Below are 251,275 nucleotides of genomic sequence, written 5' to 3'. Positions count from 1 at the left end.
AAGAATTTAAAAAAATGAGGAAAATCTCCGAGAGATAATGGATTCAATGAGGAGTAAGAACTTAAGGATTATAGGAATTCCCAAGAACGTGGAAAAAGGAAAATGGAGCAGAAAGTGTGCTTAATGAAATTATTGAAGAGAACTTCCCAAATCTAGGGATTGACGGAGAAATGTGTGTAGAGGAAGTTTTCAGATCTCCTAGATCTGTCAATGTAAAAAGACCTATGCAAGGCACATAGTAGTACAATTGGCAAGAAGGAAAGATAAGGAAAGAATACTCAGGGAAGTAAGAAAAAAGAAGAGAATACCCTATAAAGGAGCTCCTATCAGACTTTCAGCAGATTTCTCTACAGAAACCTTACAAGCTAGGAGAGAATGGAGTGCCATATTCAAAGCTTTAAAAGATAAAAATCTTCAGCCAAGAATACTCTATCCAGCAAGAATTTCCTTCAGATAGGACTGAGAAATTAAATCTTTTCCAGACAAACAAAAGTTAAGGAAATTTGTAACTAAAAGCCCTCCACTACAAGAAATCCTCAAGAAGGCCCTCATACCTGAAAAAAGAAAAAAGGGAGAAAGGGGTCACAATCCACAGACTAGGGAGACTGATGGATAGAACCAGAACAGGATAGCAAATATTCAACTATAGCATTAGGGTAAAAATAAGGAAACTACCAAAACAAGGACTATCTTAGCACTCTAACTACAAATTCATAACACAAGTTGGAATAAGAAATGAAAATAATTATTTAGGAGGGGAAGAGCAAAGGGTCTAAATCAGTATTGGCCAAGTAAGTAAGAGACCACCAGAGAATACACTATATTATACACGAGATTCTAAATACAAACTTCAGGGTAGACACTAAAATAAAATACAGAACAGAGTCACAAATCATAAATAAGGAAAAATCTAAGAAACCCAGCATAAGAAATTGCAGTATTAAATGGGTAGGCTAAAGCACACAGGAAAAGAAATGCAGGAAAACAAGATCATGAGCGACAGATTGACAGCATTAAGTCCACATGCATCAATAATCACTCTCAATGTAAACGGATTGAACTCTCCAATACAAAGACACAGAGTGGCAAAATGGATTAAAGAACAAGATCCGACAATTTCTTGCCTCCAGGAAACACACCTCAGCCCCAAGGACAAACAGAGGCTCAGAGTGAAGGGGTGGAGGACAATACTTCAAGCTAATAGCAAGCAAAAAAAGGCAGGTGTTGCAATTCTCATATCAGACCAGGTGGATTTCAAAATAAGACAGGTAAAGAGAGACACAGAGGGACAATATATAATGATCAAAGGGACACTTCATCAAGAAGAAATAACACTTATAAATATCTATGCACCCAACACAGGAGCACCAAGATTCATAAAGGAACTATTAACAGACCTAAAGGAAGATATTAAAAACAACACAATAATATGGGGCTGGCCCCGTGGTCGAGTGGTTAAGTTCGCGCACTCTGCTGCAGGCGGCCCAGTGTTTCGTTGGTTCGAATCCTGGGTGCGGACATGGCACAGCTCATCAAACCACGCTGAGGCAGCGTCCCACATACCACAACTAGAAGGACCCACAACGAAGAATATACAACTATGTACCGGAGGGGCTTTGGGGAGAAAAAGGAAAAAATAAAATCTTAAAAAAAACAAAACAAAACACAATAATAGTAGGCGACCTCAACACCCCACTCACATCAATTGACAGATCATCCAGACAGAAAATCAACAAGGAAATAGTGGAGCTAAATGAAAAACTAAAACAGTTGGACTTAATAGACATATATAGATCACTTCACCCTAAAACAGCTGAATACACGTTCTTCTCAAGTGCACATGGAACATTCTCAAGGATAGACCATATGTTGGGAAACAAGGCAAGCCTCTACAAATTTAAAAAAATTGAAATAATAACAAGCATCTTCGCCGATCATAATGCTATAAGGCTAGAAATTAATTACAAGAAAAAAGCTGAGAAAGGCACAAAGATGTGGAGACTAAACAACACACTAGTGAACAAGCAATGGATCATTGAAGGAATTAAAGAAGAACTAAAAAAAATACTGGGAAACAAATGAAAATGATAGCATGCCATACCAACTCATATGGGATACAGAAAAAGCTGTATTAAGAGGAAAATTCATCGCAATACAGGCACATCTTAACAAACAAGAAAAATCCCAAATAAGCAATCTTAAACTACACCTAACTGAACTAGAGAAAAAAGAACAAATAAAGCCCAAAGTCAGCAGAAGGAGAGAAATAATAAAAATCAGAGCAGAAATAAATACTATTGAAACGAAAAAGGCAGTAGAAAGGATCAATGAAACAAAGAGCTGGTTTGTTGAGAAGATAAATAAAATTGACAAACCTGTAGCCAGACTTACAAAGAAAAAAAGGGAGTAATCTCAAATAAACAAAATCAGAAATGAGCGAGAAGAAATAACAACAGACTCTGCAGAAATACAACAGACTATAAGAGAATACTACAAAAAACTATATGCCAACAGAATGGATAACCTATAGGAAACGGATAAATTCTTGGACTCCTACAATCTCGCAAAGCTCACTCAAGAAGAGGCAGACAATTTGAACAGACCAATCACAAGGAAAGAGATTAAAACAGCAATCAAAAACATCCCAAAGAATAAAACCCCAGGACCAGATGGCTTTCCTGGGGAATTCTACCAAACTTTCAGAGAGGATTTAATACCTATCCTTTTCAAGCTATTCCAAAAAGTTAGGGAAGATGGAACACTTCCTAACACATTCTATGAGGCCAACATCACGCTGATACCAAAACCTGACAAGGACACCATGAAAAAAGAGAACTACAGGCCAATATCACTGATGAACATAGATGCAAAAATTCTAAACAAAATTTTGGCAACCAGAATCCAGCAATTCATCAAAAGGATCATACATCATGATCAGGTGGGATTCATACCAGGGACAAAGGGATGGTTCAACATCCACAAATCAATCAACGTGATACACCACATCAACAAACTGAGGAATAAAAACCACATGATCATCTCAATAGATGCAGAGAAAGCATTTGACAAGATCCAACAGCCTTTTATGATAAAAACTCTGAACAAAATGGGGATAGAAGGGAACTACCTCAACATAATAAAGGCCATATATGACAAACCCATAGCCAACATCATACTCAATGGGCAAAAACTGAACGCCATCCCCCTGAAAACAGGAACGAGACAAGGATGCCCTCTATCACCACTCTTATTTAACATAATACTGGAGGTCCTGGCCAGAGCAATCAGGCAAGAAAAAGGAATAAAAGGAATCCAAATAGGGAGGGAAGAAGTGAAACTCTCGCTGTTTGCAGATGACATGATCTTATATATAGAAAACCCCAAAGAATCCATTGGAAAACTCTTAGAAGTAATCAACAACTACAGCAAAGTTGTAGGGTACAAAATCAATTTGCATAAATCAGTAGCATTTCTATACTCTAACAACAAAGTAACAGAAAAAGAACTCAAGAACACAATACCATTCACAATCGCAACAAAAAGAATAAAATACCTTGGGGTAAATTTAACTAAGGAAGTGAAGGACCTATATAATGAAAATTACAAGGCCTTTTTGAGAGAATTGGATGATGACATAAGGAGATGGAAAGACATTCCATGCACATGGATTGGAAGAATAAACGTAGTTAAAATGTCCATTCTACCTAAAGCAATCTACAGATTCAACACCATCCCAATCAGAATCCCAATGACATTCTTTACAGAATTAGAACAAAGAATCCTAAAATTCACATGGGGCAACAAAAGACCCCGAATTTCTAAAGCAATCCTGAGAAAAAAGAACAAAATGGGAGGCATCACAATCCCTGACTTCAAAACATACTACAAAGCTACAGTAATCAAAACAGCATGGTACTGGTACAAAAACAGGTGCACAGATCAATGGAACAGAATTGAAAGCCCAGAAATAAAACCACACATCTATGGACAGCTTATCTTTGACAAAGGAGCTGAGGGCATACAATGGAGAAAAGAAAGTCTTTTCAACAAATGGTGCTGGGAAAACTGGAAAGCCACATGTAAAAGAATGAAAATTGACCATTCCTTTTTCACCATTCACCAAAATAAACTCACAATGGATCAAAGACCTAAAGGTGAGACCTGAAACCATAAGGCTTCTAGAAGAAAACGTAGGCAGTACACTCTTTGACATCAGTATTAAAAGGATCTTTTCGGACACCATGCCTTCTCAGAGAAGGGAAACCATAGAAAGAATAAACAAATGGGACTTCATCAGACTAAAGAGCTTCTTCAAGGCAAATGAAAACAGGATTGAAACAAAAAAACAACCCACTAACTGGGAAAAAATATTTGCAAGTCATATATCTGACAAAGGCTTAATATCCATAATATATAAAGAACTCTCACAACTCAACAACAAAAAATCAAACAACCCAATCAAAAAATGGGCTGGAGACATGAACAGACATTTCTCCCAAGAAGATATACGGATGGCCAATAGGCACATGAAAAGATGCTCATCGTCGCTGATCATCAGGGAAATGCAAATCAAAACTACACTAAGATATCACCTTCCACCCATTAGAATGACAAAAATATCTAAAACTAATAGTAACAAATGTTGGAGAGGTTGTGGAGAAAAAGGAACCCTCATACACTGCTGGTGGGAATGCAAACTGGTGCAGCCACTATGGAAAACAGTATGGAGATTCTGCAAAAAATTAAAAATAGAACTACCATACGATCCAGCCATCCCACTACTGGGTATCTATCCAAAGAGCTTGAAGTCAGCAATCCCAAAAGGCCTATATACCCCAATGTTCATTGCAGCATTATTTACAATCACCAAGATGTGGAAGCAACCTAAGTGCCCATCAACAGACGAATGGATAAAGAAGATGGGGTACATATATACAATGGAATACTACTCAGCTGCAAAACAGAACAAAATCATTCCATTTGCAATAACATGGATGGACCTTGAGGGAATTACGTTAAGTGAAATAAGCCAGCTAGAGAAGGATAATCTGTGTATGACTCCACTCATATGAAGAATTTAAAAATGTGGACTAAGTGAACAGTTTAGTGGACACCAGGGGAAACGTGGGGTGGGGGGTGGGCACAAAGGGTGACGTGGTGCAGCTACAACACGAATGACAAACGTTAATGTACAACTGAAATTTCACAAGATTGTAACCTATCATTAACTCAATTAAAAAAAAAAGAAAGAAAAACAATCAACGTACAAGTGAAACTTTGATAAAAGCTCCCAAATAGGTACACGGGAGCAAATGCTAGGAAGATCTGAGCAACCACAGAGGTCGAGGAGCCCTGCTTTTCCTGAAGTCTAACTGATCTGAGGTCTGGAGGCAGAGTAGGGGCTCGCTTCTCTGCAGAAAGGGGGGATGTGTTTCAGGTGGAAGATGCAGCACAAGGCGGCCCAGGACGGAGCGTGTGGGGTGAGGATGGGGCGGAGAGGATGAGAGGGAGCCTGGAGCAAGGCGAGAGCAGAGAGGAGCTGGGTTGCGCAGAACCTTAAAACCCATGTAACAATTTGGTGTTCATCCTCAGAGAGTTGGCAAGTCCTCAATAGTTCCATACGAGGGGGTGAATGTGATCTGACGTCACTTTGAAGAGGCCACGCTGCCTTTTAGCTCCTTCCTGGGGCCTTCTGTTGGCCTGGTGGGCCCCAGCATCTCAGCTGCTCCGTTACAAGAAGCAGACCATGTGCACCCGTGAGCATGAGAAGCCGGGGCAGCAGTGGAAGGAGGCGGCCATTGTGGAGGAGGGGGGCCTGCTTCTAATTTCCAGGAGCTTTCACGTCTTTCCCATGAGCACAAACAGCCTTTTGAATACATTTGAGGGTATTATTATAGTTATTTTTGAGTCTTTTTCTGATTGCTGTATTAACTCTGTTTCTTCAGGCATTAGCTGTTTTTATTGCATTTCTGCTTTCATGGTGTTTCCTCAAGTACAGGATGATTCTCTGTCTCTGTTTCTGAGGCTCCTCATTCGTTGGTGGTTGCAGCTTGCTGACAGGGACTGTGCGGGGAAAGGCAAGTTCTAATAACATTGGGAAGGTCGTGCTGGTAGTTCACGGTAAGGGGCTCTTTAGCTGCCAGGGCACTTCTCAGCCTCCAGCCCCAGAGCCCAGGTGTCCGCTTCATCCTGAGGGCAGACGCCACTGTCATCTTTTGCTCAACCCAATCAGAAACTGGCCAAGCTGCTGGAAGAGCAGTGTCCTGACGAGTCACGCAGTGACTGCCCCTGTGCCTCTCCCGGTCCCTCTACCCCCTGGGACGCCCCCTCCACTTTCCTGGCATTCTGTCCTGCACCTACTCTGGATAAGGTTCCCTCTAGACTCATCTCTCTATAAAGGTGGCCCTGTCTGCTTTCCCGCTCTCAGGACTTTCTCACAGCTTCTAGCGTCCTGACGGCACTTTCTCACTTCCCAGCGCACTAACAGTTTAGTAAATACACTTTTTTCTCTTCAGCCATTCCCAGACATTTTGATGGATAGGGGAGGCAGATACCATAGTAAACAGAATTTGTTTCCCTTAATAATGTAGGAAAGAGTTTAGAATGCCATGGATCTTCCAGATCGCCGTTACGAAGATCAATTCTAGAGAGTGGCATGCTCCGCAGGGAATCGAGGGACCAAAAGAAAGACGTTCTGCTAAAAACCGCAAGTTCACAGGAGCTATTCTGGTGTTCTTGTATAGACAGGGTTTCTTTGCAACATGCGACTTCAGTATTTTCCAGGATAAAATTGTTTATTCTGTGTCAATACACTGAGAGCACACGCCCACAATGAAGACCTTGTGCAGCTGCTTGAGCAGATTCAAATGATCTTTTGAGAGAGAGAAAAAAACCTCTTTCTAAATGCATTAGCCACACATATTAGTCTTTTGTATCATCAAGAATATAATTCAATCTCCGAAAAGAAAAAGTATCCCTCAAACACTGCTGGTGGGAATGCAAACTGGTGCAGCCACTATGGAAAACAGTATGGAGATTCCTCAAAAAATTAAAAATAGGACTACCATACGATCCAGCCATCCCACTACTGGGTATCTATCCAAAGAGCTTGAAATCAGCAATCCCAAAAGTCCCATGCACCCCAATGTTCACTGCAGCATTATTTACAATAGCCAAGACATGGAAGCAACCTAAGTGCCCATGAACAGATGACTGGATAAAGAAGATGTGGTATATATACACAATGGAATACTACTCAGCCATAAAAAAGGATAAAACCGTCCCATTCACAACAACATGGATGGACCTTGATGGAATTATGTTAAGTGAAATAAGCCAGATAGAGAAGGACAATCTCTGTATGACTCCACTCATATGAGGAATTTAAACATGTGGACAAAGAGAACAGATTAGTGGCTACCAGGGGAAAGGTGGGGTGGGGGTGGGCACAAAGGGTGAAGTGGTGCACCTACAACATGACTGACAGACAATAATATACAACTGAAATTTCACAAGATTGTAACCTATCATTAACTCAATAAAAATTAACTTAAGAAAAGAATATAATTCAATCTCCTAAAATCCATATAGATTAATGGAACAAGCTTACCCTCTTCCCATATGGCACCTAAAGCATTTTGTCTTGTATTTTTAGCATAAATTAATACCTGCATGCTAGGAGACTATGACTTGGGTAACTAGACAATTTATCATCCAAATGAGGACACTTTGAGAATAAAAGTAGATGCTATTCATCAAGACTCCAGAAAACAGGCATAAACTGGGACCGTTTCAGAGAAACCAGGATGGATGGTCACCCTGAGCAAGACAGTGCCCTTCCAGCATCTCATGGGGAGAATCTGACGTGTCTGTTACACAGTCATTCCTCCCAATCGCCTTTCCTCCAGTGTGATTAGGGAGATGAATGGAGGGCAACGCTTCTGTACAGGGCCAGACCAGGAAACGTGAAGATTTCCTTCCAGTTACAGTCTTCCCGAATCTCATGGGGGAACATTTTTATAATTGGAATTATCTACTTATCTAAATAAAAGAATGTCAAATGGGAAAATTGTCACCATTTTTTTAGCCACATCTCAGGGTTGCAACACAGAGGCATCTTTCTTATCTTTCATTCCTTTGTATCCTGTAAGAGTTTAGAGTTCTTGTGCATCATCCCACTGCGTCCATGAAATGAATTCATCAAGGCATGCGTCATCACATTTCCAATTTACTGAACGGGGAAAACAATGTGCAGGGAAGTAAGGGCTTTTTAAATAATCTGATAGGGAAACATATATTATCATTGTGCATATTTTCATTTCTCTGATTTTCAGTGCAATCAAGCATTTTTTTTCATGTTACTTTCTCCTGTGTGTTTTGTGAATTGCCTATGAATGTCCTTTCCCATGTTTTTCTATTTGGATGTTCATTTTTCTGACTTTTCTCTGATGTTTAATTTTTATTTTTTATCAGAGCAGTAAGTATATCTAATTTAAAAGCCAAATAGCACTCGGGGTTTTGGGAAACTAGCAGTGTCCTACCCTATTCTTCCTCTCTCAACTGCATCTGGCTTCCTAGAGGCAATCCTTTCCATTCTTTTAGCTGTCTCTTCTGATATTTATCTCCATATTTCTAAATAACATTCTTTAATTTCTACCTCTTCCTTGATTACTTTGAATATTACATACTGACTTCTTCTGATAGAACATAAGAAATTAGCACCGTACAGAACACCTGCCTGCCTCACCCCTCCACGAGCCCGTCTTCCTTCTCCCAGCGCAGTTGTGTCATGATTTCTCATTATGTTGATATTTAATGTTGATATTAGCATGACTATGGAAACACTGTTCACGCATGAGCCATACAGTGTGGTAGAATTATATTTCCCTTCTGGTACATTTTCTTCTTCCAGGAGTTAGTAATTGCCCCATCTGCTCACATGCTTCATTTTCTGTCCTGTTACTGATTCTTCCCAAACTCTCTGATGTGGCTGAAGACTCCTCTCCTTGTGTGATCTACTGATTCCATTTCTTTTCCCCTTTCGATCCTCCTGCTCAGTCTGGCCGACCTGGTCTTCAGGGCCATCACACAACTGCCACGCTGGAACTTCTCTCCACCATCATCCTGTGAATTCTTGTCATCTCTCCCCACGTTGGCTGTCTTGTTTCCCAGACTATATGTCTGTCTCTTGGTTTTGTGCCCTCATTTCCTAATTTTATTGTTGCATATCCTTCGGTAGCATCCTGAAAAGTAAAATTTTAAAACTTTGTGTATCTGAAAATGTCTTCACTTTACCCTCACTACTGATTAATCATTTAGCTGGATATAGAATTCTGACCTGGAAATCAGCTTGCTTCAGAATTGTGAAGGCTGGGCTCCATTTTCTTCTAGCTTCCAATGCGGCTGTTGACATGTTCAATGCCATGCAGTTCTCTCATTCTCTGTATGCAAGCTGATCTTTTCTCTCTGGAAGCTTTTAGAATCTTGCATCACTTAGGGTATTGCCAAGATAAGACAAAAGAAGTCCATTTATGTATTCTGTGTATAAAAGGAATTTAATAGGGGCCGGCCCTGTGGTGGAGTGGCTAAGTTCGCACGCTCTGCTGCGGCAGCCCAGGGTTTCGCTGGTTCGGATCCTGAGCACAGACATGGCACTGCTCATCAGGCCACGTTGAGGTGGCATCCCATGTGCCACAGCTAGAAGGACCCACACCTAAAATATACAACTATGTGCTGGGGGGATTTGGGGAGAAAAAGCAGAAAGAAAAAAAAATAGATTGGCAACGGTTGTTAGCTCAGGTGCCAATGTTTAAAAGAAAAAAAGGGAATTTAATAGACAGGGACTTCCTTCCTTGAGTCTGGGAAGACCTGCAGGAGCAGAGGTCATGGGAGCTGTCTCCAAAAGTCAGAGGAGTTCATGCTAGAGATCTCAATCTGAGGCGCCGAGGTGGGGAGTTCTCAAAAGCTTGCTGAGATTCTCAAGAATCTCTGAGAAGCTTCCAGCAGGCATCTCAGAATTCAGTGATGAGAGGGCAGTGCTCCAAGAAGCCACTGTGACTCTCTTGTTTACCCACACGTTTGCATACGACTGATTCACTGCCATCTACCAAATTTCGTTTCTGTCATAAACATTCTCTAACCCAAAACTATACGGGAAAGGGAATTCTGGAAAATGTAGTTCTCAGCTTAAATGAGTGGTGGTGGTGCTGGGTTAACAATGGACAATCCAGCTCAGCATCGAAACGCCTCCTTTTCAACCTTGAACTTCCAAGTAAATGTGTTCAAACACCATCTGCTCACATTAGGTGATTCAACTCTTCTTCAGACAACCAAACCCAAAAGAAGAAACCCAAAGTTCCACTTTATCCATCTCCGAATAAATGTTCCTAAATCGTCTGATTCACAATCCCCTCTTGCTATCCTATAACCAAATACTGAGATAATGAAATAACCACGGTTTCTACGTTAATACTATCAGGTGGCATGGGGACGGGAGAGGAGAAAAATAAAAATATCAATTATATATACAAATGTCCATCTCAAAGCAAGAGAGAAAGTATCTTTAGCCACTACAGTGCTTGTTTCTGTGACTGATCACATGGCCATAAATGGTGTTTATAATTCCCTTCTAATACCTGTGCTGTTGTCCCCAGCAGGCACCTTTGCTTTTGTAGGGGGTGGGAGGGCGAGGGGAGTCTGGTAGCGTGACCTAAATCTTTATTCTTGAAATTTCAGTGCCATAAATGGTCCTGCCTGTTCTAGGTTGCTATAGTTTTCTGTAACTTTTTCCACAGAAAGTGGGGTACTTAATAATCAAGCCCAGTTGCTCCATCCAGTACAGTAACGCTCCTATTTGTCTGACAAAGCCACAAGGTGGCAGTCTGAGCTTCCCGCTCACTGGAGCCATTGTGCATCCCTTTCCACCGCTGAGAACCAAGAACTGTAAAACCACAGAACCCAAAGTCGTGGGGAAGGGAAGCTGAAACTTCGCTAGTGGATCATCAGATGTAAGAGTGAGAGAAGTTATTTTATTTCCACCCCTTGATTCCTGAAATCTTTGCCTATCTTTGCTATGGGGAAACTTCACTCTAAGTTCGTCACTGGTTCAAAGCATGTCTTGCATCTCACAGGACATCACAGCAGCTCCACAAAGTGATTTCCCCCAGCTAGCACCAGAACTGAATCTTCAACCAAGCCCATCCCACAGTTCCATCAGGCCAAGCTTTGGGGCAAGGGGGAACATAGGCCAGTGAATTCCAAATAGAGGTATTGACAACATCGTGCTGTCATGAGCCCGTGGCCGCGCTTCATTTCCTGTAAAATGAGGTCCTTGTCAGGAGCAGTGCTAGGAAGAATAGCTGGTTCATAAAGAAGGCGGTCTTGTAAGTCCAGGGGTGATCATTTTGGCAGAAGCATTATAAGACGGGACAGCGAATCCATATCCAAGTGAGAACAATTCATTTCTCCTGACAAGATGGACATGGTCCAATATATTCAAACTGCCACCAGGTGGCCAGTTGGTTCCCCTAAATAACAGTGCCATGTCGTGGGCTCAGTGTTGGTCTCTGCCGTTGGCCACCGCCAGATCATAGCAGGTAAGCAGAAGCCCATGTTACTGAGCTGTGCACAACCTCCATTCCCACCGCCATGCGAAGGGTATTTTGGGAAACAAGGTCCCACTCTCAGGAAGGAGTGGGGTCATGCCAAGTTGACGACAGGCAATCAGCGCAAATCTTCTCTTAGCCCCCAGGGCGCTGGAAGGGCATCCTGCTGTGCTTTGGTCGGGACTTTTGACCTTCATTATAAGGGTGCTGAAGGAGCCCTTTCATTTACAAAAATATGTGTCCTCAAATTCTCGTGGGATTAAACATTTTTCTGTTGCTTTAAAACATTTCTTCTCCTTCGTTTACCCTGTTCTCTCTGGAACTCCTAAGGCTGTCATGGACCTTCAGGTCTGATCCTCAGAATTTCTGATCTTTTCCCACCCCTCTCTTCCTACCCTGCCCCCATCTTTTTTGTTCTTTCTGGGGTATTTCCTTGACTTTATCATCCAACACTTCTATTTATTTATTTACTTATTTTGTCTTTTAAAAATCTTTTTATTTTGAAATAATTATAGATTCACAGAAGGTTGCAAAGAAATGTACTGGGAGGTCTCAGGCACCCTGACCCCAGCCTTCCCTGCTCTTAACATCTCACACAACTGTACAATATCACAACCGAGAACCAACATTGGTACAATCCATAGCGCTGGTTCAAATCTCCCCAGTTACACATGCACTCGTGTGTGTATGTGTGTGGTGTGTGTGTGTGTCTGTGTAGCTTGGATCAATTTTATCACTTGGGCCGCCTTGCATAACCACCACAATCAAGATACACAACTATTGCCACACAAAAGTCCCTCATGCTTCCCCTTTATAGACACAACAATGCCTCCTTCCGCTCCCTGACCCTGGGAGCCACCGCTCTGTTCTCCATTTCTGTAATGATGTTATGTCACGAATGGTACATAAATGGAATCATTCAGACCACATCACTTTAAGAGTGTCTTTTTTCCACTCAGCATAATCTCTTTGAGGCTCATCAAATTGTTACAGCCATTCCTTGTTACTGCTGAGTAGTGTTTCTCAGCATAGAAATACCAGTGTGTTTAATTATTCTCTTAGAAGGACATTTAGGTAGTTTCCGGTTTGGGGCTGTTATAAAAAGGGCTACTATGAACATTTCTGGACCTGTTCATTTGTCTTAGTTTCTGCTATATTATTAATTTCCAAAAGCTCTTTCTTGTTCTTTCATTGCTACTTTTCTATAGAACCTTCTTTATGTTTTATGGGTATAATATTTTCTCTTCTCTTTGAAGATATTAATTACAGTTAATTGCAGTTATAAAACAAATGTTTTCTTCTGTTCCTTGCATCCTCTCTGTTTCCTGTGAACTCCTCTGTTCCTGTTTGTTTACTTAAGACTCTGTTTTTCATTTGGACACATTCTTCAAATATCTAAAGAATCTTGGTAATAGGGGCCGGCCCCATGGCCAAGTGGTTAAGTTCGTGTGCTCTGCTTCGGCGGCCAGGGTTCGCAGGTTCGGATCCCAGGTGTGGACCTACACACCACTCATCAAGCCATGCCGTGGTGGCATCCCACCTGGAGGAACTGGAACTACTTACAACTAGAATACACAACCACGTACTGGGACTTTAGGGAGAAGATAAAAAAAAGAAGAAGATTGGCAACAGATGTTAGCTCAGGGCCAATCTTCCTCACAGAAAAAAAAAAGAATCTTGGTTATGCATTCCTACTTGAAAGTGAGGCACTACAAAGTTTATTGGAAGAGCTTTTCGACAAGTTAGCTTGTCTGTAGAGGAATTGAGCAGTTTGCTAATCAGGAGAAATTAAGCCCATGTTGTAGCAAACTACCCCCGATCTCAGTGGCTTAGCACAAAAAGGTTTATTCCTCACTGATGTCACACTTGGATGTGGTCTCTGTGGAAGTGTGAGAAAGAGCGTGGGGGATTTGTGAGGTCTGGGAAAACAGCTCATGGTGCTGGAGTCCCCGGGGCTTGGTGCTGAGGGACAGTGGGAGCAAGGCTGATGGGGGCAACTGTCACGGTGATGGCAGGGTTAGCAATTGGGATTACGCCCATGTTTCTGTCAAGATACGGAAGATTCTACTGGATGACAGCTGGTTTCCTTGCCGTAGCTCTATGTTCTTCAGACCAGGCACCATTTTCAGATGAGTGCGAGTAAGTACAAGCAGTTTTGGGTGGCCTGGCTTTGGCTCCCAACCATCTACTCATTACCCTCTCCTTACAAGTGAACGAACAGCGAGGCATGACCAGACATCCGAGGAATGTCTTCAGCATGTAAAAGAGACACTGTGGTAAACAGCAAAGACAGTGCCCCTGGAGGAATTCTGGCTAACGCTGAAAACATCAGTCTCGAATATTCACCAACGAGATTGCTGAAGATTACAGATCATAACAAACTGCCAATGTGGTGCTAAGCAAGAGTTCAGTCAGGAGCCGAAAGACAGCTTTTGAAAGTTAAGAAAATATGATTGTAAGTAGGAAAGTTGGAAGAAAAGTTGAGTAAATATCCCAGGAAGAAAAACAAAAGTACAAAGAGATGAAAATACAAATAGAAGAAAAGATATGGTGCTCAGTAGGAGGCACACTGTTTGACTGAGAGGGGTTCCTATTAGAATGGGAGAAACTTTCAGAGATGATGGGAAATGCTTTCCCAGAGCTGAACTACTGAAATCTGCAGATTCAGCGATGCCCCGAGCGCCAGCACAACGAACGGAAGAGACACGCAGCTAAGCGCGCCACGTTGAAATCTCAGAAGCCGAGGACAGTGAGCAGACCCGCCCTCCAGAGAGGAAGCAGCAACTCCCTTACAAAGCGACAAGCAGCTGACTGGCATCAGAGGGGAGCACGCCACTGGCTGCTAAAACATGCCGAATAGGAAAGTATTTTCAACCCAGACTTCCAAAAACCAGAGGAGTTTGAGGGCAAACTACACATTTTCAGGTACACAAGAGCTCAGAAGATTGACTTGCTCACACACGCTTTCTTGAGAATTTAATTGAAGATGTGCTCCAGAAACATCCTGGCGTGGTACAGGAAAAGAAAAAGGGGAGACATCGAGAAAGGAGGAGATTTTTATCCAGGAAAGCAAAGAAAGAAGTCCCCAAATGGCTGCTGTAGCTGGAGAGCAGTCAGTCAACACTGGCGCAGCAGTGCAGAGGGCTGGAGGAGGGACACGACCGGGAAAACGGAGATCTGAGAGGTCTGAAGGCGCTTCAGGCGGTGCGAGAAGATAATCCAAGTCTGACAAGGCAACTGGAAACTCCAAGAAAACAAAAAAATGGAGTGTTTATTACTTTAAGCTTTCAGAATCAACCTGTAGAGAAAGTACAACAAATCTCATTTTTGTCATAGAACAGTGGAAAATGATCAACCTTAACAATGAAAAGAAAAAAACAAATTATAGAAGTTGTGAGTTAGGCTAGAGAAGGGTTGAGAAGGAAAGATGGAGGAACTAATATCCTTACTTTAAATCTTCACTTAAAAAAGTAAAGAATCAATGATCGATGAACCCAAAAATGAAGATGTAAAATTACAAAAATAAATAATAGAGGAGCTAAGAATAATAACAGGAGTGTATAAGAGGGCGGGGTTGGTGACACAAGTGAGTTGAATCCTCATCTATCACAACAGGAAGCCAAAGTGGGTCATCTTGCAAACAGCAAGGAATAGTGGCAAAAGCACAGCATGGAGCGCCGCGGAGGGCACCGCGCGAGGACACGGCCCCAAACACGCACAGTGTTGATGTCTAGGGAGTTGTGGACAGTGGCAGGCAAGACTGAAGCCTTTCTGTGCTGGTCTATTTGAAGATTTTCATTATATCAATTTTATTAAAGGAATACATAAATTTAAAAGAAAAAAGGATAAAATGGGCGTGCACCTGACTTGCTGTCTCCCGGGAACAGCACTGAGGAGTTACTCAGTAAATCAGGGTTTCCCATCCAAACCACTAAATGCTAAATCCCTCCAATTTGGCCCCAAAGAAATTTGTTTCTGTACTCGTGAGAGAGTACACCCAGGATTTACCTTGTCTCCCATAGATGTCATCCTTCAACTCCCGCCATCACCACCTGGAGCCAGTCAGGCTGCGAGTCTCCTCCGTCAGAGCTGAAGGGCGCCCTTGAAGACGCACCCTCGGCCAGGAAAAAAATCACTGAGTCACGGTTCCTACAGGTTGCAGACACTAGTTTTGAAGAATACTCTTTCCTGCCTGGCTTTGGGTCACTCTCCGATACCTTCACGGGTCAGGCTTTTGGTGTTGTATCTAAAAAGTCATCGCCAATCCCAAAGTCACTGAGATTTTTCTCTTATTTTACATCTTCTTGTGTTCTCTTGTATCTTCTAGGAGTCTTATAGTTTTGCATTTTACATTTAGATCTATGGTCCACTTTTGAGTTAATTTTTGTGAAAGGGGTAAGGTCTGTGTCTACATTATTATCATTATTATTATTTTGAACGTGGATGTCCAGTTGTCGAAGCACCACTTTTAAAAAAGATTATCATTTCTCAGTTGAATTGCTTTTCCTTCTTTGTCAAATATTAATTGACTATATTTGTTTGGGTTTATTCCTGGGCTCTATTCTATTCCACTGATCCATCTGTCTGTTCTTTCCCCAGTGTCACCCTGTCCTGACTGCTGTAGCGTTACAGTAGATCTTGCATCCGGTAGCATCAGTGCTCCGACCTTGTCCTTCTCCGTCATACGGTGTTGGCGCTTGCGGGTCTTTGCCATCTCCTTATGAACTTGACAGTCAGTTTGTCGATAGCCACAAAATAACTTGGGGTTTTTTTGGGGATCGCACTGAATCTAGAGATCATGTTGGGAAGAACTGACCTCTTAATAATTTTGAATCTTCCTATCTGTGACCATGGAATATGTCTCCTTTTATTTAAATCTTTTTTATTTCTTTCATCAGAGTTCTGTAGTTTTCCTCACATAGCTCTTGTACATATTTTGTTATATTTATCTCTATTTCTTTCTCTCTTTTTTTGGTGGTAATTTTAATGGTGAAGTGTTTTTAATTTCAAATTCCAATTGTTCATTGCTGGTTTAGAGAAAATCAATTGACTTTTGTATGTTAACTTTGTATCCGGAAACCTTGCTGTAATTGCTTATTAGTTCCAGGAGTTTTTTTATTGTTGTTGATTCTTTGGGATTTTCTATATAGACAATCATGTCGCTGTAGACAAAGACAGTTTTATTTCTTCTTTCTTTATCTGTACACATTTTATTTCTATCTCTCATCTTATCGCACAAGCTAGGGCTTCCTGCATGAGGTTGAATGGAAGTAATGAAAGACAATGTCCCCACTTTGCTCCTGATCTTAGTGGGAAAGCATCTAGTTTCTTGCCACTAAATATAATGTTAGATGTAGGTTTTTGGTAGATGTTCTTTACCAAGTTGAGGAAGCTGCCTTCTTTCTTACTTTGCTGAGAGTTTTTGTCATGAATAGGTGTTGGATTTGGTCAAATGCTTTTTTCTGCATCTCTTGATATCATATGATTTTTCTTCTTTAACCTAACTGATTTTTAAGTGTTGAACCAGCCTTGCATGCCTGGAATAAATCCTTTGTGGTTGTAGTATATAATTCTTCTTTATACATTGTTGGGTTAACATTGATAAGACTTTGTTGAGGATTTTTGCAACTATGTTTATGAGAGACTGATTTGTAGTTTTCCCTGTAATGTCTTTGTCTGGTTTTGGGGTAATGCTGACCTCATAGTATGAGTTGGGAAGTATTCTCTCTGCTTCTATTTTCTGAAAGACATTGTAGAGAACTGACATAATTTCTTCCTTCAATATTTGGAAGAATTAACCCATGAACCCACCTGGACCTGGTGCTTTCTGTTTTGGAAGGTTATTAATTATTAATTCAGTTTCTTTCACAGATATATACCTATTCAGATGGTCTACTTCTTGTGAGTTTTGGTAGATGTGTCTTTCAAGGAATTGACCCATTCCATGTAGGCTATCAAATTTGTGGGCATACAGTTGTGCATAATATTCCTTTATTATCCTTTATGCCCACGGGATCAGTAGTGATGGCCCCTCTTGCATTTCTGATGTTAGTAATTTGTGTCTTCTCTTTTTTTCTTAGCTTGGCTAGAGGTTTGTCAATTTTATTGATCTTTTCAAAGAATCACCTTTTAGTTTTGTTCATTGTCTATACTGATTTGCTGTTTCCAATTTTATTAATTTTTGCTCTAATTTCTATTATTTCTTTTCTTCTGCTGCTTACTTTGGATTATTTTACTCTTCTTTTCTAGTTTCCTAAGGTAGAAGCTTAGGTTACTGATTTCAAATCTTTATTCTTCTCAAATATATGCATTCTGTGCTATAAATTTCTTTCTGTATGCTGCTTTCATTGCATCCCAAAAATTTTGATAAATTTTATTTTCATTTAGTTCAAAATATTTTAAAATGTCACTTTAGATTTCTTCTTTGACCCATGTGTAATTTAGAAGTGTGTTGTTTAATCTCCATGTATTTTGGTGCTTTCCAGCTATCTTTCTGTTACTGATTTCTGGTTTAATTCTATTGTGTTTTGAGAGCATACATTGTATGACTTCTATTCTTTTAAATTAGTTAAGGTATATTTTATAGCCCAGAATGTAGTCTGTGGGTGAATGTTCTGTGTGGCTCGAGAAGAATATGTATTCTGCTGTTGTTGGATGAGGTATTCTAGCATGTCTCTTAGTTGATTGATGGTGCCATTCAGCTCAACTATGTCCTTACTGGTTTTCTGCTGGCTAGATTTGTCCATTATTTATTCCTTCTCTAACACTCTTCCTTTCTTTATATAGAGCTGAATTTATTATCTATATCAGTTTTCTTCCTTCTGAAGAATTTCTTTTAATATTTCTTGCAGTTCTGTTGGTAACGAAGTCCCTCAATTTTTGTTTAAGAAAGACTTTATTATTTCTCCTCCACTTTTGAAGGAAAATTTAGCTGGATACAATACTCTAGGTTGGTGATTTTTTTTCTTTCAACACTTTAAATACTTCTCTCCACACTTTCATTGCTTGCACAATTTCTGAGGAGATGTCCAAGGTAATTCTATCTTTGCTCCTCTGTAGGTAAAGTTTCTTTTCCTCCCTCTGGTTTCTTTCAAGATTTTCTCTGTCTTTAATTTTCTGAAGTTTGAATGTTATATGCTTAGAAGTAGAATTTTTGGTGTTTATCCTGCCTGGTGTTCCCTGAGCTTCCTGGATCTGTGGTTTGTTGTCTTTTATTAATTTTGTGAAATTATCAGTCATTATTGCTTTAAATATTTTTTCTGTTCCTTTTTCTCTTTCTTCTCCTTCTGGTATTCCCATTATGTATATGTTATACCTTTTGTAATAGTCCTAGAGTTCTTGGATATTCTGTTCTGTCTTTTTCATTCATTTTTATCTTTGCATTTCGGATTTGGAAGTTTCCATTGACATATCTCCAAGCTCACTGATTCTTTCCTTGGCCGTGTCCAATCTACTGATGAGCCCATCAAAGACATTTTTCACTTCTATTATAGCGTTTTTGATTTCTCACATTTCCTTTTCATTCTTAGAGTTTTCATGTCTCTGCTTACCTGACCCACCTGTTCTTTCACGTTGTCCACTTTTTCCATTAGAGCCCTTAACATATTAACCATAGTTATTTTAAATTCCAACATCTCTGCCATATCTGAGTCTGGCTCCGATGCTTGCTCTGTCTCTTCAAATTGTGACTTTGTCTTTTAGTGTGCCTTCTAATTTTTGTTGAAAGTTGGACATGAGGTTTTGGGTAGAAGGAACTGAGGTAAATAGCCCTTCGGTGTGAAATTTTATGTTTATCTGGCTAGGGTTTAGTGCATGTTTATTGTTTGCTATAGTCATAGGTGTCAGAGGCAAAAATGTTCTCTGGTACCCTCATTTTTGTCTTTTCTGTTGTCTTTGGGTTTTCCCAGAGACTCCTAAAATAAGGGTTGAGATGAGTAATTCTTTCACTTGTATCCCTTGCTTTTATACAGGTGCCTTATTGATGTGGGGGTACAGTGTGGAGAAAGGGGCTGGATGGGGCTAGAACTGGGTACTTCCCTTCCTCCAGGTCAGTTAGACTCTGGTGAAATCTCAGTCACTTTAACTCCTTTGGCCTTCTTAGTTTCTTTTGAGGGCAGGCCTTGTAAAGAAAAAAAGAATACTTTGGGCATATGTCAAAATGGCTACTTTCCCCTTCCTTCTGCTTGGAGCACAAGGGGCTTCTTTTCCATTCTTCCCTGGGATAACCTGGCAGGGATCCTGGAGTGTTAAACTCACAAAAACTTCCCAGCCCCTGAAGATCAGCCTTCCCTGGATTTTCTCTCTCAGACTTGTCCACACTGAGCCACACCAGCAATTCATTGATTACAGTTTAGAATTTCCTACCTACTTTGGTACTCATGCCTGCACAGGTTTCTGCTCCAATAAATTGTGATTCTCTCTATCCGCCTGTCTGTCTCTCCGATTTTGGGGGCAGGAGTTTGTCCTACGACCTGATTCTTTGATGGAGCTAATCTTTGATTTTCAGTTTGTGCAGCTTTTTCCCTTTGCGTGGATGGGAGAGAGACTGCCAGCCAGGGAACCAGTAAGGCTTTAGTTCTACGATTTCCTTGTTTTTTTTTTATACTTTCCCAATCATTTTTTAAGTTCTCCATGATTTCAATCATTATAGCCATCTTCTTCTGTAGATTTCTAACATATTTATTATAAATAAATAATACTTTTCTGTTAATTCTATTATCTCGAATTATTTGTGGATCTGTTTCTGTTGACTGAATGTGAATTTTTTTCTCTCGACTCAATCACATTTGCCTTTTTCTTTGCATGTCTGATATTTATTATTGTATATCAGATATTGTGGAGGATGGGTCATGGAGACTCTGAGTTCTGTTATTCTCTGAAGAGTGTTGAGTTTTGTCCTCTATGGAGTTGAATTACTGGAAGATCACAGTGAACTTGTGGAGGCTGGGCTTTAAATTTCATTAGGGCAGATATAGATATAGATATAGATATAGATATAGATATAGATATAGATATAAATATAGACATAGTTTTTTTTTTTTGGAGGAAGGTTAGCCCTGAGCTAACTACTGCCAGTCCTCCTCTTTTTGCTGAGGAAGTCTGGCCCTGAGCTAACATCCATGCCCAACTTCCTCTACTTTATATGTGGGACACCTGTCACAGCATGGCTTGCCAAGTGGCGCCATGTCCGCACCTGGGATCCAAACCCGCCAACCCCAGGCTGCCAAAGCGGAACATGCACACTTAACCGTTGCGCCACCAGACCAGCCCCAGGGCAGATATATTTTGATTTTTGCCCTTAGCCTTAGTGCAAATTCCTTATTTCTAGAACAAAGTCTCTATTTCCAAGCTGTGGCCCTTTTGGGTGGGGTTTAAATGGCAAACGGAGGCATTTACCAAGCTCCTGTAACTGTCGGACTCCAAACTCAGTCTGCCCGGAGTGGACTGTAAATGGCTCCCTTCTGCAGCTCTTCCCGCCTTCCAGCTCTGTCTTTCCCTGGGATCCTTGCGATCTTACCCACATGTGCAGTTCAGACTGGCAGCGCACTGGAAGGGAGTTTATAGCTTCCGGCTCCTCACCTGCAGAGGCTACAAACTTCCCATTATAACTCCCCTCAATTTTCAGCTGCGCTGTCCTCCCGAATTCCATCCTCCGCCTTCTGCAGCCAAGAAGCCCCTTGCTTCCTGTTTGCAGTCTAGCTCACTGGAAAGAGCCCTCAGGGGAAAGGCAGCTCTTCTTTCAATAACTGCCTCCCCGGCCCCGTTTCCGCCTGCTTTTTGTTCTTCTTCGGCCTTCTGACAACTGTTTCATAGATTTTGTCCACATTTCATATGGCACGATGGTTCTGCAATTATTAAAAGTAGAAACTCTACCTTTTGATTTTTTTTTTTAAGATTTTATTTTTTCTTTTTCTCCCCAAAGCCCCCTGGTACATAGTTGTACATTTTAGTTGTGGGTCCCTCTAGTTGTGGCACGTGGGACGCCATCTCAGCATGGCCTGACGAGCAGTGCCATGTCCATGCCCAGGATCCAAACCGGTGAAACCCTGGGCCGCCGCAGCGGAGCGCGGGAACTCAACCATTGGGCCACAGGGCGGTCCCTGCCTTTTGATTTTTGAGCCTGTAATCGTACCCTCTATTCAAAAAGTGAACTATTAAAACACAACAAGCGAACGGAATTAAATATAACGCCTACGTTGGCAAACGACTCCCTGACGTTCAACTAAGCCAGAGGCTGCCTTTCCAGCCCACGTGCGCGCCCCGCGCCGCCCAGGCCCCGCCCCCACCGCGCGCCCCGCCCCCACCGCGCGCCCCGCCCCCACCGCGCGCCACACCCAGCGGTCGCGCCCGTTTCCATGAGGACGCGGCGCCAGGCCGGGGCTGTCGGGCCACCGAGCTGGCGGACTTGCAGCCGCGGCGGCGGCGACATGAGCGCGGCGGGAGTGGCGGCCGGGCAGCGGCCTCTCAGCTCAGGGGCCCTGGGCTCCCGGGGGGCGTCGCGCCCACGCCTGCGCCCGTCCGCCGTCCCCCAGCCCCCGGGGCCGCACGGCGCGCAGCCCGGGCTCAGCGAGGCGCAGAAGCGGGTCCTGGACCTGGAGAAGAGCCTGCAGTTCCTGCAGCAGCAGCACTCGGAGACGCTGGTCAAGCTCCACGAGGAGATCGAGCACCTGAAGCGGGAGAACAAGGGTGAGTCCGCGCCTCCCGCGGTTGGGACCCGAGAGACGCAGACCGGCCCCCCAGGTGTCCTGAACCCTCACACGGCCCCCGGCCCCGACACAGCGCACGGGCTCTAGAAGCCGCAGGCAGGAACACGGCAGCGGGGGCTACCCGGGTCCTGCACGCCGGCTCGGGCTCCCGGCCCCGGGGCCGCAGATCCGGCGGTGTCGTCGTGGGCGGTGCCTCCGGGCGGCCCGCCCATCTGGCGGGGGCGGGCCCGGTGTGTCACTTCCCGAGGTAACCCGGCCAGCCGTCTGCTCTCCAGGCCGGGTCTGGTCCGCCTCGTTTATAAGTAAAACATAGGCCCCAAAGTACGAGTATACAGCTTAATGAATTTTCACAAACTAAACACACCCAGGTCCAGGGCAGACGTGCCGGCTCCAAAGGGATCCCTTGGCCCCACCCAGCCCCTCCTCAGACGGCTGCGGCCTGTGCCCCCAGTGTCCTCAGGGCGGGGCCTTCCTAACTTCACACCTCTCGTGGCTCCTCACTCCCGTGGGCCAGACCTGGAGCAGAATTTGGGGCCTCCCACGATGGGACCCTGTCCTCTCTCTGGCCTCCCTCAGCTGTAGCGAGGCTCCTCCGCCCACACATCCAAGCCTGCCTCGTTTCTCACTGCCCTCCTTTCTTCTGCTGCCTTTACCTGGAGCTCCAAGTATCCCCTCACTGGGTGTCCATTATGTCAGGACCCTCCCCTCCCCATGTCTTCTTGTCCAGCTCCTGTCCAGGGTGTCACTTGATATTGCACTGACCATGTCTGCTCATCCATGGCCAGGGGCTCCTGGAGGGCTAAGCCATCCTGACTCACCCCTGTATCCCTGGACCCCCAATCCCCTTGGCAGGGGGTGCCTTGTAGATGTCATCAATGGAGGGACGGACTTTGGGGGAGGCTCTCATGCAGGGACTATGGCTCTAGGAACAGCCAGGGGCGTTCCCGGCCCTAGGGCACCCAAGGCAGGGTCCTGGGGTGGGGTCCCGGCAGCCAAGGTCACGAGTGAGGTCCCTAGGGTCTCAGCAGGGAGGGAGCGGGCAGGGCAAGTCAAGCCTCTTCACTCAGAGTGGCTGCAGCTTCCAAAATGATGAGGAGAGCATGTGCTTGCTTTCAGATCTCCAATACAAGCTAATAATGAATCAGAAGCCGCAGAAGAGAGGTAAGACTGAGGCCTTGGAGTGCCTGATGGGAAGTTTCTGATGGCGGGAACAGCCCCTCCAGACTGCTGTGCCCACCTGGCTGCAGTGGCCCACTCACTGTCCCAGTGGGGAGGAGTCCTAGGGGACCTGGACAGACACCACTGTCCCAGCCACAGTGTGGGTGAATTTGGGCACTCAAGCACAGCAGGTGCCGTTCTTGGGGAAGTCAAGGCCTGAGGTTGTAACGGAGCGAAAAGGGGCTTGTTCGGCTCGCCGCAATCTAGTGCCAATCAATTGCAAACAAGCCGGTGGTTGAGAAAGGAAAGTTTATACGATTAGCATAATCGGAAGATGGCAGACTAGCGTCCTGATGAACCGTCTTCCAGTCATACAGCACCTTGAGGCAGGTGCACAGGGGAGACGGGCAGGGAAGGAGGGGGTGAGGGAGGTTGACTATCCGGTGAGATGAACTTCAAGGCGCCACGTTGTCTCTTTCCTCTGTCATTCGTGATGGGGACCAACGTGGGATTTTTCTTTCTGGAGGCCGTCATGTTCCTGGAAGCTCAGAGAACAAAGTTGTCTTATCACTGCTGGGAGATACGTAAGCAAGAGTCCTAGAACTAGCAGATCATGTATTTTGTAAAAGCTAGAGGTGCTTCATCATGGAGGCTGCGAGCAGGCTAGAATGTATAGAATGTATCGAGACTAGTGATTCGGGGCATGGTTACAGTGTTGCTTCCTTTCCCTAAGATGGCTTCCCTCATGCTAACTCAAGGTCTAGCTGTTAAAAGGTCTGTGCAGTATGGACAGTGGGCAGAGAAGCTGGTGGTGGGGGGCTGCCTAGGCCCTCCCCCTGCCCTCCCCAGACTCACTAACCTGCTGGGTTCTTTTTACTTGGATTGCTGCTATGGCCAGCCCCAGGCTCTCTCTCTGAAACGCTGGCCAGGCTCAGTGCAGCCCCAGCCCTGTGCCTCTTTCTCTCACACCCTGGGACAGGTGGCTCTGGGCACACTCCTTCCGGGGATCCTCCCTGCCATCTCCGCAGTGGCCGTGGAGGCTGGGGAAAGGGAGCTGAGGCACAGAGACCTGCAGCCAACTCTCTGGGGCCCTTCCTCATCTGTGGCCCACTCTCCTTGCCTGTCCCCCAGCCTGGCCCCGGGAGGCCCAGGTTGTCTTGGGCTTGCTCACCCCCTTACTTTTGGGGCCAAGTGTGACATGGGGAGGTAGCGTGCGTGGTGAGTGGTGTCAGCCCGGAATGCCTAGTCTGTGGAGTGTCCAGGGCTCTTCCTTCCTGGGAGAAACGCAGAGAACGGAGGGGTGGGACTTTCTCTGGCAGGACAGAGCAGCTCTAGTGAGCTGTTCTGGGCATGCAGCTGGGCCCGTTAGCAGTCCCAGTCTTACAGTGCTGGGGGTCCCCCGTGGGACATTGGGAGGGGTTGTGCTCCTACTTGGGACCTGCTGCTTCTTCAGTCCTGAGCCCCTGCTTTCTGGATGGCCCTCCAGGAAACCACCTTTCCCATGGCCTCGGCTCCCTCGGGCATTGGCCGGGTCTAGGGCTGCCTCACCAGAGTGTGGGGGAGGGCTCCACTTGGACGCATGGTCTGGGGCCTGCAAGGACAGGAGGTGGACACAGGGGGGCTGGCCTCTCGCCCACGGGGGTGTGCAGAAGCCGCTGGGGAAGCTGGGATGGAAGTGTTGCTGCCTCCATCTTGGGCTGACCCTTGTGCGTTCTCCCACAGGCAGCATCTCCAATTCCAGTTTTCAGTCCATCAAGTCTGTCTCAAATTCGACAGTGTCAGGTGAGAGTGCCAGTATCCTCTGTGTGCTCAGGGCTGGGGGAGGGGCAGGTGCTCACTGGGGCCCTGGGCCTGAACAGCCAGTGTCGGGTGCTGACCAGGGAGCTGAAAGCCCCTGGCGGTCCTCTCTTGAGCAGAACTCGGGGGAGCACCTTTGCCAGGCCCTGTGAAGATGGGGGTTGAGGGGCAGCTGAAGGGAGCCAAGGAGGGTGGCCCCCAGGTGCCATGAACTAAAAGCACCAGGAGGGGCTGAGGCAGGGTGGGACAGGACTGTGGGCTGGGTGGTGGGTGGCCAAAAAGCTGGGCATGCCTGCCTGCAAAGGCCTGATATCAACATGGGGCACAAGGCCCGCTGGCGGGCCCACCCTGGGGCAGGATGGTGGGCAGTGAGGCTCCCTGAGCAGAGCAGCCCCGAGGGCCCCTGAGCCTCCGCGTGGTCCTCCAGGGAGGGGGCAGTGCTCTGGCTGCCTGGCAGAAGCCCAAAGTAGGCAGGATGCAGGTGGGAGGGCCCTGCCTACGGAGCCTGCGCTTGTGGCAGAGGGAGGGGAGCTCAGAACCTCTTCTCCCCACTCTGCCTCCCCGAGAGGCCAGGCTCCCTCACCAGCAGTAGCCCCTGCCCTTCCATGCAGGGCCCAGGTGAGTGATGGGCCGTCCTCAGACAGGAAACCTGTGCAGGCGGGTCCCAGACCTCTCATTCAGTTTTGCTTTGCCCAAAGTGGCGCTCAGAGTCAGGGAACAGATTGTGGGGCCACCCCTCCACCCCCGCCCTGGTTTTTACTGAGGCCTGGGAGGGGTGGGGGTGTCCCTGATTCAGTTGCTTCAAGGAGCCAGCTTCCACCACCGTGACTCCGTGAGAGCATTCAGCAGGACCACCCACAGGCTGCATCCTCAGCCCACACTCTGGTCTCCCAGCAGCTCTCCTGAGGAGGCTGCTACCGTCTCCCCTCTACAAGGAGGAAGCTGAGGTGGGGGCGGGGGCTCCTTAGGTGCACACAGCCGCTCCTGGAGGACCTGGGCAGTAGCTCGTGATGCCTGCAGTCACTGGCCCTGTCTGGGTCTGACCTGCAGCAAACTCTCAAGGCAAGGCCAGGCCCCAGCCTGGTTCCTCCAAGAAGCAAGACTCGAAAGCTGACGTTCCCCAGAAGATGGAGCTGGAAGAGGAGCCACCAGGCGCCACCCTGCTTCACAACGGCAAGCTGGACAAGGCCGCTGGGACCCAGGGGCAGGCCAAGTAAGGCTTGGGGTTGCGTTCAGTAGGTTCACAGCTGCTTTGCCCTTCCATGTGGCCCAGTCTCCAGCGTGAACCGAGCTTGTGAAAGCAGACGGACTCAGGCCTCGTCCATCTGGTGGGCTCTACCTTCCCCCGCTCCCCTGGGCATCCTGCAGGCTCCCTGGGCTGACCTGAGCCCAGAAGAGGGGCTAGCAGCAGCCCCTAACACATTTTCTCAAAGAAAAGAAAAGGTAATTTGGCCTCCAAATTTAGCTTGCTTTTCACCAAGAAAACAGTGAGTTGGGTTCCCAGGCTCCACCCTGGAAAACATGCTCGGCCTTTGGAAGGCATGGAGCCATCAGGCCAGAGCAGGACGAGGCTCGTGTAACACCCAAGTTTCTGGGAATTCCCTGGAAAGCAGCAGTGAGCTGGACTTTGCATCTGAAAAGGGAACCCCATGTCCCCTGCGTAGTGTAGCTGGCAGGACGCACTCCTGCTTCTCTGCACCATCCTTAGATTCCCTCTGGATCAGCCCCACCAGGAGTGGGGTCACGACCGTGGGCAGCTAGGCAGCTCGAACCACGTCTGACCCTCAGTGTACCTTGAGAGGAGAGAAAGGGACAGGCCCAAGTCATGGCTGGCCCCAAAGACCCCCACCTGGGAGCACCCTGGTCAGAAGGGAGCCAGACCCCCGAGGAGCCTGGGTAGATGCCTGCTTCCCCACACTGGCCTCACACTGGCATGGGCACTGCTCCGAGCAGAGATGGTGGGTGGTTAGACCAAGCCTGGCAGGCCACCTCTGGGCTGCTGCACTGATTTTCAGAGACGAGGAAGTGGAGACCTCTAATGCAGTGGCCACCTCAGTGGCGGGCAGCCAGCACAAGGTCAAGCAGGTGACGGGGGCACCCCCCTCAATGAGCCTGCCCCCCCACCTGCGCAGGCCCACCACGCTTCAGCAGTGCGAGGTGGTCATCCGCCAGCTGTGGAACGCCAACCTCCTGCAGGCGCAAGAGGTGAGGCTCGGGCAGAGGGAGCGCCCCGTGCCTCTGCTGGCCCTGCCCACCACGCCTCTTCTCCTTGCCTTTCAGCTGCAGCATCTCAAGTCCCTCCTGGAAGGGAACCAGAAGCCTAAGGCTGCCCCCGAGGAGGCTGGGCCAAGTTCTCCCAAGTGCGTGCCCCTGGGTGGCGCCCACCCCGTCACGGCAGGGTCTGCTCATCTGGGGCTCACTGCTGACTCTTCCTTCACTAGGGACCAGGAGGCCCTTCACCCGGGGGCCATGCAGTTCCCCAAGGTCCCCACCAAGGGCGTCTCTAAGAAATGGTGAGTGCTACTGGCACTGGGGGTGGGGCGGCCTCCAAGCCCAGGGCTTGCAGGGCCAGGGCACAGCAGCAGAGCGGGCCCTGGCCCAGTGCCTTCACCGTGGCCCCACTCCCAGCCCAGCGTGCGCTCCCAAGGTGCCTGCGCTGACCCGCCTCTGCCCCCACCAGCCTGATTCTGAGCCCGATGCCAGTGGCGGAGCGAGCCATCCTGCCGGCGTTGAAGCAGACCCTGAAGAGCAACTTCGCGGAGCGGCAGAAAAGGCTGCAGGTGGTGCAGAGCCGGCGGCTGCACCGCTCTGTGCTCTGAGCGCTCGCCCGCACCCTCCTTGCAGCCAGGCCTCCCACGACCTGCGGCTCGAGACGCTAACCCTCTCTACATAGCACTTCAAAAGAATTCTACTGCGCTTAAGCCAAGCTGATTCCAGACAAAACTCATGGCAGAGAAAGTACTTGGTTTCAGAACTGAGAAACTTTTCTTGCTCGGTATTTTGTTATTCTGCATTTACACAAAAACATTATGAAGTAAGTATTACCCTCCTTGTTGAAGACTGGAAATAAAGCTCGTTTCTCCCAGTTGTGAGTCTCGTCCTTCACTGGCTATCAGGCGTCACTGTCCCGCCATGTACCCCTAGCTCTGCTCCCTGCAATGGGAAGGGCCTGCCAGGCAGTCACCCTGGCTTGTCCAGGGCCCAGCAGCTGCCCGAAGAGGACAAGCTCAGGCACAGCACACACCCCCTTCCTGGAGCACAGGGGGCTGCCCTCTAGGCACACATCCAGGAGACAGAGCCGCCCTGTGGAGCGCACCCTCCCCAGGGAGGGCTCCGCCCTGTGACGGCCTCATGCCAGCCCCTCAGGTGCCAGAACAGCAGGTTCCTAGGCCTCACGGTGTGGTCAGCACTAGCCAGCCAGGACAGTCATCCCAGCCCCACTGGCTGTTTCCTCAATGCAAATCTCTGCCTCTTCCCACTTTGGGGAACAAGCACTTTGCCAGAAACTTGGGGGTGAACCAAGATGAGGCACTGACACTGTCAGATGAGGTGAACTAAGGCCTGGCTATCCATGGACAGCTCCAAGGTGGTGGACCTGGCTCAGCCCTGACAGTGTCCCTCACTGGACAGTGGGCCCTGGACTTGCATGGGGGGGACGACACAGTGATGAATTCATGACAAACACGGGAATAATAAATTTATTATAGCAACCACAGATGACACGGTAGTGCACATACAAAAGGGGGAACCTCTTGTCGCCAGAGGGCCAGCTGGCCGATGCCCTGTCAGGGAGCCTTCACTCTCTGGATTGGCTCCGACGATGCTGGGTCCCGAGGACAGAACCCTGACCCAAGAGTGGGCCCAAGGGTCCAACTAGTGGGCATGGGGCCAGGAAAAGGATCCACCCAGATGCTCCTGGCTCCCCAGGCACCCCCACAGTGCTGAAAGGGCCCCCAGGGCTTGAAGGGAGAATGCCATGAGGTATGAGGCCCAGCTGATGGCAGGGGACTCACACTGCCCACAGGCCGGCCTTCCCTCTTGACACAGCCAGCACCCCTGGATCCGGGAGCTTCCCTGTGGCGTGCTGCAGGCAAGTGTGCCCCATGCCAACTGTGGCGCGGTCTGAACCCAAAACCGTGATCAGAAAACTCTGTGTGTTTTGAGGGTTTCCTACGTTTTCCATGTTCCCCTACAGAAACAGGGAGAAGTGTTTTGTGGCACACACACAAGAGCCTCGAACGAGATCCTGAGTTCTCCCCATGCTGTGGAGGAAGGACGTGGGCCCTGCAGAGGCCGTGGGGACAGTAGCCCAAGGAACGCAGGGACTAGAGGTGTGTCTGACTCCCTGGAAGAAGTCCCACCCCCACCCCCAACAAAGCCAGCTCCGCAGCCACCTGTCCCTGTCCTGTACAAGTGTGGGAAAATGTTTGGCAGGTCCCCAAGGCAGAAGATAAAAGCAGGAAAGCAAATCTAAGCCCAGACTCTCTAAGGAAGCCAACACCTAGAAATGTCCGACATGAGGCATATGTCTGCTGCGGCCCCGACAAGGCTGCCGGCTGCCCCCACGGTCCTTGGCCGGTGGCCCGAGGTGGAGTGGCGGTGGCAGCTAGGCTGCCGAGAGGCAGGCCTGGTGGATGCTCTGCGCCCAGGTGTTGAGCAAGGCCGTGACCGAGTGCTTGTCAGGGAGCTGCAGCAGCCTCGAGGTCATGCATCGGTGCACCGACTGCAGGAAGGGGTTGGCGTCTGCAACACAGCAGCAGGCCGTGAGTGCCGTGTTCTCAGCCAGGATGGCTGGTGCCTGCTGGGATCGTGGCCCAGGCAAGCGACTCGCTGGGAAGGAGCTGCTCCTAGAGGCATAAGACTGACATCTGGGCACTCTACCCAGCCCCGGTGACCAGGGATGCCACCCCCCACACAGTGGGGTGGCGGCGGGCTCTCCTCTTGGGCCCACAAGTCAGTGGAGAACTGGAATGTGAATGGGCCTGGAGCCCAGGGCTTCCCCTCAGGGACAGCCTCAGGGTTCCAGTACCAGCCCTCTGTGCGCCAGTTCTGAGCCTCAGGGGGACTGTCCGCAACCTCAGGGCTTTCTCTAGGCCTCTGGCTTGGAACCATGTCACCCAGAAGAGGCCTCATGAGCCCAAGCTCCCATCTGTGCCTCCATGTCATCAGCCTTGTAGGGGCCATAGAGGCCACCAGGCCTGCTCACCCCTTACCCACTCAACCCAGCTGCTCTGGGACTGTAAGACAACAGGCAAAGGGAAACAACGAAGGCAGAGACCCTTCTCCCTCCAAGGGACTGCTGGGCAACCCATTCTTGTCTACAAAGGGGGAGCCAGAGGAGGAGGCCTCTGTGGGGTTGGGGGGGTGGAGGACACATGGAGGAAAACCTGGTTGCCCAGAGCTGACCGTCTGTCTTGGGCCTCCCCACGGCCGTCATCTTGGCTCACCCACCGTACTGCCACTGCCGGTCAATCCACAGCGGGCTCTGGGCTGGGTAGTCGGCAGGCACGCTGAGCTCCAGTGGCGGCACACTTGGGAGGTCCTTGTCATCTGTAACACAAGGCTGTGCGTGTGACCTGGCCTGCCCCACCTCACAGCCCTGCTCCTAAACAGAGCTCTTCACACCCCAGAAGGTTCTGGTGAGGCTTGCTGTAAAGCCTGGAGATCACTCTGACTTCAGTTTCCACATCTCCCCAGGGGCTCAGGGAAGCAGAGCCACACCTGGACGGGAGGGAGGGGCTTCCCTGGCACGTGGGGGGAGGTGAGAGTGTGTGGGCTCACGGCCCAGCCCTCAGTGCAGCCCTCAGCGCAGAAGGGCAGCTCAGGCAGGCTCTGACAGGGATGGGGGACTGCGGGCCTGGGGCTGTGGGGTGAGCAGGCACGTCTGTGGGAGGCTGAGCCCGTCACGGTGAATGGAGTGTGCGGCGCTGGGCTGGGCTGTTCTGTGCCCCGTGTGGCCAGAGTTCAGGGCTGCAGTTCAGGGCTTACTCTCCCAAGTCTGCCCTGCTCTCCCCGAGTACTCACCCAGCTTGCATATCAGGTGGACGGTGCCGTTGTTACTGCAGTGAGAAGGGTCCAAGTTCACCAGGAACTTAGGGTCTAATCTGGCCACTTCCCCCTGAAGCACATTGGGGATGCTCTGCTTCTCGTCCTCTTCAAACTTACGCTTCCGGGCGCACACCACTGGGGCCCTAGAGGAGGCGGCTGTGGTGACCACCCCAGGCTAGGCTGTGGCCATGGCCTGCCAGCCGCCGCCTACTGCCAGGCTGAGCTTGTACTGTACGTACGTGACGGGTGGGCCGTGGATGGCTGTCATGGCCGGCACGAACGTGCGGTACAGGGAGTGGTTGAAGACAGGCGAGCGGATGTTGGCCAGGACAGCATCCAGGAGCGGCTGGCACAGGTACTGCTGTTTGGTTGGCGGCACTGGGGGCGGTGGGGGCGTGGGCTAGGACAGGGGTGGGCGGGTCAGCAGCCTACTCCTGAGGAGGCTTTCCAGACCCCAAGGTCCTCATTCTCACAGTCAGACTTCCTGTGGCTTCCCCACAACCTCTGCCCCCTGCAGACAAAGACGGCTGATTCTCTCACCCCCTGTAACCTTGACCTCCCCTGGAGTCCCCTCTCCTGGGGGCCTGGCCTTATGCTGGGTGTGTGGAAGCAGGATGGCAGCGTGCACAAAAGCCCAGGGGATGGAGGAAGCCTCCATGGAGCCTCAGCCAGAGGGTGATTTCTCCCATGTTCCTATGCATGCTGTCCCGCCCCACCCCCAACCACAGACCGGACCAGGAAGAAGACCCCCAGGGACCTCAGGCTGCCCCCTCTGCTCACGCTGACTGACTATGAAGGCTCCTCCCAGCTTGCGATTCCAAGTTGCTATGGGGTGGACCCTGACCTCCCGGAAATACCTGCAGCCCTTCAAACACCACCAGGCTATGGAGCCCTACTCACCACCGCCATGTCATTTTTGAGTTTCTCCAGGGCGATCTCACATTTTTGCAGCGTTTTCAGGGGGCACCTGTGGGGAGAGGGACTGGCTGACCCTCTGTGCTGGAGGATGGGGAAGCTGGCAGCTCACACGTGCTGATCCCAACCACTGCCCATCTGGCCTCCTCTGGATGGAGCCAGCCCCAGGGCCTTGGCCACCAGAACCCCAGTGGGAGTCTAAGGCAAGGTGGTCCCGCTCCCAGGAGCTGTCTGGACCTGGTCGGGAGAACAAAGCATACATGTGATGGGTCAAGGGAAGGGACAGAAACCAGGCCCCTGACCAGGCTGGTGTGGCTTCGGTCTCATCTAAGCCAGGCCCCTGCCCACCCTGGCCCTGTAACTCCAGTGAGAGATCAACCCAAGAGGGCCTGGAGGGCTGTCTGGCTCCAACAGGCCTGTTTCACAGTGTCCAGCATTCTGCCCAAATAAACAGAACAACGACAACCTTCTAGAAGAGGGGCACAGCCTGAGCCAAGGCCCTGGGCAGAGGGAAGTAACCCAAAGGCCAGTCCACGTGAACAGCTCTGTGGCACTGCCCAAGCTCTGGCACTCATAGCAGCCTGTGACCCATGGGCAAGGGAAGGGGTGTGCGTGTGGTGTCAAGAACCTGGTGCTCCACTACCATCCAAGTGATTCTCGAGGCACCGTCTTGTTTCATTTTCACAGCCAACGCATGTGAGCCGCAGCTGCCCCCTTTGCAGATAGGGTAACTGAGGCACAGCCACTTGCCCCAAGGCCACCGGCAAGTCACGTACAGGGCTGAAGGTTGGACTGAGGCCCGTCATGGCCAGCTTCATCAGTGACGGCCACTCCAAGCCCACACCCAGCCAACAGCCTGATGACGCAGGGCTGTGATGGCCACAGGGTGGAAGTGTGATGGCCCCAGCAGCAGCCCGGAGCACAGCACAGGCTGGGCGTTGGCAAAGGAACAGGCTAGGGGCTCGGAGCTCCAGCAGACACACCTAAGTGGAACCCTAGGGCCCTTTCTCTGGATTCCACCTTGGTACCAAGAGTCTGTCCTAGGCTGGACCAACCAAGCCCCCAGGGACCCTCTGTGAGCCGTGGGCACAGCACTGGTCTTCCCCTAGGGGTCTGTGAGCAAAGCTCACCGCTTGGAGGGGTCTGTCAGGATGTCCAGAAGGCTCTTCATCTTACTCAGGTCTTTTTTTCTGTCTGGGACAGAAGAAGGGACATTAAGACGCAGGCCTGGGGTATCCATGGGCCCCGCCCCCGCCCCGGCCCAGCCCCACCTTCATTCTTGTCGATCTTGTTGATCATGCGGCGCAAGGGTTCGATGTACTTGGACAGCTGCTTCAGCTTGTCCAGGTACTGCTGCTCCTCGGCCTGGCTGGAGCCCGCTGGGCTCATGACTGAGCTGGGGTTCACTGCAGGACACAGCTGGGTGAGCACGGCCCCAGCCCACAAAGGGCCAGCTCTCCACAAGCCCTAATGGTGGGACGCTGGGGCTCCAAGGGGTTCCAGAGCTCACTCACCCTGTTATAAGCTGAGGCCTTGCGAGGGTGAGGGGGCGACCCTCAGCACCTCAACTTGCAGGGCTGTGTGCAGGTCACACGATGGCTCTGGGCCTCAGGCCATGCCCACCCCAGGCCCGACTTACCAGGGGTGTTTAAAGGTCCCGGGGAGGGGACGCTGAAGTTCTGTGGGGTGCGCGCTGTCACTGGACTCTGGGAGGGCTGCGGCGAGGGGCTGGGCAGGAAGCTACTGGGGGATGGGGCAGGGCCGGAGCTGCAGCAAAGTGAAAGGAAGCATGGCTGTGAGCTGGGGCACCAGGCAGGCCCCGCCCTGGGAGCCAGGCAGGGAAGGGCACCCCGGCCAGGCCTACCTGACGTTGGAGTTGGGCTGCGAGCTGGGCTGGCCGGGCTGTGGGGACGGCTGGGGGGGAGGGGGCATCGACTGCGGGGTCTGCACCTGCTGGCCCGGTGACGGCGAGGACAGCATGGTGAGGCTGTTCTGGCTGACCTGGAAGTGGAGGGGGCTCAGCCTGCTCGCCTGCCACATACTGTCACTCCTGCTACCCCCCTGCTCCCACCTGCCCAGGCTTGGATCCATCTGCACGCACAAGCCCCTTCTCTCTCTCACAGCCTCACCACACACCCTTGTCTTTCTCTGACACCCTGCCTCTCAGATACAAACACAGGCACGCACTCCGCCATCCTGTGGGAACACACACACAAGTGACCGCGGTGCTGGCAGAAAGGCCAGGCTGGGCAGCTCTGGCTCCTCGGCAGGGGAGATGCATGAAGACCATGGGTTTCTGGGCTGGTCTTCATAGGAATGGGAGTCTGTGGAGGGAGGCCAGGGAAGGCCTATGGCTTCAAATGGCACTGCCTGGCCTGCCCTGGCCTACGATGCTCTCCTCTGCGAGCCAGTGAGGACCTTGTTCTGTGAGAGCTGGGACAGTCTTCCCGTATGCTTCCACGAACCCCCTTTGCCCCCTAGGCCACAGGCAGCCCCAGCTCTGACGGCGCAAAGGACAAGCTCAGATGCAGGGTGGTGGCGGAGACCGTGCCTGACATTGTGTCCCACTTGGACCTGCTTAATGGAAGCAAAGTGGCCCGTGTCAGCACACCTGGCCTGGGGCTCCTGAGTCTGATGGCGGACCAGCCCCCTCCTGGACTGGCAGACCTGCTGGGAGGGGCAAGTGGCTCGGCGTTATTCTCAGAGGCCCCTTCCTTGTCTGCAGAGGCAGGGCTCACCTTACTCCCTGCAGTCCTCATCAGGGAGGACACAAACAGGGTCAACTGCACCACTGTGATCACTAAGGACAATGCCATATTTGCCTGTGAACTCCACAGGCTGAAACCATACTGCCCAAGAACCACGAACAAGGATGTGTTTAACAATCACTTTCTGTGGGAGAAGCAAAGACGGCAGTTCTGGGTGGTGAGGACAGCTGTGGGGAGATGGCTGCCTGCTAGCCTTTGGGTACCTAGCCTCCCCTGGAACGAGAGCCGCCTCGCCAGTGCCCGGTGATGGTGGCATAAAGGCCTGGCCCCTTGCCACACATGGACCCCCCTCAAAGGCCCTACCAGCTTCACAGCTCCCAAGGGTTGGTGGTGGCATCTCCCATACACTGGTCAACCTCCTGCACACCAAGTGTTCCCTCAGAGCCTGCTTCCTGGACCACAACCCTCCCACCCCTGGATTGTCCAGTTCTGCAGACCAACTCCGCCCTTCTCCCACACACTCCTCCACCACAGCACTGGGAGTACTGGGTCAGGATCACTCTGAGTGGCTTGCTGCTTTCTCAGTCCTTGACAGGGAACAGGAAGGAGTGTTTGGAGGAGCCCAGATCCCTCCTCACCCACCCCGTCCCACCGGCCCTACGCCCGCCCCTTCTCCCAGTACCACGTGGACAAAGCTCCCGGAGTGAAACAGGACTCCTCTCCTGCTCTTTGGCTTCCTACCCTTCCTACTGAGTGTATGGGACAGAGATGCACGGGATGCTGGCACAGCAGGGGGCACAGGAGCCATGTCATGACACTTCCAACACAGCTGAGTCAGAGGGGCACCAAATCCAAGCTGGACTGTGCTCTTTCCACCACGTATGACAGGGCCCCCAGCCAGGGAGTGGAGTGGCGGGAGTGAGTGACCTCAAGCCTCTGGCTGCCAGGCCAAGGGGACAACATGGTGCCAGGTGTTTCACGCTAACGTCAGCAAGGTCACAAATGGGCATGGGGTGGCTGAGTTTGCTGAGCTGAACAAGGGCAGCAGCTTTCTCCTGGGCAGGACTCGCCTTCATGGTGCCTGGGTGCACTGAGTCCTGGGGCAGGCAGCATGGCCCCGGCACTCGAAAATATGTTCTAGGATCCACCCAGGTGCCAAAAAGCTCCCAGGACTAGGAAGATGAACAGGTTGCCTCAGAAAAGTCTACACAGAGAACTACAGACAGTGCCAAGAAGGGGGAAGCAAAGGCCCTGGGGCCCCACCCCAGGCCTGGCCTTTCAGGTGGGGGAACTCTCCCTGCAGTGGTTTCCTTCTAAAGCCCTGCCATCACCTCCCCGATCTGCCGCCACTCTCTGCCCTGCACTCCCTGAAGGTGCCTCTTGCCTCGCCCTCTTCCAGCCTGGAAGTCAACCCTCCTCATGTGGCCTCTCCCTGACCACCTGGGCCCCACTTGCCCCAGGGAGGCGCCTCAGCCTCTGCTCGAGCAGCTGTCCCTTCAAGGTGTTCAGCCCTTGTCTGCAGCCTAAAGCTGGTGCCTCTCTGAAGGGCAACAAGGCACCTGCAGGGCATCACAGCTGGCACGAGGCTGCTGCAGTGGGAAGGCCATTTCCCAGCTCACTTTCCACCTGAATGTCTGAAGCTGTATTTTCAACAGCCCCCTTAGGGCTCAGACCACAGGGAAACGGCGCACTGTGCCCACACTGCCTTTGGATTCCACGGAGCCACTGAGCACGCACAGCTCCCCAGGCATGAGACAGAGGGTCTAAGACACAGCAAAGAGCACCTGCCTCCCTCCTGAGCCTGTCTCTCATGTCCAGCCCTGGGCTCTGCCCCTCTGGCCACTGGGGCCACCACTCTCAAGGCTGCTAAGGGAAACCCCTGGCCTCCGATATCCAATCCAGATCTCTCTGCAGCTGACAATTCCTCTGGAAAAATGCACAGTTCCAGTTGGCAGCAAACATATTCCCCGACAAGCCTTCAGGACCCTTGCTTGGGCTGCCAGCGCTGGGCAGCACGAGGCTCCCAGGCCTCCCAAGTCCCAAGCTGCCGCAGACACACCTGGTATGAGAAGCAGCCACCCAAAGGCCCATGTCAAGAAGGAACTGGCCTAGTGAGGCGCTTAACGAGACAGCAACCCCCGATCTGCAGGTTTATGTCAGGTCTGGCCGGCCTCTGGGGTGGAGGAGACCAGGACGGCTATGCTCCCTTAGTTACACAACGAGCCCTCTGGGGGAAGAGCGCCTGCTATGTCTCTGCATTTTTCTCCTCTCTGGGCATGTCCTGCCAGAGGCAGAGGCATGTCTGTCACAGCTGCCAGCAAAAGCCACAGGACGCAAATGCTGTAGCTCCCAGGGGAGGGAGGCTGCCATGCACCCCACACACCCTGTCACCTGCATGTCACAGATGGGGAGGTGAGAGCACAGAGGGAGGTGACTGGCTCAAGGTCACACCACTAGCAGGCGAGTCCAGGCACCTCAGCACTATCTGTTCCCTATGGCAAGGACAATCATATGGATAAGGGATCCCCAACTGATCACCCAGGCAGCCTGCAGAGAGCAGGAATGGAAGGCAGGGTAGACAGAGAGCAAGCAGAGGGGAAGTGGCCAGAGGGGAGGAAGGGCGACGAGGCCAGGCAACAGGGCAGAAAGGTTGGTCTGGGCAGCTTCGTGCCATGAAGAAATCTCAGGGGAAGCTGGTGGCACCACATGCTCCAGACCTCTTAGGACCACCTGCACCCACTGAATATCCCTGGAACTGCCCACGCTCCTGGCCACTGCACGTGACATGTCCCCAGGAGTCACCCTCTAGAGCAAAGCAGGACATAGGTCCTCCTGTGGTGTCACCTGCTTACAATTACCATAGGAGCGTTGGGACAGGGACCCCATGTCACCCCTGGCTTCCCATACTAGACACCGTGTCCAGTATGTGCCCAGCAGATCCTGCTTGGTCACAGTTGTCCAGAAGTGTCTCCACCACAACACAAAGATGTAGCCTGGACACATCCCAAGGACGGGAGCTGGAGGAGAGGTTGAGACGAGAGCCCTGTCTCAAGAAGAGCTGAAGGAGCAAGAGCTGACTTTCTATTCTGCCTGTTTCCTTTAATCTAATTTATTGCCACAAGGAAAGAACAAAACCAGACAGGCATGGTGGATGCTGAAGCACGTCCTGCTAAGGGCTGCATGCAGGTGGCTGGGGGCCGACAGCAGCCACAGGACATGCCATGCAGACACAGCGAGGCCCAGAGGGCCAGCTGCTAAGAGCTCTGCTGGGAAACCTGCTGGACAGCAGGGGCAGCTCTCAGCCGCATTTCAATGGCACATTCCTGGAATAACCTATCTTTTCTCTGAAGGGACTGGATTGGAAAGATTCTGCTGCAAAAGCAGCTGCACACTGATTCTCGAACCAGCTCTGTGGCCAGCTGAATGTCCTCAATGTGCCTGGCCCTGCAGGGGGAAAAGGGTTTGAACCCCAGGACCCTGCTGAGAGGCCAAGGTGGGACGATGGAAGCTTCTCACCTAAATTGGAGCGTCTCAGTCTGTTCTCACAGAGGGCAGTGGCGCCTCTTGCTTTGACCGCTGCTGGGGGACCACACTCACCAGCACTGAGGAGCCACTACGAAGAGCTCCCCTAAACTTGAACTAGAATTAAGCTCCCCTAAAGCGTGAACTATGACCTGCTTCAGTGAGACTGAATAAGAGTCTCCACACAAAGAACTTAGCTCAAGGCCTGGCATGGATCACACACTCAAAATGTCGGGGATTTTTATTGTTTTGATAAAAATCAGCCCTATGTGCTGATGCCAAAGTCATTCCTCCACACCCAACAACCCAACCTGACTCTGTCAACCCAATGGACACTGAGCCAGAGGCTATGGGAAAGGAGAACAAGCAGTTTGAGGTCACAGAGCTGAGACTCCAAAGAGACCAGGGCAAAGAGACCCACACTAATGACACATAAGCAAGTAAGGAGGCTGGAGGGTGGGGGTCGCCTGAGGCACCAAGGGACTAACTCTCAGCCAGGCATTGTGCTGAGACCCCCATGCAGCCTCCAGGTCACCCTATCCTCCTTGCCACCTTGGCCACAGAGCCTGCTTCCCCTGCCCCCCAGCTTCGCTCCTCTAGACAGCTCTGTCACAAGGCCTTTTTACCAGCAGATTCCAGCCACTTCCTCCTTCTACAACCCAACAACTACCAAAAGGGAGGACAAACCAAACAACTCAAGTTGCAGTCTGTGACAAACTGTGTGAATGGTACATTTGGGGTGAACCTGGAGGTCGGGAGGCAGAGAGGGTGAAAACTGAACATGGCCCCAGATGGCAATGCCTCAGCCTCAGGAAGGCCCTCACCATTCTCTTGGAAGCATGTTTTGTGGGGCCAGACTGCAGCCATCTACATAGGCACCCCTCACACGAGGCGACAGCAGCGCCTGCACACGTGCCGTTGGGAAAGGCAGGGGGTGCTGCCTGCTAGGATTATAGCTGCATCTCCCTTACAACAGAAAATGAATTTTAAAGCTTTGGCAAATCTGAGGTTTTCACAGCAAACCAACTAAAATGGAAAGCCTGTAAGATTAGAGAACCTTATTACCATTTTATTCTCAGACTCCTAGAAGAGTGCCTGGCCCACGGAATTCACATGATGACTATCTGTTAAACAAATGAACACACCATGGAAGAATTCTAAATTTCATACGATAACAGAGAACCAGGAATTCACATCCCCGAAAAGTGTAATGTACAAAGAAGTCTTTACCTACCTAGAACGGGGCGAGCGCGCGTGTATGTGTCCGTGTGTGTCTACACTCTACACAGTAAAGTCTAGAACAGCATGGTCCAACAGAACTTTCCACCAGAATGGACTGGACTGACTTGTTCTACAATCTGTGCCGTCCAATAAGGCAGCCACCAGCTTCCCCATGGGGCAACTGGACACTTGAATGTTAACGAATTTCAACTGAATGTAATTTCAAAAACTGAATTTTTAGTTTTATTTAATTTTAGCTAATTTAAATGTAAGTAGCCAAGACGGCTAGTGGCTATAGCATTAGACAGCACAGCCCTAAAAGCAAAACTATCGGCTTAGCTTCTTTTTCATTTTACTGTGAAATGACAGCAGCATAACTATCTAAAATGCTAAAATGTTTAGGATACTTTGCTCCTACCTTCTCCAGAAAATGAAAACGTTAGAACTTTCCAAAACATTAAAATGAAAACACTCAAGTATTTCCTCATATCCCCTCAAGAAACACAAGCTGGATGTGGCCCCATGTAAGCTTGGTTAGGCACTCTGAGCGCCACTGTGAAGGAAGTCGCTGACGATTACAGTGTGCCTCACAAAGGCACCGCCCCGTAAATACCTGTGCCAAGGGCTGTCCGCCCAAAGAGATGGAGCTTGACGGGACGGCAGACATGGCGGTGGTGGGTGGGAACCGGGCTCTTACTTGCATCCCGCCTTGGGCCAAGGCTGCGGTGATCATCTTGAGGACAGAGGGACAACAGACAAGGTGATCGCAACAAAGAAACGCAGTGCATGGGCAAGTGGAAAGGGATGGGCAGCCTCTGCGACAAGGAGCGTCCACAGGTGAGGGCCTTCGGGGGCTCGGGCAGCCTGGGAGGGGCAGAGGCTGGCCTACATGCTCAAGCCCACAGCACCAAGGCCTGTCTAGGCATCGGAATCCAGAGGAGCCGCCAAGAACGTGCCTCCAGACCTTTCTATTCTGTTAGCTGCACTCCTTCAACAAAGCTCTGATCTGCTGACGGCCCGCAGAGCCCTCAGGGCCTGACCTCAAGGGCCAAGGGTGGTGCTTCTGGGAGACCAGGCTCCTGGGAGAGACTTCGAAAGAGTACACTCCACCAAAGCTGGCTGTGAGAAGCCAACCACCGTTAAGAGAGAGGCAGAGTCCAGCTAAGCGGGCTCATGGCACCTTTCCTTCTCAGCGGCACACCACCTGAGGAAGATGCGTCTGAGGGCCTGAACTCAAACCATCCTCCTCTCCTCCAGGCCTCTGACTATTTACCGAGGAACTGGTTTTCTCTTATAACTAAGATCAGAGGGAGATGGGAGAGGGAAGCCTGGGACTCCGCCTGGAGCCTTGCCCTCGTGAGGAGGTGGATGTCCCACAGGGACATGGGTCAGGTCTGTCCTTAAACATAGAAGATGACCACAAACTCCAGAATTCCAGCATTAGCTGGGATCACCCCCTCAACCCACCACGATCAACTTACACTTTTGGAAGCACAAAGGCAGCACTGCCATGGGTCAAGGCCTGCTTGCACTGACAGGAACCCGGTGGTCTCCCGTGACCCAGTCATCCTCACTCTGGGCTCTGAGTTGGGGGATGGAGCCCTAGTCTGGTCCTTTGAGAGCAGGGCCTGCGTGCTCTCACAACTATTAAGATGAGACCAAACTAAAACACAACCAGGTTCAGAAAGGAAGCAGGACTGATCATGGAAAAATGAAACATCTATCCCAAGAGGCTGTGAACTGACCCATGAGACTGGGGCAGTGATGATGGCCATTGAGTCCATGCAGCAAGGTGTGCCAGGGACAGGGTTCCAAAGCAGGAGAAAGGCCCGAGGGAGACCTCTGGCATCACACGCATGTCCCACACTCACACCCATGGGTCGCATGCAGCAGGCACCACAAGCCAGGGGTGACAAGCAGTAGCAGATGCCAAACTGAATCTCCCATGGCTGTGGGAATGGGGCAGCCCTCACGCAGGGCTGGGCAGTGGACATTCCTGTAGCCACATCAATGAAAGGACTTCCCAGGGGTGGGGAGTGAGGCAGTCATTCTCCTGGTGTCTGCCAAAATGTAAGCATGGTCCTGAAGAGCCCACCACGCCCCACCCCATCAGACACTAAGTGGGATGTTGGTGGGGGTGCAACAGTGCTCACAGTGGCAGGCATACCCCAGAGATATTGCGAGTTCAGTTCCAGATCACCACAATAAAGTGAATCACTGCAATAAACTGAGTCACACAAATTTTTTGGTTTCCCAGTGCATATAAAAGTTATGTTTACACCATACTGTAGTCTATTAAGTGTGCAATACCATTATGTCTAAAAAATCAATGTACATACCTTAATTAAAAAGTACTTTATTGCTAAAATAAATGTGACACAGAGACACACAGTGAGCAAATGCTGTTGTAAAACTGGTACTGATAGACTTGCTTGACACAGGGTTGCCACAAACCTTCAATTTGTAAAAAACGCAGTATCTGCGAAGTGCAATAAAGCGAAGCACAATAAAACAAGGTATGCCTGTTCTCAGGGCTCCAGATGGGAAAGCCTCAGGGAAACATGCCTCCTCCCAGAGGAGGTGTCCAGAGTGGGGCTGAAAGCAACTCTCTCCCGGGCTGGGCTCTCAGCCTGTGGTCAGGTAGGGTAACAGCCAACAGTGTCCATTTATAACCGACGTGGCACTGCACTGAGGAGCCCATCTGAGAGCCCTGTGGCCACTTGACAATGCTCCTTCAGAGGAAGAAGGGCCTGGAAGTCAGTCAGGTGGTATGAGAGAGGTGCAAACATTTTCCAGGAAGAAACAAAAGTAGTAAGGAACAAAAAGCTTAAATCTGATTTGCTGCAGACTGGTTTTCTTGTAACCGAGAACTCCTGAGAGGCAAAGCTCATTTTAACCACCAATTCTAATGAAAACACACCAGAAGTATTCACTGGATTAGATGATCCAGGCAGTGAACAACCAGCAACTCATTCTCCCACTCCCCCAAGTGACTACATTTCTCTGCCTCCCCAGACACATCCACCCAAGAAGGAGTTCAAGCTCCACCCCGCAGGCTGTGGGCCTGGCTCCTCCTCAGTCCCTGGGCAGGAGGGCCTGGAAAGAGGAGAGAGGGGTAAAGGCAGGGCGGTGAGGCTCAATCAAGAGATCGCCGTACCGCAGCCGTGTTACATGCACGCACGTTGGGGAAGTGTGTCTTTGGTAACAATTCTTCATACCTTGAGAACTATAGTTACGTTTCCATACACTAAAAGAACAGAATGCTAAAAGACAAAAGCACAGGGACGGTTTGGAAACGGAGACGCATTCTGTTCTGGTTTTATCTGCAGTCACAGATAAAGTTTAGGGGAGAAAGAGAAGTTAGCACAGCTCTCCTGCTGTGTCCCAATAAATCCCACTGTGGTGACGGCGATGCCACCTTTCTCATCTACATGAGTAACGTCAGATAAGAGAGCCAGGCGTACAAAATCTCAAACTCAAGTCCAGGTTGAGGACCCCGGGTACCCATCGGACCCAGAGCACCAGTGAACACTCGACAAGGTGCCTCTCTTCTGCTCGGAGGGGGCTGACTTGTGAGAGGAGGCTTGGAGGCTGCCCACGTGGGCCCTTCATGCCAGCATTTCTTTCATGGAACCTGCGCCTGCGTGCAGCAGCTCACATCCAGGAAGTTGTGACACACAGCCACCTCGTCCTGACGTCAAGTGCATGAATACTACATAAGAGTTGTAGCCTGCATCTCTGAACTCCTGGTAGATGACTGGCGGATATGATTCGAGGGCCTCAAAATGACCTAGTGACTTACTTTTGAGACACATTAGCAAACCATCCAGACCCTGGCCAGGTATTAGGACATGGTAACAGCAAAAAACTGGAAATAATCTCAGGATTCAAGAGCAAGATGGTAATTAAGGACAGTAGGATACATTCATAAGTGGAATACTAAAACAGCGGCGTAAAATAATGTTGACCAAGGGTTTTAAATTACAGGAGAATGTTTTACTTCTATTGTAATGTGAATGGGGAAGAAGCCACAAATAAAATCCTATGTACAGTATGACCTTGACTATGTGAGATCTGGAAAGAAAAGATGCCAAACTGCTTCTCCTGTGCTGGAATGTTTCCCTTACTTATAATTTTCTCACTTTCTGTCTTCTACAGTTACCACATACTTTTTAAGTTTTTGGTCAAAATATCTGCAGCCTTGTCTTGTCCACTGTGCCAACCCTGGTTGCAAAGGAGGGCTGTGAATCCAGAGATCCCCCCAGGAGGGCTTGTGACACCCAGGGACCTTACTGCTGTTCAAACAATGCAGCAAGGCCAGCCAGCCGGCCTCTATGAACCTGCACTGCCTGCAGTGAGGCAGGACCAAGCCCAGAAACAAGCCAGCAGACCAGAGGCAGAGGCCCTTGAGGCGCTGCATCTGGGCTGAGAGGCACTGCACAAATGTGCACTGTGCTCTGCTGGGCTTCAAGAACGCTCCCTTTGCCACCAGCACCTAGCAACCCCACCAAAGGCCAGCAGTGTAGGATGAGGCCTCTCCCCTGCTCTGCCCAAGGCTGGTCTACGACACGCGGGAGGGATGTGAACATCACTCCTGAAGAACCTGAAGGTGCACTCCTCACCAAACCAAACCCACCCATAAATACTCAGGCGGCAACCCTTTTCATCTTCCCCAGCTACCAGAGTCCTACAATCTCCCCAGAGTCCCTGCTGAAAAGAAGAGTCCTGCCTGCCAGCACCCCTCCAAGCTCCGCTGGGGGGAAAAGAATGCTACTGTAGAGGTGATTGAGCCCATGGCCAAGCTCCCACGCTGGCTGGGACCTCCAGCAGAAGCAAAGGGCAGAGTAACCACTGGGCAGAGCAGTGCCACACACAGGCGCAGTGCGGATACTGAACACACACAGCCACATCCTGCTTCTGGAAGGTGGTAAGGCACCACGGGAGCTACAGGGAGTACACTTCCTTGAGCCAGAAGTTTACAAACACACCAGCAGAACGGACCTGGACCATCGGAAGACATCAACTGTTCTACAGCTGCTTGCTTCCCAAACACCAAGAAATGGGATGAAAAGGGTAGTTCTGCTTTAGGACGGCCATTACAAAGTAAAGAATGCCAAGCCTCTTGCTTTCCTTCTGGACCAGACCTGAGATGCAAAAGTTTCCATGAAGTGTGGTCCCAGAACAGGGGAGGGAGGCAGGGAAGGTAGCGAAGTGGCAAGGGCAACGGCTTCTGCAGCCTGGGCGGTCACTATGTGCCACCACCGTCCCAGCTCTGACCACGCACCACCTCTTTCTCTGCTTGGGACATCAAGAAGAGGAAGCCCCAGAAGGCCTGAGGACAAGCCTGGGATACACAGTGATGATGGCAGAGATGGACTCAAACCTAGTCACACAGAGCAGCCAGCCCACTCCTCAGCTATAGACATAAGGTCTGTGGCATGTTTTGCACAAGACCGTATCTGGGCAAGCTGGTGACCTGGGGAACTCTGGTCCCAGGTCACTTGGTACAGTGTCTAGGGAGGCTGCTAGGCCGACTCAGCTACATCCAAATACCTCAGGTGCCTCGGTCAGCATGCTTTTCTTCAGGCAGCTTCTTGTGGACTTGAGCAGAAAGGACCATTTCTGAGCTACCCCCTACAGTGAAATGTCATCTGACTCTAATAGAATACATCACATCCCAGAAGTGCGTGACATGTGGCCGCTATGCACTAGACAGGGAGCTCAGTGGACCAGTGGGTAACGAGCAGGGCAGGAGCACAGTGGGTGCCACTCAGCACAGTGCAGCACAGGGGTGGGTGGGCCCCAGCTGCAGTCTTTCCATATCAACTAGAACTTCTGCTCTGTCTAAAGCCAAATCTCACTGCTCAGCAGCGACTATCAGTGTTCCCACCACTGGGCAGAGACAGGAAGAACCAAGGCCCCAGACTGGATGATTTCCCTCCTCCACACAGGAACAAGGGCGGGGAGTGTCTATAGAGAAGTCATAAGGCCTGATCTCCAATCTCTAGACACTAACAACAATCTGGCCCCTACTAGGAAAGGCTAGGCAGGGCCTACTCCATCCCACCAACATCTAGTATACACCGGTGGGCGTGGTAGGCTTGACCACAATTCTTAGCACAGAGGGGAACACATGAGGCAGCCAGGCAAGGGGCTGCAGCACAAGCCCGCACCAGCCACTGGAGCCAGGCACTCCTGTTCTCGTGCTCTTCCCGGTTTCTAGAGAGCTACTGTCTATCCCCCCACTAGCCCCATACTCAGAGCTGCGGCAAGGATGAAACTGCAATGCTCTCCTCTCCGCTCGTGTTCTCAGAGAAGGGAAGTGGGATGATAAAGGAATTCAGAGGAGAGGTGGGAACAACACATGCACTACGCAGCTGGGAAACGCAGATATGACCAAGCAGAGCTGGCCAACCTGAGGCTCCCAGGGACTGGCTCCAGGGAGAGCCCTGGTCTCGTAGAGTGCCAGGGTAGAGAAGCCCGTGCTTTACCGACCTGACCCCTGATCCAACCATGACCCTCACTATAGAGCGCCTGAAATCTAGCTCCATGCGTAGGTGGACATGCACCTGCCAGCAGAAGCCCTCGGCTCCGAAGGCCCTCACCTGGACTCCAGAACCCACTATCTGGGAGGCCTGAGCTGTCGGTACCGCTGTCTGCTGCTGCACCTGGGGCTGCACCTGCTGCACCTGGGGCTGCACCTGCGGCTGCTGCACCACCATCGGAGGTCGGACCTGAGGAAGGGAGAATGCAGTTTGGAGCCACCCAGGGTAGAGGGCAGAGCACCCACTACTTCTGTGGAAGCTTTGAATCTTGAAGCTTTTTGTAAGAAGGAGGATGGGATCATCATGACTTCACTGGCTATGATATCACCATCCTGGCCATCCCCTTATCCCATGGCTCATCAGAAATGTCCCATGCCAGCCTGGCCCCAAGTCGGCACAGCAGAGTCCCACCTCTCCTCACTCTGGTGAGAAGCATATCCCTCCCACCAGGATGTCACCATACAGCATCACCACCAACTACCAATGCAAGCAAAGCGATGCTTCCCAAAGCCAAGTGCACAGCTTGGCCGGCCTGGCCTCTGGACCAAGCACACTGAGTTTATGAGAACCCCCCTTGGAGCCCTGACTCCTTGAAGGAAACGAGGGCTGGCCAGTCAGCAACAGGCTGGCTCCCATGTGACAGGTGTGACCATACTTGCTCTTCACGACCCTCCCCTGCCTTCCAGCCCACCCCGGGGGGCCTCCTATTCACCTACCACTCAGTTCAGGTAGGGCCCCAGTTCCCACTCCACTCAATGAATCACAAATAGAAAAGGCCACGAAAACCAAGGAAGTGAGCCGAAAAAACATTAAAATGGCCCCTTGACACAGCTACCCCTGACTTGGTGACAATATTCTGCTCTCTGTGTAAATGTCACTGACTAGATTTGCTTTGTACAGAGATGCATAAGACTAAAAATAACAGTATTTTATATTAATACCCCCTCCAAAATATGGCAATGGCAGGGCTCTTTGCTCAGAACATAACTCCGAGCAGTCAGCAAACCACCGTGGATGCCCGATGGAGGCGGCCTGCCACCCACAGTGAGGACAGGCATGCTGCCGTCCATCGCATCATCCACAATCTTAAAATGACAACGGCCACTGCCGAAATCAGCCACACTGCTTAGGAGGCAAACTGCTGCTCCAGCAAGAGGGGCACCCCTGTACAGGGTGCAGCAGCTCTTAGAATGCATGCTCCCTTGCTGAGCTGGACGTAGAGGCCAGTGTGGGAAAAGGCTGCCTGAATCGCAGTGCCTGAAGAGGCCATGCCGTCTACAGCCAAGGAGCACCAGAAATGGCTGCCAGCCACAGGCTGCAGGCAGCACCATGAGAAGAACTGCAGCCCACCACGAGCCATGGGTACTCACAAGTTTCAGCTGTTGCTGGGTATACATCATCTGTCCAGGGAGGGGCGGAGCCTGTGACACCAAAGGCTGGGTCTGTGACTGTGGTGGGAGCTGTGATGGTTGGTTCTGAGCAACTGTCGGCTGCTGGGGCTGTGGTGGCGGCTGGTGGTGCTGTGGGTGGTGCATCTGCTGCAGCTGCTGGGGCAGGGCCTGGGAGGGGGGAGGCTGTGGCTGCTGCATTGGTGGCTGCTGTATTGGCGGCTGGGCCTGCAAAGCCTGCTGCTGCTGCTGCTGCTGCTGCTGCTGCTGTTGCTGCTGCTGCAGCTGCAGCTGTGCCATCCGCTGCAGCTGCTGTTGCTGCTGCTGTAGCTAGGGGCAGAACAAGTAGCACTCGGTCACCCCATTGGCCCCTGGGCCCTGTGCTAGCCTTGCCCCCCAGAAGTCTGCCTGGGCTGCTCTCACCCAAGGCAAAGGTAAGGGAACACCTTCCACAGAAGGACCCTGAGGACACATCGTGTGCTCCTGTGCCCTGGCCATGAGATGCTGGTCCACTCCTAGACATGAGAGGATGAAAGAAGGCTGAAGGGAAATATCTGGAGGGTTTAGTAATATAGAGGTGCAGCTCCACAGAAGCTGGGATAAACACTCAGGTGACTGCAGTCCTCTAAGGCCTCTCTAATGATGCCTGTTTGGTCCCTACAGTGGTCAACAGTACGAGCCTCATGTAGACGACCAATGTCTGCCTTTCATGATGAGTAGGAAAACTGGGACCGAAGATTCACTGTCAGCTCTGGGAGGGGGGGCCTCCAAGATCCAGGAGGGTGGCCACTGGGAAAAGGAGGCAGTAAGCCAAGGCCTGGAGGGGATGGGAAAGTGGAGAGGTACCTTCAGGGCTTTCCTCCCTCAACCAAGAGCAGACCTGACGCATGTCTAGATGCTGACTGCAAACCATGAGAAGAAGAAATGTTTTCTTACAAGCAGAGCTTCTAATGTGACATTGCCATTCCCGTGCAGGACACCGGAGGGGAGTCAATTAGTGCTGTGTCCAGAAAATGCAACACTCAGAGACAAAACAGGAGGCATGTACGTACTCAAAAGAAACACACCCCTGGGACGGCTCAAGCATTTCCACATTTTGCAGTGTTCTTCTCAGTTCAGTTAACTCTTACATGAATCACTTGCACCCAGAAGCCTCCACTGATCCAGCCCCTCCAGCACAAAGTAGGCCCACAGCCAGACATCCAAGCCTGACAGAAAGGCCCTCCTCGTGCAATCACAGCACCCTCCTAATAAGTCAGGGCCTGTTACTCCTTTCTGTCACAGGCTCTGCAAGAAGCCCACGGAGGAGGAAGCCCAGGCACGAGTCATCAGGAGGCCCCTGTACCCAGCACTGTGGCTGGTGCGTGTGCAGGGCTCAAGGGCCAGAGAAGGGAGGCTGTGTGCCAGGAACAAGGGCACCTAGTACCTGTTGCTGGTTTTGATGATGCAATTTAATCAGGTGCTGCTGCTGCTGCTGCTGCTGCTGGAGCTGCTGCTGCTGCTGCTGCACCACCGCCTGGAACTGCTGCTGCATGGCATTCTGCTGAGCCTGGAACTGCTGCTGTTGCTGCTGCTGCTGCTGCAGTGCCACCTGCTGCTGTTGGAACTGCTGCTGCTGCTGCAGCGCTACCTGCTGGAGCTGCAGCTGGGCTGGAGACAAGACCCGTGAGTCAGGCCCAGGTGCACAGCAAGGGAAGCCACAAACAAAGTCCCATTGCCACTGCAGCTATGCACACAGGGAGGGTGGCAAGACGGCCCAGTGCCCTGACTGCCACTGGAATGGAACACTCAGGTTACACAAGAGGGACAGATGTGATGGGAGCGGCATTTGTGTAGACCACGGAACTTACTATTACGAAGTACTCTAAAATAATAAAGAGCAAAGGGTTGACTAAGCTTTTAGGATGGCAAAGAGGCTCAGCCTCAGGCAACCACTAATCTGCTTTCTGTCTCTACGGAGTTGCCTGTTTTGGACATTTCATATCAATGGAATCTCACAACATATGGTCTTTTGTGACTGGCTTCTTTCGCTTAGCATAATTATTTACAACTTTCACCTATGTTGCAGCACGTATCAGTATTTCACTTCTTTCTACTGCTGAATAATATTCTATTATATGGATTTCCCACATTTTGTTTATCTGATCATCAGCTAATGTACATTTGGGTTGTTTCCATTTTTTATGACTATGAATAATCCTGATATAAACAATCATTTACAAAATTTTCTGTGGTGTGGTTTCTTTTGGGGTGATGAAAATGTACTAAAATTGATTGTGGTAAAGGTCGTACAACTCTGAATATACTAAAAACTACTGAATATTGCACTTTAAATGGGTGAACTATAGGTATATGAATTATATTTCAATAAAGCTCTTATTTAAAAAAGAAATAGGGGGCCGGCTCCGTGGCCGAGTGGTTAAGTTCGCGCGCTCCGCTGTGGCAGCCCAGGGTTCGGATCCTGGGCGCGGACATGGCACTGCTCGTCAGGCCATGTTGAGGCGGCATCCCACATCCCACAACTAGAAGCACCTGCAACTAAGATATACAACTGTGTGTGTGTGGGGGGGGGGGGGGGTTGGGGAGATAAAGCAGAAAAAAAAAAAAAAAAGAAGAAAGAAATAATACAGAGATCCTTTGTACACATTGCCCAGTTTCTCCCAAGGCTACCATTTTGTAAACTTATAGTAACAACCAGAATGTGTACTCATTTGCATGGGTGTGTATATTAAGCGCTATACAATTTTCTCACTTAGGTAGATTCAGCCACCGCTACAGTCAAGATACTGAACAGCTCCACCAGCACAGGTATTCCTGGAGGTGCCATGCCCTTCCGCAACCCCCCTTCCCCCACCACAGCAACCACTAAGGAGTCCTCCATTTTAACATTTTGTCATTCCAAAAATGTTATGTAAGTAGGACCATACAATATGATTGGCTTTTTCATTCAGCGTAATTTTCTGAAGATCGCCTCGGCTGTAATGTGTATCAGTAACTCTATCCTTTTTTATCACCAGCAGTATGTCACGGTCTGGTTATCTTCCAGTCTGTTTAACCATTCACACCATAAAGGATATCTGGGAGAGACTGCAGATTTGGGCTACCATGAACATTTGTGTACAGGTTTTCATGTGAATGTGGCTCTCATTTCTCTGGGATAGATACCCAAGAGTGAGACTGCTGAGATGGACATTTAGTTTTTAAAGAAGCTGAACCATTTTACATCCCCACCAGCAATGTATGAGTAATCCAGTTTCTTCTCATCCTTGCCAGCATTTTAGCCATTCTGATAGTGTAAGAGTTTTAAAATTTATCTTCTTGTTACAGACTTCTACCTCTGTTTGATAGTCAGAAAACATTACGTGTATGGCAGTAATATTCTGAAAGTCCTGAGGCTTGCTTTATGGTTAATTTTTTTAAGCATATTTGTTCCTTCCACATGCTTAGATGAGGTTGTTTATTACGTTGTTCAAATCTTATCATTTTTTGTCTGCTTAACTATCAACAGCTGAGAGAGGTAATTGCCCAATACATCTTCTATTTTCAAATCTTTTTGCATCTTCTATTTAGCTGTGTTTCTTGTAAGAATTACATAGCTGTAGAGTTTCCTTTCATTTATATTCAGTCTCACAGTTCCTGTCCTTTAGCAGGAGAGTTTAGTCCATGCACATTTATTGAGATTACTTATATTTTTCAACTTATATGTATTTATCTTCCCTTTTCTAAGCTTCTTTTCCTCCTTTGTTTTTCAGCTTTATTGAGGTATAATGGACAAATTTTTTCTCCTTTTTTGAAATGTATTTTTGTTGGGTGGTTGGTTTCAATTTTGTATATTGTTTGGATTTGTTTGCTATTTTTTTCTTATTCCGTTTTTTCTAAGGACCTTAGAACCCTCTCTAATTATTTCCTAAAGTAGGTTTTACACACACTTGATAGACCTGGTATCCTTGGTAGATTCCCCCTCCTGACTTCCATTCAGTTCAGTCTCTGTTTATCTTCTTACGCCCGCATAGCAGACTTATATTAAGAGGCAGGACAGAATAATGGCTAGGGGGACAGCCTCTGGCCTCTGTTCCAGACTGCCTGGACTCAAAACTCTGTCACTGCTCTGTGCCTCCATTTCCTCAGCTGTAGAAAAAGAGACAATAATAGTACCTACCGCACACACTGGACTAGGAATTAAGAAATCTATTTTTAAAAAATTCATTTTAGGTAAATCCTTCAAAATAGTGCTTGCAATGTAGCAGGTCCACATGGAGTGAAGCTGGCTCTCAGCATCGCCCTTTTACAGAGGTAAGTGTCATTTACACCAAGGATTCTCAACCTTGTCCCTACTGATATTTCAGGCCAGACAATTCTATGTCACCAGTGGAAGGCCATCCTGTGCATATAACGTATTTAGTAGCATCTCTGGCCTCTCTACCTACTAGATGCCAGTAGGACCCCCACAGTTGTGACATCCAAAAAGGTCTCCAGACATTGCCAAATATCCCCCAGGGGTGAATCGCTGGTTTAGATTCTCGCTGATTTAGATTTACACACATTTACTACCTTACCTGAAAAACACTTCTTCTCCCATTTCACACCTGTCATCTCGGACAGGATAGTTTGAGAGTTAAGAGGAATTGGTGAGCCAAGTAAGAGTATGCCCTTAAAAAACCTTTTAGTGGGGGGCTGGCCCCGTGGCCGAGTGGTTAAGTTCGCGCGCTCCGCTGCTGGAGGCCCAGTGTTTCGTTAGTTCGAATCCTGGGCGCGGACATGGCACTGCTCATCAGACCACGCTGAGGCAGCGTCCCACATGCCACAACTAGAAGAACCCACAACGAAGAATACACAACTATGTACCGGGGGGCTTTGGGGAGAAAAAGGAAAAAATAAAATCTTTAAAAAAAAAAAAAAACCTTTTAGTGGGGCTGGCCTGGTTACACAGTGGTTAAGTTTGCATGCTCCGATTTGGCAGCCCAGGGTTCACAGATCTGGATCCCAGGCATAGACCTAGCACTGCTCGTCAAGCCATGCTGTGGCAACATCCCATATAAAAAACAGAAGAAGACTGGCACAGAAGTTAGCTCAGGGCGAATCTTCCTCACACACAAAACACCTTGTAGTGAAGGTCTCCCGAGCTTTGTTAATCTAAAAATGCCTCTGCTTCCCCCTAGTCCTTGGAAGAGCTTTGCTAGCACACAACTGTGGTTGGTTGCTCTATTCTCAGCACTCTAACAACCTCCTACTGAGTCTGCTGAGTCTATTATTTGCTCCTTTACAGAAACTGGCCATTTCTAAGATACTCGTCTGGCCTTTGGTGTTCTGCTGTTTCACAATAACAGGTTAAGGCCTGGATGCCTTATTTAACCCACATGGGTCCACTGGGTTTTCCTCAGCCATCATCTCCTCACATACTGTTGTGGCTTTCATTCTCTCCCACTTGGTCCTTTTAGTAGATGTTAGTCAGACTTCCTGATTTTATCCTCCATATTTCTTGCCCTCCTATTTCTCAAGTCTTCTTCTCTGGGCTATGTTCTAGGTAATTTCTCCAAATGTAGCTTCTGGTTCACAAAGTCTTTCTTCAGCTGTATCTAATCTGCTATTAATCATCCACACTTTCTTCTTTTAATAATTTTATTTCTTGTTTCTACAAGTTCCACTTGGTTCCTCTTCAAATCTGCTTGGTCACTCCTCATAGCGTCAGTGCTTGTTCATCATTTGGAATTCTACCCTCTGTTTCTTTAAGCATACCAATTCGTACCTAACAATTGCTGTGTGTGTGGTCCCTGGGTGTCTACATGGGCTTATTATTTCTCTTCCTCCTCACGGTAGCTCTGCTGCCTTTCATACCTGCTGACCTCTTGAGTGTGTGCTCACTGCTTGCCCTTCATCTGAATTCCCACAGGCCTCAAGTGGGAGCACGCTGCTCACTGTGCCCTTGCTTCTGGGGGAACTGGGGATGCCAAGACCCCAGCATAAATCCTGCTGGGCAGAGAGATCCAAGGTTTGCTTTCCCCAAGCTTGCAGCAGCCAAGACACAGCAGGGCAAAGAGCTTTCCCTACCTTCTGCCAGCCCAGTAATCCAAAATGCAGCCTACCCCGGATCTAGTTATCCAGAAGGAAGAGGGTTCCTCAGCACCCAGTCTGTCAAACAGCCAGAAATAGGACTTATTTTTAAAGTCAGCTCTACATGCACATGATATAAGATTCATTGAGGATCAACAACATAAAATGAAAAGTAAGTCTTGCTTCCAAACCTGTCTCCAGCCCCCAGTCTCACCCATAGCCATCAGTTTGTACTTCCTATGACTAAGGCAGGTCACCTGGAGACTATCACAATGCACCCTGGATGGCCCTTTGAGAGCACTGGCAAAACCTCTGACCCAGGTCCTACCCTCTGAGGTCAGTGGATTAAGGCCTGAAGTGGCCTCAATCACACAGTGGCATCTGGACAAAGTGTCAGAAAGGGATAACAAATGCCCCTCGGCCCATAACACCTATTTCGGGTAGCCTAGGCAGGCAAGAGGTCAAAAGCAGGGAAGTAGGGTCTCTGACAGAGGAAGCAGCAGGACCTGAAAATAGAGAACCCACTTCAAACCTTCCCCTAGTGCCACACAGGAGACCAGGTTCCTCAGAAGCTGACAACAGGATGTGGGCCAAGGTCAGAGTGGGGAGGGTGTGGGCAGTATACCAATGCTTCGCCACTGAACTTCTCACAAATAAAATCTTAGGAATGAGACTGTAAGACAAATCATGGGAGCATTCCAAACTCATACATTTTAAAACTATCTTTTATTATAAAATATAAGTTTGTGATTAAAAAGAAATTCAACCAATACACCAGAGTAGAACATAAAAAGGAGCCAGAGCTGGCACTTTTCCTGAGCATCCTTCCACAAAATGCCGTGTGTGTGTGTGTGTGTGTGTGTGTGTGTGTGTGTGTGTGTCAGGTGTGCTGCTAAGACAAGAGGGGACACAGGAGCTTGAGATAAAGAACTAAGGGAAGAGCTAAGAGTCAGATGGCAAGACATCAGTAAGGAGAAGAGAATGAAGATCTGAGAAGGGGATGGCTGGGGATGGAAGGTTCCAGCACAGGAGTGGTTGGGAATGAGGAGGCACATGGTCTCTGAGAAGAAGAGCAAGATGACGCTCGTACAGCAAATTCAACAAAGAATAGGGGTGCTGGAGTCAGAGCCTGGGCTCAACCCCAGCTCTAGGCTGTGGCTGCCTCATGGGCAAAGCAGAGGCAGCAATACTGCCTTCTTCACAGGGTTACTGTGAGGGATGCATGACAAAAACACATCGAAACACCACAACCTGTAAGTGAGTGCTCAGAGCAGCTTTATTTGTAACAGCCCCAAACTGGAAATAACCCAAACGTTCTTCAAGGGTGAAGAGCTACGTAAACTCAGCCCATGGAACACTACTCAGCAATAAGCAGGAACAAATTACTGATACAACTTGGAGGATCTCAAGGGCATTACACTGAGTGAAAAAAGCCAATCTCAAATAGTCAAACACTGTATGATCTCATTGATGTAACATTCACAAAGTGACACAATATCTTATAGAGACAGAGAACAGATTGGCGGTTGCCAGGGCTTAGGGTTGGAGGGAGGGTGTGATTATTAGGAGGTAACACAACAGCTTGTTGGTGGCAATGGAACAGTTCTGCATGCTGACTGTGGTGATGGTCACTCGATTCCACACACGATAAAATCTCATAGAACTGCACACACAAGCACATGCATAAGAATGCATGTAAAAACTAGTGACGTCTGAACAAAGTCCACCTGAGTTGACAGTATTGTCCCAATGTTGATTTTTCCATTTTGAAAATGTACTAAGATATCATCACTGGGGAAGCTGGGAGAAGGGCACATGAGAACTCTGTGCTATTCTGAAACTTCCAGTGACTCTTAAACTATTTTAAAAATAAAAAACTACATAAAGGGGGAAAAAAGTATAGAAGCACTATGCAGTACTAAGGTACATCCCAAGTACTGAAGAAATGTTCACAAGAATCAAAGGTCCATCAAGACAGGTTCTGGAAAGAGAGGGAGACCTGCCCCGCAGCCCTTCTCCTGCTAGAGCAGCTGTGTGGAGGGGACAAGGGGCCGTGTCCTGCAGAGGAGCGCAAAGAGGGCAAGACGCTTCCTTCAGGGAAGAAAAGCCTGACAGAGACATGGCTGTGAGCCACAACCCAGGGCCAGCCAAGGAACAAGGACAGCACTAGAAGGGACAGCTGCCGAGATCGGGGCAGTCCAGGGGGGAGAGGGACGCTGACAGCACTGCTTCATGGCTGAGAACATCCTGAGATGTAACTGTTTCTATTTCAGCTACAAAACACAACCCCTTGAATGGAGTCCCAGGCTGCCCCAATCTCCTGAGTCCTCTACTTCCGTCAGGGGCAGGAGGAGGGCCTCAGTGTCAGTTAACCCTTCTGGTAGCCTAAAGAAGGCTTAGAGCCTTTTGTCTCCACACACAACAAAGATAAAAAGACAGAGCTCCTTGGAGCTTCTCCATGCATTTTTGATAGCATCGTAACAAAGGAATAAAATGTGCGTCACCTGCAAAGAAAGCAGCAGGTTCTCTAAGAAGTGTGGTACTCACTCTGTGGTGTTGTGGTAGACACAACAGCCATGCCGTGGGGGGCCATCCCTGAGGTGCCAGGGGGTGGCTGCCCTGACAGGGGCATGGGTTGGCCCATGGCACCAAGGCCACCCATCCCACCCAGGGACTGTCCTGGGCCCCGAGAAGGCATGCCGATTCCAGCTGCTCCAGTGGCAGGTCCACCAGTCAGGCTCTGTAGTGCGTTCATAGGGTCTGTGGGAACACAAGGGCACAGTATCTCAGGACTGGGCACGGCTCTGAAGGCTGTGAGGCCTCACTGAGCACCAACTGCCTCCTGTCTCCGGGCTCAAGTCCCTCAAAGCCCCAAAAGGTGAGAGTCCAGAGGCCCAGGAGCCTCCCAAACCCCTGCCCAACTGCCTGTCACACCCCAAGGGCCAGGAGTGTGTCTGTCACCGCACCTGGACCATGAGCCCTCCTGAAGAGAGAACATATCCCATACCCTAGCCTGGCCTGTACCAGGGTCCTAACATTGAGGGACCTTCGACGACAGGGTCCTAACACTGAGCCTTCGAGGGCAGGCAGCAGTGCTGCCCCTCTTGGCTGTCCACCTCTACTGCTGGGTGAGATGCAGCTGGGAAGTCCAAAGACAACAAAAGATGATGGGCTCTTCTTCACAGGAAGCGAGAGCCTGAGGGCCAAGATTGGGGAGGAGGGGGTTGGGGGGGAGGCACAGATGTTCTCCCAGGGAGGTTAGAAGTCTCCTTGCACACCAGAAGCCCATCTCTGCTAAGTCTGTGCAGGACCCTCACTGAGGAGTTCTCAGGACAAACCCCTGCATCCAGGCCATCACACCAGAACAAGCTAAGACATGCAGGAGGGGTCCAAAGAGCACCGAGCAGCACAACGACGCTCGCCAATGGTGAACTCAGCTCAGTGAGCAATGCTGTGACCTGGGACGAGGAACCCAAGGCTCTCATCACAACAGCATAGACTCTGAGCAAACGGCTACCTGCAGACAGGAGTGGCCCAACCAGTGCACCATGACACAGAACTGGGTACCCAGGACCCCACACTCCAATGCCAAGAACCCGGACATTCTCCTGGCCACGTGCTCATGATCCCTCCTGGCCCTGGAACAGCAGACAATCTCGGTACGTGCCGAGAGACCCTGCAGGAGACAGGGCCCACGCAGGCAGGTGCAGCCAGCTCAGCAGGCAGGCATGGGCGCCTGGCATTTACAGTTCTGCTGCTGTTGCTAAGACCAACAGCATGCCAGGCTAGCTTCCTTCCTGACACGCTTGGAGCTTAGCTGGCCGTCTTGGTCTGCTAAACCCCTTCACTGGCAGCTCAGTCAGTGAGACCAGAGCTAAATCAACAGGGTTCCCATGTGATAAAGCCCTGAAATTAAAAAATAAAAAATGATAATTCTTAATTTACAAAAAAACTCTGTAACTTAAGAAAGTGAATTCACAGCTTTTCTCTAAGAAATACTACTATAGGTTATTATACTGAATATACCATAATAGTTCTCTCCCAGAGAGCTCAAAATCTTAGATAATGTCTCAATAATTGTGTGGGTTTTTATCATCTTTTTGCTGGGCAAAAACATTTGAATGAAATGGGATGGGGCAGTATTGTCTGACTTCACCGTCTGCAGGGAAGAGGACGGATGGAGGAGGGGGCAGCCCTAGCTCCACAGATCCCATGGCCAGCCAGAGCCCTTCTTTCTGTGAACTTTCTCCTCTAGCCTAACCCCATGCGTGCACAGCATCCACAACCTCATTTCTGCCACCCCAGATCCGAGGTTGGGAAAAACTTTAATTCAAAAAGGAAAAACTCTTACCACTGACAGAAGCTTGAGATTTCTTGTTATCTATTAAAAAAAAAAAACAAAAAAAAACCCAAAATAAACAAAGTTTTATATAACCACATATTTTCACAATCAGTCAGTTTTGCAGGCATTTGCCCAGAGGTCATTTGAGGTCAACTGAGTTGACCCTCCCTAGAAACTAAACAAAACGTACCTCAGAGCTTCAGAGTAAGTAGGTGGGTGGGCATGCATGTATGCACGTGTGCGCACATCTGTCCGACTCCTGGCAGCACTGACACATAAGGGGGCCGGGGAAAGAGGGTACAGAACCACCTCATGGTCAACCTGGGGCCTCGGAGAACATCCCCCAGGCAGAGGCTTGCTCTGGGCCTACTCTGGCTCTCCTTCCTTCCCAGGTCCAGGGTCTCAACTTGGGCCCGGAGCAGCAAACAGGAGAGCTCAAAGGATCCACGATGGGACCACACTGGTGCTGAGAACTCCACAACATCTCCATTTTCAGCCCACTCTGGTGAGGCAGCATCTCCAGTTTCTAAATGAGGAAACTGAGTCTGTCCAAGGCCGGCTAGAAGCCAGATCAGGCTGGCACCAGCATCACATGGGGCACTGCCACACCACTTCCAGTGTCTTACAATGAGTCTGTGAGACAGCCGTGGATGCCCTAGGCCCACAGGTCTGTGTACACTGCCATGCCAGGGCCACCCCCCCAACAGGGCAGCCCAGTTCCGACAAGCAGAGCCCCTTGCCAGAACAAACCAGGGCATCTTATCCAGGCTGCTCATTCCATGGCTCCTTGTTCCAATTCCTCCTGTTCTAAACACCGCTGGACCTTCCCAAACACAACAAAGAATGTGAAATCAAGTGAAGTTCATCTTGCTGGCCATTCTGGTAAAAAGTTAGCGTAGAAAGACACAAAACTTCCTGGCCAAACAGGGGCCCTAGGATTCCTAGTATCTCCCTTTGTCTGAGATTCCTGACACTGAAGCTGCAGCTGCATCTACAACCATGGGGGAGTAGTGACTGGACTTGCCAAGTGCATGATCCAAGGACAGGCTGTGTCAAGAGGAACCCATCTCCTGTGGTCACACTACTGCAGGGAGACAGGAGGTGCTAGTGGCTGAAACTCCAGAGTGGCCAGCCAGCTCAGCTTCCTTTAGAGACTGTGGCCATCCAGGAACACTCAGTGTCTACATGCTTATGCATAACACACAGAAGACCACAAAGACCCCTGACCCCAGAATGCAATGACACCCTCACTTCTGAAGAGCCACGGCTGCTGCTGGGCCTGGCTGACAGGACCACAGCAGGACCCTGGTAGTCAGAGGAGGTGGCACGCAGCAGGGGCCAGGCGACCCTTACCAGGGCAGGGAGCTAGAGGCAGGACTTAGGAAGTCAGCCTCAGAAGCTCCCAGCCTGACAGGAACACACGTGTAGGTCAGACCTCCATTCTAGTTAGTGAATTAAACTAAGTAGTAGAGAAGGAAGTTTCCGGCCTAGGGTAAACTCTGCTTATTTAAGAACTGCCTAGAGATCAAAGCAACAGCCCTCTGAAAAACATTAAATGGACAAGTAAATAGCAGTCCAGTTTACGACACTTCAAGGCCAACATTTCCATTATGCCCGAATCAGCATTTTTGAGGCTGAGGCTCTGGGAGGATGGGAAGTATGGAATCAAATGCAAAGCAGTGAAGAACTTCCCAGAAAGCAGGCGCTTTTACACAGACATTCTGACTCAGGCACTGCAGCCAAGGCTTCACTGCTGCACAACAGGGCCAGCATCTCACAGCAATCACAACCACCCAGAAATGTAAAATTTTACTTACGAATGTCTCGAAAATGGATAATGAGCCTGGCCACGAGAGAAAGGTATTCATCCTAAAAGTAAAAACAGGAAGCAGTTTAATCCCAGATGAAGAAGTGAAGCTGAATGACGCCCCTTCCTGCCCCCTCTCACTGCCCTGCCACCAAGCCAAGGGTTCTTCCCGAAAGGCTGCCGAGCTGAGGCCCACTCACAGGAAAGGCTCTGCCTGGCTGGGCCTCCTCTCGAATCCATCTCTCAGAGAAAAGCTGTCAGTGCTCAGCTTCAGCCGACCAACAAAAGGCACAAAGGAACAAAAAACCAAGAAGGGTACCAAGAGACTTCAAACTGCTGCTCCTTCCACTCTGCTGCAACACGCAGCTGAGAGGGCCGTGAGCCAGCTCAGGTATCCCTCTCTTCACAGAGCAGACGAGGGGCCAGCCTAAGGTCACAAGGCATGTCAGAAGTAGATGTGGGCGGGCCACTTTTGTCTTTGCACTGTTTGTATCAAAGCACTTTCACTTTTAATACCCAGCCTGTTGCTTTCTCACTGCTGACGTCAGACTTGCATGCAAATCTGCACATGCGCCCCTGGCTGTGCTTTTCAGAGATCTGTGTTAATCTGAATTTACAGCCCCAAAAAGGGAGAGGGTAAAGCGCCACTCAAGGGTGGCAGGTGAAGGTCACTGCTGAAGGCTCTCTTTGTCCCAGCTGTCATGCTTCTGGAACAGCCCAACAGGGGATGCCTTCCACCAACTGTCCTCTTTGCAACCATGGACACTCGCTCCTGGGTGTTCCAGGGAAATCTCTCCTGTGGTCTAGGAAAGGATGTCTGAGTTAAAAATCTTATTCTGGAGAAGCTGTACCATCCTTCTCGTCCGTGAAACGCCCATCCTCCAGCAAGGCAGCCCCAAAAGGGCAAAGCCTTCACTCTCTGCTCTGCTCACACGACCCTCCTCCTAAGTCCACTAGACAGCAGACTGATGACACCCACACAGCTCAGGACCCAGATGCAGCACCTGTGGTCGTACTATCCCGGGGACACACGCCTGTGAGCTCAGGGACAAACAGTGAACCTACTGTCAGAAGAACACCTCCGGGGGGAAATAAAATGAAAGTGGTCTCAGATGAATGTAAAAATACAAGCACACTTTCTAAAGCTGTATTATCCCTCATCTATCTCCAAACTTCACCCCACCAGAGGAATCAGCAGAGGAAAACATGAGGGGAAAAGGCAAAGCTGGGATGATAAGCACATACAGAGAGGGCAGGTACAGAAGGAGGAACAGTGAGGCTCTGCTGGAGCAAAGGGACACTCAGAAGGTATCATCAACACTCCCAATTTCTGACTGTCCCCACCACTTTCTGGTAGGAAAGAAAATGTGCTGGGAGTAAAGCGGGTCCCCTAGAGTCAGGGCTCCTGTGTGTGGACACCCTGCCAAGGTTGCTCCTTGAGGGACAGCGGTGCGGGGAGGGGGGAGTGGAGAAGCTAAAGGAAGCTCGGGAGATGATGTGGCCAAGCACGAGGAGACGAGAACTAGGAGCTTGCCAGTTCCTAGTCTGACATCTTGGTAAGGCCTTGGGCCATCTTTTAGGTCAATAATACCTTAAAAGAATTTCTTGAGTTTTCCCCACTTCTATTAAAGGCAAAACAAGAGGAAGCAGGTTTAAAAAGCAACCAGATACTTTTACTTAGACACAAGATACATAAAATGGGGCTCAGGAGCATGTCCCGAAAGCCCTTCGAACAGAGCCAAGACCAAATGCTCAGAGCCAGGTGGGCAGATGTCACCATGTTGCAGTCCCAGCACCACTCTCCGGCCCAGGGCAGGACGGCCAGAATGGTCTGCTCCCAGCTGAGGCTGCCCTGTTGCCCAGTGGAGTGGAGGCTCTGGGACCAGACCAGCATGAGGAAGCCTGAAGGGGAGGAAGGGAAGGAGGGATGTGACCACCTGACAGTGGAAACGGGCACAAGAAGCAGTTAGTCACACTGCCGCCAAGGAGCTTTCTTGTAGGTTAAATACATCTCCAAAATCCTTGCAGAAGCCAGGTCACCCAGGAACCATTGGAAATTGAGTGCTGCAGGTCTGTTGCAGGCGCTCCTTTCCACAGGAGACTCTGGGATCTGAAACTGCGCCTCTGATCTCCCCCAGGCTGGGGCTCTTTTATGTCCCCAGCTCCTAACTCTGTCGGATGCTGGTGTCCTGACTCCCCAGTTGTGACAAGTCCCAGACCCCATCCAGACAAATAGATTATGGTACCCGCTTCTGTTCCAAGGCGCCCCAGCTCTCCAGGACTGCTCCAGAAAAAGGGCTGAAAAACATGTAAGCTCCTTTATCTTCACTCAGTCTTTACCATCTCCCCACTCAACATCAAAAATTTAAACATCCATGGGGGCTGGCCCCATGGCCAAGTGGTTAAGTTCGCACACTCTGCTTCAGCGGCCCAGGGTTTCACTGGTTCGGATCCTGGGCATGGACATGGCACCATTCATCAGGCCATGCTGAGGCGGTATCCCACATGCCACAACTAGAAGGACCCACAACTAAAAAATATGCAACTATGTACTGGAGGGATTTGGGGAGAAAAAGCAGAAAAAAAAAAAAAGACTGGCAACAGTTGTTAGCTCAGGTAACAATCTTTAAAAAAAAAAAAAATTTAAATGTCCAGGCGGCATGTGAGGCTAGGTAGTATCAGACCCCACACTTACAAGGTGCCAGGCACAGCTCAAACACTTTACAGATATTAATGCATTTAATTCTGCCAACCACCCAATGAGGCAGGTACTACTAACATGCCTGGTGTGTAAATGAGAAGATAGAAACATGGGAAAAAAAGCTTTATACAGTTTAAACACTTGCTTGACCTGACAAGTCTTGCACAAGGGCCCAACCAACGACAGGAGTGAGGTACATCTCCCCACATGGAAGTAGAGTGAGCAGTAGGAGGAGGGACACACACATGCTCCATGTAAAATACCACATGCCACACACTACACACTACCCTTTGTATAAGAGACATGAGGAATCTGAATAGAAATATTTGCTTACGACTGCAAGAGGAAATGCCAGAAGGATACACCAAAATCAGAGATGAACGGTTACCCCTGACAGAGGCATCAGGAACTGGGCTGGAAATGAGACCTTGTTATATGGTTTTCATACTGGAAATGTGTAAATCTTTTACCAAATTCAAGATAAAAACAAATCAAAAGTATAATTCCTAAAAATTCAAAATAAATCGAAACATATGAGCTGGATATCAAGTTGGTGTCAAAACCATATAGAGGAAAGAATTCTTTAGAGTAATCATTTAAAACAACAAAAGCAAAACAAAACAAAACAAACTGTATGTCCTTAGTAGTAATGATATATTTTAAGGACAAACAGAGCTGCAAAGAAATCTTAAACTTCATTCCACACTTTATTATTTGTTACTAATATTAGTGGCAATATTAGAATGTTTCTTCTGAAAGTATTTTAGAGTAAAGCAAGTAATTATGCTAATGATATTAGAAGCTAAGATATTTATAGTATGAGAAAAGATATACATGTTTAAAATGAAAGTAAACCCATCAGGTTAAATTTGAATTGGAAGTATCAATGTGAAACTGTGGGGGTTTTGAGGTGGCGGTTATTTCAAAAATGTATCACTTAACTCTGTTCACAAAAAGGTGCAAAAGCATGAGCAGCCCAGTGCCTACAGCACACCCCCTAAACACCATTTCACCCTCACAAAGGAGCCAAGGCTCCTTAGAGGAAACGCCGATTCCGGGCCAGGATGCGGGCAAGCAACAAACGACCACAGAAGTCACGATAAAGGGCCCCAAGAGGGACAGGAGGGTGCTTGGGGGCACCACTTGGTGAGGGTGGGACCATCTAAGCACCGAAATGAACAACAGCAATGGACTGAAACACACTAGTTGCAGAGCCCAAGCTCATAATGTTACTTTCAGGAAGAGAATGCATCCTCAGCCCCACCCCAAGCTCCAAAGGTCACCCCTGGGGGTACCAAGGACAGCAACTCCTTGCAATGAACAGGAAGGCATTCCTGGTGGTCCTGAACAGGCTGTATTTCAAGCAAGCAAATATCCCTAGTTGATGAAAGAAAACCCTTCTTTGCGGAAAAATTCCACCTAATAAATGTGGAAGAAAAGCCAGAATTAAGGACAATTACTATTTTGCACTGCCATCAGATGGTAAGTGTATGGGTAGCTTTATAAGAGAAGAGTCCGGCTGTAACTTTCCAACTCCTGACGAGCTGTGGTCTTGTGGGGAAATCAAAACACACAGAAATACAAATGTAAGCCACCACTTCAGACACGTTCTTGCTAACAAGACTGCCGTACCCTTGGCTCTTTCGATCTAACTCTCAGTTCACAACAGCTAAGGGGCAGGCAGGAACAGGTCAGGCAACAGAGAATGCTGCTGGCAGAAACATGGATGTTGTGAAAAACTGCCAGTTAGGACTCAGGAAGGGAGTGGGAGACTGGTAAAGAAAGCTCGTATCGTCTTAGAGAATGCATATACCATTAAAAGCAGAATGTTGGTAGAAAGATGAATATTGAAGATGTTTTCTGGTGAGGACTCAGAGGAAATGAGGAACGTGTTCTGGGAAACTAGAGGAAAGAGAATCCTGGTTACATAATGGCAGAAAGTTTAGCTGAACTATATCCTAGTTATGTGGAAGGCAGAACTTACAAGCTATGAATTTCGATATTTGGCTGAGTAGACCTCTAAGCAAAGTGTTGAAGGTCTGGCCTGGTTTCTCCTTACAGCTTATAGTAAAATGTGAGAGGACAGGGGCCAGCCCGGTGGCATAGTGGTTAAGTGTGCGTGCTCTGCCTCGGCGTCCTGGGGTTTACAGGTTTGCATCCCAGGTGCAGACATACACATTGCTCATCAAGCCATGCCGTGGTGGCATTCCACACACAAAATAGAGGAAGATGGGCACAGGTGTTAGCTCAGCAACAATCTTTTTCAAGCAAAAAGAGGAAGACTGGCAACAGACGTTAGTTCAGAGTCAATCTTCCTCACCAAAAAAAAAAAAAGTGAGAGAAAAGAGATAAATTGAGGGAAGAATTGTTAAGCTAAAAGAAACCTGGACTGGATGATTTGGGAAATTCCCAGGCTATTCAGATTGCAAAAAAATGCTAAAATTAGGAGATTTCACTGTTAGGAAAGTGTGCTCTGGAGAGAACGCCAAAGGGGGCTGGACAAATTTTGCTAGTGCCAAAGAGATTAGGCATGTGATTCAAGAATCCCCTCAATCATCTCATGAAAGCCAGGAATAGGGATGAAATTATCCAGGAATCATCTGTGGAGAAACCTCTTGTCTAATGATGTGAATCCTGTCATATACACAGGAGACCCACAAGGTTCTTGTGTGTTATACCAGCAGAAACATTACCAGCTTGGACTGAAAAGGACATAGACTGGATGAAATCAAAGAAATGTGTCAGACTCTGAAAATTCTACAGGCAGGAAACAGACCGATAAAACTACTCAGCTGCAAACATGTGCCACTCAAGAAAAGGAAAGATGACCACAAGGGTAGAGCCTTGGGACAAGAGGCCAAAGCCATGGGCCCAGAGAGTAGAGCCTTCAAGTCTGTCATAATTTGTTACAGCAGCTACCGGAAACTAATAATACACTGTCTCTCTAGATGTACCTATTCTGGGCATTTTACACAAACTCAATCATATAATATGTGGTCCCTTGTGACTGTTTTATTACACTTAGGAAGATGTCTTCAAGGTTCATTCATGCTGTAGCATGTACTGGTACTTCATTCCTTTATGTAGTCAAATAATATTCCATTATATGGATATATCACATTTTGTTTACCCATTCATCAGTTGATAAAGATTTGGGTTGTTTCTACTTTTTGGCTATTATGAATAATGCTATCAATATTTGTGTACAAGTTTCTGTGGACATATGGGTCATATGGTAACCCTCTGTTTAATATTTTGAGGAATCATCACACTGTTTTCCACAGTGGCTGCACCATTTTACATTCCTTCCAGCAATGTATGAGGTTCCAATTTCTCCACATCTTCACCAACACCACTTCTTGTTTGTCTTTTTTTATTATAGCCACCATGAGTGTGAAGTGGTATCTCACTGTGGTTTTGATTCACATTTCCCTAATGACTAGTGATGTTGAGCATCTTTTCATGTATTCTTGGCCATGTGTATGTCTTCTTTGGAGAAACGTCTATTCAAGTCCTTTGCCCATTTTTGAATTAGGTTTTGTTGTTCTTGTTGAGTTGCAGGAGTTCTTTATATACTATGGAAACCAGTTCCTTTTCAGATATATGATTTGCAAATATTTTCTCCCATTCCATGCCTGTCTTTTCACTCTTGATGGTGTCCTTTGGTACACAATAGTTTTTAATTTTGATGAAGTCAAATTATTCTGTTTTCTTTTGTTGCTTGTGCTTTTGGTGTCGCATGTAAGAAACTGTTGCCTAACCCAAGTCACAAAGACTTATGCCTATATTTCTTTCTAAGAGTTTTATAGTTTTAGCTCTTAAATGTAGGCCTTTGATCTATTCTGAGTTAATTTTTGATTATGGTATAAAAAGAGGATCCAACCTCAGTATTTTATATGTGGTAATCCAGTTGTCCCAGAACCATTTGTTGAAAAGACTTCTTTCCCACTGAAATCTTTTGACACTCATGTCAAAAAAATCAATTAACAATAAATATGAGGGCTTATTTCTAGACTCTCAATTCTACCCCATTGATCTACACGTTTATGCTAGTATGACGTGTTCTTGATTACCACAGCTTTGTAGTACATTTTAAAATTTGGAAGTTTGTCTTCCAAGTTTGTTTTTTTCCAAGATTGTTTTGGCTTTTCGGGGTCCCCTGAATTTCCTTAGGATCAGTTTGTCAGTTTCTACAAAGTCTGTTTGAAAGTTTTCCTCATATATTGAAAAATATATCAAATCCCAGAGCAGGTTCTCCAGAGTTAGTGTTCTCACTGACTTTGATAAGGTGATTCACATACTTTAACATTTTATGTTTATACAGCATAAAATATTTTAAACATACAAAAAAAACGGAACAATAAAACAAATGCCAATAGGTTCCTTATCCAGCTTAAATTAAAAAATATGAACAAAAGAAAGCTAGCTCCTCACGCTACCCCACTGACTTGCCCTACATCTCGGTTTCTTTAGAAGTAAACTGGAGAAAATGCTAAAAAGGACGAGACAAAGTGTTTATAAAGTACTTCTCTCAGTGTAATACATGCTATGGGAAATACAGCTACTGAAAACCAAACAATCAGAATTCACAATGAGGCTTCTGAACAAGTGCCTTTGCTAAGGAGGGCACAGGAAGAGTCCTGACTGTCACACATTTAGACAGAACAGAGCGAAGGAGCACTGCCTATTGGACCTTCATCACAAACCAGCAGCACCAGGGCTTTTTGGTAGATCTCAGCAGTTATTAAGAAAATGTATTCATGGGGCTGGCCCCGTGGCCGAGTGGTTAAGTTCACAGGCTCCACTGCAGGCGGCCCAGTGTTTCGTTGGTTCGAATCCTGGGCGCGGACATGGCACTGCTCTTCAAACCACGCTGAGGCAGCGTCCCACATGCCACAACTAGAAGGACCCACAACGAAGAATATACAACTATGTACTGGGGGGCTTTGGGGAGAAAAAGGAAAAAAATAAAATAAAATCTTAAAAAAAATGATAATTATAAAAAAAAAAGAAAATGTAGTCACATTTTTTTTTTTCCAGAAGGTTAGCTCTGAGCTAACATTAGCTGCCAATCCTCCTCTTTTTGCTGAGGAAGACTGGGCCTGAGCTAACATCCGTGTCCATCTTCCTCTCCTTTTTAAATGTGAGATGCCTGCCACAGCATGGCTTGATGAGTGGTGTGTAGGTCTGCATGTGAGATCTGAAACAGCGAACCCTGGGCCGCCAAAGTGGAACATGTGAACTTAACCACTGCCCCACTGGGCCAACCTCATGTATTCACATTTTTTAACATACGCAATCTGCTTTTCTCAGCTCTAAGACTCAGTGCTTCTAATGCCTGAATTCTTGGGCACTCCAGTAACTGCCTTGGATTAAACACCAATAGTGGACAATGTATTCAGATTCAGTCAAAAGCCCAACCCTGGGCTTGTGAGGTCTGTTAACAGACTTAAGGTAGGAAGGTGTCTCCTTTTATCAGATGTATGCAGGCATCCTCCTCCTCCCTTGCTGAGAGTGCAGCTGGGCCTGACCCTATTTCCTAGGCTTGTGCTTGTCTCTATTTATTCCAGCTGGTTGGCTGTTCAGCTAAGGTCCTCCCTGTTGATTAGTCCCAAGGCAGCTTCCCAGTTCTGATGCTCTCAGCCTCCCTGGTCCCTGAATTTCACCTTGGCCCCTAGTAGGGGTTCAGTTCCACACTGGTCATTTCTACACTGTAAACCAGAGACATGTACTACTTCTGCATATCACTACATTAAGTGCAAAAGAGTTGGTGTGTGTTTAACATATAAGTTTAACTTGACAACCAAGTAATAAGCAACACACTGCCACCATAGGTGCTAACAGAGAGGTCCCAGAACTGCTGTGTTCTCGTCCAGCAAATGCCAAATCCTCCCGAACCTTCAGAAGGCTGGTGTGAGTGTTTTGAGTTGCCATTATTACAATCACCCACCACTCCCAGGCACAGTTATTTTTGCTTCTGTCAGTCTCCTTTACACAGAGAGTAGTCCCACCTGTAGGGATTAAGGTGCTGCAACATTAAAGTGGATGTGTGGGTGTCTTCTGCTCTGTTAGATGGGAGGAAGCAAGAGAAGTGGCTAAGAGTACAAGCTCTGACACCAGATTCCCCAGGTTCCCATCCCGGCTCTACCTCTGCCTGGCTGTGTGGCATCCTGGGCAAGTTAACTAGCATCCACGTGCCTGAGCCTCCTCGTCTGCAAACTGGGAGGTTGGTTCATAGGGCTGATGTGGGGTCAAAGGAGCTCAGAGGTGAAGCACGCAGAACAGGGCCCTGCAAGGGGACATCACTTCCGAGGAACAATGAGACCTGAAGCCAGCCAACAACAGCATGGAGAAGGCTTTAACTTGGGGTGCTAACTCCTGCACTGCAAGCACAAGCCCACACCAGGCAATGTAGTAAATTCTTTTTAGACAAGAACAATCAAGGTTTTCCTTGCCCTGGGGCACACACTATGCAACCTGAGGTGCCCATCAGTCCCCTACTTTCCTTTGATGTGGATACCTCTGGAACTGCCAGCTTGCCAGGACTCCAACTGAAGGTCAGCCCCTTCTTCTGTGGCCTCCTTCACCTCCTAAGCCCTCCTGGAGACTAGAAACAGAAATCATTCTTCCCCATCCTTTTCCTTGCTCTGGGGTCCCATGTTTTAAATTCTTTCACAGTCATTCTAATGGGGTCTCAGGCAGCAGGGGCAGGTAACAAGTGTGCCCGGGCTGCCATGTGACCTGGAGAGTCCTCCCAGAGTCGCACCTGCGAGGAAGGGCCTCAGGCACTAACTGACAGGCAGCTCCACGTGGGCTTGAGGAGTAGTGAAAAGATGGACATCAGACAACCATGGCCAAGCAGTACATCTGTCTCTCTAAAACGACAGAGGAGATTTCCAACACCACTCTTATAAATACCTCTCTTCCAAATAGTCAGGGCCTCCTCTTGGGAGTTAGGGATTTCGAACCAGCTTGATCAAAGGAAATGGGACTGAAATGGTCAAGGTGAGGTATGTGGGCAGCAGTAAGGCAGAGGCTAAGACAGTGAGGGGGCTGTCGTGCTGTCAGATGCACCCTTCAGGATGGAAGGCTTATTCCTCAGCTGCTGGGAGGGTCTCTGTGGCAGCCAGTCTCCAGATGGCCAGCAACAATCGCTGGCCTCCCTGTACACAGAGCCACTGCTCGCATCAAAAGGTGGAGGCAATTCCCCCTGGCCTGAATCTGCACTGGCCTTAGGACTTGCTATAGCCCAGTGATATTCTAAGACTTCTGAGAACTGACAGCTTCCACCTCCTTCTGCTTGGAGGCCAGCTGCCATACTGTAAGGAAGTCTGGGCTATGCTGCTGGAGACACCAAGTGGAGGCCACGCTGGGAAAACTGATGAGCAGACACATGAGTGAAGCCTTTATGGACCTTCCACCTCAGCACAGCTGCCAGCTGAATGCAGCTGCATGAGGGGGCACAAGTGAGACCAGCAGAATGGCCAGCCAAGCAATACCAATTGCCCCAGTCCTGACCCACGGAATCGGGAGGAATAATAACTCATTGCTTTAGGCCATTAAGTTTTGGGGTAGTTCCTTACAAAGCAATACACAACCAACAACACTGAACCAACAAGTTTTGCATTTCAAAACCTGAAATAACTCAGTATGCCTTCATCAAAGTTCTGTGAATTATAAGAAAATACAAACTAACAAAAACAATAAAAATATCTCATCCCCCCAAATATTTGCAAATTATATACCTAATAAGAGACTTGTATCCAAAATACATAAAGAACTCTTACAATATACCAATAAAAAGACCAAAAATACAATTTTAAAATGGGCAAAGGATCTGAATAAACATTTCTCCAAAGAAAATATACAAATGACTGACAAGCACATGAAAAGATGCTCAAAATCATTAGTTATCAGGGAAATGCAAACCAAAACCACAATGGGATACCACTTCACATCCATTATGATGGCTAAAATAAAAAAGACAAACAAAAACAAGTATTGATGAGGAATGGAGAAACTGGAACCTCATAGACTGCTAAAGGGAATGTAAAATGGTGCAGCTGCTTTGGAAAGTAGTCTAGCAGTTCCTTGAAAGGGTAAACAAGAGTTACCAGCAATTCCACTCCTAAGTATACACCCAAGAGAAATGAAAAACATATGTCCACAGGAGAGCTTGGACACAAATGTTCCTAACAGCACTATTACAATAGCCAAAAAGTGGAAATAATCTAAATGTCCATGAACTGATGAATGGATAAATAAAATGTAGTATATGCATATAATGGAGTATTATTTGGCCATAACAAGGAATAAAGTACATGCTACAATGCGGTTCACGGATGACCCTTGAAAATATTATGCTAAGTGGGGGCTGGCCCCGTGGTTCACACACTTTGCTTTGGCGGCCTGGGGTTTGGATCCTGGGCACAGACCTACACACCACTCATCAAGCCATGCTGCGGTGGCATCTCACATAGAACCAGAATGACTTACAACTAGGATATACAACTATCTGATCAGGCTTTGGGGACAAAAAGAAGAGGAAGATTGGCAACAGATGTTAGCTCAGGGTCAATCTTCCTCAGCTGGGGGGCGAGGGAGAGGCTAAGTAAAAGAAGCCAGTCACAAAAACATATATTGTATGATTGCATTTATATGAAAAGTTCAGAACAGGTAAATCCATCACAAAAGAAGCAGATAAGTGATTGCCAAGAGCTAAGGGTTGAGGGAAAATAGGGAGTGATGGCTAATTGGTATAATTTACTTTACAAATGTTCTAAAATTAGATTGTCGTGATGGCTGCATCACTCTGAATATCCTAAAGGTCACTGAGTTGTACAGTTTAAACGGGTGAATTGTATAGTATATGAATTCGCTCTTAATAAAGTTGTTATAGAAAGAAAAAGAAAATGCTTACCCTATGTGTCCAGAGCGCAGAGCCCATTCCGCCTCAGTACGTGTGCTCCTGGAGCTCCTCCCTGCACTTATATGTATTCATAAACACATACTTGTGTGCTCTGACCTCTAAGACCAGACTGTAGAGGTGGTTTCTGGTTTGGAACCTGCTCCCTCCAGCCACTGATCTCTACCTTTCCATTTCAAAAGGTTACCTCATTTAAACACTCAGATCATGTTCAAATGTCCCCAACGGACCCCCATATGTCTTGACAGTTGGTTTATCCAATCAAGGGCCATAAACAGCATCTACTTTTACTTCTTGGCACATGCGTGTGTCCTGGAGCTCCAATGCCACACCTGGGCACAAGGTACACAGGGCACACCCAGTGGAGCGGATGGTGTGCTCAGGGTCTGTGAGGCAGGGCAGGCGTCATGCAGAACAAAAGCCCTGAGTATCCGCCCCACCTTGCATGAGCTGGGTAAACTCAGACAAACCACTTGGCTTCTCTGTGCCTGTTCTGCTTCATTTCTACCAAAACAGCTCTGCCCCAGGAAGAGCACATGGAGGAAAGGAAGTGGTCACTTGAAGCTCACAGGGTGACACCGAGTTCAGGGTAAGAGCTCACACAGAGGAAATGCTCCCCAGCGACTCACCTGTGACGTTCCTATGCCTGGGTCCTTGCTCAAGGCCTCAACCTCCACGAGCATTCACCTTCATCACTTAACAAAAGGGAACAGGGACCCTTCTGGGCCCATGTGTCAGGGTGCTGTGGGGCTTAGGTAAGGACCCCCAGGAGGGCTGAGGCTGAAGACAGAATCAGTTCTTTTTTTGTTTTTTTTTTTGAGGAAAATCAGTCCTGAGCTAACATCTGCTGCCAATCCTCCTCTTTTTGCTGAGGAAGACTGGCCCTGAGCTAACATCCGTGCCCATCTTCCTCTACTTTATATGTGGGATGCCTACCACAAGACGGCTTGCCAAGCGGCGCCATGTCCACACCCAGGATCCAAACCGGCGAACCCCGGGCCGCCGAAGCGGAACGTGCGCACTTAACCACTGTGCCACTGGGCCAGCCCCCAGAGTCAATTCTTATTCAGAGCACTCTCATCCCTTCTGCAAGAGCAGCTGGGGCCTGAGTGAGTGCCCTGCAGGATTCACAGGTCTGATCACAAATGGAGGGTGATGGAAGTAAGGTGCGGGGCCGGAGGCAGGGCTTGCATCTTGGGTGTCCACCCAGTACCCTCCCTGTGCCTGTACCACAGACACACAGGAAGACCCACCGAGTGCTGCAGGCACCACCAACAGTGCCCAGGATCAATCGGTAAGCAGCCACCCCATCCCTACTCTCCAGGCAGAAGGCTGCTAGAGTCTGCACTGCACCCTTGCCTTCCCCAGCCTCTCTCCTGAGGGCTCCACCCACCAGGGCCTTACCCGCGTCTTGGCCTTCAGGAACACATGGCTCTCCATATCCTTGCTGGATTTACTGTGGGCCACGCCAGCTTTTCTCATGGCATCCTCGCTGAAACATAAAAGGAGAAGAGATGTTGACACACTGACAAGTCTGCTCCTACAAGGTTCCTGCCCGGCAGGCCCTGCACAGCAGTTACCCCAGGGCAGCTGCAGTGCTGGCCCTCAGCATACCAGCCTGGCTGAGGTCCAGGAGAGGCGTGAAGGGAGGGGTGCTCAGCAGAGCAATGAAAGTCAACTGAGCAAGGGAGTAAGAGGGCAGGGTCACTAGAAGGAAGGAACAGGAAAGGCAGTCACCATGAAGCAAAGTAGCTACCCTGGCTCAAGGGGGCAGAGAGGGCAGGCCTGGGGATGGCTCACCTCGAGCACAAAATCAAGTGCACGTTAGACAGCCGGGTGGCCAGTCAGTGTTTATTTCCTGCTCTCTGAGTGGCCTGGGTCCCCACCCAACTCAGGCAGTAGGACCCTGGCTCCAGACTACTTCTCTGTAAAATGGAGGGGCCACGTGAAGTCACCTCTCAGTCCCTCCCAAGGAAAAGGTCTCTAAGTAGAATATGCAGGTTCTCCAAGTAGAACCAAGAAGACAAGCCCCAACTTCAACAACTTCTAGCTGGAGACAAGAGGAGACAGACCACACAAACGTGGAAAACATCTTGAAAAACACATTTGCAGCCAAGCCCCGGTGGCCTACTGGTTAAGTTTGGTGCACTCAACTTCAGTGGCCTGGGTCAGTTCCTGGGCGCAGACCTACAGCACTCATCTGTCAGTGGCCATCCTGTGGTGGCAGCTCACATACAAAAAGAGGAAGACTGGCAACAGACGTTAGCTCAGAGTGAATTTTCCTCAGCAAAAAAAAAAAAAGAGAGAGAGAGAAAGAAAAAAGAAAAAAGGAGAAAGAAAAAGAAAAAGAAAAAAACCCGACATTTGCTAACATATGTACAATAACAGACGGAATCCTATTACAGGTCTTCATCACGCTGATGCTCTGCTGGGATAGAGCCCGAGCACATGGAGCTCCCCTCGAAGGGTAGCACACCCCACACCCACACTCACACCCACACCACGATAAGAACACTTGTGCATTCGTTAGAAAGGAAGGGGCAGCTCAGGCTCAGGTCCCGAGCCTGATCCAACTGCTCACAGCCTGCCTTCTGCCCCATGGGCTGCGCCTCCCTTCCTCTCTTCCCAGCGCTGGGCCTGCTGATAAACAAATGAACAATCATGTCAGGGCTCTGCTGCCTCACCTCGAGTGAATGAGACAAGCCAGGTCCAGCTGCTGCTCAAAAGCTTTCTGACCACACCAAACAAACCAACCAACCCCAGAGCACTGAAAGAGTGCACACACAGGCTGCAGAATCATGTTTGTAATCCTTAAAGAAATCCCAGAAAAGAGGCTAAATGCTAAGAGATAAACAAATCTGTATTAATGCATCAAGAAAAATAAAATGACGTTGAGCTACCACACTGCTAGATAACTCATTCAACACGTGCGTTCAGAGTCCCTACCCCAGTTTGCTTCCTCAAGCCTGCAGAAAGGCAAGGAGACGGCAACAGGCTCCTGCTAGTAAGGCATCCAGAGTGGAGCAGACACATGCATGAGAGGAAATGTGACGAAGGCCACAAGAGAGAGGCAAGAGGAATGATGCAACAGGACAACTCAAAGTCTGACTCGTGGGGAAGCAAGGCTGGCAGGCCAGGACCCGGCACGCACATGCTGAGGCCAGCATGGGACAGGGGCTCCACACGTGGAGATTGAGAGACGTCACCTGGTAGGCTCTAAGTCACTGAGCATTTCCCACAAGGGAAGTGACTGAGTCGACCAGTTTTGAGAAAGGTGCCTCACCTGTGCCCCCCAGGACCACATCTGTTCCCCTTCCCACCTCCCAACAGCAGTGTGAGGCAAACCCTGTCACAGAAAGAGTTGCCCAGAGCTGAGGGCCACAGAGCTGCAGACCAACGGGGCAACCCAGAGGAGAACAGTGGACATAGAAGGGGACACTTGCTGGCCAGCTGGACAGCCTAGAGCACGGCTGGGGGACAGTGGGGAGGCCGTGGGTAGAAGCTGGAGCCAGGAGCCAAGGTGTGAAGCAGAGAGAGGCAGAGAGGGGTGCTGAGGGCTCTGAGAATAGGACTCTGCTAGACAGATGGGCTCTGTGCCCAAGAGCAGCAATCTCTGCGCGCTATGCCAGGCTCCTGGCTGGCTAAAAGCAGTCCTCCCAAGCTACCTGATAGGGTTGGCAGACTCGCAGGTTATGGACTCAGAGAAACAACTGTGAACAACCAACACATCACAAGCAAGCCTCGAGGTCTAGGCCAGGAAGACGAGGGCCCACCCAGTTGGAAGAGGTCAAGGAGCAAAACTGGTGTCAGCTCACAAGGGAGGACCCCAAATGGCCATCAACAAATCTGAGACTGTCAGGGTGGCATTAGCACTGTCACAAAAGGAGTCTGTCTGGTGGCCGCTGCCTGGGCATGACCAGCCCTCTGAGAAGATGGATGGAGGACTGACGCTGGCTCAGAGCACAGAGCCCCTTACTGGGTCCTGGGCTCCACGAGCTCCCTCAGTCTAGCTTCCTCCTGGTTGCCACGGCTATGCCTGTCTGCCCAGTCAGGGTTCGACTGGCATCTGGTTTAGACCGGAGCCTCCTAGAGGAGGACGTGATCCATCACACAGGCCCTGTGAGATCCCCACCAGGGGTCTGGAGGATGCCCTCACTGGGCAGACCCCACCTGAGCGGCCAGTGGTGGCACACCAAGAAAACACCCTGTAACCTTAGCTCTGTGTCCACCAATCACCCAGGCAAGAAACCTGGGAACCCCCTCTTGGCTTCCCAATTCCAACCTCCATTCCCTAAAGTTCAAATCCTGACCTCATTTCTCACTGTACCTGTGGCAATCCCCTCCGAACAGCTCCTGTTTCCAGGTTCCATTCCTACCCCAACTCCCTCCCCTTGGGAGCTACCTGAGCCACACAACTGCCAGTGGGCATGGGAAGTGGCCTGTATGTCCCCGTGTGCTTCAAGGCCTCGTTCCTTACCAGAGAGGCAGGAAGCCCATGCAGCTGAGAAGCCCACTCACTCCTTCATCCATCTGCTCCGCTCACTCCCCCAGAGCCCTGCTGCCTGGCACGCTGCTTTGACCTTCCCACCAGCCATGTCTGCTGGGCCCTCTGACCCTGCTCCCACCCGGGCACCCCTACTCTCTGCCTCAAGGAAACTCCATGGTCACTTCAACTACACCCGCGGCACCTCCTGTGGGAACTGCTGGCTTTCTGGCTGTTGGCCCCACTGCCCTATGAACAACTTGAGAGCAAAGACTGTGGTACGCACCTCCGTGTGCAGCAGGCAATAATCAGCACTGGACCAAAAAACTGGCTAATTTTAACACAAGGAGTGGTAACACCATGCATTTTGATGGGACACGATGTGCAGAACTGAGAATCGGTGTGGCAGGGACCGGGGAAATCAAGCATCGAACAAGCATGTCCAAGTGGCAGGGGCCAGGGAGACAAGGAAAGGCATGAGGAAAAAGTAGGTGGAAGTGCTGGGCAGCTGGACCTGCAGGAAGCAGACAGAGGAGGGAGGGCCTAGGCTCCAGAATCGCAAGGACCGGGGCTCAAATTCCGACCTGGCTACTCGCCAGCTCTGGGTCTTGGGAGAGGCACTCCACCCCTAAGCATGTCCTCCTCGTAAAGGAGCACTCTAAAAGGGCTGTGGCCAGGATGAAGGGAGGTGCACAGAAGGGGCACAGTGTGAGGACAGGCCCAGCCTTGGCACGACCTGCTCTTCCTCATCTCCACCCTGTCCGCAAATTGGGAAACTCAATTTTCAACCAGAGTCCAGTTGCAGTACTTGTAATCTGAATCAGCATAGGATAAAGCCAAAAAACTGGCAAACTGTGTGTCCTTGGGAAGGTTTATGTGGACATAAGCTCGAAGTGTGCTAATGCCCCAGGCTGTCTCTCATGGCTCCTCCCCCAAGCCAAGGACCCTAGATAAGGCAGCACCTGCACGCTGGCACCTGCAGAGGGAGGATGGTGACAGTGCCCACATCACAGGGCTGTTCTGAGGATTACAGGAGTTAACATCGTCAGGCACTTGGCACACAGGAAGCACTAGTGTGTGTTAAAGAAAACAGAACAGTCGGCCTAAGTGTGCATCCCAAAATACCTCCAATGTGTGATGACGTTTGTGTCACCCCCTTCCTAGCAGATGACAGCAGGGAGCGTGTGTGGCTTCTTCAGGCAGAGCTGTTCTCCCACTGGAACTATGAGCCACCTGGAAGCGTGCCCCCTCGGTGCGCAGCTCCATAGCCCTATTGGGCTGCGAATTTCTCAGGAGGGGCCTTCACACAGGTATGCTGATCAGAAGCATGAAGCAGTCTCCGCTGCCCTCCGGCTGCCTGAGCTCCATTCTAAAGGGCCTGGTTCACACCAAGGGTCCTCTCACCTCTCCTGACACCTCTCTCCTCAACGCTGCCCCTGGCATTTCCAGGCCTCTTTGCCCAGGTCTAACTTCTTTCCCCATTGCTGAATGAATGCTTCAATTCCCAGGAGAATGAGCTCCTCTGGTCTTCTGCTGGTGTCTAAAGCAGAAAGGTTCTTCCCCTGTGGGTCACAGACTCACCCTCCTGACCTCAGGTGCACAGGATGCCTTCTGCCCATCCATCTGTGTGACAGATGTTCACTCTTCCCAGAGGAAACTTCTGATTTGAGAACCACAACACCCATCAACCAACTGACCTCTCATGGGGCAGGAGTTTTGGCCAGCCTCACCCCACTCCTCAAGAGAAGCCTCCAGGTGAACTGCCGCCTATGTGTGCAAACAGTCTGTTCACCCATCTGGGACAGGAGCATGCAGCTCACTTGTGCGAGCCTTCACCTTGTGTGTGTAAAAACCCAAATCATAAAAGTACCAGAAGTCAATGAGAGGATAGTTATATAATATCGGGATGAGGAATCCTTCCTAAGCACATCACCAAAAGCAGACACCATAAAGGGAAAAAGATTTTGCCAGATTAAAAAAGATTTCTACCACACTTTCACCAGCCACCTACCAGAGAGAGAGGAAAAGGTGTTCCTAATACTCCGGGCCTTCTGCAGCTCAAGCCCAGCCCTGATGCTCAAGTAGCCAGCCCACTCTCACCCCAGGCCTTTGCAATGGCCCTGCATGTTTGGGGGCAAGCTCTCAGCATAAGGCACAGTTCAGGCCAGCACAAGAGAGAATTGCCCCACCCTCCCTAAATGCCAGCTGGGCCCATACACCGCATGTGGATGAGGCCGGCCCCGAAGCTTCTGCCCTGCCCCAGTGCCAAGGCATCCACCGAGCCCACCTCCAGAAGGGATAGGAAGTGAAGATGGACCAGAAGGAAAGCAAATCACTACACTGGCCCTGAGAGGGAAACGAACTTTCACTGATTCTCATCACATCTATGGGTTTCATACTTTCAATTCAGAAGGGACCTATTTTTCACTCTGTAATTTTGGTTTGTTCCTCAAAAATATTACACCCTCTTAGGCATCAAATTTTTTAAAAATCAGGAATTTATTTGGAGAGGAGGATGATAAGGAATCAGTCAGAATGAAAAACACACAGGTTCCAAATGAACTATTCTGGCCCTCTGAAGAGAGGAAACCTCTGCCTGCAGAAGGACGAAGCCAGATGACAGGGGAGGCACTGGCTTCAGCTGAGCCAGCTGACATCACAATCCAAATTAACGTGTTCCCTGAAACATTTCATTGCAAAAACAAAATTAAACGAGATAGGAATCTCCAAGTTGGAACGAGGGACTGAACCTGCACATCTAATTTTGTTCCATACCAAAACCTTACTTAAAGCACAGAAAAAAGGGATTTTGTTTTTCTCTAACACAAACTCACAAAGACGGGAAGAATGGGAGTGGCGGCCCCAAGAACAGCCTCTCAGAGGCTGGAAAGCTGATGGCGGGTGGTGATGGACACAGCAAGCCAATCAAGAAAATGGAGTGCTAAGTAAGGGACAGTGAGGAGGGCTGAGAGCCAACCTGGTGACAGGCCTAGAACTTTGCGAGGCTCAGGACAGGGTGTGCCAGGTGCTCGTGGGTCCAAGGGCAAATGGAAGGATTCCCAGGAGAAAGCCATGCCCGCATCCCCTCCCCCACTTCACATTGTTGGGTAACCACCCCCACACCAGGAGACAGCTAGAGATTTATTCTATGGAAAAGCATAGAAAGGAGAGTCATTGGACAGGGGGGTCAACCCACCTGGTTGAGAAGGCATGGGGAGGATAATGAAAGCAGCAGACTGCATGGCCATCCGAGTGACTGGATCCATACCAAGTGCTGAGACTCGGCCGCCTGCCCACCTCCCTACCCACGGCTTCCTGCAGCATGGCGCCCAGGCCTTCAGCCTGCAGCCCAGCATTTGGAAGACCATGTTCTGGAGGAAAGACTCAGAGACCTGAAGCCACATAAGCCCCCAGTGAACCTCCCAGTGGACAGGCCCCCTTGTGCTCAGAGAGTCCACCTGCCTTTGCAGTGCCCCTCTCTTAGAGTGAGCAGCCAACCAAGGGCTCCCAGACACTCTAACATGGTAGACAAAGACCCTAGGAGAAAAGTCGTTTGGAGCTATCAGAAACTCAGCAGGAAGAAGACAATGTCAAGAAACTATCTTTAAAACATTGCATCCATTTAACAAGAATAGGATGCTATAAAATGGGAAAAGTCAGATTACAAAAAAAAAAAAAAGAGTTCTTAGAAATAAAAGCATTAGCAGTGAAAGGTCAGAGATAAAACTGAGGAAATCCCCCAGAGAAGAGAGCCAAACAGATGGATAACAGGAGATAAAAGATTAAAAAAACTAGAAGAGGGCCAAAGGGCCAACATTCAAACATCAGGAGAGTAAGCACAGGGAGTGGCAGGAATGAAACTCCCCGTGAAATGACTCGAAGGAACCTCCCCCCTGAAGCACAGGACGTGAGTTTTGGGATCAAGGCAAGCCACAGTAAAGCTTACTAAGAGGAGAAGCACTGGGCCATCACAAAAGCAGCAGTGGAGGAAAAAAGCAGAGGGACATGCTTCCCAGTCGTTGAGGAAGTATTTCCAACCCAGAAGTCTATATGCATGCAAACTGACACAGCCTCCAGAAACTGAACTCCCACAAGCCCTTTCTCTGGAAGCGAGTGTTATGAGTGAGTGAACCCAAAAGAACAAAACACAGGATACACAAAACCAGAGACCCAACAGCGGACAACAAACAAGCACACCGAAGTCTGTCCTCACCACGCCCCCGGCCACTGCCCACGAGGGCTCCACAAAGGAGGTCCAGGAAAAAGGTTGGAACAGACAGATGGCCTGGTAGCACTTAGCACAGGGAGAACTGTCCCAGAGAGGTGACTGGAAGATATGGGAAGAGTTAACCACAGGTACACAGAAAGCTAGGCCGATTTTTAAGAAGGCAATTTTTTCTAGGGGGAAAAAATGATCACAGTACGCCACTACACTCAGCTGTGAATACCATTTGTGTAGGCACGAAACGTAAGCGTTCATTACCGATTTACCCAGAAGGTAAAATACTGGCAGAATGAAGGAGCAGCAGAGAGAATGGCTGTACAAAGCCAAAGAGAAAGTCAATAGATAATTCATAAAACTCATAAACATCACGACTAGAGAGGGCAGCACATGCACAGTACTTAGAATCACTGGCATATGCCAGAAAAAGAGCAGAGTCACAGGGCAGACACAGTGAGTAGGGAACCACCACAGTTTCTCCTAAGTCTTTTATCATCCCTTGACTTTTAAAATTTATGTGGATATATTAATTTGATAAAATAAAAAATACATAATTAAAAGTTAAATGATAAAATGCACATACAGGGGCTGGCCCGGTGGCGTAGTGGTTAAGTTCATGCACTCTGCTTCAGCAGCCCAGGTTCGCCAGTTTGGATCCCGGGTATGGACCTACACATTACTCATCAAGCCATGCTGAGGGAGGCGTCCCACATAGAAGAACTAGAAGGACTTACAACTAGGATATACACTATGTACTGGGGCTTTGGGGAGAAAAAAAAGGAAGATTGGCAACAGATGTTAGCTCAGGGCCAATCTTCCTCACCAAAAAAAAAAAAAGCAAAAGCACATACAGAGTATGCCACAGAATCTGCCATGGAGAAATACTCAGTGAACATCAGTTATTATCAAGAAAGGTCTCCTTCAACTTTCTAAACTTTCCGACTCAGTCAACATAGAGACAAGAAACTTCTGCTTCATCAGCAATTTTGAACCCCAGGAGTGTCTCAAAAAGCCTACCATGTTCCACAGTTCTCCCAGTAGCCCCTGGGTCAGAGAATGGTCAGAGAGGCACTTGGCAAAGCAGTCTCCCCTCGTCACCACCCTAAACCCCCCACACACCTGAGAGGTACCTCACCACAACTACAGCCAGAAAATTCCTTCCCTGCCCTCCACCCGCACAGGGTTGTTCAGTCGAGTCTTCTGACCATATACCAGGTCCTCAGACAGCTACAGAGCAGCATCCTGTGCCTTCCTAGGTCTTCTCTCGGTTCTGCGGCTGTGATTTACTGCCCCAACGCCCCAAGTGGTTTCATCCCGGAGGCAGGAAATGATAATACACCAACTGTTTAGCCTCCAACAGTAAGGAAAGCAAACACCTGCCCTCAACAGGGAGGGCGTCTTCTGAAACTCACAGGGAGCTGCAAGCATGTTTGCCAGGCCAGATCCCCGACTGCGACTTCTTTGTCAGCACACTTCTGCATTCTGGTTCTCTGACTTTTTAAAGAAACATAAAAGTGCTTTTTAGGGGCGGGTCCTGTGGCCAAGTGGTTAACTTCGCGCGCTCCGCTTTGGCGGCCCAGGGTTTTGCTGATTCGGATCCTGGGTGCGGACATGGCACTGCTCATCAGGCCATGCTGGGGTGGCGTCCCACATGCTACTGGAAGGACCTACAACTAAAATATACAACTATGTACTGGGGGCTTTGGGGAGAAGAAGGAAAAATTTTAAAAATAAATAAATAAAACCTTAAAAAAAAAAGTGGTTTTTAACAAGATAAAAACATGTATTTCAGAGGCTGGCCCCGTGGTGTAGTGGTTAAGTTCAGTGCACTCCACTTCAGCGGCCCCGGTTTGCAGGTTCAGATCCTGGGCGTGGACCTACACCACTCGTCAGCCATGCTATGGCAGCAACTCACATACAAAGTGGAAGAAGACTGGCACAGATGTTAGCTCAGGGCTATCTTCCTCAAGCAGAAAAAAAAAAGGTATTTCAGAATTTAACCATCCACCTACATGTAAGAAAGGGTATTAAAATTTTTTAATCATACAAACACAAGAAACTTAAAACACTTTCTTCACATTCCTCTTAGGTTGTTTAAGCTCTCCAATTTCTCCTCTCAAGATTTCTTAATTCCCAATGAACCAGATCAATGAAAAAACTACACCTAGAGAAAACACTACTGTCCTTTAAAGAGCATGTAGTTATTTGAGCTGCTTCAGAAGACTACAGGAGTTCGTCATTTATTCAAATCTGCTCGTTTGGCCTTAAGAGAACCAGGAGAGCTGGAGGGGCCTCTTGATCCCTTTCCAGGCACTAGACTCTGGGCTCCAGGCCTGGGACCACTCCAGCGCCCCCAGTTACAGCCCCTAGCACGTCCCAGTCACTACCAGGCAACCATGTGGTAAGGATGCTCTCTGCCAACCCAAGAATTTATTAAAATGATTACCTCACATGATTCTGTGGCATTTGGGGGCGGGAGGGAAGCTCCATCTTTTAGAGAGCTGTACTCCAGTACTGGCAGTTGAAATCATGCAGTGTCTGGGATGCGATTTTAAAACAGTCCAGGGAGGGATGGGTGAAACATTGGCTATATGTGGCTAACTCTCAAAGTACCTGGAAGACCATTTTTCTATTATCTCTACTTCCGTGAATGTTTGGAAAAATCCATAATGGAACCTTTAACAAGATAGTAAACAAAATGCTCAGGTCAAGCATGCAGGATAACTGTGCAGAGGAGCCTGGAGGAGACTTACTCTCAAGAGCTCTCCAGGGGCCGGCCCTGTGGCCGAGTGGTTAAGTTTGCGTGCTCCACTTCAGTGGCCCAGGGTTTGCTGGTTTGGATCCTGGGCGTGGTCCTACACACCGCTCATCAAGCCATGTTGTGGTGGCATCCCACATATAAAAAGTAGAGGAAGATTGGCACAGATGTTAGCTCAGAGCCAGTTTTCCTCAGCATAAGGAAAATTGGAGGCAGATGTTAGCTCAGGGCTAATCTTCCTCAAAACAAACAAATAAATAAAATAAAAATACAGATAGATATATTTTTACATATTTAAAATACATGCAAATAAAATTATACGCACACAGAAACAAGACTGGAGGAAACAGATCAAAATGTCAGTAACAGCCATCTCTGGGCAGAGATTTTGGAAAACACCTTTCTGTTTTGAAATCCTCTCCAGTGTTATCTGGAAGGGAATGAAGTACTGCACCCACAAGTCCTGAACACACTGACCAAAAGAGGAGATGGAGACAGGCCCAAGCTGCTGGGACTGGCGTTCTTGTGTCCACATCCTCTCATCCCTGTCTTTCTCCACATCTGCTCTGCCCACCACAGTCCTCTGCTCCATCTCCTCTACTGCCTCCACCCAAACACGAGGACAGCTCACCCACATGCCTCCTGCAGCTGACTACTCTTCCCTGAATCTCCCACTGGCTGCAGGACTTTTCTCCTTGAAGAGTTGACAGCCCTACACATTCTGCACATCATCACCTTGCAGCCCACCTCTCAGAATCAGCATAGAATCAGGGCCAGCTCCCTCTGGGATGCACACCCATCTCTCTCCTCCCCTTCCTCCCACATAAACGCATGCACAGTCCCCAAGGGTTCTTATTATAAAGGCAGGTTCCTTGACAACGCCAGTGGAACTCTCCTACGTGGCTGGTAGGAATGTAAATTGGTAGCGCCTGGAAAACTGTTTGGCAGAATGTGCTGCAGCTGAAGGCCACACCCCTCAACTCAGCCCTGGGTGCATAACCCAGAGAGTCTGTATGTACCAGATGACCCAAAACACCCCTGGTGCTGTCTTCACATAGCCAACAAGGACCTAACCCCAACATCCATCAAGCATAGAACAGAAAAGTAATCTGGGGTAGAGTCATGCAATGGAATAACACATGGCATAAATAAGAACAACTGCTACCCAGGATGATGAATCATGGACCTGATGCGGAATGAAAGGAGCCAGACACAAGATTGTACTGAACGTAATTACAACAATAGGAAGTTCAAGAACAAATGCGTCCATGGCCAGGGAAATCAGAAGAGTGTGGCAGGGTCTGCACTGGCTGAAGCCCAGGGAGGAGCCTGCTGGGTGCTGGGCCTGTTCAAGACGTAGGTCTGGCTGGTGGCTATGGGGTCATTTACATATGTGAACATTCACTTGTGTCCTTGTGCTGTTCGCTGTAGGAGGCATGTTAACTTCAATACAAAGAAACAGTACTTGAGATGAGAGAGCTCCTGAGCCCTGGCCCCAGCATCCTGCCCCTGCCCATCCTTAGTTTGGGACCTGAACAGCCTCTTGCCTGAATTCCAACTACAGAGCACCTGGCAGGACTCCCGCAGCATTTTCACAAGCGTGAATCCTCCCTAGCAGGAATCAAAGCGGACTAGCGGTGTTTAAAGGGCCCGGGGCGATCCATCAGGGCTTCTCAGGGCAAATCCAGCATTCTTTCTACTTTATAACAGGGGCTCCCTCCCATACACGGAAGCCAGATCACTTCCTCAAACGTCACCTGTGATGAGGACTGAAAGGAAGTTGGAAAGAGGGGAAAGCAGAACAGAAGGACAGTGGAGACACGGAAGACCCATTTCTTAACTGACATGCACTCTCTCCCCAAAGCCTGCACAGGAAGGAGCTCAGGGTACACAGGCTGGGAAGAGCAGGAGCCCAAGAGGCGGGGGGGCCTTTCTGGTCTGGGCCCTTGGCCTAGATGCCCCTTACCTGCCTTGCTGTCCCTCTCTCAGATGGATACTAGCGGCTCAGCTCAAAGGCTGACCTGTAGCCAGGTAACATCTCACTACAGTTCCTTACCCACCCCTACCCCTTTGGCAGATTCCCAGGCAGAGAGCTAAGAGAAGACTGCAGGGCCAAAGGCTAAGACGGAATAGGGTCCAGAAGGAAGAGGGAGCAAGACAGCATTCGGCTGCTATTCATCAAGTATGAGTACCAAGAAGATGTGTGTAAGTGAGAGAATCAGTGAATCTGAGGGAAGGGTAGGCTCAAGCACTCTGTATACTATGCTTGCAACTCTCTGTATATTTGAAACATCTCAAAAGAAAAAGCTCACAGTAAGGAGAACTGGGACTTCAAGAGGTTAAATGTCTTCTCCAAGGACTCACTGTCCTAAGTACCAGTTAATCCACCTCAAGATACTTAACTCATTCAATCACAGACCTTTATAAACAGGCCCCACCTAGGTTAGTAAGCAATTCGCTTTTAAACTGGAGGGGAGCGTCTCCCTTCCAGGGTGGTGGTTTCACGGATTGCGCCTGGGCTCCTAGTGCATTCTCTTTGTTCTTTGGGATTGGGAACTCGTTTGTTTATCTGCTAAACAGAACCATCTAGTAAGAGCGTGGATTCCACTTTGTCTTTAAATAAATGTCTCAATTAAAAAAAAGAAAGGCTCGGGGCTGGCCTGGTGGCGCAGCGGTTAAGTGCACAGTTGTAGTTTTCTACAACCATACCTGCAATTATTGTACAGCTCTCATCTGAGCACCATGCTAGGAGCTCAATGAGATCCAGAGGTATAAGACCAGATCCTACACTCAAGGAATTTATAATACAGGTGGCAAGACAAAAAAATGAGTGTAAAAACAGGAAAAAAGAGTTTATCTGTTCGGTGCATCCAGGATGTACCTAATGAGGGCTCTACAAACACAAGAGGAAGTAGGCACGGCCATGGGCTAAGCCATCAGGGGTCATGAGGAAGAGATGAGGCCAAGGCCAAATCTATGACACAGAAGAGAAAGAACGACAGAGGGAGAGCCAGCCATAAAGGTAACCAGAGGGCTTGGCACGGACCAGGGAACATCTGGCTGGGGCTCTCGCACCAGCACAGAGGGACGGTCAGCGGGAAGGACAGTTTCAGTTAAAAGGGGAGGGGCCGGCCCGGTGGCACAGCAGTTAAGTTCACACATTCTGCTTCTCGGCGGCCCAGGGTTCACCGGTTCAGATCCCGGGTGTGGAGATGGCACCGCTTGGCACGCCATGCTGTGGTAGGCATCCCACATGTAAAGTCGAGGAAGATGGACACAGATGTTAGCTCAGGGCCAGGTTTCCTTGGCAAAAAGAGGAGGACTGGCAGCAGATGTTAGCTTAGGGCTGATCTTAATAAAATAAAAAAGGGGAATGCTTCTGTGACAAGTAATGAAGGATGGACAGCTACGTGCAAAAGAATGAAAGTAGACCATTATCTTGCACCATACACAAAAATTAACTCTAAATGGATTAATGATTTGAATGTAAGAACTGAAACTATAAAAACCCTAGAAGAAAATATAGGCAGTGCACTCCGACATTTGTCTTAGCCACATCTTTTTGAATACCATGTCTACTAGGGTAAGGGAAACAAAAGAAGTAGTTAATGAAAGGGACTACATCAGACTAAAAAGCCTCTGCAAAGCAAGGGAAACCATGAACAAAATGGAAAGACAACCCCCTAACTGGGAGCAAATATTTGCAAATCATTTATCAGACAGGGGGTTGATCTCCAAAGTATATAAAGAACTCACACAACTCAAACAAAAAAACAAACAAGCTGATCAAAAAATGGGCAGAGGATATGAACAGACATTTTTCCAAGGAAGATATACAGATGGCCAACAGACACATGAAAAGATGATCAACATCACTAATCATCGGGGAAATGCAAATCAAAACTACAATGAGATATCACCTTACACCAATCAGAATGGCTATAATTACGGAGACAAAGAACAACAAATGTTGGAGAGGATGTGGAGAAAAGGGAACCCTCATACACTGCTGGTGGGAATGCAAACTGGTACAGCCACTATGGAAAACAGTATGGAGACTCCTCAAAAAACTAAAAATAGTACTACCATAGACCCAGCTATCCCACTACTGGGTATCTACCCAAACAATTTGAAATCAACAATCCAAAGTAACACATGCACCGCTATGTTCATTGCAGCACTATTCACAATAACCAAGACATGGAAACAATCCAAGTGCCCATCGTCAGATGACTGGATAAAGAAGATGTGGTATGTATATATACAATGGAATACTATTCAGCCATAAAAAAAGACAAAATCTTCCCATTTGCAACAACATGGATGGATCTGGAGGGTACTATGCTAAGTGAAATAAGCCAGACTGAGAAAGACAAACACCATATGATTTCACTCATATGTGGAATATAAACAAACACATGGACAAAGAAAACAGTTCAGTGGTTACTGGGGGAGGGAAATGGAGGGTGGGCACAGGGGGTGAAGGGGAGCACTTGCCTGGTGACAGACAAGAAATATGTACAACTGAAATCTCACAACGATGTAAACTATTATGAACTCAATAAAAAAAATTCAAAAAAAAAAGTAACGAAGGAAATCTCAACTAAAATTCAAGTTGGGAAGGCCTTAGAGGGAGTTATTACTCCCTACCACTCATCGTCAGTAACCCCAAACAGCAAGAGACTGTACCTTGCATCTCCAACAGGAAGTTGCCTACTACTTTACTACCCTCTGCAAGAGAAAGGAAGATTTTCTTCTCATCCAGCAATAAGCATAGGCAATGGAAAACACCACAACTCAGCTAATGAGGAGCTGTTGCCACCCTGAACTCTTACCCTCCTCCAATGAACTTTCATTCAGAACGGCCCCTCTCAACTCCCCCTTTTTCTCTAGAAAAGCAAGCTCTCTTCCTTTGTTATCTGGATTAGCCTATGGTCCACCATAGTTTGCATTTCCCAAATTGCAATTCCTCTGGCTATTCCCAAATAAACTCATTTTGCTGGTAAGACAATTGACTATTTTATTTTAAAGTTGACACTTCTTAGCAGTCATGGAAAGGATAGAATCATCTTAAAAAGGTTGAGTTGGCACTTAGGGCCCAGCGGAGGGAGGATACCCACCCTGAAGGCAGAGTACATGATGACTTTCCACCTTACAGTAGCTATCTGTGTGACTATGGCTTACCTCCTCCTCACTTGCAGACAGAGTCTACTTCTTTTTCAAAGATTTCTGATTACAAAAGGAATATATGTTTACTGTTAACAAAAATACACAATATATATATGTACTAAAAATTACAAAGAAAATTAAAATCACTCAGATAACCAGCTAAGGACATCTGTTTAACAAAACTCAGCCTGCACTACGCATCCTGCTTGCTAACCTGCTCTGCTGGATATCAACATGTTACGGAGCATCTCCCACAACTTTTTTTTTTTTAAAGATTGGCACTTGAGCTAACATCTGTTGCCAATCTTCTTTTTTTTAAATTTCTTATTCTTCTTCTCCCCAAAACCCCTCAGTACACAGTTGTATATCCTAGTTGTGAGTGCCTCTGGTTGTGCTATGTGGGACGCCGCCTCAGCATGGCCTGATAATCAGTGCCATGTCCACACCCAGGATCCCAACCGGTGAAACCCTGGACCACTGAAGCAGAGGGCGCAAACTTAACCACTTGGCCACAGGGCTGTCCCCTCCCACAACCTTTTTAACAGGAGCACCAAACCTGCCACCTATAGCTACAACAACAAATCTAACCCAGCTCCCACCGCTGGCTTGTTTCCTCTGTCCCACACTGGACATGATGTGGAGGTCAGCATCCTCATCACAACCAGGCTTTGAACACTCTCTTGCTTCTAGCCTTGGAGGAATTCCTAAGGAAACAGACATTTTAAGGTTACTGGCATAAATAGTATTGCCAGTCTTCCAGAAAAATGGCCTAATTTATGTGCATCCAGCAGTGGCTTGTGAGGATGCCGGTCTGCCTGCAGCTTCTTATACGAGTGTTACGACTTTCTCCAACTCTGAGGTGAATGCCTGTCAGGGTGGCCCACTATCACCACAGAGCCTCAACGGTGCCACAATGGTACTCTGGAATCCTGCACACCACAGCACTCCCAGCAAGGCAAGAATCAACTCTGATTCACAAACACTTGTAGTGTTCCTGCCAGGAGGGATTCAGACCAGGGGAGGAAGAAGCTTCCAAACAATCCGAATGCAAACAGGTAACAGAGTGTGTGTGAAGAGCAGGGGCTCAGCCGGAGGCCCAGTGTCCTGGCAGGGTGAGTGGGATGGGACTGCAATGCTCAGCCATGGGAAGGATGGGTCTCTCAGGCAGGGGAACAAACAGGACACAGAGCAGCCAGGGCAAGAAAAAGCTGGGGTCCTGTGAGGCTCTCTGGGCAGCCCAGCAGGATGGGGTGGGCAGGCAGGCACAGACCTTGGAGGACGGATTCAGGCTCCGAGCTGAATCCACAGGCAGTGGGCTGCCAAACATTGAGTATCAAAATAATTGGGGGCAGGGTGTGGAGTCCATGAAGCAAGAGTTGAAAACTTGAAGCTGGGTGGTGGGTACATGGTCATGGAATTTTTAAACTACACTATTTAGTTTTATGATTTAAACTTTCCATTTTGAATTTTTTTTAATTCACCAGAATTCCCTTAAAAATGTACCCTTTGGGTATGTAGCCAACATTATTGTCCTGAGGAATGCTTTAAAGGAAACAGGTACCCCCAGGCCTTCCGTGACAGCGGCAGGGAGACAAACATGTGGTCACAGTCCTACCCAATTCAAATGGCAAACACGGGTCCTAGACTAGCCACAGGCCCCCGGTCAGGAATGGCAGTAACAGTTGGAAGATTCCTGGTCAGGAATGGACAGAAGGGCTGCAGCTGTGATAGGTGGGTGGGGTCACCTACAAAAGGGAGCTGGTGGGGCTCAGGGGCTGGCTGCTGCCTGTGTAGAGGCTAAAGATCAGCTGGGGCTTGCGGTGCTGTGCCAAACAGTGGCAGAAGGGCCAGCCACTGCTTGGGGCCCAATGACCCATATGGAGTTGCTAAAATTGCCAACAGGATGCCCACCACCAGCAGGCTCCTCTAACTGGCTCTCCCAGTGCACTTGGCTTGGGTTAATTTCCAGCTGTTGTCTCCCCACTACCGCAAAAAAGGCATGACCTCTTTCAAAGATTAAAAGACAGTTTGCCTCTCCTGTCCTGCTACACTTCAGCAAGTATTCATTTGTAACATGCAGAGTATAACTGTAAGCAGCAGTGGCCTCTTTTCTCTGCATCAGCTTCTTCATCTTAAAAATGGGAACAAGTACATCTGGCAGGGCAGGCATGAAGAGGCGATAAGCTAACACATGTCAACTTCTGCAACAGGCCTTGACACAGCACACCCACTACATGTCAGCTGCTGCTGTTGAGAAAGCCCCGGACTCCTGAGCAGCTAGATGACTGAGGTCCCCTCGGGTCACTGTCATTCCTGGTCTAGACACAGTACAGCCAAGGGTCAGGACTCTTAAGTCAGCATCTCAACAATCACTTCTTGGTTGCCATCAGGGGCACTGGGGCTTGGAGGTGATTAGACAGGGCTCCTGGCCTCAGGCAGTGGACATTCTAGCAGTGAGTTATACACAGAAACGAGCCCAGGCATTTAGACAAAAACCAGGCTGGAAGAAAGCAGCAGGGCTCAGCAGCTTCCCCGCTGGAAAACAAGGGCCAGAAAAGCACCAGGAGGGCACAGGGCTGTTGGGAGGCCTGAGTGGGATAAGCCACAGAAAAGGCTCGGCCAAGACTCATCCGCTTCTGCCTGTGCGAGGGACCAAAACCAACAGGGAGGATCTGGACGTGCAAGTTTCAGGGCACTATCCATCCTTCTGAAGGCCTCTCCAGACCCTTGGTAGTTGCTGTTCAGTTGTTTGTTTTCTGTTTATTTGCTTTGTTTTATTTTGTTTCTGGCTAAACAGCACTCAATTTTCTCCTTACCATCTAGGCTGAAATATCTGCATCTCCTAGGTTGCCAACGTAGAGCTCACATCTCCCTTGGGGGCTTCACCAGAAGAGGTGGCTGACCTGTCTGTCCCAACTCTGCTCCATGCTCCCTGAGCCCCACCTAGCATTTGATGAGAACCCCAATATGGGGCTGCCCTCCTCCCCAGGGTCTCCTCCCCTCTGCAATCTGTTCAGCCCAACAGACATTTATTTATTCCACTACTATATGTGCAATCTGCTGTACTCAGGGGTGGGAGGCACAAAAGTCTCAAGAATAAGATGGAAAAAAAATCTCAAAGAATTGGGAAAAAATGATTGATGAAGTCCTCTTACTCATTCACTGATTACCCACTCTCTGTCAGGTGCAGTGCTGGTCACTACTTACACATGCTTGTTCTCTGGGAGCCTACAGACCATAGACATGCTCAACGCTATCCCAACAATCCTTCAGGGAAGGCTGGCTCGGGAGCTCTAAGGGGGGCTTCTCCCATGGTCCTGCAGGGAGAGCGAATGTTCAAGAAAGAGCTTATCTGACCCCACCAACAGGTTCACAACTACCCTCCCCACAGGCTCCTTTAAGTGTCATCAATTCCCCTAACGAGGCTCAGGGGTTTCACTTTCATCATCCAAGGCTCCTACTCCTGCAAGGGCCCAGGAAGGCGGCGTCAGGGAACTCATCGCTGAGTCCTGAGCCCTCTACTAGGAATGGAGCAGAGGTCTCTTCATTTTCCCTCCCACCATCCCTGTGAGACAGACTGGACTCCTGACATTTCACAGATCATCTGGGAGACGATCCAGAAAGGTTAAGTATCCAAGGCCACTCAGCTAACGAAAGGACAAAGTGGAGGGTTTCAGAGCTACACAATGCACGTTTGTACAGGTACAGAATGCCACTGTCATATGAGAGGGTGATGCATACAGCACCCAGGAAAATACTTACTCTTGCACTCTTCAATAAGCGTTTATACGCCAGGTGCCATGCTTTGTAGGATCGGGGTCCTGTGGGAAACTAAAAGGGGCTGCAATACAACATATCAGAGGAGTGATCAGCTTCAGGGAGGGTAGACAGGGAAGAATCCTGAGAATCTGATATTTAAGCAGACACCTAAATGATGAGAAGGAGCTGGTCATGAATACAGCAGGGGGAAGTCTACCTATTATTGAATACTTAAATATTTGATAATAAATTGTTTAAAGAGAGAGAAAAAGAACTTGGAGTGTTCAAGAAGATGAAAGACCAAAGAGGCTGAAACAGGATGGGGGTTATGAGAAGAGGTGGCTAGGCCAGGCCACCGTCAAGGCTGGGAGGGTGGGACATCCGAGAAATCACTGATAGGTTTTCAGCAAGGCAGTGGAGAGTGAGGGCAGGCAGCAGCCCAGGACGGGCCCAGATGAGGTAGAGGCAATGGAGGGCTCTCCTAACCAGCCCCAACCCAAAACCACTTTTTTGCAGTGGGGGCCTTTTGCAGTGGGAGCTGGGAGACTAGTTTATTTAGCCCATGCTCTGAAGCATTGTTCTCTTGATAGATATCCAAGAGCCAGGCAAAGACAGTGAACCTGCTCTCAGATGCTTTCCCTTCCACTCAAACTTCTCACTACTTAGCTATCCATTCTTTATGCCCTCATTCAACTATAAATTACTTGGGTTCAAAACATTTCCCAAGATGGCCAGCTTTAAACAACAGCATAAACCCCGGAGGAAGCTGGAATTAACAATACGTCAAGTATCCTAATCCAAATCCTCTCTTCTAACTCTATGAACACAATAAATCAAGGCACCAAGAATCACGACTTTCAAAGTGAACCCTGGAGAAAAACAGACAAATCTGAGAACTGAGAACACCCACACCATGTTAGGAAGCCAGCCTTTGAAACTGCTCATCCCAGCACTGGTAGGCAGAAGGGCTCCCCAAAGATGTCCATGCCTAATCCTGGGAACCTGTGAATATGCTGTGAATATGGCAGAAGGGACTTTCCAGATGCAATTAAGGTTACAGACTTTAAAATAGGGACATAATCCTGGATTACCCGAGTGGGCCCAATCAAATCTGAGCCTTTAACAGAGAATTTTCTCTGGCTGAAGTCAGAGATATGCGGCAGAGGAACCCACCCTTACTGGAGGGGGGCCACAGAGAAGGAGTTGAGACACAATGCAGGCAGCCTCTAGGAACAAAGACTGAGCCCTGGCTAACAGCCAGTAAGGAACGAGGATACCTCAGTCCTACAACTGCATGGAACTGAATTTCATCGACAACCTGAATGAGCTTGAAAGCAAATTCTACCCCAGAGCCTCCAGGAAGAAATGCACCCCCGACAACATCCTGATTTCAGCCCTGTAAGACCCTAAGCAGGAGACTCAGCTGAGCCACCTAGACATCTAATCTACAGAAACGTCAGATAATAAATTTGTGTTGTTTTAAAATGCTACATTTGTGGTAATTTGTTATGGCAGCAATAGAAAACTCATACCCAAGCAGCAATCTGACAAAAAAAGAATGAACCCAGTTTCCCTGGAAGCAGAAGGAAGCTGAATTATTAAGTATCCAGTCAGATTTCACACCCAGAGACTCTTCGATTAGCCTCCCGGCGCTCTGACACTCCCTCACCCTCCCCATTTCCTTTGATGGGAACTCATTCTTCCTGCTCTTAAATTCCGGGCTCCTCCAAAGAGGAATCTTTGCCCCGGGGGCTTTTCTTGCAAGAGCCCTGAAGTGGGCCATCTCTCAAGTTTTCATCCATAGACAACTCCAGTACATCCAAAAAACAATGTTCACTGATTCTGCAACATCCACACAACTGTCCCCAGGCTTCCACAGCAGTGCCCAGAGCCACTCACTCCACAGTCCCCACTCCTTCCACTGTACTAAGAGGCTTCCTGGCTTTCCGCCCCTCCTTCCTTTTCACACTGCTGCACCCATCCCCTCCATCCAGTCAGTCATCAAAGACTGTCTATGCTCCGCTCTTCCCGTTCTCTGGAATCATCTTCCTTTTTCAGTTTCTAACACTGTCTACTGTAGGCCTTTATAATCTCTTGCCTGACTGAGTCATTCCACAACCATTTTATGGAGCAATGTGACAGGCAGTGATCTAGCAGTGGGAACACAGGGATGAAAAATGACAGATCCCAGACCCCAAGTGCTCAAAACTTATAATGGCCTAACTGGCCTCTCTCCTCTGTTCTTGATTAATCTCCAGGGACTCGGGGGATCTTCCAAACTCTGGCATTTCACTATCTCAAAGTAGGCCACACAATAAATACAGGCTCAAAAGCGTTCCCACCACTAATGCATCAGCACCTGCTCACCTTCATTTTATTATCATCTCCTGAACCTCCTTACTCCTCAAACGCCAGAAATCTCAGCCTACAGCGATATCCGTGCTATGCAGTGAACGCTCACACTTCCCCACTCCTCAGGTGAAATGATGGCCCTTTCACACTCCTACTTGTCTTTTTAGGACTGAATTTATTTGTCACCCACTCTACAAGGCTGCCCCTGGCCTGTTCAAGCAAACTGTCAATACTTCCTAGGAGAAAGAATGCACTACAGCTGTTCCTTTAAGGTAGCGTGTTCCCTGAGGGCAGGGGCTGTCTCAGGCAAATCTGAAGCTAGCACAGCACGCCAGCAAGCTCAGTAAAAAGCTGCTAAATGAAACAAGCAGTCGGCGGTGAGGAGCTGGAGTTCCGCTAGGTGAAAAGCCTAGGGGGCACCAGCAACCCCTGCACTGAGGGGTTCAACCGCTGAGACTGTGGAGAGGAGGTACTAACCCCAGCTCTCCACTCCCTCCTCCCAACCGACAGTCGCTTCCTGACAGCCTCTTCCTGCCACCCTTCGCGGAGTCCACACTCCGTTGAGGGGGAGGGGGCTGTCACCCGTAGATTCTCCGTCCCCACTGCCCAACCACCTAGCCTCTCAACCTCATCTTCCTCCGATCTCTCTCTCACCCTGATGCGCTTTTCCGAAGAGGAATCACAAAGCACCCAGCCCTGCTAAAGCTACTATGGGCTGCCCCTTTCCTTTTTCGTATTCAGTGTGATTCAAAGCAGGGGAAAGTCTACATCCAAAGCACACAATGACGAATGGGAGAGCTCAGGACGATGACTCATAAGCCAGGGCCCTTGGTTTGCAGAGCTCGGCCCCAGGAAAGCTAACAAGCTGTCCGCGTCGGCCGAGAACGGAGGGGACAGCCAGGGGAGGGCCTCGCCCTGGGACTCCGCGGGTCCCCGGGGCCCTCGAAACCCCACGAGTCCGGCGCCCTAGGTCTCCCACGGGGCGGGCCTGGGCCTCGCCCGCCGCGCGAGGGAGGGCTGAGGGGAGAAGGTCCGCGGATCCGGCCCGCCGCCCCGGCCCCTACTCACATTTGACTGACCAACTTCTGCCGGAAGGCGGCGCTCCGCCAGTCGGTCTCCTGCCCCGTAACGTCCATACCGGTTCCCCGACTCCCACCGCCAGCGTCCCGCTCGGCCGCCGCCACCGCCTCCGCCTCAACTGCACCGCCAGGCCCAAACCCGGAAGCCGTCAGCAGCGCCTCGGCCGCGCCGGAAGCGGAGCGGGAATTGTGGGAAATGGACTGGCGCGCGCGGCCCTGTGGGAAAAGGAGTTCCCCAGCTGCACGCGGGGATTTCTCTGCGTCCCCAGTGTTCCCCAAGCAACGCTCCCCTCTCCCAGGCAGCTGTCGCGAGCGGCGGGGAGCCCAGATGCCCCGGGCTGACGAGAGCGGGCGCGGGGGAGCGGTGGCTGCGTAGTGCTCCTGGTGCTGCCGGCAGCAGGCCGGCGCCTGGCCGCCAGCATTTCCTGTGACCCTACTGTGTGCTGGCCTCACAAAGTCCATAAGATCTGCATCCCTTGGGGATGCTGCGCCAAGCTGCCGGGTATCTACAGCGGATGCTATGGAGAGATTGTTATTTATCAAATAGTTATCAGCACCTGTGTGCCAGATACTGTGCCACCATGATCCAGGCTCTGCTTTCCTGGGACTGCCTTCCAGCGCCACATCCAAAGACCAGATAGACTTTCATCTCTTCTTCTCTCTGTCAAATTTTTGGAATCTCATATCCCACCAATAGATGTGTTTTGTAGGGTTTGGAGATGTGAGGAACCTAAACCACATTAATAATTTTTAGACTTGGGCTTTCCTGTTTGGCCCAACAGCCATGTCCTGTTCTTGGAGAACACAGTCCAGATCCTCGCTGGAGGCCAGATGGCACACAGACTTAAAACTCTGTACCTAGGGAGACCAACTTGTCCTGATTTGCCCAGAACTCTCCCAGTTTTAGTTCTGAAAGTCCTGTATCTTGGCAACTCCCTCAGTTCCAGGCCAACTGGAATAGTTCACCACCCTAGCTGTATCTCTCTTGCACATTTAAAAAAATTGACATATAATTCACATACCTTGTTATTCACCCTTTTAAAGTGTACAATCCAGTGTTTTTTAGTATATTCACATATTTATAGGGTTGTGCAACCATCACCACTCTTGCACATTTTTAAGTTGACATCTAAAGATCTCTCTGTGAATCATTGGAAAGGTGTGACTGCAGTGTATCCTATATTGTATGTGGCCTTTTGTTATTTAGATCTTTGCCCCTGCAGATTCCATTCATTGATTTGTGGAAAACATTGGTCTCTTGACGCCTGCTCTCTCTCAACACCTGCAGACCTTCCTGGAGTCCCCAGTCTAAAAGTGGGTAGATTAGACACTGAGGAGGAAATAACTGAGGAAGCTGAAGTCATGCAGAGGCCTGACCTGTATCCCACACCACTTGAAGGTGATTAAGTCTCCATCCTGCTGTCACCAACTAACTGCCCTGAGTAACTCAAAGGAGGTTTTGGAAACACTTAACTGTTTCTCCAAATTGTTTTTTAGTCATGTTAAGAGATGCAATCACCAACCACCCTGAAAGCCTATCCAAACACCACCACAAGAGTGATACCTGTGCAGACAGGCTGGGAAGTGTCCAAGAGATTATTACCTTTGCTTCATTTTAATGTTAAAATCTCCACCCAGGTGGAGCTTAGGCCTTACTACCATAACGTGATGTATGTGGAAGCATGCTTTCAAACTGTATCTGCATGAGCAAATACCCACCTCTCCCTTTTGAATATTCATTCCCCATCTGAAATAAAAGACCCCTGCTTTCTCTTGGTCAAGGAGCCATAGCTTTGAAAATAATTCCCCATGGTCTCCTTATTTGCTGCAAATAAATTGGTGACACTGCTGGTTCCTGCAGGCTACTGTGCCATGCGTAGACCCTGTCACTGGTCACACATTTTGTGGATACTATCCTGGGCCTCACAGGAGGTGGGAGCTGGAAGCTTCCCAGGCAGACGAACCTTTCCCCTAGAGAGCCTTGCACATGCTCTTTGAGTCTGTGGCTCTCTCTAGCCTCGTGTGGGGACCCCTCTAATCCCCCTTCTTGTTTTGGTGCTCAGTCCATAGAAGGTGCTGACCTGACCCTCCTTCCATCCTAGCACCTGCCAGACGTAACCCCTATACTGTGTTTGGCTTGGAGCCTGCAATCACTTATATGTGTGGAGGTGGAGGGCAGTTATTGCTTCTAAAAACAATCCATGGGAGCCAGACCCGATGGCCTAGTGGTTAAAGTTCGGCACTCACCCCTTCAGCAGCCCAGGTTCCCTTCCCAGTAGTGGAACCACACCAGCCATCTGTCAATTGTCATGCTGTGGTGGCAGCTCACATAGTAGAACTGGAAGGACTTACAACTAGGATATACAACCATGCACCGGGGCTTTGGGGAAGAAAAAAAAAGAGGAAGATTGGCAACAGATGTTAGCTCAGGGCGAACCTTTCCCTGCCAAAAAACAAAAAAAACCATGATAGAAACTTTAGAAAGGATTGAACTTTACGAATCCCATCATTCAGAGGCAGCTGTTGTTCATATTTTGGTAAGTTTTCCTTCTCTCTCTCTTTCTCTTAGTTTGAAAAACATAACAAGTCATGGTGTAGATGCTATTTGGATCCTGTGCTGTAAGCCTAATGTTACAGCATAAGCATTTTCCCAAGTATTAACAACTCTTTATTAACCAGAATGTTAATTATAATTTAGATTATAGAACTACATCATGGGCAGATCTTTATACAACCAACTGTAACAGGTGTAAAACATAATTTTAATAGCAATATAATATGCCAATCTATGAAATCTATCATGTATTACTCATTCATTCCCCTGTTCTTGGACATTTAGGTCATTGACATTTTTTCTCTGTTATAGATAAGTCATGACAAACATCTTTGTGCACAGATCTCTGTTAGTGTTTCAGAAGATTTCCTCAGCTCAGGCACTAGAAATGGGTCCTGGGTCCCAGCGACATACATTGAAGGCTCTTAAGTTCTATATAATTTCATACATTATATATATTAAAGGATAATTTTCAAAAATAGGTAAAATAATTTTCATACAGATATTAACTCATTAATGAGAAAGTTGGTACATCTTACCAATTTTTTAGTATTTGGGAATATTGAATGAATATGCAAATGAAGAGGAAACTAGCCTCTCCCACAGTGGGGGAGGGAAATCTCCACCTGCCAGAGTTTGCATGTCTCTAGACAGGAATTACTTTGCATTGCTATTATCCACAATGTACAGAGTTGCAAACTAGCTTAAGGGCAAGGAAAGACTAGAATCTGATAGCCCAGAAGGATGTATTCTAAACAATGCATAGTTTTCTCTTGAAGCACAAGATTTCCCCTAAGTGTATATCACATAATTTTTACAGTTTTTTACCTTTTTTCCAAGAAGGTAGCACTTTACATACCCACCAGCAGTTGTCACTTTATAAACGGCAAAATTCAGCTTGGGTAAGGCTACAGGACAAAGAACGCAGTTTCTTCAACAAGAAGAAAAATACAAAATGGAGAGGGAACCCAAAGATGAACAGAGACTGGAGAGGCATCCCGACTGTCTGCAAGGCAAGGTCCTCGTTTGGATCTTGATTCAAATAAACTTCAAAAAGCAACAAAGAAGAACTTGTAGAGGATAATTGGGAAACATACTCACTTGACTCTTCGGTGAGGTTAAGAAATTATTGTTGATTCTGTATGTGTGAGAATGGAATTGTGCAGGAGGAGGAGGTCAAAGGCAGGATGTTTATATTTATAAGATTTTCAGGATGGGTCTTTCAATAGAATAGAATTGGGCAGAGCTTCTGATATAATAGTTCAGGAATGATGGACACAGCTAGCTGAGGGTTTGGAAGCAGCCCTGAAGAGTAAACAGGCCTTGAAGGCGCCTAATTGAGCCATCTATTGCTCAGAGGTGGGACTATTCCCTCCGATAGTGGCTAGTTGAGTAGCCTATTTTTCAGATAAATGGATGCTCAGGAAGTTCCTGAATGAAACAATACAGTTATTTGCAACTTCATCCTCCTGGAATAAAGTCCTGTTCACACAGCATGGCGTAACAAGAAGTTATCTTGATGGAGACAGTGAGCTGAAGGCTGCAGATAGCTTCAGTCCTCAAAGCTCTGGTTGTTTTTTGCATAAATGGTATGATATGTATCTTTCCACAACTTGTCCTTGTCACTTAATAAGAATTATTGCTACATCACAGCCCCTAGGTCACCTGCTGTAGGTCATTCCACAGTAGCAGTGCACCAATCTTCATTTATGGACATTCGCTTTGGTTCTACTTTTTCACAATTGAAATATGCTGCAATAAACATCCTCTGCTATGCTGTCTTGCTTCCATCTGGGGGTATTTCTCCAATATAGATCCTCAGAAGTAGAATTATTGGTTTGCAGAGGGGCACTTTACATTTTAAATGTTAATAGCTACAGCCAATTGTTCTCTGTATTAGTTATATAATGCTGCTGCATAACAAATTACACCCCAGCCAAGCAGCTGAAAACAACAGTAATAAACATTTATTATCTTTCACAGTTTCAGGAGAGGCGGAGCTAAGTTCTGGCTCCTTCTCTCTTGAGGTTCCAGGCAGATGTCAGACTTCAAAGGACCACAGTCATTTGAAAGTCTGGCTGGGGCTGGAGCATCTGCTTCCAAGGCAGCTCCGTCATGGCTGGCAAGTTGGTGCTGGTTTTGACACAGGGAAGTCTCAGTTCCACGGAGGCGTCTGCTCAGGGATGCGAGAGAGTCCTTATGACATGGCAGCTCACTTCCTGCAGACTGAGCGAGACAGAAGCTGTAATGCCTTTGATGACCTGACCTTGAAAATAATATGATTTTACTTGTGCCTCATTCTGTTCCTTAGAGAGCCAGATCACCAAGTCCAGCCCACATTTGGGGGAAGGGAGACTGGACTTGAGCTTTTGAAGTGAGGAGAGTCAAAGAATTTGCTGACATATTTTAAAGCCACTATACACTCCAAATTGACCTTTTCAATTTACATTTCCATCAGCAATGTATGTATGCTCCCAGCCTCACCAACCAAAAACGCTTAATATCATCCTACTTTATATTTTGCCAACTTGATGTTGACAAAGACTCTCTCCTTGACCAAACTTTAGTCAGATCTTCTGAGACCTCTTCTCGACCAGGCCTTGACCTTGGCCCCTGTCCTGTCTCTGACTTGCTTAGCCCACTCTTAGCAAAGAATTCTGCTAAGTCAGTTTAGGCAGAATCCTTCCTCCCTTGATATCTGATCAAGTTCTGCATCCTCCACCTTTGATAATCCTGTTAGGCCAGTTTAGCAGGAATCCCCCTTCCCTTGATGTCTCATTTTAGTAGTTTTCCATCCACTGACGCCTTCCTCTACTGTGTGGTCATAGATCCCCAGCTGTCTTTGCTGTATTCAGAGTTGAGTCCTATCTGATCTCTCTCCCCTATTCCCATAGTCTTCCTGCATGGTCTTCCTTACTGTTTTAGTAAGTGTCAGACTAATTTTTTCTTTAACATTATGTGAAAATGTGGTGTATCATTTGCATTTCCTGATTATTAATGGGAGTGAACACTACTTCCTTTGTTTATTCCACCGGACTTCCTCTTCTGTGAGTTTCCTGTAAATATCCTTTACCATTTTTCTGGCTGGCTGTCTTTCTAGTTATTGACTTCTAGAAGTTCCTTATATATTCTAGATAATAATGTTTTGTCTGTTATATATGTTGCAAATATATTCACTGATACATTTTCTCATTTGCATTTCTTTTACTTTCACTGATTTTGATAACTAAGGTTTTAAGATTTTTCCCTCCTCTTTCGAGTGTTATCTATTTACATCTATTTCCATTTAACTATTGGGATTTCAATATCTTTTCTTATTGTTTTGTATGAATTTTTTATACACTAAGACTGTTTACCACTTGCTGCCAATTTTGTTGCAAAAGTTTCCTCAATTGCTGTTGTTTAGGATGGCTGTGGTCATATTGTTTGCAAACTAGTGTGTTTGTCTCTTCCTTTGAGATATCTTCCATTGGGTTGAAGCTTTGCAAGTCTCCCATCATCTACACCAGTCCTTTAACCAGTGTCTCTGCTTGTCATTTCTCTCTACTCCAGTTCTCTCAGTTATGTTTACTTGGCACCTATTGATGAGGAATTTTAGGCTGGTTATTTTTAAAACTGCAGATGAGAAGCAGGCTCCGAGGACTGGAATTTTGCTTGCCTTTTGAGAGACATTTGCATTTGTGAAGGAAGGGGGGATGACCTTGTAGGGACCTGAAATTGGCCACCCCAGGATATGTCTCTTTGGCATAGGGATTGTTTTGGGCTGATTGCTTTCGATAAACTGGGACACGGAGGGAGGCTCTGGGGAATGGAACTTGCCCTTGTTGGGACACATTTACATTTGCAAGATAAATCTCTATCTGTAACAGGTGCCTCCCTCTCTGTACCAGGAAGAAGAAGGGAGATGACCTTGTCCCTAGAAACTCTTAATGGGGAAGGCAAGAACTTAAGTTGGTTGCTGTCTGGCAATCTCATGTAACTGATTTAGGGTGGTGGCTTCTAACCTTTCTAACCTTTACTTAATCCGATTTGATTCTTGTCTAAAAGTCATGGGATCACCCAATGACCAGACCCCACCTGCACTGATACCATTTTAACTTTTTTTCATCTTCTTTCCTTTGTCTTGTAAAGAGATGACTCACATACCCATGCCTTATAAAATTAGCCCTAACCCTCAACTCGGGGCAGCAGCAGCGGCTCTGCCTGCCCATGGGTCCTGTCCCCATGCCAGCGGGGGCAGCAGCAGCTCTGACTGCCCATGGGTCCTGTCCCCATGCTATTCTATTCTCTAAATAAAAGAGCACTACTGCCAGATCTTAAGAGTCTAATAAATCTTTCTTTCGACTCCTCGGCTCAGCGACCCCACATCACTGTGACATACCAAAGGCCTCCCTGCTGCAGATCCAGGGGATTTGCTTCCTCCCCCCTCTGGGGCCACCCTCACACCCAGCGCTGGTAGGCCTTTGAGATTACTCCTCCCCTGTCCCCTCTGTGGGTTCCTGCTCTCCCGGTGCCCCCTGGAACACCAATGTACCTTGTGTCTGCCCTCAGCCCACTCTCCTATTCCCCATACTTGTTCCGGTTCAGTGCATCACCTCCAGCTGAAGTGCACGATATGCTCATGACCTCACCTCCAGCCTGACTCCCCTAGAAAGGCCCTCAGCTGGACACCTGCAGCCTCCTCAAAAGGTGGGACTTGTTTTCCCCCAAACCTGCTCAGCCTCCTTGTGACCCACTGTTCCCCGCCATCTCTTCGGCTCACCCATGACTCACCCTTACTGTGGAATCTGCCTTTTTCCCAGGCTTCCAGCCAGCACCACGCTCTGTTCTCACTCTCTGCCACACTGAGGCCACAGCCTCACTGCTGTCCCCTTGCAAACCATCCTCCCACTGCCCAGTCCAGCCTCTGCAATACAAGTCGGCATCTGCCCATCCCGGCTGAAGGCTGCCCTCAGGACCCTATCCACTTCTAAAGGGCAGAGTCTGGTCTCCAACTTTCCCTTCAGGCTCAGAAAATCCTGGTAGCCTCCTGACCACTCACTTCACTGGATCTCACCTCCATGCCTTTGCTGACACTGTCTGCTTCCTGGAATGTTTTTCCTGTTCCCCAAAAGTCCTCATCTGTTACACAGCTGGGGGTCACCTCCTCCAAAAAGCCTTCCCAGAAGCTGACTCCCATTGGGAACCTCTGCTCCCAGAGGCTGGTCCTACCCTCCTGGCTCTTGTCTGGACCCTTGGGTAGTAGCTCTCTGGGCTCAGCCAGCACAGTGCTTCTCTTACATTCTCCTCCACCTTTCTTTTTAACCATGAGCCATCCCTAGCCACATCCTCTCCCACAGCTGTCCCCATCCTCCATAGCCCATCTCAAAACCCTGACCCCACCAGGCTCTGCAGGTTCTAACCTCTGGACACAGCCATTAGAGATGAGCCTCGGAGGATGGGATCCCCTTGGAGTGAGGCAGAGAAAAAACATGCCAAGAGCCTCCTGGCGGACTGCTGGGACCAGGCCGTGGGGCTAGAAATTGAATTTACTCCAGAATCTCCCAGTAAACAGGAAAACACCTGTTCACACTGGCTGTGTTTACCTCCTCTCTCCAACATCCAGCAGAGGGCAGGTGATTAGCAGAAGCACAGTCAACTTATGGGAGGGACCACGAGGGAGGGAGAAAATGAGTAAATGAAGGAGGGAATGAGGGAGAGAGTGAATGAAGGAAAGAATGACTGCGTGAGAGGAGGGATCAAGCGGGAGGGAATGAATGAGTGAGAGAGGAAAGGAGGAGGGGAGGGAGGGAGGGAAGTAGAGAGGGAATGAATGTGGGAGTGAGAGAGAGTGAGTGAAGTAGGGAATGAGGGAGGGAGAGAGACGGGAGGGATGGAGGGAATGAGTGGGAAGGGAGGGGGAGAATGAGGGAGCGAGGGAACGAGGAAGTGAGAAGGAATGAGGGAGGCAGGCAGAGAGGGAGGGAGGGATGGAGGGAACGTGTCGCGAGGGAGAGAACGAAGGAGTGAGGGAACGAGGGACTCGGGGAGGGACTGAGGGAAGGAAGAGGGAAATGGATGTACAGGCACGACCCTCGCCAAAAGGCATCCTTCGTTTAGTCACTCATTCATTCGTCCAGCCCGCCAGGTGCCAGGAGCTGCGCCAGCTGCAGAAACGCAAGGCCGCCGGGGCAGCAAAGGCCCCTCTCCGCCGAGCCAAGGCGGTCCGCCCCCAGCGGAGGGCTGCAGCGGGCACACCCCTCCTCCCCGGCCTGGCCGGGCCAAGCCCGGGCCCCCACTTGGGCCCCCTGGCCTCGGTTCGCGCCCCCCGGGCGCCTGCGCGGCACGGCCACGTGACGCGCCGAGGCGCCGCCCCCCGCCTCCCGCGAGTGCGGCCTCGGCCTGCGGCGGCTCCAGGTGAGCCGGGAGGTGCGGGCCGGCGGGCTGGCGGGCCGGGCCGCCGGGCGCGAGCGGCGGGCGGGGGCGGCCGCGGGGCCCCGGCGAGCCGCGCGAGGGGCGCGGGCGCGGGCCTGAGGCGAGCCCGCGGCCTGACGTGGCGGGGACGCGGCGGGCGGGACCCCCGGGCGCGGCCAGGCTGGGAGCTGGCGCTCGCCGCGGTCCGGGGCCTCCGCGCCGCTGAGGGCCGCGCTGGCCTCGCGGCCCCCGGGCCGGCCCTGTCGCCCGCCGAGTGTCCGAGCGCGGCCTCCCTGCCGCGACCATCGGCGCTGCGCGGGCGGTCCTGCAACAGGCGGGCGGGGCGGGGCTGCCGCCACCTGGCGTGACCTTGGCCCGTGGCCTGGGAGCCTCAGTTTCCTCAGCCGCGCGCCCAGCGGAGGCCGGGGGCCGGGGGCCTGGGGCTGCCGCAGAGGGAGCCGGCGGCGCCCGTTCGCGGGGTTTCCAGAGAGAAGCGTGACATCGCGTCGTCAGGGCGCGATCGCTGCGTCCCGAAGCGGTTGCCGCCCTTCTGTTTCCAGTCCTGGGCGGGCGGGGGTCGCGGGGCTGCTACCGCCTCGAACCCCGCTCCTCCCGGCGCCTCGTGCGCGGGGCCCGTGGGGCCGGGCCGGGGCCGCAGGCGCGCCCCGCCGAGCCGTTCCAGCTCTGCTTTCTGGGAGACTCCATCCAGAGCGCGTCGGCGTGGGCGCGCACCGCAAGGCTCCCACTCTGGAAGTTAGGACCCAGTCCCTCCTCTCCTCTTCGCGAGCTGACCCCTCTTCCTTTGTTGCAGACCTTGCTTCATGCTGCCCAGGATTGGGGTTCTTGAGGGTGGACACTGTTTGGGGGCCCTAGAGAGGACTGAGGGTGCTTACTCAGTAAATGGGGTTGAGTTGAAAATTTTTCAGAAATGGTTTTGACTCTGTCATCCATGAGTTCATAAAAATTGATTTTATGTCCTTCAGCTTGTACCTACTTGAGATAGAACTTCCTTCCTGCTGCCCTCTAAAGCTTTGAACAGTACAGGCTGGAGGGGCCTTGCTTGTGATGACTAGAATCGACAATGTTATGGGGCCGTGGGGAATTAAATCTAGGGAAGGACTTCATGATAGAGTAGCCCCTGTAAAATGAATAGGAGGGTGAAGGTGCCACTGAGTGAGCTCCTAAGAACATTTTTTATTTCAGAAGAACAGGCGTGGGAAAGGAATCACGAAGGATGTGCTGTGTCTGACTTAATCTTTTGAATTTTTGTCAGTTACTGAAATGTAGTTACACTGTGAAATGCTGCTTTCCATCTAAGTCAGCAAAGATTAAAAAGAAACACTATTGGTGAGCTAGAGTGGTTGGAATCAGGTTCTCATACTTTGTTGGTGGGAGAATAAATTGATAAAAATCTCTATGGAGGGCAATTTGGGAGTATCTGTTAAAATGATAAGTGTACATTCAAATTAAAATGATCTGACAGTTCTGTAGCTAGGAAATTTTCCTCAGATAAATGCTGCATATATGGCACATCTAAATGATTTTCAGTGCAAAACTGTTTGCAGTAGCAAACAATTGTAGGAAACCCAGATGTCTCTCGAAAAGGATTGGTTAAATAAAATACAGTTTCCATAGAATCTACTGTGGGAGGGATATGAAGTTACCATATGCAAAAGCTAATAAAAGAGGGGAACTGTTGTAGATTTACAGGTTTGCCTGTGAATCCATAGCTGCCACCTGGAAGGATGTGTGGCAAAGTAGAATACTAGTAGTTTCCTCTGGGGGAAGATCTGGTTGGGGTGTAGGTGGGAGTGAAACTTCAGTTTCATAATACAGCTTTCCGTGCCTTTTGAATTTGAATCACGTGAGTATATTACGTATTCAAAAATAAGTTGGAGAATCTTATTAAATATTTCACCTTAACAGAAAAGCACAGAGAATAACACGCCACCTCTCTTATCAGATCCTAATGTTTTGTCTTACTTGATTCTTTTTTTTGTTAAAGAAATAAAACATTCCATTTTTCCTTCCTGGAGATAATCATGACCCTGAATTCCTATAACGTGTCTGTACTGTTTTATACATAACACCTGTTTATAAGCAATGTTGGACAGTATTGTGTATTTTCAAGCTTTTTGTAAACAAAATTATACCATACAGTTGGCCTTCGGTATCTTTGGGTTCTACATGCGCGGATTCAGCCAACCTCAGGTCGAAAGACCTGTGGTGGTTGCATCTGTACGGAGAATATACAGACATGTTCCTTGACATTATTCCCTAAGCAATACAGCGTAACAGCTATTTACATAGCATTTGTATTGTGTTAGATATTATAAGTAATCTAGAGGCAATGTAAAGTGTACGGGAGGGTGTGCATAGGTTATATGCAAATACTATGTATTTTATGTTTTCTTTCTTTTTTTCCCAAGGAATATTAGCCCTGAGCTAACTACTGCCAGTCCTCCTCTTTTTTGCTGAGGATGCCTGGCCCTGAGCTAACATCTGTGCCCATCTTCCTCTACTTTATATGTGGGACGCCTACCACAGCATGGCATACCAAGCGATGCCTTGTCCGCACCCGGGATCCGAACCGGCAAACCCTGGGCCGCTGAGAAGCAGAACGTGCGCACCTAACCGCTGCGCCACCGGGCCGGCCCCTATATATTTTATATAAAGGACTTGAGCATCCCTAGATTTTGGTATCCGCAGGGAGTCCTGGAACCAGTATGCTGCGGATGCTGAGGGACAGCTATACGTATTCTGCAATGTGCTGTTCTTTCTCTGCATGGCTTTGAGATTTCTCCACGTTGGGGACTGTAGCTTGAGTTCTAGTTTGCTCATTTCACCCGTTGTCTAGTGTTCTTCTAATTACTGTGTCGCTACACCCATTCCCCTGAGGATGGACATTCTGGTGTCCAGTGCTTGCTCTAAGAACAAGGCTGTGATGTATGGTCTTGAATGTGTTGCACTCTGAGCTGTGCTCCTTCAGAGAAGGGAACTGGTTCATTTCTCTTCACATCCCCCTCAGCACCTAGCTTAGTTCTTTAAATTGTGCTTGATGAATGTGCTTTGTCTGCCCGAGGAAGCGGTCTTCCCATTATATTGTACTCTGTACTCGCAGTAGGTGTAGTTGCTGTTCATCTCTTCCCAAGAGGACAGAGGGGCTGCTGTGCTCACAGCAGGTGGGGGCCCACCGGGGGCCTCCATGTCTGTTGGGGCAGTTGGTCCTCAAAGCCATCCCCAGAGAAGGAGGCCCTCTTGACTCCATGATGGAAGGACCTGGGTGGTGATGGAAGGACCATGATGGTCCTGGTGGTGAGGAGGAAGCCAAGGCTTGGAGATATGAGCTAAGTGCCCAGAGTTGGGTGGTTGGCCAATGGCACAACCAGCCATGGAATGTTGAGGTGTGAGTGAGATAAAGCCCCAGCCCCCAAGGGGACAAACCTCCTTGTGGTGGGTAGATAGGACAGCTTCAGTGGTGAAGCACTCCTGTCATGTTCTTGACACAGTGACAGAAGTGATTGAGCTGGACCTTGACCAATACAGGGTTATAAGAGACAGAAAGGCCTGGATGGGAGTCTGAAGGTGTTCAGAGGATGATAGGTGTCCCTTTTGGTCTAAGGGCTAGTGACAGCTTACAGGGGAAGGAGCGTTTTGAGCCAGATCACGAGGAAGAGCCTCAAGCAGGAGGCAGTAGGGCGCCAGAAGTCAGGTGGCACACTCTGAGGCGTTTTGGGGAGTCAGGGAGGTTGGGGCAGGAGGTAGGAAACCAGTTGGGGTGTCACTGCTGCATTCTAACCCGAAGTGGTAGCTGTGAAGGAATAAGGGATGACTGTCTGAGATGGGAGAGAGGAAGGAATCCAAACAAGAGAGTCTGTCGGACCCCAGGGGTACAAAGGAAGAGAGATCATTGAGACCCAGTAACAGAACTAGACCAGTTGGGAGGGCTGTTAGCTGTATTAGGCATTGAGCTGGGGGAATGTGGGGTGGGCTCTTGGGAAAGAGGGGTGGGCTGGGACAGGGTGTGTTGGTGAGGGGAAGATGTTAGAAAAGGGGGCATTGTCATAGGGCAGAGTTTCCAGGCAAGAGCGGTGGTCAGCACGGAGATACGCCTTGGTTCTGGCCGTTTCTGCACAATCCAGTCCAGGGTGGAGAAGAGGCGGGGTGGGCAGAGGCCAACTGAGGGGGCCAGCACAGAGGAGAGTTGAGCGTGGTGGGCGGGAAGCAGTGGAGGGTCAAGAGGAAGCAGGTCCTGGGGGATGAGGAGGCAATGGGGGGCAGTGCTCCTGAGCCCCAGTAGTGAGGAGAGAGTTCTCTTGTTTTTGGCAAGATTTGTAGTTGGGGCTATTTTTCATTTCTCTTTTAAAGATACAGTAGGGAATTGGAGAAGAAACAAATTTGGGAAGGGGCTAGTGGAATAACCAGAGGTGGGGAAGGCAGGTGTTCACAGCTGTGTGGCAGGTGGCCCCCTGGCTCCCACCTGCTAGCTGGCTGGCCTGGAGAGTGTGAAGCTTGGCCACACCATGTGGTTCAGGACTGGCCACCCCCTGACTTAGAACAGCCAGCTGTCCATGGTGGCTTCTGGCTGGTTGAAAGGGCACGGTTGAAGTGTTTGCAGTAGGTTAGTTTCACTGATTGGGTTTTTAAGGTTCCTATTCAAATCTTTTTTTTTTTTTTTAATATACTGACTCAATTTTTAGAAGGTAACTTTGAATTTAAAACATGATGCAGATGATCTCAAATCTGTACCAGGTCTAGTCAGAGTTACTGTGCCTGACTCTAAGAATCTCAGTAAAAGAAGGCAGGTTCTGGGCACAGCTCTGGGTCTCCTGACCACCACTCAGGCCTGTTGTCATTTCTGTGCGTCCATTCCTGTGTGGGGAATCCAGTTTTGTTTTTTGTCAGTGGGTGAGAGGAAGAGCCCTTGAGGGCTCTTATGTTTATGTTCATCGTGTACTAATTTTAGATTTTCCCAACTAGCTGGGGACATTTGTTTCCCTTTTTTCAGTTGAGGAACCTGAGACTCAGGTTGGTCCTGCAGCGAGTCCATGGTGGGATGGGAGCTCCAACCCAGGCTGATGTGTCTCCAGAACCCTTCTGTTTCACAGTGACGCTGAAGGAGATACAATGGGATGAAGACTCTTGGCAATGAAGGGACACAGGTCATCAGGGAGAAGTCCCCAAGTTTGGACGAGTGGTAGGAGGGGAGAGGGAGTTAAGGGGTTTGAGATCACAGAGACAGCACAGGGAAGCTGGAGCGCTGTGAACAGCAGGTGCCGCTGGGGGCAGAGCTGCCCAGTTGTGCATGATGTGGTGTCGCCTCCCCAGCTCATTTCCCGTCCCCTCTGTCTTGCCAGCTGACAGCCGCGGTGGTGAGGTCTGGTGTGGTGGTCAGAATGGCGGAAGAGCAGGAGTTCACTCAGTTGTGCAAGTTGCCTGTGCAGCCCTCACACCCACACTGCGTCAACAACACCTACCGGAGTGCACAGCACTCCCAGGCCTTGCTCCGGGGGCTGCTGGCTCTCCGGGACAGCGGCATCCTCTTTGACGTCGTCCTGGTGGTGGAGGGGAGACACATCGAGGCCCATCGCATCCTGCTGGCTGCGTCCTGCGATTACTTCAGGTGAGTTGATTACTTTAGGTGAATTACATACAGCACTTCTAAGTAAGATAACCCAAAAAAATCTTGGCTCCACTAGGTAGATGTGTTAGCCCTCCAGAACCTCCCAGGTCTCCCCCTTGAGCTTCTCCCACTGCTCATTTGGCAGTTTGGTCGACAGCGAGAGAGACAGAGGGGTCTTAGGGTTTGTTTTTCTTTCAGCCATCCCATCTCTAGGGCATGCTCTTTTTTCTTTTCTTTTTAATGTGATATACTTGGCTTTGCTTGTAATACTGCACTTTATAAAATGAATTTTTTGCTGTAAGTACAATATCTTGGTATAAAACGTTTCATTTTGAAAAATTTCAAGTCTGTGGAAAAGTTTAAAGAATAGTATTATGAACACCTTAATACCAATTGTTAACATTTTGCCATCTTTGTTGTCTCTCTCTTTATACGCATGCATATCTTTTTTTTTTTTGGTGAGAAAGGAAGATTTGCTGTGAGCTAACATCCATTGGCAGTCTTCCTGTATTTTGTATGTGGGATGCCTCCACAGCATGGCTGATGAGTGGAGTAGGTCTGTGCCTGGGATGTGAACCTGCAAACCTGGGCCGCCAAAGCAGAGTGTGCGGAACTTCAACCTCTTGGCCATGGGCCTGGCCCCCACATATCTTTTTTTAAGACATAATAACACTTTATGCCTTAGTCTTTTGCCCCACCCCCACCCAGTGTTCTTGTAATGCCAGCTGGAAGCCCACATGAGCTCTGGGCACTTCTCAGGATGTTTGGTCCCTGTGAATCTGAAGCCGAGGCCACGTGATTATCCACACAGCTGTGATGTGTGGAGTCACCCCTTTTGCGCCCCTTCCCTGGCCATCCATCTCCTGGCTCACACCTTCTCATCCCTTGGGTCTCTGCCTCTGACCCTCCCTGTGGATTCTTTGGTCCCTCTGGGATTTCTCATGGCCTCCTGCATGACCACATTCCAGCACTTGGCACATTTGGAGGAATGGGTGCCACTGCCCCCATTTTGCACAGGTAAGATGAGGCTCAGAGGGAGTGGGCCCCACCCGCAGTGATCAGCTGGGGCTGCATGGGAATTGCAGCCCAAGTTGTTCCATTCCAGTTCTGAGTCTATTTAATTTTTTTGTCAAGTCTCAGTTGTAGTTCTCATTTTTTGATTTTAGGAAATATAGAGCAAAAATATTTATTTAAGTGCCTCCTGTTCTTCAGAGGAGTTTATGGAGAGCGTGACCCAGTGGTGCCTTGGAGCCTCCATGTCCAGGGACAGCAGCATCCCTTCAGTTCACAGGGCAGGGTCTCGCCAAGGCCTTTACCAAGCTTCAGGATAACTTCCAGGATGGTGGGTGGCATGGGGTTGCTGAGAACCACCTCAGGGAGGACTCAGGGCCCTCCTAGCAGAGGAATAGCCAGCTTAGGGCCTATGTGAAAGGGGCCAGCAAGGGGCTCTGGAACAAGTGGGACCTCTCTGATGCACCCTCGAAGCCCTTCAGGGTAGAGCTCCTCTCTGCATGCATGCCATCCTGACCATCAGTGTCACAGCACTCTTCCTAAAGGCCAGTTACAGATGCCGCCTTTCCCTAAGTGATCGAAAACCTGTGGCTTTCCACGTCCTCCAGAAGCGAATCCTAGCACTTTTCACAGCCACCCTCAGGTGGACCTCTCGTGGGAGGTATTCCCCTCTCAGGCGTGGTCACTGTGCATGTTGACACCCCCTTCCATTGGGAGTGGGGGTGGGTGGGGAGTGACAACATTGGGAGAACTCAGGCTCATCTCAGATATAGACACACACATACACATAGACAGATGAAATGGATCATTCCCAAGCTTTAGCATGTTTACTTTATTATGATCGTTTCGGTTATTTGATTTAGGTTAAAATGATGAAGGACCCTTTTTTCCCCCCAGTTAGACTTGTAAACATGAGAAAGGTTTGTAATGTCTGATGTGGACAAGGATAGAGAGAAGGGCTTTGGATGGTGGGCTGGCCTGTAGCTTGGGCCCTGCAGTGGATGTCTCAGTGTCCTGTGGGATGTCATGGCAGGCACTAAGTGACACGGTGCAGGGGCGCTGACGATGATCCTTCTGTTCTTGGAGGCTGTCCAGTGCAACTGTTTATAAGCTGGTGGATCAGTGCCTGCTGAGAGAGAGGGTGAGCACCAGGCATTAGGGAGTGGGAAAGTGCAAGAGAGTAACATGAGCCCACTTGGAAAGTCTGGAAGGATACACGCTGACCTCTGGGAATTGAGCAAGGGAGAAGAGAACCGAACGAAGGCTGACTTTCTCCCCTTATTGCAGTGTTTGAGTTATTTTGTGAAGAATAGGAAGCACTTTTGCAATGTAGTTTTAAGCCATGCATGATGCTCCTCACCGCTGGCGCACCCACCCCAGTGTGTGGTGTGACTCAGGGTTGAAAATCGCTGCCCTGAGGCTATGCCTGTTCACAGTCCCCTGGCACCATGTCCCGCATCCCTCTGGGAGGTGCCCCTGTCCCACTCTCCTCTCCCACTGTTTGTCCACCTGTCTTCCTTCTGGGAACCCAGCAGCCAGGTCAGTTGTTCTCCTGTCGTGCTCCACGGCTTTCTTGCCTCTGTGCTTTTGCTGTTACTCCAGCAGTGCTGCCCTTCTCTGCCTTTCCTGTCCTGCAGAGCGTTATCTTCCTTCCAGGCCCAGCTAAGGGGCCTCCTCCTCTGGGGAACCTTCCCTAATTGTCCCTCACCTTTTCCCAGCCTCTGGCTCCCAGGGCCAGCGCCGCGGACCCCTTGGGGGCAGAGAGCTCAATTGCCCTGGTCCTGGGAGGTGCCTGCACCCCAGCCCAGCTTCAGGAAGCCTCCTTTGGTACACACTCCATGCACGCTTTAGGAATTGACTGGGCAGACTGTACTTAGGGCTTCTTTCTTTGGCTTGTGTTAATAACTTTCCATGGCACATCTCTTTTGGCTCCCATGACCCTGTGCCTGCCTGCTTGCCCTGTATACCTCTCTTGGGCTGGTTCCTTGGCTCCTCCCTGACCACTGCGTGTCAGAGGGACCCAAGGGCTCTGTCCTGTGTACAGCCTCCCTGGGTCATCTCATCCCTCCCTTAGTTTTAATGCCATCTGTGAATTATAAGATAGATGACCTTGCTCAACTTGGTCCCTGAGAGTTTGAAAATTTGGATAAAATTGATGATTTTATAGAAAATAAAAATTGATAGAACCTTACCCCCGGAAGAGAAAGTTATGTTCTCCACAAAAGTATAAAGCCCCATGCGTCCCAGGGAAGCTGTGTATTTTAGGAACAGACTCCAATACCATTTAAACTTTTCCAGGGCAGAGAAGAAGAAAGGAAGTTTCCAATTTTTTTTTTACAAAAGTTACATAATGTTGGTATCAAAATTGGACAGGTAGCTGACACAGAAAGAAAAGTGCAGCTTGTTTACGAGTGACAGTGTGAAATCTTCAGTGAGACCTGGGCACACGGAGCTGTACCAAGTATAAGGTAACTTGCAGAGTCGTAGATCCTCGCCCAGGTGAGCTTTGTTCTTAGAACAAAAGGTAGTTCCAAGTTAGGGAATCTTTCTTACAATGCAAGGCGCTAATCAACCAAGGGCCACCTGGCATATGGCCACTAGGGACATGGTAGGCCGGCGTGTAACAGTCAGCATCCATTCCCGCAGCTAAGACGCTTTTTGAATGGATGGGAAAATAGTGAAGTGACACTTTACCCCTGCTCTCCCACTTCACCCCCACCACCACGGGAACCCTTTTTAAACATTCCTATTCATCCATACACTTTTTTTTGGCAAATACTAGTCCGTAATTCTCAACCCCTAACAGGTCTGAAATTGAAAGTTGTTTTGTTTTGGTTTTTTGTTGCACTGTGTTGTAAAAGCTTTCTAAGTGTGCTCTAGAGGTCTCCCAGGGCTGATTTTGTTCATGGACGGCTGTTCAATCTGTCTAATCATTGATCTTTGTCGGGGGAGGGAGAAGCTGGGTTCTCCTACATTTCTTTTTTTTTTTCTTTTTAAAGATTGGCAATTGAGCTAACATCTGTTGCCAATCTTTTTTTTTTTCCTCTTCTTCTTCTTCTCCCCGAAGCCCCCCAGTACATGTTTGTATGTTCTAGTTGTAGGTCCTTCTGGTTGTGCTATGTGTGACGCCGCCTCAGCATGGCCTGATGAGTGGTGCCATGTCCTTGCCCAGGATCCAAATGGCGAAACCCTGGGCCGCCGAAGCAGGGCGCACAAACTTAACCACTCGGCACGGGCCTGGCCCCTTGTGTTTTTTTTAATATATAACTTTGGCACAAATTCATTTTGTGGTTACAAAACCCACCCTGAACTGATAGGAGGCTAACTATATTTTTATCCTACTTAGTGTGCATCTTTATACATTTTGCTTTGGAAATATTAAGGCGTTTGGATATGTGGTACTGACCTAGACCCAGGGGGGCCATGACATCCTATATGACACGGGTACAGTGTCTCTCCAGCTGAAGCCTTCTGAATTCTGAAACATACTTGGCCTCAAGGGTTTGGATGAGAAACTGGTGGCCTGAACAAGCCCACACAGGAAATGTTCCCCCACCTTACATCAAAGGCAGCTCACTAGCACCTTGTGACATCTGGTCGTGACATATTGGCAGTATAGGTGACCCTTGTTCTGCACAGTGTTCTGTGATGTCCGTGCCCTCCACTTATTTGGTTGGTCTCCTGCTGCTGGGTACTTGGTGAACGTGTTTATTTTTTTAATTGTGATTTTAGAGAACATATAGCATCAAATTTGCCATCTTACTCGTTTTTAAGTGTACAGCTCAGTGGTGTTAGTATATTCACATTGTTGTGCATCTCATCTCCAGAACTTTCTCATCTAGCAAAACTGAAACTCTGTGCCCGTTAAACAACTCCCCATTCTCTCCTCCCTCAGCCCCTAGTAACCACCATTCTACTTTCTGTTTCTATGAATTTGACTATTCTTGGCACCTCTTATAGGTGGAATCCTATATTTGTTGTTTTGTGACTGGCTTCTTTCACTTAGCATAATGTATATCTTCAAGGCTCATCCACGTTGTAGCATCTGTCAGAATTTCCTTTCTTTTTAAGGCTGAGCGATATTTCATGCTATAGATAAGCCACATTTTATTTATCCATTCATCTGTCAGTGGACACTGGGGTTGTTTCCACCTCTTGGCTGTGGTGAATAGTGCTGCTACGAATATGGGTGTACAAATATCTCTTGGAGACCCTGCTTTCAGTTCTTCTGGATATACACCCAGAATTGGAATTGCTGAATCATAGGGTAATTCTATGTTTAAGTTTTGAGGAATTGCCATACCAGCGGCACCATGTTACTTTACCACCAACAGTGCACAAGGGTTCCAATTTCTGCACATCCTTGCCCACACTTATTTTGTTTTTTTGATGGTGCCCATCCAAATGGGTATGAGGTGTGAAGAACTTTTAAAATTTTTTTCTTTTTAAGTTTTTATTTTGACATAATTTCAGAGTTACAGAAAAGTAGTAAGGCTACGATAAAGAATTAAACATCTATTTTTGGTTAAAAACAGCAAAAACGAAAAAGAAGTAGATATATATTTTATTTTTCTTTTGGCCTTTTTTCGCTCCCTCTTATTTTGAAAGATGTCAATCCTATTGAAAAGTTGAAGGATAGACATAGTGAACACCTGTGCCCTTCGCCTGGCTTCATCAAGTGTTGACAGTTTGCCACATGCACTTCAGAGTAAGTTGCAAATATGACAGTTTTTCTCAGAATACTTCAGTGTGCCTCTAAGAATAAGGACCTTCTCTAACACATCTATGATATCATTATAAATCTGAGAAAATTTACAGTCATTCCATAATTTCATCTGATCTTGAGTCCATATTTACATTTTCCTAATTGTCTCCAAAATGCCTTATGTCTCCTTCGTCCCCCCTCCATTCAGGATCCAGTCAAGGTCCACGCATTGCATGGATCCTTTCTTTCCTTTTTTTTTTTTTTTTTTAAATATTGGCACCTGAGCTAACAACTGTTGCCAGTCATCTTCTTTTTTTTCCCTTCTCCCCAAAGCCCCCCAGTATATAGTTGTATATTCTAGTTGTGAGTCCCTCTGGTCGTGCTATGTGGGATGCCACCTCAGCATGGCCTGATGAACAGTGCCATGTCCGCGCCTGGGATCCGAACCAGCAAAGCCCTGGGCCGCCGAAGCAGAGCACATGAACTTAACCACTCAGCCGTGGGGCCAGCCCCCTGCATGGATCCTTTCTTAAGATAATAAAGTCTATCTGAGTCAGTCCAAGTGCCCACACCCTGCTCAGGGGGGTTAGTGCTCCAGTGTTGCCATCCCCACTGTTGCCAGTGTGGTTCTGGAGGTCCCGGGTGTGCAATAGCACAGTCCTGGAAAGTGCAGGAGAGCCGGCCAGATGACCCCAAAGAGTGAGTCAAAGTACTGCAGAGCATGGGACAGTGTGCGAGGGGCTGCATGTGTAGTGGTATGTCTGGGAATGAATATAACATACATGTGCCAGGTCTGTGGGGAGATCACCTGCAAGACCTCCAAAGAGACCTGGGGGCTGGCATGACAGATAAACAAGCCCACTGTGTCCCTTACAGAGATGCTGACACTCTCTACAAAAATCTAGATGTTTAACATGTTTAAAATACCAAGAGGGTTTCTTGGGGGAAATTGCACAAACTGATTCTAAAGTCTAAATTTAAGAAAGGAAGCAACGGCCAGGAAAGTGTTGAAAACAAAGATAACAAAAGGAGACTGGCCCTACCCTATATCAATACATATGATGAAGCCACAGTCATTGAAACTGTACTTCTGGTGCATGGAGACAGATAGATGATTGGATAAGGGTTTAGGGAGTTTGGACACAGATACCACCCCATCAGGAATAAAGATGGTGTCACAAGTGGGGGAAGGTGACAGTGGGGTTACCATCTGGAAAAACAGAAAGTGGGACCCCTGCTTCACACCTTGTACCAAAATAAATTTCAGGTGGATAAACAATTTTAAATGTGAAAGATGAAACAAAAAAACTAGAGGAAAACATGGGGAAATATTTTTCAATGTAATTTCAGAAGGAGAAAGCCTTTCTATCTCTAAGTTTGATGTAAAACTCACAGGCAAAAAAAGAAAATGATAAATTTGCGTTCAAAACAGACTAACTTCTGCATGGCAAAAAGCATCATAAAATCAAAAGATTTCAGGTAGAAAAAAGAAATTCAATTCATCCATAAAGGGCAGATTTCTTCAAGTTGACAAGACAGAGTCTAATAGAAAATGGGCAAAGAGTGTGGACTATTCAGAAAAGAAAATATAAATGACTATTAAACATTTGACGAAGTTGTCTGTCCCACTCGTTACAGGGCTTCTCCCTTACAAGGTTGATAGCATGTGGACAATACTATCAAAGTGTAAATCTGTATAAACTCTTTGTCCCAGCAGTTGCTTTCGTAGGAATTAGTCCTGGCAGCACATAGCAAAATGTCATGGGGGTAAGGCCGGCCATTCATTGAGTTAAACAACAGGAGATGAGAAGTAGCCCAAGTGTACCCCAGCAGGAACGGGTAACTCCTTTATGATAGGCTTTCCGGGGAGAAGGGCAGCCATGTGTGTACTGATCAGGAGCCATTTCCAAGATGTATTGTCAAGTCAAAACATGATGCAGAATATAAGGTTCATGGACTGCCGCTGGGGATAGCGCTGCCCTGGGGAGGGGAACTGATATCTGGGAGCAGAGAAGGGCAGGAGACAGACTTCCACTCTTTTACATATTTTAAGTCTTCTACCCAGTATATGTGTCACCTAGTCAAAAAAAAAAAATGTAAACATGGCTATTCTATCATCTCCATGTTGTCGACTGTCATATTTCAGCCCTGATGTCTCCCCTGACTGTTGCCTGTTCCCTCTGAACACCTAATTAATGTCTCCTCTGGGGCGCCTCACACTGATGGTGCCACAGTGGGACTGCACTGCCCTCTTTGACCCTGTTTATCCCAAGTCCCCATCTGCCCAGCTGCTGCACCACGACCCCAGCCAAGGGCCCTGATTCCTCCCTGCTCTCAGCGTGTTCTCTCCACTCGGTCTCAGGGTGGCCTCAACTACAGCTCTCCAGCCACCTGGCCCTCCCCAGGCCTACAGAAACCTTACTGCCTCTTCTCTAGCTTCTTTGCTCTGGCCAACGAGTCTGAAAAGTCAGCTCACGCCACTCTCCTGAGTAAAATTCCCCAGTGGCGCCTCATTATACTCAGATTTCAATCTGGACTTTCCCCTGCCCAGGGGGTAGCAGGACCTGGCCCCGTCTCACCTCCCACTCACTTCTTCCTCGCCCTGGCTGCTTTGCAGGCCACGCTCATCCTTTCCCTGGGATGTGGGCACCTGTTTCCTCCACTTGGAATGCCGTCCCCTGGCTGGTGAGGTGCCACCCAGCCTCATCTCACTTCCTCAGAGTGGGTCCTCCCTGCCCCTCATCACTCTCTACCTTCTCTGCTCTTCCAGCCGGCACTCCCAGGTCAGACGCCTGTTACACTCCTTCCTGGCATTTCTGTAATCTGAGGTACCTCACCTTTTAATCTTTTAGCCTCCTCCCTTGCATTAAACTCTGTGTACATGGGAATCTTGCCACTTTACTTCACTATTGTTCCTTCTGCTCTTTGAATGGTTCCTGGCCTTTAGTGGGCACTCAGTAAATATATGTTGAATGGAATGACTTATTACTTGTTTCCATCCATTCATTCGTTCTTTCATAACATGCTCTGGACTGCTGCCGTGATCCAGGAAGCCTACTAGTGGATGCAGCTGAAATCAAGCCAGTTGTGACTCCTGCCTTCAGGGAGCTCGTGTGCGACTCCCTGGGGCACATGAAATGGAGATGGCAGTTTCTAGGATGGTTGCCCAAACTTGACTGGGAGCTTGTGGGTGCCTTCTCTGAGATGGCTCAGTGCTCAGAGCACGGAGCGAGCCAATGTCCCATCCCACACCACTGTGGGGCAGCCCCGCTCCCCATTCCACATGCTCTTGCTCTTTGCGGCCTGGGCTGGCCTCCCCACTGATATAACTCCACTGTCTCATGTCTTCACTTTGCAGAGGAATGTTTGCTGGGGGATTGAAGGAGATGGAGCAGGAAGAGGTCCTGATCCATGGTGTGTCCTACAATGCCATGTGCCAAATCCTGCATTTCATATACACCTCCGAGCTGGAGCTCAGCCTGAGCAATGTCCAGGAGACGCTGGTCGCCGCCTGCCAGCTTCAGGTGAGGCTCTCCCTGTTTGAGTAGTGCAGGTTCATACTTAGGCGGGCTTTTCCCAGGTGCCCACCTGGCAGTGGCCTGAGGATGGGTCAGGCAGCGAAGGAGACAGCGGGCAGGGTGGAGGCTCTCAGGTGGTGCATACCTTAGCCAGCCCTGGGCACCAAAGCAGAGCCACTCCGAACACCTCTTGGCCCAGGCACCTGCTCTCCCTTTGCCTCTGCTCTTCTGCTGGTTCTTTCCCCTCTGCCTGGGTCTCCCTGCCACTGGAAAGATTCTGCATGTAAACGAGTGGCTGACCCTAATCCGAGTATGTGTTGTTCTGTATGTGCAGGCATCTGGCGAAGCTGAGCTTCCCCCAGCATTGTCCAGGCCCTTTCTGCTCTCCTCTCCACATGGCCTTGTCGATGTCTTTGAAACTGCTTTCCTTTTTTTTTTTTGAGGAAGATTAGCCCTGAGCTAACATCCACTGCCAATCCTCCTCTTTTTGCTGAGGAAGACTGGCCCTGAGCTAACATCCGTGCCCATCTTCCTCTACTTTATATGTGGGACACCTACCACAGCATGGCTTGCCAAGCGGTGCCATGTCCACACCCAGAATCCCAACCGGTGAACCCTGGGCCAAAGCAGAACGTGCGCACTTAACCGCTGTGCAACCGGGCCGGCCCCGAAACTGCTTTCCTTTTTGTCATTCAACTTTGAATACTTGTTTCCCTACAAAATTCAGAAAGTTTCCTTCAGCATCCATCTCCTCCACACCGCGCACTCCTCCCCATCCCCCTGGTCTGCATATCCCACAGCCATTCTGCCAGTGCCCTGGGCACAGAGCCTCTGTGTCTCCTTGAGCCCTTCCGTCTTCATTCCCTGTGTCCGAGTTTGGACAAGTTATCCTTGTAAATCTTACCTGTAGCTATCTCTGTTTTGTTTCCGTGTCCTCATCTTTGTCTTGGCTTCTATCTCTCAGTTTCTCCCTCCCAGCTAGTCCCTGCCTTGTTCTCTTCCCCACATCCATTATGCACATTGAACACCAAACCATCTTCCCAAACACCGCTTTCCTCTCTCCTACTGGTCAGTGAACTGCTATTGCCCACCGTCACTCATGGCAGAGGTTTGGCCAGCTCTCCTTAGCGCCTCCAAAGCCATTGCCGGGGCAGCACGGGAGGGGGAGCCTCCAGTTCGGCTCCAGCAACCCGGCTTTGTTTTGTTTTATTTTTAACATACTGAGCTTCTATGCAATGTTGTCTTTAAAGCAACTTTTACTTGGCATAACAGTTCCAAGTCAATAGGCCCATCAGGTTCTATTTGTTTCTGTAGCCAGTGACTGTTGGTGGCTTGCCCCCCATGTGCTGTGCCCTGCATGAGCTGAGGTTCAGACTCTTTGTGGTGTCCTCAGGGACCAGAGTCTGAATCCTAGCAAGACTGTCCCCATGGGTCACCCCCAGCAAACAAGTTCCCTTCTCTGAGCCTCTCGTGGGGCTCCTGCATGGGGTGGGCCTGGTGTGATTCCTCTGTGAGAGTCCACCTGGCAGAGGGCCTGCTGCTCTGACAACGAGGTCGGGAAGGGGAGGGTAACACAGTCCTTGTGCCGGGAGGCCTGGCTTCTTCAGTGTCCTGGCCACGACAAGTCAGAAGTAGTATTTTAGGAAGAAGCGGCAAAGCAGAAGTGCCTGCTGAGGGAAAAAGCAGGTGATCAGTGAAGACTTTCAGGACCTCACAAAGCGCCGTCAGGGCAGACGGGCACTTTGAAGGTTTCCATTCAGCCCTTAGCATATCACCTGGCAAGCACTAAATGTCTTTTGAATCAGAAAAAGTAAAAATGAAAATATTTTAAACATATTTAATAAGCTTCAGATGCCAGCAGAATTACTCTGTGTGCACTGGTAATTTGTTGATGATGCTGGGTAAGTGAAGTATTCCCATAGAGAAAGTCTAAACTCCAGTTTACCTAAAGCATTTAGCCCCACCTGGGCAGCTTTCCCTAGAGCCCCTCCGTCTGTGTCCTTTGATTCTGCTGTGCGTCTGTTCCCTGATCACAGGGTGCTCTTGAGCCCTGGGGCCCAGTTCTTGGCTCCCACCCAAGCGCCATTCTCTCTCTCGCCTTCCTCCCAACCCCCCACTTCTTCTCTGTGGTTGGGAAAGGGAAGGTGCAGGCCACCTGGGAGCCTCCTCGCTCACTGGAGTCCCACGGGCCTCCGCCAGGCAGGATGGCTTCCAGCTTTTCAAGAACTCGGCATCAGGTTCCCAGGACGCCCTGCTGGCGCTTCTCAGTGCATGGGCACTTCCTGGCCTTGCTCCTGGGGCAGAGGGCGGGTCCCCTGGCCCTGCAGCTTTGCCTGGGCCTCCACTTATGGGGGTTGTGGCAGGAGAACAGAGCTGGGTGTCTTCTAGAGAGCCCGCGGAGGGGCCGCGGGGTCCCAGGTGCCTCCACACCAGGGATAGCTGGCATTTGTTCTGCTTCCTGCTTCTCTGGAGATCCAGTACTTTTCATCTGAAAGGCATATATATATCAGGGGTCCGTGCTGTGCCAGGTAGTTCCTGTGTACTATTTTGTTTTCATTTCTTCCTCCCGACTTTAACTACCCTTATTTTATAGATGAGGAAACTGAGGCTCAGAGAGGTTAGGAACATGCCGCAGACCACTTCCAAGCCAGGATTCAAACCCAGTTATTCTGCAGTGGGCCCATCATCTCTCATTTGTCAGGGGAGAGTGGCTGCTCCAGCCTCCAAATCAGGAAAAGGGGGGGACTCTTGAAGGGGCACGGGGGCAACTGCAGCCAACAGCCGAATAAGCAATGTCCCTGCCCTCATACTGTCTCCCATGTCCAGACACTACCTCCAGGCTTGAATGGGTCTTCTTCTCTTCACAGATCCCAGAAATCATTCATTTCTGCTGTGATTTCCTTATGTCCTGGGTGGATGAGGAGAACATCCTCGACGTTTACCGGCTGGCAGAGCTATTTGACCTGAGTCGTCTGACTGAGCAGCTCGATACCTACATCCTCAAGAACTTTGTGGCCTTCTCACGGACTGACAAGTATCGCCAGCTTCCCCTGGAGAAGGTCTACTCCCTCCTCAGCAGCAACCGCCTGGAGGTCTCCTGCGAGACCGAGGTGTACGAGGGCGCCCTGCTCTACCATTACACCCTGGAGCAGGTGCAGGCCGACCAGATCTCGCTGCACGAGCCCCCCAAGCTCCTGGAGACAGTGCGGTTTCCCCTGATGGAAGCTGAGGTCCTCCAGCGGCTGCATGACAAGCTGGACCCCAGCCCGCTGAGAGACACAGTGGCCAGCGCTCTCCTCTACCACCGGAATGAGAGCCTGCAGCCCAGCCTGCAGGGCCCGCAGACAGAGCTGCGGTCGGACTTCCAGTGTGTTGTGGGCTTCGGGGGCATTCACTCCACGCCGTCCACTGTCCTCAGCGACCAGGCCAAGTACCTGAACCCCCTGCTGGGAGAGTGGAAGCACTTCACCGCCTCCTTGGCCCCCCGCATGTCCAATCAGGGCATCGCGGTGCTCAACAACTTCGTGTATCTGATTGGAGGGGACAATAACGTCCAGGGCTTCCGTGCCGAGTCCCGATGCTGGAGGTAGGAAAAGGCCCTTGGCCATACTTTGGCCGTGGGTGATGCTGTGGTGCAGGAGTCTCGGGCCCAGAGGGCTGGTTAGCAAGTGGGTTCTGCAAGGGTACGTCACTGGGGGCTGAGGCAGTCGGCCTTTTAAATCAGTCTTAGCACTTGTCGGGGTACACCTGTTTTGTGGAATAAAGTCCAGGTTAATCTGGCAAATGTGGATGGTAGTGAGATAAGGAAAAGGACACCTGGAATGCTTTCTTTCACTCTTGTCCCCTTCTCCTTGTCAGAAACCCACTCACCTTGGGTCGTATCTGCTGTCTTGTCAGTGAGGGCCTGGGTTATGACTGCATTTGATTGAGCACAGGAGAGGGGAGCCCCCAGCAGGAAGGGCAGTCGGGCCTAGGAGCTTAGAGCACTGGACGGGATGCTCCTTCCATCCTGCCCTCTTGAGCTTTGACATGTCTCATCTGAGCTTCCCTTCATCTGTCTGCTTTGCTCTTCTAACCACAAGCCCATGGTGGAGGATGGCTTCCTGTTGCTGCAACTCCTTTGAGCGCACAGTCCTCAGCCCAGGGGAGCAGGAAAGGCCAACAGGCATCACTGAGCCTCATGCCAGATTTCCCTCCGGCCCTGTGGTCAGCTGTGTGCTGGGCGTGAGGTTCCTGGAGGAGGCAGTTTTTCCAGAGGGGGTTTTGTGGCCCGCCGTGGTCTGTAGGACTCTCAGGCTGTGATCCCTCAAATCTGTGTTTTTGGGCAGAGCAAGGGAAGTAAGGCAGATCCCCACAGCCTCCGCTACCGTTAGGTTTCCAGGGCCCCCTCTGTTGTACTTTGGTTTGATTTCTTGGGATTTGGTGCCTGTGGGAAGTTTTGGCCCCCTGCAAGCTGAAAGAAGGCACTGCAGAGAGAGAGATTGCTAACTGCTTCCAGTCGCTGTCAGCAAGTTGGCTGATTGAGTTTGTGTTTGTGTTTCCGTCCTCGGGAGTGGGGGTGGGGGTGGGGTCTGGTCTGGCCATGCCCCTCCAAAGTGAGCACAGTGACGTAAGTATGGTGACTGTGACCAAGGAGGAGATGGCCATTCCTCAGCCACCTCGGCTCTCCTGACCTCAGGAAGTGATCACCTTTGTTAAACTGATGAGACCAAAGCTTGGCAGTGTGTTGTGGTTAAACAGGAGGACAGGCTGAATTCAGAAAGGAGGAAACAGTGCCTTCATTTTCTCCCTAACCAAATTCCATCCCTAGTGGATGTGGCAGCACCAGCTTCAGGCCTTCTTCTTGCCAAGCCTTGAAGCTTTTTTTTAGGGAGCTCAGCTTCCCAGTTGGAGTGCCAAGGCCAGACCTCCCAGCTGAGAGCAACCCACAGGCCTGCAAAGCAGACCTCTCGAGAGTTTTGTCGTCTCCGGCCCTCAGCACAAGGTGGGTGGGGCGGCTGTGTGCCTTCAGGGAGGCCGCAGGGCTCTCCTGCAGGGCGTCCCTGGGGGCGACAGCAGGGGATGCTGCCTGCCCCTGTAGTCTGCCCTGTTACAGGTCATAGATTCAGTTTCACTCAAGACTGGTCTAAAAATCCCTTTCATGAACATGAGCTGTAAGACCCAAGCTGAACTCTGGAAGATGCTGACATCAGCCCCTGTGAGAGGTAACTACAGCCTCAGCTCCAGTCAAGAGGTCAGATCACTGGCAGGTGGGATTGGTGAGACGTGTGTGGTGGAGCAGGCACCGCTGAGGAGCGAGGGCACAGAGCAGCTGGCCGAGGGGGCAAGGAGGGCCCTGGGTTTCGTTCATCAACCCAGGGGAATGGCCCAAGAGTTTGGTTCTCTTCCTTTTCCTCTTTCATAGTTCACCAGCCTGAGAACCTACAGTCTTTCAGAATGTAAAAAAACCAGATTTTGCAGTAAATTAGGGTTTACATTTTGAGATGTTAGGGACTTTACCAACTTATATCTTTTTATTTTTTTATTTTAAAAGATTTTATGTTTCCTTTTTCTCCCCAAAGCCCCCCAGTACGTAGTTACATATTTTTAGTTGTGGGTAGTTGTGGGTCCTTCTAGTTGTTGGCATGTGGGACGCCGCCTCAGCATGGCCTGATGAGTGGTGCCATGTCCGTGCCCAGGATCCGAACTGGCGAAGCCCCGGGCCGCCGAAGCAGAGCGTGTGAACTTAATCACTCGGCCATGGGCCGGCCCTACCAGTTTATATCTTAAAGCATTGGTACAGAAACTGCATATTAAAGGTTACCTCTTTAAGAGCAAATTATATTTGTCTCTAAGATACCACTGTTTTTCTTTTCTTTTCTTTCTTTGACTGCATCTATATCATCCACGTTGCTTTTGCACCTTCTCCACAGCTCCAGCTCTCTGGGCTACTGAATACCAACTGTGCCCTTACCGGTAGTAGCTGCTCGTACGTTGCCCCGGGTCCTGACCCTGCTTAGGGTAGTCACTGGTCTTTTTCTTTAGGCATTTCCGTGACTATTAATATTTTAAACTATATTTCAAAAAATGTTTTAAATTGTAATGGACTTCTTTAATAGTCATGGGAATGCTTAAGTCATGAAAATACAGAAGAAAAACAGGCTACTAAATTTAACAAGGACTCCAGCACGTATTTGTACCAACTCTAGATTTCACTTCTGAGTTTGCAGTAGGATGATCGAAAATTGGCATTAGGGCCAGCCCTGGTGGCCGAGCGGTGAAGTTTGGCAAGCTCTGCTTTGGTGGCTCAGGTTCGGTTCCTGGGCATGGACCTACACTACTCGTCTGTCAGTGGCCATGCTGTGGTGGCGGCTTCCATACACAAAGGGGAAGATTGGCAGCAGCTGTTAGCTCAGGGTGAATCTTCCTCAGCAAAAAATAAAATATCGGCATTAAAGTGACTAAAACTGTTTATACCCTTATATGCAATTATAAAGCTTGTTTTTATTTGAAAGAAATATTATTTGAGGATTTCTTCTGACAAAGTGGAAGATTAATCCAATAAAGAAGAAAATGTGAGCTACAGGACACAGTGAGGAGATAAGAAGTCAGCAAAACTGTGGTCCTGTCTAAATTATTGATGTATCATGTCTGTATATGTGTGTGTGTAGAAAGTGTGTTTCCTTAAATCCGAAACCACAAATCCAAAAGAACTCAGCCTACGAAACTGTGAGGGCAGGAGACCAGAAGGAAGTAAGCAGAAGCATCTGGAGAGTCTTGTGTCACTCTGCTGGAAGATGCTGACTTGCGCTTGACTGAAAATAGGGGAGAAGAGATGTACATGAATGAATGTCATGTACAGGAAGCGCAGTGGAAGGCACTATCTCAGCCAGTTAACCAGGCTTCTGTGAGCGCCGTGTCCTGGACTGGCTGCCTGTCCCCAGCCAGACCTTCACTTGGCTGGGTCCCTAACCCCCGGTCATTTAGGGCTCAAACACTACTTTCTCAGGAGACCTCTGCCCTCCCCAGCCCCTGCTGCCTGGTAGATCTCTCTCTCCTTACTCACTTTTTTGTGGAGCACTTGCGTGCTCTCTTCTCTTTAGCCTGTTTCCCATGCTGCAGTGGAAAGCAGGGCCCTTGTCTCTTGTTTCCCTCTGGATTCCCAGCACTGAACACCATGCCTGATCCGCATTGGGTGACCAGTGAATATTTGTAGAGTGAATGTATGATTTCACTGCTGGTAATCTTACTCCTTTGTTTAGTGGATAGACAGTGCATAGTCTGCCCTGAGCCAGGTGCTGCACTGAGGTCTAGGAACATACCCTCGGTCCTTCACAAACTCCCCTCAGGTTAACAAAGACCTTTTAATGTGTGTTATCCTTTATGATCCCTCATGATAGCTTTTTTAGGCACACGTGTCTGCCATTGGACATGTGTGAAAACTGAGTGAGCAGTTAAGACTGATGCTCGGATGTGGCCAGCTGGATGGGCAGAGCCAGCATTCACTGCTGGGTCTCTGTGACCCAGGTGCATGTTCTCTCTCTCCTGTTGGCCTGACTCTTGAGGTGTCCTGTCTCCTATCATTCCTAGCTGGCACGGAGAGGCTGGCCACATGGCACGGGTGGGAAGAAGGGGCTGTAGAGCGCGTCTGACTTGTGCTTTGGGGCAGAGGATGAAACTGACCTGTTCACTGACCCGCATACAGCACAGGCCAAAGAAAACTTTATTCACTCTCTCCTGAGCCAGTTGAAGTTCAGCTGGTCCTCTTTGGAGTTGGTCTCACTATGGAGAAATCAACATACTTATCTGAAAAAGCCTGTGACTATGCCTGGGCTTTTGAGCAAGGAGGTTCCCAGAAGCAGGTGAGGCGCTCAGATGCTGCTGGCTGGGTGATGCCCAGGGGAAACGGCCAGATACAGGTCAGGAAAAAGTAGGCTTTGGGCCTCGGGCTCACAGGGTCTTGGCCCCCTTGAGGTTCTGTGATCGTCTGTATTCACCCAAACAGCATACCTGCCTGGGTGCCCAGCAGAGTGCCAGGCCTGGGGCATGGAGAGGGGGAAGGGGCATGGGAGGCCCCAGGGAGTTGGGCAAGCCTGGGGCAGGGCTGAATGCTGGAAAGGTAGGTCTGGGCTTGGGCTGCTAAGAGCCTCAGCTGCTGGGCTGAGGCCGAAGGATTTCGGGGTGTGAGCAGTGGCTTTGCTGGTGAGGATGGGATCGGATGGACAGAGGGAGTGCAGGGTTCTGTTTAGGACAGGTGAGCAGCTAGCTGCAGACAGCTGGAAGGTGTCTGCAGTGTGGGTTCAAAGTGCAGGAGAAAGCAAGGGGTGATAGTTGGTCATTCTGGAGTGGCTGAGCTCCCCTGAGTTGAGAATGGGAAGCCCTCTGAAGGCAGAAGAGGGGCAGGGGGCCTCAGAGGATTGTTGGGGCAGGCAGGAGTGCAGAATGAAGCTGCTGCTTGGGGACTAGACTTTTTTACCAAGGTTGATGGGGAAAGAAGGAGAAGGCAAGGCTGTGACTTGGGGACAGCTGCATCTCCTGTGAAAGGGGTGTGAAGGTGGCGCAACATCAGAACAAGCTTGTCAGGAGAACGAGCTTCATAACAGTGCTAGTGTGGCGCTGGGGCTGAGCAGGAGCTCAGCAGAGGTCCGCTTCCCTCCCCTCCCTGCGCCCGCTCTCCCAGGCAGCCCCTCAGCCCAACAGTGCTTCTCCAGCCTTGTGGCCCTGCTGCAGCCAGCTCAGCATCTCTCCGCCCGTGGGAGTGCCTGGGAGCCCACAGGACCCCTCCCTCACGGTGCCCACAGTTCATTGTGGGAGGTAGCACTCCCACTCCTCCAGCTGGGGAGGTCGAGAAAGCTGTGGGAGTGGCAGTAGGAGAGTTAGGAGAGGCACATGAAGTGATGAAAGGGTGGGCTGTGTCTGGCAGACCATGCAAGGAAGTGCCGGAGTTGGCTGGAGGCCCAGAGCCTGTTGTGCCAGTGCAGTTGAGAGGCTGTAATTGGGGCCTTCCTGAATGGGGACGGGGCCATGGGGACCATGAGGTGAGATAGGTGAGGTGGAGGTGGCTGTAGGAACAGCCATTGCGCAGCCTGGGGTGGACTTGAAACCACCCAAGAGGTTCCGCCTGGAAGGGACTGGCTTCCTGGGCAGAAATCCAGGAGGCTCCTGGCCACGGCTTCTAGGCTGCGTGCTGGGGACGCATCTCCACCCAGGTGTGTATCAGCCTGCTGATGTGGCTGTGGGGGGGCATGTACTGGTTTTGGGGGGCAGCCGGGGGAGGGTTCAGGGTACATGGGTGGAGCAAGAGGAACAGGCCTGCTGTGCAGGCTCTCTCACCTGTCAGTGATGTGTTGCCTTCGTGTCCCCTCAAAAGGTATGACCCGAGGCACAACCGCTGGTTCCAGATCCAGTCCCTGCAGCAGGAGCACGCCGACCTGTGTGTGTGTGTGGTGGGCGGGTACATCTACGCGGTGGCTGGCCGCGACTACCACAATGACCTGAATGCTGTGGAGCGCTACGACCCCGCCACCAACTCTTGGGCCTACGTGGCCCCACTTAAGAGGGAGGTAAGGAAGCCCCTCCAGGAGGGGCCTTCTGCCTACTTTCCTATCGAGGGAGGCCAGGCCAGGGAGCCAGGCCCAGCGAGCAGAGTCTGCATCCCTCCAAAGACTCTGCACTCAGATTGGGGCGGGGGACCCCTGAGGTCCAGCCAGCCACCTAGGGAGAACCTCATCAAGCATCCAGACCCCATTACCCAGAATTTCACCTGCCTCTTGGTCTCACCACCTTGGCCCCAGGAAGTTGCTTTAACCCTGCAGTTCAATTGTATACAGAATCCTCCCGTTTTTCTGTCCTTCAGCGCAGCTGAGATGAGCTGGGGTGTGTCCAAAGATGTTGTTAAACAGGAGGGGCACTGAGAGAGATGAAGCCTCAGACTTCTCCCCTACGGGCCTCCTGGAGGGCGGGGTCTTATAAGTTGTATTTTTCATGTTTTAAAAAAAAATCACGTGTGTCCTGCACAATACCTTGGTTCGTTGAAATTTGAAGATGTTTAGAATATGTTCATTGTGGAAAGGTGCTGCTTTAGGAGGTGCCTCTCTTTTGTCTTTTAGACTTGGGTACTGGGACCCTGGCCCCTGAATCAGACACGAAATCCCAGGGCGAGGAAGAGGCTTGCTGACCTCTCATATCCCGGGTCCCACCCAGCCTCTGAGAGCAGGCTCCGTGCCCTTCTAGCACTGACATTGCCATTTGTGGAGCACATGCTACAGGCCAGGACACCTTTGGGGATCCCCGAGCGCCCCAGAGGGAGAGGATGTTGTGGGAGACACACAGGGTTCTGCCACACTGGTTCTGGTTCCAGGACTTTGGCAAGAACTCCTGCTTTTCTGAGCTCTTTCCACACCTCCCCCTGATCGCTTGCCCTTCCCCCAAGCCTCCAGGGTCTTAGACTTTGACCTCAGGGGGCTGGGGGGGCGGGGAGGGGGGGTCTTCCTGATGGGCCTACAGCCCACATGACCTCCAAGGTCAGGGGTTCCTACCATGGTTCCTCCCAGTCAGGGAAAGCTGGCCTGCTCCTTGTTCCTCAGCTTCCTTGGGGAAGGGAGCCCCTCTGGATACTCCCTACCCCTGTCCTGCAGAAAGGAGTGGGTTTTGCATGGGAAAGATCAGGGAGTCCTTGAGACCTGGTGGACAGGACAGTCTCCTGAATTCCGTTCTACTTCCAGGAGGCACAGAAGGGTGTGAGTGGGAGTGGGTGGGTGGGGGAGGGGCTGGATGGGTTCTTTGTCTGAGGCTGGCTTGGGAAGCTGCAGTTCTCCAGTGTGGCCACAGAGGGGCAGCCTTGGCCTTCAACCAGCTTCTCTCTGACTGCCAATGTCCTTCCTTCATAGTTCATTCATTCATCAACTATTTATTAAGGGCTTACCATATACTAAGTCCTGGGGATCCAGTGGTGATAAAAAATGACAACAGTCCCCATCTGTGATGTTTACAGCCTAGCAAAAGAGACCGTTCTAAGTACTAAACAAATCAGTAAAGTAGTTGCCAATTGTGGTAAGTGAGATAGAAGAAATTGAGAGGGTTGAGCTAAACAGTGTTCAGGGAAAGGGGTCTGGCAGGACAATTCTAGATAGACTATTTGGGGAAGGCCCATCTGAGGAGGTGTCAATTAGACCAAGGTCTAAAGGAAGATGGGCAGCCCTTTGGAGAGGGAGGAAGGGCCTTCCAGGCCAAGCGGGGGGCTTCACAGTTTATTCTGAGAAAGAGGGGAAGCATGGCGAGTGCTTGTGAAGAGCGGAGGGTTTGGAGGATCAGGAGCGAGGAGAGCAGTTCCTGGGCCGTTGGGTGGCCAGGCAGAGGCCGTGGTGGCTTGTGCGTGGGTGGAGGCTGTGAAGAAGGAGGGAGATGGGCAGTTTGGAGATGTAGTTTGGAAGTAAACTGACCAGACTTGCTGATTGACCAGATGTTAGGGAATGAAAGGGGATAGATCATAGAAGACTTGCAGGCTCCAGGTGGGAGAACCTGGGTGGGTGGCCAGGCCACTCAAGAGGACAGGTGGGTTTGGAAATGAAAAAGAAGGAAAAGTTCCATCCAGAACATGATAAATGTGAGATGCCTGGGGACATCCAATTGGAAATGCCAGTTTGACATTAAAAGTCAAGCTCAGATTATTCACAGTAGCCAAGATGTGCAAACAACCCAAGTGCCCATCAACTGCTGATTAGATAAAGAAGATGGGGTATATATACACAATGGTATACTACTCAGCTGTGAAAAACGACAAAATTGTCCCATTCACAACAATGTGAGTGGACCTTGAAGGTATTATGTTAAGCGAAATAAGCCAGACAGAGAAAGATAAACACCATATGATTTCACTCATATATAGAAGATAAACAAACATAGACAAAGATAACAGATTATTGGTTACCAGAGAGGAAGGGGGGTGAGGGGTGGGCATAAGGGGTAAAGGGGCACATATATATGATGACTGACAAATAATAATGTACAACTAAAATTGCACAGTTATAAACTATTAGGACCTCGATTAAAAAAGCCCTCAAGCTCGGGGGAGAGGTCAGCCTAGAAATAGAACTGTGGAGAATTCATCAGCACACAGTTCTGTGCTGGTTGTGGGAATGGCTGTGATAAGCTCAGAAGAGCAGGGACAATGAGAGGACAGTGGAAGAGCAGCTGCGGAGCTGGATGGGAAACTGCCAGAGAACAAGAGGTTTCCTCCTTTGAGCAGAGAGGGCCCGCAGGTCCAGAGAAGGTGGGTGTGCAGCCATTGGAGGAAATCTTTAGGGAACCTGCAGGGACTGGAGGGAGCAGGCCCACACTGCCAGCTCAGAACCCATGCTCAAACATAGTGAATGACTGGGGTGAAGGCTGTCGTGTGGCCTCGTCCATTTGTCTTGTTCTCCCACCTGTTTCTCAGGGCCCCCCATAATGCAGAGTGGCATCACTAAGAACTGATTACTGACCTGCCTACAACGGATTGCGTGCTCCCTGCGCCAGCAGTAGGCAGAGGCCTCTGGTCATAGGCTCTTCTCCGCATGGCCCAAAGCTGAGCTTTGCCTTCCTGCGCTTCCAGAGGAGAGGACGGAGGTCTGTGCAGGGAGCCCCTTCTCTGCTCACTTAGAAGCCGCCCCAGAAAACTTGCACTTCCAGGAAGATAGAGGAGTTGTATTCTTCCCACTTCTGCTTGCTCAGTACTCAAAACTCTGGACATTCTGTGTAAAACAAACTTAAGAGACTCAGAAGGGTTGAGAAAGGAAGGCAGACCAAGTAGGGATCTTAGGCCTGAGGAACAACACCATACGATAACATGCTTCCTGGTTTGCTTATTACCTCATGTATCTCAGACTGGGGACTAAAGAGGCTGACAGCTGGAAGCACCAGTGGGAAACAAACTTCAACAAATGTTTAAAAGTTGAAATCATACATTGTGTTCTTTGACCAAAATGGAGTCAAACTAGAAATCACCAGCAGAAACTTAACAGGAGAAATCTCCAAACATTTGGAAACTAAACAACACATTTCTAAAAACTCCATGGATCAAAGGGGAGTAATGAAAATACCTTGAACTGAATGAAAATGAAAAGACATGTCAGAATTTGTGTCATCCAGCTAAAGTTGTCCTGAGAGGGAAATTTGTTGCACTAAAAGCCTGTATTCAAGAAGAAACAAATCTCGAATAGTAATCTAAACTCCTATCTCAAGAACCTGGAAAAAGAAAAAGACAATGAAATAAACCCAAAGTAAGTGGAAGAAAAGAAATAATAAATATAAGAATAGAAATGAATGAAATTAAAAGTAGAAAAATAGAGAAAATCAACAAAACAGAGAACTGGTTCCTTCATAAGATCAGTAAAATTGACAGACCTCTAGCAAGATGGACAAAGAAAGAGAAGACACGATTTAAAATATCAAGAACGAAACAGGATGTTACTGCCAACCCTGCAGATGTCGAAAGGGTAATAAGGGAATGTTCTGAACGACTCTACACATGTGCATTTCACAACTGAGATGAAATGGGCCAGTTTTCCTCAAATAACACAGCCTACCGCAACTCACTCAAACTAAACAGGAAATCTGAATAGCCCTGTATCTGCTAAGAAAACTGAACTTCCCCAAAAGAAATGTCCAGGCCTAGATAGTTACACTGGAGAGTTCTACCAAACGTTTAAAGAAAAGCTAACACCACTTCTGCGTGATTTTTCCCCAGAAAATGGAAGATGAGAGAATACCTCCCAATTCTACTTATAAAGTTAATGTTACCCTGATACCAAAAGCAAAGACAATACCCCGAAAAATGACTGATGACTCATAAATATACATGTGAATATCCTTAACTAAATATTAGCAAATAGAATTAACCCTCCCTCCCCAAAGAAATTCATGATCTAATGGGGTTGATTGCAGAGACAGGAGGCTGGTTTTGTATTTGAAATTCACTTGGTGTAATTCACCATATTAAAAATCACATGATTGTATCAGTCAGTGCAGTAAAATGATATGACAATGTTTTGCATTCATTCATGATCAAACTCTCAAAAAATAAAAATAGAGATTAATTTCCTCAGCTTGATGAAGAGCATCTACAAAAAATCTTACCACTAACATTATACTTAATAATGAAAGACTGAATTGAATGCTTTCTCCCAAGATGGGGAGCAGTGCAAGGATGTCTGTTCTTGCCACTCTTTTTTTTTTTTTTTTGAGGAAGATTAGCCCTGAGCTAACTACTGCCAGTCTTCCTCTTTTTGCTGAGGAAGACTGGCCCTGGGCTAACATCTGTGCCCATCTTCCTCTACTTTACATGTGGGACGCCTACCACAGCATGGCATGCCAAGTGGTGCCATGTCTGCACCTGGGATCTGAACCGGTGAACCCTGGGCTACTGAGAAGCAGAACGTGTGAACTTAACTGCTGCATCACTGGGCCAGCCCCTGTTCTCACCACTCTTATTCATCGTAGTCCTAGAGGATCTGGCCAGTGAAATAAGGCAAGAAAAGAAAATAAAGGCATGTAAATTGAAAAGGAAGAAATAAAACTGACCCTATAGGTAACAAAATTGTCAAAACTCTAAAGGAATCTACCCCCAAAAAATATCCTAGCACTAGTAAGTGAGTTCAGCAAAATTGCAAGATATAAGATAAACATACAAAAATCAGTTGTATTTTGGGTACTAGCAATGAACACAGCACATGGACACTGAAATTAAACATACAATACCACTTGAAATTGCTCAAAAAAATTAAATGCGGAGTGGGCCCGGTGGCGCAGCGGTTAAGTGCGCACATTGCACTTCAGCGGCCTAGGGTTCTCCGGTTCGGATCCCAGGTGCGGACGTGGCACTGCTCATCAAGCCATGCTGTGGCAGGCATCTCACATACAAAATAGAGGAAGATGGGAATGGATGTTAGCTTAGAGCCAGTCTTCCTCAGCAAAAAGAGGAGGATTGGCAGATGTTAGCTCAGGGCTAATCTTCCTCAAAAAAAACAAACTAAATGCTTAGGTATAAATCTAACAAAACCTTTATAGGATTTATATGCTAAAAATTATAAGATGCTGATGAAAGAAATAAAAATATGTAAATAAATAGACATACCATATTTATGGATTGGAAGAGTCAAATAATAAAGATGTCAGTTCTTCCCAAATTGATATACAGTATTTAACTCAATTTCTATCAAAATCCCAGCAAGCGTTTTTGTAGGTATAGATGAGATTATTCTGAAATTTATATGGAAAAGCAAAGGATCTAGAATGCCTCAAACAATTTTGAAAAAGAATAAAGTGAGGGGCTGGCCTGGTGGCCTACTTGTTAAGTTCACATGCTCCACTTTGGCAGCCTGGGGTTCGCAGGTTCGGATCCCAGACGTGGACCTACACACCACTCATCAAGCCATGCTGTGGTGGCATCCCACATATAAAACAGAGGAAGACTGGCACAGATATTAGCACAGGGCCAATCTTTCTCATGAAAATAAAAATAATAAGTGGGAGGAATTCATCTACCCAATTTCAAGACAAGTAGCTACAATAATCATGACTGTGGTACTGGTGGAGGGATAGACACAAAGATCATTGGAGTAAAATAGAGAACCCAGAAAGAGACCCACACGAGTATACCCAACTGAGTTTTGACAAAGGTGCAAAAACAATTGAATAGAGAAAAGATAACCTTCCAACAAGTGATACTGGAGCATTTGGACATCCATAGGCAAAGAAATGAACATTAACTCAAGTCTCCCACCTTATACAAAAATTAACTCAGAATGGTCTGTGGACATGAATAAAACTATAGAGCATTTAGGGAAAAAAGGAAGAAAATCTTCAGGATCTAGGGCTAGGCAGTGAGTATGTAGACTTGACCCCAAAACCATGAGCTATAAAAAAAAATTAATGAATTAGACTCCATCAAAATGACAAACTTTTGCTCTGGAAAAGCCCCTGTTCAGAGGATGAAAAGACAAGCTGCAGAGAAGGAGGAAATCTTTGTAAACATATCTGACAAAGGACTAACATCTAACATATATAAAGAACTCTCAAAATTCATCAGTAAAACACACACACAAATAGACCCTTTAAGGTAAAAGACTTGAGACATTTCACTGAGGAGGATGTCCAGGTGGCAGACAAGCGCATGAGATGATCAACATCATTAGCCATCAGGGAAATGCATATTAAAGCCACAGTGAGAAAACCACCTATCAGAATGGCTAAAATAAAAAATAGTGTCAACACCAAATGCTGATGACAATGCAGAGAAACAATGGCTCATACATTGCTGGAGGGAATGTAAATGGTACAGCACTGCTGGGAAGGAGTTGGCAGTATCTTTAAGAAGTTTGCTTCCAACTACCATGCCATGCAGCAGTTGCCATACTATGCATTTATCCCAGAGAAATGAAAACTCTGTACACAAATATTTGTAGCGGCTTTACTAACAGCCAGAAACTGGAAACAAATCAGTTGTCCTTCAGTAGGTGAATGGCTAAACAAACTGGCGGGTACACAGTGTGGAATTCTGCATGACTCCATTTATATAACGCTCTTGAAATGACAAAATTATAGAAATGGAGAACATATTAGTGGTTGCTGGGGGCTGAGGAGGGGGTTCAGGGTAGGAGGGAAGTGGGTGTGACAATAAATGGACAACACGAGGGATCCTAGTAGAGATAGACATGTCCTGTGTCTTGACCGTGTGAGCGTCAGCATCCCGGTTGTGATCTTGCGCTACAGTTATACAAGCTGTTACCACTGGGGACTCTGGGTGAAGGGTACGTGGGGTCTGTATTATTTCTTACCACTACCTGTGAATCCACACTTACCTCAAGATGAAAACTTTAATTAAAAAAAAAAAAGCCTCCCCAGATACCCCCACTAATGGAAAAAGACCCAAACCCTTGGTGCGTGTCCTGCCCTCCGCCCTCTCCAGCCCTTGCTGTGCCCCCGCATGGCCTGAGTGTTAGTGCCTGGCCCAGTAACAGGAGCCCTGGAGCCTCCACACCCTGTGGGGCTCCTCCTCCCAAAACCCACAGTACTTTGCTGTGGGGCCCATGGACACAGCATGGAGGGCCTTGCGTAGGGTGGGTTTGAGGCAGTGGCTATGAGAGAGGAGTTCCTGGAGGTCACAGGACTCAGCATGAGGGGCACGTGTGGTAGGGCTGTCTGGGCAGTGAGGAGGTTCTCACAGCAGGGGCTGGGGGGTGCATAGAAAGCACATGTAAGGTTGAGGACCAAAATCAAAAGCAGCGTGGTGTATTTCCTTCCCCTACACATACCCATCGATAAAGTGGCATTGTTCTTCCTGTTTGATTTTGCATCTCACTTTTTCCATCACCATATCATTAGATACCACTTGCAAACAAACAGATTTTGACAATGGGATCAGTAGGCCTGGAGGATTGGCTGGCTGGTGGGAGTTGGGGGAGGTGGAGGCGACCGAGGGTGGGTCAGCGGTTCCCAGGAGTGCTGACCCTTCTCCCGTGACTCTGAAAATGATGCTTTGGTTTTGAGTTCTCCCATTCACATGTCTCCTTCAGGGGTAAGGGAAAGACAAAGATTCCGTCCTTCCTCTTGTAGAAGTTCTGAGTCATCTCTGGGTGTGCAGACTCGTCCCCCACTGGGAAGAGGTCAGGGGTGGTTGATCTGGACAGTGCATCCAGTGAGAATCCAGGGAGCATTCTCATCAGAGTGTGAGGGAGTCGCCGAAGCCACGAGGTGTGCGGCAGCTGTGGGGTCCAAGCAGCTTTGTGAGGACTCCTGGCTGTCCTCCCTCACTGCTCTCTTGCCCTTCCCTGCCCCCGGTTCTCTTGGTGGCCCTGCACAGGTGTATGCTCATGCGGGCGCCACGCTGGAGGGGAAGATGTATGTTACCTGCGGCCGCAGAGGAGAGGACTACCTGAAGGAGACGCATTGCTACGAGCCGAGCAGCAACACGTGGCACACCCTGGCCGACGGGCCCGTGCGGCGGGCCTGGCACGGCATGGCCACCCTCCTGGACAAACTGTATGTGATCGGAGGCAGCAACAACGACGCTGGCTACAGGAGGGATGTGCATCAGGTGAGCGGGCAGGGGCTGTCCCATACACGTTCCTGGGTCAGTGTTCCCATCCCTCCCAGTTGTTACTGATGAAAAAGTAATTGCGACGTGTTTTTTTCTTTTCTTTTTTTTTTTTTTTGAGGAAGATTAACCCTGAGCTAACATCTGTGCCAGTCTTCCTCTACTTTGTATGTGGGTCGCCTGCCACTCATGGCTGATGAGTGGTGTAGGTCAGCGCTGGGGATCCAAACTGCAAACCTGGGCCGCCAAAGTGGAGTGTGCAAACTTAACCACTACGCCTTGCCACCGGTCCCCGAGTTTTCTTTTAATAGACTTTATTTTTTAGAGCAATTTTAGGTTCACAGCAAAGTTGAGCAGAAAGTAGAGTTCTCATATGTCCCCTGCCCTCACACCTACACAGCACCCCCTGCTATCAACCAGAGTGGTATAATTGTTATGTTGATGAGCCTTCAGTGACACACCGTCATCACCCAGAGTCCACAGTTTACATACGTTAGGTTCACTCCTAGTGGTGTACATTCTATGGGTTCGGACAAATGATATGTATTCTCTATTATACTTTCATACAGAATGGTTTCACTTGTTTTTATTATTATTAAAAACTTTAATTATGAAGTTAATATAACCACATTGCAGAACTTTCAAAAAATGGAGAAGGGTGAGGAAAAATGCCACAATCCAGCCCTGTGCCACTAGTTTTTGGTCCTTCTAGCCGTACATGGTTTCCATCTAACTGTGGAGCGTCCCATTCTGCTGCTGGCTGAAGTTTGTCATATTTTCCAATTTAATGCTTGGTCTTCATAGCCGTGTCCCACCCACGTGGTGGCTGTATAGAACTCTGTCGAACTGGTGCATTATTTGGGTTGGTCTAACTATTCCAAATAACATTACAATTAACACTTGCTTTATGGAGCTTTTCAGGTATTTTGGATTATTTCCTTAGGTTAGAGCAGTGGTTCTCAAAGTGTCCATCCCCAGACTAGCAGCATCCACATCACGTTAGAACTCATTAGAAATGCAGATTCTCAGGCCCCACCCCAGACCCACTGGATTGGAAGCTCCAGGGGTAGGGCTCAGCAGTGTGCTTCAACAGGCTCCCCCGTGGTGAGAACTGCTGGGCTTTAGTGGATTCGTTTCCTATTACTGTCTTGACAAATCACCACAAATTCAGCAACCTCAAAGGACCTAAGTGTATGCTTATAGCGTATTCTGTAGGTCGTAAGTCTGACATGGGTCTCGCAGGGCTAAAATCCAGATGTCATCAGGGCATCTTTCCTTTAAAGAGGCCCTAGGGGAGAAGCCGTGCCCTTGCTCACTCAGGTTGTTGGCGGAATTCAGGTCCTTGTGGTTGTGGGATTCAGGTCCCCAGTTCCTTGCTCGTTGTTAGCTAAAGGCCCGTCTTGGCTTCCAGAGGCCAGCACATTCCCTGGCAGGGGGCTGCTGCGTCTTCAAAGCCTGCAACAAGGAGGTGGTCTTTCTCACTTCTCATCTCTCCTGTCAAACCTTCCCTTCTGCTTTCAACGCTGGTGCAATTAGATGGGTCCACCTGGAAGATCCAGGATAACCTCCCCATCTCAATGTCTGTACCCTAATCACATCTGCAAAGTCTCTGTCTCTACATTTTTATTGAGGTAACATTGGTTTCTAACATTGTAAAGGTTTTAAGTGTACCACATTATAATTCAACATCTGTGTACACTACAGTGTGCTCACCACCAAAAGTGTAGTTTCCATCCATCACCATATAATTGACCCCCTTTACCCGTTTCATCCTCCCTTCATGCAGAGTCCCTTTTGCCATGTAAAGTACCACAAGTTCCAGAGGTTAGGGTGTGGACTTCTGTGGAGGGCCATTATTCTGCCTACTACTGCTGGAGAAGCAAAGGCGATTATTAAGTCAAAAAGATAAGATTTCTATGGCTCTTCACACATGTTGCCAAATTGCTTTCCTGCTGTGTCAGACACATGCACAGCAGTATGGCTTTACTGTGTTCTCACTAGCACTGGGTTTTGTTTTTCTTCCCCTAATGGCTGCTGGTTAACAGTTGACAGTTTGTCCTTGACATTTTATTTGGCATTTCTTGGATTACTAGTAGGTTGAACATTTTTCCATGTATTTGTTTGCTGTTGGGGTAATTTCGAAGACAAGAGAACACTGGTGGTCATCATTGGTCAGCAAGCAACTATTTCCAGTTTTATCTGTGCCTCTCCCCTGCTGTTGGGTGTTGTCGCGGAGGTAAAGATGGTTGTGTGGGGTCTGTGTCCTCAGTCAGCTTCCATTTTGTGGGCTGGCAGCCCCGTCCCAGCAGGTGTCTTGCTTTACTCTGGCCTTGGCTTTGCAGGTGGCCTGCTACAGCTGCACATCCGGGCAGTGGTCATCTGTCTGCCCACTCCCAGCAGGGCACGGCGAGCCTGGCATCGCTGTGCTAGACAACAGGATCTACGTGCTGGGCGGCCGCTCGCACAACCGCGGCAGCCGCACGGGCTACGTGCACATCTACGACATGGAGAAGGACTGCTGGGAGGAGGGGCCCCAGCTAGACAACTCCATCTCGGGCCTAGCGGCCTGCGTGCTCACCCTGCCCCGCTCCCTGCTCCTCGAGCCTCCCCGTGGGACCCCTGACCGCAGCCAGGCCGACCCGGACTTTGCCTCCGAGGTGATGAGTGTGTCTGACTGGGAGGAGTTCGACAATTCTAGCGAGGACTAGGGCTCCAGGGGCCCGGTGTCAGGGGAAGGGTGGCGGGAGCTCCGAGGGCAGCAGGGCCCGTAGGCGGCCCAGGCCAGAGCACCTTACCCCAGGGCGTCGGCCGCCCTGCCTCCTGGCACCTTTCCTTCACACCAGCCCGTCTGCCGGTATTTGCAGGGCTGCAACAGGTATGTGTGGGGACCTGCAGATCTGTGGCTGTGGATTACCCAGCAATGGGAAATGCTTGTGAAGAGCCCTGGTCCTCTGAAGTTTACCAGGCCCACTCCTCTGCTCAGACATGGTGCGCCATCACCAGCTGTCTTGGCCCCCCTGGTTCCGGTGCCTGCTGGGTTAAGAAGGCGCCCTTCTCCAGAGAGACCTAGGGACTGGTGCCCAGGCGAGGGGGCTGCAGCACACTGAGCCCCCTTCTGTGGGCAGGGAGGGGGCAGAGTGAGCCCCTCCACCGGCCCAGCAGCCCGGGGCTGGAGAGGGAGCAGAGATACATAAAGTTGCCTGAGACTGGTTCTAGCGATAAACAGATCCCCTACAGCTGAGCTTTTCTGACCCCATGTTGTTAATAAATGAAATAAATCGTCTTACAGAATGTGTGAATTGTCTTCCTGTGGCCATAGCCTTGCTTCCTCACACAGCCGGTCCAAGGTGGCAGCACGGGGAAGCAGGGTTTCCGGGGGCCCAGCTGCTGGGGGCCCAGGCTCTGGGCTAGCAGCTGAGGCCAGAGCTGCTGAGTCCTAGTGGGAGGCCTAGAGCCTGCCTCAGAGGAAAGGATGGTACCCCCCAGGCTAGAACGGTGTCACTGGGAAACCTGGAAACCTGCCCCTATGTGGTGACACGTGGTCACGGGCCTGCTTGAGCACCTCCAGTGAGGAGCTCTTCTCTGAACTTCCGTCGAGTTCCAGTGAGCAATCTCCTGGCCCCAAGTAAAGCCCCAGCCTATGGTTCAGGAAACCGACTCCCAGCACCTGAGGAGGGAGGCCATGTCAACATAGAGGCCCCGTAAGAGGCCTGCGCCCAGCTCCTCCCCACCCCCTGGATCTGAGTGTGTGTGTTGGGGGGGTGCTGCGTTCCCTACAGGTTTGCCAGGTGAGTTCTTAGCAAATCATCTCAAGGGCCACGCTGGTGCAGTTGAGGGAACCCTCTTGGGGCGCCACACAGGCCTGCGCAGCTGAGCTTCCACCTGAACAGCCCCTCCTGCCTACCGCAGGCCTCCCTGCCCGGCACCACCCTGCAGCGCCCTGTGACTCCTAAGGCTGGGCAGAGCAGGGGATGACTGGGTCTTCTCTGTGTCCCCTCGTGCCTTGCCCAGAGCCAGCGCCCTGTCACGGAAGGGAGGGGAGCGGAGGGGCAGCGTGCGCTTCTCCATGAGAGCACGGGGGTGGGGAGAGAGGCAGGCTTGGCTGCTCTAGGCTTTCCTTTCTGGATACCCTGAAGACTTTGGGGGGTGGGGGTGAGGCCAGTGGGAGTCACTGTCTGTTCCTCAGGGCTGTGGGACCTTCCTCGCTGTCTCTTGGGGCCTGGGTACCCCTGAGGAAACGTGCCCCCGCTCCCTAACCCCCATGTGACATCATGCACTCACTCTTCTGGTTGGCAAGCCCAGTGTTGACCCTGGTGGGTCACTCCTAGTGGGCCAGGATGGCCACCTTCTCCAGTGTCATCTCTGTTCCTGAGGGTGAGGTGCTAGAACACTTGGCATAGGGACCTTGCACTTCCTCTCTCTGCCACCGCCTTAGAGGCCAGGGCAGCAGTTCCTGCAAACCCCAGAGGTTTCTGGGAGGAGGAGTGCCAGGAATGCCCCCCTACTCTCTCCAGTGTGCCATCTCCCCACCCAGAGCCATGCAAGAGACCTGGGCTGTAGGGGAGGAGGGAAGGGTCTATGAGGCCCTGCAAAGCTTGGGGTTGGAATAGACGTGAGCCCTGGAAGGTGACCTGAGAGCTGGGCAGCAGCCTGGCCCTGCCACTGTCTATCCTCTAGGCCCAGCCTAGCATTCACCCGCCACTAGCAAGCCACCACCTCCTGCCCCTGAGCCTAGCCAGCCCGAGCTCGCCAGCTTGGCAGGCTGTCAGGCCCTGCATTCATGCCTTCGCTTGGCTGCTTGCTCATCCTTTTCAATGTGCAGAATCCTCACCCTGCAAGCCAACTTCCTTCAGGAAGCCATCCCTGGCTAGGACCAGTTGGTCCGGGCTCTGGGCTCCCAGAGTTTGCCTGCGTGGTTGTCAGTCATCTGTGGGTGCCGGTGAACCCGCAGCTTCCTCATCCTGGTATTCACCTGGCACCAGGACAAGCACAGGACAATTCATTCTCTCCAGCCGCACTTCTCAGTCTCGAGATAGGGGTGTGGTGGTGGCTGGGGCCATGAGCCCTGCCTTCCACTCCTGAACTCGCTGTCAACTGGGGGTTGGCTGCTGTGGGACACATGCAAGGGGCTGTGGATCTCAGTGAGATGAGGCTGGAGATGGTCCTTGTCCTGAGGGCAGTGGGAGGCAGCCAGAAGTGAGATTAGAAATATCACTCTGGGTCGTACACAGGTGGGGCTGAGTAGAGACTGGAGACATTTTGGAGGTCCTGGTGATGGGTGTAACCGGGTGGGGGTCTTGTCCAGGTGGTGCTCTTCAGAGGTGGGAATTCAGGGGGTCAGTTCTGGGGGAAGGGCAAAGCAGGTGATGGGGTTTGAGGTGCCTGTTCATGAACTCAGGCCAGCTGGAGTGAGTGTCCCCTCTATCTCTGGGGTCTGTGCTGGGCTGCCATAAGCTGCTGGGCAGACACTGCAACCACATAGACCTCTGCTGGCCTCTGTTGGTGGCAGCCAATGGGAGCGGCACTAGGAGGGCGCTGCTGAGGTCAGGGCTGTGCCAAGGTGGAGCTGCCCAGAAGTGGTTGGCCTGTTTACTTGTCCCTGAGAAGTGTTTGCACTCATGACAGCACAGGTGCAACTTCCCCTTCCAGCCCACCCAGCTGTTGCCTGCCCCTAGCCTCCTTCCTGCACTAGCATGGCTGAGCAAGGGGCCCTAACCTCCAAAGCCACCCACCCTGCTCCTCCCCACCCTCCACCAGTCTGCCCTGGACAGTTCTCTGGTGATGCCCACAGCCCTGGGCCTTTTGGTGGCCCTTGTTCCATGCCCCCTCCTCCAGCCCCACCCTCCACCCAGATGGGCCCTCCACCTAACTGAGGAAGGACAAGGCCTCTTCCTCCTCCTCAGGGAGCCTGCATGCATGCAGCCTGTTCCCCCAAGAGAAGGCAGGTGCCCTCTCCCTGCTCAGGCCCTCGGGCCAACTCTCAAGTCCCCGGAAGTCAAGCATATCTTTTCTGGGACCCAGCTGCCCCACTTTTTGTTCCATCTCCAGGCCCACCCACTCTCCTGCTCCGTGGGCCCTGAGGTTGGGTCTGACCGCGACTCCCCCAGCATGGGGCAGCCCTCTGCTCCTCAGGCTCAGACTTTCTCTTCCTCCCTGTCCCCCTAGGCCCTTTCCCTCTCAATCATCTTCCCCACAGTCCCTGCTTCCCCTGTCTGCTCTGTGCTGTCACTCCAAATGCACCTGATGCAGGAGCTCGAGTATCTCCAGCCCTGACTGCACCTTCTGGACTTTTCCCTCTGGTGATCCAACAGCCTTCTCAAGCAGAATTCCTCTTGCAGGCTCCCCAGCCCCTTTTCATCCCTTGATAAACAAGGACTGCAGGGTCTTGGTCATGAAGCTCTCCGGCTGCCTCTCTCTGCCTTTACCTCCACATTCTTCCGGGGCCCATGGCTGGGCCATTCTACCCCTCCCCAGCATCTCTCCAATCCGTCCCTATGGAGACCCCCTTCGCCCAGGCCTCTGGTCCAGACCGAGTCTACCCGCAGGCCTCAAGCAGCCTGCTCGAGCGTCCTCTGTAGGCTTTGATTGCGCCGAGTGCGCGGGAGGAGCTGACCGCACAACTGGGCACTACGAGGGCTTCACGGGGGGCGGAGCAGAGGCCGGCTTGCGGCCTCGACCTGGGCCGTCTGCGGGCCGCCCTCCCCTGGCCGGTTCCGAGGCGCTGGGGGTGAGAGGGCTTGGTGCGTTGCGCCCTTGTCCCCCATCCGCCTTCCCGCCCCCGGCCGGGCCGCGCAGTGAGCGCGCGGGGGCGGCTTCGCCGATGGGGGTCTGGGGAGGGGAGGAAAAGGCGCGGGACCGGGGATTCCTCGGGCGGCCCCAGCGGCCCGTCCCTCCCCCAACGCTCTGCGGTTCTCCTCCAAGTTCGCCCTCAAGTTTGCGAGCAGCCGCGTGGGGGCGGGGGCCGCGCGGAGGGGCGGTGGCGCGGCCGGAGGGTGGGGTCTGGCGCGCGGGGCGGGCGCTGCCGCCTGGCCGGCCGCGGCTGGCCCGGGATCAGGGAGCCGATGTGGAATTTCCTGCCCGGCCCGGCGCCCCTCCTGCCGCCCCCCGCCCGGCCGCGCACTCCGCTTCCGGCCGCTCTCGCTGCGGCCGCACCCGCGCCCGCGCCCGCCCCGCGCCTGCCCCGCGCCGCATGGAGGGCGCAGGGCCCTGGGGCGCCGGGCCGGCGCGGCGCCGGGGAGCCGAGGGGCCGCCGCCGCCGCTGCTGCTGCCGCTGCTGCTGCTCTGGCTGCTGCCCGGCTCCGTGGCGCCCCAGGAGCTGAACCCGCGCGGCCGCAACGTGTGCCGTGCGCCCGGGTAGGAGCCCGGCCAGGCTGGGGGAGGGGGCTGAGGGGCACGCTCGGGGCGGCGGGGAGGGGGGCGCCTGGCCCGGGGCGGGGGGTGCGCCCGGGACCTCCCTACGCCAAACGCGTGGGTCCCTTCGGCCGCCCTCGCCGACGCCGGCTCCGCTCCAGGCCGAGCCTGAGCGCCTGGCCACGACGGTGCATCCGAAGATCCCTCGGAGGGGAAGTCAGCTGAGGGGAGAAAGGGGTGCGTGCGCGCCCTGACTGCTGACGGGCAGTGTCCGAGGGTTCAGACCTAGGGAAAGGGACCCTTGGGCCGGCTTGTGAAGGCTGTAAGAAGAAGTCCGAGAAGGGAATTCCAAGCAGATGGAATGGCATGTGCAAAGGCCCCAGCACGAGTGTGGCTCGAGCCGGGATAGAGGAAGGGTGAGGGTCGAGGGGAGATGGGGCGGCGCTGCTGAGAGGTGGGGAGCCGGGGAGGTCTTGAGGAAGGTAAGACTCGGAAGGACAGATTTGAGTCTTAGAAAGAGTGGGCGCGGATGGGAGGAGGATGGTGATGGCGGTGGGCACCGAGGAGCCTGCGCTCAGAGTGGACCAGAAGCGGGAATCGAAAGGACAATGACATGTACCGGGATCAGGAGGATGTGGAATTCCCAGGTGGGGATACTGGGTGCGCGGAGGGGCCGGGCAGATGTGGGGCCCCACGAGGAGCGGGCTGGGGAACCTAATAAGGGACAGGCCCTGCCGGAGGGCAGCGGGCCCAGGACGTTGCGCGGAGGGCGAAGAGCAGAGAACAGGACGCCAGGAGTGGGTGCAGGGGTCGGAGGACTTGATCTGCCTTCAGAGGCGACGACGTGGTGAAGGGCAGCTCCGTGCGAGGACAAGGAGCCCGAGTGTGGGAGCGCCTTGGGGCTGTCAGGGGGGCGTCGCGAGGGCGGGAAGCTGGAGAGGCGGCCCCTGGGCGCTGAGCTAGGTCCCGTCGGGGCGCCCTGGGCCGCAGGGCAGGAGGAGGCCGCGTCCTGGGGCACGGCGGTCGCCGCAGACAAGGGGCTGCGAGGGGGCCGCGCGGGGTTTCCGAGCTCGGATCCCGAGGCGCGCAGACCCCTCCCCGCTGCGAGCCCCGCCTCCGGGGCGGGGGCCGGCCTGGCCCGCCATCTGCTTCGCATCGACGCCGCCGCCGCCTCCCGGGCCTCCCGGGCCCCAGGAATGCAGCGGCGGTGGCGGGCGGGGCCATGCCTGGAGAGGGGGAGGGCGCACTCGCCGCCCGGGCCTATCTGTCCGCCTCAGCCCTCCTTCCCCGCGGGGTCCGTGCTGGGCGATCTGGTGGCAGGCTGGAGCTGCCGAGAGCCTGCTCCCACTTCCCTCCCCCGAGACCTCCCCTCGAGGCGGCCTATTACAGTAGCCAAGAGCCCGGGTTTCGGTTTCAGATCCTGGCACCACGTCTTCCCACCTGTGTGGACCCAAGCAAATCGCTTAACCTCTCTAGACCTGTCTCTGCCTGTCAAATAGGGTTGGTGGTGGTCCCCACCTCATGGAGTGGAGGGGGATGACTGGAGGGTTAGCCACGGTGGACGCCACCCACCCCAGGTCTGGGCCATCTCTTTTGTTATCTTCCCAAGGCCAGGCCTGGCAAGGCTTCTGCCAGTGGTTCCCTTCCCCTGGAGGCAGGAGGACCAGAGGAGATGAGCATGCACTTAGCCAATAAAATCCCAAGCACCTACTGTGTGCCAGGCCTGAGACCGGTGCAGGGATCAGCAGCAGAGACAAATGCCCCTGTCCCCAAGACACAGGGGACTTACAGCAAATCATCTGATGTCTAGCAAGTGCTGGGGAGGAGGTGTTGAGTGGGGAGTGCGGTTTCCCTTAGGGTGGTCTGGGGAGCCCCGCTGAGAAGGGCTGAGAGGACAGAGGGCTGCAGGAGAGGAGGTGGAGCCTGGTGGTGTGTGGGGCAAGGCCCTGAGTGCAGAGGGCCTCGAGGGAAGACAGAAAGGACCGCCGGGGCTGGGCAGAGCCCAGGAGGGGTGTGGTGGAGGAGAGGCCAGAGAGTGAGGGTGGGTGGGCCACAGGGGGTCTGCCCCCTCTTGTGAGGACTTGAGCTTTTTGTCTGAGGGCCATGGGAACCCCTGGTGGCTTTGCACAGAGGAGGGGTGGGATCTGACCAGGGTTGGCTGCCAGGTGGCAGATGACCTGGGGGCAGGAGGGCAGAAAGCAGGGCTAGATAGCAGAAACCAGAGAGAGTGAGAGTGGGCTCTCACAAGGCTGGGGCCTGGCAGGGGACCAGTGGCCCATGCCCTCCTAGGTCCAGTTTGGGAGGTAGAGCCATGTTTCCGATGGATCTGGTGTGCGCTGAGAGAGAGCAGAATCAGGGATGCTGCTGCCGGCGTTTCAGCCTCCTAGCCTGGAAGGACAGGGCTTACCTGAGATGGGAAAAACTCGAGGTAGGGGGAGGCTAAGTGTTCAGTTTTGAGGGGGGAGGGCCCCACTGGAGATCTCTGATGCATGGCGTCTTGATGGGACCTAGTGAGCTTCTTGAGGGAGCTAGTGTGGATGGAGGAGAGAAGAGAGAGCCAAGGAGGGGTCAGAAACCAGAGAAGGGATGTCAGGGGGGGCAGGAGGACAGTCAGGCAGGTATAGGGTCCCAGATGGTGTGGGGGGCAGAGTAGCCTCCTGACTGGATTCGGGAGAGAATGGGGACAGACACTGGCACAGTGAACAAGCAGTGTTCTGGGAGCTTTGCTGCAGCCGCACGGGCAGGTTCAAGATCACGGTTTAAATCGTGGCAGCTTTGTTTGCACTAACAGTGATCTACAGAGGGCAGAAGCAGCCTGCAGCATGGCCCGCTTGCTGAGGGGCCTGGGCCCAGCCTGTGGCCTGGCTCCCCAGGGGCTCGCCAACTGACAGCTGGAGTGCAGGAACTGTCCCCTGCACCAGGTCGTCTTTCTCCTCATCTCACTTTCATAAGATCTGGGGAGAATGGGCTCGCCACCGCAGCCCGGCCTTGTCTGCCAGCCCTTTCCAGAAGGAAAGGTGGCTGTCCCACAGACTCGACCTCCTATTCTTGGTGAACGCCCATGGGCTCTGTCCTGCTGGGAGATGTTAGTTCTGCTGGGGTGGGGCCTGGGTGCTGGCCATGCAGGGGGGAACAGGTGAACTGAGAGGCTTCCTGGAGCCTGCTCAGCACGGGCTGGAGAGCAGACTATAGCTTTGCCTGAGCTCTTAGTTCATGCCAAACGCTTGACACATCTTGATTCTCTTAATCATCCTGCTAAACCCATGGGCCCCATTCTACAGATGAGTCTGAAGTCCAGAGAGGTGAAGTTCTGTGCCTAAGGTCACACAGCAAGTGGCAGACCCAGGCATCAAATCCAACTTAGTGTGGCCCTAAAACTAGGCTCCCAACCACAGAGCCATGTGGCCAGAGTGGAATGTGGTCAGTGCTTCCAGGGCCATCCCAGCAGGCCATCTGGCAAGGCTGCCTGCAGGAGGGACACCTGCAGAGGCTCTCCACCCAGGGACCTGGGTTCAGAACAGGCGGAAAAGGCAGAAAGGGGATGGCCAGCAGCCCTGGGTCTACCTACAGCCGGGCACCTAGCAGCCCTGGGCAGGGCTGGGTGGGTGGAGACAATGGGGGGTAGGAAAAGTCAGGACTGCCTTGTGTCCCTGTGTCTGCTTTCCAGTTTTCTTTGTGGAAAAGAAGCTGGGCCCATTCCCTGCTGTCTGAGATTTTATGGGTTGTGTTCCACAGGTCCCACATCTTTGGCCTGAGGGAGAACCAAGCTCTTTCTGTGCGGTTGGGCCCTGGGGCCTATCTAGGGTGTAGCAATGCTCCCCAGCTGAGGAATGGTTGGGGGCATCTTCTGAGGGGCATGAGGTGAGGCAGCTGCAGCCTTTCCCTTCCCAGCCTGTCCCACTCCACCAGGGTCCTCAGGCCCCCTTCCCACCTCCTCCCACCACCACATCCAGGTTCTAGATTCAGATCCTCTGAAGAAGCACACTCCTTTTCTCTAAAGTGTGAATGGTTGCAATGTGCCTTTAGGATTTGTGTGAATGTTTTCTAGGAATTATGGGACTGTATGAAGCTGCAGCCTGAGAGTCTGTCCCTTCTCAGCCTCTTTTGTCCCTGAGTGTGGGCACACCCCGGCTCACCCTCATGCACCCTCTCTAGTGGTTATGGCTTCACATGGGCAGGGCCTCCAAACCTTTGTGCCCACACACCCCATCAGCCCAGGGTTTTGGAGGCTGTACCACTCCGATATGTGACAGTTATAAATTATTTACCTCCTACTGCGGTAACATCTTGTACCTTTTAAAGCCAAATAAAATTAAGTAAGGTTTTATGGAAGTATAAATAGATGCTGTACTATCTCCTTCCTCCACCCCACAACTTGCCCCAGTGCCCTGGAGCCCTCACAGTCTTACTTTCCTTACTCTCCTGGAGGACTCCCCGGATGTGCCCTTCCCTCCAGAAGGCCCCTCCACCGGGTAGACACCTCACTGTGGCCACACCCCCCCTCACTGAGAGGCTGCCCATCTGCCTTGGCACTTAGCCCCACTGGGCATCCAGCTGTGCCTGTCTCGCCCAGCCAGTCCTGGCGCTGTCCAGGTCATGTCACATCTGGATCCCTAACACCCAACTGGCCCAGCCCCCACCCCCGGGGATACCCTAGACCTCCATGCTTGAGCAGGTCCTCTAGGCCCAGGGACCCCTCCCCAGCCCCCCACCTCACTGCTGCCAGTCCTGGCACATATGCGGTCTAGTGGATGTGGGAGGAGGGCACAGAGCAGTTAGTGGGATGGGGAGGGGTGGGAAGGTCCCTTGTAGAGGGAACTGGGAATTTCTTGGAGGTTAGATCTGTTGGTGGTCTGCCCTCTGTGCTTCCCAGTGTCCGCTCCCCAAGGGCTGGCATTTGTGTCTTTCTCATTCACTGGGAATCTCCCGAACCTACAACAGTACGCAGTACACAGTGAGGCCTCCTTAAGCACCTCCTGAGGCCAGGGCACAGGTTGCTGGGGAGCCCCAGCGAGTACGGGGATTGGGGCTCAGGCTCCCTCTCTCTGCCTGCAGCTCCCAGGAGCCCACGTGCTGCGCCGGCTGGAGGCAGCAGGGGGACGAGTGTGGGATCGGTGAGTGAGGCATTTTGGGGACCTGGGCAGGGGGTGGGGGCACGGAGAGGAGGGGATAGTGTGGGGGCTGGACACGCGGTAGCTTGGGCTCGTCTCATCCGCAGCGGTGTGCGAAGGCAACTCCACGTGCTCGGAGAACGAGGTGTGCGTGCGGCCAGGCGAGTGCCGCTGCCGCCATGGCTACTTCGGTGCCAACTGCGACACCAGTGAGCACGGATTCGGGCGGGCTCTGGGCGGTGGAGTGGGATCCTAGAGAGATGGGCGGGGCCTGTGAGTAGGGCGGGGTCTGATCTGCGAACTGGATGCAGTTTGGGGGCGGGTCCCCAAAGGCGAGGGGCAGGACCCGGGCGGGTTCAGATTGGGTCTGGGCTCCCTGGCGAGCGCCCGGGCCTCCCACCCTCTCCGCTCGCTCCTGCAGAGTGCCCGCGCCAGTTCTGGGGCCCCGACTGCAAGGAACTGTGTATCTGCCACCCACACGGGCAGTGTGAGGATGTGACCGGCCAGTGTACGTGTCACGCGCGGCGCTGGGGCGCACGCTGCGAGCATGCGTGCCAATGCCAGCACGGCGCGTGTCACCCGCGGAGCGGCGCGTGTCGCTGCGAGCCTGGCTGGTGGGGCGCGCAGTGCGCCAGCGCGTGCTACTGCAGCGCTACGTCGCGCTGCGACCCACAGACGGGCGCGTGCCTGTGCCACGCAGGCTGGTGGGGCCGCAGCTGCAATAATCAGTGCGCCTGCAACACGTCGCCGTGTGAGCAACAGAGCGGCCGCTGCCAGTGCCGCGAGCGCACGTTCGGCGCGCGCTGCGAGCGCTACTGCCAGTGCTTCCGCGGCCGCTGCCACCCTGTGGACGGCACGTGCGCCTGCGAGCCGGGCTACCGCGGCAAGTACTGCCGGGAGCCGTGCCCTGCCGGCTTCTACGGCCTGGGCTGCCGCCGCCGGTAAGCGCGGGCCCCCAGCCGGGGAGGAGGGAGGAAAAAGGGCGGGCCCCCGAAGGGGGCGGGGGTGAGGCGGCTCCGGGCCACGCCTAGCCTCCCGCCCCTTCCCCAGATGCGGCCAGTGCAAGGGCCAGCAGCCATGCACGGTGGCCGAGGGCCGCTGCCTGACGTGCGAGCCAGGCTGGAACGGTACCAAGTGCGACCAGCCGTGCGCCACCGGCTTCTACGGCGAGGGCTGCGGTCACCGCTGCCCGCCCTGCCGCGACGGGCATGCCTGCAACCACGTCACCGGCAAGTGCACGCGCTGCAACGCGGGCTGGATCGGCGACCGGTGAGCAGCCCAAGCCCGAATCAGCCCCCGACACGCAGTCCCCCAGCCCTGCTTCCACCCACATGCCTCCCGCAGAGGGCACTATGGGCTTTGGGTTCGTTTGCCCCCATTTCCGCGGACGCCCCCTCCCCGCGTTCCTAGGTGCGAGACCAAGTGCAGCAATGGCACGTACGGCGAGGACTGTGCATTCGTGTGCGCCGACTGCGGCAGCGGCCACTGCGACTTCCAGTCGGGGCGTTGCCTGTGCAGCCCCGGCGTCCACGGGCCCCAGTGAGTGTCCGGGGATCCAAAGGGGTTGGAGGGTACGCACCCCACTCAGGGCTTCAGCCAGACCCCAGGTGCTGCCGCTGAGGGCGTGACAACAGGCTTTTTGGGGCAGTTTCCTGCCCTGATGTGGAGCCGGGGCTCCGAGCGGGACCTGGCGATCAGTTCAGCCTGTGGTCCGAGGCTCCTGAGGACTGCAGGGCTGAGGAGACCCCGAGCTGGTGTAGAGCGACCAGGGACCTCCACTTAGAGACAAGGGCCTGGCCTGGTAGCCCCTTTTCCCATTCATACGAGAGTCAGGGCAAATGGGCACTGCGGCCGGGTGGCCGTGGATACTGTCCCCAGACCCTGTCCCGTGCACACATTCATTTCCAACACATCGGTCGCCCAGTATGTGCCAGAATTGGGGGAGGGGGGGCGGCGGGCAGCATCAATCCCTAGAGAATGGAGCTGGAGAACCGGCTCCAGGACCGCGGCTGGCTGGCCACGGGGGCGAGGGCGGGACGCGTCACCGAGGGCCGCTGTGGCCCTCCCTGACCCCGCGCTCCGGCAGCTGTAACCTGACGTGCCCGCCCGGGCTCCATGGTGTGGACTGCGCCCAAGCCTGCAGCTGCCACGAGGACTCGTGCGACCCGGTCACTGGTGCCTGCCGCCTGGGTGAGTGGGTGGGGGAAGCGTCCGGTTGGAGGCGGGTGCGGGTGTGCCGGCATCCGCGCTAACCCCTTCCTCCCAACAGAGACCAACCAGCGCAAGGGCGTGATGGGCGCGGGCGCGCTGCTTGCCCTGCTCCTCGGCCTGCTGCTCTCGCTGCTCGGCTGCTGCTGCGCTTGCCGCGGCAAGGACCCTGCACGCCGGTGAGCCCGGATGCCATCCTGCTCCCTACTGAGTTCAGACCGCACAGTGTCTGGCGCGCCGCCCACCCTGCCCCTGGCCCATGCCCAGGCCCCGCCCCTAGGGCGTACCCCTGCCTATCTTTAGCTCAGGCTCCGCCCTCCCGTGTTTTGGCTCGCGCCAAGATCGGACCGCCCTCTCCAGGCCCCGCCCAAGCCCCGCCCCCTCATTCAGGCCCCCGACCCCTCAGGGAGCTCAAGTTTGGGAGGAAGAAGGCGCCGCAGCGACTTTGCGGGCGCTTCAGCCGTATTAGCATGAAGCTGCCCCGGATCCCGCTCCGCAGGCAGAAGCTGCCCAAGGTGGTAGGTAAGGATGCCAGCACGGGGTCTCTGGTGGAACACCTCTCTACGCAGAAGGCTGCTGGGAAATGGGTGGGAAGGGATCGGTGTAGGAAATGCGGGGCCTCGAGTGTGGATACGGGTGGGCCTGGGGAGGTGCGACCAGAGAGAAGGAAAGGGGCGATGCTGACTCAGGCGAGCCCGGGGAGGAAAGCAGGAGTCCTGGGAGTGCAGGCAGGTGTGGGGCATGTGTGGGAGGCTGGGGCCCGTCTTGGTGAGTGTGAGTGATGGCACCTGGGGTGTGGTGTGGGTGTGTGGACATCCGGGTCGGGCAGGCCCTCCACAGTCTGCTGGAGTACACTCTAAGTCCTAGTGGGGAGCTGCAGGTGAACGCGGGGCGCCTGTGCATGGGAAAGCTTTGCCAACACGAAGAAGACCCGGCCCCCTGCCCGGATCTCCTGCAGTGTCCTGGGTCCTTCCGTGAAGGTGGCAGGCTGGTCCCCGCCCCCCCCCCCCCCCCACCTACCTCAAGACTCCAGGTTGGGGGAGGTGCTGCTTCTCTCTGTCTACACTGACCACTTGTTTCAGAAGATGAGGGGGAGGGGAAGCCAGTCTCCTGGGAGGTAAAGATTGAGAGCGCTGAGAAAGCCCCTTGGCCTACTCAGCAGAGTGGGATGCGTGGACACAGGTGTGGGGGCTGGACTCCACATCTTATCTGTGGAAAGGGGACAGGCCAGCCAGCCTCTGTGATTCCCCGATTGTGGGGTCTGCACCTGTGGAGGCCAGGCATTGGGGTGCAGCCTGCTGAGATGTGCTGAGCCAAAGGGTGGCCTTGCTACTACACATTTGGGCTGAAAAAAATGCTCCAAGGTTCCCCAGGGCCCATGAGGCAGGGTCTGAAGCATGGCTTAGAGGCCCTGATGACTGGTCCCTAGCCAGGTGTTCTCTCCGGCCCTGTCTCTTTTCCCAGCACTTCAGCCCAACCTTTTTCAGGTCCCTGGTTTGCATAAGCTAGCCTTGCATCTTTGAGTATGCTGTTCTCTCTTCTCTCTCTTTCCTGGGTTCACTGCTACCCATTCCCCTGTCCTGGCCTAGTGTCACTCAGCCTGTTCAATTGTCTGTCCCACTGACAGCCTGGGGTAGGGCTGGTGTTGGACACTCCATTTGTGGCAGGAGGGCTAGGGCGGGCACAGGCTGGGGCAGGTGGGGCCCTGGGCAGCTGTGCCTTCCTTCTTCCCCAGTAGCCCATCATGACCTGGATAACACACTCAACTGCAGCTTCCTGGAGCCACCCTCGGGGCTAGAGCAGCCCTCTCCATCGTGGTCCTCCCGGGCTTCCTTCTCCTCCTTCGACACCACTGATGAAGGCCCTGTGTACTGCGTACCCCACGAGGGTGAGTACCGCTCTGTTTGCACCTGGCTCCAGCCCAGTGAAATGTTCCAGCTTATAAGATCTATGTGCTCTGGGGAACAGGCAGCATGGAGAGGAAGGGCATGGTGATGCTGTTAATGGGGTTGTACACACAGCTGAGCTGCAGAGTGGGGTTCTGTGCTGTCTGGCATTCGACTGGTGTGGGGTCTGGGGAGGTGGGTGGCTCTCTTGTGTCTTGCTATAGCCCAGGTTCACTTCTGGGGTAGACCAGGCAAAGAGAAGGAGGTGGCAGAGGAGACAGGAGTAGGGGAGGGGTCTGTAGAATATGGGGGCATACCTTTGCCTGAAGCCTTGGCCCACACACGTTGGGAAGGAGCCTGATGGGCTGGGATTCTGGCCTCTCCTCCCCTGACCATCCCACTGGGTGACCTTGGGCAGGTGACTAACGTCTGAGCCTTAGAAGCCTTATCTCCTAAAGAAGGATAATGAATCCCCTTGGAGGTGTTCGAGGGTCAGATTTGATGATGGTGGCCCCCCCCAGGCTGGGGATGTGGTGGGGGAGGGGTGCGAGACGAGGCAAGGCTGGGGCTCAGCCGCGCGCCCTGGAGCTCTGCACTGTTGTTTGCGGTTAGCGCTCACTGTGGTTAATGCGCCAGGCATTTCTGGATGCCAGGGCCACTGAGCACCAGCCAGAGCGGGGAGGAAGAGGGAGGGGGGAGGGGAGGGAAGGGATAGGGGGAAGGCAAAGGTTTGCGCCTGGATGTTGGACGGCCCGAGCCCTTTCTGGAGCTGGTGACCGCCCCGTTCTCCCCCCGCCGCCCCGTCAGAGGCGCCAACCGAGAGCCGGGACTTGGAGGCCCCCACCGCCCCTGCGGAGGCGCTGGCGCCCTCGCCCGCGCCGGCGTCAGCTGAGGAGGCGACGCCCCTCCCCGCGTCCTCGGACAGCGAGCGGTCGGCGTCGAGCGTGGAGGGGCCAGGCGGGGCGCTGTATGCGCGCGTGGCCCGGCGCGAGGCCCGGCCGGCCCGGGCGCGGGGCGAGGCTGGAGGCCTGTCCCTTTCGCCATCGCCTGAGCGCAGGAAGCCGCCGCCACCCGACCCTGCCACCAAGCCCAAGGTGTCCTGGATCCACGGCAAGCACGGCGCCGCTGCCGCTGCCCGTGCGCCCTCGCCGCCACCCTCGGGCCTCGAGGCCACGCCTAGCCCCAGCAAGAGGAAACGGACGCCCAGCGACACGTCGGCTCGGCCGGAGGAGCCCGGGAGCCCCCGGGCCCGAGACGTGATGCCGCGGCCCCCAGGGCTGGCGGAGGAGGGGCCAGCCGTCGCCGCACCCTCACCGCCCCGGGCTCGGGCGCGAGGCCGCGGCCCTGGCCTCTCGGAGCCCACGGACGCTGGCGGTCCCCCGCGCAGCGCGCCCGAAGCCGCCTCCCTGCTGGCCGCGGAGCTGCGGGACAAAACTCGCAGCCTGGGCCGCGCCGAGGGGCTCCCAGGCGCGCAAGGCCCCCGAGAGAAGCCGGCGCCGCCGCAGAAGGCCAAGCGCTCGGTGCTGCCCGCGTCGCCGGCCCGCGCGCCCCGTGCGTCCGAGGCCCCGGGGCCCGAGAAGGCGGCGGCCTGCGCGCCCGTGCCAGACACTCCTCGGAAGAAGACCCCCATCCAGAAGCCGCCGCGCAAGAAGAGCCGGGAAGCGGCGGGCGAGCTGGGCAGGGCGAGCGCGCCCACCCTGTAGCAGGCGGTGGCCCCGCGGTGCCCGCAGCTTCCCCCCGGCTTCGCAGCGCTGCTTGCCACCCCGCGTCCCGCCCCCCCGCGGCGTCTCCCGCGGCGGCCTGGGCACAGCGGCCTCCAGGGGCTCGAGGCCCGGAGCGGCCTGGCGGAGGCGGCATCCCCCTGGCTCAGGCTCCAGCGGCGGCTCCTTGATTAGAGCACGGCGCTCCGGCGGGAAGGTCCCGTCACTTTGGTCGAGGCCTCACAGGCGCTTAGCTGGCGACTCCCTTCCCAATGGCCGAGTTACAGAGGGCTCCGACTAGCCCGGGTCTCGAAGGCCGAGGACGGGAGGGTTCTGCCTAGTGACCACCTCTTACTGGCCAGGCGCGCCCTTGGCTGGGGCTGCCTTCTCATTGGCTGAGGCCAAAGCGCTTCTGCCCTGCCTGCCTCTCATTGGCCAGGGCCTGGCGCCTCTGGCTGGAGGCTCCTTTCTTGGTAGCCCAAGGCTACTTCTGCTGGCCTGGCCCCCAGGCATCTGGTTGACCTGAGCCTGGGGAGGAGGGCTGGTCTCTACTCCTCAGGGGTCAGCTCTCCCCGGCTCCCTCCGCCCGTCCCAACCCTTCCCCTCCCTGTACCCCCAGCCCCAGCCTCCCCAGCCCTGGCCCCTCAGCTGTCAAGCTGGTTTTGATGGCCTCCCACCACTTCACAGCCGTGGGAATCAGAGGGGCGACTCCAGTGGCCTGAGGAGACATATTTATAGGCCCCCGGCAGGGCTGCTCCCACCCCATCCGGGTGCCCCAGGATGGGCTCCTCCTGGTAGGGGCTTGGCCAAAGCTTTCTTAATAAAATGCCTTCTTTCTTCCTGTGCTCTGACTGCTTCTTATCTGCTGGGCCTCAAACAAGGATGTCCCTCCAAAGAAATTGCATGTGACCTCTTCCACCTGCACTCATGCCCCCAGGACCCCTCGACCTAAGCAGAGCCTGGGAACCCAGGTTTGGGTCTCCTGGGACCACACTGGAAGTGGGTTGTGCCCATCTGCTCATCATTCATTTGTCTATCAAATTTATTGGGCACCCACCTTGGCCTGCCTCATCCTGGACTGACCGCCTGGGATGAAGGATGGACTGGAACAGATAGGGTGGAGTCCCTTGGCTACAAGGAGCCAGTGTGTGGGGCTGCTTCTGACCTGGGCCACTGCTGTTACACTTGGGGGCTCTGAGCTGTTTGGTCTGGCTGGGGCAGGTCAGAGGCTGGGGCCAGGGTGCAGTGGGCCACGGGCACAGCCTCCAGCAGGGCCTCATCTGGCACAAACAAGGCGGTCTGGCGGTGCACAGAGCCCCGCTGTCCGCCTCAATGGGCTGCTTGTCCTCAGCCGGAAACTCTCACCCGCCCACCCCGCCTGTCCTCGGGAGGTGAGGAGAGGGAGGGGAGCGTGCCTGGCTCACAGCCCTGGCTGGCCTCGCAGGCAGCACCCCACTGCCTGGCCTCGGCCAGCCCTCCCTCTGGCCTGGCCTTCTGTGACCATTTGTCCCCTAGTGTCTTCACTGCTTCAGGCTGTCAGGCAGGCCTCCCCAGTGACCTTCCTGAGCAACGGAGCCTTATCTTTCTACAGCGCCCACTGCCCTCCATACGTCTGGGTTCTTCCCATCTCCTTGCCTCTGCTGGGCGGGCCTCTTTCCCATCTTTAGATGCTCAGCTCTTTCCTTCAGGAGATTCTGCCAGGATACTCCAATCCTCTCACTACCTCTGCCCTGCAGCCCCCAGCACAGCATGAGTCTCAGCAACCCCGGCAGCTCTGGGATCTCACCTGGCAAGTCTGTCACCCTCTGGCCGGATACCACATTGAGGTCAACTTCAGTCACCCATACAGGGGCTCAGCCACCTGAGTGGAGATGGCCTCAGGCCACGGACAGGACATCTGGCGTGGGCTGCACAGACAGTCCCTGCATCTGGCCTGGTCAGGCAGCACGTGAAATGTAGGCTCCCTGTCTCCAGGGCATGCTGCTTTCTTTGGGCCAGCTGGGCACCCACCCAGCCGTGGCCCTGTGGCTGGCTAGCATTTGGGCACCAGGCCATGCTGGCTGCTGGGGTTGAGAACACAAGCTTGAAGTCAGCCAGGAGGGGCAGATGCTCAGCTGGGCCCAGCAAGGGCAGGGCAATAACTGAGGGCAGGGCAGTGGTTGCGACCACAGTCTTGCTGTGCCCTTCCCCACAGCACCGCCTTGTGCCACACTGCTGTCCTCTGAGCCTCCCAACCCCTGGCTCTAGCTCTTCCTCTCCTTAGCAGTCTGCATCAGCACAGTGTGGGGAGACCAGAGTGGTCACCTCGACTGGGCCTTTCCTGGGGCTCCTCTTCCCCTTGCCCTGGGAGCCCCACAGGCATCCAAGACCCTGACCTTCAGGATCCCTGCTGTGTGGGTGCCTCCTAGAGCCAGGGTGCTTCCTGCACTTCTGGAAGCCAGCCCCTGCCGCCTGTACCCCGGGACCCAGACACTGTGGCCTGAAGACTAGGCATGACCCAGGCTGAGAAGCTGCCGGGATGATCTGGGTGGCTGCCTGGGGAAGGAGCTGCTGGGACCCCTCCCCACCCCTCTGCCCAACACACGCTTCCTCCCCACCCCCTCAGGCCTGCAGCAGTGCCAGCTCCCAGGGCAGGCGCCACAAAAGGGAACCATGGCTGCTGGAACCTCCGTTGCCATGGGGATGGGGACCACAGGACCCACATCTGGTAGCGATTGAGGAGGAAAAATTATGAGTCGTGGAAAACGCAAATATTTTCTGTAGCTCAGAGCACAAAGGAGCGGGAGGAATGTGGGACTGGAGAAGGCCTGAGCCCGGCTGGGTTTCAAAAGGGACGTAGCACACATCACACAGAGAGACCGCTACACACACACCACCACACACACAGAAACGCTGAGAGAAACTCGCCCTACAACACACACTCCATTAGACCCACAGAAACGTGGAGAGACACTCACCCACAACAACGCGCATACCACCAGACGCACAGAAACACTGAGACACACACACACACTCGACATGGACCCACACATACAACCAGACCCAGAGAGAACTCACCTGCCAGGACACACACACAGTCCACTAGACAGAAACAGACACTCCCTCTCCAACACAAACACACAGTCCATCGCCCACAGAAACACACCTGTAACACCACACATATGCACCAGAACCACCACAGAAACACCGAGAGAGACACACGCGCTACAGCAAACAGATCCATTCAGCCAGCCCACAGGAACGCGGGGAAGCATGATTACCCGCAGGACACGCCAGATCCTGCTGATGCACAGAAACAGGAAAAAACAGACTCACTCCGCCATACACACTGTGTCCGGCAGACACAGGCACACCGAGACAGACACTCGCTGCAACACACAACCACGCACCACGGGCCACATAGAACACACAAGACAGACATGACCCTGCAACACAAAAACATACACCACCAACTTACAGAAGCATCTAGAGAGACGCAGAACCTGCAACACACACACACATACACAGCCCACCAGACCCACAGGAGCACTCACTGTGCAATCACGTACATCCTCAGCCAGAGACCCCCAGATGGACCCACGCTGACACACATACATACATGCCACCAGACAAACACACACAACCTGCCATACACACACTCCACCAGATCTACAGAAACATTGAGACACACGCCTCACAAACACACACACATCATCTGACACACAGAAACACAGAGACAGACACACCAGGAAACACACACATCCCACAGCAAACAAACACAGGGACAGAGAGAGCCTGCAGCAGCCACGCACAGCCTGGCCGACCCGACCACGTGATGCAGCGAGCCCTCAGCCTAAAACACACACAAACACACTCCACCAGAAACTCAGATACGAGTCCTGCACGCGCTCTGCACACGCAGGCATGCAGAGCACTGCGACAGACGCACACAGTGGAAACTCACACACGAGCCAGCAAACACACAGAAGCAGTGGGTCAGATGGCCAATCCTGAAGTTGACGGGAGCCACGTGCGCTGGAAAAGCGTGATGGTTGAGAACGCCATTCTTCTGTGCTCTGGGAAATGGCTGACCCTGGAGGACCACTCTGCCCTCACGTATGCCATGACACCCCCCTTCCTCATGACTCCCTTGTTTACCCACCTCTTGAAAAACCCAAGCCCTTCCTTTCCTTGCAGACGTTCCTCATTAGCGAACTTCCTTCCTGTTGCTGTAGCCCGAATATAGTCATCTCCCTAATTGTGGGCTGCATCCCCATGCGGTGTGGGTGACCCGATGAGGCGTGGATTGGACCTTGCCTTCAGATGCCCCTTCACTCCCTCAAGGTAATGGCCTCTCGGAGCCCTTGGGTGCCACTCCTGACTGGCAATCGAGGGCCACACGGGGAGTCCCACTCTGGTCCTGTGCTCTGGGTTCTTATCTTTTGGTGGCATGGTAAGAACATGATTTTTTTTTTAATTGAGGTATAATTGACATAGAGCATTATGTTAGAGGTGTACAACATAATGATTCAATATTTGTATATATAGCAAAATGGTCACCACTCTAAGTTTGGTTGACATCCGTCACCACACATAGTTACAGAAAAATTTTTTTCTTGTGATGAGAACTTTTAAGATCTACCCCTTTAGCAACTTTCAAATATGCGATACCATATTATTAACTGTAGTCACCATGCTGTCCATTACATCCTTAGGACTTAATGGATTTTATAACTGGAAGTTTATACCTTTTGATCACCTCCATCCATTCCCCCATCCCCCGACCCCAGCAAGCACCAGTCTCTTCTCTGTATCTGTGAGCTTGGTTTGTTTTTGTCTGTTTTTTTTTTTTTTTTTAACACATATTAGTGAGATCATACAGTATTTGTCTTTCTCTGTCTGACTTATTTCACTTAGCATAATACTCTCAAGCTCCATCCTTGTTGTCACAAATGGCAAAATTTTGTTCTTTTTTATGGCTGAGTAGTATTCCATTGTGTATACGTAGCACAACTTCTTTATCTGTTCATCCATCAATGGACACTTAGATTGCTTCCATATCTTGGCTATTGTAAATAATGCTGCAATTAACATGAGGGTACATATATCTTTCCAATTAGTGTTTTTGTTTTCTTTGGATAAATACCCAGAAGTGGAATTGCTGGATCATACGGTAGTTCTATCCTTAATTTTTTGAGGATCCTCCTTAAGGTTTTCCATGAGGACATTTCCCATAGCGAATTTTGGTTCTTTTGGAGGACTTGATTTCTGGTGCCTGCTTCTTTTGGTTTCTTGACTGATCTTGTCTCTGTTGGGTGAGTGGTGACAGAATATGTGGTTTGTTAATCTTTTCTGTTTGTGTGTCCATTTGTCTGTTTTGAGCTTAAATCAAGAGTTTGTACCCACTGGGAAGGTGGCTTGGAGATGTGGCCAATAGATGGAAAGAGTTATGCTGTCTTGAAGGTTTTCTTAAGATTGGTTGGAGAGGCTATGATATGAACAGGAAAGTGAACAGGTGCTTGTGACTTAGCCAACAGTTTGTACACTTTGGCGAGGCTCACATGCCTCCCAAGAGGGCAGGGTGACGGGGTGGGGTTAGGTGAGCAGAGGTCTGGGAGCAGAAAGCGAGAGTGGAAAGACAGGTGAGGGCATCTACAGAGGCTGGGACCACATGGAGGAGGAGGGCAAGTGGGAGAGTAAGAGGGAGTCTGGGTGGAGGAGACATCTGATGGGGGTACAGTGGGGCAGAGACCGTGGATGATTGCATCTGGGGTTGTCATCAGGCACAGTCCATCTTCAGGTGAGGTCATCACCAGATGAGTCCAGCTGCAGGCTGAGGTCACCTGCTTTAGTCAAGAAGTTGGTTAGTTTCACAATTGCTAATATGTGCAAACCACCCAAGTGTCCCCTGATGGATGAACGGATAAGGAAACTGTGGTATATCCGTACTATGGAATATTATTCAGCCTTAGAAAGGAAGGAAATTCTGACACATGCTGCAACATGAATGAATCTTGAGGACACCTTTAAGTGAAATAAGCCAGTCACGAAGGACAGATACCGTGTGATTCCACTTACGTGAGGGACCTAGAGTAGTCAGATTCGTAGAAACAGAAGGTAGCATGATGGCTGCCAGGGGCTGGGGGAGGAGGGAACGGAGAGTTCTTGTTTAATGGGGACAGAGCTTCAGCTTTGCAAGATGAAAGAGTTATGGGGATGGGTGGTGGGGATGGCTGCACAACAGTGTAGCTGCATTTCGCACCACTGAACTGTGCACTTAAAAATGGTTAAGACGGTAAACTTTATGCTGTGTGTATTTTACCACAATAACAACAAAAAGAAGTTGGTTAGAGGGAGGTCACGGCCTCACTGGGTTTTTAATGGCCTTGGGCCAAATATTGGATCTGGAGGCAGCCGTTAGCCTGGGAGTCATGGAAATGTATGTCTGTAGTCAGTGTGAGGACGGGTGCCATGGGCAACAGAGGAGCCCACCAATGCGGATACAGTCATCCCAAAGGGGCCCATTACGTACGTCCTCACCTGAGACAGTCCAGTGGCTTTTTTTCACTTCAAATTAAATTTTCAATGTTCACTTATTTGTGAAAGTAAATACTCAGGTATTAACAAAAAAGCCAGTTGATGTGCCTGAGAGTATGATTGACAGGGCTCAGCCGATTCGATTTCACTGTAATTTCTTGCAATCATGGAACTTTTAGTCAGTCAGGAATTCAAGGATGTCAGAAATTATGTTGAATCAGGCATTGCAGCTTTTTGGCTTTCAGAGGAAACTGAAATGCACATCGCTAAGTGAAAAAAGCTGAGACCAGGGTCAAAGCTAAGGGGCAGAATTTGGTTTAATAGGAAGACAAAGCACAAACTCTTGTCCTCCAGTTTTCATTCTACCATAACATACTATGGTTCATATTTTCTTGGTGAATTTTTCAGATTTTTTTCCTTTCCACCTTGATTTACTTAAAAAAAACCCAAAACTTTATTTTATTTACTTTTTATTTTTTTAAGGATTGGTACCTGAGCTAATATCTGTTGCCAATCTTCCTTTTTGTTTTTCTTCTTCTTCTCCCCAAAGTCCCCCAGTACATAGTTGTTTATTGTAGTTGTAGGTCCTTCTGGCTTTGCTATGTGGGACGCCACCTCAGCATGGCTTGATGAGCAGTGACATGTTTGTGTCCAGGATCTGAACCAGCAAAACCCTCGGCTGCTGAAGCAGAGCACACGAGCTTAACCACTCGGCCATGGGGCCCGCCCCAAAACTTTATATTTTAGAGTAGTTTTAGGTTCACAGCAAAACTGAGCAGAAAGTACAGAGAATTCCCATATCCTCCTGCCCTGTCCCCGCAGCCTCCCCCAATATCAACGTCCCCCACCAAGTGGCGCATTTGTCATTGATGAACCTGCACTGACGTGTTATGATCACTGAGTCCACAGCTTACATTAAGCTCATTCCTGGTGTACGTTCCATGGGTTTGGACAAGTGTGTAACAATGTGGCCCCATGATGACGGTATCACTCGGAGCAGTTTCACTGTCCTAACATCCTCTCACTTGGTCCATACGTTCACCCCCACGACCACTGATCATTTTACTGTCCCCATAGTTTGCCTTTTCCAGAAGATCATATAGTTGGAATCACAAAGTATGTGGCCTCTTCAAATCAGCTTTTTTCACTTAGTGATATGCATTTAAGTTTCCTCTGTGTCTTCTCTTGGCTTGGTAGCTCATTTCTTTTTAGTGCTGAATATTATTCCCTTGTCTGGATGGACCACAGTTTATTTATCCATTCACCTCCTGAAGGACGGCTTGCTTGCTTCCAGTGGCTTTTTTTTTTCTTTTGTGAGGAAGATTGACCCTAAGCTAACATCTGTTGCCAATCTTCTTCTTTTTTTTTTCTCCCCAAAGTGCCCCAGTACATTGTTGCATATCCAACCTAGTTGTAGGTCATTCTGGTTCTTCTATGTGGGACGCTGCCTCAGCATGGCTTCATGAGTGATACTAGGTCTGGCCCGGGATCCGAACTGGCACACTGCAGGCCGCCAAAGTGGAGCGCGTGAACTTAACCACTGGGCCACAGGGCCAGCCCCTCCAGTGGCTTTTTAGTAATGATCTGAGAGGCACTTTGAGAGGTGAGCTGTGAGCATAGGGCCATTCATTCTAGAGACATAACAGTGGTCGTTCCAAGTACATGGCTGCCTTCCGTGTGGCGTACTCCCTAGTGAATTCAGAATGGCCCTTAGGTCAGCCTTCAAAATGCAGAAGATTTCAAAATGCAGAACAGCTTACTCATGAGCTGGAAATGGAGTGATGGTGCCATCTAGTGGTTGGCCATGGCAGCAGAATGAAGGTCAGCTACCGGAGGTGGGGCTGGCCCAATGGGATACGGTGTCCCAGGCCCAGGTTATTCACCAAAGAAGACATAGCCAGATGAGAGAAGTCAGAAGGCCAGGCGACAGCATTTGCGTGATGTGGCAGCTGAGGCACGGGACACACCTTGATTAACATGGGTGTAGCGTGGACCAGCTATGCGTAAGAATTTCACTGAAAAGCAGGGCACTGAACCTTATGTGGAATGACAGCCGGTCTGTCCTCCGTGTTTGGTGTACAGGTGTCCACTGAATCTCCTCTCAAGGTCCTGTGGCACAGGCGTGTGCTTCCTCATGGCAGTCAAGTAATGGAGTGTCGCATCCTTTCCAAGTGAATGTGGTCGGCCATGAGAAGGAAGAGATCCTGACACATGCTCCAACATGGGTGAACCCAGAAGAAGTTATGCGAAGTGAAAGAAGCCAGACACCGAAGGGGCGAATTCACAGAGACAGAAAGTAGAATAGAAGGCACCAGGGGCTGGGGGCGTGAGAGGGGATGGGGAGTTAGTGTTTAATGGGGACAGAGTTTTAGTTTTGCAAGATGAGAAGATTCTGGAACCAGATAGTGGCAATGGTTGCACAACAGTGTGAATGTACTCAATGCTGCTGAATCGTACATTTAAAAATGGTCAATATGGGAAATGTTATGCTACGTATATTTTATCACAATTTAAATATATATATATGTATGTATGTATACATATATTTTGTTAGTGCCTTCGAATGGATTCCGACTCCTAGTGACCCTGTGTGTAGCAGAGCCTGCCTGGCCTTTTTGCGCCATCCTCTCACATCCCACTGCTCTATCGGACAATGCTCCGCCACTATTCACAGGGTTTTTGCCAATTTTTTCAGAAGTGGGAATCCACCACAGTATGAGAACTGACAGATGGATGCTGTGGTTCCCTGATGGGAAAACGAACCCAGGTCCCCGTGGTGAGAGCACTGAGTCTTAACCACTAGGCCACCAGGCTGGTGCAATGTCTCTACCTATCTCTACTCTATCTATCTACCTATCTATCTACCTATCTATCTATCCATCTATCCATCCATCCACCCATCCATCCATCCATCCATCCATCCATCCATCCATCCATCCATCCGTCTATCCACCCATCCATCCATCCGTCTATCCGTCTATCTGTCTATCTATCCATCTATGATTCGAGTAGAGGCTGAGAGGCTGTTGGGAGAGGGCTGGATGGAGTATATTAGCCAAATTACCACAACAGAGTAGCAGCCCATGGGAAACTGAATGCTGGCATCATTTAGTTGTGTGAGGGGGAGCGCCGGAATGGAGGCTGCACCAAGGTCGCACCAATCCACCATGAGGTGCCATTTTTCCTTTCTCGGTTGAGAAACAGGCCAAATTGGGCTGTTAAACATTGAAAGAATGAGGAGAATTACCCCTTCTCTTAACACATCTTGTGTAATGGGTCTTACCCTTGAAGGCCCTGCTATAACGTATATTGGGCCATCTTAACAACTTTAATGTCTTGGCAAGTCCTCAGGGTCCGATTTGGCAAGGCCAAAGTAAGGGACAAAGTTTTGATTTAATTCCAATTACAGCATCCATCCCAATAGTGGGAAATGCCAGAAGAGAGGGAGCGAGAACCAGTGGACGGTTAGGCCAAGCCACTGTGCCTGCCATCAGGAGAAGGCAGCCTTATTGGCCTGCAATCTTATGTGAAGTGACATCCTGGAGAATGGAGGGAGTTCCACCGTTAAATTTAATAGGCTCTCTGGGGAACCAGTATCAGTTAAGGCCACAGAAGGTTGCTTAGTGTGTGGGGACCAATGGACTACCATGTTTGTCTAGGGCAGTTGTCCCAGACGATGGCCAGGGCCAGGGGTATGCCTGGTCCTTAGAAAGCCCGAGTGGTTGCCTGAATTCAGGAGGTACAATGGGGGTCCTACACCTTGAGGATCTGAGTTTAGGGTAGAGGAGTTTGGATGCTCCATAAACTTGTGTTAGACGCGTCTGGAGCTCCTGGGGTCTTGCCTGAAGTCTGATTATCGAGGAAACCCAGGTTGCAGATTTGCCAGTCCCAGGTGGGTAGGCAGCCCTGGAAATTCTGAAGTGGGGCCTTCCCTTGGTAGGAGGGTCTGGTGCTTTGGGATGAGAAGACTGGGTCTTGGGGCGCTCCTCAATAATTCCAGGCCACCTAGAGCCTCCTTAAGAGTGGCCGCTGAGTCAGCAAAGGGAGCTGTGCAGCCTTAGAATCTGTAGGCTCTCCTCTGAGGAAAAACTGCCGGGTGTCCGTGTCGAGAGCCTTTCTTTTGGAGCATCTTTGCGGCTGGTCCCCATTCCATTTCATCTGCCATCCTTCCCATCACCACCTCAAACTCTAAGCCGTGGATCCAAAGAAAGAGCAGCAGGCTACAGCTCGGGGCCAAATTTGGCTGCCTGCATCTTTTCATAAAGGAATTGACTGGAGCGCATGTGCATGCACTCACCCACACAGCAGTGTCTTCTCAGGACCCATTAAGGCTTCCAGCCCTTGGCATGCTCAGCAAAGTAACACACCATTGAGCCGTGCCAGGCTGATTTAATAATTGGCACCCCTCCCCTAAACCATGAATGTCTGCGGCCATGGGGCAGGCCATTTTCGAAGCCACTACAGCCCGGCCGGGGCCAGGGAAGGCCGGGGTCATGTGGTGAGTGCTGCGGAGGGTGGGCAGGGCACGTCCTTTCCTGTGAGTCTAGTGGATCCTGTATAACCAATTATTAGTGTCGGCGTCATGAGATACGCTGGCCAACAAGGGCCTCCTGGCAGTGTGTAAAGTTAATTCAGAGCCGGCATCACGCAGGCTCAAAAGCCAGTCAGTGCTGCTTTCATGGTCTAAATCTACAATTGTTTATTACATTTTGAGATTCTCATGGAGCCAAGTCACAGACCTCTGTTTCAGTGTCTCTCCTCCTGTAGTGTTGTGCAGGGGGGTGTGGTTTTAGGACACACCTCAGAGATGTCCTAAATCCTCCACAGGTCTTTTAGTGTATCCTACCATCCGGGGGGATGTCATACTCAAGGTCGTGGGCTGCCTCCTCCAGGGAGCTCCAGTCAGTAATGTCAGCATTAGCCGCTCTGCCCCGGGAGAGTCCAGGCCCAGGTGGGAGTGGAGACGCACTTTAGCATAATCGCTCAATATGGGTCCATTTTACAGTGAGCCCCATTAGTTATGGTGTCTTCAGGCCCTTCAAGAAGACTCGGGGTAAAACATTCAGGCCAACTTCTTTTTCTTTTTCTTTTTTTTTTAAGATTTTATTTTTCCTTTTTCTCCCAAAGCCCCCCGGTACATAGTTGTATATTGTTTTTAGTTGTGGGTCCCTCTAGTTGTGGCATGTGGGACGCCGCCTCAGCGTGGCTTGATGAGTGGTGCCATGTCCGTGCCCAGGATCCGAATGGGCAAAACCCTGGGCCGCTGAAGTGGAGCGTGTGAACTTAACCACTCGGCCACGGGGCCAGCCTGCCAACTTCTTTTTTAAATAGAATTTATTTTTTAGAGTAGTTTTAGGCTCGCAGCAAAATTAAGCAGAAAGTTGAGATTCCCATATACTCCCCCGCCCCCAACGCGCACAGCCTCTCCTACTATTGACATCCCCCACCAGAGTGGGACATTTGTTACATTGATGGTCCCACAGTGACACATTATCACCCAGAGTCTGCAGTTTACATTAGGTTCATTCTTGGTGTTGTACGTTCTGTGGGTTTGGACAAATGTGTAATGACCTGTATCCACCATTACAGTATCATACAGAATAGTTTCACTGCCCTAAAACCCTCTCTGCTCCACCTGTCCACTCGCCTCCTGAAGGAGGGCTTGGTTGCTTCCAAGTTTTAGCAATTATGAATAAAACTGCTGTAAACATTCGTGTGCAGGTTTTTGTGCGGACACAACTTTTCAAGTCCTTTGGGTAAACACCAAATAGCAGGCTTGTTTGACTGTAGAGTAAGAGTATTTTTAGTTTTGTAAGAAATTGTCTTCCAAAGTGGTTGAACCGTTTTGCAACCATTGATGAATGAGCGTTCCTGTTGCTCCGTATCCTCACCAGCGTTTGGTGTTGTCAGCGTTCTGGATCGAGGCCATTCGAACGGGTGTGTGGTGGTAGCTCATTGTTGTTTTCATTTGCATTCCCCTGATAACATGCCTGGAGCGTCTTTTCGTATGCTTATTTGCCATTTGTATATTTTCTGTGGTCTGTTAAGGTCTTTGGCCAGTTTTTAAACTGGATTGTTTGTTTTCTTATTGTTAAGTTTTAAGAGTTTATTATATATTTGGAACAACAACCTTTTATCAAATGTATCTTTTGCACATACTTTTCTCCCAGTCTGTGGCTTGTCTTCTCATTCTCTTGACAGTGTTTTTCACAGAGCAGAACATTTGAATTATAATGAAGTCCAGCTGATCAATCTTTCTTTCATGGACTGGGCCTTTGGTGTATTTAAAACGGCATCACCAGACCCAAGGTCATCTAGATTTTCTCCTATGTTATCTTCTTGGAGTTTTATAATTTTGAGTTTTACTTTTAGGTCTAAGATTCATTTTGAGTTAATTTTTGTGAAGAGTATAAGTTCTCTTTTTTTTGCAGGTGGATATCCACTTGTTCCAGCACCATTTGTTGAAAACACTATCTTTTTTTTTTTTTTTTTTTTTTTTTTGCTGAGGAGGATTCACAGCTAACATCTGTGACAATCTTCTCCTATGTTGTATGTGGGTTGCTGCAACAGCATGGCTGATGAGTGGTGTAGGTCTGCACCCAGGAACTGAACCTGGGCTGCCAAAGTGGAGCGCGCCAAACTTAACCACTAGGCCACTGGGCTGGCTCCCTGAAAAGACTGTCTTTGCTCCATCGTACTGCCTCTGTTCCCTTGTCAAAGATCAATTGACCATATTTATGTGGGTCTATTTCCAGGCTTTTTATTCTGTTCCATTGATCTATTGATCTATTCTTTTGCAGATATCACGCTATCTTGGTTACCGTAGCTCGACAGGAACTCTTGAAGAACGGCAGTGCCATCCCTCTGATTTTGTTGTCCTTCAGTGTTGTGTTGGCTATTCCGGGGTTTTTACCTCTCCATATAAGCTTCAGAATCAAATTATCAGTATCCACAAAATAACTTGCTGGGATTTTGATTGGGATTGCATTGAACCTTTAGATCAAGTTGGGCAGAACTGACATCTTGGCAGTATTGGATCTTCTTGTCCATGAACATGGAATATCTCTCCACTTATTTAGCTCCTCTTTAACCTCTTTCACCAAGAGTTTTACAGTTTTCCTCGTATAGATCTTGTACATATTTTGTTAGATTGATAGCAACTATTTCAGTTTTTTGGGCCACTAGTCTCTCCTCTTCAGGATGGTCCCCTGTTGTGTCCTGATCAAAATGCTTACTGGAAACATTACTTCTTGCTTCCTCTTAAAATTCTAAGTCTAGATAGACACCAAGAGGTTATTGGTTTTATGCCCCTAAACTCCCCCATTACACTCATTTATTCCTCTGTGCCAGGCCTCCTTTCTTATTTTGATTTGCACCCTCTGCATTTGGGGGCTAAATGAAAACCTTTGGGATCCTGTCCCTAAGCAATTCGCGTGAATATTGCTCTCATATACTCAGCGTGTCCATTTTTACCAATTGTCCTTATTCTACTGACCAAATCAGGGGTCACTGGTGCTACCTTAGGGGCCAAAAGTCCAGACAACAAAATAAAATCATTGATACCAACCAGGAAGTGCCAAAAATAATATCCAAGTAAGATTAAAATTGCTGTGGCCATTGAAGCTCTAAAAAAGAGTCAATGCTTTCTGGTGGCCATGGCGGTTTACGCTCACGCAGCATTGGACTATCTACTGACCATCTAGGGGTGTTTGCTCCCTTAGGGGCACCCCTTGCTTTGTGTGGAAAAGCAATGCAGGCAAAGCCTCTCAGTGTGCCAGCAGATGAGACGACAAGTGAAAGTTGTTAATAACGTCACTCAGATATTTGAGCAAGTGCCCAGGACACCCACTGACCTTTCTCCTGGCCGTCCCTGTGGCCTGAGTGAGTGGATCTCTATGTTCTTCCAAGGCCTTCTCATCATCACTACAGTTTTCTGCATAAGCGTATGGCTTTTAATATTTATATTAAACAAATTCAGCCTCAGTAAATGAGAAACGTCATATTTCAGTCATCGATGAGACATCAGTGACTGTCATATATATTACTTTTACCTACACTATAAATTCCAACGTACGTCGCCATGATATTTTGCTTTGACAGTGGATTATCTTTTCAAGAGATTTAAATAAAGAAAAAGCTCATGATGTTTATCCTGTAGTTAGCGTTTCTGATTCTTTCATTCATTTTTGTAGATACAGAGTCTTTCTGTATAATATTCCTTCTGCCTGAGAGGTGTCTATTATTATTTCCCGTATTTTGGGTCTGCTGATAATCAATTCTGTCAGATTTTGTATGTCTAAAATTTTTTTATTCAGCCTTGATTTTTGAAAGATATTTTTGCTGCATAAAGAATTAATTTCTTTATTTCAGCTTTTAAAAGATGTTTGCCCACTGTTGTCTCACTTGCATTTTTCTAATTAGAAATTTGCTAGAATCCTTATCTTTCTTCCCCTGAGTGTAGTGTATCTTTTTTCTTTGGCTGCTTTCAATACTCTCTTTTTCACCACCTCAAGCAATTTGATATTTGTGTGTGTTTACGTCTTCCTGTCTTATGTGCTTGGAGTTTGTGGAGCTTTTTGGGTCTCTGGGCTTAGGTTTTCATCAAATTAAGAATGGTTTTGGCCATTATTTCTTCAAATATTTTTTCTGTCTTCCCACACCACTTTTTCTTTTGGGGGGACTCCAATTCCATTTAGTTATGTTGCTTAAAGTTGTCCTGTAACTTGGGGATTCTCTGATAATTTTTAATGTCTTTTTTTTGGCTTTTCTTTTGCAGTTTCTATCACTGCGTCCTCAAGTTCACTGATCTCTTCCTCTGCAGCATTTTGTCTGCTGTTAATCTCATCCCTTGTATTTTTAATCTGAGACATTTTAGTTAACATTTCTAGAAGTTTGATTTGGATCTTTTTTTTTTCCCAAAGATTTTATTTTTTTCCTTTTTCTCCCAAATCCCCGCATTACATAGTTGTATATTCTTTGTTGTGGGTCCTTCTAGTTGTGGCATGTGGGATGCTGCCTCAGCATGGTTTGATGAGCAGTGCGATGTCTGCGCCCAGGATTCGAACCAACGAAACACTGGGCCGGCTGCAACGGAGTGCGCGAACTTAACCTCTCGGCCACGGGGCCAGCCCTTGATTGGATCTTTTGATTTTCTTCTCTGTCTCCTCTTAAAATGTTTAATTATTCAGATTAAATTTGGACTAAAGATGAAACATCAATTCTTGTTAAGTTTCTCTAGCCTTCTGGTCTGTCTAGAGATTTCAGACTTGCCAGCCCACAATTCCAAGAACCATTATTTCAAATCTCTCTCTCTCTCTACATATATATATTTATATATATAAAAGCTAGAAAAAGACATTAAAAATTATCAGAGAATCCCCAAGTTATAGGACAACTTTAAGCAACTTTAAGCATATTTATATATATGTAGAGAGATAAGTTTTACATATACGCATTATTTACATATATACAGTATAGCATATTATGTGTAATATATGTATATACAATCTATTATATAGTATTAATATATATGATATATGTCTCCCAAATATATGCATATGTATATGTGTGTATATACACAGACATATATACGTTTTATGTACATATGAGACATTTATCCTATTGGTTCTATATTTTCTGGAGAAGCATAACTAATACATCTTATTGGGTATACCTCTTTGTTGTTAGAATGGTTTTATTTTAATGGTTTTAAACTTAAATGATTCACTTGTCAAAGTCTACCTTTCCTTGATATGCTATCTTTTCACATGTAGCATGAGAACACCATAACATGTTCTTTTTTCCCCCCAGCACTTGTGGTATCATTGTCATATATTTTACTTTTACATTCATTATAAATTGCAAAATGCTATTATTATTATTTGCTTTGAACAGTTGTCTATCTTCCATAGACTTTGACAAATAAAAACATTTCTATATTTATCATATCTGATGCTTATTTCTTTGCGTAGATTCATGTTTCTATCTACCATTACTCTCTTCTATCTGAGGGGCATCCTGTACCGTATCTTGTAGTGAGGATCTGCTGGTCATCAATTCTGTAAGATTTCGCAGTCTGAAAATGTTTTATTTTGCTTTCATCTTTGAATGATATTTTCCTTGGGTAAGGAATTCAAGGTTGACAGGTTTTCTCTTTCAGTATTTTAAAGACATCGCTCCACTGTCTTCTTGCTCACACGGCTTCTGATGAGAGCCTGCCCTCAGAGTGATGCTCGCTCCTCTGTATGGAGCATGTTGTTTCTCTCTGGCTGCTTGTAAGAGGGTGTCTTCACCACTGGTTTCTATTCACTTCATCAATCCCGTTATGATGTGTGTTGGTGCTGTTTCTCATGGTTCCTCTGCCCGAGCTTTGTTGAGCTTCTTGGATACATTTGTTCATGAATTTCACCAAATTTGGTGAAAATCTGTGAGGCCAAGTGCATGGGTTGGAAAAGCCCAGGAAGGGACAGTTGTCCTTCACACTTTTCGTTAGTCACTTTCATGTGACAAGAGCTGAGAGTGGCCTCTGATGAGACCCTGCCCCTGTCGCAAACTTGACCATGAGTAATGTCCTTTCCTGGGCCCTTGGTCCCTCTCCAGCAAGGCTTTGTAGAGGCAGCGCCCTCACTGCTTGGTCACCATCGTGGCACAACAGGGCATGATCTTTATCTGCCTCCCTTTACCGCTTTCTATCATGACTTCTAGCAGTTTGTCCCTCTGTCTGTCCACCAGAGGCTACTGTTGACCTTCTTCCAAGTTGTTAGCACCACGAGGCCCAGGGGAACATGGTTGTGGTGTCATCCACACTGGCGTTTGGATTTATTTCCCCACAGTCCTTCTGACTCCCTTTCCTACAATGTAAGTGGTGGCGGAAACTCCCCACTGGAGGGACCATGGGAGGCCTTGTTGGGGACAAAGTCACTGCAAACCCTTGTAGAGATCAACCCTTTAGTTGAGTGGGGAGCATGGGAGGTGGCCCTGTGACCTTAGTGACTCAGCCAACCACAGGCTGACACATGTCACTGCAGGACTGAGCCCTGATGTCCACCTCTCCTCCTGCTACTCCGGTAACCCGTCCACTCCATTCCCAGGAGCCTGGCCACCTCTTACCCACCTGGGGGGTCATCCAAACTGTGGCCAGCTCCTGGACTTTCCATCTTGGAGATTAGACACGGGGGTAGACGAGCCTGATGTTCTGCGGTTCAGCCCCGACTTCTCAGTTGACCCTGCTCAGGTCAGTGCCCAGGGACCAGCTTTACCTGGTCAATATGGCTACTCCGTGTTGATACAAGGTGTGAGTGTGTGTGAAAGATGCTTGTTTTTCAGATTCCAGAAGAGCTATGGAGGAAATCAACACATCCAGGAATCCTGCCCCTACCAATGTGTTTGAGGTGGATCATCCACAGGGCTGAGATCAGGGGAGTCAACATATTTTGCACCTCAGTGTTCCCCATCCACCATACCCTGCTGCTGTTCCAGTGAATTTATCCTTGTCTGTCCCTGGAAAAGTCCTCTGGGCAGGTTGTGGAACCATTCTTGCCACCACAAGCTGATCATCTACCACAGCTGGAGAAGCCCAGGTTGTGCTCCATGTTGGTCCTGCCACGGACTTCCTATCATGCACCCCAGTTTTCTACTGGAACACAGCTCTGCCACCACAATAGAGTTCAGGTTTCTGTCCTGCCTGCCGTGGGGGCCAAATGCTTCCTACTTTCCCTCAATGCTGACAGGAGTCCCACTTCACTTCAGGGTGAGCCCAGAGTCAAGACAGTAGCTGCAGACTTCTGGTCACCACTAGAACTCTGAAATCCGTGCCCCTGTCCCAGAGCAGAACCCAAGCTGGGAGCACAGGGCATGATAGTTCTTGGGAACAGAGTCATCTCAGATCAGCCACTTCTAAGGGTCTTTTTCCTGCCAGGGCTGGTCTGGTCTCTGCCAGCATCATCCCCACAGGCCTGTGGAGGAGGAAACAGGATGTCAATTTATCAAAATGACCTAAATGTTACCTACGTCAGCCTCTTCTTAGTGGTTTCTCCAGGTGGAGCTCAGGATGACGGGCATTATAAGGAGAAGAGTCGAAGTTTAAGAGTCCTGGAGAGGGACAGGGGACAGCTCACCCTAAGTCCCTGTGGGGAAGAGTGGGGGGGGGAGGGAGGTTTTGATCTCACTTCCCCTTTGTCACTGTCACTGTGGCTTACCCATCCTGTCCATCAATTGTATGGCTCTCACCACAGTGATGCTCAGCCTCGTCCTCAGACTGGATGCTGGAGACGGTGAAGTAGGAGTCAGCCACAGGGCTGGAGCCTGAGAAGTGGTCAAGGGTCCCATTCCCGTTGCTGTGGCTTCCATCTCTGTTAACCTTCTTCACCTCCGCAGGGTCCTTCCCTGGTCTCTGTTGATACAGTGAATGGAGTAGGTGCTCAGGGTGCAGGTGAGCTTGGCTGAGGCTCCCAGGGAGGCAGATGCAGATGGGGGCGGGGTCAGCACAGGCAGAGCACAGAGACCCGGAAACAGGAAATACCAGAATGATGCTCAGCGCATTGAGACTGGACAGAAGTCCCTAGGCCCATGCTTGGAGGGAGGGGGACATCTGAGTACCCCGGGACACTCTGACCTGTGGGAAAAGGGGGGGAAGGAGGTAGAAGGGAACCCAGTCCATGGGGGGGGGGAGGCTTCCAGCAGCTGTTTCCCAGCGCTGCCTGGCTGGACCGGCCTCTCCAAGCTCCTCTTCCTCTCTCTTCTTGCAGCTCAGGAAGGGAGCAGCATTGAACGCACTTCTGTTCTCCTTTCCCTCTGTCGGAGCTCCTGTCTGAGTTCTGAGCCTAAGGACCTCCTGCTGGTAATTTCCTGAGGTCAGAAGAAGAGCTAGGTGTGGGTTTCAGAGTGGGGGTTGATTCTACCCAATGGAAGTGTCTACAAAGGAAGCAGCAGTCACACCCTTTCCCCTTGAGCACAGCCCAGAGGACTTGGACTTACTAGGACCCCCAAACCAACAACCCCAGTGCCCCCAGAGTGGAAGTCATCCTACATGTACAGCCAGTCAACAGAATGACTACTGCTGAGCCCTCAATAGATGCCAGACCCCTGGTGAGTGCTGACATTCACCCCCTCAACCAGATGTCACAATAACCCACCAGCAGCCTTCTGCTCAAGGTCACCCTCTCCTCCAGTCTGATGAGAAGCGAGCCATCATTGTGAGGTTAAATGATTTCCCCGAAGTCCCCCAGACAGTGATGAGTGAGTCAAGATTCTCACCCAGGAGCCTGACCTCAGAGCCTGACCTGTCAGCCCCCTCCCTGCCTGCCCCTCACCATGGCCCATATCCTCCTCTCTCATCCCAGCCCTCCTGTCACCATCACCTCTTCTGTATTCAGGTGCTCCCTCCTCCCTGAGTCTGTGTGAGGAGCGCTCAGATCTTCATGGTGTTGGAATCTGTGTTTCCAGGTTAAACGTGGTCTCTCTGTGCACAGAGGTGGGGACACTCCCTCTGTTCCCTCCATGACAGACAGCCCAGGAGCGTGTTTCTGTAGGACCTTGCGGAAGTCTGATGTCTGGTCGAGCTCCCCATGTCAGGCTCATCTCCTGACAAGTTAGGATCAGGATTCCCTTTCTAACATGGTCAAGGCCATTGAGTTTGGACAACCGACAGAGTAGAACAGAAACCTTTTAATTTTTATAAACATGATCGGCAAGATGCATTTTTCACCTAATATTGTGAACAAATGTCTTTGTTTTCAAACCTTACGCTGCTGAGGATGTGATGACACTAATTCACTGACAAAATGCTGGAGACGTTGTTCACAGAAATGACGTGTGGAGCACTGTGCTGATACATGAGCACAGACAGGAGATCCCATGTGTTCACTCAGAGTTTGGTCTGAAGAGATCATTGAAGATGAGACGAGGGCCACGTGCCTCAGACGCGCGCACTACTCTTCCCGCTGAGTGTGTTACACACAGCTCCTCTCCACCCTCCCACCTCGATGCCTCCGCTCCTCACACTTCACCCCTCAGAGTCTCCCCCGTGGGGCCCTGCTGGCCACTCCTGCAGGCCGGTTCTGACACCTTCGCTTCTGGGCCTTGTCACAACATGGCCGGGAACCTGTTAGTACCATCCTGGGGAGAATCGACCTTCGTAAAAGTGATCTGTGCTTGTGAAATAGGCAAATGTATCTCTTCGTGGAGAATATCAGGTCATCCAAGTTCAATAAACTACTTCTTTTGAGCAGCCTTCCTTTCTAGATCTATGCACAAAATCTAACTTTATGACTTGTCATGAGGTTTACAGAAATGATCTTCCCACTCAAAGTGATGTCACTTTGAGGTGACATTCATAAAAATATCACACAGACTATTGTCCTTTATTACATGGACTAATAATGAAAAATATGTGTTGATGGCTCATCTTCGTCTTTAAAATTGTAGTTGTACTTAATATCTTGCCTTTGAGAATGGAGGTAGTGTGGACAAACGTTGTAAAAATTTGCTCATTTCTGGGTGGCCTCAATATTCCTGGTTTGGGTGGAAAGTGAAGCAGCCATTCGTCCTCTGTGGGGCTCGGGGTCATGGGACCCTCCAGCGCCCCCTGGTGGCGGTGAGGACATACTGCAGGGACTGTTACCCCAAGCAAACCTCATCCTTCAGCTACTCTGTCCATAGGGTGGCTACAAGCTACACTCTATATAGCTGCCGAGCAGGAAATGTGGTGGTCCCAGGAGAGATGTGCTGTGGTTCTGAAATACCCACCGCATTCCAAAGATGTAGTATAAAAATAATGTGAAATATATCAATATTTTTATGTTTAATTCTTATTGAAACAATATTTCAACAAATTGCGTTAAAATATATTATGAAAAATAATTCCACCTGTTTCTTCTCATTTTTTAAATGTGGTTACTATAAATTTATGAATTACATATGTGTTTCTAATTTTATTTCTATTGGACAGGGCTGCACTGCAGTGTCACAGTATCAGTCATTTCCTTTTGAAATAGGAGAGAGAAGTTCCTGGCATCTTAAGGAGGGGCCAACTCTCAGCTTTGAAAGCACAATGAGAGGCCACAGGATGGGGGTGAAGACCGGGGACTCTGGGGTCAGAGACCCGGGTTTGCTGCTGGGTCGGCCACTTCCTAGTTCTGACCTCAGGCGGGTTGCTCATCCCCCCATGCCTCAGCTTCCCTGTCTGTAAAACGGGGTGATGATGAGAATGCCTGTTCACAGAGGATGTGTGATTAAACAGTTTAATAAATATGAAGTGCTTTGAATGGTGCTTGATACATATTAAGCACATGTGAATGTTTCCTCCTCCTAATAATAATAATAATATCCTTAATCCTTATTCTTATACTTAATACAAAGCAAAGACACCGGAACAGTGGAAGGAGGAAAGTTATGGAAACAGAAAGTCTTAGGCTTGGGACAATGGACATTGACAACATTTCCTGGCCACAGTAAAATGCACACCCATGCACATGCACACTTGCATGCATACATGCACACATGCAAGCACACGCATGCACACATGCCCACAGGTGCACTGGCCTTGGCACAGGTCATGGGAGGGCACATCCTCCCAGCCCCCTGTTCTGCCTTGTGGGGCCTTTGGGTGCAGGGATGCAGTCGTGGTTCTCTGACAGAGACATCACAGGATGTCAGGGCAGAGCCACAGCAGAACTGGTTCGTGCCTGTCCCGATCTGAGCTGTGGGTCATCTTGTCCCCGTTGCCTCACGAGGCAGCCCGGCTTGTGGCTTCTCGTTCTGGGATTGGATACTTACTTCTGCAGAAACTGCCAACATGAACTCCCCAGTGTCGACATCAGTGTGTGTCCACACACTGTCTGCAGAGAGCAGCATGTAGGTCTGGGTGTGTCAACCTAAAAAGCAAATTCGGGGCCTGCTCAGTGGTACAGGGGTTAAGTTCCTGTACTTCGCCTCGGCGGCCCAGGGTCCGCAGGTTTGCATCCCAGGTGCAGACGTAGCACCGCTCATGAAGCCGCACTGGGGCAGCGCCCATAGAAAATAGAGGAAGACGGGCACAGATGTTAGCTCAGTGCCAGTCCTCCTCACACACACAAAAAAGCAAATTCACCAGGTATTTTAATCTCAAAACGAATTTATGCAGAAATAGCCAAAATAATTGCAATTCAGGAAGTGCATGCTATGGCAAGCGACAGGCGAATCCAGAAAAGAAAGGAGAGGAGCTGCTTTTAAGGAGAAAATGGGGAGTTGGGAGGGGCTGTTCTAAAGAAAGCCCACTGGGGGAAGTAACAGTTCAGAGAGGCAGCGGCTTCTCATTGGCCGGGCTGTTGCTGGGTGGGGACAGAAATCTTCCTTCAGCAGTAAAGGAGTGCAGAGTTCATTGACCTCCCTGCCTTCCAGGGACACTGGGATCTGGGGCCTACGTGAAAGAATGTGTCTGGGCTCAGGGCCAAAGATGGCCCTGACCCCAGGGCACAAGTTACTAAGACAATGTCCTGCGTCATGTTCCTTGTCTGGGCTGACCACCCCGATGGGCACCTGATCAGACTATAGAAACAGCCCATCCATGGGAACAAGAAGAAATAACTCAAAGTGTCTAAATGTTTGAAACCCTGAATCAGAACCCAGAAAACATTAGAATAAAAGGGATTCCCAGGCATAGAACGATTGGGAGTCTCCCTGAGGAGAGGACGCTTTGCCCCAGACCGGGACAGTTGGCAACCCGCCCGCCGTGCAAACTATTGGGACTTCCGGGCTGATTGTGGTGTGGGTGTTGTAAGTACCAATTTGTTGTTCTTTGTTTCCCCTTTCCTCGTTCTGTTCCCCTTTATCAATAAACTCTGATTACTTGAACAACCAAGTAGTCCTGGCGGTACTTGTCATTCCCTCCCATTTGCGGCTGTGGACCATGAGGAGTTGTACTTCCTGTTGGAGATGAAACTCCCATTTGGAGTAATTGATGCTCTATGACAGGCATGAGAGCTCTTCCTACAGTCCTTTCTGACTCCAATTTAGCTAAGCTTTCTTTTGTTAATTTCCCCAGTGGGCAGGTGATGACTGATGGTCCTGGGGGCTGGGCTGGGGTCACTGGGGGAAAGGTCACTTGGTAGAGAAAGCAAGGACACCTCACATTGATCCCTCGGGTCAGTCCAGAGAGCACAGGGGGAGTTTAACAGGCCTTAGGGACGCCACGTCAAGAGCAGAGCTGAGCTGGCTCAGGAGGCCCAGGACCTGGGGTTGGAAGAGAAGCAGATAAGCTTGGTATCCCGCGGCCTCCACCAGGAAGCCAGTAGCCACTGAGTCCCTCTGAGGAAATAGGTTCTTGTCTCACTATGGCCTGACTGGAGGCTGCGGAGGCCACCTTTCTTTGGGTCAGAGATTTGCTCATTATGGGCTGGAGGCTGGACATCAGGCACAAGAGATGGGACATTTAGGGGACGGCCAGGGGTCTTCTGGTCTTTCAGTTCATGCCTCACCTGAATCCCTGACAGCTTGGTGGTGCACTGCAACCTGCAGAGCTGGGCACCTACAAGCTTGTCCCCAAGGGAAGGGAGGGCCAAACCATGGCAGAACCACTGTTAAAGTTGATTTGAGTCCCCTCTCAAACCCGCAAATTGAAGTCCTGACCTCAGTACCTGTGAATGGGACCTTACTGGATAAAGGATCACCGCAGATGTAATTCGCTAATTTAAGACGAGATCCTACCGCAATAGGACGGACCCCTAATCCAATTTGACAGACATCCTTCCAGAAGAGAAAATTTGGAGACCCTCACAAGGGAGAACATCATATGAAGATGGAGGCAGAATCTTCGAGCAAGGAACACCAACGATTGCCTGCAAACCTGCAGAAGCTCGAAGAGAGTCCCGGACCAGATTCTCCTTCAGAGCCCACGAGAACACCGACCCTGTGACACATCCATCCCACACTTTTAACCCCGGAACTGTGAGATAGTAAGCCTCTCTTGTCAGCCCCCAGTGTGTGGTGCTCTGTGACAGCCGCCCCAGCAAACTAGCTCACTCCCCCAGAACTCTGGTCTCAGGGCCTCTGCAGCAGGGCTGGGCTCCTTCCAGCTGCTTTGTCTCTTGACCCCAACCCCCTGGGAGGGGCCTCCTGCCATGTGTCCCCTCCCCTAATGTGTGAATTGTCCTCCCAGGAGCCTGTCTCAAGTTCCCAGGCAGTACAGTCTCTGCTCTGACCTAAGACCCTCCATCCCCATGCCTGCCCCTTCTGGGGTCATGGTGGGCAGTTGTGCACTCAGTTACAGTCTTACCCTGTCCCATAGGGAATGTCCCGTAGGGAAACATTTCGTGGTTTCCAATGTGAGTTAGGACCATCACTGAAAATACCCCAGGTCCCTACCCTGCTGGGCCCTGTGCACAATCTCCACCTCACAGAAGCGGGTCTAACCAAGACACAGATATGAAGGCGATAGGACATGTGCTAAGAGCTACAAAAGCGGATGTCCAGGGTCCTATCAGAACATTCAGGAAAAGCATCTCAGTCTTTATGTCATGGCTGTTCTCCCTGAGGGCAGGACTTTTAAACAGAACCTTGAAGATTTGTGTTACCGTGGTAAGGTTCAGTACCCCGGAAGTGCTGATGAGGGGCAGGCAGCTAAGACAAACCATGGGGTGGGGAAAGGGATTTATGAGGAGGCTCAGGGCATCTCTGACGGTAGGGTCCACGGCTCCATCAGGGCTCCAAGGCTACAGGTTACAGACCACACCTGACCTCGCATGGCGTGGAAGACCCCCCCAGGATCTGCTTTCTCAGGTCACAGGCAAGTAAGGCTAGAGCCACCTGTCCCCACACCCCTCTCCCTGGTAATGGGAAGAGAGAACAGATATGCAAAGGTGGACAGAGAGGCCCCCACCCCAGGATGGGGCAGACAACAGTAGCTGGAGGCAGGATCTCAAGGTGATCCCCATGCACTGTCCCAGCCTGGACTCTGACCATCTGGATGTCAGCTACAGCTGCCTCTCCTGAGTGGATCAGGTGGTGTCTGAGCACACAGGCCACAGGCAGGGACAGGGCCTTTGTTCCCAAGTGGCCTCAATGAGCTGATGCTCCCAAGGACGCACTTTGTCAAATGGTGGGAGAGAAGAGGGGGCTACATTTCTTCAGTCTTGAACCTAGAAAGTGACACATGCCAGAGGAGCTGACAACAGAAGAGGGGGCAGCAGGGGAGGAGGGCCAGCCCAGGATGGTTTTGGTCTCACTTCTTTGTCACAAGGAAATAGTGGGAAAGAGCCCCGTCCCCTACTCTGCACAGGAACAGCAACAAACATCAGCCTCACAGCTGGGCTGGAGCTGAAGGATGCTCAGAGAGGCCATGCTGCCGGATTTGGAGTCTGGGGCCTGTGAGGTTTGATTTGGGATCTGACCTGAATCTTGTGGGGCTGTGCCAGGAGCGTGTTTACAGCAGACACAATTACAACCCTCAATGTCACTGTTGCTTCAGCACAGCAGATAGTGACTATCTGCCCAGAGGCCCCAGATGCCTCAGGAGGCTGAGTCAGGAGACTGAGGCCCCAAGTCTGATGGGAGGGAGCAATGTGGACAGAGCTGAGTGCAGGGCCAAAACCCCATGGAGCCTGGAGGAGGGTGAGCATGTCCCCTGAGCTTCACAGACTGCACCTTCTGGTGCTGACTGTCACCTGAGCTGTGAGGAGCAGGTGAGCAGGAGTGAAGCCACTCAAAGTGTGGTCCTTGGAGGACCAGCAGCCCAGGATCCCCTGCGAGCTGTTAGACATGCAGATTCCTGGGCCCCACCCTGACCTGCTGCAGCCGCCTCTGCATCTTGTGGGGAGCCCCAGGGGACTGTGCGCTCACTGCAGTCTCAGAAGCTCAGGTCTAGGTCACCGTGGAAACTCTCACTTCCTCCTGCTTGTCTCCCCAAGTCCTTCCTGGGCCACCTGGGTCTTGGGGTTTGACTGTCCCGCCCTCGTCAACTGAGCTTGATTCAGATTTGAGGCCCCACAATGACATGGGGAGATGTTTAAGGACAGACTTTTTCACAAGCCACATGGGTGGTGTGTTGGGGGGCATGGGGCAGTGATGTTCGAATGAGATGTATAGACAGAAACAGGTGGTTCCTGCTCTTTCCTTGATCTCACTCAGCCCTAGCTGATGTAGACTTTCCTACTTTCGCCTCACGCTCTCTTCTGTCTTCTAGTTTCCATACGTTCTTCTCTCCGACTGAAGCCCTTCCGGTGTGCCTTCTCCTCACCAATGCCTGAATCCTAGTCATCCTTTCATTCTGTGTCCATATCACGTGTCTAGGAAGTGGCATCTCAATACCAGAACATTCAGAAACACAGAATCACACTCCTTTATCATTTATCATCAATACCCTCACCCTGGGTATGGGACACCCAGATTCTTTGCACAGAGTAACACCCCGTCCCATCTCTGCACCTCCAGTCTCACCTGTTTGAGGCTGTAACAGGACTAGAAACCCAACCAGAAGCAACGTCTGCTCCGTGAAGACATTGTGACTCTTGAGAAGATCATGACTTTTCTCCTTTATTCTATTCAGTTGGTGCCTTCCATTAACTGACTTCCAGGTGTTAAAACAACTTGCATTCCTGAGCTAAACACCACTTCGTCATGGAGTTTACGCCTTTTCCCATGTTGCTGGGTTAGATTTTCCGGGAATTTGTAGAGGATTTTTGTATCTATACCTGTAAGTGTTACTGATCTATAGTTTTCTTTCCTTGTGACCTCTTTATCTGGCTTTGGTGTCAGAGTAATAGTGGCCTCGTAGAATGAGGTACTCACCCTTACCTGGTTAACACCCCAGTATCCTTCCTCCCTCTGTATACAAGTCCCATCCTCAGGGAGTCCATCCATGACATAATGAGCCTCATGGAATCAGGCTCAGGGATTAATGAGCCAATCAAATATTTCCCTTTCTCTGCGTCTGCACTTTCTCTATGTAAATTTTTCCCAGCTCCCTCTGGAGGAATTCTCCTAACCACTTATGGGTTGGCGCTCTGGTAACCACTTTCACTTCTAATATTTTTCGGAAAAGCTTGTGAACAATTGGTAGTAATCCTTTAAATAGTTCATGGAATTCTTAAGTGAAGCCATGTGTGTCTGGGCCTTTCTTTGTGGGTAGTTTTTAGTTACTAATTTAGTCTTTTTTCTTGGTGCACGCTTCTTCAGGTTTTCTATTTTTCATTGAGGTAGTTCCAGTAACTTGTCTTCCTAGGAATTTGTCCACGTCATCTAATTTTTTGGCATGCAGTTGTTCACAGCATTCCCTCACCACCGTAAAGTCCTTCTTTGTTCCTGTAATGTCAGGAGTGATGTCATGGACTCACTCCTGGGCTGGCAGGGCTCAGAGGTGAATCTGTTGACATTATCGGAAACTACTCTACAGCTGACACCCTGAGGCACAGACAGCGGCAGGGTCCTACCCCGGATCACAGCTTCTGATTGGCAGAGCTGAATAAAACTTCCCCCTTGCTAAGGCACATGGAGTATTTCAGGAGTCACAGAGGAGCTGCAAGCTTTTGCTCTTCCTGAGAGCTCCTGGGGCAGGTCACAGGGGCTGTGCCTCAGTAGCCCTAATGTGTGCACAGGGCCGGGTACAGATGCGGTGCTGGAAAAATGTCTGACACGACGGTGTTTCAGCGTGAATGGCATGGGCTGGGATGAAAAGAAGGATCTGAGCATGTGCCAGAGAGAAAGGAAAATTCCCCAAGAACAGATCTGAGAGACACGGAGCTAGAGGAATTCTACATGAGTGTCAAGGACGATACTCTAGAAAAACCTATGCCTTTTCCTTCAGGCGTGAGGTCCTGGTCACTAACCCCCCTGCACGGTGGAACTCCCTGATGCCCAGGCCCATCCCATCTCAGGCGCTGGGCCAGGTGACTCCCTGCTGCCCCCTGGTGGCCGCCCCACACTGGCTGCGGGGGACACAGGGGCATCCTCTGTCCAGGGGTGGATTCAGACCCCCTGCTGAGGTCCCGATTCCCTCATCCATGGACTGCTGCCCCAGGGGAGGAATGACTCTTCCCTGTGTGGCCCCTGGCTGCCTCAGGGCCAGGCAAAGATGAGCCATGAAAACATGAAGAGTCCTATCAGAGAAGGAGGAGGCAGGGCCCACTGGGGGCAGCACATAGATGTCTCTGGGGTGGGGGCAGCCACGCAGCTGGTCCTGGGGCTTGGCACTGGGGATGCAGACCTCAGGGATTGGCTCCTCCTGGTGCTGGCTGTGGGTGCAGGGCCAGCGTGGGGTGGTAGTGGCTACATCCCCGAAGACAGAGACAGAAGGTCCATCAGGAAGTGCTTATTCAGACCCACTTAGTGGGTGTCCCTTCCGTCCTGGGAACTGGCACAAACAGGACTCTCAGGAGTTCCTGTCCTGTGGGGCTTGGAGACCCAGCAGACAGTCTCCATTACCTGCTACCTGAACACTGACCTACATTTATTTAACAGCCAGACACTCTCTCAAGTTGTCTCTTTTTGTTGGTTTGTTTGTTTCGGTTTTTTGTTATTTTGCTGGGAAGATTCAGCTGAGTTAACCTCTGTTGCCAGTCTTCCTCTATGTTATGTGGGTCGCCACCACAGCATGGCTGACGAGTGTTGTAGGTCAGCGTCCAGGATCCAAACTCGTGAACCCAGACCACCATAGCAGAGAGCATGGAACTTTAACCACTTGGCCACGGGGTCGGCCCCAGGGTGTTCGTCTTTTTGTTGTTGAGTAGAAAGAGTTAAATATTGTCCTGACATGGGGCTTATGCTCCATGTGTGTTAATTGGTTAAACAAGGAGGCCATCAGACAGAAGCTGCTCCAAAGCTCTGATGGCTACGTATGCAAACCAAAACCTCAGCCTGTACCACCTCAAGGGTAAGAAAGCAAAACCTGAGGACAAACAATCACGAAAAGTCGCCTGGGCTGTAAGCTGCAGCCAGTCAATGATTCCCTTTCTCTGCTTCCGCACCTCCTCTACGCAAGTCTTTCCCTGACTCCTGCTGGTGGAGTCTAAGCACTTGCTGGTTTGGTGCTGCCCAATTCCAACTGACTTTTGCTCAAGCAAACTCTTACAATTTGTAATATGCCTCCGTTTATCTTTTGACATATGATTTGCAATATTTTCTCCTATTCTGTAGGTTGTCTTTTTCATTTTCTTGAGAAATTCTTTTGAAGCACAAAAGTTTTTAACCAAGATGAAGTCCAATATTGTATTTGTCTTTTTTGTTCCTACTTTTGGTGTCATATATAAAAACCTGTGCCAAAGTTAAGGTCTTAAAATTTTACCCCATGTTTTCTTTTAATCAGTTTACAGTTTTAGCCATTTTTTTGGGTTATCGATCTACCCTGAGTTAATTTTTGTATATGATGCAAGTAGGGGTCTAATGGCATTCTTTTGTTGGATATCCAGTTTTCCCAGAACCATTTTTGAAGAGACTTTTTTTTTCCCAATGAGTGGGCTTGGCACCCTTTGGAAAAAGCAATTGACCATAGATATGTGGGCTTATTTCTGGGCTCTCAATTCTACTCTGTTGGTGTATTTGTCTATCTTTATGTGAGAAGCACACTATTTTGGATCAACTTTTCCATTTCCAAAAGGCCCATGAAACTTTGAGGGGGATTGCATTGAATCTGTAGATTGTTTTGTGTATTGCTAGTATTGCCAGAGCAATTAGGCAACAAAAAGAAACAAAAGGAATCCAAATTGGCAGGGAAGAAGTGAAACTCTCGCTGTTTGCAGATGACATGATTCTATATATAGAGAACCCTAAAGAATCCATCAGAAAACTATTAGAAATAATCAACAACTACGGCAAAGTTGCAGGGTATGAAATCAACTTATAAAATCAGTTGCATTTCTATACTCTAATAACGAAGTAGCAGAAAGGGAAATCAAGAACAAAGCTGGAGGCATCACAATACCTGACTTCAAAATATAGTGATCAAAAGAGCATGGTACTAGTACAGAAACAGACACACAGATCAATGGAAAAGAATTGAAAGTCCAGAAAAAACCCCCACACATCTATGGACGGCAAATCTTTGACCAGGGAGCCAAGAATTTACAATGGAGGAAGGGAAGTCTTTTCAATAAATCGTGTTGGGAAAACTGGACAGCCACGTGCAAAAGAATGAAAGTAGACCATTATCTTATTCCATACACAAAAATTAACTCAAAGTGGATTAAAGAGTTGAAGGTAAGACATGAAACCATAAAACTCCTAGAAGAAAATACAGGCAGTACACTCTTTGACATCACCCTTAGATACATCTTTTCGAATACCATGTCTACTCAGGCAAGGGAAACAAGAGGAAAAATAAACAAGTGGGGCTTCATCAGACTAAGGAGCTTCTACAAGGCAAAAGAAACCAGGAACAGAACAAAAAGACAGCCCACCAACTGGGGGAAATATTTGCAAATCACATATCCGACAAGTGGTTAATCTCCAAAATACACAAAGAACTCACACAACTCAACAACAAGAAAACAAACAACTTAATCAAAAAATAGGTAGAGGATATGAACAGACATTTTTACAAAGAAGATATACAGATGGCCAATAGGCACATGAAAAGATGCTCAACATCACTAATCACCAGGGAAATGCAAACCAAAACTACAACGAGATATCACCTTACACCTGTCAGAATGGCTATAATTAGCAAGACAAATAGTAACAAATGTTGGAGAGGCTGTGGAGAAAAGGGAACCCTCATACACTGCTGGTGGGAATGCAAACTGGTGCAGCCACTATGGAAAACAGTATGGAGATTTCTCAAAAAATTAAAAATAGAAATAGCATACAACCCAGTTATCCAGCTATTGGGTATTTATCCAAAGAACTTGAAATCAACAGTACAAAGAGACTTCTGCACCCCTGTGTTCATTGCAGCATTATCCACAATACCCAAGACGTGGAAGCAACCCAAGTGCCCATCGACTGATGATTGGATAAAGAAGATGTGGTAAATATACACAACGGAATACTAATCAGCCATAAAAAAGACAAAATTGTCCCATTTGCAACATGGATGGACTTTGAGGGTATTATGTTAAATGAAATAAACCAAATGGAGAAAGACAGACACCAGATGATTTCACTCATCTGTGGAAGATAAACAAACACGTGGACAAAGAGAACAGATTAGTGGTTACCAGGGGGAGGGGGTTTGGGGGTGAGCACAAGGGGTAAAGGGGCACATATGTATGATGACTGACACATAATAATGTACACCTGAAATTTCACAATGTTATAAACTATAACTACCTCAATGTTATAAACTATTATGACTTCAACAAAAAATAACTTTTTAAAAAATGTTAATAGCCAACATTGAAAAAATAAAGCTGATTTCCTGTTTCTCTTGAACACTTGGAAGACCAGCTACATGGCCTGCACTTCTTTCTACCACACTTCCCTGCTGACCAGATCTCTCTCTCAGGTCAGCTAAGCCCCACAGGGTCAGGGTCCACCCACAGACTCTTGAGTGAAAAAACCACCTTCTGGGGTTTTGAGGGTGTCGATAACGCCCTGGATCAAGTGCCTGAGTGCCCTGGGTCAGATCACACTGACCAGCAGCTGCCCCTCCTTTACATGGTTTTGTGCTCCTGGTTTACTGCAGTCCCCACCACTCCCTGCTGCCTGCACCTGGCCCACTTCTCTCACTCACTTGCCTGCCTGGCCCCTGGAGGCATCTGAGATTGTGACAGATCAGCGCACTCGAGCCTCACATCAAATCCCTGAGGGATGTACTTTATCATCCCCAGTTCACAGATGCGGAAACAAAGTCAAGCAGACAGTGACTTGCCCAAGGTCACACAGTCAGCAAGTGTCAGAACCAGGATTCGAACACGAGCCCACCTATTCCCAGAGCCGCCTTCTCTGTCCTTTGCAAGCGAGGTTCCTGCCCCAGGCCCACAGGCTAAATGAGAGTGTGTGAGCAGAGACAGGAAGGAGCATTCATGCCAGCCTCTCCTCGGGGAAGAAACGTACAAGGAGAGAGTGCTCGAGTCGGGCTCAGGTCTCCCAGACTCTCCCGCCGCCTCCTTTCCGAGGACACAGGGTGCTCCCAGCGGCCAATGGCTCCTTAGGTGCAAGACCCTCAGCAGAGAGAGCACCGAGCTCACGTGTGTCCCCATCTGGGGACATCACAGAAAGGCTCCCTCCTGCCGTCTGCTGTCCCCTTTCGTCCTTCAGACCTCGCAGGAGAGCAGGAGGCAGGGCGGGCTGTGGCCACAGTGACCCCACAGCCAGCTCCGCCCAGTGGGTGACAGTGCCAAGGCCCACGCCCCACGTGAAGGGGCAGCTCCCCCAAACACGCACTCAAAGCAGCCTCCCTGGCAGGGGCGCAGAGAGGTTCCATTGTCTCTCTTCTCCCAGAGCGCGCAGCTGAGCAGCAGCTTCCAAGGAGCAGCTTCATCCTCAGGGAGACACACGGCCGGGGGCTTTAAACACTCCTGAGTACTTCCGGCTTTTCTCCCTGCTCGGGCCCACCCTTGGCCTTCCACGAGGTCCCCACCCCTGCCCGGGGAGCCTCACTACCGCTCCGCAGAGGCCTCCTGTCTGTCCTCCGGGCACAGAGCCACTGGGTGCGCTGCTGTGCGGTGAATGAGGGCAAGGCTCCGTGTCTATCAGCCACTGTGGGTCACGGAGTCCACTGAGGGCTTCCCCAGGTTCCATCGTTTTATCCTCATAAGGACCCCAAGAAGGAGGCAGTGAGGCACAGAGAGGAGAAGCTGCTTCCCCAAGGTCAACAGCTAGGAAGCAGTGAAGACAAGATTCAAATCCATACACCAGTGGCAGAAGTTCTTGGTCGGGAAAATGTCAGTGTAAGGACACCAGCTGCCCCTGCCTGGGGACGGCAATGGCCTTCTATTTCTGAAGTCACGTCCTTCCTACTCATGAGGTATTAAGATCATCTTCCTTTAAGAAATGATGGAGACAGCAGATGTGTGTATGTTGTCTTCTTTCTTGTTCTTAATAACCAAAGTTGACAATTTTTGCTATCCTATGTCCCCAGCAGCCCCCAATCACCAGACTCCAAATCCAAGCTGGAGGACTATGTGTCCTGAAGACCAAGACCCATTGGACTGGTAAACGGACCACTGGGGAGTCACTGAAGGGTTTCGGCCTGGGCACTGGAGGAGAGGATCTTGACATCATATCTGCATTTTCCATGATCCCCTTCGCCGCAGCACAGGAAGGAGGCCAGAGGGCCAGAGTGGGCAGGGGAGGCAGGGGAGGGTCCATTGGGTGGTGCAAACCAGACAGCCACAGCGACTAGGAGCAACACTTGAACCAAGGGTCAAAGAATTCCGGGTCCTGGCAACAGGAAGATCATCTCTCCACATTGTACATGTTTAGTCTTTTCCAATGGAGCAATTCGCTATTTTTGGACTATTTGTTTTTAAAGTCCAGGACTAATCACCTATACACACGTCCCACCTGGAGAGCATGGGCCTGGCACCCAAGCTTCTGGGCCCGAATACACAGGGAGCTTTAATTCTAGGATGGGACATGACCCTGAGAAGTTTTGGCATCTTCTTTGTAAAAGCAGGAGTCCCTGAAGACATCTCTCCCTTTTTCCAAAACCAAGGACGAAAAGGAAGGATTTGCAGAGGAAACAAGCAACACTTAGTTCATTTTAATTATGAAGATTAGAAGAGCTCCAGTTTGTGGTCCAATATGTATGGAGCTTAGAGACCACCACTCCTGTTATCATAACAAGAAAAAAGATGAACAAACTGAAAATCAACAATTTCTCTTAAATCCACCAGAGAATTGAGGTCATAGGGCAAACTATCACCAATCAAACTGGAGAGAGGGCTGAATACAGAGAATCACAGCTGAAGGGAGCAGAGGCCTCTGCTGGAGGCGGGAGCTGGGCAGCAAGACTTAAACTGCAACTGATGAATTTCTGGAGGCTCAGTGTGGCCCAGCTTGAGAGTTAAACGCCCCAGGGGGCCCAGTCTTATGGCAGCCTCCACACTTCCCTGAGTTTTACCTCCAGTAGCCCCACCACATTCTCAGGGTGAAGATCAGAGAAAACTCCTTCACGCTTCCAGCAGGGAGAGAAGAAAAGACCCATTTTGAGACACACCAGCACAGCCTGTTGTCCTCAAGAAAGTCTTCCCTCGAGGGAAACTGTTGTGCCAGAGCAGCCGCCTTGGCTCCGACCAGAGCATCACTGGCCTGGGGGAAGGAAATACCCTAATCTAGGCGCTCCAGCCTTCCCTGAGGAAGGGCACTACCCACTCCAGCTCCCTCGAGCACTCTCTCACCCAGCGGGAAAAAGTCTGAGAAGCACTTGGAAAGGTCAAACCTCAGGCACCAGGCTCACGAAAAGCCTGAGATGTGACCAGAGGATACAGAACACTCTGCCTTCCCTACACCTTCCCACGGCATTAACAGGGCTCCTGGGTCAAAATGGGATCTCACTGGAAAGAACTTCCAGTCTCAGATCTGAGAGAAGAGGAAGTATCAAGGGAAACCCGAAGAGACCAGAGCAGACAAACAACAAAAATGTGCAAAAAAAATAAAGGGTCTCGGAGGAAATCAGAGCTTCTGACACCTGATCAAGCAGCAAACAGCAAACATGGTGTAACTCCTAGAACATCAAAACCTCACATTAAAGGCTCACTGACCAAGTTGTTCATAGCCAATGCATCATGTCCAGCTTTCAGCCAAAACTACAAGGCATACTGAAAGGCAAAAACCACAGTTTGAGGAGATGGAGCAAGCATCAGAAGCAGACAGGGATACGGCAGAGATTCTGGAATTATTAGACTGGGAATTTAAAACAGGTTTAGTGACTATGCTAAGGGCTCCAGTGGAAAAAGTGGACAACATGCAAGAACTGAGGGCCAGTGTAAGCAGAGACGGGAATTCTAAGAAAGAATCCACAGGAAATGGTAGAAATAAAACATACTGTAACAGAAAGGGAAAATGCTTCTGATGAGCTCATGAACAGACTGGACTTGACCGAGCAAAGAATCAGTGAGCTTGAGGAAATGTCAACAGAAACTTCTCAAACTAAAAACAAGAGAAAAAAGATTGAAGAACATAGAACAAATATCCATGGACGGTGGGACAATTACGAAAGGTGTAAGATCTGTGTAGAGGGCATACAAGAGGGAGGCAGGGCGAGAGGAAGGAGCAGAGGAAGAAGCAGAAGAAATGTGTGAAGTAATAATGGACAGAAACTTTCATTTAACGTACGTCCCACCACAGGTCCAGGAATCTCAGAGAACACCGAGCAGGATAAATACCAAGTGATCAACCCCTTTGTGAATCATCTGACCCTCAGACAATCAAAGACAAAGAGAAAACCTTGAAAGAAGGTGGAGGGAAAGAAATCTTACCTGTAGAGAAACTAGTATATGAGTTATATCAAATTTCTCTTCAGAAACCACACAGGCAAGAAGAGAGTGGAGTGAAATATTCAGTGTGTTGAAAGAAAAAGTACCCAGCAATGGAGGATTTTTACCCATCAAATTTCTCTTTCAGAATGATGAGAAATAGGGCCAGCCCGGTGGCATAGTGGTTAAGTTCGTGCACTCCACTTGGGCGACCTGGGGTTTGCAGGTTCAGATCCTGGGTGTGGACCTACACAGCGCTCATCAAGCCATGGTGTGGCGGCATCCCACATACAAAGTGGAGGAAGGCTGGCATAGCTGTTAGCTCATGGACAAGGTTCCTCAGGCAAAAAGAGGACGATCGGCAACAGATGTTAGCTCAGAGCCAATCTTCACACACACAAAATGTATAAGCCAAAAAAAGAAAGAACAAGGACAATAGATAGGAAACAGTTACAAATATGATGGATATTAGTCCAACTATATCAATAATCACTTTAAATAGGAAAGGTCTAAATGCAGCCATTAAAACACAGAGACCAGGGCCGGCCCGGTGGCGCAGCGGTTAAGTTTGCACGTTCTGCTTCTCGGCAGCCCGGGGTTCTCTCGTTCAGATCCCGGGTGTGGACATGGCACCGCTTGGCAAAAAGCCATGCTGTGGCAGGCGTCCCATGCATAAAGTAGAGGAAGACGGGCATGGATGTTAGCTCAGGGCCAGTCTTCCTCAGCAAAAAGAGGAGGATTGGCAGTAGTTAGCTCAGGGCTAATCTTCCTCAAAAAATACAAATAAATAAATAAATTCAATAAATAAATAAATAAAAAAGGAAAAAGAAAGAAAAACTAAGGTTTGAAAAACAAACAAACAAAAACACAGAATGCATTAGAAAAGAAGACCCAACTATATACTGTCTGCACGAAACCCACTTTCATTATAAAGACACAGATAGGTTAGAAGTAAAGGGACAGAACAAGATAAGAGACCAGAGTCACATCCCAGGAGGTGCCAGGAAGACCTATACGAAGCACCCATGAAGGCAGAGTAGAGGCCAGACTGTTGGGGAGAGAGAGCGATGAGCCCCCAGGAGGCATGTGTCACACCCACGGCGTCCCTGGTGTAGACGTCTGAGCACGGGGATCAGTGTGTCCACCGTGTACGTTGGGCACAGCAGCACACACAGGCACGGTAACCGCTCACCCTCACCCATGGGTGTGACCTGCAGTGACCTCTTCTCCTCACTCCCAACTGGGGCTTCAGGTGCCTGCGGGAGTACAAAGGACTGTGAGCCTCTGTGTGAGTGTGCAAGTCTGAGGGAGAGTTCTTAAGGCCACAGTGAGCCATCCCGCTGGCCCCATTACCCAATTCAGAACTAGCTCGGTGCCTGTGTGTGACAACTGTGACAGGAGCAGGTACAGGGGCGTGTGTCCACTCAAAGGCAGTCACATGCTCTAGATTGTAAACCGAGGCTTGTTGGGCCCTGTGGGGCTGGAGCCCTGGGTGCCCCACTGTCTGGAGGGGACACTGCACATTTCTCCTCGGCTTCTGGGCCGTTGCTAAGGTCCGGTGGGGGTCAGGGCCTGCAGAGGGCATGCAGCCGGCAGCAGGGGCAGACACCTCACCTGGGACAGGCAGTCAAGCCCCTCTGCAAAGGTGGGTGGGTGGGGAATGACCTTGAGCTGGACTGAGAGGCCAGCAATGAGGTCCATCTTCAGCCACAGCACAGAGTGGTCAGGCAGCCAGACCAGGAAGCGAAGCCTCCTCTGCACAGCCTCAGGGGAGCAGCAGCCTGCCAGCGTGGGCGCCATGCAGGCACCTGAGGGCCTGGCCTGAGCCAGCACCTTCACGGAAGAGGGCACACTGGGGCAGGCAAGGGGCCACACAGAGCAGCAGTCAGGGTCCCAGCTTCAGAGAACCCAGCAATAGGCCGGGGTCCAGGGCATCAGCAGAGGCACAATCTGTCTCCCCTCCAGGGGGTCTGAGCCAGATGGGTTAAATGCCCCCTTGCTGGTCTGAGAGGAAGCCAACAAGCTGTGCAGAGGGACCTCCACCAAGGTGGGCCGTCCCCTCCCCTGCTCACTGCTCTCCCCGAATCCCCCTGCCCAAACCCTGGGCGCCTTCTCTCCCTCCATCAGCGCTGGCCGGAAGAACGAGACAAAGGATTTCTCAGTGAGAAGCCGAAACGCTCATTAGATCAGGGTTTCTCCTCCCGGAGAATTTGCTTGTTTTTTTTTCCTCCCCAGGGAATTTCACGGGGAGCAGCACAGAGAGAAGCCGGGTCCAGGGGGCACCCTCGCCTGGCTGGCGGGGAGTGGATGGGGGACGGGCTCCCTGAGGCCCGGAGACTTCCCAAGTACGCACTACTCCACCCGCTGAGGGGGACGGCAGCGCTGGAGGGGGGTCTCCCATCCTGAGGCGTCACCTCCCCTACCCCCACCTGTGGCATCGCATCCCTAGAGAGACCCCAGGGGTTCTAGTCGTTTCTGGGAGAAGGCCAGAGTCTCCTCCATTAATCCAGGGCGCCCAGCATCCTCTAGAATCCCGCATGTAGAGCCGGCCCCAGACCACCCCTCACCCCGGCCCCGCGAGCCCGCTCAGGGCAGACCCCGGCCCCGACCACCGAAGCCGCTTGCCTGAACCCTGGAGTCGAAGGGTGGGGATCCCACGCGGCTAACGGGCAGCAGCCCGCCGGCCCAGGAAGGCCGAGGGCGGCGGGGACCTGGATAGGGACGCGGTGGGTGGCGAGCAGGGGTCCCCGGGAGGCGCCCGCACGCTCGGAGCCCAAGCAGCCCCAGGAGTCAGCCGCCCCTGACGACCCCCGCTCGTCCCCCGGCAGCTGGCCAGCCCACCGCGGACTCACTGGGCTCGGGGCGGGGTGTCCCCGCGCCGGGGTCCTCGGGGGGGGGGTGGGGGGGGCGCAGGGGAGGGGGAGCGAGGGGCGTGGCCACCGTGGCGGCAGGCGGGGCCTGCGACCTGCGGACGTCAACTGACCGGTCCTCGTTTATTGAAAGAACTGTCTCCGCCACCGCTCTGTGGGGCCCCCTTTGTCACAAAGCACGTGTGTGCGCGCGTGTGTGGGTGGCTTCAGGCCTCTTCACTGGGTCCAGAGGGCATTCATTGATTCTTTGCGCCCGTGTCACATCGTCTGAATTACTTTAGTTTTATGTAGGTCTCCATATCAGTAAAAGACGTTCCTGACTTTTTTTCCCCTGCAAGACTAGCTGAGCTATTCTTGGCCTTGGGCATTTGCATATAAACTCTGGAATCCGTCTTCAGGTCCCTCAGGCAACAACAACGAAACACCTGTTGGGTTTGGGTCGCAATGGCACTGGGTCTACGGATGGATTTGGGGAGACTCTGCCTTTACCATAAAGGGTCATCCCATCCCCCCGCCTCACACCACACACACGTCTCCCTCGCTTGGGTTGTAGATCTAACCCCTGAGCCATGCGCTGGGACCCACGGGAGGGCGGCGCCCTCTGTCTTTCCCATTGAGTCTCTCCAGTAGGCATCTTCAGTCGTGAGGCCGGCGCTGCGGGCCATTTATTCACAGGCTGGCGAGGCCTGCGCGGGCTTCACGGCACAGCGTGCGTTTGTGCACTGACTGAGCTGCGCAGCTCACTTGCTGGATTCGCCTGTTAGACCGGGGAGAGGGTCCCAAAAGTCCTTTCACAGGAGGCAGCCGGGGGCAGCGTCAGGCTGGGGCTGGGAGGGGGCCAGTGAGGGTAGGGCTCTGCTATGGGCTCCTGTGAGCTGCACAAACGTCCAGCCACCGCCCTGACACAGCTCCGTCCCCCCACCGGGCCACACCTGGCCCTGTTTGTCCCCTGCCCCGTGTCCCCCTCATGGGCTCCGTTTCTCTCCCCTTACTTCTCCCTTTCTGTCACCCTAAGTACTGGTTTAGGTCAAAATTAGGATTCACTTTAGCCTGGGGGTTCTCAGGGGTGGCCAGCAGGGCCACCAGACCTGGGGGAGGTGACTCACTCCACCCCTGTTCCGCCTCAGGCCTCGCCACCCTTCCAGGCCCAGGGCCTCTGTGCCCATCCCTTCATCCAGGAATTCTACGCTTTCCCACCCAGCAGACTGGCCCTTGGGACCTCTCACCCACCTCCTCCTTGAGCACAGGGGAAGGCTGGGGCCCAGAGAGGGGAAGCCACTTGCCCAGGGCCACACAGCATGTCAGAGGCAGGCCTAGGGCCCAGGAGAAGAATGCTGGGGTTGGTGGGGGTCACTGGGGGCCAGGCAAGTCACAAGCATCGTCTCCTTTAATCCCCAAACCCACCCTGTGGGACAGACTCTCGTTATCACCCACTTGCACAGATGAGGAAACTGAGGCCCACAGAGGGGAGGCAAGTCACCCAGGGTCAAGGGCTGAGAAGGGCCGACTGTCGGGGAGGAGGGTAGGCTCCTTTCCACCCCCTGAAATGGGGTTGGGACTGGGGAATGAGGGAGGGAGCTCGCCCCAGGTGAGCAGGTCAGGAGCTTGGCCGAGGGCCCCTTTCTCTCCTGGCCTGTTTCCCCGTCCATCAGATGGGAGGCCCCTGGCTGGGAGTTGGGACACCCAGGAGTGCCCTGTCTTGCTCTTCAGGTGTTAATCGTTTCGAGCCTCAGTTTTCCTACCTGGGAAAGGGACAATGATCCTGGCTGTTAACCTGACAGAACCCGTGAGTGGTTCAGCCGGATGACATGTCCCCATGTTCATAAACGGTGCAGGGACAATAGGCCACTCCGTAGTGTCTCAGGGCACAGCTCCCTTTTGAAATCGCAGATCTGGTTGGGGCTGAGGCCTTCAGGGCCTCTACCCCGGCTTCGCCTCCTCTGAGCGCGTCCCTGCCCCGCTGCTGGGCTCTGGGGCTCCGGACACTCCAGCCCTCTTGTGGGGCCAGCCTGTGCATTCCACCCTTGCCCTGCCTCGCGCCTGCCTGCAGCACAGACCACCCTCTGTCATCCACCCTGGAGAACTCCTGTGCACCCCCGGGCCCCGCCCTGGGCCTGCCTCCCAGCATCATCTGCACGTCCCCTCTCTGCCTGACGGTCACTGTCTATGTCCGATTCTCCTTCCTCCGCAGGGCAGGGCTCGGCCACGCAGCACAGAATGCAAGGGCTTTCTGGGTGGTGAGCAGGACGGAGGGCCAGGTGGCACAGGAGACAAGAGTCTGGGGTCTTCAAGGTGGAGGGGTCAGGGTCCCTCACTGAGGGCCTGGGTGCGCCAGCTGAAGGGTGCTGCAGTCCCCTCTGTGCCTTTGCTCACACTAACCCCCCGGAGGTCCCTCCACCCCCTGCCCCTCCACCCCCGGGGTCCAGCTCCCAGGCCCTGTTTTGAGGTGGTTGAAGTTGCTGTGGCCACCAGACCACATTTGCTGACCGCGTGTTTCCTGTACCTTGTCATCTTCACAGAGGGCCTCATTTGTGCCGTGAGTCTCAGGCTGCACACAGACAGGCCTCCCCAGGGCCCCCAGGGCCGCAGCACCCTCCCTACCCCCGTGGTCAGCGAGCAGGCACATTCCAGGTCTCCCTGCGGCCTCAGCTGGACCCGTCTCACCCTGCCCGGGACATGAGAAGCCAGGAGCCCACACAGCCCAGGCCCCGAGAGGTCAGACAGACGACTGACCAGTCTCTTGAGGGACAGCTGTGCTTCTGGGCTTCACATTATCGCTCCAGACCCTGGGCTCCCAGGGCGGCGATTGTGAGCAGCCGTGTTTCTCTCCCCACCCCCGCCCTTGGCCTAATTCCCCCAAAGAGTCCCAGGTCTGGGGGCAGCAGGTGAGATGTGACCCCCAGTGGCCCACGTCCTGCCCTGCCCACCCAGGGCTCCTCTGAGCTCCGAGTATCAGCTGTGCCCCACTGTCAGCTGCAGCTCTGCACCTGGAGTCTAAAATGCTTCCTGGGGGCCCGAGGAAGGGACAGGACCTATGGAACACACGATTCCAGAAGAGAAGATGCCGCTCCTACCTGTTGATTGACCGTGATCTCGAGACGCTGCTCGGCTCAGCCTGGTTACAGGGCTTGGGCGGGCTTGGTGCCCTGATGCGGGCCCCTTCTGCAGCTGGGCTTCTGGAAGCTTCTGGGGCTAGAAGCTTCTCTCCCCAGGGAGACAGAGGCACCTGCTGACAGGCTGGGGCCAGTGTCAGGGTTTCCCAGCTATTTGGGGCATCAGGGACTCTTGGTTTCACCAAGCCAGCTGCTCTGGGTGAGGGTGTGAGGCTGGCAGGGAGCGAGCCCAGGGCTGCTGGCCTGAGGCCGGCTGGGGCCGGAACAGCCCACGGACAACGGCAACAACAGGCAGCCGCAGAGATGAGCAGAACGCCCATTTTCCATCTCACTGTCCCTCCGTTCTCCCCAGGGGGTGAGGTTCCATGATTATCGACCAGCTGTACAGAGCGGAAACTGAGGCCCTAAACCACCAACTCCAGCTAAAGGGACCTGGCTCTGAGTCAGGGCTCTTCCTGGCCTCTGGCCGCCTCCAGTTGCTCGGACATCTCCCCTCGGGAGACCCAGGCTGGACGCTCTCTGGCCGCCTCACCCCCAGTGTATTTTCCCCACCACACGGATCCCGTGTCCTGCCCGACACCGCTCACTGTCCATAGCTTATTCCCGTGTCCCCCTGACGTGAGTGCTCCAAGCAGGGCTGGGCCTGGTTGCCCACCACTGTGGTCGTGCACACAGTAGGTGGTCAGGAAAGAGAGGCTGAACAGGAGAGTCAGCTCTGGGTGGTGTCTCCACGGAGGCCTCATCCACACTGGGCCTTGGTCCACACTCAAACTGAGTTGGAGCCCCCATCTAACCAGGGCATCTGAGAACGGGGCTCCCTTGGCTGGTCTGGGGTCCCACCTGCTCCAGCCTGCTCTGCCCTGTGGCCCCGGGCCAGGACCCTTCCCTCAGGGAGCCACTCTCTGTCACCCGGCCCACGGCAGACCTTCTGTCCTCTGCTGGGAGCCAGGCTGTGGTCTGGTCGCTTCCTCCCTCCTCCTGGGACGGTCAGGAGACCCCAACATCTCCCCACACAGGCTGGGCGCTGGGCGGGCAGGTGTTGCCCACCCTAGTGAGGACCTGTGAGTGGTCCAGGCTCCGGTGCCCGGCATAGCCCTGGGCACAGCAGACGCTCAGTGGATGGTCAGGGGACGTCCGTCCTGACATAAGATGTGCCCAAGCCAGATGTTGAGGAGCAAGAGGGACCTGGGGTGTTGATGTGGCCACAAGAAGAGGGAGTCACCATGAGGGGGTGGCCCATGTGGAAACAGACGCATGGTGGGTGCCCTGGTGGCTTGTGCTATCAGCTACTCTGTCCCCAGAATGGACATGGGGAGTCTGATGACCCCAGCTCTGTGACGCTGGCTGTGGAAGTCACCCAGCCCTTCTCCTGGCCCCTGTCCTCGTTGCCCTGAGAAATTCTCCCTGATTCCCACCAGTTTCCCCAGGACAACGGCTACCCAGAGGACCCGTCCCTTGCTGGTCCCTGCACACACTGTGCTGTCACTGAATGGGAAATGGCGCCAGGGTCACTTGGGCCTCTCAGAGGCTGGGCTGGTGTAAGCTCACACCAGGGCTCCAGTGGGGACCACGGGGACGAGGAACCCCAGGGTGACGGCCTGGGTGTGGCCCCTGGTGAGGCCGCTGACTCTCATTGTGGCACCTCTGTCAAGGCCCGATCCACAGCGCACTCGATGGCACTGTGCAGTGTGTGGCAGGGCTGACCGCATAGCTGGTGGCTGGCCTTGGGCCTCCTCCATTATAAGGAGCGTCATTTAGTCACTCAGCAAACAGTTACTCTGAGCTCAGATGACCAAAATATATTGTCCAAACGGGGATATTTCTTGGAGTGGAAGGGGTACTATTAATCATTATGCCAGGACACAGGCATGAACTGGGAACATCTGGGGAAATCGAGGACTCAGCTCACCCCCAGAGCCTACCCCGGGCTCGGCCTTCTCGGGGAGGCCGGCACTTGTGGGATTCCTGCCAAACAGGGTCAGGTTCGCTGTGGTCCCAGGCGACCGACTGGCTTTTCAGAACATTAGATCCGAAGACTGGCCCAGGTCCGATGCCACTAGCCTCCATCACGTCACTGTGTTTATGTCCCTGAGGCCCGTCCACAGTTCCTCAGGGTGATCATGTAGGAGCAGAGTCTCCCCCAGGTCGCCACCGAGGGAGCGAGTCCTCACAAGGTTTCCCCTGGGGGCTGCTCTCGGGGACTTTCACAGCAGTGCTTTGGGGAGAGACCGGCCGGCCGGCCCCGTGGATGCTGGTTTGGGATGCGCCTGTATGAGCAGCCAGGGACCCTGGCCCTGCTCCTCCCACACGTCCCACTCAGGAGCCACAGGGAGGAGGTTGATGTGCCATCCACCCACAGATGGGCTGTGGGACACAGAACCTGGCTGGGGGGAGGGCCCCAGGGACCTGGGGAAGAGGATGATGTGTCAGGAGGGAGGGGGCGAAGGAGAGCCCACTCTGAGATGTGGATGGCATCGTGCTGCATCATGTGTCACTAAACCAGTGGGCATTACAGGGGACAGTTGACTGTTTCGTGGACACCCCTGAAGCTGTATTTTCAAGGCGGCTGGAAACCTGGGTTTGGACCTTTGTGTTGGGAAGTGGGTGTCACCTTGTTTGTGGGTGTCAGGGTCTGGTTCGTTTGTTTCCTGGTGAGTGTCTGTGTCCCCACGAGACACAGGCTGGGGGCAGATCCCCTTCCCATTGCTGCAGGGCTCAGTGAATACTGTGGGGTGAAGGGGTCCCCCTGCCCAGGCCTGGCTGGGCCACGCTCCCCAGGTGCCTTTGAAGCCCTCACATGACGGGGCAGATGGGAGAGTCACACAGCTCAGCTCAGTAGGTGCTCCCAGGCCTCCCCCAGACCCCCAGCAGGGTCTCCCCTCTCCTCCCCTCCCCCAGGGCCCCTCCCCCCTGCCTACCAGAGGCTGTTCTGGGCTCCACTTTTAGGCTGTGGAGGAAGCCACCAACCCCTCTCCCCCTCGGCCTGGCCTCCAGTAAGAAGGAGGCTCAGAAGGGAGGGGGCTGCCCAGGGTGGCACATCGAGGCAAAGTGGGGCCTGGCCAAGACCCCTCCCTGACCCGCCACTCTTCTCTATTCCACGAGGGGCTCGCCCAGTGTGAACTGCCTGTGGCCCTGGGGCCCTGGGGCCCTCACTCCCTTGAGAGCTGCCCTGGCTCTGGACTGGGCAGGGCAGGCCCAGTGCATCCATCATGGTCAGTGGCCCTCTGTGAAACGGGTAATGACACCCCTAGCAGGGACTTCGAGGCCATGAGGAACTGTGACGTGCCTGGAGAGGTGCCCAGTGACAGCAGCTGGGGGCACCCCACAGACGTTTCTGTTGATTCAATCTTATCCTAAGACTCCAAAACCACAAGAAGCCCCAGGTTTTGCCTTTGCTGGTTTTAATTTCCAACTCATGCAAGGATGCAGGACTGAGTTGGGGCTTATTGGATGCAAGCATCTCTGACAGAGGGTCGGACCGTTGTGTTTCCCCCTCGAAACTGGTCCAGTCAGCTGTGGTTGGTTTTGTGATGTGGATGGTTTTGCGATATAAGATTTCTTTTGCTTTAAAAATTTTTTTAAATTTTATTTTAAAATTATAAGAATATTATATATATAACACAACCAAGCAATATAGACGTGCATTTACAAAGTGTAATATTGGGGCCGACCACACGGCCAAGTGGTTAAGTTCGCACACTTTGCTTCAGCGGCCAAGGGTTTCGCCAGTTAGGATCCTGGGCATGGACATGGTACACTCATCAGGCTATGCTGAGGCAGCGTCCCACATAGCACAACCAGAAGGACCTACAACTAGAATATACAACTATGTACTGGGAAGCTTTGGGGAGAAGAAGAAGAAAAAAAGAAGATTGGCAACAGACATTAGCTCAGGTGCCAATCTTTAAAAAAAAAAGTGTAATATTTATCTCTCCATCTCTCTTCCGCTATGTAGTGCCACTTCCTTTTTAATTTTATTGTGGTAAAATATACATAGCATAAAATTTACCACTTTAACTCCTTCTATGAGGCCAACATTACCCCAATAGCAAAACCAGACAAAGACATTACAAGAAAAGAAAACTACAGGACAATATCCCTCTGAAAACTGATGCAAAAGTCCTCAACAAAATATTTCAAATCAAATCCAATGATATATTGAAGTAATTACACCCTATTACAAATGGGATTTATCTCAGGCATGCAAGGCTGGTTCAACATTTGAAAATCAATGAATGTAATCCACCACAGCAACAGGTTAAAGAAAAAAATAACATGATCATGTCACAGACGCAGAAAAAGCATTTGACAAAATCCAATATCCATTCATGATGAAAACTCTCAGTAAACTAGGAATAGAGGGGAACTTCCTCAACTTTTTTAAGAATATCAACAAAAACCCTACAGCTAACATCACCTTAATGGTGAGAAACTCAAAGCTTTCCTGGTAAAGTCAGGAAGAAGGTAAGGATGTCCTCTCTCACCACTGCCTTTCAATAGCATACTGGAAGCCCTAGCTAATGCCATAAGACAAGAAAAGGAAATAAAATGTATACCGAGTGGGAGGGAAGAAACAAAACTGTCTTTGGTTGCAGATAATATGACTGTCTGTGCAGAAAATCCAAAAGAATTGACAAAAAACTCCTGAAACTAATAAGCAATTATAGCAGCTGCAAGATACAAGATTAATATACAAATCAATCATTTTTCTATATACTAACAATGAACAAGTAGAGTTTGAAATTAAAAACACAATACCATTTATATTATCACCCCCTAAAATGAAACACTTAGGTGTAAATCTAAATAAATACGTACAAGATCTGCTACAAAACTCTGACAATCAAAGAGCTCAATAAACGGAGGCATAGTGCATGTTCAAGGATAGAATGACTCAATATTGTCAAGATGTCAGTTCTTCCCAACTTAGCTATAGATATAATAAAATCCCCATCAAAATCCCAGCAAGATACTCTGCGGATATTGACAAATTGATTCCAAAGTTTAAATAGAAGGGCAAAAGACCCAGAATAGCTAACACAATATTGAAGGAGAGGAACAAAGTTGGAGGACTGACACTATGAGACTTTAAGCGGCAGTAAACAAAACAGCATGGTATTGGCATAAACACAGACACATAGACCAATTGAACAGAATAGAGAGCCCAGAAATAAACCCTCACAGATACAGTCAAATGATTTTTGACAAGGATTCCAGGACCATCCAATGGGGAAAGGACAGTCTTTTCAACAAATGGTGCTGGGAAAACTGGATATCCACATGCAAAAGAATGAAGTTGGACCCTTACCTAATACCATATACAAAAATTAACTCAAGATGCATGAGAGATAAAAATGCAAGAGCTAAAAGAATAAAACTCTTAGAAGAAAACAGGACACAAACTTCACTTCATTGGGTTGGCAATGATTTTTCAGATTGACACCGAAGCCACAGGAAACAAAAGAAAAACTAGAGAAGTGGGACATCATGAAAATTTTAAAGTTTTGTACACCAAAAGACACTATCTACAGAGTAAACAGACAACCCACAGACTGGGAGAAAATATCTGCAAATCACGTACGTGATAAGGGGTTAATATCCAGAATATATAGGGAACTCCTAAAATTCAATAACAAAAAACCTCGAACAACCCAATTCAAAAACAGGCAAAGAATTTGAATAGACATTTCTCCAAAGAAGATGTATGAGTGATCAACAAGCACATGAAAAGACTCAATATCACCAATCATTACTAAAATGCATATCAAAACCACAATGAGATACCATTTCACAACCACTGGGATGGCTATCAAAAAAAAGAAGACAACAAGTGTTGACAGGGACGTGGAGAAATTGGAACACATGTACTGTGGGTGGGAATGTACAATGGTGCAGCCACTATTCAAAACAGTATAGAGTTTTCTCAAAAAAATTAAAAATAGAATTACCATATGACTCAGCAATTCTGCTTCTGGATATAGCCTAAAAAGAACTGAAAACAGGGTCACAAACACATATTTGTACCCTCATGTTCATAGCAGCATTATTCACAATAGCTAAAACATGGAAGTTACCCAAGTGTCTATTGGCCAATGCATAGATAAGCAAAATGTGAATATACATGCAATGGAATTTTATTCACCTTTACAAAGGAAGGAAATCCTGTAATATGCTACAACGTGGATGAACCTTGAGGACATGATGCTGAGTGAAATAAGCACATCACAAAAGACAAATACTGGATGATTCTACTTATATGAGGTACTTAGAGTGCTCAAAATCACAAGGATAAAGTACAATGGTGGTTACCAGGGGCTGGCAGGGAGGGGAGAGTGGGGAGTTATTGTCTAATAGATATAGAGTTTCAGATGTACAAGATGAAAACAGTTATGAAGACAGGTGGTGGTGATGGCTACACAACAGTGTGAATGTATTTAATACCACTGAATTTACTTAAAAAGGGTTAAGATGGTAAATTTTATGTGATGTGTATTTTAACATAATAAAAAGGAAGAGATAATATTTAAAGACAAAAGAAGGAATACATGGTCTTAAGGAAATATTGGAAAATAAAATCATAAAAAAGAAAGTTAAAGTTAAAATTTTTTGTGAGTCTGCTTTGAAGACATAAATATCATTAACAGCTTTGGTATATTTTCTTCCAGGCTTTTAAAAGAGCATATATGTTTATATTTAAAAACAAAGTTTATATGAGACTGTTCTTATTTTCTTATATAAGTATTTAATGCTGTAAATTCTTTTCCAGGCACTGCTTTAGCTGTGTCCCACAATTTTGACATGCTGTATTTTCTTTTTCGTACAATTCAATTATCTGAGCTTCCACCTTTAAGAAATTAGAAAAGTAATCAAATCAAACCCAAAGACAGGAAACAATAAAGAGCAGAAATCAATGAAATTGAAAACAGAGAAAACAAACAAAACCAAAATCTGTTTCTTGAAGAATCAATAAAATTGATAAACCTCTAAGCATACTGACCAAATGAACAAGAGAGAAGACACCAAGTGCCAACATCAGGAAAAAGGACATCACTAAAGATCCTACAGTCATTAAAATGCTAATAAGGGAATACTAGGAACAATCTATGCAAATAGATGTCACCACTTAGATGAAGTGGACCCATTCCTTGAAAGACACGAGCTACTAAAGCTCATCTGTATCCATGTTAAAACTGAATTCAGAGTTAAAAGTCTTCTAGCAAAGAACTCCAGGTCCAGATGGCTTCACTTGTGAATTCTAAATTCTTCTTTAAAAGTATTGAAGGATTAAATAGTACCAAGCCTACACAATCTCTTCTAGAAAACAGAAGGGTTAATTTTCCAAATAATTTTATGAAGCCAGCATTACTCTGATATCAAATGTAGACAAAGATGTTGTAAGAAAAGAAAACTTCAGACCAATTTTCTTCATGAACATAGATGTAAAAATTGCTCTCAAAATACTAGCAAATCAAATTCAGTAATACACGAAAAGTTTAATACATATATTCAAGTGAGATTTATCCTGGAAACACAAGCTGGGTTCAAGGTTTGAAAATCAGTCAATATAATCCACCATATTAATAGACTAAAGAGGAAACTGCACTATCATCTCAATAGATGCAGAAATAGCATTGGACAAAATTCAACATCTATTCATGATAAAAACTCTCAGAAAACTAGGAATAAGGGAAACTTTCTTAATCTGATAAAGAGATCTACAAAAACCTACAACTAACATCACAATTCATTGTGAAGAACGGAATGCTTTCCCCCTATGGTTGGGGATAAGCAGGGAAATGCTCAATGAAGAAAGAAGTTGCTGAATTTCAGCAGGAGAGCACTGTGTCATTTTAACTTACGCCCTCACCATCTCCCACTCCCTAGCTTGATAGTGTCCATGAAAACAGCAGCCTGCATTCCCAGGGCAGGTTGCTAATACCAGAGGAAGCAACACAGACCTTATTCTCAAAGAACTGTCGTTGTGTGTTTTGGCCTGTCTGGTGGCTCCCTGGAGGATCAGCCCCAAGGCTTGCCTTTGTTTTCCCTGCCTCAGAGCTTCCCCAGAGCTGAGGGAGCTTCCCACACTGTGTTTGTTGAAAGCATTTAAAGGCAAATGTATTAGTCACAGCTGCTGGGGACAAGGGATGACAGTTGGGGAAAGCAATAGACAAAACAGCCTGAGAAATAAGAGGCTGGGGAAGGAGATACTTGGGGGAATAAGGGCCTTGAAAAGCTTCTGCAAATATCAGGGAATCTAGAAGGCTACATGCATTCCCAGGACAGGACGCTTGCTCAGGAGACCTGAGAAGACCCAAAGTTTTCATCCCTGTCATACCTTTACACTCCATGCAAGCAGGAAGTGAAGAGCTAAGGAAGGGCTGCAAATTATCTAGCTTTGAAGGGCTGCTTTAAATCATAGCCAGTCTACAAAGATAGGGAGAGTGGGTTTTTGTTTGTTGGTTTGGGTTTTTTTTTTTTTGCTCCAGCCATAACGGAACAGACACTTCAGTGGCCACACATGATAAAGAAAGCAGACATTACAAAGATAGTACAGAAATGTCAATACATAAATAAACAGCAACAACTCTCAAGAAGGAGCACAACAAACTTTGGGAAGGAGGAGAATCTGAATTCCAGAGTTTCTAATTACAATATTCAAAAATTTCAGCCTTCAACAGAAAGTTATGAGGCATGCAAAGAAGCAAGACATTGTGGCTGACTCACAGGAAAAAAAAATAAATGAACAGAAACTGTCCCCAGACAATGGACTTAGCAGACAAACATTTTAAATCAAAGAGCTAAAGGAAACCATGGACAAAGAACTAATGGAAACCAGAAGAAGGATGTCTCACTATATAGAGAAAATCAATTAAGAGACAGAAATTATTAAAAGGAGCCAAAAAGAAATTGTAGAGCTTAAAAGTGTAATAACCGATATGAAAAATTCACTAGAGGGTCTCAATAGCAGATTTGAGAAGGGAGAAGAAAGAATCAGTGAGCTTAAACAGAGGTCAATTGGTATTATCCAGTCTGAGGAGCAGAAAGAAAAAAGACTGAAGAAAAATGAACAGAGCCTAGGAGACGTATGTGGTACCACCTAACAAACCAACACATGCATAATGGGAGTCCCACAAAGAGAGGAGAGAAAGGAGCGGAAAGAATACTTGAGGAAATACTCACTAAAGTCTTCCCAAATTTGATGAAAATCCCAACTTTGCACACCCAAGAAGCTCAACAAATTTCAAGTAGAACAAACTCAAAGAGATCCATACTGAGACATATTATAATAATTTTCAAAAGCCACAGACAGAGATAAAATTGTGAAAGCACCAAGAGAGGAGAAGCTCATCATGTAGAGGAAATTCTCAACAAGATTAACACCTGATTTCTCAGCAGAAACCAAGGAGGCCAAAAGGCACATTTAAAGTTCTGAAAGAAAAAATACCCTGTCAACCAAGAATTCTATATCTGCCAAAACTATCCTTCAAAAATGAAAGAGAAATGGAGTGATGTCAGCATCATGGTGGAGTGAACTTGCCCAGGACTCTCTCCCCTCCAACTTACAACAAAAAGCGGCAACCATACTCCAACAGAGGACACCCTAACATAATACAAAAACCTCAGAGAGACACGCAGCCACACGACAGAGGGCAGAGAGGCTGGAGCCCACCTTGGAGGAGCTGGAATGGGGTAAGTGAGAACTTTGCTCCCTCCCCTAAAGACTGCCATTGTGACTGCAGGAGGCTCTGTGAAGGAAGGATTATGGGATGGGGGATAGATGCTGGTTCACAGGATTATCAGGGACTCCCTAGGGCCCTTGCAGCCTAGAGGGAAGCCATCTAACAAGTCCACAGCTTTCATGCAGGGGTGACTTCGTCAAGCCAACACCCCAGGAGACCCCATAGCAAGAGCTGATCGAGAAATCCCAGAGTGCATGCAGGAGAAAACACCCTCCCCCCACCTGCCCCACACTGCTCGACCGCCTTGGATCTCGGCTGAAAGAGAAGGGCTCAGAATATGTGGCTCTCGACCTCCACCCAGTGGCGGTAGGCTGTAACTGCAACTAAATAATATCAGAATGCGTAAGACCCGACCTTCCAACATCAGACACTTGATCAAATCTCCAGACCAGAGAGAAAACGATGAGCAGTCAGAACTCAGTCCTGAGGACACAGAAATATTTAAGCTAAATAACAATGAATTTAAAATAGCTATCATCAAAAAACTCAATGAGGTAAAAGAGAAGGTAGAGAAATAATTCAATGAGTTCAGGAGTTACTTCACAAAAGAGATTGAAACTATAAAGAAGATTCAATCAGAAATATTAGAGATGAAAGACACAATGGAAGAGATAAAGCAAAATACAGATTTCCTGAACGCTCGAATAGATATCATAGAGGAGTGGATCAGCATAATCTAAGATATACATGTTGAAACTCTCCAGACAGAGGAGAAGAGAGAACTAAGACTAAAAAGAAATGAAGAAAGTCTCCGAGAAATATCCAACTCAATGAGGAAATGCAACATAAGAAGTATAGGTATTCAAGAGGGAGAAAAGGAGAATGGAGCAGAAAGTATGTTCAAGGAAATAATAGCGGAGAACTTCCCAAACCTAAGGAAAGAGAGGGAAATCTGTGTGGAAGAGGCTTCTGGATTGCCTAGATTTGTCAATGTAAAAAGACCTACTGCAAGGCATATAGTAGTGAAACTGGTAAAAATGAGTAACAAAGAAAGAATACTAAGGGCAGCAAGGCAGAAGAAAATAACCTAAAAAGGAACCCCTGTCAGGCTTTCAGTGGATTTCTCTGCAGAAACCTTACAGGCTAGGAGAGAATGAAACGACATATTCAAATCTTTAAAAGACAAGAATCTTCAGCCAAGAATATTCTATCCAGCAAAAATATCCTTCAGCTATGAGGGCAAAACTAAATATTTCCCAGACAAACAAAAGCTAAGGGACTTCATAGCCACAAGACCACCTCCCACAAAAGAAATCCTCAAAAAGGCCCTCATCCCTGAAAAAAGAAAAAACAGAGAAAGAGGTCACAAAACACAGAATAAGGAGATAAATAGGGAGACAGAATCAGAATAGGCTAGCAAATATTCAACTATAGCATTAGGCTAAAGGGAAGGAAAACACCAAAAACAAAGACAATCTTGTCACTTTAACCACAAACTCACAACACAAGATGGAATAAGATATGAGAAAAACAACTTAGGAGGGGAGAAGGAAAAGGACTGAATCAGCTTAGACTAAAGAAATAAGAGGTCATCAGAAAACGGACTATCTTTATACATGAGATTCTGAATACAAACCTCAGGGTAACCACTAAACAGAAAAGCAGAACAGAGACACAAAGAATAAATAAGGAGAAGACAAAGAAACACATCGTAAAAAACTACATAATTCAATGGGTAGACCAAAACACACAGGGCAAGAAACAAAGGAAATGCAGGAAAACCAGAAAATGAATGATAAAATGACAGCATTCAGCCCTCATACAGGAATAATCACCCTAAACATAAACTGATCAAATTCTCCAATAGAAAGACATGGAGTGTCAAGATGGATTAAAGAACAAGATCCAACGATATGCTGCCTCCAGGAAACACATCTCAGCTCCAATGACAAACACAGGCTCAGAGTGAAGGGGTGGAAGACGATACTCCAAGCTAATGGGAAACAAAAGAAAGCAGGTGTTGCAATACTCATATCAGACAAAGTAGACTTCAAGATAAGGCAGGTAAATAGAGACAAAGAGGGGCAGTATATAATGATCAAAGGGACACTCCATCAAGAAGAAATAACGCTTATAAATATCTCTGCACCCAACGTGGGGGCATCAAAGTTCATAAAGAAACTAATAGCAAACCTAAAAGAAGATACTAATAAAAACACAATAATAGAAGGGGACCTCAACACCCCACTCACATCAAAGGACAGATCATCCAGACAGAAAATCAACAAGGAAACAGTGGAATTAGATGAAATGCTAAACTAGTTGGACTTAATAGACATATATAGAACACTCCATCCAAAAACAGCAGAATACACATTCTTTTCAAGTGCACACAGAAAATTCTCAAGGATAGACCATATGTTGGGAAACAAGGCAAGCCTCTATAAATTCTAAGAAAATTGACATAATAACAAGCATCTTTTCTGATCATAATGCTATAAAGCTAGAGGTTAATTAAAAGAAAATACCTGAGAAAGGAACAAAGATGTGGAGACTAAACAACATGCTATTGAACAAGCAATGGATCACTGAAGAAATTAAAGGAGAAATCAAAAAATATCTGGAGACAAATGAAAATGATAACATGCTATTTTACAAATAGTCAAATGGCAAAAGTAGGTCTTTCATTATTAGTAATTACTTTATATAAAGGATTAAACTCTCCAATTAAAAGGCAGAGATTGTCAAAATGTATTCTTTAAAAACCCAACAAGAGGGGCCCAGCCCAGTGGCATAGTTCTTAAGTTGGCGTGCTCTGCTTAGGCATTCCAGGATTCACTGGTTCAGATCCCAGGCACGTACTAATGCATCACTTATCAAGCTGTGCTGTGGCAGGCATCCCACATATAAAATAGAGGAAGATGGGCACAGATGTTAGATCAGGGCCAATCTTCCTCAGCAAAAAGAGGTGGATTGGCAGTTGATGTTAGCTCAGGGTTAACCTTCCTCAAAAAAAAAAAAAAAACAAGAAAAACAAGATCCAACTATATGTTGTCTACAGGAGAATCACTCTAGATCCAAAGATATATAGAGATTGAAAGTGGAATGATGGAAAAAGACATTGCATACAAACAACAACCAAAAGAGACCTGAGTGGCTGTACTAAGATAAGAGAAAATAGACTTTAAGTCAACAACTGTTGGAAGAGATAAAGAAGGACATTATATATTGATAAATGGTCAATCCATCAAGAAGATATAACGATTATAAACATATAGACACCTAACAACAGAGCCCAAAAATATATGAAGTAAACATTGTCAGAATTGAAGGGAGAAAGTTCTAAAATAATAGTTGGAGATTTCTGTACCTCATATTCAATAATATGCAGAAAAACTACACAAAAGTTCAATAAGCAAATAGAAGACTTCATTTTTTATATTTTATTTTGTTTATAATAACTCACAAACCTATTGGACCCAACGGCATATAGAGAACTCTCCACGCAACAACAGCAAAACTAACGTTCTTCTCAAGAGCACACGGAACCTTCTTCAAGATAGATCATATGCTGAATCATATAAAACAAGGCTCAATAAATTTAAAAAGATTGAAACTATACAAATGATCTTCTCTGACCACAATAGAATGAAAATGCAAGTTACTAATAGAAGGAAAACTGGAAAATTAAAAAATGTGTAGAAATCAAACACCACATTCTTAAACCATCAATGAATCACAGAAGAAATTATAAGTGAAATTAGAAAATACCTTGAGATGAATGAAAACAAAAACACAAAATACTAAAACATGGGGTTCAGCGACAGTGGCGCTCTGAGGAAAATTTGTAGCTATAAAAATGCCAGTATTAACAAACAATGAAGACCTCCAACCAGTAACCTAACTTTACCCCTTGAGGAAGTAGAAAAAGATGAGCAAGCCAATTCCAAAGCTAGCAGAAGGAAGGAAATGATAATGATTAGAGCAGAGACAAATGAAACAGAGAATAGAAAACAACAGAATCAACGAAACCAAAAGTTGGTTCTTTCAAAAGACGAGCAAATTTGACAAACCTTTACTAGGCTGAGAAACAAAAAAGAGAAAGAGGACTCAAATTACTAAAATCGGAGCTGAGGGGCTGGCCTGGTGGCATCGTGGTTAAGTTTATGCACCCCGCCTCGGCTGCCTGGGGTTCACAGGTTCACATTCTGGGTGTGGACCTACATCGCTCATCAAGCCATGCTGGGGAGGCGTCGCACGTACAAAATAGAGGAAGACTGGCACAGATGTTAGCTCAGGGCCAATCTTCCTCAAGCAAAAAGAGGAAGATTGGCAACAGATGTTAGTTCAGGGCCAATCTTCCTCGCTAAAAAATAAATAAAAAAATAAAATCAGAACTGAAAGTTGAGATATTACTACACACCATGCAAAAATGAAAAGTATTATAAGGAAGTAGGATGAGCAACTGTATACCAACAAATTAGATAATCTAGATGAAACGGACAGCTTCCTAGAAAGACACAAACTACCGAAACTGACTGAAGAAGAAATACAAAATCTGAACAAGTAAAGAGATTAAAATGGTAATTAAAAACATCCCCACAAAGAAAAGCCCAGGACCAGATGGCTTCACTGGGGAATTCTACCAAGCATTTAAAGTAAATTTAACACCAATCCTTCGCAAACTCTTCCAAAAAAATAGAAATGGAAGGCACACTTCCTAACTCATTCCACGAGGCCAGAATTACCCTGATACCAAAGCCAAAGCCATCACAAGAAAACTACAGACTAATATCTCTTATGAATATAGATGCAAAAATCCTCAACCAAATACTAGAAAAGTGAATCTAGCATCGTATTAAAAGACTCGTACAGCAAGTGGGATTCATCCCAAGATTGCAAGGGTGGTTCGACTTAAGAAAATCAATCAGTGTAACATATCACATCAATAGAATGAAGGATAACAACCACACGATCACTTCAATTGATGCAGAAAAATATTTGACAAAATCCAACACAATTTCATGACAAACCTTTAAAAAACTCAGAATAGAAGAGAAGTTCCTCAACTTGACAAAGGCCATGTACGAAGACTTCCCAGTGAGCGTCACGTTCAGTGGTGGAAGAGCAAAGGCCTCCCCTCGAGGTCAGGAACAAGGCAAGGACGCCTCTTTGTTCCCCTTCTGTTCAAGACTGTGCTGCAGGCTCCAGCCAGAGCAGTTAACCAAAGAAATGCAGGGCATCCAGGCTGGAAAGCAAGAAGTGAAATCACCTCTATCGGCAGACGGCGCGATCTCATATATAGAAAATGCTGGAGAATCTACAAAAACCTACTAGAGCAAATCAAGAAATTCAGCAGTTGCATGATCAACACACAGTCATATTTCTACACAATAGAAAAAGTCATATTTCCATACACTAGCAGTGAACAATTAAAAAAGGAAATTAAGAAAAAATTCTTTACAATAGTATCAAAAGAATAAAATACTTAGGACTAAATTTAACCAATGAGGTGAAAGACTTGTACACTAAAAATTGCAAAATGTTGTTCAAAGAAATGAATGACCTAAGTAAATGGAAAGATCCTGCGTTCGTGGTTTGGAAGACTTAATATCGTTGAGATGGCAATGCCACCCAAAGTGACCTACAGAGTCAAGGCAATCCCTGCCAAAAGCTCGATGGCCGGCCATTGTTACAGAGATGGAAACACAGATCCAAAAATTCATATGGAATTGCATGGGACTCCAATAGGCAAGACAATCTTGAAAAAGAAGAACAAAGTTAAAGGCCTCACTCTTCCGAATTTCAAAAGCTGCTACAAAGCTAAAGTAATCAAACAGTGTGGTACTGGCATAAGGACAGACGTATAGACCAAAGGAACAGAAGTGAGAGCCCAGAAGAACCCTTGCATCTATTGTCAACTGATTTTCTGACGAAGGGGCTGAGACAATTCAACAGGGGTGATAATAGTCTCTCCAACAAACAGTGCTGGGACAACTGGACCTCCACATGCGCGAGAATGAGGGTGAACCTCTGCCTCACACCACAGACGAAAAATAGCTCTGCGTGGGTCAAAGACCTACGTGTAAGAGCGAAAACTGTACAACTCTCAGAGGAAAACAGAGGTGTAAAGCTTCAGGACCTTGGATTAGGCGACAGAGGCTCAGATATGACACAAAAAGTACAAGCAATGAAAGAAAAAATACATCAAAATTCGCCACTTGGTGAATCAAAGAAAACTGTCATGAAAGTGAAAAGACAACTCAGAGAAAGGGATAAATGATTTGCAAATCGTATATCGGATAAGGGTTGAGTAGCTACAACATATAAAGAAATCTTATAACTCAGCAACAGAAGATAACCCAGTTAAAAAACGGGCAAAGGACTTGAACAGACATTTCTCCAAAGAAAATATAAAATGGCCATCAATGATGTGAAAAGATGCTCGACACCATTAGTCATTAGAGGGAGGTGCAAGTCAGAGGCACAGCAAGATGCCACTTCACAGCCAGGAGCATGGCTGTAACAAAAAAAAGGGAAATAAGTGTTGACGACGATCTGGAGAGCTATAACCCCTGTGCACTGCTTGTGGGATTGTAAAATGGTGCAGCCACTGTGCAAAACAGATTGGCTGTCCTCAAAAAGTTAAACTCAGAGTTACCACGTGACCAAGAAATTCCACTGTTGGGCATATACCCCAAAGAACTGAACACAGGTTTTCCAACAAAAACTTGACATGAATGTTCATAACAGCTCTATTCACAACAGCCCAAAGGTGGCCATAACCGTGATGCCTATCAGCCAACGAATGGATGAGCGAAACGTAGTATACCTGTACAGCGGAGTATTGTTTGGCCTTAAAAGGAATGAAGTACATGCTACAACTTGGAGGAGACTTGAAAACGTGCTAAGTGAAATAAGCCAGACACAGAAGGCCATGTGTTGTGCGATTCCATTTCCATGAAATGTCCCGAATAGACAGAGTCAGAGCCAGAAGCAGACGAGCAGTCGCGGGGGCTGGGGGCTGGGGCCTGGGGGCTGGGGGAGCAGTGACCAACTGCTTCGGGGTTTCCTTTCGGGGCGATTAATCTATTCTGGAATTAGATAGTGGGGATGGCTGCACAACATTGTAAATACACTAAATGCCGCTGAATTGTACACTTCAAAATGGTTAAAATGGTGAATTTTATGTTAAATGAATTTTACCTCAATTTCTCAAAAAACTGACAGTACTGAGCGCTAGTGAGGATGCAGAGCACCTGGCCCACTCACACATTGCTCTCGGGCATGGAAAAGGCACAGCTGCTTTGGGAAGCTGTTTAGTAGCTTCTTATACACATACATTCCCCGCGGGATCCATCCAGCCCTACGTCTGGGTATCCACCCAAATGGAATGATGTTCAAACAGAAAGTGGTATGTAAATGTTTATTCCAGCTTTATTCACCATTGCCCCAAACTGGGACCAACCCAGATGTTCCCCAGCTGGTGAATGGCTAAACAACCGCGACACATTCATAAATGGAATCCCACTCAGCAGCAGAAAGGAACGAGCTCTTGATGAGCGGGGTAACCCGGGTGAATGGCAAAGGCGTATGTGAACCACAGAAGCCGGGCTCAGAAGGTTCCGTACTTGGAATATCGTTCATCTATAAAAAGGAACAAACTATGATACAACAACAAGCTGGATGGACAGCCAGAGAATCGTGCTGGGTGAAAAAAGCCAGTCCCGAAATGTTACACACTGTATGATTCCATTTATAGAACAATTGTGAAATGGCAGAATTAGAACAATCTTGAAAGGACGAAATTAGAAACAAAGAGCAAATTAGTAGTTGCCAAGGAGTCAGGAGGGGCTCGGGAGGGAAGGAAGCGGCCATGGCCATACAAGGGCAACGTGAGGGACCTCACGCACCTCACTCCTCTCTCAGCCTGCACGCCCCCTTTGCCCCGGCGCCCCCAGCACTGGCCAGCGCCCCTCCCCTGTAAAACCAGCTTGGGCGTTTCCCTCCCTCCTAGCTTACTGCTCCCCAAATGGGCCATGGGTCCGTCCCCACGCCTGGACATGGCCCCCTTGGTTCAGGCCCACCCTCTCTGTGCCCCTGGCCCTGAGGGGCCTGTCAGTGAGTGGACATCCTTGGGGGAGACCAACGCCTTGAAGATCACCCCTTCTCTTGGACCATTTTGTTAAAATACAGGAGACGTTGATGCAGTCACAGCTTCTCTTAACTGCCCAGGGAAAAATCCTGGCTCCTCTCTCCTGTTTCTTCCACTTCCTGCATCTGTGCACACATCTGTCCACACTGCCTGGGACACTGCTACATGCTCCCTGAGGCCTCTCTAGTTCTGGATTCCCACCTCCACTCACCCAAGTCTGGGCATGTCCTTTGCTTTCAAACATCTCCCAGGACTCCGCACATGAAGTCTGTCCTCCAGGGACGGGTCCTCCAGGTCTGGGGCTGGCCGCCTGTCCAGCCTCCTCTCAGACCACCTGGGCCCCAGAACCCACCCGCTCCAGCCCTGCAGACCACCGGGAGCTTCCTGAGCCCTCCATGCCTGTACCGCCTGGCCCAGGCGGATCCCTCTACCGGTCCTGCATCCCCAGTGGGGCCTCCCTGCCCTTCCCCGTATGTGCCTCTGTCTTGCAGACATCGCCCTCTCCCGGTGGACCTTGAGTTGGGGCCAAATCTCGCTGCACTGGGATCCCAGCCCCAGCACAGGGCCTGACCCCGATGGGGGCTCTCTCTCTCCTCGTGTTTTCCTGGGCCCTGCCCTTGCTCAGCAGTCCCTGCAGGACACTGAGACGCTGGTCCTGACCTGGCCCCCACAGGTGCTGACCCACTCTCCATGGCTGGACTGCTGGTGTAGCAAAGGATCAGCTCATCCCATTCCAGCCCTTCACCACGGCGACCCCAGCTCCCTGGGGCGGGTGCCAGGCTGCAAGGCCCTCATCCAATTAGGACCCTTCACCTTGCAGAGGGGGAAACTGAGGCCCGGAGAGGTGACTTCTTAGCCCAATCAGTTTAGGAGATGTGGATGGAGACAGCTGGAGACCATCGAGCTTGGGCGTTGGTGTCTGCACCAGCTGTGTGACCTTGGGCAAGTCGCCTCACCTCTCTGGGCCTCTATCCCCATCTGTAAATTGGGGATGACAGCAGGACCTGCGTTGTGGGGCCACTGGGAGGGCGGTCCTGCCCCTGAAATGCTTAGCGCCGCGATGCACGTGCTCACTCGTCATCATAAGGGGACCCGGATGCTCGGCACTTTGCTCAGGGACTTCCCGCCACACGCGGTGGGGGGGGGGCTGGGGTCACACTGCAGGTGGAGCAGACTGGGGCCCCACAGATCCTCGCCCGGGCCTTTCCCACGGAGGCACCTGCGCCCTGGGCAGGCTCGGGCTCCTAGGGCGCCAGTCGCAGGAAGCAGCCCTGGCTGAGGGTCCTGGGGACCTTAGGGGACACTGGGGAAGGCCCCCTCGGGAGCATCAGCCATAGCCTGAGCCCTGGCGCTCCAGGGAGTGGCGCCTGCCCATCGGGGGGAAGGGAGAGAAGCGGGCTTATCAGCTAAAAGAAGGAGCCCTGGCACCTGGACGACAGCACCACCACCCACGCCGATGGCTGGCCCACCTCCCTGCTTCTGCCCTGCCCAGAAGACCGGGGAGGCCAGGAGGCACTGGCCCTGGATGCAAACTTTAAGGGGTGTCCAAACCTCAGTAATTAAGATAAGTAATATTTTAATACAATATTAAAAACATAAAAATCAATGCAAACAAATCCACACTGGACAAACGGGGACAGTTTAAATAAAGCCCGTGTCTGCCCAGGCGCCTCCTCTCAGCTGACTCTCCCTTCTCCCCTCCCCCGGCACTGCCGCTCTCTGTCCCCTACTCCCAGGCTGGGCTGCAGAGACCTCCCCTCCCCCACGGGCTCAGCCCCTCACCGGTCCCACTAGCTCTAAGGGCTGCCTCCTGCCCGGGCTCCAGGGCCCGGGGTCCCGCCCCGTGGTGCTGCCGTTGGGGGCAGCAGGCCATGCGCGCCACGACCAGGCCCAGCAGTATCAGGGGCCAGGGCTGCCTGGGGCCAGGGCTCTGCCCCGACGTGGCCTGTCCTGGGCCTCATCCACCCTCAGGGTCAAAGGATCTGCTGGCCTGGGCTCCCTGGAGAGGGGTTCGGCAGGGCCCCCAGTCCCACTTGCTGGCAGTGGCTGTCCCAGTGCACCCTAGCCCATGTGGCCCCGTCCTCTGCCTGGGCCTTCTCAGGTCCCTGCCCCAGTGCCAGCCCCCCTCAGAGCCCATTGCCGTGACACCTGGGGCTCTCGCCCAGCACGACATCTGCCAGCTGCCCTGCTGTGGTCCCTGTGGTTGGGATCCAGGGCTCACCCTCCCCACAGCTGTCAGCCTGGCCATGCCCCTGCTCCTGCCCTCCTTCCCCCAGAAGTCACCTGAGTTCAGCAGGGTAGCACTGGGGCTTCTCTTCTGACCAGCCTGGGGCAGGAGGACGGGTGGCAGGAGGAAGCAGGTGTAGGTTTTTCAAGAAGCCAAAGTTCAAATGCCAGAATCAGGGTACAGTTATCAAAATGGTGTTTAATATAGCCTGTGCAGGGCCTCACAGGTCTCATCTATCTCTCTCTCCCTCACACACACCCCACACGCACCCTCACAGATGTTACCCCGAGGTCACCCTCAGAGCCTAGCGGCGGGTGCACTGTGGTGGCTTCCGCGAGGCCCCTTTTCCGTCCCCCGCCCGCTGCCCCAGCGTCCAGATGCACCGTTGGCCCAGGAATCCTGTGCTTTGGGGGTGGGAGGGGCGGGCACCAAAGGACAGCGATGAGCAGGGACCTGGCACCCGCAGGCGTGGCGAGGGCTGGCGCTTCCGGTCACCCCGGGCCTCCAGGCTCCGTCCCCTCCGCCCGAGGCGGGCTGGACCTGCTGGAGCGCCATCGGGACTGCGGTGAAGTCTGTATGGGAGACAATGGACGGGCGGGAAAGTGCTTTTTTCCCTTTAGTTTGTGTAAATTGTGGTAAATAGACGTAAAGTAAAATTTGCCAGCTGAACCATCTGTAAGTGTTCAACTCAGCGGCAGTAAGCGCGTTCACATTGCTGTGCAACCGTCCCCACCATCCACCTCCAGAACTTTCCATCTTCCCAAACCGGAGCTCTGCACCCACTGAACAGCGCTCCCGTTTCCTCCGTCAGCCCCTGGTGCCTGCCGTTCCACCGCCCCTCGCTCTGGATTGACTATTGCAGGGGCCTCATTCGAGCGCAACTGTCCGGTATTCGTCTTCTGAAAGTGCTTTTGGAACTGGGCAGTCTTGCAAGCGTCCGCATGAGGAGGACGGCTGTTGTGACGTTTATTATCAGTAGTATCACCAGCTGGCCCATCTCGTGTGGCTTGGGAAAAATCATGATACTTAAACTGCCACTTTGCAAATTTTGGTTGCAACTCGTAAGGGGTTTGTGAAGGGTTGTGAGATCAGTTCCATCAGTTGCAGGCAGCATTTTGCAACACGAAGCAGCCCAGAACAGGCTGGAGAACGGAGAGCGTCCCCTCTGAGCGGAGGGGTCGTGATGGGTCATGGGATTCGGCTTCAGTGGTGGAAATACCTAGATACGCCCTGGTTAATGGTGGGAAATGTATTTCTTACTGGGAGTTTTGATGAAAGAACTTCTGGAAATAGCCATCATGAGACACACTGGTCCAGCCGTGCATACGAGACAAAGCTTATTGTCAAATTCACCCTTGCGTCTCACAGTTGGCTGGTCTGGAGCTCTTGTTTGAAACCACTCTGCTCTAGGGTCATCTAGGTCCTGCATGCCCCAGTCCACACAGGCCCAGTGTGTCCCGGGGCAGTACTGTCCCAACGGCTTGTCCATCTTCAGGAGGCTCTCCCCAGGGTCCCCCAGAGTGAATTTCATGGATGCCACATGCCCTGGTGGAGTTGGGCCATTCCAGCCATCCCATTGGTCTCTGTCCAGTCATGGTCACGGGATGCTGTAACAGACAGACACACTGACTTCCTCACACCATATGGAGTTCCTGAGGGCCACAGCGAGGTCAGATTCAGTGGACTGACACGACTGCTTGGATCCCTGTGTCCCACACACACTGGCTGAGCATCCCAGACCACCGGGCGCTGCATCTTGGAGAGCTCAGGGTCCACGGGGAGATGGGCAAGGCACTGAAGAATAACGGGGTGTGGGCACCCTAAGAGACATCATGCAGGGTACGAGGGAGCTCCTGGGAGGCCCCTGACCCAGTCCAGTGTGTCCCCGTTTCAGTGCTTGGCCCACTTGTGCCTCTCTACCTGGGCTCCTCGCATCTTGGGGGGCTGGGGCAGGGTCCACCCTGGGGGTCCAGGCTGGAGCTGCTCCCTCCCAGCCACCCCTGTGTGGGTGTGACACTCACCCACTGCCCAGGGTTCAGAAGCCATGGTTCCACCCGGGACAGCCCCAGGTCTCGGGGAGAAGAAGGAGGCTATCCCAAAACTCAGTGACCCCAGCCGCCCCCCATCCCTGCCCCTGCACCTGCCACAGGCTCTGGGCAGATGCCACCCCAGACCACATCCTCCTGTGGTGGCCGCAGTTGGAAATCTGGATCTGGCTGGGTCCTGGGGACCCTAGAGGGATGGGCTGAGCCTTCTCATCTGGAGCACCTGCAGCTCTGGCCCTCCCGTGCCTGCCCCCATCTTGTTCCTGACTGAGATATGCCAAGGGCTGGACTCGGGCGGGGCCAGAGAGGTCCGTGTCCAGGGGTCCCACTTGGTGGGCCCTCTGCTCAGGCCCCTGGCTCCTCTGCGTCCCGTCCCAGCCCTTCTCTCCTGGAGCAGAGGGTGTGTCCCTGTGTAGTCACTTCTACCCTGCTCCACGTCAGGGGGTGCCCCCGCCTCCTGCTGGTCAGTCCCCTGTCCAGGCTCCCTCCCACAGGCCCCAGAGACTCTGCCTGTGGCCACCATGGACTCCTGTCTCCCAGGCCATCTTGAGAGCAGGCACCTGCGTGTATCTTCCCCAGGTCCCAGGTGCCAATGTTCTAAAAACTCCCAGGTTCTCAGGGTCGCTGGGCCTGCTGCATGGCGCCCAAGCCCCTCTCTGGGGGGTGGTCTCTGCTGTTTTGGAAGGTTCAAAGCATTCTGCAAAGCCCAGAGGTCTGCAGGTTTTGTTGGACAGTGGGGTGATGATGCAGCCACCATTGTTTGTTTCAGGCCAGTGTGATGGTTAATTTTGTGTGTCATCTTGCCTGGGCCACAGCACCCGGATATTTGGACAAATATTTTTCTGTATGTTTCTGTGAGGGTGTTTTTGGATGAGATAAACATTGAAATATGTGAATCAACATTAACTGGATGCGTTGAGTAAAGCAGATTGCCCTCCCCAGTGTGGGTGGGCCTCACCCAGTCAGCTGAAGGCCTGAGGAGGACACAGACTGACCTCCCCAGAGCTCGAAGGAATTCTGCCAGCAGGCAGATTCGAGCTGCAGCTGTTTCCTGGGTCTCCAGTCTGCCGGCCCCACTGCTGACACTGGATTCGCACCTCCACAGTCATGCGAGCCAGTTCCCTGAGGTGAATTTCTCTTTATATATATATATGCGCACATGTATTCTATCGGTTCCATTTCCCTGGAGAACCTGCCTCATCCAGCTAGCCATGCCGTCTCTGTGATAACTCCACGGAGTGGTGGTTATGAGTCCCATTTCCCAGATGGGGATACTGAAATTTAGGGGTTTATTTAGGTTCAGTGACTCGCCCAAGGTCACAAAGCTGGGAAGGGGTAGAATCTTCTAGATCTAAGGATGCAAAGATTTTGTGGCCCATGGACATCTTTGGGAATGTGGCAAAAGCCACAGAACTTCCCCCCAGAGTAATGCTTGTCTCCCACCCACATGCAGTGTTGCCCGTGATTCCTGGGCCCCACAGCTGAGAATCCTTGCATGAGACTCGGAACTCGAAGGGTGGAGGGTGCTCCTCCCATCGCTGTGCATCCCCGGCATCTGCACTGAGCCTGGCATGCAGCAGGTGCTCAACAGGGCTTTCGAGAGGGCATGTGGACCAGAGTTACAGTCCAGGGCCGTCTGCCTCCCAACCTCTCCCTTCCCCTGCGCCAGTGGCCCCGGCATGGGAAGCTCGCAGCCCTTCAAGCTCCTGTGCTCGAGGGGGCCTGTCTCCAGGGGCCCCTAGCCCAGGTCCCTGGTCAGCAGGTCTCCTGCTCTAAGGGAAAAGGAACCCCAGGCAGCCACTCACCGTGACGTCACCGTCCCCTGATAGAGGCCCTGACGCCCCACATCTAGGTGACAAGTAGAACTTCCTGGGACTCTCTCCTCTGCTGCTGTGAGGAGCCCTCAAGGCCCAGCGCCCAGTGGGGGCCAGAGGGGTGTGTCTTCTGTCCCCGACATCCGTGGAGTCACCCTCCATGACTGGGAACATCTTGGGTCTGGACCGAGCTCTGTGATACCAAAGCCACTCAGCCACCATCCTGTTGGTCCTCCCGCAGCCCTGGGCTGTGGGGACACTGTTTCGGGCGGCAGAGCAGGAGGCCGAGGCCAAGCCGGGGATCATCATACAGTGAGAACAGGAATCCCCACCACAGGCCCAGACCTTTCCAGTCCAGCATGGAGGTGGCAGGGGGAGGGGTGGGCAGGGACTGTGAGGGCCAGGCCAGAGTGGTAGGCTCATGTCCCATGTCCCCATCTGTCTGTGTCACCATGAGTCACTGTCAGCTGCTCCCCTTGCAATGGTAGGTGACCTGGTAATCGTCAGCTTCGTCCTTGGCCTGGGCCCTGCTGGGTGTCAGGGTGGCCTTGTTCCCTGAGTTGGAGTCAGATAATTGGGCAGGGACCTCTGAGAGCTGTCAGCCATTGTTATTGATGACCACCACAGGGGCCTGGCCTGGCTTCTGCTGGGACCAAGATGCATATTTATCCCCCAGGTCATTTCCAGGGCAGGCGATTGTGGCCGTCTATCCCAGGGCCACCTACACTGAGGGCAGCTGCCTCAGCTCATAGGAGGCCACAGAGCCTGTAAGAGAGGAGAAGAGAGGGGGTTTGAGGGTGAAGCGCCAAAACCCAGGAGGTCGCATCCTGAGGCTGTGTCTGGGTGAACTCAGGGTGTGGGGCAGGACCAGCCCAGGGTCCTGTGGGGGCTGAGCCTGTGGGCAGGGCCTGAGGGCAGCACCTGTGCAGAGAAAGGAGGCGAGCAGGAGAGGGCCCAGGCCACGGTGGAGGCGCCCCAGAGCTCTGCCTCCTGAGACCCCACAGCTGGGCAGGGCTCCCCGAGGACCCTCATTGTTGGCTCAAGTCTCGGGCGAATCCGACCCCTCCCGTGTCCTGGTGTGGGCTCCCCGTGCATCTGCACGGGGCCGGTCCCAAGAGAAGCAGTTAGGGCAGGGCCTTTGCTCAGGCTCCCCACACCCCTGGGGACTTCTCCCTTGTCCTCCTGCCTCAGGGAAGCTCGGCTCTGCCTTTGGGTCTGAGACGTGGTCAGGGCCCCAGAAGGTTCATTGCCACCATAATAATGATGACCCTTTGGTTCCAGCTGCCCTGACCCCAGGGCTGGGCCAAGCACTTCTCTGAGTCGGATTTGGGATCCAAGTGCCTGTCCATGGTGGACGCCCTCTGTCAGCTGGGCTCAGAGCCACCAGAGCAAATTAGGAACACGAGTCCTTCTCCTCTCTAGATTGCCCTCCTCTGATGCCTCCAACACTGTCACCCGCCCCCAGATCACAGTCCCTTGGGGACAGTCATCCCATTTATTGAGGGTCGTTTGCATTTTAGGTATTTCTTAAGCCCGGGTCTAAACAGACTGACAAGAAATGGAGCCCGTCCCGTTCACCCAGCTGTCCTCACATAAGGCGGTTTTAACTGAGGAAAAGGGGCCGCTGGCAGCGTCAAATCCCTGTCTGTTTCCCTGGGCGGTAAACCTCAGAGTGAGGGGTGGTCCATGGGATTGGGGAACTAAGGGGGGCAGCAGCAGCCCCAGGCAGGGGAGAGGCCTCCAGGCCCTGCAGGGTGAGGGCAGAGGAAGTGGAGGGGGCAGGGGCAGGGGGTGGGGGCAGGGGAAAGTGGCAGCAGGAGGAGGGAGGGGGACTGCCCGGGAGGGCAGCAGCCCTCCAGGATCAGGGCTGTGAAGCCACAGGTGGAGGGTGGTCAAAATGCCAGGATAGTCCAGGCTAAGTAGGACCAGATGGAGCCAGAGACCAACACTGGGAGACGAGCACTCTCCGTGCATAGAGGGCATAAACGTCACACGTCTTCTGGGTTTCCTGAGCTCCTGAGTAGGCATTTCAGCTCTTCAGATAGTCATCTCCTGGCCCAAATTTGTGGTTTGGGTGAAAGTGTCTCAACAAGTGCAGTTGGACCAGATGATGAGGCTAAGGAAGTGCCTCTCAGTCGTTCACGTGCGTGGGAGGCCAGGGAGCTTGTGAAATGTGGATTCAGATTCAGCGGGTCTGGGGTGGCCTGGAAACGTGGCGTTTTTTACAAGCTCCCAGGTGATGTGCCTGCCTGCAACCACACTTTGAAGAACAAGGTGCAAATTCAACACTGCACTGTCCCCTGGAGGCCTTGTTCAATAGTGTTTGCCCTCGTCCAGTAGGTGACGGAGGCCGGTGGTGGTCCCGGGGCCAGAGGGGCGATTCCCTAAGACAGCTGTGATGTGAGCTGAACTGAGGCTGAGGTTGAACTGGATTGTTGGAGGGTAGGACATCGGGAAGCATGTCTCTGGGTCAAGTGCCTACTGACGAGATGCAGGAAATGAGAGGAGGGTAGAGATCGGAGGGACTTCTCCAGACTTCCCAGTTGGAAGGCAGTCACTACAAGTGTAGGGAGGGGCTGTGGGTGGCCTGTAAGGACAACCACCCTCCCAGCTCTGTCTCCCTCAGCTGCACCCCAGTTGGTCCTTCTGAGGAGAATCCCTGCTCACTGACTTCTGGCCTACAGGCACCATCGAGCGTTAGCTCCACGGGAGAAGGGAAGCCTGGAGAGCACTAGATGGAGGTGGCTGCGGATGGTGGTGATCTCCTTAAGCTTGAACGTATTTTCATGTTTTCAATTTTGAAAGAGTGGTGTAAGGTGGGGTGGTGTTATCCTGAACTTATCCTTAATTTTTCTTCTTTGGGGAGGGTAAACTACTTGCATTGTGTACCTTCCTCCCACCCTTGATCTGAGCCCAATTATCAGAAAACATAGCCATCACTTGTTCGAACTGGCTCCTTCGTTCAGCAATAGTAGTTGGAGACTTTAATGCCCCTCTGTCATTAGTAGACAGAACAACTACACAGAAGACCAACAGGGAAACAGAAGATTTGAGTAACGCAGTGAGCCAGCTAGACCTCACAAACATCTGCAGAACACTCCATCTGACAATAGCAGTGTACATATTCTTCTCAAGTGCACATGGAACATTCTCCAGGACAGGCCATACGTTAGGTGATAAAACAAGTTTCACTAAATTTAAAAGGATTGAAGTAATATAAAGTATATTCTCTAGCTACAAAGGAATGAAATAAGAAATCAGTATAGGAAGTGACATCAGCATCACGGCAGAGTGAACTTGCCCGGGACTCTCTCCCCTCCAACATACAACAAAAAGGGGCAACAATACTCCAAAAGAAGACACCCTAACAACACAAAAACTTCAGAGAGACATGCAGCCACACGACGGAGGACAGAGAGGCTGGAGCCCCCCTCAGAGGAGCTGGAACAGGGTAAGAGATAACCTCCCTGCCTCCCCTAAGACTGAGGTTGCTGCCCCGGGAGGATCTGTGAGGGAAGGAGCTGGGGAGGGGACACTCGTTCGCAGGCTCCTTCAGGACTCCCACAGGCCCTTGCAGCCTAGAGGGAAGCCCTCTAAAGGATGGGGGAAGCTTTCACACAGGGTGACCTCGTCAAGCCAACACCCCAGGAGACCCCATAGCAAGAGCTGATCGAGAAACCCCTGAGAGCATGGAGGCGAAAGCGCCCCTCCCCCGACCTGCCCCACACTGCTGCACCGCCTTGGATCTTGCCTGAAAGCGGAGAGCTCAGAATACATGGCTCTCGACCCCCACCTAGTGGTGATAGGCGGTAACTGCAACTGAATAATATCAGAATGTGTAAGACCTGACCTTCCAACATCAGACACTACATCAAATCTCCAGACCAGAGAGAAAACGACAAGCACCCAGAACCCAGTCCTGGAGGACACATAAATATGTAAGCTAAATGACAATGAATTCAAAATAGCTATCATCAAAAAACTCAACGAGGAAAAAGAAAATGTAGAGAAACAATTCAACGAGTTCAGGAGCTACTTCACAAAAGAGAATGAAACTATAAAGAAGAATCAATCAGAAACATTAGAGATGAAAGACACAATGGAAGAGATGAAACAAAATACCTATTCCCTGAATGCTGGAATGGACACCATAGAGGAGCAAATCAGCATAATCAAAGATAGACATGTTGAAATGCTCCTGATAGAGGAGGAGAGAGAACTAAGACTAAAAAGAAGTTTGTGTGGAAAAGGCTCCCCGATCTCCTAGATTTGTCAATGTAAAAAGACCTACTGCAAGGCATATAGTAGTAAAACTGGCAAAAATGAATGATAAAGAAAGTATACTCAGGGCAGCAAGGCAGAAGAAAATAACCCACAAAGGAACACCTGTCAGGCTTTCAGTGGATTTCTCTGCAGAAACCTTACAGGCTAGGAGAGAATGGAATGACATATTCAAATCTTTAAAAGACAAAAATCTTCAGCCAAGAATACTCTATCCAGCAAAAATATACTTCAGATATGAGAGAGAAATTAAATCTTTCCCAGGCAAACAAAAGCTAAGGGACTTTGTAGCCATGAGACCCACCCCCCCCCAAGAAATCCTCAAGAAGGCCCTCATACCTAAAAAAAAAAGGGGGGGGAGAAAGGGGTCACAAAACACAGAGTAAGGAGATAAATAGGGAGACAGAATCAGAACAAGATAGCAAATATTCAACTATAGCATTAAGCTACAGGGAAGGAAAACACCAAAAACAAAGATAATCCTGTCATTTTAACCACAAACTCACAACACAAGATGGAATAAGATATGAGAAAAGCAAGTTAGGAGGGGAGGAGGAAAGGGACTGAATCAGCTTAGACTAAAGAAATAAGAGGTCATCAGAAAACGGACTATCTTTTGTTTTTTAAAGCTTTTTTTTCTTAAAGATTGGCACCTGAGCTAACAACGTTGCCAATCTTTTTTTTTTTCTGCTTTATTTCCCCACCCTCCCCGTACACAGTTGTATATCTTAGTTGCAGAACCTTCTAGTTGTGGGATGTGGGATGCTGCCTCAACGTGGCCTGACAAGCAGTGCCATGTCCACACCCAGGATCTGAATCCTGGGCCACCGCAATGGAGCACGCGAACTTAACCACTCGGCCACGGAGCTGGCCCCTGGACTATCTTTATACATGAGATTCTGAATACAAACCTCAGCATAACCACTAAACAAAAAAGCAGAACAGAGATGCAAATAATAAAAAGGAGAAAACAAAGAAACACATCATAAAAAACTACATAATTCAATGGGTAGACCAAAACACACAGGACAAGAAACAAAGGAAACGCAGAAAAACCAGAAAATGAATGATAAAATGACAGCATTCAGCCCTCATACAGGAATAATCATCCTAAACATAAACAGATCGAATTCTCCAATAAAAAGACACAGAGTGTCAAGATGGATTAAATAACAAGATCCAACAATATGCTGCCTCCAGGAAACTCATCTCAGCTCCAATGACAAACACAGGCTCAGAGTGAAGGGGTGGAAGACGATACTCCAAGCTAATGGCAAACAAAAGACAGCAGGTGCTGCAATACTCATATTAGACAAAGTAGACTTCAAGATAAGACAGGTAAAGAGAGACAAAGAGGGGCAGTATATAATGATCAAAGGGACACTCCATCAAGAAGAAATAACTCTTATAAATATCTCTGCACCCAACGCGGGGGCATCAAAGTGCATAAAGAAACTAATAACAAATCTAAAAGAAGATATTAATAATAACACAATAATAGAAGGGGACCTCAACACCCCACTCACATCAGTGGATAGATCATCCAGACAGAAAATTAACAAGGAAACAGTGGAATTAAATGAAATGCTAAACCAGTTGGACTTAATAGACATATATAGAACACTCCATCCAAAAACAGCAGAATACACATTCTTCTCAAGCACACATGAAACATTCACAAGGATAGACCATATGTTGAGAAACTGGCAAGCCTCAATAAATTTAAGAAAGTTGAAATAATAACAAGCATCTTTTCCGATCATAATGCTATAAAGCTAGAAATTAATTACAAGAAAAAAAGGTGATAAAGGGACAAAGATGTGGAGACTAAACAACATGCTATTGAGCAAGCAATGGATCATTGGAGAAATTAAGTAAGAAATAAAAAAAATCTGGAGATTGGGGCCGGCCTGGTGGCGCGGCAGTTAAGTTCACATGTTCCACTTCTCGGCAGCCCAGGGTTAACCGGTTGGGATCCTGGGTGCGGACATGGCACCACTTGGCAAAAGCCATGCTGTGGTAGGCGTCCCACATATAAAATAGAGGAAGACGGGCATGGATGTTAGCTCAGGGCCAGTCTTCCTCAGCAAAAAGAGGAAGATTGGCAGTAGTTAGCTCAGGGCCGATCTTCCTCAAAAAAAAAATGTGCAGATAAATGAAAATGATAACATATCATACCAACTAATATGGGATGCAGCAAAATCCACATTGAGGGAAATTCATCTCAATACAGGCAATCCTAACAAACAAGAAAAATCCTAAATAAGCAATCTCAAATTACACCTAACTGAATTAGAAAAAGAAGAACAAACAAAGCCCAAAGTCAGCAGAAGGAGAAAAATAATAAAAATCAGAGCAGAAATAAATGCTATTGAAACAAAAAAGGCAGTAGAAGGGATCAATGAAACAAAAAGCTGGTTCTTTGAGAAGATAAATAAAATTGACAAACCCCTAGCCAGACACAAAGAAAAAAAAGACAGAAAGCTCAGATAAACAAAATCAGAATTGAAAGAGGAGAAATAACAACAGACACCACAGAAATAGAATGGATTATAAGAGAATACTACAAAAAACTATATGCTAACAAAACAGACAATCTAGAGGAAATAGATGAATTCTTAGACTCTTACAACCACCCAAAGCTGAATCAAGAAGAAACAGACAATCTGAACAGACCAATCACAAGGAAAGAGATTGAAACAGTAATCAAAAGCATCCCAAAGAATAAAACCCCAGGACCAGATGGCTTTCCTGGGGAATTCTACCAAACTTTCAGACACGATTTAATGCCTATCCTTCTCAAGCTATTCCAAAAAATTAGGAAGGATGGAACACTTCCTAACACGTTCTACGAGGCCAACATCACTCTGATACCAAAGCCTGACAAGTACCACACAAAAAGGAAAACAACAGGCCAATATCATTGATGAACATAGATGCAAAAATCTTCAACAAAATTTTGGCAACCAGAATTCAGCAATACATTAAAAGGATCATACATCATGATCAAGTGGGATTCATACCAGGGACACAGGGATGGTTCAACATCCACAAATCAATCAACATGACACACCACATTAACAAAATGAGGAATAAAAACCACATGATCATCTCAATAGATGTAGAGAAAGCATTTGACAAGATCCAACAGCCATTTATGATAAAAACTCTGAACAAAATGGGGATAGAAGGAAATTACCTCAACATTAAAGGCCATATATGACAAACCCATGGCCAACATCATGTTCAATGGGAAAAAACTGAACGCCACCCCCCTGAGAACAGGACAAGACAAGGACACCCATTATCACCACTCTTATTCAACATAGTACTGGAGGTTTTGGCCAGAGCAATCAGGCAAGAAAAAGGAATAAAAGGAATCCAAATAGGGAGAAACTCTTGCTGTTTGCAGACAACGTGATCTTATATATAGAAAACCCCAAAGAATCCATTGGAAAACTAACAGAAAGTATTAACAACTACAGTAAAGTTGCAGGCCACAAAATCGACTTACAAAAATCAGTTGCTTTTCTATACTCCCATTATGAACTTATAGAAAGAGAACTCAAGAATACAATTCCATTTGCAATCACAATTAAAAGAATAAAGTATCCAGAAATAAATTTAACTAAGGAGGCGAAGGACTTATACAATGAAAACTATAAGACATTACTGAAAGAAATTGATAATAACATAAATAGATGGAAAGAGATTCCATGCACATGGATTGGAAGAATAAACATAGTTAAAATGTCCATACTACCCAAAGCAATCTACAGATTCAATGCTATCCCTATCAGAATCCCAATGACATTCTTCATGGAAATAGAGCAAAGAATCCTAAAATTTATATGGGGCAACCAAAGACCCCAAATTGCTATGGCAATCCTGAGAAAAAAAAAGAAAGCTGGAGGCATCACAATCCCTGACTTCAAAACATACTAGAAAGCCATAGTGATCAAAACAGCATGGTACTGGTACAAAAACAGGCACACAGATCAATGGAACAGAACTGAAAGCCCATTAATAAAACCACACATCAACAGACAGCTAATGTTTGACAAAAGTGCCAAGAACATACAGGAGAAAAGATAGTCTCTTCAATAAATGGTGTTGGGCAAACTGGACAGCCACATGCAAAAGATTGAAGGTAGACCATTATCTCACACCATACACAAAAATACACTCAAAATGGATCAAAGACTTGAAGATAAGTCCTGAAATTATAAACCTCCTGGAGGATAATATAGGTAGTACACTCTTTGACATCGAACAAAAAAGGATATTTTCGAATACCAGGTCTTCTCAGACAAGGGAAACAAAAGAAAAATAAACAAGTGGGAGTTCATCAGACTAAAGAGCTTCTGCAAGGCAACAGAAACTAGAATCAAAACAAAGAGACAACCCACCAACTGGGAGAAATATTTGCAAACCATGTATCTGACAAGGGGTTAATCTCCATAATATATAAAGAACTCACACAACTGAACAGCAAAAAAACAAACAATCTGATCAAAAAGTGGGCAGAGGAGATGAACAGACATTTTTTCCAAAGAAGATATACAGATAGCTAATAAACACATGAAAAGATGTTCAACGTTACCAATCATCAGGGAAATGCAAATCAAAACTACACTAAAATGCCACCTTACGCCTGTTAAAATGGCTATAATCGCTAAGATTAAAAATAACAAACGTTGGAGAGGGTGTGGAGAAAAGGGAATCCTCATACACTGCTGGCGGGAATGCAACTGGTGCAGCCACTATGGAAAACAGTATGGAAATTCCTCAAAACTAAAAATAGAACTACCATATGACCCAGCTATCCCACCTCTGGGTATCTACCCGAACAACTTGAAATCAACAATCCAAAGTAACATATGCACCGCTATGTTCATTGCAGCTCTATTCACAATAGCCAAGACACGGAAACAATCCAAGTGCCCATTGGCTGATGATTGGATAAAGAAGATGTGGTGTATATATACACAATGGAATACTACTCAGCCAGAAAAAAGACAAATTCATCCCATTTGCAATAACATGGAAGGACCTGGAGGGAATTATGCTAAGGGAAATAAGCCAGACTGAGAAAGACAAACACCAGATGATTTCAGTCATATGTGGAATATAAACAAACACATGGACAAAGAAAACAATTCAGTGGTTACCAGGGGAACGGGGGTGGGGGGTGGTCACAAGGGGTGAAAGGGAGCACTTATGTGGTGACAGTCAAGAAGTAATGTACAACTGAAATCTCACATCAATGTAAACTATTATGAACTCAATAAAAAAAGTAATCAATAATAGAAGCAAATTTAGGGAACTCACACACACAAAAAAGAGTCAATGGGACAAAGAAGAAATCACAAAAGAAATTAGAAAGTATTTGATATGAAATGGAAACACTACATACCAAAACTGATGGCAACCACCGTTCTATTTTCTATCTCCATGAATTTGACTACTCTAGGTATCTCATTTGAGTGGAGTCATACAGTATTTTTGTGACTGACATTTCATTTCCTCAAGGTTCATTCATGCTGAAGCATGCGTCAGAATTTCCTTCCTTTTTAAGGCTCAATAATATTCCATTGTATGGATATCCCACATTTTGTTTATCCATCTTCTGTCAATGGGCACATGGGTTGCTTCCACCTTTTGGCTTTTGTGAATAATATTGCTATGAATATAGGTGTACAAATATGTCCTTCAGATCCTGCTTTCAGCACTTTTGGATATACACCCATGAGTGGAAGTGCCTGATCATATGGTCATTCTATTTTTGACTCTCTGAAGAGCCGCCGTTCTGTTTTCAATAGTAGCTGCACCATTTTACATTCCCACCAAGTGCACAAGAGTTCCAATTTCTCCACATCTTCGCCAACATTTATTATTTTCTGTTTGTGTTTTGTTTTGTTTTTTATATTGTAGCCATTGCAATGGATGTGAAGTGGTATCTCATTGTGGTTTTGGTTCTCATTTCCCTAAGATTAGTGACATTGAGCATCTTTCATGTACTTGTTGGTCATTTGTATATCTTATTCGGAGAAATGTCTGTTCAAGTCTTTTGCCATTTTTTAATTGGGTTGTTTGTTTTTTGGTTGTTTGGTTGTAGGAGTTCTTTATATAGTCTGGGTATTAATCCTTTAACAGATACTTGATTTACAAACATTTTATTCCATTCTGTGCATTGCATTTTCACTCTGTTGATCATGTCCCATGATTCAGGGAAGTTTTTAATTTGATGTAGTCCGATTGATCTATTTTTTCTTTTGCTGTCTGTGCCTTTGGTGTCATATCCTAGAAATCATTGCCAAATCTAAAGTCATGAAGCTTCTCCTCTATGTTTTCTTCTAAGAGTTTTACAGCTTTAGCACTTCATTTAGGTCTTTGATCCACTTTGAATTAATTTCTGTAAATAGTGTAAGGTAAGAGTCCAACCTCATTCTTTTGCAGGTGGAGATCCAGTTTTCCCAGCACTGTTTGTTGGAAAGACTGTCCTTTCCCATTGAGTGGTCTTGGCACACTTGTCAAAAAGGTTTCAAGAGGGTTTATTTCCAGTCTCTCTATTCTATTCCTTTGGTCTGTACGTCTGTCTATATGCCAGTATCACATTGCTTTGATTACTGTAGCCTGGTAGTAAGTTTTGAAATCAGGAATAGTGACACCTCCAACTTTGTTCATTTTTTTCAAAATGTTTTGGCCATTCAGGGTCCTTTGAGATTCCATATGAATTTTAGGATGGATTTCTCTATTTCTGCAAAAAATACCGTTGGGACTTTCATAGGTATTGCACTGGATCTGTAGACCACTTTGGGTGGTATTGTCATGTTAACATCAAGTTCTCCAATCCTTACACATGGGCTGTCTTTCCATTTATTTGTATCTTTCATTTCTGTCAGCAATGTTTTGTAGGTTTCAGTGTCCAAGTCCTTCACCTCCTTGGTTAAATTTGTTCCTAACTATTTCATTCTTTTTTGATGTTGTAATTGGAATTGTTTTCTTAATTTCCTTTTGGGATTTTTCATTGTTAGTGTGTAGAAACGCAACTGCCTTTTGTGTGTTGATTTTGTGTCCCACAACTTTGTTGACTTTGTTTATTAGTTCTAACATTTTTTCAGTGGACTCTTGGGGGTTTTCTACATATGGGATCATGTCCTCTGCGAACAGAGATAATTTTACATTTTCCTTTTCAATTTGCATGTCTTTGTTTCTTTTACTTGCCTGATTGCTCTGTAACAGCCATATTTTGTTGTTGCTGTTTAGTTTGTGTGTGTGTGTGTAAAATGGTTAAAAATTATCTATAGTATGATTCTAATTTTTTTATTAAGATTATAATATTTAACAACCTTGTGAAATTACAGTTGTACATCATTATTAGTCATGTTGTAGGTACATCACTTCACCCTTAGTGCCCTCTCCCCACCCCGCCTTTCCCCTGTTAACCACTGATCAGTTCTCTTGGTCTATATGTTAACTACCACCTATGAGTGGAGTCATACAGAGTTCGTCTTTCTCTGTCTGGCTTATTTCACTCAACATAATACCCTCCAGGTCTATCCATGTTGTTGTGAATGGGACGACTTTGTCCTTTTTTATGGTGAGTAGTATTCCATTGTATATATATATATACCATATCTTGTTTATCCAATCATCAGTTGCTGGGCACTTAGGTTGGTTCCACGTCTTGGCTATTGTGAATAATGCTGCAATGAACATAGAGGTGCATGGGACTTTTGGGATTGCTGATTTCAGGTTCTTAGGATAGATACCCAGTAGTGGCATGGCTGGGTCATAAGGTATTTCTATTTTTAACTTTTTGAGAAATCTCCATACTGTTTTCCATAGTGGCTGCACCAGTTTGCATTCCCACCAACAGTGTATGAGGGTTCCTTTTTCTCCACGGCCTCTCCAACATTTGTCACTCTTGGTTTTGGATATTTTTGCCATTCTAACAGGTGTAAGGTGATATGTTAGTGTAGTTTTGATTTGCACTTCCATGATGATCAGCAATGATGAACATCTTTTCATGTGTCTATTGGCCATCCGTATATCTTCTTTGGAGAAATGTCTGTTCATGTCCCCTGCCCATTTTTTGTTGTTGAGCTGTGTGAGTTCTTTATACATTATGGAGATTAACCCTTTGTCAGATAAATAACTTGTAAATATTTTTTCCCAATTAGTAGGCTGTTTTTTTGTTTCAATCCTGTTTTCCCTTGCCTTGAAGAAGCTCTTTAGTCTGATGAAGTCCCATTTGTTTATTCTTTCTATTGTTTCCCTCGTCTGAGGGGTTATGGTGTCCGAAAAGACTCTTGAAACTGATGCCAAAGAGTCTACTGCCTATATTCTCTTCTAGAAGACTTACTGTTTCAGGCCTAATCTTTAGGTCTTCAATCCATTTTTAGTTTATTTTTGTGAATGGTGAAAAAGAATGGTCAATTTTCATTCTTTTACATGTGGCTGTCCAGTTTTCCCAGCACCATTTGTTGAAGTGCTGTGTAGTTTTTATTAACGTGATGATCCTGGTGTGGTTGGATTTGGGTGTTTGGACCTGTATTCAGTCTTCCTGATACCTGTGCGGTCTCAGTCAGTGGAGGATATCTTTCTCTCTTCTGCCCCTACAGCCATCTCGCCTGAATTACAGGCTGGTTTTTAGAAGCTGGATTTTGTTCACCATGGCAGCAAAGTAAGAGTAGGGATGTTTCTTAACTATTATTCTGTTGCAGGCACAGGATTCCGCCTGCAGCAGTGGTTCTCAAACTTTCACGGGCATCACAATCCCCTGAAGGGCTTGCTAGAACAGAGGCTGCTGACTCAGTAGGTCTGGACAGGGCCTTCGAAGCTGCATTTCTGACAAGTTCCCAGGAGGTGCGGATGCTGTTGGTCTGGGGATGGCACTTTGAGAAATGCTGGTCTAACCCTTACTAAGGGGTTAACTCTTCCTAAACTCTTGTGGAGATTGGGAATAACAGGCAACTTTTGGCATGGGTGTGGGAGGCAGAAGTAGTGACATGATCTTTATTGAGCCCTTATTCTGTTCCAGACACTCTTCAAAGTCTTTGCCTTTATTAACTCATTTAATCTTCACGGAAACCCCATGAGGTGAGTTCTCTGATTATCTCTCAAAACCAACAACCCAGCAAATATGAGCAAAAGATGTGAGCAGACGCTGCACCAAAGGCAAATAAGGACACAGAAAGATGCTCAATGATGTTATTCCTTAGGGACATACAAATTAAACAGAATGAGCATTCAAGAGGAAGAACAAAGGAAGGCGCGATGGCTCATTTCACACATCAGCTTCACTGGGCCGTGGTTTGCCGAGCTCTGCTTAAACGTCGTTTCTGGCTGTGTCTGTGTGGGTGTTTCTGGAAGAGATTAGCACTGGAGTGGGTGGCTGAGTAAGCCAGCCGGCTTTCCCCAGTGCAGGGGCAGCATGCCACCACAGAGGGTCCGGACAGAATACGGGTGGTTGGCGGGGGATCTGCCCTCCCCCTGCCTACCTGCCTGCTGGGCAGGGACAGTGGTCTCTCGGCCCGGGTGCTCCTGCCTCTCAGGCCGTCACACCTGGAATCACACCATCGACCCCCAGCTCTCAGGCCTTCGAACCACACCGCTGCCCTGCTGGGTTTCCAGCTTGCAGACAGCAGAGCCTGGGGCGTCTCAGCCTCTGTAGTCACGTGAGCCAGTATCTTATCATCAGTCTCTTTCTAGATTGATCTATCTATCCATTTCCTATTGGGTCTGTCGGATTATAGGTACGCAGCTGATTTTCCTTTATTGTGGTCATGTTTTGCCATTTAAGTAAACTGCAAGAAGTTAATACATTCTGGTCTTCTTAATAGTAAAGATAATGTGAAAGCATTTTATTTATCTTAGCCAGTAAGAGATGCACATTAGCTTGAACATTAATAATATAATTGTTTGTTCTCTGAACAAGTAAGAGCAGAAAAGACTCATTAATCCTTAAGAGTGAAATTTGAAGCACAATATAAAGCGGTCCCAAACATGTATTTAATTCTTTTGTCATTAAGCCTTACCAGGACTTGCCACGTTTTAAAAAATATACAATACCTACCTCTTCTGTATGCAAAAACATATTTCAGATATATCGAATGGCAAAAGCAAAGCAAAGCAAACAGGTTTGTGCATTATCAGACCTAGAGATGGGGAGGGTTAGCAACAAGATGCCGGCGCCGAGAGAGAAGAGCTGGAAACGTTCGGCTGCCTGGAATTCACCGGGTCACCCCATCTCTTACAGCAGCGCTGGCGTCACGGGGACTTGAGTCAACATCTGTTAGATGCTGGGGACCAGCGGCAGGCGCAGCCCCTCCGGGAGAGCCCGCAGCCTGCGCTGTGGCCGCAGAGGGCGCTGTGGTCCGACCCCGGGCGGCGCCGCCGCCTGCCCTCCGCAGCCTCCTGGCCTGGGGCGCCGGCGTTGCGGGCCCGGCGGGAGAGGCCGCCGCTCGCGCACTTGTGCGTCGTCCCAGCCGCGGCTCCCTGCCCGCGCCTGGCGTGGGAGGCAAGCCCCAGGCGGCCCCGCGGCCCCGTCAGCGCCGGCCTTGACAGATGCTCCTCGGCCTCCCCCGCTCCCAGCCCGCAGCTGCTGCCACGCGGAAGTGGAGCCACCTGCCGATCATTACGGACAGCGTTCACCTTCCTCGGAATGTGCTTTTCCCGGTTGACTTCTCTCTGTGCTCCACAATCCTCAAAGTGTAAACCAAATTAAATGCATTACCGGGCGTCTCTAGAGCTGCCGTCTCCTCCGTCACTTTGCGGTGGTTTTGCATTGTTCCGACTTAGCTCAGCGAACCGCCTTTGCAGAATTCTCTTCCCTGCACGGTTTGGCTGCGGTGGGGCTCAAGAGGACGGTTATGTAAGATCTGGAGGACGGATGCAATGCCGCAGCCATCGTTTCCGTGCCAACGTCTTCCGCCGGTCACCCCCAGCACCGAGGTCAAGGGGAGAGAGGAGATGGGGGTTCCACTTGGTCCCGGCGGGTTCCAGTTGTCCGTGTCCCCGTGCACACCTGGCTCTCCTCCCCAGCTGTGGGCCTGACGGACCGAGAGCGCGCGCAGGCTCAGCGCTGGAAGAGAGGCAGCGGCCTGCGAGGCCGGCTCCGCGCTCGCCCACGCACAGGGCCGCCCTTGTCATAATCCCTTGTCCTGCACCCTCACAGGGCTTCCGCTTCTCCCATCAACCCTGACTGACACTCACCTAAACGAGAACCCGAGAACCCTCGGTCTACACAGCAGGATTCTCTGTCTCCCTCCAACCTCTTTCAAATTAACATGTTCCTCTTGGTCTCCGCTGCTGGGGCTTTCATTCAGACGCGGCACATCGCAGGCGATGCTCTCAGGGACTGCCCGCATCCCTCAGGCTTACTTTTTTTTTTTTTTTTTTGACTTTTCCTTACCTTACGGTCACCTGGGCACCTCGGGCCACCAGCGCCATCTGTGGCTGTGTGCAGGGTAGGACAGGAGTGTAAGAAATTGACTCCTTGGAGCAGTCTTGACCAATGACCAATGACAGTCGACGGATAAACACCCCAGTTCTCTCACCCTTCCCGCGGGTTATCTCTGAGGTTCTAGAATGTCTCCCAGGGCTCCCCAGTGGGATTAAACTCCCGCTGCCCAGAGCGGTAGCTTGTTTTCCTGCGCTCTCCACGTCTCCTGGGATCTCCTCCCGAATAAGCTACTGGCTCTGCGTTCAGGATTTGACTCTGGAGAGACCCAAACCGAGCAGCAGGTCCCGCGATAAGTGGCCACAGGAAGCAGATCTTCACCGTGAGACTCTGGAATCGAACAGCTCAGCAGCCAAACAGAAAGGAGGACCCCATTGCTGGTGTTACGCAGTGCGGTGCTGACGCTAGGGTGCTGGGTACCCCAAGTAATGACATTTAACTAATGAGCCCCTCACACGGGGTGGACCTGTGGGGTTCAGACGGAAGGGGCTGCACTGACTGATGCAACACCTCCAGCATTTGAGCGGTTTGTGGAAATCGTCATCACAAAACTGTGGAGTGGGTTGGCTGTGATAACTGCCGGCCCAGCACTGGAAGAAGAAAACGGCAGACTCAGGACAGCCAGCTGGCATGGGAGCCAGAGGACCTCTATGGCGGTGATGAGGGGCCTTCACACCCAGCAGCCAGCAGGCAGGCGAGATCCGAGGGTGAGTGTAATGGTGAAAACAAGGAGGCTGACCTCACAGCCCCAGCGGGTCTCCGACACCAGAGTCAGGGCTGTGGGAGGGAAGACCTGGGGCCTGACACTTGGCATGGGGACCTCTATCTGGAGACACTTGAGAACCTGTAACTCCGATTCCCGTGAAACATCTGGGCCAAGAGAAGCACCCTTCCCCTTGCTAGAGGCCCAGAGCTTCCCCTCACCTGGAGACGAGGCTGACACCTCACCTGAAGGGTCCTTCAGGATAATGCTCGCCCTCCTCAAGTCATGCCCCAAACCCTGTCATTTCTTCTGGACTAATAACCAATGTCAAGTCTCAGGGTGGCCTGACTGATGAGCACTGTCTCTGGGCGGCAGGAAGGATGATTCACCATAAAGGACCTAGGAGGTGTTGCCTCGCCGTGTTTTGAGGGTATTGGATCAAGAGGAGGATAAAGGCGGGATGGGGAGAGTTTATCGATGCTGATGCAGTCTCCCTCATACCTCAGACACCTGGAGTTGGTCCCAATGGGATGGTGCTTGAAGTTTGGATAAACGGGAGCCTAGCATCATAACGATGGAGATGCTGGAACTGCCCCAGCAGAGTCTTGAGGAACAGGGTCAAAACGATCAGAGAGGGGTTCAGGCTGCAATGTCAGTCCGCATCAGTGGACTGTCTCCCAGAGGGCTCGCTTCACGAGGTGAAGCTCATGAGGAGGCGCTGCCCCTCTGGAGAAGCTCAGCGGTGGCTGTCCTCCACAGGCGGGGGCTCGTGGTGGGGATACTGCCATAGAACTGGGTTCCCTGTTTTAGTGGGTATGGCGGGAGTGCCAGTGGCAGCACCCAGCCATAGAGACCAGTGCAAGTACTTGCCATGAAGGGTGGTGGTCTCATGCAAGTTCCTCTCTTAGATCTCCTTCCAGAGAACCTGGGGGTAAAGGGGGGGACAGCCCTCGCTGCATCTCCCGGGCTGCTCCCATCCCTTTGCAGAGCGTGGCTGGGTTACTAGTGTTGGCCCATTCCTCCCCACGTGGATTCCCCCGATGAGCAACTTTTGCTTGGGGACTCCCCATCAGCCTGGCTGAAATTTTCTCAGAAATGTGGTCTGAGGCTCTTCCTCAGAATCCTTCTTCCGCCTTCTCCTTTCCCAGGTCTCTGACCGATGGCATGATCTGAAGGCTGTCCCTACTGATTTGGGCTCCTTCCCCCATTACTCCTTACAGCTGTTTGCCCTAGAAACTCTCTTGCATGTCTAACCCCATCTTGGTACCTAATTCTCAGAAGATTCAAACCAACACAGACAGAAAGGCTGAAATGCCCACCAAGAGGTTCTGGCCCCCAGGGAAATGTGGAAATGACTAAGAGACCACAGCGCTCCTAGGTACATTGGGCAGTCACATTCTGCTTGACTGATGGTCACGAGTCGGGGAGACACACCAATGAATGAGCCACATGAGTGGAGAGCCAGGAGCCCTCCCCAGGCTTCAGATGTGAGCCCTTCCCAGATCCACAGCCAGCAGGAGAGCCAGGTCCACCTGAGGAAGGACTCTGTCGTATTCCAGAAATCCTACCCCAAGGGGAGCCCCTCCCATGATTATTACCCAAATCCCTGCGCCAGGAAGGGAGCACATCCAGATGCTTTTGAGAGCTGTTGACACAGTTTCTGAGGTGACACGGAAGAGAGGGCTACAAAAATGCCATCATGACCTTCCTGTTAGTTTGCAGGTGTGCAGAGGCTTGGTGACCAAGAGATTTGTCCCCCAAGTCTGTCTCACACTGTGACCAATGGGTCTGCAACGCTGGCTGGTGATCATTTCCCGTTTCTGGATTTACAGCTGAGATCGACACACTTAGCTGGTAGAATCCTTATATTTGTACACAACCTATGGAGTGGGAGCACTATGGTGGAAAAGGTAAAGAAACCCCTGAAACCATGCCCACCCCCACAAAGCCAAAATAGGTCATCGAAAACAATATGGTATCCTAGGTGGAATGGCAGAATGTAGTGCACCCCAAAACTTAAAAGAGGTGGATGTGCTGATCGCCATCATATTACCTTTTGAATCACTAGTCTGGCCCCTGAAAATTCTAGCTGGATCAAGCTGAGAATGGTGGAAAACTTGATGATGGTAAACTTAACCAAGTATCAGCCCTAATTGGTCCAGAAATGATGTCTTTACTAGAACAGATCAACATGGCACTTAGAGTGTGAATTTTATTTTAATGTCAGGTGTACTGAGACATTACTTATACACATGACAATTCATTCTCCTCAGTATGCAGTTCTGAGTTTGAACAATGCATGCAGTCTTGTGACTGCCACCACAATCCAGATATCACCCCCTGAAACCCCTCACGCCTCTGTCACCTCATCTCTCCACTCCCAACCCCTAGCAACCACGAATCTCTTTGTTGTCCGTATAGTTTTGCATTTTCCAGAATGTCGTGAAAATGGAATCATACAGTACGTGGCCTTTTTGAGACTGGCTTCTTTCACACAGCACACCACACCTGAGACTCACCCTCATCTTGCACACATCAGCAGTCATTCCTTGTGTGGCTGAGTTGTTATTCCATTGTATGAACGTCCCAGTTTGTTTATCCATTCACCAATCAAAGGACATTTCTGTTAGCAATTTTTGGCAGTTACGAGTAAAGCCAGTATAAACATTTGTGTGGAAATAAGTTTTCATTTCCCTTGGGTAAATACCCAGGAATGAGACTGCTGAATTGTAAGTGTATGTTTAGCTTTATGTAAAACTATCAAACTGTTTTTTGAAATAGCTGTACCACTATGCAATGCCCTTGGTAATGTTTGAGAGTTCTAATTGCTCCACATCCTTGTCAGCACTTGGCATTGTCAAATTTTTAATTTTACCTGTTCTAATAGATGTGTAGTGTTATCTTGTGGTGGTTGTAATTTGTGGTTTTAATTCCCTAATGGTTAATGATGTTGAACATCTTTTCATGTGCTTATTGGACTTCTATATATCTTCCTTAATGAAGTATCTGTTCAAATCTTTTGTCCTTTAAAAAATTTAATTATTTTCTTATTATTGAATTTTGAGAAGTCTTTATACAGCCTGGATACAAGCCTTTTATCAGATATGTGTCTTGTGAATATTTTCTCCCAGTCTCTGGCTTGTATTTTAATTTTCTTAACAGTGTCTTTTGAAGAACAAGAGTTGCTAATTTTTATGAAGTTATCAACTTTTTCTTTTATGGATAGAGAGCACTTCTGCTGTCACACCTAAGAAATATTTGCCTAATCCAAGGTCACGAAGATTTTTCTCCTATATTTTCTTCTACAAGTTTTATAGTTTTAGGATTTCTATTTAGGTTTATGGGCTATTTTGAAATAATTTTATAATTGTATATGATGCCAGGTATAATTTGAGGTGCTTTTTTTTGCATATGGATGCTCAGTTGTTCAGTAGACTGTCCTTCCTCCAGTGAATTACCTCTGGAACTTTCTCAAAAAGCAACTGACCATATTATGTGTATGCTTCTCTACTTTGTTTTACTGCTCGCTCGGTATATCTATTCTTTTGCCAATACTGCACTGACTTGGTAATTACTTTTATTATCTGCCCTTAAATCAAACAGTGTGAGTTCTCCAAACTGTTCTTCTTTTTTCAAAATTATTTAATCTTTCCATATAAATGTTAGAATCTTTTTGATTTCTAGAACAAATCCTGCTGGAAGTCTGAATCTATAGATCGGTTTGGGGAACTGACCTCTTAAGATGGAGTCTTCCAATTTATGAACATGGTATATCTCTCCATTTATTTAGGTCTTTTTTTCAGTGCTTTATAGTTTTCAGCATACAGTTCCTGAACATATACTGTTAGATTTATGTCTAAATATTTAATATATTTCATGCTATTGCAAATGGATCTGTTTTACAAATTTCAACTTCCAATTATTCATTGCTAAGTATAGAAATACAATTGATCTTTTCACATCAATCTTGTGTCCTCTGACTTTGTTAAACTTATTTGTTAGCTCTACTTGTAGATTTGTCTCTCTCTCTTTTCAGTTCTATTAGTATTTACTTCATATATTTTGAAGTTCCATTGTTAGTGAATACACATTTAGGATTATTATGTCTTCTCAGTGAATTGAGCCCTTTATCCTTATTTAATATCTCTTTATCCCTGATAATATTTTTTTCCTGAAGTCTCCTTTGTCTAATAAGTCTCCAGCTTTTGATTCTAGTGTTTGCATGGAATATCTTTTGTCTATCTTTTTATTTTTAACTTTTATTTTAAGCTATCTTTTAGCCAGCATATAGTTGGCTCTTGCCTTTCTTTTTTTTTAGGAAGATTATCCCTGAGCTAATATCTGCTGCCAATCCTCCTCTTTTTTCTGAGGAAGACTGGCCCTGAGCTAACATCTGTGCCCATCTTTCTCTACTTTATATGTGGGACACCTGCCACAGCATGGTTTGCCAAGCGGTGCCATGTCCACACCCGGGATCCGAACCGGTGAACCCCGGGCCGCCGAAGTGGAATGTGTGAACTTAATCGCTGTACCACCGGGCCAGCCCCGGTGCTTGCTTTTTTATGCATTCTGACAATCTGTTTTAATCACTTAGATTATTTACATTTAATGTAATTGATATGATTAGATTAAAATCTTCCGTCTTGCTGATTGTTTTCTATTTGTTCCATTTGGTCTTCATTCCTTCCCCCCTCCTCCCCCAACCCCCGCCTCTCCTTGTCTTACTTACGTGAGAGGAGGTGATTAAATGAGTATTTTTATGATGTCATTTTATTTCCACTATTGGCTTATCATTTATTAGGTAACTATCCTGGTACTTACAATATACATCTTTAATTAATCACAGACTAGCTTCAGATAATATTATACCACTTCACGTATAGGGGAAGAGACAAACAGCAGCGTACCTCCAATTCCTCTTTCCCATCTTTTGTAGTATCATTGTCATATACTTTACTTTTACATATGCCATAAATCCATGATATTACTACTATTTTTGTGTTACACAATCAATTATCTATTAGGATTGTCAGAAATAAGAAAAAGGCCTTTATATTTACTTTTTTTGTCCATTTCTAAGGACCTTTGTTTCTTTGATAGATCCCCGTTTCTGTCCAGTATCATACTCTCTTCCTGAAGAACTCTTCAAAGTTTCTTGTAGAGTAGGTATGCTGGCAATAAATGCTCTCAGTTTTTGTTTGTATGAAGAAGTCTTTGTTTCTCCTCTGTTAATATTTTTAAAAGGCACTTTGGGTATAGCATTATGAGTGGCACTTTAAAGATGTCACTTCATTGACTTGTGTGTTAGTTTCTGATGAGAAATCTGCTATAACTAAGATGTTACTCTGCATGTCCTCCTAGTATTCATAATGTCATTGAAGGTAGTTTCAAAGATGTGACAACGTTAGCACGAATAGACTCATATTCACTTAACGTGTGATCCAGTCACTGTGGAATCACCAATTTCATTTCTTAACACATTCCTCTACTTCTCTAAGTTCCAGTCCCATCAACTTTTTTCTTTCATCATTTGAAGTATTTCCCTCTCCACTTGTTTCCTCTGCCCAGGACGCCTGTCCCCCTATCTTACGGTTCATCACTTCTCAACATTCGGACATCAGTTCAAACATCTTCGTCACAGAGAGGGCTTCATTCCCACCCCACCGAGCATAAGTTACGACTCACCCCTCAACCCCCAGCCTCCTACGGCATTGTGTGATTTGTTTTCATGGCTCGTATTTGAAGTTATCTTATTGGTTTGGTAACTCGCTTATTGTCTAGATCACCCGTCTCGGTACAAGTTCCTGAAAAGCACGAACCTTGTACGTCTCTTCCTGTCTGCTCCCCCAGCTCTGGGAACAGTGCCTGGGGAAGAGCAGAGTCTCAGCACACACTTCTGCGTGATGAGCAAGTGAATGCATTGTGCTCAACACCTTCCCAGAGGCCCCCTCTCGTTTCTCTTGACGGAATACCAGATGACGTTTTCTCCATTTTACAGGTGATGAACTGAAGCTCAGCGAGACTAACTAACTCACCCGATTTGATGTGGCCCAGGAGAGGAGGAACACTGCAGCGAAGCAAAACAGAAAAGAAGTAACAAATAGGCCAGCGGGCACATGCGCTGGGGGTCCTCTTTGTCTTTTTACACCCAGCGCCTAGAACAATCGTGGCCCATTACACTGCAGATGCTCAATGAACACCTGCTACATTCCTGAAACTCGAGCCCCAGAATCCTGAGACTGGAATATAAAACACAAGATATTACATAAAAGAGGCCACCACAAGATTATTTTGATTACTCCTTTACTTGGAGAGTTTTCTTTAAAATCAACGTCAGGTGTTTGTTGCCACGGCGCTGCCCACTGCTGCTCTGCGTACCCGTCATGTCTGGTACAGCTACTGCACGGGAAGAAAGACGGAAGTTCTCCACTCCCCGTCAGACCACCTCAAGGCTTGCAACATCTCCCGCAAACTTGGTGCGCACCCAGACAAGTTCCTCTCCGTTGACGTTAACCCGCTGTGGCCATCCACATTTTGAAAGCATTCAACAGGGCACTTCACAATTTTCAGCTTCTCCAGCACCAAGTGCTGCATTGTGTGCAGGACAGCCAGCTTGGGATGAGGTTGTTGGAGATGACCAGGAGGCTGAGGCGGGACCTGGTCCCACAGGGCCGGCAGGATGGCACAGAGGTGGGCGTCCTTCAGCGGCAGTGGTTTGGTCCAGGTGCTGCAGCGTCCCTGAGACCTCCTCCAGCAAGGTCTCTAGGCGCCCAGGGACCACGTGGGACAGGTCGTTGCCACTCAGATCCAGCTTCCTCAGGTGGGCGGCATCAAGGCTCTGGGACAAGTAGGTGATGTCGGTGTCCAGAAGTCCACATCTTGGGATCTCCAGGGTTTCCAGTGGTCTCTGCACACCACTTAGGAGAGACAGACAGGCATTCCTGGGAGCTGGGGCTCGAGTTCAAGCCCCCTTTGGGAAAGACCTAAGGCTTTCGGTTTGGTAGACTTTCAGTGCCCACCCCTAGGGCTGGACCTGTTGCACGAGACAGTCTCTCCACGCTTCTGAAGGCCAGACTGCAGAGTCAACCACTCTCCTGTACCCCAAAGAGCTCTCACTCAATGTATGATATTGGGCACTTTCCTCGACCACCACTAGCCACAGCCTCCCGCCCGGCTATATCCCCATAATCATCACTCAGGCCACACGAAGACGCTGGGGGTCGGGGCTTTGTAGGAACTTGGCACTCTGCGGCTCCATGGTTACTGTGTGATGGGTCTTGAAAGATGCCTGCCTGTTCCACCCCCTGTGCCCAGTGGTCGGCGGCCTAGTTCAGGCCAAGCCTCTGATAAACTTTATGATTTATACATGAGATCAGTGTTTAAAAGATGTCAACTGAGATTAGAATCAATTAGGGGGTGGGGCACTCAATTACCTACCACATATTCCATCTGTTGTATCATAATATTTATTTGTCTTTTGTCCCCAGTTCCTGGCACAGAGCTCCTAAAACCCTTGTTATTTCCTGAGCCACAGGAATGTCTTTTGTTATTCATCAGAAGCCCTTTATGACCACACCTGAGTCCATGCTAATGAGGTGACTCAAGGTGGGGCCCCTAGATAGCTTCAGGACAGGAGCTGGTCACCAGAAAGACCAACAAGTGATTAGAGGCCCCCACCCCAACCTTAACCCCCACCTTCTGGGGAGGGGCAGCTAGAGGGTGGGTTATAACAACTGGAACGACAAGATTCGAAGAGCTTCTGGGTTGGCGGACGCATCCATGCGGTGGGAGGGCGGTGCAGCTGGAGAGGGCGGCACAGCTGGAGAGGGCATGGATGCTCTGCAGCCACCCCCACCCCGACCCCATACCTTACCTCATGCATCTCTTCCACTTGACTGTTCCCAACTTGTATCCTTTCTGATAAATCAGTAAACTTAAGTAAAGCATTTTCCTGAGTCCTGTGAGCCATTCTAGCATATTATCAAACCTGAGCTGGAGGGGGTCACGGGAACCCCCAAATTTGTAGCCAAGTCAGAAAGAAGTGTGGGTAGCCTGAATACCCAATTTGTGACTAGCCTCCGAAATGGGGCAGTCTTGTGGGACTGACGCTAAAACCTGTGGGGTCGGATGCTAACTCTGGGTAGTTAGTCTCAGAATTGAACTGTTGCACACCCAGTTGGTGTCAGAGAATTACAGAAGTGGTGTAAGTGCCGGGCTGAGAGCCACAATGTGGCCAGCGGCAGTGGGCCCCGGGGAGAAGCAGGCCTTCAGGACCCTCATTCAGCCACCCCTGCCTCCTCCCATCTGCCCCCCTGCACAGTGGTGCTCTTCCATGCCGTTCTCCCCTCTGATCCCTTCTGTCGTGGTCTCGTGCAGCCCTTGGTCACCACTCATGGAGCTTCCAAACAACTCTTGCCCATCTCAGCTACACAAGCAGACCCAACCCACACCTGACACTTTAGCCCGGACGGGCTCCGAGCACAGACTTCTGGCCCTGAGAGTCCGGGTTTGTGCACACATCTTTTGCTGCTCCGCTCCCAGTGACTCCCTCACCCCCTCTCTGTGCCCCAATTGCATGCAGTCCCTGCTGTCACCTGTGGTGGGCAGTGTCAGCAGGAACAATCTCCAGTGTGTCCAGCATGGCTTCCAAGCCAGCTTTACTTAGTGACGGGTCCTGCTGAGCCCAGGCAGAGACAGGGGAAGGGCCAGGCCTGCACCACAGCCGTCAGGGTCTTTGAGGCCCCCAGTGAAGGCCCCCAGGGAGTCTCCCAGGGCTGGAATGGCTGAGTCCACAGCCCTCGGCATGCTCTGTGCTGAGAGACCCAAGAGACTGAATGGGACTCTTGGTCATCTCCACTGACTGGGCCAGAGGAGGGGTGCCCCCAGTGGGCCTCCACAGTGCCCAGCCTCCCTCCCAGGCCTCACCCCACAGAGAGCCCCAGCACCCTCAACACGTGCTCCTGCTTACACCCTGCGCTTGTCGAGCAGAAATGCGCAGATCCTCCTCCACTCACAAGAGCCCCGGCGCTCTAGTCCAGGCACCAGGAGGCTGGCCTGGAGACAGGCATCTCAGTATTTCAGCTCTGTTCCTAACGGATCTCAAAGGGATGAACTGCTCCGAACTTGCCTTCCTGGTCTCTCCCCCCAGAATTCACATTAGCACACGCACAGTTCCAGGAGCTGGAGAGAAGTAGGGAGGAGCCCACAGCTCCTGTGAGAACCACAGAAAGCTCAGCTCTCAGCCTGTGGCGGGTAGGGAAGCTGCCAGGAATGAAATCACCGAAACCCCAGGAGCATCAGGAACATCAGGGATAAGGGCCAGGAGAGAGGGAACACAGGAGGCCTGAGAGAGGCATCCTCTGCCCCCAGGGGACAGGAGCCTCAGCTGCAGAGGGGAGCCCCAGGGGTCTGGGCAGGCGGCGCTGGCATGGCGTGGGAGGGTGGGGCTCCTGGAAGGAGGGACTGGAAGGAAAATGGACCAACTGGAAAGCTGGCACACTGAAGGGTGAGCCCCAGGCTCCCTTCCAGCCAGGCTCCCGGCAAGCTGGCAGCTAGGTTGGCAAGCCTCAGGGAGGGGACAAGAGGACTGTTCCTGGAAAAAGAGTAGAAGCCCTGAGGTTCTTTCACATGGAGGATTACTTGTGAGAAATAGCTGGGCGTCTGGCCCACACTCCTACACTGCTGCCCATGGTTGACAAGCGTTGTCCAGGCGCCAGGGCACCTGGTCACCTTCCTCAGGCCTCAGTCTGAAGGACAGACAGCTGACGATTGCACTTTGTAACAAGCCTTCAAGAAAGAAGCCAAAACTGTTAACCAAGTTTGAGGGTTGAATACCTTTTTAAATTAAGTAAACAAAAGGAATCAATCATTACAGTCTTAAAAGAAAGAATATACAGGCATAACAAGCCAAGTGGCAAGCTGTGAACATTTATGTGGAAATAATTGAGTATGTATTGAATGTTGATTTAATGAAGAATTGATGTATCTGTTGGCAAGATGGAGCAGACACGTGTGTGTGAGTGGGAGGTAAGAGGTAATACTCTACTCCAGAGCAGGAGCTGGGGACGAGGGAACCTGGAAACAGGACTAAGAGGGTGCAGGATGGGCAGGTTGGAGAGTGATGGGGACAGAAGCACAAGAGAAGAAAGGGGCTGCCCCACTCCGAGCAGGAATCAGAAGGGAGCAGGGAACGATTCTTTTTATTACCGTCCTAGCCTACAGTACTACTTGGCTTTTTTTGAAGAATATTAGCCCTGAGCTAACATCTGTGCCCATCCTCCTCTACTTTATATGTGGGATGCCACCACAGCATAGCTTGCCAGGCGGTGCCATGTCTGCACCCGGGATCCGAACCAGTGAACCCTGGGCCGCCAAAGCAGAACGTGTGAACTTAACCGCTGCACCACTGGGCCAGCCCCATTGGATTTTAGGATAAGATAAAACATAAATTCAAAAGAAAAAAATACCCATCAGCAGACGTCAGGTAAACACAGCTCCTTGCTGCAAACACGTGGCGATGACAGAGGCAATGACAAGAGCTCATGGTAGGATACAGACAGGCTCAAGAACAAGGTCCCAACCTGACCGGACAACCAACCAATGAGACAGAAACAAACACAGGGCCCCGAGCAGTGCTGCGCCATCGACCTCCGCTCCTGAGCAGGAGCGCGGCTCCGGGGGGACACCAGGGATAAGGATGAAGGAGCCAGGGCCAGCCCCGGGCTGGGAGCTCAGGCCTGTGGTACACATCTCCCATCCTCAAAGCATAATTGAAAACTGCTGATCAACAGCCTGCAAGGGACCAACCAGGACAGAGACCAGTATTTGGTTGTAAACGTGTGTCCAGGCAAGTCTGGTGAACTTACTCTCGCATTTTCATTCTAGCAGCCTGTCCTCTGCAGTGGAGCCTGTGGTCCTCTTCTTCCTGTCCACTGTCCATTCCTGCCCACACTCCCCATCCCACCATAGCCACCGGTTTGGAGCCTTGGTCTCCACTCGAGGGCAGGCCCTGGTCATCTAGGCCAGTGGTTCCCAAACTTGAGGGACATCAGAACCACCTGGAGGGCTTTTTACAACAAAGCTGGCTGGGCTCTTCCCTGAAACCAGAGATTCTGCATTTCTAACAAGTTCCCAAGTGATGCTGCCGCTGCTGGTCCGGGAAACACTTTGAGAACCACGGGTCTAGGCCACCCATGGTAACGTCCCCTCACAGCAAATGATGCGGGGACACAGACCAAACATTAACGAACACCAACCAAATAAAAAGCTGGGTTTAGCAATGTTAACATCTGGGAAAGCAATATTTGAGCCAAAATCATTAATAGAGATAAAGATGTTCATGACTTCATAACAAATGAACCATCCACTATGTCAAAAGGTACACAAAAAATTCCAAGTGGATAAAAGATATAATTGTGAAAAGCAAAACCTGAAATGCTTGAAAAAATATGGCAGAACATCTTTACAGCACAAGGAGAGACGGGTATTTTAATCAAGAAATAAACCACAAAAAAAGACTGACAAATTAAGCCTGTACAAAAAATTAAACTGTTTTTCAATAGAAGACCTGAAAAACAGAGGATCTAGAGAAGCCAAAGGCTAGGGAATGATGTTTTCAATGCATATAATTGACAAAGTAGTAGTAATAAAAATAAATGAAAAACAATGCTAATCAGTAAGAAAAATACCCCAAAAACGGAAAAATGGACGAAGTGTATGAACAGTCAAGTCCCATACGAGAAGATCAGTGCGGACTCGTTTTTCAGCTGGAGTCTAACTTTGGAATCGAGGAACTGGAGCAGGTACCAACGTCTGCTCCCGCTGCTCAAGGAGCTCCATTCCCAGTGTAACTGGAGCTCACTCTTTCCTCTAGCGCCTCATTGAATCTCTCCTGTTCCTCATATTTTTCTTCGGCAAAAATTTTACTCAACTACCACCACTATGTTATGCTGTTCTGGGAATTCTCACCAGTGACGCGAAATAAATATGTATCATTCAGAAAAAGATACATGAAAAACAATTAGAAAATATATAATTATGTACCGAGAAATCCTAAAAGAAACAAAATAATTACGATGAGCTAATTAATGGGACTAATTAATGATGTGCTTGCTTTGGGGTGCGTGGTATTGTCAAAGATAAGCAAAACCAGACACTAGTTAAAGGGGTAGGAAGAGGTTTTTATTAGTAATACACCACTACAATAGGGAAAACCGTGCAGCTGAACTGAACGCAACCTGGGTTTGTACAGAGGTGACTGGGCATCACAAAGGGAGAGCAAGGGAACAGGGAGGGCGCTGAGAGGGGCTCAGTAGTCAGGGAGGCGAAAATGACAGAAAGCGGGAAGGGCGGGTTGGGCCACGTGACACCCAGCTGCGTCTGCTGAGGGGCGCTTACGATGTTCGGCCCCCACCCTCCCACAGAGGCTGGGAGACGGGCCCTGTCCTCAGGCGTTGCCTGGAAAAGACAGTAAATTCCTCAGGCAGGCGTTTCAGAGGGACGAGGGTCATTCTAGGGATGTGAACCCGAGCTGTTAGAAACTGTGTTAGCGTTTCTTCAATTAGAGGTCCAGGTTGAGGCCCGACCGAGAAGAGGGCTCAAGATCCCGGCCAGACTCTGGTCTGGGAGAGGCTTCGTCCGCGTATCCCAGCAGCAGCCTACTGCTAAACGATGATAGAAAAAATAACGTGTCTGTTTCCTCGTGCGCCACGCACTATTCCTAACCATGAACTTAATGATAAACAAGTCGCGACTGCTAGAAGAGCAAAGTTTTCACCCTGAAGATAAAAGAAGGCCACGCCACGAGGTTGGATGGTGAGAGCGAGGGGAAAATACACACACATACAGTAGCCCTCACTAATTGGTTTTTTTGTTGTTAATCAAACTAAAAATTCCAACTTTACTCTAGAAGAATGAGCGACTCACAGGTTAAAAGGGGCTGTAAGAGTAACTAGGATATATCCCTCTCAGCAGCTATTTAAAATAACAGACTGAGAGAATGACACAAAGCGACCCCCACTTAGGGAGAGCGGCAGAACCGACCGAGGGCCTCCTGCAGGCGCGCCCAGCCCTCCCTGCCACCCCCTCGGCCTGAGTCCTCGGCGCGGGACCCCGGGAACCAGTGGACACGTGCGGGGCGCTAGAGGCAACCCAGCCGCCCACCGCGCTTAAAGCAGCAGGGTAAAGGCCTCCGATTGGTCGCGTTGGTCAGGTGGCCCGTTTAGACCAATCAGCTCTGGGCTTGGGTGGGGCCAACTGGGGGGCTGAGAGGCGGGGCCGGGGCGGGGCCAGGGAGGCTGCGGCCGCTACGGCAGCCTGGGAGGGACCCGGGGCGCGACTTCCTGGAGCACGGTTAGCCCGGTGGAGCTGAGGCTCTGCGGAGGCGGGAGGAGGTATGTGGTCCGCAGGTCGCGCCTGTGCCCGAGAAATACCCATCCAAGGAGCAGACGAGCCGACCCTGCCCGTGTGGAGATGACCTGACAGCTCGTGCTCACACGTCCCATCTCCCCTTCCATCCTGTTCCTCTCTCCCTGCGCTAGTCTTTCCCATATTGCTTATCACCTTTTAATCTAATACATATATTTTGGGTTTGGGGGTTTTTGGTTTGCTAGTTGTCTCCTGCTGCTGGAAAACTCCAGGATGGTAGGGATCTTTGTGTGCTGTTTTCTGACTCGTCCTAAGTGCCCAGAACCCAGCTGGCCCCCGGGTGG

General features: G+C 49.8%; 4 protein-coding genes and 1 long non-coding RNA gene across 25 annotated transcripts; 3 read left to right on the top strand and 2 right to left on the bottom strand.

Annotated features, from left to right (window-relative positions):
- The first annotated feature begins 21,913 nt into the window (after positions 1-21,913).
- LOC106822092 (coiled-coil domain-containing protein 74B-like) lies at positions 21,914-28,355 on the top strand. Of its 7 annotated transcripts, none has more exons than XM_044775359.2 (8): positions 21,915-22,289; positions 23,426-23,470; positions 25,190-25,249; positions 26,327-26,477; positions 27,397-27,469; positions 27,545-27,624; positions 27,706-27,777; positions 27,945-28,348. In XM_044775359.2, the coding sequence occupies exons 1-8, from the start codon at positions 21,959-21,961 to the stop codon at positions 28,081-28,083; spliced, it is 951 nt and encodes a 316-aa protein (XP_044631294.2). In that variant the 5' UTR covers positions 21,915-21,958; the 3' UTR covers positions 28,084-28,348. The 7 variants fall into 7 exon arrangements, with proteins under 7 accessions (XP_044631290.2, XP_044631294.2, XP_044631291.2 ...); XM_044775358.2 differs by having other exon boundaries at positions 21,917-22,289; positions 26,315-26,477; positions 27,945-28,351; XM_044775357.2 differs by having other exon boundaries at positions 21,917-22,289; positions 27,280-27,469.
- Positions 28,356-28,944: 589 nt separating this feature from the next.
- MED15 (mediator complex subunit 15) lies at positions 28,945-95,427 on the bottom strand. Of its 11 annotated transcripts, none has more exons than XM_014827140.3 (18): positions 95,250-95,427; positions 72,843-72,930; positions 59,822-59,873; positions 58,014-58,043; positions 56,210-56,422; positions 49,038-49,261; positions 47,594-47,941; positions 46,284-46,412; positions 40,292-40,411; positions 34,092-34,228; positions 33,867-33,994; positions 33,499-33,633; positions 33,358-33,421; positions 32,213-32,279; positions 31,552-31,712; positions 31,289-31,455; positions 30,712-30,814; positions 28,945-30,007 (listed from the first exon to the last, which is right to left on the bottom strand). In XM_014827140.3, exons 1-18 carry the CDS (start codon positions 95,315-95,317, stop codon positions 29,944-29,946), a joined length of 2,298 nt encoding a protein of 765 aa, XP_014682626.1. In that variant the 5' UTR covers positions 95,318-95,427; the 3' UTR covers positions 28,945-29,943. The 11 variants fall into 11 exon arrangements, with proteins under 11 accessions (XP_014682626.1, XP_014682624.1, XP_070372708.1 ...); XM_014827138.3 differs by having other exon boundaries at positions 30,716-30,814; XM_070516607.1 differs by lacking the exon at positions 40,292-40,411.
- Positions 95,428-104,074: 8,647 nt separating this feature from the next.
- KLHL22 (kelch like family member 22) lies at positions 104,075-140,420 on the top strand. 3 transcript variants are annotated; one of them, XM_044775360.2, is made up of 7 exons: positions 104,075-104,210; positions 109,565-109,830; positions 118,905-119,070; positions 121,932-122,650; positions 128,414-128,606; positions 136,883-137,116; positions 139,459-140,420. In XM_044775360.2, exons 2-7 carry the CDS (start codon positions 109,604-109,606, stop codon positions 139,822-139,824), a joined length of 1,905 nt encoding a protein of 634 aa, XP_044631295.1. In that variant the 5' UTR covers positions 104,075-104,210; positions 109,565-109,603; the 3' UTR covers positions 139,825-140,420. The 3 variants fall into 3 exon arrangements, with proteins under 3 accessions (XP_044631295.1, XP_014682636.1, XP_070372706.1); XM_014827150.3 differs by lacking the exon at positions 104,075-104,210 and adding an exon at positions 109,216-109,404; XM_070516605.1 differs by lacking the exon at positions 104,075-104,210 and adding an exon at positions 109,218-109,369.
- A 3,770-nt stretch (positions 140,421-144,190) lies between these two features.
- SCARF2 (scavenger receptor class F member 2) lies at positions 144,191-156,215 on the top strand. 3 transcript variants are annotated; one of them, XM_070516603.1, is made up of 12 exons: positions 144,191-144,469; positions 148,202-148,327; positions 149,522-149,580; positions 149,685-149,786; positions 149,999-150,518; positions 150,628-150,846; positions 150,988-151,116; positions 151,664-151,767; positions 151,847-151,964; positions 152,192-152,307; positions 153,524-153,673; positions 154,479-156,215. In XM_070516603.1, exons 1-12 carry the CDS (start codon positions 144,306-144,308, stop codon positions 155,372-155,374), a joined length of 2,703 nt encoding a protein of 900 aa, XP_070372704.1. In that variant the 5' UTR covers positions 144,191-144,305; the 3' UTR covers positions 155,375-156,215. The 3 variants fall into 3 exon arrangements, with proteins under 3 accessions (XP_070372704.1, XP_044631027.2, XP_070372705.1); XM_044775092.2 differs by having other exon boundaries at positions 144,197-144,469; positions 153,521-153,673; XM_070516604.1 differs by lacking the exon at positions 148,202-148,327 and having other exon boundaries at positions 144,203-144,469; positions 153,521-153,673.
- A 10,790-nt stretch (positions 156,216-167,005) lies between these two features.
- Positions 167,006-197,258, bottom strand: LOC139045962 (uncharacterized). Its single transcript, XR_011505505.1, has 3 exons — positions 197,156-197,258; positions 174,116-177,759; positions 167,006-173,841 (listed from the first exon to the last, which is right to left on the bottom strand). It is a non-coding gene; the product is annotated as an uncharacterized lncRNA (long non-coding RNA).
- Positions 197,259-251,275: the final 54,017 nt, after the last annotated feature.

Source organism: Equus asinus, chromosome 8, assembly GCF_041296235.1.
Source record: "Equus asinus isolate D_3611 breed Donkey chromosome 8, EquAss-T2T_v2, whole genome shotgun sequence".
NCBI lineage: Eukaryota > Metazoa > Chordata > Mammalia > Perissodactyla > Equidae > Equus > Equus asinus.
Note: the sequence above shows the minus strand (reverse complement) of the source record. Positions and strands in the feature narration are given on the sequence as shown.

What these genes read in the sequence shown, in the direction of transcription:
- SCARF2 (XM_044775092.2), top strand. Translation starts at nt 144,306, where the DNA reads ATGGAGGGCGCAGGGCCCTGGGGCGCCGGGCCGGCGCGGCGCCGGGGA. An exon ending in AACGTGTGCCGTGCGCCCGG is followed by an intron (nt 144,470 to 148,201) that starts GTAGGAGCCCGG and finishes TGTGTTCCACAG; the next exon opens with GTCCCACATCTTTGGCCTGA. An exon ending in CATCTTCTGAGGGGCATGAG is followed by an intron (nt 148,328 to 149,521) that starts GTGAGGCAGCTG and finishes CTCTGCCTGCAG; the next exon opens with CTCCCAGGAGCCCACGTGCT.
- MED15 (XM_014827138.3), bottom strand. Translation starts at nt 95,317, where the DNA reads ATGGACGTTACGGGGCAGGAGACCGACTGGCGGAGCGCCGCCTTCCGG. An exon ending in GTCTACCACAACACCACAGA is followed by an intron (nt 49,262 to 56,209) that starts GTGAGTACCACA and finishes TCTTGTCTCCAG; the next exon opens with CCCAGCTGCAGCTCCAGCAG. An exon ending in CCACCTGATATGCAAGCTGG is followed by an intron (nt 30,815 to 31,288) that starts GTGAGTACTCGG and finishes CTTGTGTTACAG; the next exon opens with ATGACAAGGACCTCCCAAGT.
- LOC106822092 (XM_044775355.2), top strand. Translation starts at nt 21,959, where the DNA reads ATGAGGACGCGGCGCCAGGCCGGGGCTGTCGGGCCACCGAGCTGGCGG. An exon ending in ACCTCCTGCAGGCGCAAGAG is followed by an intron (nt 27,470 to 27,544) that starts GTGAGGCTCGGG and finishes CTTGCCTTTCAG; the next exon opens with CTGCAGCATCTCAAGTCCCT. An exon ending in AAGGGCGTCTCTAAGAAATG is followed by an intron (nt 27,778 to 27,944) that starts GTGAGTGCTACT and finishes TGCCCCCACCAG; the next exon opens with CCTGATTCTGAGCCCGATGC.
- KLHL22 (XM_070516605.1), top strand. Translation starts at nt 109,340, where the DNA reads ATGAAGACTCTTGGCAATGAAGGGACACAG. An exon ending in TTGGCAATGAAGGGACACAG is followed by an intron (nt 109,370 to 109,564) that starts GTCATCAGGGAG and finishes CTGTCTTGCCAG; the next exon opens with CTGACAGCCGCGGTGGTGAG. An exon ending in GCGTCCTGCGATTACTTCAG is followed by an intron (nt 109,831 to 118,904) that starts GTGAGTTGATTA and finishes TTCACTTTGCAG; the next exon opens with AGGAATGTTTGCTGGGGGAT.